Source organism: Pipistrellus kuhlii, unplaced genomic scaffold, assembly GCF_014108245.1.
Source record: "Pipistrellus kuhlii isolate mPipKuh1 unplaced genomic scaffold, mPipKuh1.p scaffold_m20_p_22, whole genome shotgun sequence".
Lineage (NCBI taxonomy): Eukaryota > Metazoa > Chordata > Mammalia > Chiroptera > Vespertilionidae > Pipistrellus > Pipistrellus kuhlii.
In genome coordinates, this window is record NW_023425521.1 from 2,681,019 (window position 1) to 2,914,876 (window position 233,858).

The window sequence follows — 233,858 nt, forward strand, 5'->3', positions numbered from 1 at the left end:
AAACGAGTTCTAGATAAATGGGTATTGGTTTTGCTCTGTTTGTTTTTCATTTGTAGCCATCCTTTGATTTTTTTTTCCCTGCAAAATTGGTTAAGCAATGATAGCACGGTCTGCTTCTGCAGCTGCATTGATTGGGCAACTCCTGGAGTCCGGGTCATTTGCTGGGTGATCTGTTGTCTTCAGTTTTACCCCCCAAACCCTAACCCCACTGCCTCTTCCAGATGTGTGGGGGAAGTGGGGAAGGTGGGAGCTAATACATACAGAGCATTATTCATGCCAGGCTCTGCGTGGGTGCTTTATGCCAATTGCCTCATTCTGTCTTCAAAAAACAAAACAAGCCCATGCGGTAGGCATCATTTTTCCTATTTTACAGCTGAAAAAAAACAAAACTGGGGCTCAGAGAGGTTCAGAAACCTGTCCAGGATTGCACAGCCAGAAGTCAGCAGAGCCAGGTAAGGGACCCACTACCTCCCTTGCCAGGCATGTGTGCTTTATCCTGGGCCAGGTGGTCCTCCTTGGGCCTCCCGCTGCCCCTCCGTGGCATGGAGAGAGCCCGAGGGCACACCGAGGCCAGGGGTAACTCGATATTCCTGCGAGGAGGAAGCTCTGAGCTCAGAGAAAGAGGTCAGAGGGGAAGGGTGCCGGCGAGGGGAGAGGGAACACAGTGAGGTCGGACAAGGCGCTGTGGAGGGGCCAGTGGACACGTGGAGTGGGGGCTCCCTGTGTGCCTGTTGGGCAGGAGGCCCCAGGGCCAGCCTCGCCCGGTCTTTGCAGCAGCGACGGGAGGTCTGGTCTGCTTCCTCCTCGAAGGGTGGTCCTGGGGCTGGGACCTGGCTGGCCTGCAGCTGGCCTGCAGCCCCGGGCGTGGATAGCACAGGCGGGCCCTGTGGCCAGCAGAGCCCTCTGGAGACTGGCTTGGCCGCACCCAGCTGCTGGGTGGGAGAGGGGGAGGGGGAGCGGGGCTCCTGGGGGCGCAGCAATGAGGTGAGGGGGAGGGTCACTGTTCGGAGACCGGGGCTCAGCCCTCTGACTCACACACCTCTTGTCTTGTGGCCTCTGGTGAGTCACCCCATCTCTCAGAGCCTTAACAATCACAGAGGCTGATATCCAGGGCTGACCCCCTTCCAGACACTGATCCAAGCAATTTCCATACGTTAACTCGTTTAATCTTCAGATAGCCGTGGGAAGCATATTATCCTCACTATGTCCGGTGAAATCAAGGGACGAGTGAATATCAAACAAGGTAGAGACAATAAAGCACTCCCTACTGTGTGTGTAGGGGGAGGAGTGTGTGTGTGTGTGTGTGTGTGAGTGGGGGGAGGGCTGTGTGTGTGTGTGTGTGTGTGAGTAGGGGGGAGGGCTGTGTGTGTGTGTGTGTGTGTGAGTAGGGGGGATGGCCGTGTGTGTGTGTGTGTGTGTGTGTGTGTGTGAGTAGGGGAAGGGCTGTGTGTGTGTGTGTGTGTGTGTGTGTGTGTGAGTGGGGGGAGGGTGTGTGTGTGTGTGAGTAGGGGGGAGGGCCGTGTGTGTGTGTGTGTGTGTGTGTGTGTGTGTGAGTGGGGGGAGGGCTGTGTGTGTGTGTGTGTGTGTGAGTGGGGGGAGGGTGTGTGTGTGTGTGAGTAGGGGGGAGGGCCATGTGTGTGTGTGTGTGTGTGTGTGTGTGTGTGAGTGGGGGGAGGGTGTGTGTGTGTGTGAGTGTGTGTGAGTAGGGGGGAGGGCCGTGTGTGTGTGTGTGTGTGTGTGTGGTGTGTGAAGGGAAGGACTGTGGTGGTGTGAAGGGAGAACTATCACTGCAGACTGAGCTCTGCTGGAGCCCATCAGGAGGAGCAGCCTCCTTGGCCTGCCCACCCCCCCTCACTCAGTGCACCAGATCGGGGGTGGGTGGGGGGGTTTGACTGTGTGTGTGTGTGTGTATAGGGGAGGGTTCCAGTGCGGGGACCAGGCAGAGTAGGTGGGACATTCCTGCCATTGTGGGGCCTCCCTGTGAGCGGTGGGAACAGACGGAGTCTAATAAATGCATCCTCTACGCTGAAACCATGTGGAGGAGAGAGTGCATCAGGGAGAAACAAGGCGGGGCCGGGGGGCACAGGCGGGGCCGGAGGCCTGCGGGAAGAGGTGACGCTGAGCAGGGCCGGAGGGCGGGCCGAGGACCGCAAGAAAAGGCTCTGAGTGGGCACCAGCTCAGCAGGCCCACGTGGCCGCAGGACAGCGGGACAGACACCAAGGGTCAGAGCGGACGTGGCCTCGATGGGGGCTCAGCGGCAGCACTTAGAACCTCGCTCTCATGGCACCTTCCTCCAACCCCGACCCCCACGGTGCCCATCACCCTCCCAGAGCCCAGGGACCCTCCAAAAAGGTCCTGGCCCTGCATTCCTGTCCCTGGGCAGCATGGGAGGGGCGGGAGGGGCGGGAGGGGCGGGAGGGGCGAGATGGGAGGGACAAGGGCTGCCCACTCACTTCACAGGGGGCGTGACTGGGGCGCAGACCACCTGCCGGGACTGGAACCTGGATGGGCCCTCCTCCCACTGAGGTCTCCTTCGCTTTTTTTCCTGCACATGCGATGGATTTCGGTGAGATTTATGGGGGGCTCTAAACCTTTTTATATTATGAAATATAACACAAATACCGAAAAGCGAATAATCCGTAACTGCAGGGCTTAATGAGTTCTATAAAGTGAATGCCCGGGAACCACTCGGGCCCGGGGGAATAATGGCAACAGAATCCACCCACCCCACGCCTGCTCCTCCCACCCCTGCCCCCTCCCCCGCCCGACCCCCCCCCCCTCAACACCATGCCCAGCCTTTATGGGCAGCCTTGGTTCATGTCTCTGCACAGAGCCCGCTCACCTGGGAATTCAAGAGAGTGGGGAATAGCCAAAACCGTTTTTGGCTCAGTGGATAGAGCATCAGCCTGCTGACTGAAAGGTCCCAGGTTCGATTCCAGTCAAGGGCGTGTACCTTGGCTGCGGGCACATCCCAAGTAGGGGGTGTGCAAGAGGCAACTGATCGATGATTCTCTCTCATCGATGTTTCTAACTCTCTATCCTTCTCTCTTCCTCTCTGTAAAAAATCAATAAAATATATATTTTTTTAAAGAGAGAGAGAGAGTGTGTGTGTGTGTGTGAGGAATACACGCCAAGTGACGTGGCTCCTGTTTCACTCCCCCGGAAGGCCTCAGTTTCCTCATCTGTAAAGCAGAGGATTGGACCCATTTAGCCAGAACAAAGGGAATGCTAACCAGGCAGAGGAGAATTCTGCTGGGCAATCTGTGTGCAGGCGAGAGGAGTGGAGACCAGGGCCCCCTTCCTCCTCCTTCCTCCCGGCCAGGGCCTGAGCCTGGGCACCTCTTTCTGCCTGCCTTGGCGTTTTAGGGTTTCCCTTCCTAGGGGCCGGGGGGCCACTAAGGTTCTCCGGACTCATTCCCACCCCACCAGAGGGCCTTCTGTTCAGTATTCTGAGTATTTCCCTTTAAAAAGGAAATAAGTAACACTCGGAAGCCAAGCAGTTTCTTCCTTCCTGCTGCTCTGCCCACACCCGACCAGCTCCCAGCCTCGCAGCCTGAGCTGGGGAACGCCATGCCTGTGAGAAGGGAGGGGGTGCGGCCAGCACTCCCTGCGCCCACTGTGTGCCCGGCACTGCAGAGGCGCCCGGCATTCACCCTCCGGTGGCATCTGCCTCCTCACACACCTGGACGCAGCATTAACACCTCCGTTCTCCAGAGGAAGGCGGGAGGCTGAGCCGTTCGCCCTGAGTCCCGCTGCCCCTCAGCTCCTCCTCCCCGCCCCTCGCCCGGCCTGCCATGGAGTCCAGGAGGGAAGGCAGCCTCTTCCCACGGGGCTGGGCGAAGGGGTGGGTAAATGACCCCAGGAAGTCAGGGGTGATGGGAGGTGAGATGAATTCAAAGGAAGTACAGAGTGGGGGCGGGAGAGAGGAGGTGGTGAGGTTTCCCGCTGGGGATCACGGCGGATGGTGGGGCCAAGTCAGGAAAGAGGAGGTTGGATGGGGGCGGGGCTTAATTGTGAAAACTTTTCGTTTTGTTATTCACGTCCTTATTCTTTGCAGAGAGCCTGCTGTGGAGTGTCACCTCTAAGAACGTGTGGGTGGGTGGGTGTGTGGGGGAGACAGATGGACTGACGGACGGAGGGAGGGAGGGATGGGCAGCTAGGAGAAGGCCCGGGGTGAACACACCTACGGCCAAGGCCTCTGTGGGTCCCCACCGCGCTCTGGCCCAGCTGGGGAGATACACACGCATTCACACATACGCACATACGTGGAGTAAGTACCCACCAACAAGCCACATCACCCACGTGACATGCTCCCAGGAACAGCATTCCTGCATCTCCTCCCACACCCTTCCTCGTCCTCCTCCCTTCTATGCCCTCCCCCTCCTGACCCTGAGTCTCACCTCCCCGTCCCTTTCCCACGGCCTGCAGGCCCCGGGAGCCATGGCTGCGAGCTCCCAACTCCTCTGCTGGTCCCAGCCACTCCAGCGGGCAGAGCTGGGGCTGGGAGAGGCCGTGGCCCTGGACGCCTGGTGCCCGGGCGGGGCCGGAGTGCCTGGCCGCTGGCTCCCGGGGCTGGAGCTGAGCGGCTGCTGGAGAGGAGGAGCTCAGCGGGAGGGACCCCGTCTCTGGAAAATGCTAAAACAAGCAGCCCCGTGGCCCCTGCTGGGCTCCTGCTGCCCAGCCTGAGTCAAGGCCGTGGTCTCTCAGCAGTAACCCATGGCTGCTGGTTGCCTTTCCTGCTGAATAATTTCAGTTGACTAATTTTGCATGATCTCGGCACAGCATGGGAGAGTGCCGAGCTGAAATGAGGAGCTTGCACCATGGGGAAGGGTCAAATTAGAATCTAAAGAGCTCCCTGCACACTGGCTTCTGCCAGGGCCTGTCATCTATTACACAGGGGCTGCTGGTCACCACAATCCACGCAGCTCCTCCTCTGTGCCTTCCTCCCCGGGGCCTCCCCAGGGTAACGGCCCCCGGGTGGCTCCAGCCTTGTGTGGTCATGGGTGGGTCCCCCAACGATCAATGTACCAGGCCCTGCACAGGCGTTACCTCGTTGAATTTCTGCCACCTCTACCCTCCCCCGCCCAACACACACACACACACACACACACACACACACACACACACATACACACACACACACACACACACATGCACAGCATCCTGGCAACAGGCCTTGCCATCCCCGGTGAGGAAACAGTGGTGCAAACTTACCTGACCCAGTAAGGGCCAATGGAGCCTGCAATGGACAAACCTCCAAAGAGGAAGTGCTCATGACCCTAAGAGAAGGCACTGCATCTGGGTTGGGGGTGGAGGCTCCACACGGGAGGAGCGCCTAGGAGAGGAGCATAGTGCAGACAGGAATCCAGGGGTTTCCCTGAAGCAGGAGGAGCTGGGAAAGCAGGGCCAGGAGAAGGTCTGGAAGGAACTTGGATTCGCAAGGTGCAGTCACCGTGACCCTGAGGGCTTCCATCATCTTCACGGTACAGATGCTTTTCACAGCGGCCCCAGAGAGGTCAAGTGACTGGTCAAGGTCACCCAGCAGGGGAGCTGAGACCAGCGCCAGGTGCTCCTGACTGCCAGGACCTCACCCTCGGCTCGGCTGGGCCTCCCTGAAGGCCAGCCCAGCTCTAGCTCTAGCAAGGCGGGCCTGGCTGGGGCGGAGGAAGGTGGTGGGGCGCCCAGGCCAGGGTCAGGCCGGGAGGGCCACCTCTCCTGCCGTCCCACTCCCGCTCATTACCATGCCCGGCATCGCCCCCTCACGCCCCTTCCTATGGAAACCCGGCGATGCTGAGAGCTGGAATTTGGATGTTTTCCCAGCATTGGGACTGTTAATTAAAACTAATAAATCTGCCACTTGGAGTTGGATTGAAGAGGAGAGAGAGGGAGGGAGGGAAGGGAGGGAGAGAGGGACCCCGGCTTAGGATCCCACGCACACACACCCCTGCAAGGGGCTTTTCCTTAACAGCCTGCCTCCCGAATCACTTCCTCTACGACCGCTTACTCATCCCATGCCTGGTCCTCCAGCTGCTGGGCCCCACTGTCCGAAGCACATGCTGGACTCCTCTAAGGGGGGGGGGGGAGGGGTCTTGTTTCTAAGGCCAGGACGGGCACACCGTCCCCTGCCACGCCGTGCGACTGAGCAAAAAGCGTGTGACCCAGCTGGGAGAGACCTGGGTTCAAACTCCAGCATCATCACTTTCTAGCCGCGGGCCCCCAGGGAGTCACTGCTCCTCTCCCAGCTCCCCCTTCCTGCCCTCTAACATACGGACTACATGTCTACGGTGACAGGTCATTGTGAAGATGGCATGAGGAAGCATGTGCAGAATAGCCTGTTATCACACACTAAGCATTGCTTCTTGGCCTCCGTGATCTCCTATCCTGCTCTCCACTTCCTCCTCCCCCTGGCTCCTAGAGATTCCCGCAAACATCGTAAATCATAAAGTAATAACCACGATGCCACCTGATACCCGTAAAGCAGGTTCTAATTCACAGAACACCTCTGCCAGGCTCTGGGCTGCTCTGGGCCATGGTAGTGTTTTAGTCATCTGTGTTTTCTCAGTGACGGGCCCAAGGCTAGACACACACAGGAAGTACTCAGTCAGCGTGTCTCAGACGGTGAATGAAGTACTTTCACGTCAGGAGGGGGCATCCACGCCACTTTTCCAACCAGCGCTCTGTCTGCTTTGTCATGTAACAGCTTCTCCCTTCCTCTGGGAACTGCGTTTCCCCATGCACTGTGTGTTCCTTCCCCTTCCTGCTCCACAGGTGGTCACATGACCAAGCTGGCCCAATCAGAGCCTTCCCCAGAATTTTTCTCTCTGGGACTGGGAGGGAGCCAGTCATGAGGCCAGAGAGTAGATGAAACTGCCTGTAGACATGACTCCAACCTTTTTCACGGATGGAGATAAAACCATGTGCACGGAAAGGCAGAGAGGAGAGATGAAACGAGGGTGCCCAGGCCCACTGCTTCTGGCCTTCCTGGGATCGGGTCATGTGAGCCAATGAAACTCCCCATTTCTTCATCAAACAACCAGCCTGGGATTCTGCCATTCACACCCATGACTCACTCAACATCTATGCCCTTGTCTAATTTCAATAACATCCCAAGCAAGCTGGGGGGTGGGGAGTGATTATGCCCATTTTTCAGATGAGAAAGTCAAGTCCTGAGAAAGCGAATGTATGTCCCGAGGTCACACAGCTGGTGATGGTGGAACCAGAATTGATATGAGAGACGAACAGTTATCAAGAGCGGCAGGTGCTGCGCTTAGGGACTCATACGCATTATCCCACACCATCAATAACCCAGCGACATCACTGCTATCCATGTCTGTCCTTACCCAGAGGAAGCCGAGGTGGCCTCTGTTAAGGAAATTACCAAGGTCACCAGTTAGTTGAAGTAGGCTTAGGTCTGTCTGCCCAGAGCCCTTTCCAGCCTCAGAGGTGCCTTTCGTGAGAGGACTACCTCTGGGCAGTGGAGGACTGAGGGCAGCAGGAGACACAGAAGTGCCCACGGTGTGCCTGGCTTTGGGCAAGGGCTATACAGATGCAGAGATGGGCAAGCCATGTGCTTACCTCCAGAAAGACCAAGGCATGTCTATAAACCCCCACTTCAAGGTTTAGGGGCCTACAGGAGGCGCAGTAAGCGCAGAAAACAGATTTGGGTGGTGGGCAATGGCACAACAGCCCTCAGCCCACAAGCTCTGCTGCTGGATCCCGGGAACTTTGAAAAAAATGTCAATGCCCTTGGCTTGCCAACCCCCACCCCACCCATCTATACTCACCCTACCAACGGCCCAAAGATACTGCAAAGACAGAGCACTGGGGAGACTCCAGTCCCAGAGGCAATGATCTACTCTGAGCCTCAGTTTCCTCATCTGTAAAATGGGCACAGGGAGACTCCAGCAAGGTGTTGGCTCCAGCCCCTTCCAGCTCTGCTGGCCTAAGGCCTGACCTTCAAATGAGTCACATTTTCCCACGAGCTTATCTGTTGCTCCGGGGACGGAGTTGGGAGAGGGTGGGAGCGGTGCTAACTCAGTCCCCTCAAAGGGAGCACCCTCAAAGGGAGACGAGACAGGATGCAGGTCCATGTGGCTGCGGGAAAGAGGATAGAGGGGGCCTATCACGTCTTCATGGTAGACTCTGGACCAGGTTGTAGCAGGGATGAAGCTCCTGCGATTATTGTCATTATGTATGTGGTGGTCACTCTCCTCTCCTCTCATCCCCAGCCCATGCTGTCTGGGCCACACACACACACACACACACACACACACACACACCCTGCAAACCCACATCTTCCACTGACTGGCCAGGCTGACCTCTGACCCCTGCTGAGGTCTACCAGAGCAACGTGGAGTCAGGGCTCCTTCTGCTTTGGCCGGGCAGGTTTTTCACAGCCGGGCTGGGGGAGGGCAGCTCTGGGAGAAAAACACACGTGAAGGGAGCGTGCCTCTCTCTCCGGCCCCCATCCTGACCACAGGGCCCCAGAGCCACCGCTGTGCGGGGAGCTCCCCGTGTGCTTAGACAGGAAAGACTTCGCCAGAGTCAGCCTGCAAAAAGGGTGGTTTGTATTACAACTTAACATTTACCGCTTTAACGCAAAAATTACAATGTAATATAATTGCTGTATTAACAAGATGATTACAGGTTTATTTTTAATTAATTCGTAATGTGCTGCAGATGGTGTGGCCCAGTAATAGGACCGAGTTTAAAGTTACAGGAGGAGTCGCTTCCCATGAGCCCGTGGGGGGAGCCGAGACAGGAGCAATGACCTCGATCGGAAATGTCCAGAGACGGTGGGGCCCAGCCTGGAAGCTTCTCCTGGCCCTTCTGGCCCCCACGTCCTCCATGACAAGCTCTGCTCTCGAACACACCTTCTCCTGGGATACCCGGGAGCGTGGATCAGGGAGGAAACTTCTAGATGAACAGTCCAGACTCCTCCACTGGCGGGGAAGACCAAGGCCCCGAGCAGCGAAAAGAGCACTGGATTTGGGGTCAGGAGAGCCTATTTGAAACTCACCTCTTCCCCTTATTACTTGTGTGGCCTCAGAAAGCTCAGTGCATCCCTCTGGGCCTCAGTTTCCTCATCTGTGAAATGGGCACACATGAGGCCTGCCTTCTGGAGCTGCGGTGAGGTATGAAGCAGCAGGCACTGGCTATGTGTGACTCCTGCTGGGGGGCAGATGAGAGGTTAGCTGGCAACAGAACTGGATTAAAATGCTGCCACACACCCAGCATCCCCTGCTCTCCCCTGCCCCCCAACCCACACAGCTGAGCAGGAAGTGGGTTTGGAAGACAGAGCAGCCCCCAATTCTGGAGCCAGTGGGCAGAGACTGTACCTCAGGGCACAAGTCCTGCCCCCTCCGTGAGTCAGGCTTTCACCTCCAGCCATGAACTGGGAACAACTTGAGGTCAGGGAGGAACCGAGCAGGGCCTGGCCTGTGGAGGTGCTAGGTAATCAGAAGCGTTGACGATGATGATGATGATGATGATGATAGTGGAGGAAACCCGCTTTCCCCTTCTCTGATAAACACCCTCCAATGCACAGGGAAGCCCAACCACAAGGAATTTTCCAGCCCAAATGCCAGGAGTGCCAGGGCTGAGAAGCCCTGGTTTGCATTGTTTTCTGCCTCTTCCACAATGAGAATCCCTGTCTGACTCTCTTACAGCCGCAGGATGGACACCGTGCGGAGGCTCAGGGAATGCCTGTTGACTGGCAGTGCTCTGGGTACCCAATAAACGGGCGGTTCAAACGCGTTCGCTGGGTGAATGGGTGGTAAGCACAGTGCTTTAAGAGCTGCATGATCGCGGTGAGTCATTGAGCCTCTCTGAGCCTCCATGTGCAATTTGCCGCTTATGCAATAGCATGAATATTCATTTACGCAACTGGCTTCTAAGGAGAGCTCTTGCCTGTCCACTCTGGGACCATCGGAGGGATCACAGGAGCTCCTTGGATTCATCCTCCGGGACCCACTGCCATGTCACCTCCCCTGTGAGGTCTTCCCAGATCCTTGCCCTCCTCAGCACCCCCCCCCCCCGACACACACACACACACACACACACACACGCACACCACTAAAACTCCTCCCTCAGGTTCCCAAAGACCTGTGCTCGCACCTGCCAGGTGGTGCTGTCAGCTTGAACTGCCCCTCAGGCTCAGCCCGATCAGATCCCCCGCTTCCATAACAAACAGTGTGTAATGGCCCCTTTACGATCCAGAAATGAGATTCACAGATACTATTATCCACACAGACACATCATTTGAAAATAAATCAACACAATGCCCTAACTATAATAAAAAAGCAAAAGGAAGAGTATTTACAATAAAACGTGTATCTCCACATGTAAATGCTGGGGCCCAATGGCACTAAAAGACGCCATGGAGGAGGCAGAGCCTCGCACCCGTGCGTCGGATGGACCACGGGGGCCACGGGTCAGAAGCAGCCGACACCTCCGAGGGGGTGGGTCCAGGACTCACACGCCCCAGGAAGCGTTGCCATCGGAAATGAGATTTTCCGAAATGATGAATCACTCCTGGTAAATGTTTTCAGCAGAACAGAGTACAGTCTCCCTTCCATTTATATGGTAGTTGTATTCCTGGAAAATGCAGGGTGTATTTAATCCGTGACACAAATACTTTATGTGTATATATATAAAACAGCTACGTCCCAGGCTCAAGTAATTACAAACAGGTTTTCTCCTACTCAGATGTCAAGCAGGATATCTGAGAGCTGAGCTGCGGGACCTGGGGCACCGCTGCCCTTCGCACCAAATGTCCTGCCCGGCCGGCGTGGCTCGGCAGTTGAGCATTAACCTAGGAGCCGAGAGGTCGCGGTTCGATTCCCGGCCAGGGCACATGCATGGGCTGCAGGCTCGATCCCCAGTGTGGGGCGTGCAGGAGGCAGCCGATGAATGATTCTCTCTCATCATGGATGTTTCTATCTCTCTCTCTCTGTCTTCCTCTCCCTTCCTCTCTGAAATCAATAAAAACATATATTTGAAAAGTAGAAATAAATGTCGCCCCCTGTAGTAATTGTCCCCTCAGAAAGACCCCCACGTGTTCTCAAACTCTCCCTGGGAGCTGGCCCCCGCAGAGAAGGGGTTTCTGGCCTATTTGGTGTGGCCCTCACCTGCCTCTGAGCCCCGGAGCTAGAGAACTCCTGTCCATCAGCGTGCTCCCAGGACCTGGAGGGAGCTGGTCCCTGATGGGCACTCAGTAGATACTGATGGCACAGTATCTGCGGGCCCACCCTGCCCATACCCCTGGCCAACCCAGGGTCACCTGCCACCAGACATGCCAACAGCTTCCTAAGCCTCCAGTATCCTCCTCTCATTTGCTGTTCTCTGGGCAGAGCCGTTGGCTGGGGCCAGAGAGGGACCAGGCGGCCCCAGCCCCGCCTACGTGAGGAATGGCAATGAGTTAACCTGCTGACCCCTAATCAAGGCCCGGAGCACCAAGGCTGGATGGATGCAGCCGCGTCTCCAGCTCCAATTTCTCTGCAGGAAGTTCATCTGGTGGCAAGAGGCAGATGGAGCTGGTGCCAGAGCCAGCGGAGATGGACCGGTCCTAGGGGAGGCCACAGCCATGGCCTCAGCTCAGGGCCAGAGAGAGGGGGGAGGGGAGAGGGGGGAGGGTCTTCTGTGTCTCCATCCCCCACCACCAGTGCCTTCCAGTGCAACCCAGGCTCAAAGAGCTAAACTCCCTTACAGTCCCAGCTCCTACGTGGAGGAGACGGGGTCTGAGCCGGGCTGGGGGCATTCTCTGCAAATCCACACCCTAGTCTCCACGCACGTGGCGTGACGGAGCAGATAGAACCCTGGGCTTCCCTTCAAGCCTCCTAAGAACATCTGGGTCCCTGGGGAAGGCTTAGCCTCTTGGATGGGGTCCTGGGCCTTCCAGTCTCACAGTGACGACCCCCCCTCCCCACTACAGAGTGAGGCCTGCGCCCAGCGGCCTTTGGCTTGAGAGGAGGCCTCGGTGAGCCAGCCGGAGCCAGGCCTGGGCGACGGACTCTCAGTCCCCACGGAGGCCCAAGCCCGTTAACCTGTTTGGAGAGTTCACTGATTTGAGGGTAAGAAATGCCTGACCAGTACCCCACCCAGGCCACCGTCCCTGGTCCAGCCCCAGTGCCTCTCCAGAGACTCCTCATTAGCATCTTAATGCGAGCAGCATTTGCAACGAGGCATCCAGCAAATCCCGGCGTTTAAATTCATTAACAGTCGCTGGAAGTCCTCGGTGCGGAGGTGGAATTATCGCTAAACTGCTTTTAACTTACCAGTTGCGAGCTAAGCGGCAGAGGCCGGCTCCGGGGCTGTGGGAGGGGGCCAGAGGGTGGCTTCCATCTGGGGGCCCCCGGGCTCAAGCCCAGGGACGGGCGGCTGTGTTTTCTAGCGTCTGTTCAACACCCTAATGATGAGTGAAAAACTCAATCAACCAGCTGGCTTGTCCACTTAGGAACAAACAGCCTTCCCGACTGATATTGATGTGGCCGTGTGGTTCGGGTTAAGTTTTGTGACCCCGAGCCTCTGTGCTCAGCAGCTGATGGATGAGGAAGGAAATGGCTCGGCTCTCCCAGGCGGACCCTCCTGGGGCACCAGGCACCCCCTCCAGGAACCATTTCTGCCACTCTCCTCACCTGGGAGCAGGGTCCATGACCTCATGCCAGCCACGACCCCATGCCAGCCACGACCCCATGCCAGCCATGACCTCATGCCAGCCATGACCTCATGCCAGCCACAACCCCATGCCAGCCACGACTTGCCGAGCTCCATCTCTGCAGCAGAGGATCCCCCAGGCTCCGGGATGCCCATGTATCTCAGAGCACCTGGCACGCAGGATGCGCTCCACAAAGATCCGCTGAATGAATTAATTGATCAATTAAAAGCTCCTTCTTGCCGACAGTGTCAATCACAGCGCCTGACTCATTGTAGTGTCTCAATAAATATTTGCCGGATAAATGTTGAATGGCAGATAATGTGGTTGCTGCAGGGAGTGGGGGGGTGGAGGTAAGAAGGTTAGGATTTCCGGATTTCAATGCTTTCTCCAACAAATATTCATGGGGTAACTAATCGGAAAGGTGGTTAATATTTATATTAGGTTTCCTATCAGCAAAGCGCAAGTTAACTCATTTAATATTTATTAACCACCCCGTGCGGAGAATTCCGATGCCGCCCTCGTTTCTTGAAAGTGGAGACTGAGGCACAGAGAACCTGAGCAGCGTGCCCAGGGCCACCCAGGAGCGGGGACTGGCACCGAGGGGGGCTAGCTCAGGACCGCGCCGCCCAGTGGAAGTGTAACATGGGGCGTGTGTGCAACTGCAAACACTCTAAGGTCCCCAGTCTGAAAAGTGAAACCAGTGGTGAGATTAATGTTAGTAAGCTATTTTACTTAACCCATTATATCCAACGTATTGTCATTTTCACACAGAACCAATGTTAGAAGGCATTCATGAGGTATTTCACATTCCGATAGATCCTCGCTTCCCCCAACGGATGGACGGAGGATGACATAACTGCACTTGCGGCCTGGACATTCCTGAGCCCCTAACCAGGCACTTTATATGGACTGTACATGGAACCACCAATCAGCACCTGCCAAATACCCTAAGTCCCGATTCCTAAGTCCCTAAGTGCCTAACCATGTGCCTTATAGGAAACCACCAATCAGCGCGTGCCGAGTGCCCTAAGCCCCACCCCTTCCCTTTCCTCTCCTCAAAAGGCGTGTTCACCCCTGCACGTGTGCCCTCTCCCCTTGCGAGGCAGCCGGCAGGGGTCCTTCTTCCCTAAAAAAGCCTGTGTCCTGGTCTCCGGCCCTGTCTCACCTTCACATTCTTGTTTTCATACTAGCCCTTCACACTGCAGTGTGTCTTTTACACTCACGGCGTTTCTCGGCGTGGACTCAACATCGCAGCTCTCCACGGCCACACGTGGCGAGTGGCCACCGCACCGGACGGCACTGGGCACACGTCTGGATTCTCCCCTTGTGTGCATCGTGCTGGCCGCTAAAGGACACAAAGACAAGCCAGGCCGGGGAGAGGAGGGGCAGTGGCGAGAGAAAGGGCTGGAGCTCTCTGCACAGCCCCGGCCTCACAGACCCAGACGCCATCTTTCCACACAACTGGCTCCACCTGGCCCCGGTGCCAGCAGAAGGGCCTGGGTGGATGCAAAGGGGTCCTGTTTCAATAAGCAGCCCCCCGGCCCCCGTGGTCTGTTCCGCCCAGCACCTGTCTCTGCAGCTGCCCTGCGCTCGGACAAGCAGCAGCAGCAGCAGCAGCAGGAAGGTCCTGTAACTCCAGCTGGAGGCTGAGCGCTGGCTGAGCCGGGGCTCACCGTGTGGCCTGGCCTCCGTGTCCTTGGTGCAGAGAGGACGCTGGGCTGGGTCTGCCCTCCCCTGTCCCAGCTGAGCCTTGGGGTCGTGGCACAGCTAGCCAACCACACAGGTGTCTGCCCCCTCCCCCACTCGCAGTCAGCCAGGCGTGGGACGCTGTGTGGCCTCCAAGGCCTGCTCAGCCCTGACCTTCTCGGGTCTATGCAGCCCACCCCGTGCGGAAGAGGAGGCTGGAGGATGTCGCCCGAGGCTTAGGTCCGGTCCTCCTCGCCCTCCCACCGGGTCACCGGGTGCCCACGTGCCCGTGAGGGGCGCACCCGGCCATGGACGAGGGCAGAGCCTCACCCCGGTGAGCCCTTTCCAGCGGAGCAGGTGGCCTTCCAGGGCTGCCAGGTTCCCGAAATGAAAAACAGGCTGTCCAGTGAAATTGGAATTTCAACGACAAATACACAACAGATTATTCTTTCCTGGGAGTGTGTGCCTCTCCATACGAGACGGCAATTAGGTGACGGGCGCTGCCAGCCCCTGGGAGGCGGCCAGGGGGAGGCTGGTTCGGTGGAAACACGTGGAGCTTGTCAGCCGAGGAGGATGAGGCATCCGCGTCCAGCAGTCTGCAGCCCCAGGACCTCAAACGGCTCCGTCACCCCAAACCCAGCCCCGGGTTCCACAGCCCGAGGCTGCAGAACAAGACTGGTCCTCAGAGAGGAGGGACTGGTTGGGGGTGTCAGATGATTAGGACGAGGCTTTCAGGTTCTAGACTGGGGGGACCCACGCTAGCTGTCAGACCCAGGCCCAGGAGCCATGGGCGTAGGAGGAGTCCCTCAGGGCGGCCCCCAACCCCAACATGATGGGCCTCAAAGCAGGACCTGGACCCTGTTCTGGGCCAGGCCTGGGAAGGAGTTCAAGGTCATCATTCTCAGGCGATGGTGTAAATCCCTCCCATCCCATTGCCCATACACGCACATGCACACCACACACACATACATGCACACACACACACACACACACACACATGCACACGCACACCACACACACACAGACGCACTGATATTTCCAGCAAGGCCCGGCAACCTGCTCTTTCCAGTCCCAAGACAGACGCCACCTGTTTGGAGATTGAAGGCTGATCAACAAGGAGGCTGCGAGCCCCTCCCCCACCGCCCCTGCACCACCCGCTAGTTCCCTGTGGGGGGCCGAGGGCCCTGCGCTCCCCAAAGGCGGGCACTGCCGTTCCGGGACATTAGCTTCCTATTAGGAGTCACTTCCCTCTGCAAACACAGACGCGGCCGGAGAAGAGCTGGCGGAGCGGGGGCTGCCCCGGGTGCAGGAAGAAGCAGTCTCCCTCCAGAAGCACTTTATTAATTCTCTAATTAATTTACCCCATGCGCTGCAGGGAGCCCCGGAGCGCGGGGAGGATGTGGGAGGAATGTTTGAGGTGGGAGGAAGGGTGGGAGGCTGGAGACACGTCAATGCGGGAGGAAGGCCTGGATTTGCAGGTGGGGAAACAAGGGCTCAGCGTGGTTCGGGGAGAGACGGGGGTAATGGGGGGTGCCCCAAGTCCAGACATGGTGGGGGTGGGGAGCTGCTCCTGGCTTAGCTCATCCCTTACCTGGTCAAAGGGCCTGCCCAGAGGAGGTGGGACTGGCGGGGTGGGACAAGGACCGGGGGCCAGGCGCGGGAAGGTGGGGCTGGTGGCCTGGGAGGGGTGGGCCTGTTGGAGCAGGCAGGGCTGCAGGCCTCCCTTCAGCTGGAATGAGTATCACACTCAGGCGGAACTGAAAGGCTGGGAGGTGGGCTCCCCTGAAATTGAACAAACATTTCCCTCTTGATGGAAAGACTGAAGGGGGGACAGGTGCCAGCTGCTGCCGGCCCAGCCCCACAGGTGCAGGCAGAAGCAGGTGTGTCCTCATGGGGCCCACTCTGCCACGCACAGACACACTCCTGCCACTCAGGAGCATAGCCATGCCCCCCCCCGCCACACACACACACACACACACACACACACACACACCACATACACACACACCACACATACACATCACACATGCACACACACATACACACCACACAGATACATACACACACCACATACACATGCACACCACACACACACACACACACACATACACACACACTCACACACACATACACACACACCACACACACATACACACACCACATACACACACACCACACACACACATACACATCACACATACACTCACACATACACACCACACAGATACATATACACACCACATACACATGCACACACACACCACACACACACACACATACACATATACACGCACCACATACACACACACGCACACACCACACACACACATACCACACACGCACACCCACACACGCACATACATATACACACCACACACACATACACCACACACTCACACACACACATACACACACACACATACACACACATACACACACACCACACACACACACACACACCACACACTCACACACACACTCACACACATATACACACATACATATACACACACATACACACACTCACACAGCAGCGGAGGCACAGCCGACGGGGGAGGGTGACTTGGAGCAACAACATGCCCCCCAGCAGCCTCCAGAACTGCCACGTAGGCCCTCCCCGCAGCCTGGCCCAGCAGGGACGGGTCCAGCCAGGAATTTTCCAAGCTGGCCTAGTCTTGGGTGTATCATCATCCTTTCTTATAACAAACCTTTTGGAATGCCCTTTTGAAATGAAATGAAATGAAATTCAAAGAGAACATAACCCACTTCCAGGTGTAATTGTAAATGCCCTACCTGTAATATAAAGGAGAAATAAGCAGGGGAGAAGATTGCAATAAGAACATGTTCAGTGCGTGAATGCTTGAGCACAGCCACCCACAGACACACAAAGGAGTCAAACGCTTGCGCCTGGCACGTCAGGAACCGGAGCCTCAGGGCTGGCGGGCCAGGCTGGTCTTCTCGGGACTGAGCCCCTGAGCACACTGCCTCCCGCAGTGCGGCTTCCACCTGGCAGACAATTCTTAGTAAAATGCTCATCAAACAACGTCTAATCTTTCTTTAGAGATGATAGATAGATGATAGATGATAGATAGATAGATAGATAGATATCTATCATCTATATCTATATGTATAGATATAGATAGATGATAGATAGATAGATGATAGATAGATAGATGATAGACAGATGGTTAGATAAATGATAGATAGATATAGACAGAGATAGATATAGAGATAGATGTAGAGATGATAGATAGATAGATAGATATAAATAGAGATGGATAGATACCCTGTTTCCCTGAAAATAAGACAGCATCTTATATTAATTTTTTCTCCCAAAGTTGCCCTAGGTCTTATTTTCAGGGGATGTCTTATCTTTCCATGCGCTAGGTCTTATTTTCGGAGGATGTCTTATTTTCGGGGAAACACGGTAGACAGATAACGATAGATAGATGTAGCAGAAACACAGGTCACATGGAATTAAGTTGCAGCCTCAGACAAACATTCACAGGAGGTGTCTCACCTGTGGCACCTGGCAGACATGCCGCATCTTCAGTCCTGCCCACTGAATGCCAGGGTGCCCCAACTCATGGTGCTGACCCAAACACCCCAGGGAGGCACTAGTTTGAAAAACAGAAGCACATCGACCCAGGTGGGTGGGGTCTTTGGAGGGGGGAGCGGGGGGCAAAGGCTGGTGGCAATGGCTGGAGCCCTGGAGTGGGCGAAGGAGACTCACCCAAGCTGGGCGCTGGCACACACCATCTGTGAGGCGGGCCTTGGGGTCCCCTCGGCACCGGGCAGGGGACTGAAGCTCTATCACATGTGTCAAACACAAGGCCCGCGGGCCAAATCCGTCCCGCCAGGCCTTGCAATGTGGCCCGCACCGTGCTGTCATCACTGCACTCCGCTGCGTTTCCATCACAATGACAGTTTATGACTGTTCAGTAAACCATTCGGCCCGCGATTTAGGCTGGATTTTAGATTTTGGCCCCTTCTCTGATTGAGTTCGACACCCCTACCTAGGTGGTTAATTACTTGAGTCCAAGTTTATCTGGATCAAAGCCTTTACTCCTTCTAAGACCCCTCGTGCCCTCAGGAGAGGCTCCGGGGAGGGTGGGTATTTGCATTGAGGATCATGCCACCCAAGCTAAAGGGCGGAGCTTACAGGTGAGCCTAGACACAGAAAGTGCATTCCCGCAGCACGGGTTCTGGGCTTGCAGGGCAAGCGGACTGCGTGCTGTGATGGAAGGTGACTCTGGAAAGACGGGTTTTCCTGGTAGCACATGGCCTTCATGTTCAAGGGAGGAGCTTGGTCTTGACTTGGTCAGACTGGGAAGCCACTGAAAGTGCTTGAGCAGGAGCGGGAGGTGCCAGATCCGCCTGCCTGCCTCGCCCTGGACTAGCCCCCCCAGCCTTTGCTCCAGTCCCCGAAACAAGGCTCAGCTCAGCGCCTGCTTGTGACACGGCCCCTTCTGGGGCGGAGGCTGTGGAGGAGTTCCCCCGGCCGCCTGAGCACATTCAAGCCGTAATTAATTGTACAGTAACAGGGTCTAATTGCCTTCTCCCTGCCAGCGCCCCCAGAGACGCTGAGCTGTACCTGGAAGAAGGTGTATTCAGGAAAAAACAAATTAATTAACACCCTGCACAAAGAGGCTGCTAAATGCATTGTTCCTGTGACTTGGGAAGACACGTTTTTAGGAATGGAGCTCGGTCCTGGGCTTGCTGTACGAAAAACCAGGGATCTCAGGGGAAAGTGACCCTGTCCCTGCTCCTCCCCAACAGAAGAACTACAGTGACAGCCATCCTGGCTGCAGAATGAGTCTACATTTCCACCCTGGCCTGGCCAGTGTGGCTCAGTGGATAGAGCAGCAGCCCTGGGACTGAAGGGTCCCAAGTTCAATTCTGATCCAGGGCACGTGCCTCGGTTGCAGGCTCCATCTCTGGCCCTGGCCAGGGTGCCTCTGAGAGGCAACAGTTGATGTGTCTCTCACACATCAATCATCAATGTTTCTCTCTCTGTGTGTGTCTCCCCATCTCTTCCACTCTCTCTAATATCCCTGGGTGAGTTTATCACCCAAATAAACAAACAAAAAGTCTACATTTTTCTCTGGGAGGGCCAAGAACCCAGGATCTTCTTGTCCCCATCCTACAGATGAACAAACGGAAACCAAAAAGGACGCAATGACTTAGAGGTATGACAGCGTAGGTCCCTCCCACGAATCTGATAAGGAGGGAAAGGACAGGGCTGGACAAGGGCAGATTCTTGCCCGAAGTTCTCTCCACTCGTGAAGAAGGCCGTGTGTGCAGATGGGTGGGGAAGGCCCCAGCTCCGGCGTCCTCTCCTGGGCTGCCACCCACCCCCGGGAATCTGCCCATCTCCCTAGGGAGCCTGCCTCCCGGAGCAGGGGCCCTCTGCACGGGGACTGCCAGTCCCAGCCTGGCCCTCCGGGGACCCAGGGCCTTCCCAGCCAGCCTGCAGGAAGACCCAGAATAAAAAGGGTGCTCTGATTGCTTCCAGACATCCAGGATGGACACCAACGAGCCAGCAGTAAGTACTTTGCACTCGACAGGCCGTGCAGTTTCGGCCACAGCTGCTCACTTCTGCCACTGCCGCGGGAACATGGCCATGGACTGTGCAGAAGCAGACAGGCGTGGCTGCGTTCCAACAAATCTTTATTCACACAGACAGGGGGCAGCCAGGATCGTCCACAGACCACGGACCACAGCTCTGCCACCCGGGCTGGGAACCTCCCTGAGGGCACATGCTGCATCTCCCGGACCCAGCACCCAGCACGACCCCCACCCACACAAAAATCCATCCAAAGTGCAAACAGCAGATCACCCAGCATTGTCCTCCCTGCGGAGGGAAGGAATTCAAACCCCAACGAGTCTGAGACTCCCGTGTCCACCAACCAAGCCAGCCTGCAGGCGTCCCCCGTCACAGATCCTCTCGCCTGACTCATTCATTTTACAGGTAAGAAAACGTAGGTCCAGAGAGGGAGACCGCGCTGCTCAAGGTCACACAGCAAGTTGCGAGCAGACCCCCGTCCTAAGAAACAAAAGTCCTATGCCTGCTCTGCGGTGCCCCCTGTCCTCAGGAGAAGCCATCTGCAATGTGGGCTGCGAGCGACAAAGCTGCTCCTGCCCTTTGACCTGGAAGTTCTCCTTGAATCGACCCCTGGGAAACGATGCAAAGCGGGGCAAAGAAGTTTGACAAAGATGTTCATGACAACATTGTTCGCGAGATTGAAAACTTGGCTGCCGCCCAGACGCCGAACAATAGCGGTAAGCAAACTGTAGTCGTATTAATGTTCTGTGGTTATTAAAAATGACAGCTCTGCAGACTAAGTGGGTACAATAGAAACATTCATGTAAAATGCTGTTAAGTGGGAAAAGCAGAAAACGTCTTCACACGTTGGTTACAACCAAGCAAGACAAGTGGATGGGTTAACAAAGGCTGGGGGAGACGAGGGGAGAGATGAACATGGATTCTTGTTCAGTAGAGGTGGGGTAGTGGTTCCCTCCCCGCCCCAGAGCTGTTTAGTATTAAAAAAAAAATAAATGTTAAGGGCTTTTAAGTTATCCACTTGTTCTGCTTGGTTGTAACCAGTGACTTAATGATCAGAGAACAATACTGCAGAGTCCTGACCCCCATCCAGCCCCTTCCCACACCCCCAGCTTCCTTGCACACGGGTGCTGATCTGCAGGTCTCCCTCGAACCATCTCGTCAGAAGGATGCTTTGGTGGCATCTGATGGCAGGACGTTCCTCCCTGCGTCTGCCCATCTCCTTGAGGCTTCGGCAGCAGGGAGAATCTTGGGGGCATCTTGCCATAAATCCTAGCAGCAGTGAGGGAACCAGAGGTGAGAGAGAAGCAGAGAGAAACACACAGCGGCGAGAGACAGTGAGCCGGAGAGAGCGGGGAGGCGCCGGTGAGTTTAGGCTTTATGGGAGCGCGCTTGGGGAGAGATTAGAGGTGCAATTGGTTCCGGGCCCAAGAGGAATTATGAAAATCCTCCGTGCAGAGGGAGCCGGTGCAGGCAGGCAGAGGCGGCCTGCAGAGCCGGTGCGTTTGCAGCAGAATCGGAGGAGTGGGAGGCTGACTTGGGTGAGCTGAGTGAGGAACATAAATAAAAGGGGGGAAGACAGGATTGGGGATAGCTCTGAGGGAGAGATAGTCCATCCCCATCCACCCCCGAAACTCCTTCCTCCCTCCCAACTTCCTCAGGCCCAAATTTCTGGCGGTGAGTCCGGTGGGATCATGTCATCAGAGGCTTTGGGTCACGGCACCTCCATGTGCAACTCATGGGGACCATGCCCGGCCTTAAGCCGAGGAGGGAGCGATGATCCAAAGAGCAGCACCGGGAGCCAGGCCCTTGGGAGCAGCCTACGATGTCAGCACTGTGACCCCATTTCACAGATGGAGACACTGAGACTTGAGAAGGCGATGTGGCTTGTGCAAGGTCACACTGGCAAAGGGCAGAGCCACTCCTTGAGCCCAAAGTGTGTTTTCCACCACACCACACTCCAGGAGTCAGCAGCCCCTCCAGGGGACAGACATGTGCCAGTTGAGTCGAGGCTAACCATGGCCAGAATAACACCCCGGAGTGTCCGCATCAGGGGCCGCAGGAGTCAGACACATTGTGGGAGGAAAGAAGCTTTGGGGGTGGAGCTCATTGAGTGGCCAGGTACCAGCTCGGCTCGGCCATGGTAACGCTTGGGCCCTGGTCTATCTCAGAAAGAGCGCTCGCACTCACCACCGCGCCTGTGGGCCTGGAGCCAAGGCCCGGTCTTGGGGACAAGCCGGTGAAGCCCTCTGAGCTGAGACGGGCCACCTGGCCAGGGCACAGCTCACTGGACCAGCGTGGGCTCCTCAGAAAGCCCTCCCCTCGAAAGACTCTCCTGGTCAGTGTCTCTTTGCAGAATGTGACTTGGAAACTACACTTCATTGGAAAGGCCACGAGGCTGCCAGGGCCTGGGAGCGATTTAAAGTTACAAGGAAGTACTGTAGAAACCACAGGGCAGTCAGATGTGGGGAAAGGGAGGAGGGAGCTGCTGGTGGCGGGAGAAGCAGACAGACCCGGAGAGAAGCCACGGTAGGGGAGCCAACGGAGCCGTACTCACTGTGTCTCACCAGAGGGACACCCAGCAGTGCTGACTGGTGCTGCGGAGATGAGAAAACTAGATCCAAGGTTCACCTTGGACCCCAATTTTTTTCTCCCAGGTCTAATGTCTGTGATGCCTGAATCCTGTACTCCCCATAGGATTTCTTTCGACTCTGTTATTCCAGCCGTACAATGAGTTCTCTATGTTGAAAAAACTCAAGTGAATATGTCTGTTCCTTGGAGTTCAAAGGTCTGGGTTAAATACCTTCTAAATGTTCCCACACCACCTGCACTTCCCGTATTAGCCCATTGTCTCTCTCCCTCTAGACTCTAAACACCATGAGATGCTGACCCGTTCACCCCTGTACATTCTGTATCCCCAGCATTTAACAGAATTGAGCGCAAGTGAAAAGGAGCAGTGAGAAAAAGGAGAGGGAGGACCTGGGCCAGAGGGTTGCTAGACAACCAGTCCACACATGGTCCTGTGAACCAAGGACTGAAGGAGACCTCCATCCTCTTCCAGCCAACTGCACCCAGAGGCAGAGCTAGCCTTCCAAGCTGAGTTTCCCACACAGGCACTACTGCCTTTTTTGGGGGGAAATGGTTTTTTGTTGATTGGAGTGTCCTGTCCATTTCAAGATAATATTGAGCATCTCTGGCCCCTAGCCTGATAAATGCCAATAGTGGCCCTCAGTCGTTGTGAAAACCCAAAACACCCCACACAGCTCCATTTCTGGGTGTCCTTCTGGTCACGCTATCCCCAGTGTCTCTGATCATGTCTCCCTCCTTTGGCAAATCTTGCAATGGCGCCACGGGTGATTATTACAGAATCTATGTATATAAAAGGCTAATATGCAAAGTGTCCCCTCAGGAGTTCGACCAGGTTCAGCCACTCGCTATGATGTGTGCTGACCACCAGGGGGTTCATGGAAAGAAGGAAGGCTCCAGCTGGCCCTGATCGTTGGCCAAGCTTAGGGACCCTACCCGTGCACAAATTTCATGCACCGGGCCTCTAGTGATTACAATAACAGTGGCCAACATCCAAAAAGCACCTTCTCTGTGGCAGGCAGTGTTGTAGGCACTTTATAGGAATTAATTCACGACAGCAGCTTTTATCGTACAATGGGTAATGCTGTGGTCCCCATTTTACAGATAAGGAACGTGAGGCTCAGAGAAGTTAAGCAGCCTGCCCCAGAGCACAGTCCCTAAGTGGCAGAGCTGAGATTCAGGCCTCTATGGAAGTGACTCCAAGCCCACACCTGCCACCACCACCCCAGCCTGCAGCTCCAAACTGGCTGCTGCCTGCTTCTCCAGGCCTCACTCTTTCGAGCATATGTGTGCGTGTGTGCACATGCACACACACACACACCTATCTATGTTGGACCACTCGCTGCTGCCAGGACCTGCCAGCATTTGCTCTGCTGAAGCTCCTCCTGAAAGGTGCTTCCCTCACCCACCAATTAGGTCCTTCCCAGCCACAGAGTTTCCTCCACGAGGCTTCCAGCCTCTCTCCCCGGCAGAATAACCTCCTGAATCCCCTCAGCCTCTGTGGCCCTATAGTCCTGTCCCCGCTAAGCAGGCAATGCAGGCTGCCTTGGAGCCCAGCTATCTGTGGGTGTGTCATGAATGGCTGGGCGAACTCTGAGCGCCTGCAGCCTGCTCCCAGCATGAGCTGGCGGCCCAGCCTTCTTCTCCGGCCCTCACCAGCCCCGTCGCTGGATCACTCCTCTGCTCCAGCTGCCCGGGCCCTCCCTATGCAATCTCCCAGTTTGCCATTTGCAGAAATAGCTCTGACCACCACTTCCCTCAGTCCTCAACCCTGGTGTCCAGGATCCTAGAGCCACCACCAAGGAAATGTCATTTAGCCTCAGGCCTCCCTACCATCCAAGCTGGTGAGGGGCAGACAGGATGCAGGAGTCGCCATGCCCTCACTCTGTCCTCCCCAGGGGCCTCTGACCCTGGCCCCAGCACACATTCCCTCAACTCAAGGCTAATGGCCTTTCCCCCCCACATGCCCGCCCATCGAGGGCCACTCCCAGCTGTTAATAATAGCAGCACCGAGTGGCTCGCTCCTTAGCAATTTGCAATCATTAATTAGTGGAAATTGCAGATCGGGGCCATGAAGGAGGGTGGCGTGATTAAGCTCATTTGGAAATTAAGTTAAGCGAGTGATGGAGAGGGCCAAGGCAACCTGGCTCAGGGCAAGCGTCCCTCCTGTACCTGCCCGATCAGATGCTGGGCTTGGACCAGGGCTCAGATATGGGGGGGGGGGGGGGGGGGGGGAGACATAGCAGGAGGAAGACGCCCAGGGACCTCCTGTTCTGGGTGGAACCGGAGAATCTACAAAGACACTGGGCTAGGCATGAAGGACTAAAATGGACACCGTGGCCACTCCCTCCACTGATACTTGGTCCTGAGTTGCTGACCAGCCCCTTGAGCCCCCTTGGTTCCTCCCCCTGCTCCCTGGCCTCCAAGAACTCCCCACCACTTGCCTCTCTGAGCGATTCCAAATCCTTAGGCGTTCCTTGCCTTTGGGGATTGATTCTGCAGAGGGCACTTCAGAGGAAAGAGTTAAACAGTCCTCCTACTCCCCCCCCCCCCTCAAGGATGCTGAGTAGACAGCTCTTCTCCCAAAGATGAAAGAAAGAGGCTGCCGCGCGCCCATATTTCTTCCCGAGGAGACACAATTATCTCCCCCACTTCCCTCTCCAGCGAGCACTGAGACGACAGAGCCCTTGATATAGGGCCGCTGGCAGGCGCCCTGTGCTGGGTAAGGATACATCTGAGAGCTACCCCCCTGAGTCATCTCCCCTCCCCCATCTCTGGGAGGAATCTCAATGAGAAAGGTAATGAGGGGGAGACTGGCAGGTCCCTGCAGGCTCCCAGCCAAGGACCAGGGCTCAGAGGTCCCTCCCAGGGGATGGGTTAAGGACTTAGAGGGCTTCCGCCTTCACCCTCACCCACCCCCACCCTCCCTCACCTCCCATCCCATCCACCGGGAGCAGCTCACTGTGCTGTCCCTCCTCCAAGCTCTGGCCCAGGCTGGGTGCTCTGCCTGGAACGCCACTTAGGAGCTTAGTCATCTGCTCCTTCAACTTGTACTCGGTCTCTACTGTTAGCACTGCTGATGGAACACGGGGTTTGGCAAGATTCACAAGCCCCTGCCTGATAGAACAGGGAGCGACCTTCTCACCAGGAGGCAATTAAAACATAGTGTGGGGAGCCGTGGTGGAGGGAGAGCTGGAAAGGGTGCCTGCCACGCAGGGCTGGTTCGAAGGGTAAAGAGAAGTCTAGCAAGCGGACAAGAACACCAGGAAGGGTGTTTTAAGCAAAGGGATGGGCAGCGGCTGAGTCATAAAGAACACAGACATTTGGGGAGCTGGAGCAGTTTGTGATTGCTGGGCTGTCTAACACCATGAACACCACGCTTTATGGTGGCCTGTAGGCCCGTGGCTGCGACCCGTCCATCCTCACCTGGCCACGAGACACTAAGCACTGTCCGTGCAATTAGGTGGCGGAGTGTGAGCTACAAATTACAGGTGGGGCCGGGCCTCCTTCAGGCCCAGCCGAGGAGCCCCCTCCTGCATGCCCGCCTCCCAGGCTCCAGCAAGCGGTCATGATCCCTGACCTCAGGACCTCCTGCCCCACAGAGACCCTCCGAGGCTGGGCCCCTGAGTCTCAGACAGCCCTTTGTCCGTCAGGAAACTGTAAAGCACTTTGAATAGCTCCACCCCGGGGGAATGTCTGTGCCAGAAAGGTCTGGGGTGTCTCTTCTGTACTTCCTTAGTCTAGAGCACATGTGTCAAACACAAGGCCCGCGGGCCAAATCCGTCCCGCCAGGCCTTGCAATGTGGCCCTCCATCACAATGACAGTTTATGACTGTTCAGTAAACCATTCGGCCGGCGATTTAGGCTGGATTTTAGATTTTGGCCCCTTCTCTGATTGAGTTAGACACCCCTAAAGAGGGATGGGCCTGCTCCCCACCAGACGGTGAGCTCGCCCAGGGCTGGAGCCCTGTCTCCGAACACATCTGCTGTGTCTGCTGAGCCTCACACGTGGTACACACTCCACGTTAGAGGGTGTACCTCTAGTCCGTGATGCGGTGGCTCTGACTCCTTGGCCAAGCTACATCCTCTCGCTAGACCCAGGTGCCCGCCTACCACACGAGGGGAGTAGATCACAGCAGAAGTTGCAAACTGGAGCCCCCTAGCCCCACACAGGTGTATTGCATGCCTCATAAGACTAGGGGTTTGTGTTATTCCATTATTTGGTGATTTTATACAACTGGAAATTTCATCAAAAATACAAACTTCTAGTATCTCTTTGAAAATCAGAAGATGAGACAACCCTGAGCCTACATCCCTAAAACTCTCCAGTCTCCCCCAGACCTCACCTCTCCCCAGTGTGTTCCTCTGTTCCCTAGCACCTGGCCCACTTCACTCATTTCTGTAGCCTTCCACTAGGCCTCTTACATTTCTCTTTCATAACCTAGACAGAGTCCCACTGTGTCCTGTGACTCTGGAGTCTGCATAAGATGAGTAAATAGATGGGAGGAGCCTGGCCAGCGTGGCTCAGTGGTTGGGCATTGACTTATGAACCAGGAGGTAATGGTTCAATTATCGGTCAAGGGCATGTGCCCTGTTTGCCGGCTACATTCCTGGGGGAGGGGGGTGTTTGAGGAGACAGCCAATCAATGATTGTTTCTCATCATTGATGTTTCTCATCTATCTCTCTCTCCTCCTTTCCTCTCTCTAAAATCAATTTAAAAAAAACAAAACACCACATCTTTAAAAGATAATAATAATAAACTAAACAAATAAATAGAGGGAAGGAGATGGTAAGTTAATGTGCTCCAACCCCTCACTTCCTCTATGAGAAAAATCACTTTTCTGCCTCTTAACAGCGGAAACACCTTTCCTGCTCCCAGCTCCTTCAGATGATGAGGAAGGGAAGTAAGCTTATAAAATATCAGAATGGACAAGTGTCAGGGACCCTGATGTGCCACATGACACAAAGGTCAGGTGACTTGGGAGGTTAGTAGGGCGAGGGGCCCACTGCTCACCTGCTCGGAAGCGATAACTAGCCAAAGCTTCCCTGTGACCATCCCCGGTCTCTCCTGAGCCTTTTCCCGGTCAGCACCTCGGACAGCTCCGCCGGCACCCTCTGATCCTGGCTGCCCTCAGCCAAGGGCAGCCACTCCTGTGCTGCCTGCCTCCCAGCCTCCTCCTCAGTGGTGGCCTCTCCTTCCTTGTGCTGTAGCCATGACGGGCCCTGTGCTCAGTCCTCACACTAGACAAGCCCTTCCCCATCCCAGGGTCTCTGGTTCCTTCCCCCGGAAGTGTTATCTCAGCTTCAGCATCCCCGTCTCAGGGAGAGCTTCTCAGAACGTGCAGTCCACATGATGCCCTCTCACGCACCTCCCCCTTTCCTCACAGCGCTGGCCTGGTTGTAATGACGCAGTGATGTGTCAGTATTAATTAATTCTCCTTCCCCACCGCAATAGGAGCTCTGGGAGGCAGGGCTAGACTAGTTTGCTCTCCACTGTAGGGCCAGCCCGTAGCATAAGGCTGAGAGACAGCTGTTGAGTGAATACATCCCTGAGTCCCTTCTGTCAGCAGGAGCTATGCTAAACATACAGTCCCTTTCCTAGAGCGGCTATGACTTTGTTGGTAGTGAAAGACTAGTTTACCTGGAGTTAAAAAAGCAATCCGTCCGGGACCAGTTTGGCTCAGTGGATAGAGCGTGGGTCTGCGGACTGAAAGGTCCCGGGTTCGATTCCGGGCAAGGGCATGTACCTTGGTTGTGGGCACATCCCCGGTAGGGGGTGTGCAGGAGGCAGCTGATCGATGATTCTCATCGATGTTTCTAGCTCTCTATCCCTCTCTCTTCCTCTCTGTAAAAAAATCAGTAAAATATATATTTTAAAAAAAAGCAATCTGATCCACCCCTCCCATAAAAATAAAAAAAAATAAAAAATAAATTTAAAAAAAAGTTGAATTAAGATTCTAAAGCATGAAGTCATGCCAGAGCCAGCCCGATTCCTGGTCCAGCCTTCTCTTCCCTCTGTGGCTCCACCATTGCTTCTGCCTGTTAATGACCACACACATCACCCCCGCCATCATCCCATCAGCCCCGAGAGGACATCTCCATTGGTGCATTTAACCCCCCGGGGTTCCTGTTTGCACAGGCTCCAACCCATCGCTGCTCTCCCGGGGATGGCTGTCTGGCCTCCACCGGCTCTGCACTCTGCGTGTGGACAAGCAGGAAGATTTAATGTTGCCGCTTTGGTCTTTGTCTCTGCAAAGCAAACCCTTCCCTGCTGGGAAACTCATCATCACCAAGCATCGAGCTCAAGCTGCGCTCCACTTAGCTGTTTGCAAATGGTGTGTGTGTGTGGGGGGGGGGGGGGGGGGAGTGGCTCGAAGCCCAGGGAGGGGCCTGGAGGCTTGTGCAAAGACACAACGACAATGGTAGGGGCTGGTGGGGAGGCAGGCGAGGTATGTGTAGGCCTATGAGGAAGGCTGGCTGACCGTGAGCAACACAACCAAGGGGACAGGTCTGCCCCGCCTGCAGCCACACCCCTACACTAACTGTCTTCTCATCACAAGCATAGACTTTGGGCAGCACGGGCTTCGGCACAATTCCTGTGGTGTATGCAGGCCGCTCTCGGGTTTCTGTAGGTGGATTGATTATGTCACCAGGTGTGAGTCCCGGGAATACACCTGACCTCTATGAGGCTCAGTTTACTCACCTTGAAAATGGTCGCCTTGTAAAGCTGCTGCTGGGATATAATGTGATCACTCTCCACGACCGGTTTGGCTCAGTGGATGGAGCGTCGACCTGCGGACTGAAAGGTCCCGGGTTCGATTCCGGTCAAGGGCATGTACCTTGGTTGTGGGCACATCCCCGGTAGGGGGTGTGCAAGAGGCAGCTGATCAATGATTCTCTCTCATCGATGTTTCTAACTCTCTATCCCTCTCTCTTCCTCTCTGTGAAAAATCAATAAAATATATATTTTTTAAAAATAAAAAAAGAATCTGATCACTCACACTCACACCCCATGAAGGGTTCACACTTCACAGGACACATGGCAAATACGCTCTCTTCCCCGTAACAAGCACCTGGCCTTGCTTGCTCCCTACTTTGACTTACCCAACAGTGTGGCTCACCCATCATCACCACTGGAGAGGCCATCAAGGAGGCCAAAACGGGACGGGTGGGTCATGGCCATGCTAGCACGCTGTGTCCCCATCCATTTCCGCAGCTCCTCCAGCCCCACACCTCCCCTCCTCATTCATTTCAGATGTCAGGATTCCCTGGATTGCAGACAGTTACTTATTCTGTTCTGAGCATCTTCTGTTGCCCCCACCAGCCCTCCCCCACTGCCATTTTGGCCTTGGTTCTCTTCCCTCCACCTGTGAACAGGAAGACAAAATACCTCTAGAGGAAATGAAAAGAGTGGAAAGAAAAAAAAAAAAGAAAAAAAAAAAAGAAAGAAAAAAAAAAGCAAAGACCAGAAGAAAGAGGACTACATCGTGCTGCCGTGTTAACCACCCTCACTGAATGACTCTCCTACCTGCCTCTCCTTGTCGGCTCCCATGCTCCTCCATTCCCTCTGACGACCCTTAAAATTGTTTCCCCCATCTCATCAAATCCCTCCCCTCGCCTCCCCGTTTGTTCTCTAAGCTGCAGATTACTTTTCATAAAATTCCATTTCTAGCCATTCTCATTACTTACTCGCTTAATGTGGCTGGTTGGGGTAGGGGGGAGGAGAGCAGAGGAGGAGGAGGAGGGGGGAGGGGGGAGGCGTGTTCTGTGCTGCACTTAGCCAGCCCAGGCACCCAGGCCCCTCGCTGAGGTGCATTACGGTCTGATATGAGTAGATAATGGACTTCTGTCCCACACAGGGAGCTGGCACCGGCAGACTCGGAGACTGCAGCCTCGTGTCCGAGGGTGGCAAGACTCGCAATTGTCTTCAGTAACTCTTCTCCTGCTGGGAAGACGCCACTGGAAGAGCCATTTCTTCAACAAATATTTACTGAGAGCCTTTAATAGACCGGGCACTCTATTAGGTGCTGGGAGTGAGGTCATGATCAGAGGAGCCCCTCACCCGGACTTGTTGCTCAGGGGAAGAATTCAGGAGGAAGTGACATGGGAATGTCAAGGAGGAAACGAGTGGTTATGTTCTATTAAAACAGTGCCCAGAACAAGGTCCTGGGGCAGGTGATTTACTCCAGAGATGATCTCAGGGAAGAGCGGGATGAGACAGGGAAAGGAGAGCCCACCGTCGGCAGGGTGTTGAGCTGGTTGCTGCTAAGAAAACTCAGGGTCCTCTGAATGACCATGCAGGACGGACCTCAGAATTCTCCGTTAGAGGAGCAGAGGCGGGGGAAGTGGCCTCGGACCCCAGACCCCTTGTGTGCGGGTGGACCCCAGAGGGTCTCATTTTCCTGCACTTCCGTGCTGCACGTGTGCAGACTGAACAGGCGTCTCTGGCATCAGAGAAAGCCCTGAGTCAGAAGAACCGAGAGACGCCACTTTGCACGCTTGAGATAAGATGCTGGCAGCGTGCCCAGAGCTGTCCACTCGGTTGCACTGAAATCAGGTCAGCTGAGGGAAGGAATGCTGCATGGGGCTCGGAGCATGTCTGCCACAGTCTACCCCCTCGTGGTTCTCGGATCTGCTCGGGGCCCAAAATAAGTGCCCTTTGCCACTGAATTTGTAAGATGTCGCTGGCCTTTGTCTCTAAAATAAAAATTCTGCAGGCAGGAAGGTTAGTGGGTCAAGGTACAGCACCAACTGCTGCAGCAGGTCCTGAGGCCACAGCTGATCTTCATCATCTACTTCCCGGACCACGTGCACTGTATCGCCTTCGCCCTCGCTCAGGACTTCAGTGGGCCTGGGTTGCTTGCTCCCTGAGGGGTAGAAGCCCTTGGTTACCTGGCCCTTCTCAGGCTGTGGTTGCCGCCATTGCCCAGTCTCTACTACTGTCAGGCATGGAAACATCAGGAGATGTCCCAGTGCATCCCTGAGCTCCATAAAAAGGCTTCTTGGTCCTCACGGGGTAGCAGGAACCCTGGATCTTTATGAAAACCATGGCCAGCCACCCCCACCTTTTCTTTCCCCGCTATTCCACTGACATGAAGAACCCAAGGTGACTGCGCATGCCCACAGGAGGTTCCTATCGTGTCAGCTGATAGAAAGATCCCCCACAGGAACCAGAACTCCCACTGCACCAGAGCCCAGAGTTGTGGCAACAGAAAACACACATCCACCATAGAGATTATTAGAAATGGTGACGCCTAGACCCAGCTCTACTCCCATCCCATGTTTCCAGATGCTTGGGAACATAACACCATACAGTAACCATTGATTCAATGCCTACGCCACAGTCTGGAGGGCAGTGCCACAGCCCCACAGTGTGTTTTTCATAAACTGGCACCCCCCCTAAGCCTTTCAGAGGCAATTCCGGTGTGAAATCAGACCAGCTGCTTCCAGACTGTGTGTTATATAGTAGAACCAGTGAATTACACGGCTCATGACCATGCTGACCGCCTTCCCCATGAAATGAGTCTCTTGGTCTGAGATGATGTTCATGTGGGATCCCATGTCGATAACTCAGGCATGCTTCAGTCCCTCAGACAGCAATACAAAAAGGCACTGCAAACAAGAACAACAAATCAAATACAACGGGGAGGAAGGCCAGACAGGTGACTTGAAAGGGAGATCATGGAGACCGCCAGCCTGCACCTTTCAGATATTTGAGGGCAGCACTAATCTCTGCAGTTCCACCTGGATAGCTTTTGAGTCTCATTCTTGTCTAAAAGGCAGGGCGGGGTCTTTCCGTGTGGGCGAGGGGGCTCAGCAGGTTCCACTGGGCTCCTCCTGCCATAAAAACCCTTACTGCACAAGTGCAGGCACTGATGTGAGGGTTCTGTCGATGTCTCAGTACATCTATCCCAGTGATGCACACAAAGGCAGAGAAATGACTGTAAGACGAGTCTCTGGACCTATTACGTGCACTGTAAAGGGGACATCGGCAGGACTGGATGTGTTACCTGGCCTTCACGCATCCCCCCCTCTCCCCCCGGCTCACTGGGGAACTTTGATGGCATGACAGGTCCCCAATGAAAGTCCAGACCCTGATCCATTAGTCCTCAAAGGTCTGGGTGGTCCTCTTTCTTTGGCGAATGGCCCCGGGTGCCATGGGGAAAAAATTGAGGGAATACGTACTGTGTATACTCATAGTGGCATTGCAGGTCCTCAAGAAGACCCAGTCTCCCCATCAGTTGATGGGCTCTGGGCCTGAGAACTAGCCCAGGTATGGATGCTATCAGCCATCAGTAACCAGGTTTTTCTTTTTTCCTGGTTGTACATGTCCTGTTCGGCCGCCTACCTATCAAAATCCCCAGGAACACGGCAGTGTGTTATGCATCACCACAGCATCCTGTGTGTCGAGGCAGACCACTGCTGGTCCAAGCTTTCTCATCCCTGTTGGCACAAGGCAACTCAGTCCCATGGCTACATCTCTTCCTGTCAGTTCTGGCCGGCAAAGGACAGCCACCACTGAGCTGCTCAGCGATGATGCTCCCTCCCAGCCCATTCCTTGTCAGCTTAACGGGGAGTGTCCTCTTGGCACTCCCAGTGTAGATACTAACCTCTGGGTTTCCTGGTTTCATGTAATAAATCCATTCTGAGACACCCACTCCCCTGAGCCTCCTCGGTGCTTTCCTATAGGCCAATAAATCCCTGAGCTCCATAAAAGTCTTCTGACACCTTCAAGGAGCCGTCCCATTCTGACATCTTTGAGGAGCATGTTAGAACTGGCTCCAGGAGTCCTTGCTAGGCATTACATCCTAAGTCATGGGAGAAGGTCCTCATGTTACTAAATCTCCTGTTTCCAGCTATTAGTCCACCCCTCTCCAAGTCTAACGCCTCAAGTCCCGCTCCCATACAAATTCCCCAGGTCCTACTGTCATATGTCAACCAGATCCTCCTGCAGCCGAGGTGGCCATTACAAACGGCAGAGCATTCGCATGACAGAGGACTTCAGAGCTGGCAGTGCCATGGAGCCAGCCACCGAGCCAGCTATCCCTGAACGGCTCGCCTGCAGACTTTTCTGTTTTGGGGTTTCTGTTACACTCTAACCTAATTTGAATTGATACAGGACTCTAAAGTGGATACAAACACATCAGTGAAAGAGTCATTGCAAGAATCTGGGCAAAGGATAATAGTAGCTTGGACTGGGGGGAGGGGAGGACGGGAGGAGAGAGGAGGTAGTGGCAGTGGAAATAGAGAGAAGTGGATGAATCGGAGGACTATTTTGGAGGTTAAATCTACAATTTGGTGTGTCGGGGTGTGTGTGTGTGGAGTGAAACAATTTGAATGGAATCAGGTTCTAGGCATGAGCACAGGTGTAGTGATGGGACTCCATTGGTCATGGAGATCAGGTGAGCAGACACAAGGCAGCAGGTTCCCTTGTCCCTACCAGGGGTCTTCAAACTACAGCCTGCGGGCCACATGCGGCCCGCAGAGGAGTCTGATCAGGCCCGCCAGGTTTTTTGGGCAGTGAGCGCAGCCGAGGTGTTACAGTAGGAATTAGTAGTTCATATAGTCCGGCCCTCCAGCTCTCTGAGGGACCGTGATCTGGCCCCCACTTTAAAAAGTTTGAGGACCCCTGCAAGGCTCTGACACCAGGTCCCCAAAGGCACCCGCTCCCGTGAAGGAGACCTTGAACCAACTTCCAAAATGAGCTCAACTTCTTAGTAAACCTTCTTGAATTATTCCTGGACCCCCACCCCCAATACCATCCAACTTTGTGACTTGCTCTTGGCACGCCCCACATCCATTTTCAGCGTTTCCTGGGCAGCTCCGAACATTTCATGCTCAGGGAGCGACAGGAAGCGAGCTTAGCTGAGAACAGAGTTAACACTGGGACAGACGCTAAGGATAGAAGTGAAAATGAAGCTGTCTCCACTCTCAGGGAGCTCACGGCAATGAGGGTAGCTTAGCAAAAGAACACTGTCCGTTCCAGGGAACCCCCCTGGTTACTGTGTGTTCGGGGTGCAACCGTTCCCCCAGAGAAGGTGGCTGTCCCTACTGGAAGGCTTAGAGAAGACACCCCAGATGAGCGGCATTTAGACCAGGTTTGGAAGCTGAGACGAGGGCAGGCGTTCCTGGCAAGGCTGCTTGCTTATGCCAAGACCTCTGAGGGTGAATCAGCGTCCTAATTTCAGAGAGACGTTCGCAGCTAAGTATCATTGGAGTGTAAAATGCCCGTGATTTTTTGGAGGAAGGAGGAATTGGAAACTCAAAATGCAGTGAGAGCCCATGTCTGAGGGGGTGTTATGAGCCACACTAAGTGTCCTGGACTGTAGGTATGGGAAACCAAGAGGGTAGAGATGAAGAATCTTAGGCAGGAGAGCGCCGAAACATATAGCAAGGCAGTTGCCATAATTACAATAATTGCTAAGACTTATTGAACATTTCCCATGTGCCATGACTGGTGCTAAGCATTTTTCCATGCCCTCCCCATCCGGGAAGATGAGTATTATTAGCTTCCCCGTTTGCACAGACGGGAAAACTGACCTCCAGGCAGCGTGTGGAACCAGCCCAAGGTGACACAGCTAAGCAGTGGTGGGGCCAGGATTCTAACCAGGGAGGCCTGCCTCCAGAGCCCATGCCCTGCCCCAGGATGCTAATGTTAACGTCCCCTCTCGCTGCTTCTGTAATGAGATGTGTAATGAGATCCATTACTTTGCAATTATACTTTAAGTCATTAGTGTATGGAGGTAGGGAGGAGGAAGAGGTGAGATGTTTTATACTAAACAAGTTTTCAGTAAATATCTCTGACCAAGGGAGAAACGGGGGCACGAACATGGAACCCCAGATGGCTGAAACAAAAAAACAAAAAAAGTGCGCTTTAGAGAAACCCTGATTCAATTCTCTCACGTTCCCCACGATGAAATTAAGGCTCAGAGAAGGGGTGACACAGACAGTGGGTGACAGGACCTGACTGGCATTTCTCTCTTCTCTCTGGGAGAATGAGCAGGGACCCTATAGCCTGTTCCTTACCACTCTACTCAGCACTAGCTTTCTGCGGATGCTGGAAAAGTGTACTCACTCCCTGGAAGGAAAAGAAACAGCTTTGTTCTTTTCCTTTTTAAACAGCAGAGGTTCCAGAAACAAAGCCAGAATCGGCCCCAGGAAACCTGATGTGCACACTGCCAAGTCCGAGCCAGCGGGGCGTCAGTGCAGGAAAAAGCAACACTTTCCCCGAAGCCATCGTCACCAGGAGGACTTTGACCGCAAAGGAGAAGAGACTAACAGGTCAAATAAAGAGCTCCAGGCCAAGTCCCCACGTCCAGGACGTGTCCATCTGAGCAGGAAGAAGGGCTGAGTCTCCAGGCGACAGAGAACGGCACTGAGCATCAGGTACACTTGCTTCCGCTGACCTGCCCCATATCCCTGGGCTCCTGGAGGGGACACACTGTGCTGGTCACACAGACTTCAGTGGCTCTGGCTATTGGCGTGGAGGATACCACCAGCATTTCCTACACGTCAATGGCTTCCTCTCCCCTGATTCTCGGCCATCTTCATGGCCACCAACACGCAGTGGTGAGGGAGCTGGACCTAAATCCTCCCCCATCCCACTGGGGCCTCCTCCTGGGGAGGACTGTGGCTCCCACATAACTGTGAGCTCCCCTGGGACAGAGCCTGAGACTCCTCTTGTCTTCAGACCGGGCTTCTGTGAGTGGAGACCTCTGTCCCTTTCCAGGTCGGGCACCCCTACCCGATTGGGGGCTGTGTCAGGGAAAGGTCTATCCCCCCTCACAGACTGGGGGCTCCCCCAAGACAGGGAGAGCAAACAGTTGGGAAGGCTATGTAAGCTACTGGAGCCTCAGCTAGCAGCTTAACATTAGTTTTGTTTTGTTTTTTGTCTTTGTTTTGTTTTAAATAAGTTTGAATTGATTTCAGAGAGGAAGGGAAAGGGAAAGAGAGATTAAAAACATCAATGATGAGAGAGGATTATTGATCAGCTCCCTTTTGCACGCCCCCTACTGGAGATCAAGCCCACGACCGCAGCCAGGCCACGTGCCCTGATCCGGAATGGAACAGTGACCTCAACACAACCACTGAGCCACACCCACAGGGCAAGCTTCCTATTTTGATCCCTATTCTGTGATCTCAGCTTTCCAGTCCAGGGTCTCCCCGAGGCCAGGCTTGACTCTCCCAGGAGACAGAAAACCCTGGGGATGGGGAATCCTAATTCCCCCCAGACTCCATCCTAGCTCCGCTAGGCCCCAGCAGGGGCCCCATGGTCAAATGTGGGGACGAGACTCAGGGTTTGGGGAAGACCCGGGGACTGGTGGTTAGCGGGGAAAGAGCCCCTCCATCTCCATTGCTCAGCGGGAGAGGAATGAATAAACACGTCTGAGGACAAGGTCGGAGCAGGAGACAGACCGGAAGAGCCATTTGAGCTGGAGCAGAGGGTGTCAGCAAAGGCAGTGACTGCACTTCCTGAGCTCCGCCCAGGAGGAGGCTCAGCAGCGACCAGCAGCCTGCTCTCCGGAGAGCCACCTGCCTCGGCTCTCCAGAGGCTTTTGGACAAGACGGTCTGGACTGTGTTCTCCATCAGCAGACACTCATGCATGCACACGCACACAAGCACACACACACACGCACACGCTGACACTTCTGCTCAGGCCTCCGGAAGCGCCCTGGGACTTCCGGGCCATCAGGAGGCCGGGCCTGCGGACAGGCCAGAGACACCAAGATAAAGGTATTGGGGCCTGTTTTCCTGAGACAGCCATGAAGCCGTATTAAAACCCGAGTCTCCTCATCCTGCTCACAGGCCTCACCTCCGCCCGGGCTTCCCATCACCACCTGCACCGCATTAGGGCCAAATTGAATTAGAATAATTAACTTTTGGTCACACTTTTAATTTGGTGCTGGAAATGAGAGCGCTAATGGAGATTAAACAAGGCTCTGGCTCCAGAGACCAGCCTGGAGGCTAAACTGGAGGCCCGTCTCTGGCAAGGAGGGGCGAGCAGCAGAGGAAAGAGGCAGGGATACATGTGTGCCATCTGTGAGCCGTGTGCTCATCCATGTGTGTTTGTCCATGTATTTGCACTTGAGTGCCTGTATACCCTGATTGCATAAGGAAAACATGCCTGTGTCATGTAGGGAAACATGTACTACTCATGTGTGCATGGGACAGGTGTGTCGGAAGGTTTGCACACATCTCTTTGTATGTGCGTGAGCACGTGTGTTCGTGGGCGTGAGCACATTGTTTTGCATACGAGGCAGGCAAAGCCGCTGGACTTTTACGAAATCCTGTCAGGTCTGGCTGGAATGGGATCGCATCCATGTCTAAATCCTCCTGCTGCCTGAGGCTCTCCGTCCACCACCGTTTCCCCAAGAGAGAACACGTCAGCTTGCGCTCCCCACTGGCGGGGCCCTCACCGCCACCGAAGGCGGCCTGTGCAGTGCTGATTGCTGGGAAGCACTTCCTTCCTTCCGCCTCCACCCACAGTCCCAGGCCTGCCTCCGAGGCACACACCAGGCCACACACCTCTCCTCCATGGCATCTCCTGGCGTGGGACATCCCTGACTGCTCCCAGGCCACTCCCTGTGGCCACCCCCCTCCGCCTGGGCCAGAGCAGACCCAGGAACCAGCCTGGTCCCTCCGGCTGCAGCAGGAGAGCTGGGAGCTGTGGGCGCCCATGGAGGGGAGTGGGGTGTGGAGGTCCACGGAGAACAGGAACAGCCTGGGCCCCTTGCCGCTGCAGTGGAGAGCCTGTGAGGACAGACGGTACTGAGCCCTATGCATGTGAAAGGGCTGTGGCTGTGATGGGAGCTGAGTGCCAGTGTTTCTGTCCACGTTCATGCCCCACCGCGAGCTTGGCCACCAACATCTCCCTTTCTTGGGACCCCCACTTCCTTTGGTTTCTCCCCTACCCTCTGGTGAATGCCAGGGAAGAAGCGAGAAAGGGACAGGAGGTATCTAGAACATCTTATGGTCATGCAATCAGGGGTCAGGTCCATGCACCGCCCACAGCTCCCTGCACAGGTGACCCTGGCCAGGTCCACTTGTCCTTGGACCAGGTCCTCCCACAGCTGAAGTAGCAGCCTGTTCCTGACCTTCCATGCCCTCGATACCTCACAGCCTCCTTCTCCCTCCAGGGGCGTCTCTCCCTCCCTCTCCCCTTCCCCCGCTTTGCCCTGGATGAACATTAGAAAAATTCCCGGATGCTAATAAGGCCCGTGACTGGGAGGAGGACCTCCTCCAGGGATCAGGGCTGGAACTTGGTATCTGCGACCTGAAAGGTGAGCGGGGTTTGCCAGGGAAGGTGCTTGGTGAGGAGCGTCCGGTGGAGGAACCAGCTGGTGCAAGGCTCCCGCGTAGGGAAAGCTTGACTCACTCCCTCGAGGATTAAAGAGAGGCTCCTCAAAAGGGCTTCTTGCTCGCCGATGTGGGCCTGAGGGAGGGGTGTCCACGAGGCCTCGGGCCCAGGGCGGCCATGGGTTTTCCAGGCAGGCCGGCTGTCTGCCTCCCACAGCCCCCTCCTGCCTCCGTGAGCTCCGTCAAGCTCCGTAACTACTGGGAGCCCCAGAGGCTTGTCTAGAAAAAGGGAAAATACCTCATAAGCCGGTGTGATGATTTAAATTAAACTGTATCGGTATGAATAGTGCTCAGCACCTAATATAGACTTAACAAAATTGCTTTGCTCGCCCTCCCTCCGCGTTGGAAGCCTGCGTTGCAAGCTCAGCCCTGTCTTCCCTCTGGGGTGCAGAGTGTGGAGGAGAAAGTCGCCCGGACCCGTGACCCTCGCTCCATCTATGAAGTGCCACTTGCTCTACGACTAGGAGCCTGCCTTTGCATCTTGTATCCTCACGGAACTTACTCCTGCTGAAAAGCTGCCTTCCTGCTTCGGGCCTTACCCTCGTCACACAAGGTTCAAGCCAGCCATCGGCGTGATCCTGTTAAAACCGAAGTTGGGTCAGAGCCCTCTGCTGACTCTCACTCAGCGCAAAAGCCAAAGTCAGAGCAATGCCTCCCCCCTCCCCCCTCCCCTTACCGCCTAGCGCTCTCACCTACTTTCCGCTCAAGTCCTTTCTGCTCAGGCCCACTGGTCTCGCTGTTCCTCACCCCTGCCAGGCCTGCTCCTGCCCCAGGGCCTTTGAACATGCACAGACACTCACATGCCCCTCCCTCTGCCAGACTTTACCAGATGCCCTCTGCTAGGTAAGGCCCTCCCAGCTGTCATCGGTGAATTGTATCGCCAACACCCCAATCCCCCTCCAGGCTTTAAAAGCGCCGGTGTCTGCAGAAAAGACGCAGGCCTTGGGAGTATGGCAGATGTGCATCTCGGCTCCCGCGTGGTCACTTAGGAGCTGCCATTTCCACACCCCGCTGGTCAGGTTTGGCGTGAGCCATGAGCTCACCTGATCCTTTCGCAGCAGCAGAAGCTGAGGGCATGAGAGAAATGAGGAGAGAGATGGGGTATAAGGCATGCGCCCCTGGCCCCCAGAGTCGGTGGGGAGAGGATAGAGGAAGGCAGGGGGAAAGAAATAAACACTCCCTGAGCATCTGCTCTGTGACCTTCTCAGGGCAAAGTGCCAAGCTTGAGCCTTGCTCAGAGAGGTTAATAACTTGGCTGAGGTGGCCCAGCTCCTAGGTGACCAGGGGGGAGCTGAAATGCACATCTGCCAGACTCCCAGGGCCTGTGTCTTTTCTGCAGACACAGGCGCTTTTAAAGGAGGACAGAAGAACCTCAAAAAAGGAGAGGAAACTTGCAGACACATTTTTCCTACCATCCAGTTCCCCAGCGATCATCGTTATCTGTGGGAGAAAGAAAAAAAGGTTAGGGGAGGTAGGTGTGCTTGGTCTGCAGAAGACAATCTGCGGAGTATGTTGAAAGAGAAGCTCAATTTCTATTTTCAGCTACTTGAAGGGCTTACATCAGGGAGGCAAAAAGATTTGTCTCTATTTCCACAAAACAGAGACAATGGACCCAGCCTGCAGCGAGAGGGACATGGAGCAGACTAGAGGAAGAACTGCCTAACACACCTTGAAAGCTATGTCGGTGAAGGAAGGGCTCCCTTCCTGACGTGCCCTAGACAAGGAAAGTCCTCTGTGCCAAATGACTTATGGGTAGACCCACCAGTCTTAGGGTCATGGGTGTCGGTAAACACCCCCCCCCCCCCCATGCTTTCACACACACTTCCTGGAGGCTTGCACCTGCCTGTTTCTCCCCGATGAGAAACATAGCTAGACTCCCAGCCCCTCCCTCAGCTCCCTCTGTGTGGCATCAGGACTGCCAGAAAGGGCCCCCAGGTGGGCGGATGGCAGTGATGCCCCAGCAGGCAGACAGGCAGGGAGCCAGAGCGGACACCGCTATCTTCTCATCACTCCAGGCAGCCACCTCCGAGCCCCCTGCCTTTCAGAAAGCAGAGTCAGGAAATTAACAGGGAGCTGGGACGCTTCCAGACACCTGCCTGGAAATTCAAACCTAAGCTGCCGGGTGGAGGCTGGCTCAGGACAGCAGAGGGTGTGCTGGAAGGGGCTCCCTGCAGAGGACTGTGGACGCATGCAGGGGGCATGCACCAGCCCTTGGGAAGGAGGTGAGGGGGGTGTCACACGTGGCAAACCAGGCCTCCCACAGCCAGTGAGTTCTGGGGGAGCCTGCTCTACCCAACAGCAGGAGGCCTCGGAGCCCTGGCGACAACGTGGTGATTTGTTCTGGAGCTGCCTCTACCTAAACCCCCCCCCGGGGATGGAGGCAGAGGGAACAGAAATGAGGAGGCTTCTCCACAGGACCAGGAGCTGAGCAGGGCCTGACACAGACACAGGTTTTATAGCCTGGGTTCAAGCCCACACTTCATCACTCACAAGCCCTGTGACCTTGTGTCTCTGTTGCCTCATTAATGAAATTGTCTTAACAACCACAACCTGCATTAATCAACATAGGCCAACTGTTCTAACAAGTAGTCCCCCAAATCGCAGTGGTTCAGACACACATTTCCTGTCTCCAGTCAAATGCCTGGGAGGCCAGGAGAGCTGTGCTCCACACAGTCACTCAGGGACCCAGGCTCCCCTTCAGACTGCCCAGGGCTGTGGAGCCCTCTAGACCAGGGCTTCTCAATCGCTGCACTCGTGGCATTGGGCGGGGTGGCTATGTGTTGTGGAAGCTGTGCTAGGTGCTGCGAAATGCTTAGCAACATCCCTGGCCTTTAGCCGTAGACACGAGCGGCATTCCCCAAGGTTCTGACAACCCAAAATGTCTCTAGGTATTGCCAAATGTGCCCAGGGAGAGGAGGAACAAAACTGCCCTTGTTGAGAACCACGGCTTCACCCTTCCGCAGCTAACCAACAGAGGAAGGAAGAACACAGGGAACCTCAGGAGGAGGTTTGAGGAGCCAGCCTGGAGGAAGCAGGGTGGATTACGTCTCCCACATTCCATTGGCCAGGTTGAGGTCACATGGTCCCACTGCGGGGCAGTCTGGGAAGTGTAGTCCACCAAGTGTCCAGGCACAAAAGGATGCAGGGTCTGCCTCTGCTGCACCACCTATTGAGGTGTTGGGATGATATGATGAGCTAAGGGTTTTCTGTAAATCAAATACTTGGTAAATGGTATATGCTGTCAACAAATACCGATGACTAATGTTTTTGGAGGGTTTGAATGAGTGCCACACCGTGTTCTGCACTTAGTGCATTATCTCACCAGATCCCCGTTTGGTGATGCAAAAACTAAGGTGCAGGGAGGGCAACTCATTGGTGGCTCTGGGATGCTGGTTCCAGCCCCCACATCATTACCCTATGCTGTGCTCTCTGCCCCAAACTCCCTGTGACACCATCACATGCAACATGGTCACAGCAAGTCATAGAATCAAGAAAGACGTCCTTCCCACAGAGGAGGGCACGGGGGCCCTGAGAAGCCAGTGCCCAGCATTACTACAAAGTGGCAGAGCCAGAGCCAGAACCCGGGTCCCCGGGCTGCAGACACAGCCCTCTCTCCGGGGAGGAAGCCATTCTGTCCCACCGCGGTTTAGCAACACGGGCAGGATTCTCTGCTCTTTGCCTTACCACCGCTGCCTGGACCTGCCACTCATTTGCTGGGTGGCCCTCAGCAATCCCTTCGGTAATGACTGTTGGTATCACCTTGACTGGGCCGCTGAGTGCCCAGGTATGTGACTCCACATTACTCTGGTGGATCTGGGAAGGTGTTTCTGGATGAGGTTAAGATCTGCACCGTTAGACCCAGTAACACGGGTGGCCCTCTGGTGTGGGTACGCCTCCAGCGCGGGGAGACCAGCTCCCCCTTTAGGACAGCCATGGGCCTCCATGAGCCTCGGGACTCCCCATCCCCCTGCCGAGGAAGGAAGCCTTCCTCGCTGCCTGACTTCCTAAGCGGCCACGCCAGTCCCCTCCGGTGCCTGGACTGGAACTTCCTCCACCAGCTCTCCTGGGTCTCCAGTTTGCCAAGTGCTGATCTTGAACTTCACCGCCTCCAGCTGATTCCAGCCCCAGCCACTCGCGTCTCCCCATGACATTTAAGTTTTCCAGCCGAGGCCTGAGCCCTGTGGAGCGAGGATAGGCCGTCCCCCGGGGCCCTGTCTGAATCTCTAACCGTAGAGCCTGTCAAGACGTAATAAATTGGCTGCTGTTTCAGGCCACTGAGTTTGTGGCACTGCAGTCATAGCCACAACTCTATTACGGCCCACCCCATCTTACAGGTGAGAACACGGAGGCAGTGAGAGGTGACGTCGCTTGCACAGGGTCCTGACGATAGGAGGGAGCTGGGCCAGGATTTCAACTCAGACAATGAAGCGTAAAGAAGGAGGTCAAAGCCCTCTTACCCACTTTTCTCACAGCCAACATCATCCTGGGCTGTAACTGACTACCTAGGCATGTCTCCGCCTTCAGACCCAGCTTGTTGGGGGCAGGAATGGGGCTCTCTGTCCCCGTCTCAGCACCAGCTCAGCTCCTGACCCAGAGGCTGGGTTTGCTGAGCTGACACCACAGGGAGCCCAGTGGGCTGGGCTTGGCCAGGAGCTGAGCCTCCCTGCCTGGTCTCCCCTGGTCTCTCCAGCTGACCACGGGGCTTTCATCCCTCCCAAGCCTCTGAGTCATCATCCGTCCAAAGCTCCCTGCTCCCGGGGGCCCGCTGACGGCTTCATTAAAGACGGTGGTGTCGGCGCCTCCTGGTCCAGCAGAGCCCGCGGCGTGTGTCATCGCTGACCTCACACCCCTGCCACCAACTCGTGGGACAGCCCAGTTTCGAGTCAAGTGTCTGACTCACCGCTGGTTACGACCATGGACCCCTCCGTCCTGGGTCTGAAGACTGAGTTCCCAACCGGATGGGCCCATCCCTCCATGGATTCCCCGAAGGGAAGACGGAAGCCAGGACCGGGGGTCAGTGGGAAGCAGAGTGCAGGCCCGGGGTCCATCCGGACAACGCTGGCCTTGGGGAAGTCACCCCTCTTCTGGGCCTCCTGCCAGCTCCACGAGCAGAACCCCAGAATGAGTCCTGAGTGGGTCTTCCGGGTGCTGGGTCCATCCGGGACAACGCTCCCGGGCGGTGGGGGGTGGGGGGGGCTGCTTTAACAGGAAGGGACTTCTCCCACAGCCCCATGCTCTCCCCTGTGACGTCAGGCAAACCGTCACCTTCCTCGCACGCTCAGGCCAGTGTCTGGACACCCTTCGACTGAGAGATGAGACAGGCACACAGCCGGCCCTGGCTCCGCTGATGAAATAATGACGGCATAGCTAAGGCCTCTTAACCTTTTTTCTAGACCCCAGACACTCCCCCATGGACTTCACCTACATACATGTATTTATTCCACCCAGCAGCACCGGTAGGACTGCTGTTATTCCCATTTTGCAGAAGAGGAGGCTGAGGCGCAGAGGGATCAGATGACTCGGCCAAGGTCTCCAGCACAGGCAGCAAGCGGAGGAGGCAGGAGCCAAATCCTCGCAGACCAGATCCAGAGTCCTGAGCACGTAGCCCCCTCACCCCAGTGTGAGGTTCTTGGCACAGCTGCGGCTCCCGCGGCAGAGGAGAGAGGGGCTGGGACACGTGGAGCCCGGGGGCCACAGGAGGGCCCTCCTTCCCCCCACCATGAGGGTGAGGAGGGGGACCAGGCCGTCTCTGGCCTGCCTTGTCCTTTTGTCCTTCCACTCGCAGGGGGAAGGGATCCAAGAGTTATTTACTGCGGAGATCTCGGCGAGATGTCCTCGCCGTTACTGTACATCCTTTAAGGTGAAATAAAAATATCTAAAGGGGGGGAAGGCTTTTTATTAGACATCATAAAAGCCATTGGCAGACGTTCCCCCTGGAAGGGAGAAAGGGCATAAAATCCTGCAGTGACATTGCCCTGGAAGAAGCCTCGCTGCCAGCCGGAGGGAGGAGTGAGTGGTGGGGTTGCTACCAGGGGCCTGGCTTTGGGCCCCAGCAGTGGGGGGGTGGGGTGCCTCAGTCTGGGGACACTGCTACACCCCCAGAGCCTACAGCAGAGTAGCGCAGAGAGGGAGTTTGTTAAAGTCAGGAGTGAACGAAAGGATGAGCACAGAGATGGACCCTCCCCAGACTGACTGCCCCAACGGGAGGGCAGACGCGGACAGGAGTGCCCTGGCACCCAGCACTGAACCTTTCCCCTTCCTCCCCCCTCTCCCAGGCTGACTTCCTGGCTGATCACCTGACAGGGGGCACACTCTCTCCGTCCACCTCCTTGCACCTATGTTCTTCCACCTGCCTGCCTCCATCCGCTTGTCCAAAGCAACTCCTTGTGCTCCCCACTCCCAGCCTCCACCTCCAGGGGCCTCCTCCCCTCTCACTGGGCCGGTGCTCCCTCTGGGCTGCTCGGGGCTCTCTGCACACGGTGTCAGAGGTGCCTGTGTTTGGTTTCCCCTGAGAGCCAGTGTTTTCCTGAGCGTGGGCTCCTGCCAGCCAATGCTCACTGAGTGTGTCTCAGAAGGATGAACAAATGAGCAAAGGAACAAGAGAATGGCATTTGTGTGATCCTTGACACGTTACAAAGCATGTTCCCATCCCTGGCTCTGAGACCTCTGGCTGCCTCCCCGGTGTGGCAGCAGCTTTCACATCACAGCCTCAAGTTACGGGTAAGAAAACGGAGGCTCCGAAAGAAAGGTGCCGAAGAGACTATGGAAATGAGTGTCTTTGAATCCAGTTCTGTATCTGTTGCTTTTCTACTATAGAAAGTTGAGATTCACACACTGTCACAACACACAAACACACCCAAAAAAATGCATGCACTCACACCAATGCAGATGGATGCTCACATACCCATGCATGTGTGTTCACACGTATGGGTGCATGCACATGCACAGGTGCATGCAAATACATGCACACACACGTGTGCGTGCACACCTATGCACCCCAGCAAATACAAGCACAGAACTGGCGAGGAAAAGAGGAGCTGAGAAGAGAGGGAAGACGCCTCAAAGGCCCCGTCCCCGCCTCCCAACACCATAAGGCTCTGCCTTTGATTTCCACTTTTAATTTTCACATCACCAGTTACCACATCAAAGCCATCCTACTGCAGGTGCCCCGGACCCAGGCTGTTTGTAGCCGCTCTGATTCCAAATCCCACTTCCCACGGGGCCCTCATTGCCGATGGCATTTTGCTTCTCATTACACTCCACTCCGGGGAGCAAGGGGACGCAGGGGTGCTGGTATGGACCCACCTCTCACCTGCTCCCAACTCCTGCTCACTCCTGTGTAAGGCTGCTGACGGAGTGCTGTTCAGAGTCCCGGGGAAGCACGGCAGAGGACACCCCCTTCCCTGCCCCTCCCCCGGGCCCTCGCGGAGATAAGACGGGGGGGGGGGGGGGGGGGGGGGGGATGGCTGGGGATAGTCTGTGGACACTCGACAGAGCTGTGCTCACTCGAGGAAAGTCACTCTGCCTCGCTTCCTGTCAGCACCGCAGGAAAATGGCTGCTGGATTCTGTGAAGACACAAGCAAGGCTGAGAGAAAAGGAGCAGCGACAACACAGCAGCCTTCTCGCTGCTCGGAAGCAGATGGGTGAATAATTACTGACTCAGGAGAGGGGAGGAGGCTGGACCCTCCGTCAGCAATGGGGGGGCCCAGGCCTGGCTGGTGGCTGGCGCGGAAGCCCTAGGTCCTGGGGAGGCCAGCTGCTCCGGAAGTGGGGCTCACATCAGGCCAAATTCTAAAGCATTCGCTCAAGTCTGATCGTGACGCCGCCAGACCCTCGGCACCACCCCTCCTCCTGGCACAGGACAGGAGCCATGAGCTGGACAGCTTTCAATTCCAGAACGGCCCTAGCTGGTTTGGCTCAATAAATAGGCCTGTGGACTGAAGGGTCCCAGGTTCCATTCCGGTCAAGGGCAAATGCCCAGGTTGCAGGTCCGGGGGGGGGGGGGGGGGGTGTGTGCAGGAGGCAGCTGATCAATGATTCTTTCTCATCACTGATGTCTTTATCTCTCTTTCTCTCCCTTCCTCTCTGAAATCAATAACAATATATTTTATAAATTCCAGAACGCAAGGCCTCACCCAGAGCAAAGTACTGACGGAGGCAGACGTAGGAAGTAAAAACCTGCCTGTGTCCTTCTCCCGCTCAGTCTCTTGAACATCAGCGGCCCAGCTTCCACCACCCGGCGGAGCTTGGAGGAGTCCTTCCTGATGGAACAGTCTAGCCCAGGAGCAGACCAGGACAGTGGCCCCAAATGTCCGCCACCTTGAGCACCCTCCACCCTCTGGCCACCACCAGGCCCAGGGACACAGAGCCTCCAGAAATCCGATGCAGAAGACAGAGACCAAAACAAAAAGCCTGGCGGGGAGGGGGAGGGTCAAACAGAAGCAATGCAGGAAGGTGAAGGGCATCTCAAAGCCTTCCAGCCATCCTCGGAGAGGCAAGAGGAGAGGGGCCTTTGAGGCTTCTGCCCTGTCTTCTCGGCTCCAGCTTTTCTTGTCAGGTCTGCGTTTCTGAATATAGACTAGGCTCCTATTAACACACACACACACACACACACACACACACACACACAGGCCCTAGCCAGTTGGCTCGGTAGGCACAGCATTGGCCGGTGGACTGAAGAGTTAAGGGTTTGATTCCAGTCAGGGGCACGCACCTCAGTTACAGGCCTCACCCCTGGTAGTGGTCGGGGTGTGTGAGAGAGGCAATCAATTGATGTGTCTCTCTCACATCGATGCTTCTCTCTATCTCTCTTTCTCTCTTTCCCCCTCCCTTCCACTCTCTCTAAAAATCAATGGGGAAAAATATTCTTGGTTGAGGATTAACAACAACAAAAAAACAAAAACAAAAAAACCCCAACACATTCAGGAGATAAAAAGAATTCCTGGAATGAGAAAGAGAGAGAGAGAGAGAGAATAGAAAAAAATTTTCCACTGAAGGATTAGTAATAACATTGAGGAAATCTATAGAAAGAACAAAAGGAAAAATGATTTTAAAAATTCAGACAGTCAGTCCAGGAGATATAACATCTAACAGGTGATTCTGAGAGAGAGAGAAATTGGAGGTAAAACAATTATCACAGAAGTAATGTAAGTAAATGTCTGGGCACTGAAGGATGTGAGTTTCCAAATTAATAGGCCCCCTGATACCAAGGCACTGCGTCGGGAAATTTCAGAACCCCGAGGAAGAAGGAGAGATAGGACAGCCACCGGGGGGAAAGAGAAAACCTGGTCACACGGGGAAGCTCGGGAAGCTGTGTGGCATTAGACCGCGCATGAGCAGTCTCAGAAATCTTATCTCCCGGGCCCCACCAACATAAACCCATAAACCAAGAAACACGTGCAGGTGTGGGATCCGGGAAACAGGATTTCGACAAAAGAGAAGCAGAAGGGATTTCCACCGTGGTGGCGGAGAAAGCACAGGCCTGCCGTTACGCCGGTGCGAGTGAGAGAAGGAAGCGAGCCTCCACAAGGACCGCCCCTGAGGAAGAATGAAACCAAGAGACCCCTCCAGGCCTCTGGTCACCCCGAGAGCAGGTGTCCATGTAGGACACAGAGTTTGGGGTCTCCAGGCTCAGAGGAAGGATGCTTCTTCCAAAGTGCTTTCTTCAGACCCTGAGAGGCGGGTTTTCCTCACCTTCTACCCCTGAAGGGAAAGCCGTTTGTAGCTCATCCTAAATCACAGCTGGTTGCTATGGAAATGATGGTATGCCTGAGCTGAGCAAACACCTGGGGCACTCATCTCTCTCCAGAACTGGGCAAGGGGAGCTACCAGGCATTGCTTACCTAGGTAGGAGGTGTTTACTTATTTATTCAGAATCATCAACATCAGAGTGAGGTTGCCTGGTGGAGATGGAGAAGGTTGTGTAAGAAGTTTAGGCGGGGCCTGACTGGTGTGGCTCAGTAGTTGAGGGTCGACCTATGAATCAGGAGGTCAGGGTTCGATTCCCGGTCAGGGCACATGCCCGGGTTGTGGGCTCAATCCCCAGTGTGGGGCGTGCAAGAGGCAGCCAAGCAATGATTCTCTCTCATCACTGATGTTTCTCTCTCTCTCTCTCTCTCTCTCTCTCTCTCTCTCTCTCTCTCTCTCTCTCTCCCTTCCTCTCTGAAATCAATTAAAAAAATATATATTTTTTAAGAAGTTTAGGTGAGGACTTCACACAATTGCCTGGAATTGATGTTATAATGTTGGCTACCTTCGGGGGATTTATTTGTTTTTGGAAGAGAGAGAATTTCAACCATAAACATTCAGAAAGTCCTAGACGTTGAGGACAGGTGGGAAATGAGAGGTTACAGAGTGTAAGGCTTTCACAGCACAAAGAACAGCCCCAGGTGACACAGCAGGCTGGGGGAGAGCCAGGACTAGAACCCAAGTCTCTTCACATTCCTCACCACGCACATGCTTCCAGAACCTTCTCCAGGGTCACCCGTGTCTCATCCCAGCTTCCTACAAAAAAATAGACTCAAGCACCTCTTCTCTGCCAGGCCCTGGGGGCACTTAAGTGAAAAGACGCAATCTGGTGACAAAGGAAGCCTATCAAACGATGGGACGTGTGATACAGGCTCCGACGTGGGAAAGGGGTGCAGGTCAGCCTCTGGGGCGGGGAAGGCCTCCCTGGGAGGGCCTCAAAGGGGGAGGGGGGGTTTCCCAGGGGGAGGGGTGGTATCCCAAATGAGAGGCACACACGGAGCAGCTGGCTGCAGCCTAAGGTCAGAGCTAGGAACTGAAGATGGAGAAGTGGGCTGGGCCAGATCTCTGGCTTCTATTCCACACATAGAGGTGCCGCTGGGGAAGGCCGGGCTCATGCAGCTATTTGGGGGTGGCGGGGCCGTGAGTCCCTGAGTGAGGTCGGCTGTGACCTGAGCAGGAAATGGGAAGGGAAGGGAAGGGAGTTTGTCTCTTAGGCCTCGGGCTAAACAGGAGAGTGGGGACAGGAGGAATGCTATGTCTCCCACCCTCTCTCTCAATTCCCCAACCTCCCCACCGCCACCCGGACCCCCCACCCACCGGTCCCAGCCTGCAAGGTAATTATAAGGAAGTTAAACTGAATTACACACGCAGGGTTTATTTTGTGTTTTTCTGCTGCTGCCGCTGCCAATTAGGGTGCAATTAGACTGCCTTCATTAGCAAATGAGATTAGAATTAACATTGTTAATTACTCGTTCTGTTAAATGGGAAGCGGTGTGGTGGGGAGGGCGCTGGGTGGGGGGTGGAGGGAGGGAGAGTGCAGGGGGAGGGGTGCAGCCCTCCTAGGGCTTCCTGGCCCCCGGAGGAGTGAGTGGGGACTGAAACCAGGATTTACCAGTTGTCCGGGCACCGTGGGGCGAGCCAAGATGGAACCTGCCGGGTGAGAAGGCTTGACTGCTCAAGAACACTCACTGCCATTCCTGGCGAATGTCGCTGGGCTGCACTTCACTTGCATTATTCACTTGACCCTGTGTGAAGCAGGTGTGAGCAGCCCCACTCAGAGTGGATCAAAGGGACACTCGGAGAATCGAGGTGACTTCCCCAAGGTCACACAGCGGAGTCAAGCACTCCTCCATCACCGAGCACCAAGACCTGTGGCTGGCATAGGAAAGGGGACCCCCGTACACAGGAGATTTGATGTAGTGATCGCTTGGCGTTAACTCATTGAATGCTCCATTTTGCCCAGGAGGAAAACAGAAATCACTCGCCTCATTTTTCTCATGAGGACGCTGAGACTCTGAGAGTTGATTTACCATGGCCTGCACGCCCAATCCGGCCTGCCGCCTGTTTTTTAGTGTGTGTGTGTGTGTGTGTGTGTGTGTGTGTGTGTGTGTTTTAAAATATATTTTAATGATTTTACACAGTGAGGAATTGAGAGGGACAGAGAGTCAGAAACATCCATGAGAGAGAAACGTTGATCAGCTGCCTCCTGCACGCCCCCTACTGGGATGTGCCGCAACCAAGGTAATGCCCTTGATTGGAATCGAACCTGGGACCTTTCAGTCCGAAGGCTGACACTCTATCCACTGAGCCAAACCGGTTTTCAGCCTGCCTGTCTTTTTAAATAGTTTTATTGGGACACAGCCATCATGCCCATGTATTGGTGTGTTATCGGTATCTTCCTTTCCAACGGGAACAGCAGAGTTGAACAGCGGTTACAATGACTGTCCGGCCCACCACCCCTAAGACATGTACTTCCTGCCATTCAGAGAAGACGCACACCCATCGCTGTTTAAATAACTGACCGAAAGCCATACAGTTCCTGCCTCAAGGTGTGGGTCTGAACCCAGAACTTCTGGTTAATTTATTGGAGGTTCTTCAGCGACATTTGCCCAGAGGGAAGGGGGCAGTGCCAGCTGAGCTGGGTTTCCACTGAGCTCAGTGCCCCAGGGAGAGAATCACAGCAGACAATAGGCATTTCATCCTGATTTCAGAAATCGGATTGGGTGGGCTGCTTTCAGCAGTGATCAATCATGCGTGGCTTTTAAAACAAGCAATTTATTATTTCTTATAAAAAGAAGTCCGAGGTAAGGCAATGCCGAGTTTGGTCAATTCCGCTGGGCCCGGAATACCACCCAGGACCCCGGGCTTTCTCCCTTTCTCTTCCCACCTCGGCACCTTCACTCCCTCCCTCAGGGTCCTGCTCTGGCTGCCACGGCTCCGGCGTCACACCCTCACCCTCAGCTTCCAACGGTGGCGAGCAGGGTGCTGTCTTCCAGACCTCAGGGAGCCTTCTCCGCCCACGCTCTTCCCCTCCGTGGCCCGTGGCCAGAATCGCGTGGCACGCCAGGCGTGCCTGGTCTCCAGCAAAGGAAGGAGGATTATCGCCTTTGGCTTAATTAATCGGGATTCACTCCTGGGCAGGGAGGGTCCCAGCCTCTCCTGAGCAGCATGGCGGCGAGCACCTGAGTTCTGACAGAGAGAAGCGGGGGAGCGGATGGCTGCTGGGAAGGCAGCTGGCAGATTCCCGTTCCATCGGTCACAGGGAGAGTCCTAGCCACTGAGGCCTAGGAAATAGACACAGTCCACCTTCCTCGTCTCTCTGTTCAACTCCCCGCTGCCTCTTCCCCCTGCATGGGGCAGGAAGGCCAGGCTCAGTGTTCACCTCCCTGGTGGCCTGGCCGCTAGCCCATGGCACAGGCACAGATCTCTCTGGAGACCCTTTGGTCCGCTCTTCTCCTCACCCACATCCCAGCCCAAACCACACGGGTTTCCTGGGCACCCCCCTGCAGTGCTGCCTCCTCAGCTCTGGTTCTCTCGCCCTGGTGTTCAATGACCTTACGAGCTGTTAAGTCATGATCCAGGGAGTGGATGGACCAGCAGGCACCCTGGCCAAGAGGTGCTAGGGAACTGTGCCTGGCCGTGCCAGATGCCAGCTCGGAAGTGGCAGTGCAGGTGGCTGAGCCAGCCTGGGCAGGGCTTGTCCTGGTGCATGGAGCCCCTCCCTCCACTCCATCCTTGCCCAGGTAGCCAATTCCTACCCTCTGCTTCCAGATCCCCAGCAGACAGATCTCTCTCGGCATTTTTAAAAGTTGAGAGAAGCGGTCAGGTAAGGCAGGTCCCATCTGGGTACTACCTGCAGGCAAAGGCCCAGGGGTGAGTCCGGGGGCCCTGGCCTTGGTTCAGGAAGAAGAGCTGTGGCGGGGCTGAGGGAACCGTGCCTGCAGTCAGCGAGGGCGGGCCTGCTTCTCCTTCCTCCCATCATCCCCACTGACAGCGCGCTGGAGCCGGGCCAGCGCTGATGGCCAGCACAGGTTTGCATTTCAGGCCATGTTGCTGACAGGCTGAGTCTTGGAGAAATCTCCTCTGTGCCACAGAGGAGGGACATGTTCCCTTCGAACTTGGGTCAATCAGGCAATTTATTCTGTAGCGGAAGGCCCTGCGTTAACCACAGCACATGTGTGTGTGTGTGTGTGTGTGTGTGTGCGCGCGCGCCTGCTGGCCCGGCGGCCTGGATGGAAACAAACATTTCCAACATGTTGGCCTCTAGCCCTTCCTCTGGTGAGTGGCTTTGACCTGCAAAGGCCCCATTTCCCTTCCTGTGCTGTCACATCCTCATCACAGCTGGATTCTCTTCAAAAAGCCTCGGGTGTTTCCCGCAGCATTAAGCCTCTCCAGCTGTCTGTAGGAGAGAGTTAGCTCTTCTCAAGGCCCCCAAACTGGCACTGAGGTGACGGATGAGGCTCCTAAGATCCGTGCCCTCTCCCTCCTGCCAACCCCAGCCATGCAAGACTCACCCTTTCCAACAAAGTCCACTCCCTAACCCCCCCGTCAGATGCCAAAGATTTACCCCCAGCCTGGGGGCCTGGCGGGGGGTGACCCTAGAGGGAAAATCTAAAAAGGGGGGTGGGAAATGAACACCTCTTGAGTTGGACACAGACATGGCAGATGCCAAAGAACAGAGAAGAAGGTTTAAATTACCTTTCTCATCCCAGTCCAGAGCTAGGAAGGCCAGTGTCCCTGGAGAAGGGACTTCCATCCCTGAACCTCCAGGGGCAGGCACAGACTGTGATGCAGGAATAGGACCATCGTTAAGTGACCTGAGACCCCTCCTTCCCATGGGGGGCTGCACTCAGGCTCGGCTTTCTGCAGACCCCCTCTGGCCTGCAACTTCAACAGGCCCCCAGGACCCGAGCTGGGCCGCTGACTCACAGCCAGCCCCTCCCAATAGCTGGTGCCCATGCCCAGACTGCCTGGAGCCAAGATGTCTAGGTTTTCTCCCCTGTAAGCAGGTAGCTGAGCCTCAGGCGGGAGGCTCAATGTCTCCCTAAGGCATGCAGACCCCCTCCAGTGTGCAGCACGGAGCTGGGCCCCCGGAATGATGGAAAGAGCAGGGGGCCAGGCCTTCCTCCTCCTGCTCATCCCAGCATCATACATCCCCCTTCCCCACACAGAGCCTCTTCCTAAACGCCATGTGGCTTTTAGAATGCCCAGGTCCCAAGCCCGCAGGACTGGCATCCACTCTGAAGCTGTCCTGCCTGGCCCGCAGGGAAGTGAAGGAAAGGCAGACACGTGGGAAATGGGTATTGTCTGATCACCCAAAGCCTGCCAGGTGCTCCCGGTAAGGAAGACTGCGTGGCCAGGGGGTCTGACAGCCTGAGGAGCAGCTTCCCAACCTCAAGACGAAAGGAAGAGCAGGGGTGTTGGAAGGCTGAGATGATGGGATTTGGGGGTGATAGCCAAAGTCAAGGGAATTGGAAAGGCCCAGTCCTGAGAGGAGCCAGCCCTGGGTACACATGGAGAGGAATGGGGGACATGGAAAAGGGAATTGCGGTCAAATACCAGAAGGCTTTGAATGCCACGTCGGGGAGGCTGGACTTATATGCCAGGCAACAGGGAGCGATCAAAGGTTTCTGAGCGAGCCAAAACCGGTTTGGCTCAGTGGAGAGAGCCTCGGCCTGAGGACTGAAAGGTCCCAGGTTCGATTCCAGTCAAGGGCATGTACCCTGGTTGCGGGCACATCCCCAGTAGGGGGTGTGCAAGAGGCAGCTGGTCGATGTTTCTCTGTCATCGATGTTCCTAACTCTATATTCCTCTCTGTAAAAATTCAATAAAATATTTTTTTAAAAAGGTTTCTGAGCGAGGCAGTGACTGTCAGAGCCATGGCCTTCGCACAGACATCAGGGTAGGTCCTAAGGGAAATTTGAAAATGTCCAAAAAAATAGAAATTAAATAAACCCACAGAAACAGTTTATTGTCTGTCATCTTGGTAAAGAGAATATTCCAGTCTCAGGCAAAAGACCTTAAATGACTACAGACAGTTAAAATGGTGACCAGGAGCTGGGGAGCTGACTCCATATAGTGTGGTACCTGTGACCACTGACAAATCCACTGCCCATAGGTGCTCCCCCCCTCCCCCCGCCCAATAAAGTCAGCTCCTGGCCAGATCCCATCCACCTGACATCTCTGTTAATAACAAAGCCTAATTAGCATGGCTTTTTAAGCATCCATTACATTAATTTAACACGAAAATCTAATGGAGCTCTATTGGAATGTTTTTCAGCAAAATTAACCCTGCAGGTTTCTTACACATGTTTTCATCAGGGGCTGTGAGCGGTGGAGACCCTGAGAGAATTAGAATGAGCCCTTGTGGTTTTCGCTCTGATCAAGTTCCTCTGTCCCCGAGCCCCTGGGCGGGCGTATAGATCTTTATTTAGCCAAGCTCCTGCCCCCACACCACGTGGTTCCCAGAAAGGATGATTACGATGGTGGGAGAGTCAAGCCCAGGACTTGAACAGGTGCCTGTCTGATTCAGACACATCCCATCCTATTCCCAGGGCTGCGATTCTGAGATCCTGGACAATCTCAGGACAGGATCCCTAGAGAGAGAGGAAGTTCCTACCGTGTTTCCCCGAAAATAAGACATCCTCCAAAAATAAGACCTACTTACAGGTTTCCTTCTGAGTGAAATAAAAGGCATCTCCCGAAAATAAGCCCCCCCCCCCCCCCCCCAGGCTCTGTCTCAGAATGCTATTGCTAAACATGAGAGATTTGGTCCACTGATTCTGAAAGAAATGGAGTCACAAGAAATTCACCAGGAAATTCAGGAATTGGGTTGTTATGATGATGTTCCAGTAGATGATGACATGATTGTCATTGAATAAATGAGTAAATTCTTGATACTGTAGGATTCACAGTTTGTCTGGTTTGTGTTGACAACTACCGTACTACCATACCGTATACAGGTAATAAATTTCCTTTATTTTCATTTAACAATAAATGTGTACCATATTCTTCTTCATGGAAAAATGAGATCCCTTGAAAATAAGACCTAGCGCATCTTTGGGAGCAAAAATTAATATAAGACACTGTCTTATTTTCAGGAAAACAGGGTACAAGATGGTTTGACCCAAGGCTGTTTCCCACTCGCCTCCCACTAGCTATCTTCCAGCAAGGGGTGTGCCATGTAACCCAGGTACACTAAACAGATAGGCAGAAACCTCAGGAATGGCATTCTTTCTTGAATACAAAGACAAAACTAGCTGGAAAAGCATGCCCTCTACGCATTCATCACTCACCCTTTCCTCTTCTTCCCGCCTGGAATGTGCATGTGAAGTATGGAGCAGCTGCAGCTGTATTCTGCCATGAGGGAAAAGCCCCAGGCTTGGTGTGTTTTTGTTTTTTGTTTTTTGTTTTGTTTTGTTTTGTTGTAGTAGGGGAGGAGAGAAATGACAAAATGGAGCACGGGAAGATCCTGAGCCACCTATGCATCACAGGGCTGAACATAGTACCAATCCTCAGCAGTCCACGCCTGAGCTCCTCATTGCTTGAAACAAACTCTGTTTACAGAAGTCTCTGCTAGACAACGTTGCTGCTACTTGCAGCCAAAAGCAATCCTAACTGCTAGAGCTGAATTCTGGTTCCCGATTCTGTGTGACTTTGGGCAGGACTCTGTCCCTCTGAGAGTCCATGTCCTCACTGATAAAATAGAAGGGTAAAACAAAATATGTTTTTTTGTTGCTGTTGTTTTTATCAAGCGACCCTAACAATTCCACCCCACCCCTGTGAAACTGTTCCATGGGAAGTTCCTAATCCAAGGGGAGATGTTCCAGGGGACACGGGTGCCTGCTGGGAGCTGCCCCACCCCACTCCAGAGAAGCCACAGACAGAGAACACGGGTCATAAAGCCATCCACCCTCAAGACGTCTGAGGGCTGTGTGGACATGGGTGTCATGCGGCCCTGTCTCCAAAAAGCGTCCAGTGGCCCTGGATCCTAGAAGCCCATGTGACAGGCAGGCTCTAGAGCAGGGCTTCTCCCGTGGAGTGTGCACACGTCTCCATGGAGTCCTGATCAAACGCATGCCCCGGTTCCGTGGGATTTCCTACAAGCTCCCAGCGACGCCCATGCTTCTGGCTCATGGACCACACTTGGTCTCCATCCCCATCATCATCTCCCCAGCCAGGCCCTCGCTTTGCCCTGTGGCGCATCTCCAATCAGGTGAACAGCCTGGGGCGGTGCGGAGAGCATGGTCTCAAAGACAGGCTAACTCTGCCACGTGACTACGGGATTCGGGGCAAGTCGCTCAGCCTCCCTGAGCTGAATCTCAGGGTCACAGTGCACAGCTTGGATGCTACCAGGCTAAGTCACAGTAAAGGCAAGCAGGCGCCACAGCTGAGGCATGGCCATCGGAGCCTACTCAGGCAAGGCAGGGCCAGGGCTGACACGGGGAGGGGGAAGGGGGGGCAGAAAGCATGTGCTGAGAGGAGGTGGGAGAGGGAGGAAGAAATTGGGGTGGGTGTGTCAGAGCCTTTGGACCTTAAAAAAAAGTGCAAATTATACGCAAATGACTTCTCCCTCTAACAATGACGTGATTGAATAAAGATGCTGCTCCCCTGACCTTAACGTCCCACTGCCCTCCCAAATGCCTGTCATCCACATGGGAAGGAAATCATCACAGACACTCAGCAACCTTCTGCTCCAACCTCTACCGCCACTTTGCAGGTAGAGGAATGGAGGCCCAGAAAGGGTAAGCCACTTGCTCCAGATCACACAGCCCATCCGGGGCTAGCTGGGCAGTCCCCCGGGTCTCCTGGCTGGGACTCTGCATGACATGGCGGCAGGGAGTTGGGGGAGCAGGTGCAGCTGTGAGAAGGAGCCAGGCTGGATGGGGCAGGAAGAGCAAGACAAGGTGCTGTCGCCGCGCCAACCAAGACAGAGCCCTCGGATAGGCCACGCTGCTGAGACAGGAAATAAAGGTGACACCGGGGCCTCCTGCTCCCCAATTAGTGTCAGTGTTTCTCTGTAACCCAGCCCCCCACCGGTGGCAAATCTGGCTGCCTTGCCTCCCTGCTCAACTCCTCATGGTTCCTTGAGGGTCTTGGCAAGGCCAACAACTGCAGAGCTTGGGGGTAGGGGCTGGGACCCGACCTGCCTGTGTCGTGTAAGGAAAGCACCCACGCGCAGCTTTCAAACCCACCTCTGCCAGATGCCGGCTGTGTGACCTTGGGCACGTGCCTCCCCTCTCTGGTCTGCAGGCTCCCTGGCTATAACATGGAGACAGACACCGGGAACACAGAACCACACTCAGGTATCTGATGTGCCTGGCACAGGCAGGCCCTGGACACGTGTGACTTCCTGCCCGCAGCCCTGCCCTGAGCTGAATCGCTCAGAAGCCATTTTGCTCTCGGGCGCCTGGGATGAAATTTTTCTTAGCAGAGAACTGGCAGACTTTTTAAAATCGGGATTAAGGTTTACTCAAGCCAAGATCAAAATGAGTTTGTCTTCTGAGCTCATAACCCAAGACAATTTAGGGGAAGATGAATGACCAAAAATGAAGACTTGGAAATTTGCTAAGTCAGACTGGCCAGTCGAGGGCTCGTGTCATGCAGCCCCACAGTGCAGCGTGGGGAGTAAGAGACTCAGTGAGGCGCCCTGCAGGGCCTCAGAGACCAGAAGGAAGCCCTGGCCGGAGGCTGCAGGACTGGCTGATGGCCCAGGCCAGAGGGAAACAATGCCCTCCATTCGAATGTGAGCACGAGGCACAGGGAGCCACATCGGAGCCAGGTGGGAGAAGCGGCGGGTGGCCCTGTGCAGGGCCACGCCTCCTTGCCTCTGCCTGGTGTGGCCCATCACTGCTCCCCTCCCCTTCACATAAGCCTCTGGGACTCCGGCCGATCCTGAGGCCCTCGCAGTCCCTCTCAGGCTAGGTCGTTCTGCACCAGCTTCCTGATCATTCCCTGCTCGGTGCTTCTCCACGGAGCGTGAGCCTTCAAAGGTCTGGTCCCCTTCCCACTCCTCTCCGTGGTGCCCAGGAAGTGCGGGTCCGGATGGTCCACACTGACAGCACTCCCGCTCCGTACCACCCTGGCCCTGCCCTGCCTCTCTCAGAGAGATGGGGGTGCCAGCGCCATGGGGGCCCATCTAGAATAATGACAGTCAAAGCACCTCCTGGGTGCACCCAGCAGTGAGACCAGAGAGAGCTCTGCATCTGACGCTTGGCCCAGTGTTGCTGCCAACTTGCTGTGTGACCTTGGGCTCTCACAGGCCCTCTCTGAGTTTATCTACAAAATGCGGTGGTTGCATGAGATGTCCCCAAGATCCCTTCTGCTTCTGACATTCTGACCCCCACACCATCAAGACCTCACCTCACTTCTGACCACAAAGGAGAGCCAATGAGGAAAGGAGAGGAGAAAGAAGAGGAGAGGAGAGGAGAGGAGAGGGAGGAGAGGAGGTGGAGAGGAGAGGGAGGGGAGGGTAGGGGAGGGGAGGGGAGGGGAGGGAGGGGGAGGGAGGGAGAGGAGAGGGAGGAGAGGAGGGGAGAGGGAAGGGAGGGGAGAGGAGAGGGGAGGGAGGAGAGGGGAGGAGGGAGGAGGGGAGGTAGGGGAGGGGAGGGGACGGGGAGAGAGGTTGGCCGGGGAGGTGGCCAGAGGCTATTGGCCTGAGCCTGGCTTGCCACACTGGTACTGGGGGTGATGTGAGGGAGTGAGCAGAGCTAACACAGGGCCCTGCCTCTGCTCCAGGCCATCCAGGGGGCCTCACGCTGGTTTAATTGCGCAGAAGCCAGTTGGAGATTTAGAGCTGAGAGCTAGTTTAAAGGAAGGAATGGGGCCTATTTGAGTGGTTATGCAAATTGATTGCTGCAAGGACTTCTGGAAAAACTGATGATCTGACTGTGAAGAAACAGGGCTAAGAATGAGAAGAGGAGAGACTCCACCTTCTGCAATCCTCATCATCCCTCAGAAGCTGACTCCTCCGTGCTTTCTGGCCTGCAGAGCAGAGGGGCTCTCCCCCGGCACAGAGCTGGCAAGCAGAGCCCCGGGGTGGGGGCTGGGACAGCTGCTCAGGGTCACACAGCCAGTGGGAGGCCCAGCTTCCTGAGACCTGCCTAATCCTGATGACCTGGGAAGTCCGTGCCCCTGTTCTCCAGGGGCCACCTCAGCCCCCCAGCCTGGCTCTCTTCGTCCCACCCCAGGAGCTGCCGTGGGCTCTTCCCTGGTGGAGGGTGTGGCGTGCAGCCTGCAAGATGACCCTCAATGAGCCTCACCTCCTGGATCATGCCGGCCTGCAGTCCCCTCCCATCCTGGGTAACCAAGGGGAGATGGTAATGTTGCCATTTCCACCTGGTTCTCTCTTACGTGCCCTGGGACAGCCTGCCGCCATGTTGTGAGGACTCTCAAGCAGCTCTGTGGAGGTCCATGTGGTGGGCTCCATCCCCAGTGTGGAGTGTGCAGGAGGCAGCCAATCAATGATTATCTCTCATTATTGCTGTTTCTCTCTCTCTCTTCCTCTCTTGTCAATAAAAATATATTTAAAATAAATAAATAAAATAGAGATCATCATCATCATCACCATCATCATCATCATCCCTCCCCTGCTTCCTTCACAGCCCATCATGGGGACGTGGTGGGACAAGGATGTAAACTGAAGGCGGTGCACCATGAAGAGGGCTCTCCTTAACTCTGCCAGGACCCAACCACCTCCACACCGCACGGCTGCTCTGTCCCCGAGCCCAGGTTTCAGGAACTTCCTGGGACCTTCTGGAAGGAAGGCAGGACACGGTCCCCTTCCTGCTCCCTGCCTCCTCCCCGCTCCCTGGTGCAGTTTGCTCCCTGTGGCTACCCCCAACGTCCCCAGGAGCATGAAGAGGCCCCTCTAGCCATGATCTTCCCACGCTTCCTTTCTTTTCCCCTCTCTTTTCCGCAGGCAAACTCGAGACATGGTAACCGTTCTCCCCATTATTCAAATGGCATGAAAATTACCTACTTGGCATTCCTCTTTGACATGGAGCCTTTAATTAGCCACTGGCTCCCATTCCCCCGGTATTTCTCCCTGCCCTGCCGCTGCCTCCCTTCCTCCCCCTCCTCCCGCCTCCATTAGCATCCTAATCAGGGATGCCCAGGCTTGTAGGGGAGAGAGAGAGAGAGAGGGCTGGTGGTTTCCGGAAAGAGCCATCCATGGCAAAGCGGAAGAGCCTGGGTTCTGGTCTCTGCAGCTGCCATCACCTCTCCCGTGGCTTTAGGGTTCTGTGGGGTCACACATGAGTGGAGGGCAGAGAGGGACTCAAATCAGGGCTTTGGCCCCGGTCCAGATCTCTATGCTCGGCTCCACACAGCAGCACCCCTCGGTTTACAGCACCTCTCCCTGGCCCACCTCACTTGGCTCCTGCTCTACTTAGCCTCCCCATGGCTGTCGAGGAGCCCCACGGCTCCTTCCCTCGTGCTTGGGCCTCCTGCACGCTGGGGCCTCTAGGGATGCGAGGGGTTGTGGCACCAAATCTATGGGGTCAGTGCCCAGCCTGGTCCCTGTAGGCCATCGCTGTGGGTGGATGAGAGGTGGCTGGTGTGTTAGGGGTCATGAGCTGCTGAACTGGCTCTCAAGGGACTGGCCAACTAATTGAGAAATTAGGCTGTTACACAGGATGCCACCCAGGATCAGGAAGGAGGTATAGATGCTGGACAGGCCAAACTCCCTCTGGAGTGTATCCATTAAGGTAACACCGACTGCTACACCAGGTAAGCCCGGAGTGCTCAGGTAACGGTTTATCTTGCTCACGGAAAGGCTGAAGCCACCTGGGATAGGGAGAAGGGTGAGGACACCTTCAATTACTGACCAGGCTGAGAAAGACTCTCCCATGCTCAACATGCAGCCCCCTCGGTCACCCTGGGCCCGGATGTTTGGCTGGCCGATGAGGGAGAGAGGATAGAAAAGACACACCCAGGCCTTACCTGCCTCAGCCCAGCACACATCCCTCCAACTCAGATTTTATTGGTGAGAAACAGACTGGGACACGCAGTCCTGCTGGGCAGCTGCTTTCGCACAGTCACTTCATACTGAGGCTTAGCGAGTTGTCTCTGCCACGTTAAGCCTTGGTTGTATTATCTATGAAATGGGGGCAAGGAGGGCTGGATGGACTTATCAGAGCTGGAAAGACTCTCAGATTTTACAGGTGAGTCAACAGAGGTCAGAAAGTTAAATGACTTGCCCATGTTCACAATGGCACACCAACACAATCCAGGTTTATGGACCCTCCACGCAACGACAAGAAGTATAGCTGCCACTCACAGAGCACCTCCTCACAGAAGCCCTTTGCGTGCATTGTCTCTGATTCTCACAGCATCTTCGCAGCAGGCGGCATTGTCCCTGTTTTACAGATGAGGACATTGAAGTCCAGGGAGAGCAACTTGCCCAAGGCCACGTGATCTCTTTGGCACACCAGCACCCACATCTCCTTCCCTTTAGCACCCAGCCTTCCTGTTCAGAAACCCCCAACTGTGTGCACAGGGGCCAAGTCACCTCTGGTGGAGCAGCCTGACCAGGCTGGCCTTCAATGGCAGCTCTGTGTCTTCTGCCCACTCCATCGTAGCCCCTGGGCTTCTGCTGCCCCCAAGACTAGCCTCCCCCCCCCCCCCATTAGGATCAAGGACGCCCCCATGAACCTTTAACTGCATTCCCTGTTATGTTACCCAGAGTTGGTTTCCACAGCAAACAGATACCCTGACTGATGCTCGAGCCATGCCCATGCCCTGACATACATAAGCCCCATTCTTTTTTAAATATATATATATTTTTAATTGACTTCAGAGAGGAAAGGAGAGAGAGAGAGAGAGCTAGAAACATCAATGATGAGAGAGAATCATTGATCGGATGCCTCCTACACACCCCCTTCTGGGGATTGAGCCTGCAACCCGCCCCCTTAACCCCTGACCTAGAATGGAACCATGACTTCCTAGTTCATAGGGTGATGCTCAACCATGGAGCCACGCTGGGGCGTCTAAGCCCGGTTGTCTAAGCGAGCACACTTGCCCTGATGCCCATCCTTGGGTTTTTCTGTCCTACCCCTTTTCGTGATCAATGACAGATGTCTCCGCCCCCTGTCCCTCTTTTTTAAGGAAGGAAGAGCTAGTAGATCCCGGATAAACAAAGCTATTGAGAAAGTATAACCTTAAAAGGAGGCTCCCCTCCAAAAAAGGAATCATAACCAACCGATCTGAACTCCTTTGACTTAGGCGGTGTTCACTTCACAGCCTTTTGCTGGCTCCTGCTGGGCGCCGGGCGCTGTGCTGGGCACCGGGACCTGCGTGAATAAATCCACGCCTTTCCTGGGGCAGCTCACAGCTCAGCCTCCCTCAACAAATGAAATCCCAGCGACTCGGCAGGATGGAGTCCTCATGTTTTATGAGATTCTGCATTATGTGAATTTGACACTGTGATAGAAAGATATTAATAAAGTCTCACTTTACATGCAAAATTTGAAATAATGTGGGTCCGCACACGCTCTCTAAGCATGAGGAATGTGGAAGTTGGCAGGCCCGGCGAGCTGTAAAGTGTTTGCATGCTCGCCACACGGCGATGCCACTTTAGTTGATAAACAGAAACACATACCAACCTTTGTCAGGTTTAGCAAGTCTGATGTAGCCAGGCCTTCGGCAGCGTGCGTCTCACACACGGCGCGCTGGCCTGGTGTCCGGGGTCCTGGCGGTGGAGTCAGAGTGTGGGGGTTTTGGATGAGGCATGGAGCCTCTCAATTTCCTCATCTGTACAATCAAGATAGCAGAGCCTGCCTCTGGGAGCTAACGAGGAGAAAATGCGATCCTCCATGCCACGGACTCGGAGCAGGGCTTGCAGCCACACCTCGCGGGGCTGTGGGTTGGCAGGAAGGGGTCGTCAACACTCTAGGAGGAACACGAACTGCCTCCCAGAGCAGAAGCAGTGCAGCCACACTCTGTACAACCCTGGCCCCTGCAGTCCCCACACACAGCCATGGAGTCCTTCCCCAAGGTCAGGTTTTCTGTTGACACCACGGACACCTTTCTAGTGCCGTCACTGCCCCTTCCTACTTGAGGGCACCATCCAGACACTTGAGCCTGACAGACTCTGTACTCTAGATTCCAATAAAAGCTAACCCAGCACTAACAGGACCACATCCTTATCCAAAGGAGGAAGCACAGTAGATGGATGCCCAGGTACCTCAGAGGCCTCCATGTTCCAAAACTGGCCTCTCCCAAGTGCTCTGTCATGGTTAACTTGTTCTTAAGCCAGTCCACTGTGACCAGTTCCACCCTGGAACTCACCCTAACCCTAACCATAACCATAACTGTAACCATAACCCTAACCCTAACCATAACTGTAACCATAACCCTAACCCTAACCCTAACCCTAACCCTAAGGACTGTCCTGCTGATTCTACTGGTTTGTTGCTCATGTTCGCAATAAGGGAAAAACTCAACTGCAGTTAAAAGTGAGTGAAAATAAAGATGTAACTTTTTCACACCCAAGTTCACAGACGCCACCCCCTTGAATCCTCTCCGCATTCCCCTTGAATCTGCAGTACACCAGGAGCCCCAAAACTGGCTCTGCTACTGCTCAGGGCCTTGGCAAGAAGCCCCACCATCCAAGGCCTCATAGCTGTGAGGACTGAATGCGTTGATACTAAACTAAACAAAACAAAACAAAACAAAACAAAACAAAACAAAACACAGATCAGTGCCTGGCACCAAGAAGGTGGTCAAGAAGAGGGTTAGCTGTTGGCATTCTTGTTGTCAGCCCCCCAAAGACAATGGGGAGCGAACCTCCCCACGGGGGCATTATTTACTAACGGAAGTCCTCTTAAAAAGCACACAAAGCACAATTAGCAGAGTTATTTCAGTTCTGAGGTTTGCTCACTATAAAAGCCTCCCATTTGTCCTTCCCTGATTCTCTGCTAATTGCAATTGCTGCCGTCCATCGCAGCTGCCACACACGCCCATGTTGGCTGCATCTAAAGTAGCTGTTCCGGCGGCGTAATGGTGTGTGCTAATTGGCCATCGTGCCAGGATGAATGGAGTCGGGCGGTCAGCGGACGTAGGCCAGGACTGGCCCCAGGACCCCAAGCTGCACAGCCCCTGGGAGCTCCCAGGCTCCCTCCTGCCCACCCAGGTGTCCCATTAAGATTTGGCCATGAAAGAGTGAAGGAATAGACGTGCTGAGCTAGGAGGCTCGGGAGCTATGGCGGGCCAGTCCTTTCTATATCTATCTTACAGCCACGACTTAGCCCCGGACAGTCTCTGATATCAAAGTCTTTGATAAAGAGGCACATTGCTATACACACATTTCTTTCTGCCTCCTGCATGCCCCCTACTGGGGATTAAGCCTGAAACCTGGGCATGTGCTCTGCCCAGGAATCAAACTGTGACCTCCTGGTTCATAGGTCAACGCTAACCATGGAGCCACACTGGCCAGGCTGGGCTGCACTTTTTAAAATTTCTTTATTGATTAAGGTATCACATATTTGTCCTCAACCCCCCATTCCAAATCCCCCACTCCTCCCACTCATGCCCCCACCCCCCTATTGTCCTTGACCACTGGTTAGGCTCATATGTGTGAACAAGTCCTTTGATTGATCTCTCCCTTTTATCCCCACCCTCCCTTTGAGGTCCAACAGTTTGACCCCTGGCTCCTTATCTCTGGGTCTGTTCTTGTTCATCAGTCTATGTTGTTCACCATTTCCCCAAGGTGAGTGAGATCATGTCCTACTGGAAATATACTTATAAGAATCAAAAATGAGACAAGCAATAATCGTTATGCTGAAAGGCATATGAATCAGTCTGTAGTAAGTTTCTTTCTGGGCCACCAGTTCTTTTGAGACCCAATTTCAATGTCAAACAGTTCCTTATGTGTACATGTCAGCAATGATATTTCAGTTCTGGATGGTGGGCAAATGATGGTAATGCAGGTCCAACCCTCTCTGGTTTGGTCCTGGGAAACCTGCAGTGACACACAGCTGCTGACTGCTAGTATGGCAAGGCATAGTCAGCGTCTTCCATCTCTGGACTGCTTCTCTTCTGTCTTCATGGTTGGAGTAGTCCTGTCAATTCCTCTCTGTTGCCAGAATCCACATGGTCTCAAAGTTGTTTTCTGAAAATATACAAACATATCTCGACCAAAAGTTAATAAAGGAATTTTTTCTATAAATTTGACTTGGGATCCTTTTTCATTTTTTGCCCAAATGATTTTCCTCTGGCTTGCTTTGACACCATGTGTGTTTTTCACGGGTGTCTTGCAGACGGGCTGCACTTTTATTAAGGGTAAAATGAGGGGAGGAGGAGGAAGGAAGATCTAGATGCCCATCGGGCAGTGGTCGGCTCACTGTTTGCTGCTCTGTTGATTGAGTTTGCCGACCACTGCCCTAGGGTCAGCAGGCCCCAGCCTCCCGCTCTGGTGCCTGTGCTTCATGTCCCCTCAGCAGAGTGTGCGAGCCGGCGACGCCCATGCTGCAAATCAATAAATAAAGAGCGTGACTCTGTGTTTGAAGGACAAATGCCAAGTCCCCTCTCGGGGCCCTCCCCCGCACCTCCGTACCTCACCTCCGCATGGCCAGGCTGTCAGCCTGCCGCCCTGAGCTCACCTGGCTGTGATATACACCAGACACCGCTTCCTGCACCCTCAGGCCCTGCAGGCGGGGAGAGGGGAGTGGGAAATCCATCCCAGCCACCCCAGGATTTATGCTCAACGTCGTTTTCCTTTGTCCGGGGAGAAGAGGAGCAGGTATTTCTAAAGGGGAACCTGTAACTCATGCAGGTGCGCTGCTGCATCACACCCTGGCAGCACCCTAGCTGGACGCGGGTTTGCACCGACACTGGGCGTGCACACTGACAGGCACCCAAGGGGTGGAAGTTAAGGCTAAGAGCCCACTGCCCAGTCCTGGGAGCCAACAGGAGACACACACACAGAATGCTGGGAGGTGGGAAAACTAGTCCCAGGTCCCAGCTCAGCCACCTCTGCACCTTTTGGCCCTGGGGCAGGCCCCTGCCCTCTCTGGCCCCCAGTCTCTCCAGCTGCAAAGGGGATGCTGACCACAGAGAGGGCCTGGGCTAAGAGGACTCATCTCAGAGCCTTTCTCCACCTCAGATATGAGGCTGTTCTGCCCAAGGCCCCAGGTGGGAGCCAACCCTCTCTCCAGACTGGGCACTGGCCTCAGGGAGGACCCTTCAGTTCTGTGGGAGAAAGAGCCAGAAGACAGCAGCCTGGCTCCGGAGGGAGTGCAGTCAGAGTGCGGGGCACAGGGGTGGACTCTCAAACCCTAGTCTGGCTCAGAGAGGGTGTCTGGGAAACCCTGCAGGGGCCTGAGCACCTGGCAGTCATGATTTCCTTGGGGGGCTTCTGTTGAGAAGGAAGAGAAGTTCCAAAAAGTAGAAATGATGCGGGAGGAAACTACGGTTTGTTGAGATGTTACGAGGCACACGGATACCTGCATTTAATCCCCGTAGCCCTAGGAAGCAAGTACTATTTTATCCCCATTTTATAGATGAGAAATTGAAGGTTCGGAGAGGTCACATGACCTGCCCAAGATCACACAGTGAGAAAATGGCAGGGCCCGAGGCCAAGACTCTGTTCCAGAGCACATGTGCTTCACGGGACCATTCCACTGTGGGGGCTCAGGCATGAGCCTCAGACACCTCAGGAAGCAGCCTGGCTGGGATCCCCTCCAAGGAAGTAGAGCAGTTTCTGCCCAGGATGTGCTGAGACAGGACCCTGAGCCCTCCCTCCATCACACACCACCCCCCTGCTCCCCGGAGGCTCTCAGCCCAGCCCCCTATTCCTCTCAGCTCTGAACCAGACACCTGGAGGCCAGCAGTCGGACCCCCACTCCTCCTTCCTAAGTTCAGCAGTCTCTCCCCGCTGCCCAGCTCTGCCAGGCCATGCTGTGCCCGTACCTGCTGGGCTCCGGCCCCCGCTGCCTGACTCACGGCCACCAGGGTAATGAAGTGTGCAGTCTCATTGCAGCCCCTAATGATAGCCCTTAGCCACCGGGGACAGGTGCAGAGGCGGAGGGCGTGCCAGGGCGCTGGAGCCAGGGGAGGGCCAGGGGCTCCATCCCACTCCCATACTGCAGAGGAGAGGAGAGGAGAGGAGGACTAGGGGGTCAAGGGTCAGGGGGATGGGGGATGCTGGGGTGGGGAAGGGCTCCTGGCCCCCTGGGACCACAGAGTCAGCGCTTGGCAGGAGCTCTCCGGCCACCAGATCCTTCAGACAGAACATTCTTAAATAGCTCTACGCAGCTAAGCACTGTGGGGAGGAGACAGAATCTGTCAGGGCAGAGGCCAGCCAGGCGGAGAAACCTTTCGGGAAAGGTTGGACTCCTGGCCCCACCACCAACTTGCTGTCTGGCCCTGGTAAGCCATGGCCCCTCCTTGGGTCTCAATATCCTCATCTGGAAATCTGGACTTGGACTTGGAATTATTTAAGCAACAAACAGTACATGCTAACCAGAGCCAGGCCCTGCATTGGGCCCTGAGAACGGAGAGCACAGGTGAGACCAGGAGACACTAAGAAAGACACAGGCGCTGCTCTCAGGGAGCCTGCAGTCTGGTAGAGAAGTCAAGATTTGTAACAAGCGCAGGGCATGGCTCGGTGGTTGAGCGTTGACCTATGAACCAGATGGTCACGGTTCGATTCCCGGTCAGGGCACCTGGGCTCAATCCCTAGTGTGGGGGCGTGCAGGAGGCAGCCAATCAATGTCTCTCTCTCTCTCTCTCTCTCTCTCTCTCTCTCTCTCTCTCTCTCTCTCTCTCTCCTCTCTCTCTCTCTCTCTCTCTCTTAAAATAATAATCTGTGTGTCACAGTGCCATTGGGGGGGGGGGATATCTTTATATCAGTCTGGAACAATATGTACAGAAAGTACGAGGCAAGAGGTGGGGAGAATAATCACACTTCCCAAGCCAAGGCCTGGCGAAGCTACTAGAAAAGGGGCAAGAGGGAACATGCAGGGCAGCACGGTGGTGAGGAGAGAGGGAGGAGGAGGAGAGACGGCGGAGGGCATCCTGTACGCACAGGGGCGGGAGGGCCGTGCTCCACACTGGACTCCCAGCACCCTGACAACTGATCCCTCATCCAGACCCAGGCTCACGTGGAGCACTGCAGCCGTAAACGGCAATGTTGGGGGGAAATGCTGACATGGGGAAATGCTCACATATTTCAAGTGAAAAGGCAGGTTTCAAAACAACCTGGCCAGCCAGCGTGGCTCAGTGGTGAAATGTCCTATGAACCAGGAGGCCACAGTTTGAGTCCCGGCTTTCCGTTCCTCTCTGAAAGCAATAAAAACATTTTCTAAAAATATAAAAAATAAAACATTAATCATATGTCTGGTCTGACGCCATTTTTGTAGGAGAGAAATATCTTTACATAAGCCTGGAAGATGAGACACCCAAAATTCCAATAGTGGTTACCTTCAGGCCGTAGACTGTGAATAGGTACCTTTTATGTTCTTTACATTTACTTATATTTTCTACTTCTTCTACCATAAAAAAAAAAAAAGTCATCATCTGTAGAATGTTTAAGGTTATTTTTTTAATAAGGTAAATACATCAAGGCTTGCGGACAGGAGAAATGTGCCAGCCACCTGGGCGCAGCGTGCGGAGAAGATGGAGGGTGAGAGAGCTCAGACAGGATTGGGGGGGTGGGGTATAGAGCTCAGACAGGATGGGGGGAGGGGGAAGCTCAGCCAGGATGAGAGAGATGGGGGGAGCTCAGACAGGATGGGGGGAAGGGAGGGGGAACTCAGCCAGGATGGGGGGAGAGACCGAGCAGAGGCACGGTGAAAAGAGCCTGGGTCACACTCTGCCCAGTCTGTTTCCCTCCAGCGTCTGCAGTAAACAGCCCTCCTGGCTGCTCTCAGGCGTTATGCCCCAGAACGAGAATCAGACCTCTGAGGTCCCTCCCTGAGATCTGAGCCAGTGAAGTAGGGCTTCCAGGGCAGAGAAGGCACCCAGGTAAGAAGACCTGGGTGAAGGCCTGGCCAGTGTCTCACAGGCCCGTGTCTGAGGCCGCTGTCTGCAGGTGCACAGCAGGGATGCCGGCCTCTGCGGGTGGAAGCGGCAACGGCGGGCCTGTGGTCTGCGTGCGGACGGCCGGGCAGGCCGAGGGCCCGGGAGGACGCGGGCTCAGGGAAGCAGAAGCGCACAGGATCACAGGCAGCTCTGCAAACTGAAATGCCGAACCCATTCTATCAGCCTTTCCGAGAGTGCATCAAGGTGACAGCACAGATGTTCGGTGAGCATTTAGCCGCGATGGAATTAGTGGAGACATCGTTGCTCATAGACACAGGAGCACCCACAAAGGTAAAGATTAAAAGCTATAAACACGTGAGTGGGTCATGCAAAGCAAACAACTGACACTAATGTAGTCACTCTGACTGTTAACCAGGTACCTTTGACATACAGCCTAATAACTATTATGTGTGTGGGTAAGTGGGGAGGATTTATAGAGAAGCAAACAGGCTTGCTCAGAGGGGGAATTTCCCAGTACTTGAGGCTGCCTGACAGTGGGAATATTCCGGCAGAGGCAGCCAGGAGAGAGGGCTGGCTCTTAGATCCTCTCTTCATCCTCACCTTGCTCTGGTCCCAGGAGGGTGGCCAGCATGGAGCCCGGCCCAGGCCCCAAACCGCTCCGCCTCCTGTGGGGTCTGGCCAGTGAGAGCCTTGGCCGGGCATAGAAGAGGGAAAGCATTCTTTCTCAGGCTCCCTGTCTGCAGGGCCACCTCCAAGACCTCTGCACAGGTCACGGCCTCCCAGGAGCAGCTCCAGCCACCTCCGGCTTCCGGTTGGTTTCCGCTCCTTCTCTCACCCTCGCAGCCCAGGGAGGGGCAGTGCCGGGGAACGGCGGTCTCACCCCTGAGTTCCCGCATTCCCCCTGCGGGCTCCCTGCGCCCTGCCCGCACCTGTGTAAACCGTTCCTTTAGTAAACGCCTCCCAATGCGCGTGTGCCATCTGTTTCCTGCTGGGATCTGGCAGGTACCCGGGGGTTCCTAATCAGACAGGAACATTAAACGGGATGGCCTCTCTCCGTCGCAGAGTTCATTCAGCAGTTTCCGTGAAATGTGAGTCAGGCTCCTGCTCTAGTTCACTGCAGCGCTAACCTTTCTGTCCTCCGCCATGTTGGAGGCGGCCGCGGCTCACGGCTGCCCGTGCCCACTCGCCTACACACAGGAAACTGAGGCCTGCCAGAGCTTTGCCCAAGGTCCCAGGGACCCCAGGACCCCGCCCCAAGGTGCCTTCCCTGAGCAGAACCATCCCACTGGCCCCTCCCACAGCGGAGGCAGCTGCCCCTTCCCTCTCCCCAGCCCCGTTCCCTCCCCTGTCCCTGCGGGGACAGGCCTTTGGGGAAAATGATGAGGTTTTTTATAGCATTTTGTGGTAAGCACTTAATAACTCTCCAGGCTGCAGATCTAGCTGTGCATGGGCTGGGGATAATTCACAGTAAAATATGACTTTTCATTTATCACCCTGACGTGTAATAAATACTTCCCAGTGAAGCTCGGGCAGGGAGGGGGGTGAGCAGCCATCAGAGGAGGCGCTCTGTCTGAGTGTTGGGGTTCAGGTCCCTGGCAGATGGACTCGGGACCTGGGCAAACCTGAGTCTTGGGAGTCCAAACCCCTGGGACCAGGAATGCTCACAGTGAAATGGGGAACTCTGGGGGATTACCAGCCAGTGTTGCACCCCCACTCCCTACCAGCCTTACCAGCATTTCTGGGACGTTGAGATCCTCTCTTCTGGAGCCAAACACCCCAAAAGCCAGTGGCGCCTGAACCTAAATGTCCTCTGCCTCCGCCCTCACATCTGGCTCTCTCGGACTCGTCTTAAAGAGCCTCCTGCCCCTCCCCTCCCTTTGCAGCACCTCCTTCCCATCCCCACTGACACTGAGCTCCTAACTGGACATTTGAGCCAAAACCAGTTTTGCTCAATGGATAGAGCGCCAGCCTGCAGACTGAAAGGTCCTGGGTTTGATTCCGATCAAGGGCATGTACCTTGGTTGCGGGCACATCCCCAGGAGGGGGTGTGCAGGAGGCAGCTGATTGATGATTCTCTCTCATCATGTTTCTAACTCTCTATCCCTCTCTCTTCCTCTCTGTAAAAAAAATCAATAAAAATTTTTTAAAAAATATTTTTATTGATTTTTCACAGAGAGGAAGGTAGAAGGATAGAGAGTTAGAAACATCGATGAGAGAGAGACATCGATCAGCTGCCTCCTGCACAGCCCCTACTAGGGATGTGCCCGCAACCAAGGTACATGCCCTTGACCAGAATCGAACCTAGGATCTTTCAGTCCACAGGCCTACGCTCTATCCACTGAGCCAAACTGGTTTCAGCAAAATCAATAAAATATTTAAAAAAAAAAAAAAAAACTAAAAAAAAAACACTGGCTAACGCCATGGACTCAGGACCTCTTTCCGTCCTCAGTGATCCTCACGGATCAGGATGTCTGCGAGCCCATTTTTCAGATGAGGAAGCTGAGGCTCGTGGGGAAGATAGTTCTCCCCAAGCCCCTCAACGGGGTTATGAGAGAACGGGGACCTGGGTCCTGGGTCTGCTTCTCCTGCCCTTGACCCCAGGGCTCCCTGCCCCTAAGGCAGCATGTGGGTGCCAAAGATGCTGCCCAACCCTGCTTCCCACTGCAAATTTGACGCATCGAGCAATAAATGAATTGTGGCATCGCTCGCCTACCGAAGTGCACTTCTTGCTTACACAGGATGTGTGGGTTTCTGAATAATTAAGTACAACACTCAGCTTCCAGGGCCCAAGACTCTGAAAGGCACAGCAAAATGGAAGCAGAAATTTTCCATCAGCAACTGAGCCAGAGGGAGTTAAAGAAGTTGTTCCTCGTATCTGAGGACCAGGCGGGCCTGGGCTCCCCCTGGGACAGGAAGCCCGGGACACTAGGGCCATCAGGGATGCTCTGGGCCCAGCACCTCATTTCCGGGCAAGAGAACTGGGGCCCAGGAGAGGGACTCACCCAGGGCCACCTGGAGCCTGAGCCTGAAGCCCTGGGAGACGGCAAAGGTCCTGGATGGGAGTCCAAACCTCAGGATTTGAATTCAGCTCTACATTTTCGCTGTGTGACCCTGGGCAAGTCACTCTCTCTCTCTGAATCTTAGATTTACTCTTTCCACATGGGAAGAGGGAGGTGAGAAGTATAAAAACCGTTGGTGGATTATATACAAAGATGGATGGGCTTTGGAAGCCTGGCCTCCTCCCTCTGCGTCCCAGCATGTACTCTCCTCTCCCTGCCCTCCTCCACCTCCCACCTCTGCGGCCTCTAAGAAAAGCCATAAAAAGGAAGGAATTCTCATCATTTGCAGCAACCTGGATAGAATTAGAGAACATCATGCTGAGTGAAATAAGCCAGTCAATGAAAGAGAAATACCACATGACCTCACTCATTTATGGATATTAAAGAACATTATAAATTGATGAACCAAAAGACAGATATAGAGACAGTAAAGCAACAAGCAGACTGTCAAATTAAAGCGGGGAGGGGAGGGAGATCTGGGGGAGATAAGAGATCAACCAAAGGACTTATATACATGCATATAAGTACAATCAGTGGACACAAAACTCTGGGGAGGGAGGGTATGTATGGGGGAGGGGCAATGTTAAAATATGTACACAGATAATAATTTAATAAAAATAAAAATAAAATAAAAAATTTTTTCAGAAAGAAAAAGAAAAGACTGAGGGCACTCAGGAAGCAACAGGAAAACGAGGTCAAATTAGAGCCAGAGTGCCACCTTCAGAGGAACGACAGAACTCGACAGAGGCAGCTGCTAACATGAAGAAGCAGAGTTCAAGGTCAGCAGACCTCTCGTGAACCATCATCATCACTAGCATTCAGTGACTGCCCACTGTGCCAGCACTATGCTAATCCCCTTACATACTCTGCCACACCCAGTACCTACATCTCTGAGATAGGGTCCTCATTTCACAGAATGGGAAACTGAGGCTCAGAGAGGTTCAGTAGCTTGCCTGAGGTCACACAGCCAGGAAGTGGCAGAGCCAGGATTTAAACACAGTGGTTGGCCTCCAAGCTTGCACTCCGAAGCCCTCTGGGTTTCTGCCTCCTTAGACCAGGTAGGTGTCTGCTGAACCCCCAGGGACTATGCAGCTCAGAGAGCAGAGAGCCTCCACATCTATAATTGAGAGAGATGGTAAAAAACAAAACAAAACAAAACAAAACAAAAAAAACCCTCCTCTCACCTTCATCCCTGCCTAGACATGGAAAAGGGGACATTTTGTGGAAGGAAAGAGAGAAATCTGCCCACCACCCCAAACAGATTAGGATCACAGATCCAGTCCAACTCTCCCTTTTTACAGATGGGGAGACTGAGACGTTGGTGGGAGCAGGGACTCCTCCAGACTGTACGGCTGCCCAGGCCAGCCTGTTGCCTCCTTTCTTGGGCAGACTCGATACCCACCCTTCCCACACAGAAGCTCAGGCCGCATCCTAATAAAGCAGCGACGCCTCTGAATGATGTTTAATTATTCTGCAGTAGAATCACTTTCATGGTCCGCGTGAAACAAAGAATTTTAAAAAAATTTCGTGCGCTCTGGGGGCTCCAGGCCCCTCCCCATGCTCCCCTTTGTTACTCCTCCTGATCTCATGAAGATAGAACATTTGTCACTGTTTCATTAGGAGCCACGGTGCCCCATGCTATTTATGAGCTTTCTATTTATCAAAAAATTATATTTTTGAGGGAAAACAAGGGAAGGGAAGTTCATCACAGAGAAGGCTTAGTAAGGATTTTGTGACATTTCAAAGTTCTCAGATCCCTTTTCCTATACAGACGGAATGGGCCAGGCCCCTGATGGGCTGATCCAGGCTGGGGCTGGCCTAGGACTTTAAGCTTTGACTATCCTCCTTGATCTGACCTGTGTCTGTCTTCTCCAAAAACCTTGTTTTATCCGAAGCCATGTAAGCACAAGGTCTGGTGCTAAACTGCTTCCGACTCTCAGTCCCGTTCTCCCAAGGCAGCCATGACTAACTTTTTAAAACGCCTCTTCTTATATTTACCTCCATTTTTCTAAATAATATGTTTCTGCTGATACTCCTTGCTTCATCAGTTTCAGACACAATCTATTGGCTTACTGCTGTGATAGATGAGGATGCATCTCCCTCACACCACCTGCACCTCGCCGTGCCATATCTCTATTTTCAGTTCTTCCATCGGTTACCTCTGTGATGTTCCACCCTCGGAAGTTGCACTTCGGAAAGAGAGAATCTGAAGGCCTTGGTCAGTTGGTTAGAGTGTTGTCCCAATACACCAAGGTTGCGGGAGGTTGCAGGTTCCATTCCCAGGAGGTCACAGTTCGATTCCTTCCCAGTGGCTCATCTGCGCTACAAAGAAAAGTTGGGGACAGAGATTTTGACTCCAGGAAAGAATTCACATTGAAAATGCTGGGGCGGGAGCATTACTAAAAAATAATTCCTCTCCCTTACTGCGCACTCCCAGGACACAGAGGGAGGAAACAAGGGGAGTGAAATAGGGACGGCTTGATAGATTAGCTGGAACAACAAATGCCCCTTTGAGTTTCTCCAGAGAAATGTAAAGGTCTGTGGGTGGGGGGAGGTTGGGGGGGGGGGGGTAATTGGTGTTTTTTTTTTAATATATTTTTATTGATGTCAGAGAGGAAGGGAGAGAGAATCATTGATCAGCTGCCTCCTGCACACCCCACATTGGGGTTCAAGCCCGCTACCCAGGCATGTGCCCTGACTGGGGATCGAACCGTGACCTCCTGGTTCATAGGTCGATGCTCAACCACTGAGCCACGCCGGCCAGGGCTAGTTATACCACATTTTATGTATCCATTCATCAGTTGGTGGCATTTAGTTTGTTTCTACCTTTTATGAGTATGCTGCCATAAACATTCATATGCAAGTTTCTGTATGGACATGCGTTTTCGTTTCTCTTGGGTAGATACGTAGGCGTGGAATTACAGGATCACAGGGTAACTCACGTGTAACTTTTTTGAGGAAGTGCCAGACTGTTTTCCAAAGTGGCTGCACCGTTTTTACTAGGACATTCTCACCATCAGTGTATGAGGGTTTCCATTTCTCCACATCCTCACCAACACTTGCCATGACTTACCTTCTTTTAAATCCTGGCCATCCTGCTGCTGTGAAGTGGTATCTGACTGGGGTTTTACTTTGCATTTCCCCAGTAGCTGATGACATTGACCACCTCTCTCACGTGCTTACTCGCCATTGGTACGTCTTCTTTGGAGAAAGGTTTATTCAGATCCTGTGCCCATTTTCATTGGGTTATTTGTCTTTTTATTATTGAGTTGTAGGAGTTCTTTATATAGTATTCTCAATGCAAGTCCTTTCACAGTTACATAATTTGAAAATAGTTTCTCCCATTCCATAGGTTGTCCTTTGGTTTTCTTGATGATATCCTCTGAAGCACAAAGGTTTTTTTATTTTGGTGAAAATAATTTAGTTTGTTGTTGCTGCCGCCGCTTGTCATAACCCCACCTTAAATATTTTAAAAATGAGGCAGGTGTTTAACAACTTGCCTGAGAACACAGAACAGTAACTGACAGAGCCCAGGCTGCCTCGGAGGCCCGGGCCTGCCGAGCGTGTGCAGGCTCTCCTACCCCTGCTGTGAGAGCCGGGATGGCCACAGCATCCGGCCCGGCAGTCACAGGCTGCTCCCGTCACAGATGCAGATCCCTGAGCCCCTGCTCAGCACGTCTGCCCCAAGGCCCATGGGCACAGAGAAGTCCCCCTCCAGGAACGTTCTCTACGGTGCGGCCTGCACGGAAAGAACCTCTCGACACAGGTCCCCCAGACTCCAGAGACCGGGAGCTCGCCCGGCAGCATGAAGAGATTCTCACAAGTCCTTCATGCTCCACTTCAACGTTTCCCATTCATCACCTCATTTTCCTCTAATAAACAGTCATTCCTTCAGTAAATATGTACCAGGCACCTATGCAATGAAAAGCACTGAGCTGAGAAGCTGGAAGACAGAGTGCCTTTCCTCTTTAGGGCGCCCTGGGGAAGGGGAGAAACGACTGTCTCTGGTCTGAAGAGCGGGAAATGGAGGCGCCGCTCTGTGACCTGGCCACAGTGACAAAATCAGACAGTGGTGACCTGACAGGGCCCAGGTCCTTGGACCCAGTGTCCAGGACCTGTCTATATCACAATGAACTGTCAATGGGGTCAAACTCAAGCTTATCCTTGAGTTTTCCATTTAAGAATGGCACTCAGCTAGGCCAGTGTGGCTCAGTGGTTGAGCGTCGACCCATGAACCGGGACAGACGTCCAGGTTGCTGGCTTCATCCCCAGTAGGGGGCGTGCAGGAGGCAGCCAATTGATGATTCTCTCTGATCATTGATGTTTCTCTCTCTCTCCCTCTCCCTTCCCCTCTCTTTGAAATCAATAAAAACACATTTTAAAAGATTGGGACCCACCCATTAGAGAGCGATTACCCGAGCCCAAGAACACAAAGGCGGCCACCGATGAGTCTCACAGCAACCCCTCCTCCTGCCACGGCCTCAGAAAGGACCTCCCATCCAGGGCTGACCTGGCAATCAAGCTTCCGACTGGGGAAGAATGGGTGCAAACCCATCTTCCCATTATAAGTATTTTATGACTAATTTCCAGTCAAGTCCTTTAGTTGTACAAAAGCCCATCCAGCCTTGAGCACATTTTCTTGTCTTTGAATTTTATCTTTTTAATTAAAAACAAAAAACTCACATAAGGCAGCACAAACGAAGTCACCATCAAAGTCTTCCCTTCCCAAAGAGCAGCCCTCAGGCAGGGATGCTAGTCTTCCCGCTGGCACAGGGGGTGACGGTGCCCAATGCACTTCACCTCCATGGGCTCAAGTTTTTCCTCTCAAACAAGTGGCCTGGGCTCCCCCTCCTGAAAGCCAGTTGGGAGGGAACAGAATGCCAGGCAAGCGTGAACGGGGTGCCGGAGGAACCCACGGGCAGACCTACTGGGACAGGCTGCCCTGGCCTCCAAAGCACAAAAATGCCGCCTGCCAACTGCCAACAGGACCGGTGCCTTCCCGCAGGCCCAGGGCACAGGCTGTGCAACCTGCATGAGGCTCCCGGCCAGCAGGCCCAGGCGGCCACTGCTACCTGGTTCCTTGGCGTGAACCTGGACGAAAGGACTCTGCAGTGTCTCGCTTTGATGGAAAAGGACCCAGGATTCCCCATCCCTGGCTGGGTGCCCTCTGAGCTCAGCCTGGGTCTCAGCTCAGGGGAGACTCTGAACTCCCCTCTGCTGGCCTCTCCTGGGGCTTGGCCTGCTCTGATAGCCACCTTATCTTTCCCAGGTTTCTTTTCATTCTTTCCAATGCCCCCCTAGCTCCTGAGAGTCTCAAGAAATTCTCCAAACATACTCACCTCACCCTTTCCTAGGTAATCCTATTGTCCAACCCCGCCCTCTCCCTCCCAGTCCTGTACCAGGCTTCTCGGACGTCCAACAAATGTCACGAAAGGGAGGGAAGGAGAAGAGAAGGTAAAGGAGAGAAAAAGATCAAGTGGCCCATTCACGATGGGGCCCACTGGCTGGGACCCTCTATGGAGGTTGAACGGCGTATATTTATCTGATTTACCGTCTCGGCCTCCGAAGCATCATTTAGGGGCCTCTCGGAGAGAATAAGCCGCTTGCTCAGCACCCACAGATCCTGGTGGGAAAGGCTAGAATCCAGCCGGGAGCGGTGTCTGTCACCTTTGCATCATCAGGGAAGTCACTTGAAGAGCATTCCCTCCGCCCTCCCCGGCCGGTCAGAGAACAGCCCCCTCCATGTCAGAAGAGCAAGACAGCATGTGGCTCCGAGAAGCCAGGTCCCGGGCTCCTGGGCGAAGTGGCTAGGGATCGTGGAAGAAACCCAGGCTGACTGACTCCTGACTCTGCCACTTGCCACTGGGGTAAACATCAGCAAGTCCTAACCTCCATGTTCTCATCTGGAATGAAAGGACATCAACACCGACCTTCCGAGCACTTACAAGAACTGAACCAGCCGAAACCAGTTTGGCTCAGTGGATAGAGCGTTGGTCTGTGGACCGAAGGGTCCCAGGTTCGATTCCGGTCAAGGGCATGTACCTTAGTTGTGGGCACATCTCTGGTAGGGGGTGTGCAGGAGGCAGCTGGTCTGTGTCTCTCTCTCATCGATGTTTCTAACTCTCTCTCTCTCTCCCTCTCTGTAAAAAATCAATAAAATATATTTTTTTAAAAAAGAAAAAAAGAACTGAGCCTGATCATCGATATGAAAATACCTGGCACAGAATATGTGTTGCATTTAATACAACCCTCTTTCCCTGTCCCCCTAGCCCTGCTTCTCCTAGGCTCAAGTCCTGGATTCTTTTAGATTTCAAAGCCTGAGCGATGGGCATGGATGCAGTGGTTTTCTTCCTGCACCCCTGCCCCGCGGAGGAGGCATGGCACAGGAATAGAAAGCGGCCAGGGCAACCTCCAGAGCCAGGACAGCCACACAGGCTGTGCCTTCTCCTCCCTTACCCTCCCCATCCCCAACCCCCCGCCTGGATACCAGCCATCTTCATGCATTCCCTTCAACCTGCAAGTTGGCACACAGGTGCCACAAGCCAGATGCTTGATTTTGTGAAGAGTAGCTTAAATAAAGCCTTTAAAACAATAATTCTCAGCCATGAAAGAGACATTTCTCTTCTGGCTTCGTCTCCCTGACACACAAGAGTTGTGTTGTTGTTGGTTTTTTCTGTTTTGTTTTGTTTTTTCAAAGAGAAAGCGGGGGAGAAAATCAAGCCTTCTACAAAGCAGGAACATGTGTAGAGGCGCCCGGATTCTGCCGTCATGCTCAGGCCTTGCTGATGTCGCCAAGAAAAGAGAAAAGAAACTTTGGGGAAGAGCCAGTTTTCTGCAGCCCCGGGCACGCAGCTGCAGCTGCAGGAGGTGTCTAGGGGAACCTGAGCAGGTGGTGGCCATCTGACCAACTCCCCGAGGCAGATTTTAAAGAGATACACGCTTGGATGGCATTGGCGAGGTGGGGAATCAGCCTCCTTCTCCTGACCCCTCTTCTCCTCCCAGGTGGAGATTTTGTGAACAATGTGCTCCAGACAAGGACGAGAGAAGGACGAAGCCGGCCCTCTCACCTCCCCACCTGATGCATTGAAAGGGTGACCTGGATCCGCCCCCTGCAGGCCAGAGAGGGTCCTTCCCAAGGAAGGTGGCCTTGAAGGGGCACGCACAGCGGCAATGCCACTCAGAAGACTATCATAGGCACAGTTTCACATCCCCAAGAGCCAGTTACAACACGTCATTATTGTCTTAGTACAAATATCTACTATCACAGCTTGAAGACCAGGCTCCTAGAGACTGCTAGGCCTGGTATAGCTTTAAGAACAGACCCTGCCACCCTAGCCAGCTTAGCACAGTGGATAGAGCATTGGTCTGCGAACTGAAGGGTCCCAGGTTCAATTCTGGTCAAGGGCATGAGCCGGGGTTGTGGGCTCGATCCTCAGTAGGGGGAGTGTAGGAGGCAGCTGATCAATGGTTCTCTCCCATCGTTGATGTTTCTATCTCTCTCTCCCTCTCCCTTCCTCTCTGAAATCAATTTTAAAAAAATGCATTAAAAAATATATTTCCAGGCTATTGTTACCACAGAATAACCTAGCCTCTCTCACAGGTCTCAGCTGCTGGCTCCCCATCTTGCCCCAGCCTGTCTCTTCTTGGGAGGGTTCCCCCCTCCCTGCTCACCACTACCTCCTATCCACGCTCCCCAACGGACAAGGAGCTACCCACAACCGCCCTGTGAGACGGATCAGGGACATTACCTTAGAGATGAGGAAGGTGCGGCTTAGAGACCCTGAGGGACACATTCTGGGACAAGCCAGACCTCCTCCCTGGAAACTGTAGCTTGTGTCACCCCCCAGAGGCCCAGAGACAGGCCCGTGCCTGTCAGAGGACCTCCCATGACCTGCCAGAGGACCTCATTCCCCCTGTCCCCTTGCTCTTGGGGGGACATCAGAGTCGCTGAGAGGCACTCTCCCGAAGCACAGCTGAGCAGGGACAGTCCAGGCTCCGGAACCAGACTGCCTGGCTGCACACCCAGCTCCCTCCTTTCCAGCAACGGGGCGGCTCCCTTCACCTCTCCCAGCCTCGCTGCTCATCAGTAAAATTAGGTACACAACTTCCCCTCTACACAATAAGGTTGCTCTCTAAACACTGGGCGCGTTGCCCAGCACCTAGTAAAGCATTAACAAAAACATAAATAAGATTAGTATTATTCAGGTTCAGGCATGAGATGGGGGTTTTTAATTTGTCTTAAAAATGAATGCATGCCCTCCGACCCCCATATTCACAGTTTTTATGTAAACCGGACACTCCCCTTCCTCCCCACCCTCTGTGCACTGACCATCGCCCCCCTGGGAAGACATTCCCGGCTTCACCCTCTGGAAGGTGGTGGAGAGAGGGTCTCCGCTGATGAACATGCTCTTAAAGCACCAGACCCATTATCTGGTGCTCCTGGGCCCTGCTGGCTGCGCTGCTTCTACTTCTCCGTGGTGAGCAAGCAGCCAAATAGCGGCGTCCTAAGTCATGAACAGCCTTGTGTGTTGTAATCAAATAAACTTACAGCAAAGCTAATCAGCCCCACGTGGGTGCTACGGGTTATGATTATTCTGCTACTTAGAGATAAACTCTTAATGGTAAGCAACAGCTCAGATAGGACGCATTTGTGTGTTTCTCCCTTGTCAGTTCTGAGTCTTTAAATAGTGGCGGCCTTCCATTGAATCCGCACCACGGACACGTACACTGACGTTCCTTCTCGGGGAATTCCTAAGGCTCTGGATCCATCAGCCAGGGCTCCCCATTGCCCACCCACCCACCCAGCCACCCAAGTGCCAGGCCGAAGCTCCAGGGGCCTGCAAGTGTCTCCTCCATCCCTCCCTTCATAAGGGTACGTAGAATGTTACCAGCTCATCCATCGGTCTCAGGGGAGGAGTAGAAAGAACATAGAGTCTCAATTAGAATGTTCTGGATTCAAATTTGGGCTCTGCTATTCACTAGCTCCAGGTCCTGGAATGAGTCACTTAGAGTCTCAAGACCTTAGTTTCCCCACCTGTGCCTGGGGTCATGTAAGGATAAGTGTACTCATGATGTTTTGACAGAGTGGCACCTTGGGCAGATTCAGGCATCGGGCTGTTTGTGTTCAAATCCCAGCTTGGCTACTCGTAGGCTGTGTGGCCGTGGGTAAGTCGTTTGACCTCTCTGAGCTTCAGTCTCCTCTTCTGTGAAATAATATTGTAGAAACAGGTGGGTGGCTGTGGGGCTCGATGGGGACATCCCACAAGAAGTACTGAGAGTGCCTGATGCACAGAGCGCATGTGACAGATGTTCGCCGTTCCTTGTCCGGCTTACCACATCGAAGGCACTCCTGCCGATGCTCGGCTCCCTCTGGGGTAAGGTGAGGCAGGACATTGGAGCAGGGAGAAGTCAGGGAGGAAACCAGACAGGTGGGGAGACCAGCGCTTAGGCAGGGCTGGCTCCAGACCTCAGGGCTCTGACTTGACGAGCTGGTGGACCCCAAATGGTGGGCCTTCACCCTTGGCAACTCTGAGACAAGATGCCCTGCAGCCCTGACTTTGAAATGTGCTCTGTCAACCATGAATGACTAATTTACAGCTTTGATCTTACTATGTTGCTGAGGAGGAGAGGGAGGAGACCGTGAAGGCCCTGGGTACCAAGACACGAGAAAGGATGGAAATGACCTTGCCCTGGCCTTTCTGGACCATCAAGTCTCCCTCAGAGACAATCCCCACAGTCCGGATGCTGGAAGGCCTAATGGTCCTTCCTCCCTGGGGGACCACGCCCCCAGGTCCCCGAGTTTAAGCCAGGGCATCAATAAGCCTCACAGGTGAGAGAAAGGAAAAGGTAATGAACATGTGAGTCACACAGGTGTCATGCTTTTACCAGCGTTGCCAAATGACTCCAATGGCACCCACTTAGATCCCATCTCTCCAGTTGACAAACCACTCTTCTCCTTCATTCAGAAACACTGAAATAGCCCTTTCCTCACCAGCCTGTGGGTGTGAATGGCACCAACAACACCCAAAATACAGTGAGCTCCAAGCACCTATCTGCCAACGCAGGCATTTCAGTCCTTTGCAAACTCCCTCCCGTGTCCGGGAGCCAGTCCCAAGAGGTCGCTCACTCAGGAATAGGTCTGGGTTTCCACTCTCAATTGCTCTGCAAATTTGCTATGCCAAACCCTTCACTAAGTAAGATAGGCCTTTAAAAAAAATCTTACTATTACGTTTACCACGTGTTTTTGAGCACCAACTTTCTAGCAGGCACTGTGCTGGGAATTTAGCATTCTCTCGGAGTCAGGTCCCTAAATTCGACGTATGTCCAGATGCCAGCAAAAGGTTCCACCGCACACGGTGTTGCTTGGGCCTCAATGGGTTAGCACATGTGTCAAACACAAGGCCCGCGGGCCAAATCCGTCCCGCCAGGCCTTGCAATGTGGCCCGCACCGCGCTGTCATCACTGCACTCCGCTGCGTTTCCATCACAATGACAGTTTATGACTGTTCAGTAAACCATTCGGCCCGCGATTTAGGCTTTTAGATTTTAGATTTTGGATTTTAGATTTTGGCCCCTTCTCTGATTGAGTTCGACACCCCTAGGTTAGAGAGTAAATGAAATGACTCAGTCAACACTCAGCTTTTTCTTTCTGGGACACTCAGTCTACCGACGTCACTGGGTTCGCATGGGTTTGATGACCAGGTACATGTCTGTTTCCAGAACTTCTCCCGCCCTCAGGCATACTGCCGCAGCCAGACCTCCCACCATGGATTCTCTCTCGGGGACCCTGCTGATCCCCAGCGTCTTGGCTTCCACCGGTCCACAGACCCAGCTCTGAATATATCACCCAACAGTGGACTGAGCTAAGGGCGTGGGATCCCCACCAACTAAGTCTTACTGTCCCATGAATCAGTGAATGCAAACAGATGCTTGCAATCAGAAGGGTCATCCCCACACAGGCCGCCTGGATGAGAGCCTCAGCTGACCTGGAAGCTGCTGTCTCTCTCCCCAGCCGTGACCCGCAGCCGCAGGGGCCTCTCCCAGCACCGCCCCTTCTGGGAGAAAGGGAGCATGCTCGAGGGTGACATCGCCACTCCCTCCAGGGCTGGGGCTGCTCCTCTCCGAGCCTGGCCACCTGGGAGCCCAGTGTGGAGGTGCCTAGAGCACCTCCATCTGGCCCTTCCAGCTAGAACCCAAGGGGAGCGGGAAATGTGCTGGGAGAACTCTGAAGGGGTGGGAGGGTGTTTCGACGACCCATAGACCAGCCCGGTACACACAACCCAGACTTGATAAGCCATCAGGCCTCTGCACCACGTAGGGGTTCCCGCCTTCCCCTGGACCTGGGTTCCAATTTATGGTTCCTGTGGCCTCCGGCCTCCTGCTTGAGCCCAAGTCCCATTCTAGGCCCCCGTTCTGGTATCTATGGCCAAATCCTTGGGCTTGAGAGCTTGCCTCAATACCTAACCAACAGTAATAAAATCAATAAGAACGGCTAATACTTGTTAAGCACTATAAGCCAGACAGTTATACATAATTCATTTAATCTTCATACGACTTGTGTGGTAAGTACTATCTTGAACCTCATTTTGCGTATTTTAAAACTGAGACATGTACCCCAAAGGCTGAGGGCCTTCCGGTATCTAGTAACCCACCCATGTGCTAACACATGCCCAAGGCCAACCCCTCATCTGACATTTCTCATCAACATCACCCTTAAAATGGCTCCAAAGGGTAAACATTATGGTCCCATTTTGCAGATTCCAATACTGAGGCTCAGAGGCTTGAAGGACATACTCGGGTCTACCCAGCTGGTAAGTGGCCAAACCAGAAAGTGTTTGACAGCCTGTCCTCATGCTTCCCGCATCCCCTCTACACAAACACCCAGCATCCTCAGGGGCAGGCAGGCACCCCCTACTCACACCTCCTCCCCTCCCCACCGCTCCTAGGGAGGCCAGAGGAAGGAGCAGGGCCCAGGTGAATGAGGATTTGGGGAAATTCTCTGAGTGGCTGAACCCATCTCCCCTCCGCCCTCTCCCTTCCCCCAGAACCTTGGTGAGGAGAGACACGTGGCGATGGAGCCTCTTGTGAGACTAATTGAAAGGCCCTCCAAGCTCGGCGACGAGTGGGCCCTTCATTCCCCTGAACGCCAGGCTCTCAGGCTCTGATTGGCAGCCGCCCCTCTGCCTCATGGGGGGGGGGGGGTGTTCCTTCAGCATCTTGCCCACCCTCAGCCCCAGGGCTGGGTGTGCCCCGTAACCCTCGGACCCCAGCACAGCAGGAGAGAGAGAGAGCCAGACCAGCCTTGCTTTCCCCTCTCCCCTCACCTCCCGTGTCTGTTTTCTTTAAATAAACCTTCTGGCAGACAGAAGAGTCAGTCTCCTTCCAAGCTTCCCTGTCCTGTCATCAGACTTTCTTTCTTTTTTTTCTTTTTAAAAAAATATATTTTATTGATTTTTAGAGAGTTAGAAACATCAATGAGAGAGAATCATCGATCAGCTGCCTCTTGCACCCCCCACCCCCCTACTGGGGATGTGCCCGCAACCAAGGTACATGCCCTTGCCCGGAATCGAACCCGGGACCTTTCAGTCCGCAGGCCGATGCTCTATCCACTGAGCCAAACGGGTCCCGGCCTGTCACCAGTGTTGTCTGACCTGGCCTCCCGCTGCACCTTGAAAGGAAAGGGGCATCCCCTGGACAGCGCGCGCGCGCGCACACACACACACACACACACACACACACACACCCCGGCTCGGCATCCGGCCTGGGGTGTGTCCCTTCGCCGCAGCTGGAAGAGGGGGAGCTGCTGACACACACCCCCTCTGCCTCTGTAAACGCTGTGTCTCCAGGAAACCACTCCACCCGCCTGACCCCATCTTCCTGATGCTTCGTGCCCTGTGCAGATGCGGATGCTTCACCACATCGCCCCAGGGTTCACCTTTCCCGCTCAGTGCCCGCTTCCACACACCTTCTTTGTGTTATAGCCGTGGCTCCAGGAGACTGGCCCCCCGCCTGCCGCCGGCCGGGCAGGGCCTTGCTATGGCTCGCACACCGGCAGCAGATAGAAGGCTCCCGTGAGAGGGTGCGTGGAGACACCGTGCGCCCTTTCCCTGGGTGGGCGCCCCCAGCGAGGGTGGTGGTTCTCAAGCCGTGGTAGGCCTAGCACTGCCATGGGGCCGAGGGCCAGCTCCACCCGGAGCCGGGCACCACGTGGGTGCTCAGAGTGGGCCCTTCATTCCCTGAACCCTGAGCAATGCCAGCACTTACCTGGGCACTTACCGGAGAGCTGGTGTGCACCAAGCACTTCACACCATTATCCTATCTGCTCCTCGCCATATGCACGCCACGTGGAAACCATTAGCCTCCTATTCACACGGGGAAACCGGAGATCCGAGGGGTTAACGGGGCTGAGCGGGTGACACGGCAGCTAGGTGGCAGAGCTGGGGCCTGTCTGACTCTGGAACGCCCCCTGGGCATCCACACCCCTCCTCCTCCGCCCCGCAGCACCCCCGTGTTGTCTGGGTTTGAGTCTCCATGTGAGTCCACGACTGAAAGGACCACAGGCTTGGCTGAGACTGATGGAACCCTCCTACACCCCCCCCCCCACCTCCGCCCCCCACTCCCGCCCCTCACTGCTAGGATTCAAAACACCATCAAAGGCAAGACATCCTGGTCCATTGCAGAGCCAGTGCTCCGGCTCCAGGAGATAAGCCTCACCTGTCAGGTGGAAACCGGGCGCCCAGCCACCTGCAGTGATAATTAAAGGGAAGGCTGAGTCTCCAGGCAGCTGAAACTCCCTCCGCGGCCTGCCCGCAGATACACCTCCCCCGACCTCCTCCCCTTGCTCCAGCCACCCGGCCCCAGTCCTGTTCGTGAACACGGAGCCTTGAACCTGCCGCCTTTATCTCACCAAGCCCACAGGCACTGAGGGTGTCGTCCCAGGTGAGCTGGAGGAGCAGGGGCCACCCTCTCTGGCCCGGATCAGGGCCTGGCTCGCTGGAGTTCCCGGCTGCAGGAGAGCACCGAGGCACTCAGGCGGCGCACATACGTGAAGAAATCTTCAGTCGCTTTGAAAAGGAGGTGGTGTGCTGCCCGGCCAGCATGGCTCTGCGGCTGAGCATCGACCTATGAACCAGGAGGTCACAGTTCCTGGTCAGGGCAAGTGCCTGGGCGGTGAGCGCCATCCTCAGTTAATCAATGATTCTCTCTCATCATTGATGTTTCTCTCTCTCTCTCTTTCTCTCCCATCCTTTCTGAAATGAATAAAAATATTAATAAAATAATATAAACTTAAAAAGGAATATTATTCTTATATTATTATAATGCGCTTCCCTGTGCTCACCTGTCAAGCGGGTGGGACTTCCAGTGGACCTACCTCGGAGGCTGCTTTGGGAATGCAAGCAGCTCCCTGGAGGGGAAGCTCCGTCAGGTAGCGTCATGTCTGGGGTTGTGACAGCTAACAGCGACCTGGCCACACGCCCTTACAGAGTGTTCACAGGCAGCAGCTGCTGTTCTAAGTGCTCGATGTATACGAACTCATTTTATGTTCTGAACTGCCCTCTGAAGGGGGAACTATTATCACCCCGTTTTACAGATAAGAAAAGGGAGGCACAGGGAGGTTAAGTAAGTTGCCTGAGGACACCTGGCTAGCGTGTGACTGTGGCAGGCTGGAGAGAAAGGACAGTGTGGCACTAGGCTCTGCGCTAACCATTGGGCTAGGGGCCTCTCTCCAGCTGAGCACCTCCCATGTGCCTCCCCTCTCCCTTAACTCAGCAGCCGGGGATTGGAGCCGTGTCTCCTCATCCCCCTCTCCGTTACTCCCACCCCGTCCCAGCCTTGTCTTCCTGAGCCGAAAGCCCCTGCCGCCCTCTGCGTTTCTGGACACCCGGGGGGGATGGGCAGTGAGGTGACCAGAGGCTGGACATAGTCACCCCTGCCTTACACTTCCGGCCTCAGGGTTTCCACCTCTCCCTGCCCAGGCAGCCAGCTGCCGAGCTCCCGCCTTCTCTCCCCATCGCTACATCTAAGCTGCCTGTCCTAGGCACCATCAGGGGCCTGCAGGGGGCCTGGTGCGGCCATAGCCCGGCACTGAGCTCTGGAGTGTGGGTGGGGGCTTTCCCCTGCACCGGCCTGAGGTGGCCCTCAGAACACCCAGGTGCCCCCCACACACACCCAGCTGTGCCCCTGCCTACCCTCCCCCCACCATCTTCCCTCCTGGCCCTGCCCACAGGCCCGGGGGATGGGGAGGAGGGGGTCCAGCTCTTGGCCTCTTCCTACCAGACCCCCCCCTCCTCCTCCCTCCCCAACCGTTAGAGCAGCAGACTCTGCAGAGGGTGCGTGGGGTAAGGCTGCCCCCAACAGGCAGCCAGGGGAGGAGGCCCCTTCGCTCAGAGCCTGAAACCTTTGTAAGCACAGAGCGGGCGGGGCTCCTGGGGGGAGTCCCAGTCGCTTTGCTGGATTGTCTCTGGGATCCTGAACCTCGCCCCAGACTCTGGGGCTGGGAGGCATCTGGGATCCCGGGAGCAGGCGCAGAGTGGGGGTGTGGGCGGAGGAGTCCAAGTCCAGCATGTGGATGCGGAGCCAGGGCCAGAGATGAGTCAGAACCCTGCCCAAGCTTAAGGTCAAAGGGCAGGTACCCCCACCCCCACCCAACACCTGGGCCCTTTTCATTGTCCCTACTACTGGCTGTGGACAGCTTTAAGCAACATCCACAACCTCCAATTGTCTGGAAGTGCTTCTGGGATCCAACCAGAATCCTTCTGCTGCTGCTACTGAAGCCCAGCTCCAGAGGCCCCGGTCCTGGTGGGCCAGGGCGGGGAGGGGAGCGAGCGGGCGCAGCATCGTGTTCCCGGGGCTGGCTGGAGCGGGAAGGGACCCGGGGGGTGGGGGTAGCCCGCAGGGAAATCCTCAGGCCACGAGCAGCAGAGCGGAGGACAACGTCTGCTGAAGACAAATGCCCCCGCTGCCTTCGGCCCAAGCCCATTTCCATAAAGACATTATCCCCTCGGCTCTTTCCCTCATGGAACGCGTCTGTAGCGAGGGAGCCCGTGCCCACGCCAGCGGGAGCACGGCTAGCCAGCACGTCTAGGCGGCAGGAGCAGGGGCTGGCGTGGCCCACCCCGCTGACCAGGCCAGGGCCTGGGGGAGGCAGTTTCTTAGCGTGGCCTGGGTTTGGATCCCAGCTCTACTACTTCCTCCCTAACTTCATCTATTAAGGAGGAAGAATAATTCTTGCCTCGTTTAGTATTTTGGAAGGATTTAAATGGGATATCGCCTCAGAAGGTTTTTTTGTTTTGTTTTGTTTTTTAAATGTATTTTATTGACTTTTTACAGAGAGGAAGGGAGAGAGACAGAGAGCCAGAAACGTCGATGAGAGAGAAATATCGACCAGCCGCCTCCTGCACACCCCCCACCACGATGTGCCCGCAACCAAGGCACATGCCCTTGACCGGAATCGAACCCGGGACCCTTCAGTCCACAGACCGATGCTCTACCATTGAGCCAAACCGGTTTCAGCACCTCAGAAGGTTTTAACACAAAGCTACGCACATATTCGGTGCTCCACAGTCATTCAAAAGGAAGTCCTTCCAGAGAGGGCCTTTTTCAAACCATCTGGGCCTAATTACCAATGATTCTTGGGGAAATTACCATTTCTGTGCCTCAGTCCTTACCTGTAGAGCAGGGATTAACAATACCCACCACAGGACTGCGATTACATCTAATAAGGCAGGATGTGTAAAAGTTCCTGACACATAGTAGGTCTGTGCTGAGCTGGAATTATTGGTCACCAGATGCCATCAGCCAATCATTAGCCAGAGCTGGAACCCCGACATTTCAGAGGGAATTCTGAAGCCAGCTGAAGGGTTTCCAGATGGCCCCTCCAATTTTGAGTTTCCCCATCCAAACAGCCTTATCCATCATGTCTGAGGGCCTTGGATTCCAGGCACCGAGCCCCTGACTCCTCATCAGAAGCAGCAGCAGGAAGGTGTGCCCATGGATTGGTGATGTCACCAATGGTTCCCCAGTGTCTTATGGACAAATCAGCTCCCCGGGTGCATCTCAGCCCCCTCTACTCCCCGGCTCCAACTCCAAGTCTCAACCACACTCTGCATCTGTCTGCTTGAGCCCAGGATCCACCATGACAGGAGGGGCAGGCTTCTGCCTGACTCCCTTCAGGACTCTGTCCTGGGAATCCTCCAGTGCTGCCTGGCCGTGGCTAGGACAGTCCGTCTGAGCACCCCGTCCAATCAGCCATGACTGGGGACCCGATCCCTTCCTAAGAGAGAGTCATAGGGTATCACTTCAACAGGTTCACTCACAGGTTAGAACAGCAAGGCCCAAGGAAGGTGACAGTCAAAGAGTGAATCATCAGTGAGAAATGAGAGAACAGACCTTGGATCTGCTGAGTCCTACGCCAGACACCTCCCCTGCACCTGCCCTTCTCCTGAAGCTGGGAATAGCTCTACTGAGCTAGAGAACACTGTCTCTACACATTACTCGGTGCTCAAGTGCACAGACAGATTTGAGTTCAAATCCTGATTCTCCCACTTCTTGATCCGGGCCCCTCAGACAAATCCACTTAAGCTCTCTGAACCTGTGTTTTACCTGTAAAACAGGGGCATACTTGCCTACTTCTCAGGATGACTGGGAGGATTCAGGGAGATGACGAACGCTGGGTAAAGGAACATAGAAAGTGCCTGGCACACGATAAGCATGCACATGGGGAAGCAGTTGCCATGCAGCCCCTCTGTCTTCTTATATATTTTTCTAAATATATTTTTATTTTAAATATATTTTTATTGATTTCAGAGAGGAAGGGAGAGGGAGAGAGAGATGGAAACATCCATGATGAGAGAACAATTGGTCAGCTGCCTCCTGCATGCCCCCTATTAGGGATCGAGCCTGCAACCTGAGCATGTGCTCTGACTGGTAACCGAACTGTGACCTCCTAGTTCATAGGTTAATGCTCAACCACTGAGCAACACCAGCTGGGCAAGTATCTTCTTATATTCACACACACACACACACACACACACACACACACGTGTGTGTGAACACCCTGCATGCACATACACACCCACTCAAACATACACACACAACACATACTGCACATATTAATAAAGGGGAAGAAAATAAAAGCCTCAAGCCAACAGCCTAGAACTTTGTCTTACCTCCACACACACTCGCTTTTGATGGCACTGGATCAGGGGAGCAGAGAAGGAGGAGAAGAGGAAGCTGAAGGTCAGGACTTTAGAGGGGGCAGGAATTCACTGAAAAGCTAACTATAAAAGTGACCCTGGTTTTCCACGGTCCTGCTCACCTCTCCTGACTGGCCCCTGCTGATCACCTAGCAACAAGTATCTATCTCTCCAGAATTCTCCCTAAATTGCCAATGGCCTTCTCCTTGGCAGTGCCTCCATAACTCCCATCACCTTCCTCCAGACAAAAGCTGCCTTTACCCATAAGCCCACAGCCCACTCCTCCGCACCCATGTCCAGGCCAGGAGAACGTGGGAAGCATTGCTGGGACCTTGATTACAAGGTGTTCCCTGTGGAAGGGAGGGACCACAGCCTACACTGGGAAGGATCAGGCCGAGGTGGGGCCACAGCCCTGCCGAGAAGGGAAAGGGACAGAGGCTTTCTGAACCATCTTTTCAGAGGCACAGCTGTAAAAAAACCACAAATCCCGTGAACTAGGATTTCGATCCTCATTTGCTTACAACAAAGCAGCCTGGCCCAGAGGCCCAGGGTCAGAGAGCAGGCGTGTGGCTGGAAACTTAGGTCTGCCTGACCCAGGGCATTAGGATCTCAGGGCTGATGCCAGCGGCGTGTGAGACACAGCCTGCTCAGAGAGGCTTTGCAGAGTGCCCAGCGCCCGCAGTGCCGCTGCCACAGGAAAACACCCGCCAGGCCCCGAGGCACAAACTAGCCAGTGAGAGCTGTCCCTCCTTTCCCCTCCAGGGGCTGTGGCCCCTACTTCCCAATGACCCTGGACTCTGGGTTGCCACAGTGGGTCATCAGACCCCTCCCAAGTTCCTCCTAGTTCCAGGTCTCCGACAAGCAATGTCCATCCACCCCTGGGGCCTCCATGTCCTCACAGCCCTGAGCTGCCTCCGAGAGCCAAGGCCCTTTATTACTGGCCCATCACCACTTCTAGCAGGAGGCTCTGCACACAGCTGCAGCGTGGCTGACAGCTCCGAGGAGAAGCAATAATGGGCACAGAAGTATTAGCTGAATTCCTGTCCAGCTAGCACTCCCAGGTGCAGGCCCCGGGAGAGGCTGGCAGCATGGAGAGCCCCTGTCCAGCACAGCCAGGGCCTGGGCCATCAGGTGTGCACCCGCTGACTCGCGGACAGCTCTTCCTACATCATTCACCCAGAACCCACTGCTTCCCAGCCCCTGCCATCTGGCTTAGCCTGCTGAACACACCACCCTCCCACCGTCAAGCCTTCCTTGCCTCACCCTGTTATCTCCTCTCCGTCAGCTTCTTCCTGTCACTCAGCGGTCCTCCTTGCTGGCTGCTCATTAGAATAACCGAGGGAGATTCTGATCCAATGAGTCTGGGCAGGCCCCGGGCATCAGCTCCCCAGGCGACTCTGCAGTGCCAAACTGAGGACCTCTGGCTGCTTCTCGTCCTACCTCCGCTCAGAGGCCAGCTCTTCTAGGCTGCCTTCCCTAACTGTCCCTCCACTGCCCATGTGCACTGGTGCCCCTCCTCTGAACTCAAGGTAGCCTGGTGCCTCTATCAAAACACTTATCACAAAATGCTATAACTGACTTCATTACAAGTCTATTGTGCAAAGCCTACAATCATCTCGAGGCCAGGTCTGGGTCTTGTTCATTTCTATATCCCCACCACCCAGCATAGGATCTGCCATGAAGAAGAGGCTTCAGAAATGTTTGGTGAATGAATGAATGAATGAATGAATGAAGAGACCCCGGTGCTAATGCTCTGCCACTGATTTAAATGGGATATCGCCTCAGACAAGCCTCCCAGATTGCTAAACTGTCCAAAGCCCCCTTTGCCTAATCGTCCCACACCAGCCCAACCTCTCTGCCTATGAAGGGTCATAGGCGTGGAGTACCCACCACACCAACCAACCTGGGAAAGCCTCTCAGGTCTTCCTAACTGCTCCAGAAATATCTACTGCTCCAGGAAGCCCCCACAGCTAACCAGGTGCACCCCAACGATTCATCTTGATTTAAAATACCCTGGTTACTTCCCCATCACTTTCCCCAACACCTGGTCTTGGAGGGTCAGCCCTGGACTAACTTCACAAATGCCCCTTGGGAACAAATTCAAGACTAACAGTCAAGAGACTTGAGTTCCCGCTGCCAACTTCCTGTGTGACCCTGGGCCAGTCACTTAACCTCTCTGTCTCTCAGGTTTCAAATAACAGTACCCTCCTAATGGAGTTGCTGTGAAGATTAATTGGGTTAATAGACCTAAGGCCTTAAAGTAGCACAAGACACAGAATAAGTGCTGTTATGGAAGCGTTTCTTCGCTACTCTGATCTACCAAATGAGGGACGGTTAACCACTGGGCTTGAGGACGTTAAAGTCTGATGCATCACTTTACTGCCTCGTTTGGCCTAAGCTGCCACCAGCCAGGGACCAGGCCAGGCCCACACTCCCACCAGCTGGTCCCAGTCCGGCGATGGTTCTGTAAATACAGCAGTGATGTGCCCAGGCCACCGCCCAGCCACAGCCGGGGCTGGGGGATGGCCCACACAAGGTCTCAGCCCCAGATGCAGGCACACCCCAGAGTGCAGGCACACCCCAGAGTGCAGGCACACCCCGGAGTGCAGGCACACCCCGGAGTGCAGGCACACCCCAGAGTGCAGGCACACCCCAGAGTGCAGGCACACCCCAGAGTGCAGGCACACCCCAGAGTGCAGGCACACCCCAGAGTGCAGGCCAGTATTAGAAGAGGAACCTTTTTCAAAGCATTTCGGCCACCACCGCATCCTACTTGTTTTCCCTGCTCTCTTTTCAGCCTTCGTTCCCACTCACAGAGGCCCGGTTTGATTCTCTCCAAGCCCCTTCCTCTTCCCTTAAACAGACGGAGCATCCAAGCGCGAAAAACACTGAAATTGCCAACCGCAATTTCTCTCCAGAGATGACAAATTTGCTGCAATTTGTATTTCCTGAGCCCAGGCAGGCTCCCCACCCCCGCCATCTCCTCATCTGCACAGCACCCCCTCCCTCCCTCCACCCCTGCAGAGGAGGGGCACTCCCCATCTTCACTCTGGGGACAGGCGTCAGAGCAAGGGCAGGAGACAGAGAAGAGGCCCGGTAGCCAGACCCTGGAGGTTCACTCGGCCACACCTCTTCCGACAAGGGCAGACAAGCGCCCAGCGATGAGTCCTGAGACAGGACAGGCTCCGCTTCTCGCGAGCAAAGACAACGGGAACTGAGCCCACAGGGCATGGAAAACTGGACCGTTTTATTTACAAAATCTCATGTACTCCTCTCTCCCCCAACTCTGAGAGTGGGTGATCTTTTCCCCACTTCACAGGAGAAGACACACCTGAAATGGGCCATGGTTACTAACACATGACATGGAGCCTGTCACCGCCCTGACTCCAAAGCTGGCATGCTCCCCGAACTCCTGGAGACCTTGGGCACCTCGTTAAGCCTTTGTTTTTTCATCTTCAAACTGGTTTGGACCAATGTTTCTTAATAAATACTTTTAAATATATGCCCTGTTTAAGCAACATTAAAATCTTATACCCCTTCTGTGCTCTGCATTATAAAAAGCATAGAGGATTTTTTTTTTTCAGAGAGGAAAGCGGAGAAAGACAGAGAGAGAGAGAGAGAGAGAGAGAGAGAGAGAGAGAGAGAGAGAGAGAGAAACATAAAAAGAAAGAGAGTCATTGATAGCTGCCTCCTATACACCCCATCCTGGGGATCGAGCCTGCAACCCAGGCATGTCCCCTGACCAGGAATCAACGCTCAACCAAACTGAGCCACGCTAGCTGGGCAGCATAGAGGATTTTTTGTTTGTTTTCCAAAACAGACTTCTGCTTTCCAAAGATTCTAGCCCAAGTCTGCTTTTTCATGTGCTATTGGTTTTTTAGAGAGAGGAAAGGAGAAGGATAGAGAGAAACACAGATGAGAGAGAAACATCGATCCGCTGCCTCCTGCATGCCCTCTACTGGAGATCAAGCCTGCAACCAAGGTACATGTCCTTGATCAGAATCAAACCCTGGACCCTCAGTCCAAGGACCGATGCTCTAACCTCTGAGCAACTGGTTAGGGCAAGTGTTACTGTTCATAGCGTTATTATAATTAATGTCATCACCCAACCTAGAGACTGGCTCTGATCATGTGAGTGAGGAGTTTGGGAATAGCCAAGTCACCCATCATCTTCCTTTAAAGAGGAATCTCAGGGGGGCAAGGCATGATCACAGCTGTAATTGAGTAGAAACCCCATCACTGCATTAGGTCTAATGCCTACAGATGTTTGATCAGCAATAGGAAAAAAAGTCCCTCCCAGAAGCAAGTCTGGACAGTGCCCATCCCAGCTCTCACTCTGGGAGAGAACTTTGTGGCTAACCTTTCTTAGAAAATCTACGTAAGTGATGGATGAAAGCTCTGCTTAATTAAAACCAACCAATAACAACAATAACAGCTAATGCTTTGTGAGGTGTCTTCTAAATGCCAAACTGAGCTAAGCATTTACCATACACGAGTTCATTCTTCCTCACACAACTCCGCTGGGAGGAATTATTCTTCTTCCCATTTCACAGAAGAGGGAACCGAGCTCCAACGTGGAGAAAGCCACACAGCCAGTAAGGGGCAGAGCCCACACCTCGGCCTGGGTCTCTGTTGCTAAGGTGGGCGGCATTCATCCACCTGGCAGTTGTGTTTCTCTGTATGAGCCACAGAGTAGCATCCTCGCTGGATGCTCTGCTTCCTACATGTGTTTGTCAGCGTGAATCGGCCCCAACGGCAGAACCTCTCTAAGCACGAGGACAAAATTGGGATTTGGAGCCTGGGAGGTGATGGGCTAGGTCATGGGACCCATCCAGCCCATAGGAATCACATATGTATGTCCTGAACCTTCTTTTCAGAGAGGGAAACAGGCTTAAGGTGGCACACCCAGAAATGGCAGAATCAGATTCCTGCTGCCTCTTTCCATGGCCCCTCAAGGACTAAGAAACCCAGGCGAAGACTATGATGGCTGGGAAGTCCCCTTGCATGTGTCTGCCATGGAAAGAGGTCCCCGAGCAGGACCAGGGGATTCCATTCAAGGCCACGGAGCCCCATCATGCACAAGGGCAGGCACATGTGGGCTGCCAGCTGTCCCAGCTAATTATCCTCCATCCCCTCCCCCACCCCCACCACCACCACCATCACCATCACCACTAAAGGAGGGGCCAGCACTGGGGAGGGGTGCTAAGTGAGAGCATGGCTTCCCGGAATCTTTGCAGTCCCTTTAGCACAAGATAAATTGTTGCCTCTGATTCAATTTCTTCCTCCCTCGCCCCTGCCCCGCTCAGCTTCCTAAAACAATAAGAAAACACATTTCTCATCACTGCATTTAATCCTTCAGGCGTGGAGCAGGAGCTCCCCGTCGAGTTCCATGCGTGAAATGAGGAGGGAGGGACAGGCCAGGGAGGGCGGTGGGAGGGTGAGTGGAGTCCAGGAGGAGATTCAGAGGGGAAGACGCTGTAAAGGAAATTCGTTGGGGGGAGAGGGCGCAGCATGCTCTACTATGCCCTTAGGAGTTAATCATTCTGTCACTTAACTAGTATCTGTTGAGGCAGGTCCTTCCGAATGTCAGACAGAGAAGAGAAAGACACAGTCAGGATTCAGCATGTAGTGGGGGCACTAACAGCGTTCTGCAAACTCTGACAGGGATAGTTCTGGACTCAGGAAGCAAGGAGAAGGGAAGACCACCCTGGCTGGGGGAGGTTTCACAGTGGGTGGGTATTGGACCTGCCCCCCCCCTCTCAGAAATTCACCAGGCAGGTGACAGGAGGAGGAAAAAGTCGTTTTAATCATGACATTCTATTACAATGGCCCTTATAATAAACGTGCATGGGGCTTTCCAGTTGGCAAAGTGCTACTGCACCATCGTTTTATTAAGTCCCATGCCATCCTGGAGAAACAGAGATCAGAGTGGCACCCCCATTCTGCAGATGAGGAAATAGAGGCCCGGTGGGGGTGACATGGCTTGCCGGAATTCAAGCTCAGGTTTGTCTGACTCTGAAACCCATGCTCTTTTTATGACCCCGGGGATGCCCGTTTCTTCCCAGAGAGGGCGGACTGAGCCCCAGGTGGGGTTAAGGAAGGCTGCGGACAAATGGCCACAGCTCCCTGAAACCCGACAGCAGCAACCCAGGAGACGCGGGCTTTGCTGCTCAGTGTGTGTTCTGACAACGAGCTGCAAGGGCAGCACCTGGGAGCTTGTTACACAGGCAGGGCCTCAGGCCCCGCCCCGGCCTCTCAAACCCAGACCCTGCTCTCACAGCATGCCCAGGTGCGGCGGCGTTGGAAAAGCCATGCTCTGCGGCAGGGGTGGGGAACGTCCGGCCCGAGGGCCGTGTAAGGCCCGAGAAATCATTTGGTCTGGCCCTACCAACGCATTAGGGGTGAATAATTAAATGTCTGGCCAAATAGAGCAGGCTACTTTTTTTTTTTTTAACAGAGAGAAAGAGAGATGGATAGAGAGTTAGAAAGATCGATGAGAGAGAAACATCCATCAGCTTCCATCCTCTTGCACACCCTGCACTGGGGATGTGCCCACAACCAAGGTACATGCCCTTGACCGGAATCGAACCTGGGACCTTTCAGTCCGCAGGCCGATGCTCTATCCACTGAGCCAAAACGGTCTCAGCGCAGGCTACTTTTTAAGTTGATGATTTTGTATGACCCGCAAATGATGTTTTAACTACTCAAAGGACCCCTGGCAGAAAAAAGGGTCCCCAGCCCTGCTCTACAGTGTTACTTTGGGTCAGACTCACTCCACCTGGCAGACAAGTGGCAGGTTTGTCCCTCTCCAGCCTCCTGGGGACAAGGAGAGGGATGATACCGGAGGTGCAAAGCCACCGGGCCCAGCCCTCGGTGAGTGTGAGGCTCTTCCACGGTTTAAAGTTCTTCCACCTCCTGCTTCTGAGAAAAGTAAATTTTGTTGAACTGCCCAAGGCCACGCTAATCTGTAATTATGCCGTTAATGTCTGTCTTCCCCCAGGTAGCCATTATGCAGGCAGTTGCTGTGGCGCCCTGGCTTTAAACAGCTTGCAGATTTCCTGGCAGTATTAATGGAAGTTTTGCAAATTGATTTGGGGAGATTAGGTGGAGAGAGGCTGGCGTGACTTGACTTAAAGTCCATTCCAAGTGGCTCAGGTCCTCCTGTCCTTGATCCCCACCCACCACCTCCTGTTCCCGTCTTATAATTGACAGCAACAAAACTTCGAAATTATTCCCAGGGATATGGGTAGGGCAGGGACAGTGGGGGGGAAAGACCCAGGGTCAAACCAGGAAGAAGGCCAAGGATCTGCCCCACTCCCTGTATGGGGTCCCTTAGCAGTGGGCATGGATCCTCAAGTATAACCCATTTCTAAACCATCCAACCCTTCCATTGCAGAAAGCAAGGACCCATCCTGACTCCAGGTTTCCAGGGAGGAGAAGTAGCTGACTTAGGGGAGTAGCCCTAGCCCATACCCAGTAGGCGGAGTTAGGAGATAACTTGGGCCTCCTGGTCCTCCCAGGCCTAAGGTATATTCCTCTATGCGGGGCCACCCCTGCATCTCTGCCCTCGTCCCTCTAGCTGCCAGCTTCTCTACTGCTCCTCTCTCCCCCTATGCACGGTAGCCTCTGACAAGCTGGCTAAAGCAATCCTACATTCTGCCCAATAGCTCTATCCCTGACTCCAGAGCATCAGTCACCTATGGGCTCACTAGGCCCACGCTCCACACCCTCACTGCCACCAGCAGCAAGAGAGGTTTATGGGCCTGGGTTTTATTCTAAAAGTATGTTTTCAATTAAAGTTGAGAGGTATGAAGGAATGCTACCTCAAGCCAGGCAAGCAGCCCCTCTGAAGCTTCCCCTCAAACAGATGGTTTATAGCGTTTTTAATTAATGAGAGATGTGCACATGGGCGCCCATGTAGCCTGCAGCAAAGCAAAGAGGTTGGGGAGCGAGATGCTGCCCGAGCTGGAGGAGGGAGCCCTTCTGCCCTGTCCCCTCCATGGCGAGCCTGACAGGCCGCACGGGGACCAGCCCTGAGAATGAGAGCTGGTACCCCAGGTCCTGAGCCCTGTGCCACCACGTGGGAGGTACAAATCAGATGGGGCTTAAGGGCCTCTGCAGACCTTGCTATCGGATATTTTAAGCCTCTCTCATACAAATGCCTCCTTTCCTCACGTCTCCACCTTGAGCAAGTCTTTCAATGTCCCTGGGCCTTCGTAGTCTCACGGGGAAGATAAGGATTGAAGCGCCATAAACCTGTAGGCCTGAAAGGATCATGAAGTCCAGCTAATTCAATCACCCGGGCTTGAACACCGACCAAAACTCTGCCGCCAAGAGGTGGCCGGGTCTCCAAGGCCAGAGACCTGCCGACCGCCCTGAGTCACACAGCGGCCCAGTTCACCTGCGGTCAGCCCTGTCAGAGTTAGAATGAAGGGACTCTGCCTCCCTGGATTAAGTCTGATCACTGAAGATTTAAGGACACACTGTGTAAAGCTGCTTTGTAAACTGACTGTTAACTACCTTTACTCACCTGAACAGATAACCCGGGGGGGCCAAGAGAAGAGAAAGTAGGGATCAGCCAAGAGAGGGCGGCAGAACAGCAGCCGAAGCCTTGCTGCTGAAGCCCAGCAGGTGACAACCAGCCCCCAACCCTACCCTACCCCCAGAGTTTCACACCATTTCTCTCCACCAATACTAGCAACAAATATTTTGTCAGCTGATTGCCACGTCATTAGTCCTGAACTGACTTGTTTGGTGCGCGCAACAGGAAATATTTCGCTTTTAGAGAACAAGAAAAATAGGTTTATTTGTGTTACGCTTATTAATTTATGCAGTTATTCGGTGTCTGGTAAGGTAATGTTCAAGAAAAAAAATATTCATTTTTATTAAAATGTTCTATTATTGTAATGATGACTCATTTATTTCAGCCCTTTGTATTCAGCATGCCTCTATCCAAATAAACCTATAGTTTCTATGAAAATTGGAGCTTTTGTTTTTTTGCGGCCCACATAAACTTCAACCTTGTTTATCTGGCCCGTGTTAGCCTTTGAGTTTGACATGCTTGACTTAACCCCTATACTCAGCCCCGTAAGAAGCATTCCTCTTACTCCTGATTAAAGAATGTGAGAGAGCCCTGGCGAAGGGGGGGGGGGGGGGGAGGCTCAGCTGGTTGAAGCCTCATCCCTACACCAAAAAGACTGTAGGTTTGATTTCTGGTCAGGGCATATTCCTAGATAACCAGTTCAATCCTCGGTCTGAGCACATCCAGGAGGCAACCAATCAATGTTCCTCTCTCACATCGATGTTTCTGCCTTCCTCTCACACTCTTCCCGCCCTCCTCCTCTCATCCAGTCCCTCCTCCCTCCCACTCTAAAAAGCAATGGGAAAACTATCTCAGGTGAGGATTTATAACAACAAAATGAGAGACTAGGTGGGAGGGGTGCAGGAGGAGAGCCCTGAGCTTCTGCTCTGCTTGGCATTTCATGCGTAGCTTCACTGAGCCCTTCCATCCGCTCAGCAGAGTGATGCTTTGCCTGTCCTGATTCCCTACCCCGCAGCATGAGAATCCTGATTTTTATCTCAAATGCCAATGTGTCTAACTAAAGACTACATTTTTTAAAAACTTATTATTATTATTATTATTATTATTATTATTGATTTCAGAGAGGTAGGGAGAGGGATAGAAAAATCAATGAGGCAAATCATTGAATGTCTGCCTCCTGCATGCTCCCTCCCTCCCCTCCGCCCCCCCACCCCCACCCTGGGGATGGAGTCCGCAACCCAGGCGTGTGCCCTTGATGGGAATCAAACCCAGAACCCTTCAGTCTGCAAACTGGCTAGGGCAAGACTACATCTTAAAGCCTCGACTGCAATTAGGCATTGTCAGAAGGCTGAGCTGTGGCTAACAAAATGCAGAGGAAGTAATTACATGGGACATCTGGAAAAGCTGCATAAGAGGAAGAGTCCCCTGAGGTGGGCCCTTTGAGCCTGTTCTCCTGCTTGGAACGCAGATATAATAGCTGAAGTTCCAATAGACACCATGGATCATAAAGGCGAGTCTGAGAATGAAAATCATCTGTTCAGAATAGAACCAAAAAAAATTAGGGTCCAGGGCCTCAGATGATACTGAGAAATCCCTGATTTCCCTGCCCCTGAAAATGAGCAAAAAAAAAAAAAATCAACTTCTATACTGTTTAACTTATTATTCCTTATCTCAGGCAAATCCCTATCTTCACAGATACAGTAGTTATAACCATCGTCTCCATTTGGACACTGAAGCTAACGAGTTGCCCACAACCCCACCGCCAAGTAAGGGAAAGCAGCGGGATCCAAACTGGAATCTATTTCCCAAGTCCCTGCTCCTCCATCCCTCTGGCAAGAGCCGTGTTTACTCTAAGTCATGAGAAGGCACCGGCCTTTCAAGAGAGTTTAAAACAGCCGACAACATCTACATCCCGTTCTTATCTCCGGGACACACATCAGAGCAAACTGTCTCTAGTAGATACATTAACCACATACCAGGCAGCAGACAGGTTTTTAATTTCCCATTTAACAGATCTTCTGTCCAAGTCCCAAGGTGCCAGGCTCCTGCAGGGATCCCGGAAGCACGTCCCCAAAACTCATTCTCATGCAGACTTCACAATGGACTCCTCTCCAGGGGAAACTTGTGTTTACTAATTCCTTAGAATTTCCTAGATGTCGGATAATGGTGTTTGTAAATAAAGACAGTTTTACTTCTTCCTTTCCAATATGAAGTCCTTTTATTTCCTTTTCTCATCTGACAGCGCTAGCTAAAGCCTCTGGTACCATGATGAAACAGAGGTGAAAGTAAACATCCTAGCTTTGTTTTCTGATCAAGTATGGAAGGCATCCAGGCTTTCACCATTAAGTCTGATGTTTCCTGTGGGATGTTTGTAGATGCCTTTTATCAGGTTAAGGAAGCTTCCTTCTACTCTACGTTTATTGAACTATATCGTGAATCTATAAATGATTTTTGTGTAAATACTGAGATGATTGTGTGGATTTCATCCTTTATTATACTAATATGAGGTATTACATTAATTGATTTTTGGATGTTAAAACCACCTTTCATTCCTGAAATAAATCCTACTACTTGGTCATAGTGTATTTTTTTTTCTATGATGTTGGATTCAGCTTGCTAATATTTTATTGAGGATTTTGCTTATTGTTCTGTAGTTTTCTCATGATGTCAAAAATGTTATTGTTGCCTGGATGGCATGGCTCAGTGGTTGAGCACTGACCTATGAACCAGGAGGTCACAGTTCGATTCCTGGTCAGGGCACATGCCCAGGTTGCGGGCTCAATCCCCAGGGTGGGATATGCAGGAGGTAGTTAATAAATGACTCTCATCATTCATGTTTCTATATTTCTCTCCCTCTCCCTTTCTTCCTGAAATCAATAATTTTATATTTTATTTTATATATTATATTTTATTTTATATTTTTAAAAGTATATTATTGTATTGGAGGTCCCCAAGAAAGTTATATGGGATTAAGTCCTGAGAAAACCGAGTGCAAGTTTCCAAGGGCCCTCTCTCAGAGAGTCAGATAAGATGTTCTCCATTTTCCCAGCAATAAACTGTGACAACATGTGTGAAATGTTGCCATTAATGAAGCTCATTAGAGACTCAGTGCTCAGGGAGTTTTTTGAGAGACAGGTCATATAGGCACCCTATGCCTGACATGTACCCAAATTCCAGATTCCCAAAAGGAAAGCAATATTTAGCATTAACAATAGTGTTGACAGCTTAGCTTAGGCACAGGGAGCCACTTTTGTCAGTTAGGTAGTGGGAACATTCCCGAACTCCAAGATACCAAATGCCACCAAGGACTGACCTTGTAAGCAGGCCTTTCAAAGGATAGGAGTCAGGCCTTCTATGTTAACTCTTTTCTGCACACCTGCAAGCAAAACAACATCCCAGAAAGTAAATAGTAAACGCTAAAGCTGGCATTTTAGCCATTGGAGGGAGGAAGGGAGGTCTGAGTGTCCGGACATTCTAGGGGCCCTGTTAGCCCACCCATGTGCATATGTACAGGCGAACCTGCATCTCTAGAGAGTTTACTTTGGAGTGACAGGAAACGCCCTCAGCTCGTGTCAGGCAGTACTTTTCCCTGCACTGTAAGGAAAATGGCTTTCCAAGCCTCGTGGCTTTTCAGCAACACTACCCCTCCACCCCCATCAAAACTGCACAGGTTTCATCAGTCACATTTTGGCGTAAAGATTGAGAGCATGTCAAAGGGGGGGACAGGAAAGCACACACTCATTTGGCACACTCTCAAGCATCCAGCCTGCCTCCAGGCAGCACAAGTCTGATCCCACATTCAAAGCAATGTTGAGACTTCTTTCGTTTCCTGGCTATTGTCACTAGTTGATTTCACTCAACTTTTGTCACAGACTGTACCCCTAACCTCTGATGCATACCACTGATGGTAATAAAAATAACAACAGCTAAATGCTTGTTAAGCACAAAGTATGGACCAAGCACTTGTGAAGCAATTTCATGTACTATCCTCTCGGCAATCCTGTAAGTTAGGCTGGCCCCAGATCACCACTAATAGGTGGCAGAGATGGAGCACTGTGGCTCCAGAGCCAGCATACTTAACTGCCAGCTCGACCCCACTCAACAAAGACAACTCCATGACAGAAGTTTCCCTTCCCATAGGTCACCTTCTCGGACCTGGGTTGGGCGTGAGGCAGAATAGAATACTTCCTGAGGCTAAAGTTTAATGACAACAATGAACCAAGTAACAAGTGGGGAGATTCCTGAACAAGGTTTCCTTTCAGTGGTCCCATCTTCCAGAGGACATCTCGAAAGTTTAGTATCTCTAAGTATTAAGGCCTAACATCCCACTACCTAACTAACAAAAGTGGCTCCCTGTGCCTAAGCTAAGCTGCATTCCTGGCTGTCACAAGGAACAGGGGTGCCAGGAAAGCAAAACATCCTACAATGGATGGTGCAGTCTATGCTATGTCAACAGCACCGCCACTGACAAACGCTACGTAACAAAATGGCCCTTGTATACAGCGCCAGGGCTACAGAAGCAAGAGGTAACAGAAAAGATCATTTTAAGCTCACTGCTTTCGAAGCCTCACCTTATGAATCCTGAGCTTTTGTGAAGCACCTGCCAGGCAACCATATGGCCCATGCCCGATCCTCAACCTCCACATCTAGATTAATAATCTCCAGGGCATGGACAGGAGCCAGGTTCAGGCCCACCGGCTATTTGTCCAACAAGACACTTGGCTGCATCCTAGCGCAGACAATGAGCAGACATAGGGCTATGCCAGCTGATTCTTGGACTAAGCACTTGAGAAATGTTAAGCAAGTCTCAGAATGCAGGAGAGTGTGGTCATTGCTCATTGTAGCTGTCATCGGCTCAGTTCTGTAGTGTCAAGCCTTCTGCTGAACATGGAGAAGATGGCAAGTCAGGTCGTGGGAAAATCATCCTTAGCGTCTGTGGGCTCTGGAAAAATATCTGTATTCTGGTACTTCCCCTCTCTCTCTCTGTCCTCAAACATATGCCCCTCAGTAAAGGCTCCAACTCAGGTCCCCAGGCCTCCTTTCTAAAAAAAAAAAAAAAAAGGCTAATATTTATGAAATAAGTAAATAACGGTATAGTCAAAAACCAACAATCAAGTCTACATTGCAAGGCATCCTTTATATTATAGCTTAGCAGTATATGTGTTTTTCACTAACGCAATAAACCATTCATCTTCTAAACACTAAAACACTGATCTTCCAGTTTCCCATCTCTGTCCCGAGCCTAAACATCTGGCCAGGAAACGTATGACTGAAGATTAAATGTAATTCATGAGGCACTTGATTTACTCATTGATATGCTTAAAGACTTCAATCTAGAACAGGATAAGGAAAGAAAGACTATTTATAGAATCAATGGTGATCTCCTTAATGATCATATCCTTGTTCCCCTCCATCTCTTTGACAATTATATAGGAGGCTGTAAAGAAGGAGTGAATGGATTGTTACAGGCCTTAATACTTAGAGATACTAAACTGAATTATGTTCAAGAGCCCAAACCCTGTGATGGTGTGGTGTTTGTGGGAGGCTGGAAGGGTAGTAATGTATGACTATCAGACAGGATCAAAATATAAAACAATAGTGATGACACCAATAAAGTGATCTCAAAGAAATAGTTATTGTTATGGAAAGGAGTATTTTAAAAAAGGCGGATAAGAAACGAACTGTTAGGAGAATGGCGGACAGGGGAATAACGATTCTTGGCTCCTGAAACTGAGAGATGTATGAAACAAACTTAGGATAGTCTTTTTTATTTTTAAAGGTTATCAAGTTTTTACATACTTAAAAGTTGGCTACTCTCCAAAAGAGAAAAAAAAAATGGTTAAACAATTTACATTAAAAAAAAAAAAAAAAGATAGGTCAGGCGCTAGCCTATTTGGCTGTGGATAGAGCATTGGCCTGCAGACCAAAGGGTCCTGGGTTCAATTCCAGTCAAGGACACGAACCTCGGTTACAGGTTCCTTCCTGGCCCAGGCCTTGCACCAGGCACATGCAGGAGGCAACCAATCTATGTGTTTCTCTCACATTGATATTTCTGTCTTTCCCTCTCTCTTCCACTCTCTTAAAATCAATGGAAAAATATCCATGGGTGAGGATTAAAAAAAATTAAAAATAAATAAATAGGTCTAGCCCTGGCTGGATGGTGCAGTTGATTGGAGTATTGTCCCATAACCAAAAGGTTGCAGGTTCAATCCCTGGACAGGGCACACATGGCAGGCAACCAATCATTGTGTGGTTTTTTTTTTCTCTTTTCTTCCTCTCTTCTCTCTCCCCCATTCTCTCTCTCTAAAAAAAAAATCAATAAACATATCCTCAGGTAAAAATTAAAAAATAAATAGACAGGTAGGCTTGGCAGTTATAGCACAAGACAGATTTAGCTAATGTGGACAACCCTCTACCTCATCTTCAATTCATAAACACTGAAAAATGCCAGATAAAATGCAGCATATTTGAAACTGCTTAGTTCATTATGAGATATTACTTCACATTCATTTGGACAGCTATTATCAAAACAACAGAAAATAAGTGTTGGTAAGAGTGCAGAGAAATTAGAATCCTTTTGCATTGCTAGTAGATATATAAAATGTATGGTGATTTCTTTAAAAATTAAACATATTAGCATATGACACAACAATTCCAACTCTGGGTATATACCAAAAAAAGTGAAATCAGGGACACAAATGGATATTTATATACACATGTTCATAGCAACATTAATCATAATCACCCAAAAATGGAAGCAACCCAACTGCCTATCATCAGATGAACAGATAGACAAAATGTAGTATATACATACAATGGAATATTATTTAATGTGGCTCAGTGGTTGAGTGTTGACCTCTGAACCAGGAGGTCACAGTTGGATTCCTGGTCAAGGCACATGCCCGGGTTATGGGCCAATCACCATTGTGGGGTGTGCAGGAGCCAGCCAATTATTATTCTCTCTCATCATTGATCTTTCTATCTCTCCCTCTCACTTCCTCTATGAAATCAATAAAATGATTTTTTTTTTAAAGGAAGGAATTTCCAACACTTTCCTCAACATGGATGAACCTTGAGGTCATTGTGCTAAGTAAAATAAGCTAGTCACAAAAGGACAAATACTATATGATTTTACTCAGTATTCAAACTCAGGAGGGTGATCTGGGTTGCGGAGGTCCCCTCTGAGGAGCAAAGGGACCTGGCCCACATCAGAATCCCCAGCTTTAGGATTCCAGTGCCAGGAAGAGAAGTCCCCATAATTTCTGGCTGTAAAAGCCAGTGAGGTTTGTGGCTGAGAGAGACAGAGGGCTGCTGGAGACGCAGGTGTTCCTCTTAAATGGCCCACACACATTTGGACTCCCTCTGAACTGCAATTCTGGGCAGCAGCTCAAAAGGCACCTGGGACATCCAGGAAGGCCTGAACTGTCTGGCATCAGGGTCAGCCTGGGCGCTATATATGTTTCCATCAACCTGGCTATGGCTGTCAGGCCACCATGGTGATTCCCTAAAACCCAACTTGATGTTCCAACCCAAACTGTTTCCAGTGGCTTTTCCATGCAAATGGTCTGTCTTCAGACTGTTTTAAAATCTCTCAAGCAGCGTCTAGCCTGAGCATGCCCTGTACCTCCCGTTAAGTGGCTCTAGGCCTGGCACTCACAGCAGCCAGCCTTGGTTCACAACTTGGCTTCTTCTGGGCACCTCCAAGCCCAGCACAAGTAGCAGCCAACTGCAGATTGCTTTGTAGCTCATGCAAGATGGCCTTGGGCAGGGCTCGGATGGTTGCTGACCTTGACCTGCATCTCCTGGAATGTCCCAGAGCCATGGCAAACAGCTGCAGATCACATCGAAGCACCACCCAACAACCTCCACAAGAGACACACTCAAGGGGAAGATTCAGTGGGCACCAGAGCCCTGCTGAACAAAGTTCTGCTTTGTGGAATGGACCCCAGAACAGCTGATCCGCCACGGTGGTCACAGCCAGTCTTCACAGCCAATCAACCTGAGGGTAAATCCCTCCCATTGAGGTGCCAACAACGATCAAAGCTCAACTACAACAGAAGGGTGTACACAGCCCACACAGGAGTGCACAATTGGAGTGCCCAGCTCAAGGGAATGGAGAGGCGATGCCAGTGGATGCTACAGGACATCTACCACATAAAATTAGAACTCTTAGGGGAAAATATTTTCATTATTACTCTTGATTGTAAAAATCTTCCTTATGTTCTTTATACCTGGATGAAATAATTTTTGAGACTGCTAAAACCAGCAAATATAAGATGCATTTATTGCGTAAAATTAAGAATGGTTCTGGCTATATAAAGGTAGTTGGATGTAAAATGTGCTAAATCTCAGCTTCTAGAAGAGTTGATTTTGAACTCAATCATCCTTTGAGAGAAGACATACCAGCTCGCATAATTTCATCAACCAGGAGAATGTTCGCAGCAATCACTGTGCTGAAGAAAAGGGTGATAAGGTGAGTAAAACCTACCAACTCCTCTTACCTTTTCTCCGTAGCAATCTGCAGCTACTAAAGGTACTTTGTTTTTCAGTGATGTTGGTATGAGATTTTCTGAGACACAGTTATTATAAATACAAAGATTACCAATTCTTTTGCTAATAAAGTGAAAGCTTACTTGTATTTTCCAGCAAAACTGACCTTATTTTTGGCACATGATATGATTTTCCCACTATGCATTGGTACTATTTCAGTAAAGTCATTTCTTTCCCTTTCCCCTCAAATAATCGGAAAGATTAACATTTTCTATAACTTACATTGCTAGAACAAAAATGTTAAGAGGGACTATAAAATGGCAGAAGTTAATCTTAATAACTGAATACCATGCCTTTTCATACACTTAGCCATTTTCCCAATGTAGGATGGCAGAAACAATAGAAAAAAATTTAATGTTATCAATTAAATCCCCAAAAGTCTTTCTCTTATTAATACAAGTTTACCAAGAGTGAAGAAGTTGTTTTTTCACACAATAATTATCCCAAACTCCTGCATCAGCTGCTACCATTGGCTCTCCTGCAAAGCAAAAACAATTTTAATACTATAATTTATAATAATAAAAGGGTAATATGCTAATTAGACTGGACGTCCTTCCCGATGACCTTCCAGACGAAGCCACAATGGCGAGGGCCAAGACCCTTGCACAAATTCCATGCATCGGGCCTCTAGTGTTAATATTATATTAACATTTGTTGTATATTCCAACAATATTTAATATGCCACCAAAACTAGTATTGTCACAGTAACCAATGACCTCCATGTTGTCAAATCCAATGGTCAATTCTCAGGCCTCATCAATCAGTAGCGCTTAACATATATGATCATACCCTCCTAACCTTCCTTCACTCATCTTCCTTCACCTGCTGTTTGTTTGGTTTTTGTGTGTGTGTGTGTGTGTTTTTTTCTTTTGCACTAGTGGCTCCTTTTCTGTCTGCTTTGTTGCTTCTTCCTCTTCTTCCCTGAGCTCTTACTGTTGGAGTACCTAAAAGCTCAGTGCTGGATTCTTCTCTTCTCTCTACAATAACTCTTAGATGATCTCTAGTCTCCTCTACTCATATACACTCTGATGACTCTCAAGCTTTTATCTCCAAACCAGACCTCTTTCTTGAGCTCCAGACTCATACATCCAACTGTCTATTTTACTTGAAAGTCTACAGATACTTCACAATTAACTCTGCAAAACTCAATACTGGTCACCACCACCCCACTACACCTGCTCTGCCCACAGTCTTCTCCAATGGCAATCCCAACCTTCTAGTTGTTAGCTCCTCTGCACAGAGTAGTCAGTGATCCTTGTAAACATAACTAGGCCATGTCACACCTCCACTCTAAATTGCTCCCTATTCCACTACAGTAAAAATCTGAGTCTTTAGACTGGCCTATATGCCTCTACATGCCTTTCTACTACCTTCCCAATCTCCTTCCTCCTCTATATTGTCTGAAATATCAGACAGTGATTTTTTTTCCACTGGCCATTCCCTCGGCCTAGGATACTTTTTCCTCGGTGCCCCACGGGGCTACATTCCTCACTTCTTTTTATTTTCAATAGACATATTCTCACTGATGACTATCCTTTTGAAATTGAAACCCCCTCCCAACCCTCCTGTGCTAACATTCACAATCATCCTTATACTGTTATTTTATTCATAGAATTTATTACTCTTAAAATTTTCTAAAAATAACATATGTATTAAGTTTATTTTTTACTGTCTATCCTTGCCCACTACAATATAAGCTCACAAGAACAAGGGCTTTGTCTGTTTTGCTCTGTGTGAATCCCAAGAGTCAAATAACAAACACTCAATGACTATTCCTTTAATGAATAAATAATTTTAGAAGTTCAAAAGTAAACTAAAAGGCACCCAAAATTTAGACATTAAAATCATCCAAACCTCCACCCCCTTACTATAAGTTCTGGGTCACTACAGTATAAGCTCTTTCTTTTTATTAGATAGGATTTTAATATTACATAGCACATAATTTTTCTTCACTTTCTTACCTGTATTCAAATCGATACCAACAGGTTGTTCTGACTCTAAAGACTCAGTCTGAACTTTTACTAGTGTTTCCTGAGGGTCATAACCAGAATTCTGAGCAAGAACCTTGAGAAATGAAAATAACAATAAATATGTGTGGAATACTTTCACATATATATGTGGATATATATATATATATATATATATATATATATATATATATATATATATTAAAAGGCACTGCTCTCTAGCCTTGGGAAAATATATATTCACAATATAATAATTATCTCCCTTTGAGGAATTTCATTCTAAATCTAAATCAAATAACTATTTTATATATCTGGCATTTTTTATATTTACTTAAACATTTTCTCTATGTTCATTCAGCACACTAAATTCTGAGTAGGGCATTAGGGTTCTCCCATCCCCACCCCACTAAATTAATTTTCCTCCTTGCAAAAGATTTTAAAAACAGCCGAAACCGGTTTGGCTCAGTGGATAGAGCATCGGCCTGCAAACTGAAAGGTCCCAGGTTCTATTCCAGTCAAGGGCATGTACCTTGGTTGTAGGCACATCCTCAGTAGGGGGTGTGCAAGAGGCAGCTGATCAATGCATTCTCTCATCAATGTTTCTAACTCTCTCTCTCTCTCTCTCTCTCTCTCTCTCTCTCTCTCTCTCTCTCTCTTTCTCTTCCTCTCTGTAAAAAATCAATAAAAATATTTTTTTAAAGGTTTTAAAAACAAAAAAACATGAAAGGAATTAGAATGGTATTCTTGTTTCCTCTAGTTCCTCTAGCCACGTCTTCCAGTTTTTCCTGCGCACTTACAAAAGGAAGCCTGCATATCTGCAGCATCTCTGTGCTCCTCATCAACAAGAGGAGAGTCATGAAGTATGGCGACAGGGATGGAAATACCTGCACTCCAACCCAGGTTTGATTGCAAGTGGTCCCAACCAACAGCTGATGAGTAAAAAGGTATGACCAATGCATACTAAGTTTACCAATTTGCATCAACTAAAGGATCATTATTTACTGACTTTGCTACTTTGGGGAAAGAAAACTATAGATTTCTCATTCACAAAGATTCCACTAATTATGAATAATTTTAAAGCAATTACCCAAAGAGACTTTGCTAGCATTGTTAGTAATGTAATTCATGGTAACAGCATATTTGAAAGTTTTTCTGTGCTTCTAAGTGGTTCATAACCAGGTTAAGACAAAAGCAAACGAATGGTAGTTCTCTGTCCTACTGATACATGAAAAAATATTTGGTTTCTCTCCTTTTATAAAGAATTATAATGAAAATGGAATGCAAGGCCATATTTGGGAGTGCTAAACATCCTGAAGTTCTCACTTTGCACAATTTAAATTGATAATACTTTCGATACCACCAACAAAATAAAGGTCTGCTCTAAAATCTAATTAAATCTTAAATTGTAAACTTTTTCATTATGATTAATCAAGAAGCATTTTTGAAGGAAATTTTTGGAATTACTTCAACTTTTGGAACTCAGAGAATAAAGCAAGGGGGTAAATTGGCTATTTCATTAAACTCTTATAAGGATTCTGAGCTGTTATTCCAAAAGTTTCCCTGCTTTCACTATAAAAATATCTTAGACAAACTGTGTGAATAAATGCAAATAAATGTCTACTGCTAGATAATATATGCAAATTATAATGAAACACCTTATGTGTAATAAGATGCTCTTTGGCCATTAGGATAGTTGTACCTTAGGAATAATGAGTAAGGCATCAGCAAAAGCTTGGACTCCAAGGCGAGCTCTTCCTTTTATACTGTGCTTGTACTTAATAAGAGCTTCAGCTATTGTCACTTCAACTGCACCAGCTCCTGGAACCACACAGCCTATTGGAGGGGAAAAAATTATTGACAAGACATTTCATACAGAAAAAGAAAACAGAGAAAAAGGGAACTAGCTATTCAAGTGTGCTTTATTATCTAAAATATATATAAATATATACACAAGTAAAATGAGTTGCACAGCTCAGTTATTACTCAGATGTCTTTTTACCATTATTTCTTATCTATTTTTTGTCTATCAGATAAATCTGGCCTATTGTTTATAAAATTTATTACTCTATTTTTGAGATATAATTCACATACCCTAAAATTCAGCCTTTTAAAGTATTACTTTTCAGTTGTTTTTAGTATATTCACATTCATGAGCAACCATCAACCCTATCTTATTCCAGAACATTTTTAAAAACAACAACAACAACACTGTACCATTAGCAATCAGTCTCTATTTCCCCTTTGCCCAGCCCCTGGCCACCGCTAATCTACGCTTGGTCTGTATGTCTTTGCCTTTCCTAGATATTTCATATAAATGGAATCACATAATACATAGCCTTTTGTGTCTAGACTCTTTTACCTAGCATAATGTTTTCAAGGTCATCATGTTGTTCCATATATTAGTATTTATTCCTTTTTGTGGTTAAATAACACTCCATTGTATGGATATACCACGTTTTTGTTTATCCATTCATCAACTAATGGATATTTGAATTGATTCCATTATTTGGTTATTATAAAAATGCTGCTGTGAACGTTCAGTTACAAGTTTTTTGGGTGGACATATGTTTTCAATGGGGCCGGGATGAGCAGGAGCAGCAAAGTGCCCAGCCCGGGATCGGGCCTCCCTGGCCACTTGTCGCTTTGCACACTACTTCATCCCCCAAGGGGTCCTGATTGCAAGAAGGTGCAGGCCAGGTTGAAGGATGCCACCGGTGCACAAATCCATGCACCAGGCCTCTAGTTAAATAATAATAGGTAATATTCTTCCTTATTTTTTTTTTCCTCTTACAGTTTAGATTCAGTGTTATTTTGTATTAGTGTTAGGTGTCCAGCATAGTGGTTAGCATGTTAAGCATCCAGCCTGTTTTGTCTTCTAGATGGGAAGTATAGTGTCAGACACCAGTGACTGACTGGGCACTTAATGTGAGACAATGATAAACTTTACACTGCAACTGAGGTAATGAAATGCATTCTAAGCAGAAAAAGCTTCTTAATGGTTTTAAAAATTAAAAAATGATACTACAGCATTGAATTAAGTCCTTTTTCATTTCATAAACAGAAGATAATTAAAATGGCAACATATTATTAACAATATTCCAAAGGGAAAAGCATCACAACCCAAACTATCGATATAAATTGCCCAAAGTAAAATGAAAGAATAGTTATCATTAATATATTTTAAGGTAGTATACATACCAGATAGATTTATTACCACTTTAAAAATGTGAGTTTCATATTCATCACACTCAAAAAAAACTTACCATCTTCAATGGCATTTCTGATGGCACGAAGTCCATCCCGTACAGCATCTTTGATTTGTGTGAGAGTATGCTTATTTGGTCCCTTAACCAACAAGGTGACAGAGCGAGGGTTAACACAGTCCTCAACAAAAGTGAACTTTTCTTCACCCTAACGAATAATACAAGAAGATATAACTTTAATATGTAACGCCATTATGTCAATCTTCTTGTGAATTTTTCTTGTCAAACATAACTAAATATATGTTAAAAGCAGATAAGTTATATTTGAACTCTTAGTATTTAGGTAAATAAATTATAAAATCTATCCTGTGTATTTTTCAGACTTCGAAATGTAAAACCTGGATTAAAAGTTTCAATATTTAAAAAAAGGAGATAGTTTACTGTTTACTTTCTAACCACTGCCCCCCCCCCCCGCCTTGTCTACGGCCATACCACCCTGAACGCACCCGATCTCGTCTAACCACTGCCCCCAGAGATACTCACTACTGCATATTCATGTACAAGACCAGCATGTCCCAAGGAATCTACACTGAGGTCTTCAAGAGAATTCACAGCTATTCCACCACAAGCAAGAGTGAGTCTGAAATTACATATATGTCAACATAGGAAAATATAAAGACTAATTTCTTAAAGGTGAAAACATATCTAACATGGAAGACTTCATTGTCACTGTATTATATTGCTTCTAAATCTGTTTTAAATAAATAAATCCTATATAATAAAGAGGGAATATGCTAATTGACTGCCACATCCTTAAAGATGGTGGCCACCCTATCCCCTCAGCCCCACCTGGGCAGCAGGCATGTGGCACGGCTGGGCCCCGCCCCCCAGGCAGGTCTGGGCCACTCCATGTGCCTGCCTCTGGAGTCCCCCAGTCCCCTTAGTCCCCCAGCCACCCAGGGCCAGCCCAAGGCACAGGCAAGCCTTGGATAGCAGCTGCCCAGCCACCCTGGCTGCCCGAGGTAACCAGGCCAGCCGAGGCTTTCACTGCCGGCAGTGGCAGCAGCAGAAGCATGATGGGGGAGTCGCCTTCTCCTGACCACCAGGTTGCCTCCCGCCCCTGAGGGCTCCCGGACTGTGAGAGGAGGCAGGCTGGACTGAGGGGCCCCCTCTAGTGCATGAATTTTCATTCATTGGGCCTCTAGTGAATAAATAAAATCTGTTTTAAGATGATGAAAACTGCCCAGCCAGTCTGGGTTGAGTGTCAACCTATGAGCCAGGAAATCATGTTTTGATTCCTTGTCATGGCAGCCCATCAATGATTCTCTCATCTTATTGATGTTTCTATCTCACTCCTTCTCCCTTCCTCTCTGAAATCAATAAAAATATATATATATATTTTTTAAAAATTAAAACCTTTCTTGTATTTCAACAAAGTTTTGAGGTAGGTTAATCTTGATTTTTGACAGTTACATTATTTACTGAAATCAAAAACAAAATTTGGAATTTGTACACTACTATTTTGCTCAACAATGTTTGCGTCTAAGCTAAAAGGAAGATATGGGATAATTTCAATTTAATCTGTTAATAAACTTAGGACATATAATTATCTGCAAGCTTACCTTTCCATATTTCTTCTTTTTGCTCTGCGAAGAGCTACTATATTATGTTTTGCAAGTGCATCTAAGGACAATGGATCAATTCCCTATAATCAAATTAGCACAAAAGTTACAAGCATGTTTTAAGATAGTGATCCTAAAACTTTTTTATCTCAGCACTGCTTCATGCTTTTAAAAATGATTAAGCCCCTGACAAAATAATCTGATGAACATTAACAAATCCAGAGATGCAGAAGCATGGAACAGCCTGTCGAACCTCAGAGGGAAGGCAGGAAAGAGTGGGTGGGTGGGTGAGAAGTGATCAACCAATGAACTTTTTTGCCTATATGCATAATACATGGGCACAGACAATAGGATGGTGAAGTCCTGGGATGGAGGGTAGGGGCAGGCTAGAAGAGATCAATGGGGGGGAAAGGGACATATGTAATATTTTCAACAATAAAGATTTAAAAAATAAAGTTTATGAAAGGGTATAAAAAAAATGTTAAGCCCCAACGATATGGCTCAGTGGTTGACTTGTCAACCTATGAACCAGAAGATAACGGTTCAATTTCATCAGGGCACATGCCTGGGTTTTGGGTTTTGATTAATGATTCTCTAATCATTGATAGTTCTGTATCTCTCTCCCTTCCTCTTTGAAATCAATAAAAATATATATTTTCTAATTATTAAGAGCCCAAAGCACTTTCGTTTATGTAATCTGCATCTATAATATTTATCATATAATTAAAATTGAGGATTTTTTAAAATGTTTATTAATCCATTTTATAGAATAAGAAACCATTTATGTTAACATAAATAACATTTTTTAATTAAAATTTACTCTTGTTTCCTAAACAAAAAATACAGTGAGGGTGAGATACTGTTTTAGACTTTTATAAATCTTTTTAATGTCTGTTATATATGTTTTTTGTTTTTTCTATTGATTTTTTCCTTTAGGAAAGAGAGTGAAGGAGAGGGAGGGGGAAAGAGAGGAAAGGAAGAGAGAGAGTGACAGCGAGAGGGGGAAGCATGGATGTGAAAGAGACATCAATCAGTTGCCTACCGTACACACCCCTACAGGGACTGAGCCTGTAGCCCAGGCATGTGTCCTGACCAGGAATTGAACCAGCAAACGTCCTTGCAGGGAATGATGCTCAACCAACTGAGCCACCCTGGCCAGAGCTTTAATGTCTGTCTAAACAGAAGGCAGCTGGATTCTCCTATCTGCTTCTGCATTCAATCTGATGCAATATTTTGTTTTGTCTAAAGTATAAGAAGAAGCCTCATAGAGACATGTATTGGAAAAGAGAGGAATATTTTAATAGCCTTTTCAGATAAATGTGGACATTCTTTTTTGATACTATATCAAAACTCAATAAGTGGTTAGTTTCAACGGGAAATATGGAACCATATCAATGAACTCTCGAAACTCTCCAACATTAAAATCCATTTCTATCTTGCACTTTGAATTGATTATTAGGCATTTAGAAAATATTGGTTCACTAAGTTAGGCAGAGCTTCCAAATGCTGATACATTCATGGTAATACGATATCAAATATATCATCTTTGCTAATATCATCACAAATATTATCAGAAAAGCCTTTTAAATATCAGAAAGCTGTCAAGTTCACAGTGGCAGATACAGGTTTTCCAGAATTCTAATTTTTGTTTGAAGGCTCAAATGTTATCATTGGCAACAAATACCGTCTGTTTTCCTTCAAGTGGCAGGATTGCTACATTCATTTTTTTAGAAGGAACTACCAAGCACCCATGTCTAAATAAAGATAAGTTTGTCTGTCAGTCATTCTTTCCAGTAAAAATGGCATTGCATGATTCTCAATCACACAAGAGCTTTCCTTCAACACAACTGTATTTTGATATGCCACAAGAGTGTTCTGTGCATACTTCATATTTTGTCACACTGAATTATTTAAGGATCAACATTTAATTAAACTAATAAGCTTTACTACTTCTTAAACACATTCCTAAGTGAACTCCCTTTTTTTAAAAACTGCCAGTGTGTAGCAGTGTGGCAATGAAAGGTATGATGACTACTACTATAGTTTGGTGCTACTGCTTTGATTTGTGCTAAGGCATCAGCAGTTTTGCATCATCACTGCAAATGTCAACACAATATAAAAGCATTATTACTAATGTTATGAAAATAGTTTTGTCCTCACCAACTCCCTGACTCTTAGGGACTCTTTCAGGACCACAGACCACACTTAGAGAAACACTAAAGAACATTTACAAATAGTTAAAATCTAAACATTTTTTTCCTCACCTTTTGATTAATGACAACAAATCCTTTGTTGGAATTAGCACAGACTTTGTCTTTCAGGTCTATTATTTTTTGTACTCTATCATCAATAAATTTTCTTTCAGCTTTTACCAATTTTTCTTTTTCTTGAACAGTCTTATAAAAGAAACCAGAGCTCACCTCACTAAAAAATTAATAAAATAAAAAAAAAAACAAGCTAGTAAAGGCAGTGGGGAGAAGAGGAAAAGGTAGGAGTTTACACTATACAGTGGGAGGAAAGAAAGAGATTAAAAAATATTTTTAGAAAAAAATAGTTTTAAATGTTATAAAGAGTAAACGACATACATACGTTTTTTCATATTCTAGTGATACGTTGCAAATAAGGATATATGCATTTTCTACTCGCTTCTTCATTTCTGGGTGACGGGCACCATGATCCAAAACTAATCCTCTGATTAACCTATTAAAAATATGCAATGTTTCTTTCTTTGAATATACACTCTAAAATTTGATATAAAATTATAATTATACTCTTTTAAAAAAGGTGTTTTTATTTATTTCTGAGAGAGAGAGAGGGAGAAAATATCAATGATGAGAGAGAATCATTGATCGGCTGCCTCCTGCAAGCTCCCAACCGGAGACCAAGCCCACAACCCGGGTATATGGCCTTGGCTTGAATTGAACTTGGGACTCTTCAGTCTGCAGTCTGACACTCTATTCACTGAGCCAAACCAGCTAGGGCTAGAATAACAGAATTGCCAGGGCATACACCTACAATTCATCGTTTCCTTATACCAACTTTAATCCTAACACATAATTAGTAAAATTGGAGAAGATAATCTACTTTACACACTGTGATTGTTAAGGCACAATGAAAGCAATCCAGAATTATCCTCTAAATTATGTGGCACAAACATATGACACAGCTGATCAAGTAATGAAAGGTAGGTACACAATGAGTTTCTAAGGAACATTTATTTGTTCAAAATAATTATATGGAACAACTGAAAATTGTTCATCTAAATGTCCAACAAAAGAGTACTATTCAGCAAATAATGGCCCAAATATTTCAATCATGAAAACTATGTAATAACCCGGAAAAATATTTACAGGGATGGTTGATAAGCACAGAATGACAAATTGCATAAAAAAACATGATTATAACTGTACTTTAAAAAAAATAAGCACTTTGGCATTGAAAAGGAAAAAAATGAAAGGAAATTAAAGAGTAGGGTTATGCTTGAATGGTTAGGAATACAGATCATGTTGAGGGGTCTTTTTCCTGTTTTCCAAATATTCCTTCAAGAGTAAATATCTTTATAACTCTTCAAAATTCATTTATGCCCAATTAGGGAATGGCATTTCTATGTATGAATCTTTTATAACCAATATTTGTTATACATTAAAGATATAATTTTTTGAATAGTTAAATAGAAGGAAGTTTTCAGTTTAAATCTAACTAGATTACTCTAACTCCTAACTTAACATGAAGATATTTTAATTAAGAAACAAACTACATGTTCAATATTCTTCACTCTTCAAACATCCTTTACTGTTCCCTCCACTTCACTCTCAGCAAATGTCCTTGCTTCTTTAAGAAAAAAGAAACAGTCCCATCACTACCTCTTACCAATCCACCAGCACTTAAACCTGAACCTCCTATGATTACGAATGATCTGTCCATGCTCTTCTCTAAGGTTAACTCCTCCACTTGTGAACTGTATTCCATTTCCCCTCCCTGCTCCTGCATTGTTCCCTATTCCCCTAAGTCTTCCTGCCTAAAGGAGCATTCTCAGCAGGATACAAATTTGTCGTAAAAATTCCCACCTTCAAAACAAAGAATTCTTTGTGCGCAGCTGGTGTGGCTCAGTGGTTGAGCATCGACCTATGAACCAGGAGGTCACAATTCGATTTCTGGTCAGGGCATGTGCCCAGGTTGCAGATTGCAGGCTCAGTCCCCAGTAGGGGGTGTGCAGGAGGCAGCCAATCAATGATTCTCTCTCATCACTGATGTTTCTATCTCTCTCTCCCTCTCCCTTCCTCTCTGAAATCAATAAAAATTTATATTTTTTTAAAAAAGAAATCTTTGGGTTGAAGCCCCATTCCCATGTTCTCTTCTAGCTACTACCCCATTTCTCTGCTCCCTTTTATAGATAAATTCCTCTGAGTTGTCTACATTTGCATCCTCACTTCTTCCCAAACCATTCTCTCTTGAGCCCACCTTCAATCTGACTGACTTTCATGGCCACTCTTTTACTGAATGAACTTTCATTAAAGTTACCAAAAAACTAAATTTTCCCCAAATCTAATAGTCAATTCTCAGTTCACAACAATTTGCTCAAAATTCCAGCAGCATATGACATAGCTGATTATTCTCTCCTTCTTGAAATACTTTCTTCTCTTAGTTTCTGGGACACTACCCTCTGTTGGTTTTCCTCCTATCACACTGACCATCCTTCTTAGTATCCTTTGCTGAATGCTCCTTATCTTCTCAATTCTAAACATCGGAGTGTGCCAAAGTTTCTGCTTTTCTTTATCTATTGTATATTTACTTCCCAGATGATCTCATCAACTCTTATAGTTGTAAGTAATCCATACACTGATGACTTCCAAATATGTATTTCCAATCCAGACCACTATGTGCACTCCAGAACAACTCTCCTACTCTCTACTCAACCACTAATAGGCATCTAAAAATAACATTCCCCAAACTGAACTCCTGATTTATTTCCCCAAACCCGCTCTTCCCAATCTTCTTCATGACACCTCCATTTTTCCAGCTGTTCATGAGACATCCTGACTCCTCTGTTCCTGCCACATTCTATGTTAAATCGCCGAGAAATCCTCTTGCTCCTTCTAAGTATACCCTATCTAAACCATTTTCATTTCTCACTTATTATAACAACAGATTCCTAACTGGTCTCCTAACTTCTGCCCATGCACCTCCCACCATATTCCACAGTGTATTCTCCACATCACAACCACAGAGATCCCTCTGAAATATAAATCAAAAATAGTAAGCTAATTTGAACCAACACTAATACCAAAAACAATGTTGGGTTAAAAACAAAAACCCTTTAAAATACTAGGAAGCTATAAGATAGTAAAGAGCTACAAAATAATTTTCTTCTCAAAACTGAAAAGAAAACCAGAACTCTAAGAGGTAAGTAGAGAACTTGGGATCTCCTACTGCAAAGTCATTTGACAATTCAGGCAAATCTGAACTTTGGTTTCAATGACCTCATAATGAGAGGGGGCAGAATTAAAAGTTCAGAGTTCATCCAAGGTACAGTGTCTAATAGAAGGCCCTCTTCACATTAAGTGGGAATCCAATAGGCTGTATACTCAGGGTAAAAACCAGAAGGATGAACTAAAAGCAAGCAGCCCTCACATGAACTTGCAGTTAGAATTCACAACTGGTATTTCCAAAAAGCCTCAGATGTGGATGTAATTTAGAATCCAGGATCCTTACAGAAGCAAATTCAAATTCTCTGCAGAAAAGCACCTTCACCTTAGGTTGCAAATTATTTCTACAAATACTTTTTTCAAACCTAATGAATAGCACATATAGAAATAAAGTATGATGCGTGAGAAACAGCAAAATACAATAAACACCATAAATAGACAAGCCAGACTTTAAATGTTGTAATTATCAGACATGGATTATACAGTGTAGGGCAAAAAGTAGGTTTAAAGTTGTGAGTATGCAAAATAGTTTATTCTTGCATTATTATTTTAATATTGTATTATTTACTTGTTTTACAACTGTAAACCTACTTTTGTCACCCCTGTATGTTTAAAGAAATAAAATGCAAGTTTGGGAAGATATGAAAGGAATAGGAAACCATAAATAGTGACAAGATAAATTTAAAAAACAACTAAATTGAACTTCTATAAATAAGTAAAGATATATATATTTTTTAATAAAGTATTTACTGATGAATTATGATATTTGGACTGGCTTCAGAATAATCCAAGTTTAGGGCAGGGGAAAGAGAGAAAGAGTCTATAATATAGATGAATGACAGACATGTCACTATTCTATTCTACTTCTATATATGTTTAGAATGTTCCATGATAGAACATTTAAAATTAGTTAAGCCCCAAATCAACAAGATGCCATATACTCTGAGTATATACATATTCAGGCAATGTTAATTGCGTGGCATCTCCTACAACTTTTTCCTCTGATTCTGCTGTACAACAAGGAATACACAAGCACATTTCTGCCTAAGGGCCTTTTCAACTATTATTCCCTCTGCCTAGACCACTCTTCTTCTAGATATTCAGAGACCACCTTAGTCCTCTAGTTTAATTTCATGTTGCTCTAAAATCACACTTATTCTCACACACACTGTTACTCTAGCCTTTTCAGAGCATTTATTATCACTTATTTGTTCACTATCTCCAACTAGAAATGTAAGCTTCTTCGAGAAAGAAACTGGCTCTGGTAAGCATCCAATTAACATACGTTGAATGAATAATCAATGAAATTAATGAAAGAATATCTAAAGATAATCAAATATTCTAGAATCTATGTATTGTCAAAGTTAATGTAATTTACTTTGTATCTGTTTCTGATTTGTGCTTCATCTCCATGATTTCTACCATGAAGAGATCGATAGGATAGCCCGGTCTTGTAATAGTCAACACAGAATCCACCACGGCCTGAAAGGGAAGTGAAAGAGAACAGTCAATTATTTAGATTACTAAAGAACACCACTGGTCCAGGTAATCCATCACCAGATTAAGCAAGCAAAGAGCTTCGGGCTCCAAAACACAGGGCAAGGCTAAAAGTAACACTTGGTCTGGACTTTAATAATTACAGCCTAAAGTCCAAACCCTTTATTTTACAGATAAGGAAACTAAGACAAGACCTCAAGAAGTTATGATCTTGCCTGGCTGGCATGGCTCAGTGGTTGAGTATCAACCCAAGAAATAAGAGATTCAGTTCCTGGACAAAGCACATGCCCCAATTGCAGCCTCGGTCCCCAACATGGAGCGCGCAGGAGGCAGCCAATCTCGATGTTTCTCTCTCGTCGAAGTTTCTTTCTCTCTATCTCTCTCCCTTCCTCTCTCTCTCTAAAATCAATAAAAACATATTTTTAAAAAATAAGTTATGATCTTAAAGATCTTAAAACAAGGTCTGAACAGCAATAGCCAGGCCAGGACTGAAATTCAGGTCTCTGGAACTGCCAAGCAACTGCTTCTTCTACTATACCAACACTGCACAAACTTTTCCACCAAAGGACACCTTAATAAAAAAGAAGGAATTCTAACATAAGGGAGGAGTGCAAATTTGCTAGCTATTAACAAAGGAAATTTTTAAGTCTTGTGTTTCATCATGAAAACTTTCCATGTCATGACATTATTCATACATGTTTGTTTTAATGTGAAATAATACTTTTCCCAAAAAAATCATAAAGTAAAATTGACATTTCAGAAAGATGTATTTTATTTTTTTCTGCCAAATATCGCCAGGGATATGCAATTTGAGAAACATAGCCCAATACACCCCATTGTTTAGCTCAGAAAGTAAGGACCACAGAAATAAAGTGCTACAGTATAACCATCCTAAAATGTAAATAAAGTAAAACACACACACACACACAATTTCTGCTGAAACCGGTATGGCTCAGTGGATAGAGTGTCAGCCTGCGGACTGGAAGGTCCCAAGTTCGATTCCGGTCAACGGAATGGTTGCGGGCGTGGTTGCGGGCTCATCCCGAGTGGCAAGTGTGCAAGAGGCAGCTGATTGATGTTTCTTCCTCCTTGATGTTTCTGACTCTCTATCCCTCTCTCTTTCTCTCTGTGAAAAATCAAATATATTTTTTAAACCCACAATTTCTTAGAAAAGATTACTAGATGTAGCATAATATTTGGTTTTGGATATGGCTATGTAAAAAAAATATTGGATAGTGAGAGTATCAGTGCTTCTGTAACTCCAAAAGGAAATGGGGGCCCTAACCAGAGAGCATGAAGATTCTGAGCTACTTGCTATATGTATCCCAACAGCAGATAATACAGCAGTCTTTATTTAGATTCTGCTCAGTAAGAAATTGTCTGATTTTAGTCTGATATCCCAAATAGGTTTTCCTGCTGGTAAGGATAATTGACCAGAAATAACTCAACTGTTCCAGTCCATTTGGGACTTACATTCCTCAAAGTAAATTAGTATGACAACATTCTGACTTATATGAAAATCTCTTGTGAATTTGGTTATGAAATCATCATTCCTGATACATTAATATATTCAAATTTCAGAAACTGCAAAGCTAAGGAGCAATGATATCACCAAACTATAGTCCCTTAATAAAACACCTAATCTTGATTATGCTACATACATTCCACCTTTATTTTTTTAAATATATTTTATTGATTTTTTTACAGAGAGGAAGGGAGAAGGATAGAGAGTTAGAAACATTGATCAGCTGCCTCCTGCAAACCCCCTGCTGGGGATGTGCTCACAACCAAGGTACATGCCCTTGACCGGAATCGAACCTGGGAACTTCAGTCCGCAGGCCAATTTTACTGAGCCAAACCAGTTAGGGCAATATATTCCACCTCTAGAAGTTATCAAAACAAATTATGCAGTTCCCAGAAGTATTAGCAAATCAATCATGCTTCATTAAAGTTGCAACCTTAACTATAAAGCACTGCCCAAACAACTTCTCCATGTATAACCTAACGTAGTTAATATAGATATCTAGATATGAGACCAGTACTTCACCCCAGTGGCATCCACAGGGGATGAGCCAGAGGCAGCCAGGGACCTCCCAACTTTCAAATTAACTTAAAAGAAGGCTTAATGTGATCCTTTTGAAAAAAATTATACATGCTGTTCTGACCAATCAAATCTAGTAAGCAAGTCTATAATGTTTGTCTTCCAAAATTTATTTTACATTCAAAAAACCACGTGCAATAGTTGAGTATCTTATAGGAAAAAGAAAAATATACCATGTGTCAGGCTATCCTCTTTCTGAATGTAAAAATGAATCACATACCTCTACCAGCACATCAGCCAGTTCAGCATGAACTTTAGTTTGTAGAGATGTTCTAGCCACTTCTAAGAGGATGTCTCTTTTCATCTCTTTTTTAACTGTAATTTCGTCCAAAACTTCAAGTGCTTTTTTCTTTGCTTCTTCAAATCCTTCAGCTATTATTCTAGGGTGCAAGCCCTATTGAAACAACATAAAACTATAAATTATAAAGTAAATCATCCAAAAAGTAACCATCCTTTCCTAGTAATAGGTATGTCTGCAAAAAGTAATAGTACATCAATGCCACTAAATATAACTGTACGTACATAATTTATAGAAGTAATTTTTCAGTGCTTCATATTTAAAACAATCTCAAACTTACAGAAAAATTCTAAGTCCAGTACAAAAATAAACTAAGAAAGTCCTTTTTATTTCTGAAACTATGACACACTGATATCATATGGTCTTTCTGAATGGGCACAAAAGAAGTCCATTTAATGCAGAGAAAAAGAATCAGCACTGGCTTAGAGAGAAGTGGCAGACAGACACCACCCTCATTAAATGTTCAAAGTTAATACCCACAGTCATGGGACAAATAGACATCATGTGCCTCATGATATGATGCATTAAGAACACTACAGCACTTTTATGGCATTCCTGCCGAAAGTTTATAACCTGAGTCTAATTTTAGGAAACAGTCAAATCCAAATTGAGAGACTTTCTACAAAATAAATGGCCTGTACTCTAAAAGTAATACTGTCATAAAACACAAATGACGGCTCAGGAACTCTTTCAGCTTAAAGGAGACTAAAGAGACATGACAGCTGAATGTTATGCATGAACCAAGATTTTCTTCTGCTATAAAGGACATTATTGGGATAAGTGATGAAATTTGAACAAAATCTGTATCAATTTGTCAGTGTTAATATTAATTTCCTGGTTTGATCACTATACTGGATTATATAAGAGTATTCTGTTTTAAGAAATATTTAGATGGTCATATCTCCAACTTATTCTTATACCATTCGAAAAAATATATGTACCTTATTACATAGTAGAGGCCCAGTGCACAAAATTTGTACACAGGGGAAGGCGGTCCCCTCAGCCCAGCCTGCACCCTCTCCAATCTGGGACATCCCTCTCACAATCTGGGACTGCAGGCTCCTAATTGCTCCCTTGTCTGTCTGCCTGATTGCCCCTAACTGCCCTCCCTGCCAGCCTGATCACCCCTTACCGCCTCTGCCTACCATATTGATCACCTCTAACTACCTCCTCCCGCTGGCCTGGTTGCCCTCAACTTCCCCCCCCCCCAGCCTGGTTGCCCCCAACTCCCTCCCTCCTTGCTGGCTCAGTTGCCTCTCACTGCCCCCTCTGCCAATCTGCTCACCCCTCGCTGATCTCCCTGCCAACCTGCAAGTCAGTCTTTTGTTCATCCCTCGCTAACCCCCCTGCTGGCCTGGTCACCCCGCGCAGCCTGCTGCTCAGTTGTTTGGTCATTCCTCACTAACCTCAATGCCGGCCTTGTCACCCCATGCAGCCTACTGTTCGGTTGTTACTGTGAGGGCATTGTGACCAATTTGTATATTACCCTTTTATTAGTATAGATATAAACACACAAATATACATTTTTTTCTTTTAATCTGAGAAAGACAAGTGTCATTCTTTGAAACATTCTTGCAACTTTTCTACAGAGCTGACATTGTATTAAAATATTTTTTTAAAAACAGTATTTTTTTTTTTTAAAGTAATACACAAACTTACTGAAGCTGGAACTGGATCTAATTTATCCCCTCCTCCACTCCTTTACATCAGTCCTATAACAATTTCTAAAAGTTGCCACTTCTTGAGCATTTGAGCCAGGCACTATTCTAAAGAGCTTTACATATATTATTTAATTTAGTCCTCTGGACACTATGAAGTGGGAGTTGTTATTATTCCTGTTTCACAGATGAGGAAATTGAGGCTTAAAAAATATTGTAATTTGCCTTAGCAAGCCTGACTCCAGAAGCTGTTAATAACCATTTTCAAAAAATCTTTCCTGTCTAGGACCTTACAGTCATTGCTGGTGAGAATATAAACTGCTATGGCCACAATGGGAAGCAATATGAAGATCTACCATATGACCCAGCAATCCCTGTTCTGGGTATCTACCAAAAATTTTTTTGAAAACATTTATTCATAAAGATATATGTACCCCTATGTTCATTGCAACATTATTCACAGTAGCCAAGACATGAAATAGCCTAAGTGTCCTTTAATAGATAATCAGATAGAGAAGATGTGGTATAAAAAAATTTTTCATAAATAAATAAAAAGATGTGGTACATATATGTAAAATGGAATACTACTTAGCCATAAGAAAGGATAAAATACTGCCATTTGCAACAACATGGATGGATCTTGAGAGTATCAGGTTAAACAAAATAAGTCAGACAGAAAAGGACAAGAATCATCTGATTTCACTCAGATGTGTCTTATAAAACAGAAATCAACAAATAAAACAAAACAAACTCATAAACACAAACAACAGTATGGTGGCTACCAGAGGAAAAAGGGTGGGGAGAAGATGGAGAGAGTAAAGAGGTGCCAAATACATGGTCACAGAAGGAGACTAGACTTTGGGTGGTGAGTACACAATGCAATACACAGATGCCATATTACAAAATTGTATACTTGACACATTATTAACCAATGTCACCCCGATAAATTTCATTTAAAAAATATTTTCCCCAGTTATTTTTTAAACCACAATTTGATTTCAACTTTATTGGTGGTGTATTTTTTTCTTAGGCATTAGTCGTGGGTACATGGCTAATTTTGTACCTTTTTAAATCTCTTAAATTTTCCATTTAAAAAAAAGATATATAATTCCAATAAAAGGCATTTTTTTGGGGGGGAGTTCATTATTCTTTTCATTTATAATTGTCCAATAATATCTTCATAGACATTTTTTGCCCAGCTATTGTGGCTTACTAGTTGAGCATCAACCCATGAATCAGGAGCTCATGGTCTGATTCTGGTCAGGGCACATGCCCAGGTTGTGGGCTCCATCCCCACTAGGGGGCGTGCAGGAGGCAGCCAACAATGATTCTCATTGATGTTTCCATCCCTCCCTGAAATCAATTTTTAAAATTTAATAAAATTAAACCAGTTTACTAGTGTAAAAACAAACCCAAGTTTCCATTCAAAATAAAGTACCACATGGTTGTGAATTCTATGAAATTATAATACCTCGGAAATGTAACGGTCAGCTTGTTTAAGTAACTCCCCAATAATTAGAACATTTGAAGTAGTACCATCTCCTGTAATGTCATCCTGGGCTGTTGCTACTTTCGCTATCAAGGAAGCTGTTGGGTGTTGAATTTGCTGGAAAAAGCAAGCAACAGATTTAAAGAGAGAGAGAATAAAGAAATAAATAGTCTATCAAAAACAAGATAACCTAAGGATCAATAGTAAAATCAAGAAATGAAATAAGGATGAAGGCTTGGGAAAGGGATGGAAGTAGGAAGGGGGGGGGTGGTCAATGAGGGGAAAAAAGAAGACATCTGTAATGCTTTAAACAATATTTTTAAAGACATGAAATAAGCGTCATTCTACAAGTTCACACATTTTAATAAATGTCAAAATCGAGAGTTAAAAGTTGAGAACTAATGAGATTTGAACATTTTATAAGAGTCTTTGCTGCAGAATGCAATGACATTTCCAAAATTAGGTTAAATCCTTCAATTTTGAAGATATATTTACTAAAATTGCAAAGGACTTTTTACTTTTCCATGATTACAAAGAACACAATGTGGTGCCTTTAAAAGATTCAACTAATTTGGATGCATTCCTAAGCTGTTACTTAGACTATACACTGAGATTTGAAAACAGCCAAAAAAACATTTTTATTGAGGTTTAATCCAACAAGTATACCTCATGATTGGGATATTTAGCTGCCAGCCTTTGTTTAAAGATATACAAATTGTATTATGCGCTCAGTTAAGGCTTATTAAGGTTTATTAAACTCAGCAGCGTCGGCTCACCATCTCATGAAGCAGCACATTGCCATCTTTGGTGAGTTTGATATCACCTGCACCGGAAACAAGCCTGTTCAGAAAACAGTGATGTTATTAACTTCGTATGGCAAGAGTCAAGCAAGACATAGTGCTTGCCACTCCACCATCATTAGTATAGGGAGCCAGGCTTGGAAAACTTCCATCATCCGGAGAGATACACAGTAAGTGCCCCATTTGCAGCCCACAGAATCACTTTCCCCCAGATGGACTGCCATGGCGATTTCACTCCAAATGGACAATTTACAAGTTCGAGGATTAAATGCAGTTGGTGAGTTATGACAGTGGTTTGGTCCAGAAGAGTACCTGCAAGTCTACCAGCCACACATTTATGAATTTCCTGCAGGTTTGTTTTGGTGAAATGTTACCATTCATTCTGTCATTCTACAACGTAAAAGCCTCTCAAAGTACTCCCTTTAGTATTCACATATATCTGAATTTGAATCTACTCTCCATTTATCTTTCTATGAGGCAGGATGACTCAATTTACTGATCAAAAATCCTTCAGACCAGCTGGGGTGGCTCAGTGGCTGAGGGTGGACCTATGAACCAGCAGGTCATGGTTCGATTCCCAGTCAAGGCACATGTCAGAGGTGGTGGGCTCCATCCCCAGTAGGGGGCGAGCAGGAGGCAGCCAATCAATGATTCTCTCATCATTGATATTTCTCTTTCCCTCGCCCTTCTTCTCTGAAATCAATAGAAATATATATATTTTAAAATCCTTCAGTGATGTTCATGTTCTCTATCATTTTCAAGGTAAAATCCATACTATTCAGCAATGACATAGCTGACCCTTTTCAATCTGGTTTTATCTATTTAAAATGTTTCATCTACAAAATGAAATCTTGTGGGAAAATCTTATGGTTCCCTTAATACATCATGTATGTTTTTGTTTCTCTTGGATTTACACCAATTGATTTTCTTGTTCCAGAAGTTGCTCTATCTAAAAGACCTTTGCTCACTTCTCCAGCTGGTGAATTCTAATGCATCTTTCAAGACTCTGATAAAAAATAATCCATTGAGTATTTCCCTTCCCCATTATTCCTTTCCTCGGTATTATCACATATGACTAAAAATACAATGCATGGCACATATATATAATATTATATAGAATATACAGTCATTTCTAACAAATCCCTTTAAAAACTAAAACTTTATCTTGGTCATCTCTGTGTTCTCAGCATCCCATTTAGTTCATAATAAACATCCTCTTTTACTGTTAATTTATTTTGCTCATTCCTGTGGCTGTATCGCTCCTCTTACACCTCTTACTGTTAATTTAATTTGCTCAATCCTGCCAAAAACCAGTTTGGCTCAGTGGATAGAGTGTCGACCTGCAGACTGAAAGGTCCCAGGTTCAATTCCTGTCAAGGGCATGTACCTTGGTTGCAGGCACATCCCCAGTGGGAGGTGTGCAAGAGGCAGCTGGTCGATATTTCTCTCTTATCGATGTTTCTAGCTCTCTATCCCTCTCCCTTTCTCTCTGTAAAAAAATCAATAAAATATATATTTTTTAAATTGGCTCAATCCTGAGGCTGTATCTCTCCTTACATCTTTTTGCCCGCCCCAGTCTCTTTCCTTCACTGTCCTAAATAATGGTGCTAAATAAACACATGCTGAATGGATTAACAGATACGAAGAACCCTAGGCACAGAGCATCCAAGTAACTTGCCAAAGGCCTCACGGAAGGGAAACTTGGAATTGAACCCATACCTGTCAGGCTCCGAAGCCGGGGCCGCCCCAAAGCACCCTGCCAACCACCACCAAAACCATGGGCATCCAGGCATCCAGTCTTAAGGAGCAGGGGAGTCAGAGGGCTTACGTTTCCTATGAAAAACTGGACTTTGAAACTGCGTATGACCCTTAACGAAAAGTTGGTGGGGCAGGAAGGGGCTGGATAGGGAATCACAGCTTCACTCGTGGGGCCTTTTCCTTGGGGGAGTTTTTTTCCTCCTCCCCGCACTGGGCTAGACATGACCTCGGGGCAGGAATGAGAATGAGGGAAGCCCCAGGCCCACAAGTGTGTGTCCACAGTGACAGCGAACACACCCCGGGCGCCCTAACCGCCACTCCAACCGCCGCCTCACATTTTCATGGTGCCCTTGGGACCCAAGTTGGTCCTCAGCACATCCTGCAGCCCTCGGGCAGCGCATATATTGACCGCCAAGGCCGCCTGGGCCCGCGCCACCTCCGCCTTGGCGTTTAAGGTCTTTATGGCAGCCATGGCCGAACGGTTGTGGGACCACCGGACCGGCCCAAACAGCCGGAACCGAGATTCTGATGTGAAACCCAGCACCAGGTCCCACGCTCAGGAGCTTCCGCCAATCCTCGCCCCGGTGCGGAAGTGACGTCATCGCGCATCGCCAAGGCGGAAGTCGGGCTCGCCTCGGGGTCGGGGCGCAAAGATGGCGTCCTCCGCTTCGGCTCGGCCTGCGGCCGGGAAGCGAGTGGTGAGCCAGGATGAACTGCGGCGGCTGATGAAGGAGAAGCAGCGCCTGAGCACCAACAGGAAGCGCATAGAGTCTCCGTTTGCGAAGTACAACCGCCTGGGGCAGCTGAGCTGCGTCCTGTGCAACACGCCGGTGAAGAGCGAGCTCCTGTGGCAGACGCACGTCCTGGGGAAGCAGCACCGGGAGAGAGTGGCCGAGCTGAAGGGCGCGAAGGAGGCCCCCCCGGGGCCGTCCGCCAGCGCGGCGCCCCCGTCTGCCAAGAGGAAGGCTCCGGACCCCGACAGCCACGACGCCAAAAGGCCGAAGGCCCCGCAGGTGCCCCAGGCGCAGCCCTCCACGTCCGCTTTGCGCACCGGCGCCGACAAAGCGGGAAAGGAGTCCGCGAGAGCGACCCCCGGTAAGGCCTCGGCACTCGGGTTACTCCCTGATTATGCAGAGGAGGAGGAAGAGGAGGAGAAGGAGGAGGAGGAGAAGGGAGGAGAAAAGCCAGAGGGGGACGCCAGCACGCAGCCGCCCGACACGCAGGGCAACAAGGAACACTCACTCTCCTCCTCGCTGGAGGCAACAGGTAGTGGGCTGCCCAGAGACTTCTCGACTGCAGATCCTCCCAAGGCCCCTTTAATTCCTCACTCGGGGTCCATTGAGAAAGCAGAGATACATGAGAAAATAGTGGAGAGGAGGGAGAACACTGCGGAAGCGTTACCGGAAGGTTTTTTTGACGACCCCGAGATAGACGCAAGGGTGCGCAAGGTTGATGCCCCCAAGGATCAGATGGACAAAGAGTGGGACGAGTTTCAAAAAGCCATGAGACAGGTCAACACCATCTCCGAAGCCATCGTGGCTGAAGAGGACGAGGAGGGGCGGTTGGACCGGCAGATTGGGGAGATCGACGAGCAGATAGAGTGTTACCGTCGGGTGGAAAAACTGCGGAATCGCCAGGATGAGATAAAACACAAGCTTAAAGAGATCCTGACAATAAAAGAGCTGCAGAAAAAGGAAGAGGAGAATGTTGACAGCGACGATGATGGAGAACTGCAGGATTTGTTGTCTCAGGATTGGAGGGTCAAAGGGGCTTTGTTATAGGATTGCAAGGACCTGATATTTCTAATACCTATAAAAAGTGCTGTCTCTCCCTATACCGGTTACTCCATCCGGGGGGGTTTGATAACCTGACGAGGTTGTTGCAGTACAATACGAGCCTGTGAAAATAGCACTTTGGAAAATTGGTGTAAACTATTTTTGAGGTAAAGTTTGCAAGTGTCTCAGTGTTACATGTTAAAATGCCAACATTTTCACATATTTACGGATTTAAATGGATAAGCGGGTTGGAGAATCTGTAAGCTGTAAATATTGTACACATAGTTAAATATATATTTACTTAATTCTGTTTTGAAATTTACAAGTGAATAGAAGTAGAACCAACAGACAAGCTTTTTGATGAATACCAAGTGTATTGGGGACACCCCCCTCCCTCCCAGTTCAAACTCAAGAGGGTGGGAGAGCTTTGCGTTGTTTTTAAGAACACTATGCATAGATTCATAAGTCATTCACAGCTAAACAATTCTCTGTATTGTTTCTGTTTCAAACACATGCTGTAGGAGAACATGGTGAAAATATATGCCAAATATGACCAGCCTCCTTAACCCAAAGTTTGTCTCGAGTATACCAATGATTTTTGGATGTAGGTGCACATGAAGGTCGCCTATGAAGCTTGCTTATTTATTTATTTATTTATTTATTTATTTATTTATTTATTTTCAGGGAGGAAGGGAGAGAGAAACATCACTGATGAAAATCAATGAATGACACCTGCATGCCCCCCACTGATGATTGAGCCTGCAACCCAGGCATGCGCCCTTGACTGGAATTGAACCCCTTCAAAATGAGTAGTAATAATAACCAAGGTTTATATAGTTCTTACAATACAGGTGAGGCAGGATTCTAAGTGCTTTACATGAACTCAGTCTAGTTTCCCTAAAGCCCATGTATTGTGGAAGAGAGGAACCGATAGGAGGTTTGAAAAAGCTTTGAATGCTAGATGAAAGAATTCTTCCTGTAGGCAATGGGAAAAGTGAAAGTTTTTGAGCAAAAAATCATACCCACTAAAAACTTACGGAAGATGACTCTAGTTGCAGTATATACACTATAATATTTATAATAGGGAATCTATATTCTGTGTAGAATGGAATGAGCATAAATAGAGGGAAAGGTAGTTAGTAAACTACTTCCAAACTAGATTTTTAAAGTATAGTAGATTGATTAAGTATGGATTGAGAGAAAAGGAATAGATTTGAAGGAATTTCACAGGAAGAGCTAACATTTCAGTGTCTAGAAATGGGAAGAAAAACGAGAGATAAAGATAGAATTGAAAGATTTGGGGGTTTTTTTTAGTGTTTATGCCTAAAGTTATTTAACACTTAATGAGAATATTCATTACCTTATTGCTTTTGGTAGAAAGTCTGCTTTCTTGAGCTGTCAGCTGATTGGTGATAGCAACTTCAGTTTGATAACATAGAATGGGCATGCCTGCCTCAACTGTATGAAAGAAACCAGTTTTCTATCATTGTTTATTATTTCAAAAGATGAGAAGGTACAAAGATGGGCTTGAATGGTTGGTCCAGTTCTGTGTTGGCTAAGAGGCGAGGCTAATGATCTAGAGCACTGTCCATTTAAAAATATAATGCAAGATAAATATTTTTTAACTTTTTTAGTAATTACATGAAAAAAAGAAATGCAAAATTATTTTTCATAAATTGAATCCAAGTATATCCAAAATACTGTTTCAACATGTAATCAATATTTAAATGCTAGTGAAATATTTTACAATGTGGGGGTTCTACATTTCTGAAATTTGGATGTGTGTAACGCATCTCAGTTTAGACTGGCCACATTTCAAGTACACACTAGCCCTATGTAATGGCTACATAGTACACACTAGCGCTATGTAACTAGTGGAGATTTAAAGAGAAAGGTGTACTGGTGGAGCATTTGCTAGTGTGCTCAGTGTTTAGAGCGTTGGCCCATGCACAGAAAGGTTTCAGATCAATTCCCAGTCAAGGGCATGTACCCGGATTGCAGGTTTGATCCCTGGCCCCAATCAGAGCACATGCAGGAGGCAACCATCAATGTGTGTCTCTCACATCAATGTTTCTCTTTCTCTTCCCCCATCCCTTCCACTCTCTATAAATCAATAGAAAGATATCCTTGGGTGAGGGTTAAAAAAAAAAAACGGGTATATAGGTTGGAAAACTAAATATGCTCAGAGGTAGTGGGCAGAACAATTTGCAGTAGTGTTCATTCCTGACAATGGGAGTTATTGAAAAGGTAGATTGTCAACCATTGTGGAGGCCCTCAACTGCCATGCTATAAAGAGTTGGAACTTTCTCTAAGTTAACAATTGAGTATTTTTTTTAATCGCTTTATATATAAAGAGAAAGATTTTTTTCCCCAGAGAGCGAGAGAAACATCAATGATAAGAATCATTGATCGGCCGCCTCCTGCACACCCCCTACTAAGGATCGAGTTCATAATTATGGGCATGTGCCCTTGACTGGAATCGAACCCAGGTCCCTCTAGTCTGCAGGCTGACATTCTATTCACTGAGCCAAACCAGCTAAGGCAACAATTGAGTATTGAGGTTGTTGAGTTCTCAGTTATTAACACAGTTAAAGAAAAGCTTAAGCACTGCCAGGTATGTTACCACACACGTAAGCCCTATGGAGTTTTTAGGAAGTCCAAAAAAGCTCTCAAAATCTGTTCCTAGTGCATGAGCAATAGGGCTCTGACCAAAATCAAGTGAATCCTTGTTAGATCTGATAGCCATATAAACAGCTACACACATTGGGGAGGTGCTTTATACCTCTTTGAATTGTGTCAAATAGGTTTTGGCATTAGACTGAATACCACCAATGTTCCCAAATTGTGAGAATTAGTCCCAAGATTCCTTCCAGTCCCTTGTTCTCTTTTTAGAGAACCCCATAATTTAGCCAACAATACATTAGAATTATTATAAATGCTACAAAGGTAATCCTCTCACCCACTTACCAGTTTAATACTTGGAGAACAAAGATGCTGATTTCCTAACTAGCCTTCAAATGTACATTTGCCCTTAATGTACAAAATGCTTTCATTTAATGATGGGAAGTAATGACTACTTTTTACAAGCCAGGGAACAAAATAAGAGGCTGTGGAATTGAAATTGCATGAAAAAGAATATAATTTAGACCTAAAACCTTTAATAGTAACAATTCCTAGATTAGTATGGAGTAACAGGAAGAACAAGAAAATTGGCAAGAGAAAATAAGACACAATTTCAGGTTCCCATTCTAGCTTTTCATGGCTAGTGATCTTGGGGAAAGTCATCTCTCTGAACCTTAGCTTGCTTCATTGTAAAATGATACCTCACAGGGTGTGGGTGAGAATCAAATGACATGTAAAAGAATAGTAAAAAGAAAAGAAAAAAAAAGTAAAAAAGACCAACTTGACTCTTGAAAGTCAGAACCAGAAAGAGGTTTAAAAAATATATATTTTATTGCATTCAGAGAAGAAGGGAAGGAAAAGGGGAATAGAGAGAGGAAAAACTTTTTTAAAAATATTTTTTATTGATTTCTTACAGAGAGGAAGGGGGAAAGAGAGTTAAAAACATTGATGTGTGAGAGAAACATCGATCAGCTGCCTCTTGCACCCCCCACACTGGGGATGTGCCCGCAACCTAGGTACATGCCCTTGACCGGAATCGAATCTGGGACCTTTCAGTCCACAGGCCAACGCTCTATCCACTGAGCCAAACCGATTTCGGCAGAGAAAAACTTTTCAATGATGAGAATCGGTGATTAACTGCCTTCTGCATGCCCCCCAACCCAGAATGGAAGCACTACCTCCTAGTTCATAGATCAAGACTCAACCACTGAGCCATGCTGGCCAGGGATTAGAGCAGATGGTTTTGTTGATATTTAACTCTTAAATCCTTAATCTTCCAAAGAGTCAAGTGGCATCTCACCTTTTAAAGGTTTTTTAAAGTTGCCTGGCTAAAGACAGAGATGGCCTAAGTACTGTTACTTTTGCTTGCAAGGTTTGCCCAGGAAAGTGACAGCTTTCTCAGTGTAATTATGAATAGTGTCCCCTTTCACTCTCAATAGTATTCCTTTTTGGAGAGGAGAACGGGAGAGACGAGATTCACCTAAAAGTTAGATATCAAAGAGAGAAAAACAACATTGGAAAGCCTTAATGGATGTAGTACATTTCCTATTTATGATGCACCAATGGGCTAGATACTTGGCTGGATGTTGTATGGGGGTATTTGAGTAAATATATGGGTAGGAGTGGTGGGTAGAAAGATAACCTAGGATTTCTTTTTAATACTAAGATCTAGTAGCCTGTATGATACCAGGAATTTAGAAACTTTAAATTTGAATAGGGAGAAAGAAAAATCCCAAAACTACATCCTATTTTCGATCTACCTTTCCTCCCTCGATGATCTCCATCCACACCCAAGAGTTTAAATATCACCTTAAAGTGACGACTCACAATTTATAGCCCCAGCTTTGACCTTATTCCCAGGAGTCATCCTTCATTCTCTTAGTCCCCAAAGCTACTGCATGAGTTAAGTCCTGGCTGCTCTACCTCTAAATATGTCTGGAATCTGTCCACTCCTTTCTGTTTCCACTGGTCCCAGCCACCCCACCAACATCTCTTACATCAACTGACTATTTCCCCCTCCCCAGCCATAGTCTGTTACCAACAAAGTAGAGTGATCTTTTTTAAATTTAGGTCAGTCAGTCGGTCACTTAAAACCATTATATTCTCCCATCACACTGGGGGACAGGAATCATGGTCCTTAAGCCTACTTGGCGCTCAGCGATCACTAATCCAAATGTCTACTGCTTATGAACTAATGACCACACTCCCATTAAAGGGGGGTAGGAAGGGAAAGGCGAGCATAACTGATCTATGTTGAAACTATCATTCAGGAATAGTGGCCTGGGTGATCAGGTTGGTTTTTGGGTGTGTTTTGTGTTTGTTTCTTATTTTCAAGAACAACTGTAAGTCAAGATTGCTTTTGTTTTCAGTGAAATCTCAAACACGAGGTGGGCTGAATGTGAAGGTCCCCACTTTGTACCTATCTTCTAACTTCATCTGCTACGCTCTTCCCCTTGATTCTCACTAGCTAACTTTCTCCTCAAACATGCCATTTCAGGACCTGGGCCTGTGGTTCCCTCTGCTTGGAACCTGATTCCAAATAGAATGGCAGTCTTCTCATCATTCACTTCTCAGCCCTAAGATGACATAAACGCCCTCTTCCCGAACCTCCCATCACTCACATTATCCTATGAATTCATTAACTTAACACCATCTTAAATTAGCTTATTCATTTGTAATAAATTGTGTTCCTCCCCCACCAACCAGCATGTAAACTCTCTACAGGGCAGGGAGCTCACATGTCTTGTTCACAACTTAAAATAATGCCAGGCACATAATAAATAGAGCTCAATAAATATCTGTGGGATGAATAATACCCTCAGAGCAGAAAGTTGCTTGGGGAAGTGGTAAAAAGACCAACCTGACTCTTGGAAATCAGAAGCAGGACAAAAGTCCATTGAACAGCTTAAAGGACTTAGAAGTCTTTTCCTGGCACATGAAGCCCTGACCTGTTCCGAGGGAAGCAGCATAGAGCATACACAACAGGCCCTGGGGATAATGGGCCGCCTCTGCATCCAGCAGCTAATAAGAATTCCTCATGGCACCAAACGAGCAAAGAGGGATGTCCACATGTCCGCGGGGGCTAGTGGGCAGTTCTGATTGCCTAGAGGCCTCTTCAGTGGAGAAGAGAAGGACTAAAGCGAATCAGTGGCAGAGTGAGATCAGAGTCAGCAAGTACACATTGCCTCCCAGCTGCTCTCAGTCCTCAGTCCCCTTCTCTGCCATCACCATTTTGTTTGGCTCGTTTTGCCTGTCACTTGGCAGTCAAAGCTACTTTGGAGCCAGTCACTGCACTCAGCCATCCTTCAGTGAAAGCACTGCCAGTCTGTAGGAGGGAAGGGGTTCCAACTGGCTGCTCGTCCACTTTACTAACAGCATTTGGCAGGCTACAAGCACACTAGGGAGCCAGCGGTCACCTTTAGGGGAGTTCAGAGGACCACACTGATTGGGTGGTTGATGATGGTGCTATTGTTTTTATTATGTGTGTGGGTGTGGGTGTGCGTATGGTCTGTTAACTCTGCCAAGAGTGATTATAATTGAATATCAACCAAGGTTGGCAGATTATTAATAATAGTTACCACTTACTGGATTCCTACATGTGCCTGGCAGTTTGCTAGGGCTTGACATACACCCTCTCTGGTCCTCACAACCAACTTGTATATAATATCTTCATTTTACAGATGGGGAAACATGCTCAGAAGTGAAGGAACTTGCTCAAGGCAACAATTCCAAAGTCCCTACTATTACCCTCATCATTATTTAACATGACATATTATATTTTCAAATCTCAACACCTCCAGAGTAAGTAAAACAATCACCTCTTACGTTGCAGGAGGAGGAACACATAAGGCCAAAAGTGATAAAGAATCGTAAATTTATTAGGTCATCTAGAGACCTAATGGTGCCAGTACCCGAGGATGGGGAGTCAGGTTTTAAAGGACTCTGGGCAGGCTTTTTCTGGGCAGAGAATTCTCTGGGCTTCTCTCTGGGCTGGTCCAGATCGGGGAGGGGAGTTAAGAGGTGGAGATAATGGTCTTAGGTCAAGTGGAATGTGGTCTATGGTAAGCAAAAGGGAATGCTGGTTGTGATGTAGTCAAAAGGTCAGTTCCCAGGGTTATCGATCCAATTACTTGATCAGAGGTAACAGTCTCCATTTTAGACATTTTTTTGAAGGTCACTCAGCAAATTCATTGCCAAAGTAGGACAAAGATGTAATTTGATTCCCAGTCCAATAGTCTCTCTACTATTTAATAATAAAATGTAGGAAATGGGAGCAGATTCCCCAAAATAGCAAGAATTAAAATTAAGTTGATGCCAAGTTTAAAGGTGCTGTTCAGAGACTTTAGCTGAGTTAGAACTCTCTGCCCTGCCCTCCCCTGTTTCACCAGCAATAAATTTGACTCCCAGTAGTCTCCAATGGAAGCAAGAATAATGACTTCATTTCCCAGACATCCCAACTGGGAAACAACAGTTACACCGTGCCCTGTGTTCCACCACTTTTTAACTCCATGCCTTTGGGTAAGTCACTTCACCTTTCATCTCAAGTACAAAACAGGGAGAGTAATAGTTTCTACCTTCTGGGACTACTGAGAGGATTAAATGAGTTAAATGCATGTAAGTGCTTTTATTTTTTAAAATATATTTTCATTGATTTCAGAGAGGAAGCGAGAGGGAGAAAGAGAGAAATATCAATGATGAGAATCATTGATCAACTGCCTCCTGCTCGTCCCCTACTGGGGATGGAGCCCACAACCTCTGGCACAGGCCCTGACCTGGAATCAAACCTTGACCTCCTGGTTCACAGGTCGACACTCAACCACTGAGCCACACCCACCAGGCATTTTATAGCCTTTTTTAACAAACCAGTAACCTAGTAAGTAAACTATTTTTCTGAGTTCTGTGAGCTTCTCTAGCAAATTAATCAAACCCATCAAGGGTGTTGGGGGAAGCTCACCTGAAGTGAATGGATACTCTTGTGTAACTGAGCCCTTCACCTGTGGAGTCTGACACTGACATCAGGCAGATAGTGTCAGAATTGAATTAAACAGCAGGCCACTCAGCTTGTCACAGAATTGCCTGGTGTAGGAAACCCGTATCTGGTGTCAGAAGTTAAGTAGTATTCAGAGAGTGTTGTATGTAATGGAAATGGAAATGAGTTTCTTCCTTTATAATCACAAAGACCAAGACTGGAACTGAAGCAGGAAGGGGGGTGGGCACATTGGGCTGCACAGCTGGAAGGCTTCAGTAGGAGGGCCCCGAGGAGAGAAAAGGGTAACGGCTCGCCTGGTGTAAAGGAAATGGTGTGAGGAAACCAGAGGAAGGAGTGTGCAACCTGATCTCCAACCTCTGCCACCACTTCAGAGCTAGAAAGCCAACTGTCACCAGTGATACCTAGCAACCGGCCCAGAGTCCAGTGGAAGAGACAGAACTGAAGTTTGCTTCAAATAGGCACATCTCTGTAAAATACACCTGCCCCTTGAAAGCTATTAACCTGCTTCCTAAATATAACCACCAGAACTTCACACCAGAAAACCCAACCTAGAAATTCAGGGGAAATGGTAGCAACGTTGCCTCTCTCACTCCATTCCTGTGACCTCAGCCCTGCACTGGAGGCCCCTGTCCCTGGGACATAGCAGCTACTTCTCTCTTCAGCTTCTTCTTTCACCTTCGGTAAAAGCCAACATCTCGCCCTAACCGGTTTGGCTCAGTGGATAGAGCATTGGCCTGCAAACTGAAAGGTCCCAGGTTCGATTCTAGTCAAGAGCACGTACCGTATTTTTCGGACCATAAGACGCACCAGTTTTTAGAGAAGGGAAATGAAGAAAAAAAGATTCTGAAACAAATAGTGTCCTAAAATATTTTATGTGCATTAAAACCCAACATCACAGTCATAAACACATGTAATCAACCCTGTAAAGTAAACAGCAGCATTTAGAACCATTTTAGAGCCGGGCAAGCACACAGAGACCACACAGAGCCAGGCAAGTAAAAAAACTTTTTTTTTAAAGTATATGTGTAGGCTATATTTAGACCATAAGACGCAGGGACTTTTTCCCCCCACTTCTGGGGGGAAAAAAGTGCGTCTTATGGTCCGAAAAATACGCCTTGGTTGCGGGCACATCCCCAGTAGGGGGTGTGCAGGAGCCAGTTGATCAATGTTTCTAATTCTCTATCCCTCTCCCTTCCCCCCTGTAAAAAAATCAATAAAATATGTATTTTTTTTTAAAAAGCAACATCTTTACAGTGGTTTATAAGACCCTACAGAATCTATCTTGGGATACCCTGCTGACCTCTTCCTCTCCAGCTCTTCTCAACCAACACTCCTGCTGCTCCAGCCACACCCACCTCCTTGCTAGCTCCCAACATGAGACACATCCTGGCCTTTACTTGCTGCCCCCTCCACCCGGGAGCTCTCTCCTTCATTCTTTCCAGTTTCTACTCAATTGCCACTGCATTTGAAAAAAAGGTAAACATAAAATTGAAATTAATTCTAATAACAGATTTTTATTTAACCCGATATATCCGAAATAATCACTTCAACATATAGTCAACATAAATACGTTATTAGATATTCTGAAGTCTTTTTTGGTTTGGTAACACATCTTTGGAATCGGTGTGTACTTTACACTTACAGCACATCTCAATTCAGACCAGTCACATTTCAGGAGCTCCAGAGCCACAGATGCTAGTGATGACAGCATTGGACAGCACAGCGCTAGGGAAAAAGAGGGTTATGGGGATCTTCAAAACAACACTTAAGGGCAGTAATAAGACTATGTACATGATCACTCAACTGCCAGAATGAGGACCTAAACCTCCAGTGACCTTCTAACCCCAAAGACTTTGTTCATTCTGGGACACAATAGAGACTACCTCACTTCAAACAATGGGATCTCGTGGCTGGCCTCAACCAGCTAAACTTAAAATCTCCAAAACAAAACTCATCCTCTCACCATGAGTGCCTCCTACTCCCTTCTCATCTCATTTCAGTTGATGGCACCATTATCTACCTACTCACTCAAGTCATCCTCTTTCATCTTTAGGTTAATGAGTACTTTGTCCAGAAGGTAATTTAAAATCTAAATGTTTATCAAAAAATGCTCCTTTCTCTCCACCCCAACTGAGCTTGCTCAGGCCACCTTCATCTGTCACCAGAACCTCCCCTCCCGCCCAGTTCTATTGAGATATAGTTGACATACCTAAGTTTAAAGCTTCAGCATAATGGTTTGACTTACATGAATTGTGAAATGATTATGGTAATAGGTTTAGTTAGCATTCGTCATCTCATATAGATACAATAAAAAGGAACAAACATTATTTTCCCTTAAAATTATGGACTGCTTCATGAATTTGCTTGGACAGGAGCCAAGCTTATGTATTATTCCAATTTTAGTATATATGCAGCCAGCACCAAGAACTCTCTAACTGGTTCCCTTCCTCAGTCTCTCCCCACACCCAGCTTCAACAGTAGTTACTACTGCATAAGGCCCTACAGGGCTCTCCATCCCCTACCTATAATGAAGGCCAAGTTCTTTTCACATGGCACGTAACTCCCTCCAGGATCTCATCTTGGCTTACCTGTCTAACAGTGCCCCATAGTTTGCCGTTTCTGGAACCTGAACAAGTTTACTTAACCTCCTCAGAGCCTGCTACTCTTCTGTAAAAATAGCCATCCTAATCTCTCAAAAAGCTGACCTGCGGTTTAAAAGACATCATAAATACATTTTAAACAGTACACAATCGGGATTTACTCTCCCCACCCCTTCTTTGCATTTTATATCTGCTATATCTACCGAGTGCCTGTTTTCAATTCAATAGTGTTTATAGAATACTTACTATGCGCTAGGCCCTGTGTGGAAACAAGACAGAGGGTACACAGAAAAGTAGGCTGAATGACATTCTCGTTGCCTTCCTCAAGCTCATTACAATACAGTTTCGCAACCAGTATCTTTAAAGACTACACAGACTCTAACATTATCAGCAAATCAAAGTCCAAGCCGGGCTGAGTCCCCGGGGGTCTCCACGTCCCGGAACCTCTGCTTTCCGGGTCCCGATCGGAGACCAGGAAGCCTGCAACCCGGAGCGCAGCACCCCCACCCCACCCCCCCAGCCCACCCTCACAATCCCCCACGTGGCAGGAGCGGGGCGGGGCCAGGCGGCGCAGGCCGGGCCGGGACCTTCGCGCCTGCGCGCTGCGGCCGGCGCTAGGACCCGGATTTAAAGAGACAGGCGACACCACCGCGGCGGCGGAGCGCGGCCGGGGGGCGCCGGGTCGGAGGCCTTCGCTGGGTGCCGGAGCCGGGAAGGCAGGTGAGCAGCGGCGCGGCGGTGGGGAGGCCGGCGGCCCTGCGCGAAGTCCGGCGCGGCCGGGAGGCGCCCCCTCCGCTCCTTCCCCGCCCGCCCGCCGCGGAGTGCGGGCACACCCTCGGTGACGTGGCGGCCCCCCGGGAGCCCACGGGGGCCGGCGCGCCGCTCCCTGGACCCCCAGGGTCCACGCCGAGGAGGGTGCCCCCGCGGCCCGGCCGCGGCCCTTTCTCCCCCAGCCCTGGCGGTGTCCCCGGGCCCCCGGCGTCGGCCTCCCGGGAGCCCCTGCCCCGAAAGCCCCGCGGGCAGGTCCTCCAGGAAAGGCGGCGGCGGAGGCTCTCACTCCCGCCCGTGCAGCCCACGGGGCCGGACTCGGGGCTGGGACCCCCCGCTTTCCTCCGGGCAGCGCCGCCCGCCCGCCCGGGCCTCCGCACCCCGAGCGCAGGGCGCGCCTCTCCCGATGGGTGTGGGCTGCTTCGTCAACAGCTCCGAGGAATGTTCTCGGCTCCTTTGTGAGCCTGCCGTACATACTTCCCTGTCCTTCACCTCCTGGTCCTTCATGTTTATTGCTTTTTAGAGAGAGAGAGGAAGGGAGGGAGAGAAACAATGATGGGAATCAGATTGGCTCCCTCTTGCACGCCCCCTACTGGGGGATCCCGTCTGCAACCCGGGCATGTGCCCTGACCAACCCGCAATGGAACTGGGACCCCCGATTCATGGTCCATGCTCAACCACCGAGCCACACCGGCCAGGCTCTGTGGGTCCTAACTTTTTCGAGGTTGGAGAGTTTTTTTGTGTGTGTGAATTTCATGGAAATCATAGAGTGCTCCAAAAAAAATATGCATTTATGAATATGCACATTTTGTATACATTTTTAAGGCGTTCACAGTCCACCCCGCACAAGCCACACACCAGCCCATCCATGGACTCATTCTAACTTCCCGACACATTCTGGGAGGTAGGTATTATTTCCCCTGTTTTAGAAATAAGAAAACTGAGACTCAGCCCTAGCCGGTTTGGCTGGTAGACCCTCAGACTGAAGCATCCAGGCTTCACATTCCAGCCAAGGGCTCCTGTCCCCAGCCTGGTGGGGGAGTGTGCAAGAGGCAACCAGTTGATCTCTCTCTCACATCGGTGTTTCTCTCTCCCCACTCCCTTCCACTCTCTAAAAATCAATGGGGAAATAGTCTTGGGTGAGGATTAACAACCAAAACAGACTCAGGCATTTCTCAAAGATAACATAGCCCTAAACTGTAAGGTCACACTTGCACTCTCATCCTCCATTCCCATCCGCCTGCTTTCCCCTGCATCACATTGCACTGCGTTAAGTGAAGTCTGCTTTTCATTATATGTAACCCAATAGCAGTTTCACACAAAGCAGTGTACAGGTTGGAGTAATTTCTAGTATATTTAAAATCAGACCTATGAAGATACTTCAGAAAGTAGGAATCTAAGAAAACGAGGGGATACCATGCACGTATTATTCCTGTTTCCATTGGGATTGATTCATCCGTTCCTTTGATCTTGGATAAGATACTTCAGCATTCCCTGACTCGAGTTTCTGAAATATTAACAGGCTAATTGCACATCGGGAGTCTCTCTGGGTGCCCAGCTCTGTTCTAAAGGCTTTCCTCTTAGTGACACGTCCTTGAGCTTGGCACAGTTATTATCCACACTTTACAGCTGAGGAAACTGAAGAAAGGAGAGGTTAAGTAACCTACCAGGGTCACACAGCTAATGAGCTAGGACTTGAACACAAGCAGTCTGATTCTAAGGCTTCCTTTAATTGCTTCCCAAAATAGGGCTTCTGATTAAATTACTGATCTACATAGATGTGGCTTAGTTTCCAAGGGTGGCATATATCTATACTTCATATTAAAAACATGGAGCCGGGCCTGCGTGGCTCAGTGGTTGAACATTGACCTATGAATAAGGAGGTCAGAGTTCAGTTCCCAATCAGAGCATTACATGCCCAGGTTTCGGGTTAGACCCCCATTGATGTTTCTATCTCTCCCTCTCCCTTCCTCTCTGAAATCAATAAAAATGTATTTTAAAAAAACAAAACTTCATGGGCATGTAATTTTTCTTGGTGATTAAAAATAAAGCTTCAGGTCTTGTAATACTTAAGGTCATCATTCATTTTGAGTATCGGGTGTTGCTGATGGCCTGAGAAAAGCTTTTATGTTATTTGGATTCTCTTGATTGTGACTTGCTAATTATATATGTGTACATTAGATAATTGAATACTCTGCAGACTGAATTTTACTGTATTAGAACTCTTCATCCTCACTGGCATTAAATCTTTTATCCATTGGGAAGGGTTTGATGAGCTGGCATAGACTGTATAGGACCTTGGCCTTGGAGAATTTGAAAGCCTAGCTCCTCGTTTATATCTCACCTTTTCTGCCTCTCTCCCTTTTTGTGCAGCTGTATGACTTGGACTTTCAAGATCCTCTTCCCACCGACCCTCCGTGTGCTCAGCCGAAAAGAAGTCCGCCTGTTCCGAGAACATCTCCGGCCAGACGTGAAACCCTTCAGCCAGCTTCATGGGCGCTGCCTCCTCCAGAAGAGCAAGCCCGTTCTGCCCTTTCAGAAAGGCAGTCTGAGACCACGTGCCACCTGCCTTGCCTTCTCGCCAGGGTCGCATGTGGGGCTCTGCAGCGGGCCCTGTGAGATGGCCGAGCAGCGGTTCTGTGTGGACTATGCCAAGCGCAGCACAGCTGGCTGCAAAAAATGCAAGGAGAAGATCGTGAAGGGCGTGTGCCGCATCGGCAAGGTGGTGCCCAATCCCTTCTCGGAGTCGGGGGGTGACATGAAAGAGTGGTACCACATCAAGTGCATGTTTGAGAAACTGGAGCGGGCCCGGGCCACCACAAAGAAAATTGAGGACCTCACGGAGCTGGAAGGCTGGGAGGAGCTGGAAGATGCTGAGAAGGAGCAGATCAGCCAGCACATTGCAGGTGGGGTGAATACTGCTTTCTCATCTCCCTGGTACTGAGAAAAAAAATGACAAGGAGAGTAGAGTCCAATGTGTATCTGTCTGTCTCCTGTTAATTTTATTTGAAAATGATTTCAAATTCACAGAAGAGTTGCAAGAATAAAAGTAGTACAAAGAGCATTTCTATTCCCTTCACCCAGATTTACCTTTCGTTGACATTTAACTGTCTTTGGTTTATTGTCTGTGTTTATGTATGCTCTCTCTGTTACTCTCTCCTTACACACACACAGTTTAAGAATAGGAACATTCTCTTATGTGACCATCCCACATACAGCTAGCGACTTTGGTAAATGTATTCTTTATAATAGTCTAATTCTTTATAATCTACCATCTGTATTCCAGTTTTGTCCGGTTGTTAATATCTTTTATAGCATTTCTCCCCCTCCAGGATGGAATCCCTATCTTATGATGATGAATTAAACTTAGTACTATCTCTTTGGCCTCCTTTAATCTGGAACATTCCAGTCTTTTATTACATTGACATTTTTGAACAGAATATTTATTGGTAGATCAGTTTTTTCTATCAGTGTATTTTCAGTTTGGACTCACAGATAACTTCTTTTTCCTGGTGGCTGATAATTTTAGTATGCTTTATTAATTTGGTACTTTAATGTACAGTTGCGAGATGCTTTGAGCTGGTTTCTGTGTCCTGAGTGCCTTTATCTTGTTTTTTAAAATGTTTTCAAGTACTCCCTTACTCTCTGGCATGACAGGATGCTCTTAGGTTTACCTTCTGTGTATCCTCTGCCTGCCCTGGGACCCGCCATTCTCTGAAGAGTCCAGGTTCCTGTCAGTGAGGAGTGGCATTAGAAACCAAAATCTGAATGCCACGTGTCCTTGTTGCCCTGAGGTACCTTTGGTGGAACTAGAAAATGTATGTGTGTAATGAAACGCACGTACACAAACACATATAAATAATAAAGGCTCACCTACATATTTATATTAATGTCTATTTAGAAATCATATACTGATAGTACCAAATCCAATTAGTCCTTTATGACCATCAGTGAAGTAATATTTAAAGTAATACCCATATCTTCAATTAAATATAGTTTTTGTCACTGTAGGAGGACTCTGTGGCTCTAAAAATGGGCATCCTTGTTTTGTTTTGTTTTTATCCTTGTCTTTTGAGAGGGGAAAAGACATCCAGGAGAGAAAACTTCTCGTATATACCTTTCTCAAGCTCCCTGTCCTCCTGTGCCCTGCCTTAGCCATTGGCCTCGGCCTGTTGCTTCTTGGCCCATCTCATTCCGAGGAAGGAAAATATACTGTCTCAGCTCAACTCAGTGGCCAGAAGTTTTCCTTCTCTGCCCTTTTCACTTACTTGCTTGTGTATCTAAAAATTGGGGCTAATTCCATGAAAATACTTGGGAACCTCAGCATCTGTTGAGAGAATGATTTCTGAGATTTCTGATTTCCCCCAAGTTAATCTGGAGATTATTATATGTGGAATAAGAGGTAGAGAGTGATGAAAATGTAAGCTATTAATAAATAAAGGGTAACTGGGTCTTCTGTCCCCAGAACACCCTTTCCCATAACCAGGTACCTCCACCCAGCAGCAGTCAGCCTTGGGGTAACACCATGGTTACCAAGCAAGGCTGTAAGAGCAGTTGATAGGTCATTTGGAAACTTTCTCTGGGATCTTCCGCTGAAGGCTGCTTTCCTTTCTTTTGGGGTCCTGCAGATCTGTCTTCCAAGGCAGCAAGTGCGCCAAAGAAGAAAGCCGTTGTCCAGGCTAAGCTGACAACCACGGGCCAGGTGACATCTCCAGTGAAAGGGGCTTCACTTGTCACCAATACCAATCCCCGGAAGTTTTCTGGCTTTGCAGGTAAGCTAGGTCAGGTCCTCCTTTTATTCGTTATCCTGTTTGGGACTGTGGCTAAGAGTGAAATTCTGTCTCATTAATAATTTGCTTCCATCTGAGCAGAGACAGATAATGCTAATTCGCAACACTCTACCAATATTGCATTTCTTTGTGTACTTTATTGTAACAGAAAGATATTTGCTTTGTGATTATATCTCCCTTCGAAGTAGTTACTTGGGTCAGACAGCTTATTATAACCTGCCCTATACTTCCTTGTTTTGTTTTGTTTTTATAATGAAAGAATTTTGAAAAATTGCTTCCTTAAACTTGCCCAAACTAGAGATGAAAGGAGAAGGCAGGTAGCATACATGTCTTATGTAACAGACCGCAATGGGCAAGGGAGGGGCTTTTTCATATGCAGTTTTTGTTCTTCAGTTAACTTAGAAATTACTTTCATTAGGTCTATTTTGTAATGAAAAAGTTGATATTCAAGTTTATTACGGAATCAGTATTAATACTGAAGTCTGTTTAACTCCATCACGTGTGCTCTTCTCCCCTACATCCTCTTGTGCCTTATTTGGAAACATTGTCTGACTAACTCGGGTCGGAAAATGAAGCCAAAACACATGGACACAGGAGTTGTTTGGATGGTAGCTTTCTGTGAGTAAAAGAAGCCTAGACTTGAGAAGACTGGGTCCTGGTTCCAGCACCGGACCCAACAGCTTGCTCAGGGGATCAAGTCACTCCACCTCTGAGCCTCTGTGGCCTCATGTGAGAAGTGGGAATGGCAGCACCTGCCTCCGGTATCCCACAGTGTTCTCACGAGACTATGAGAGAGGTTGTAAAAGGGTGCCTGAGTCTATGGGATTTTTATTAGTTTAAATTCTGAGGTGCTTTTTCTGTGTTAATGGTAGGCCAAAGGTAGAGAACAGTTCACGTGGCCATCAGGACAGCATGTTTCTGGAAAGGCCCTGGTCCTGGGGAGGGAATTTGGGAGAAGTTGAGGGAAACAAGGTGATCTGGTTCTTGCTGAACATCGATGCTTTGAAGATTTGTCCACTAGCATCCTATTTAGACTCCAGATCAGAGATGAAGATGCATTTATCATTTACAAAGCCAGAGCTGCAGTTTACATCAGCAAGCTGCTTGCTAATGACTCTGCTGCAAGCTTGCAAAGTGAAATTTGTTTTGTGAATTGTCCCAGAGACCTAGAGGGGATCACTGAAGAGGTGTACAGTTATTTTGGGGTGTCTGGAAGAAAAGCCCTGCTCGTTGGCAACCTTTAAGAAAGAAAGGAAAGTGGTGATGGGGGTGGCAAAGGGCTGGGAATGTCTCTCTTCTCAGGCCTAGGTCTTCTCGTCAGGAAGAAGAGCTTGAACTAGATGATATTGTGGCTTCTTCCAGCTCTGACAGTCTGCGGTAGCAATGATTCCACGTTGACTAACTCGTCCTTTGATTTCTTCCTCCTTCCTCATCCCAACTTGCCCAGGGTCAGCTTTACATACAACTGCTCTGAGACCTCCTGGCCGCTTTTGGCATGAGGTGGCCTTTGTTCTCTGGAGTGCTCATATAGAGATGCTCCTCCCCTGGTCCTCTGCTTGGGTGAAGCCACTGTTTCTTTGCCAGTAATAGCTGTGAGATTTGGGGAAATTACCTTCGTTTCTTTACCTATAAAATGTGATATATGTACCCCACAGGGCTATGTTGGGGGATTAAGTGGAGCTGCCTATAGGGCACCTGTAGCGTACCTGTTGGTTTCCCTTTCCTCCTTCTCAGTAAAGAAAAATTATCATCTCTGATGTTTCCTCTCCAACAGCCAAGCCCAACAACTCTGGGGAAGCCTGCGCAAGCCCCACCCCTAAGGCAAGTCTGTCCTCAAGCAAATGTGACCCCAAACACAAGGATTGTCTGCTGCGTGAGTTTCGGAAGTTGTGCGCCATGGTGGCCGACAATCCTAGCTACAATTCAAAGACCCAGATCATCCAGGACTTTCTTCGGAAAGGCTCAGCTGGAGGTGAGGCTGGAGCATTCTGGTGGGCTTTTCCTCTAGAGAGCTCAGAGCCATGGCCGGATTTGTGGGCATGTGAACTGTACAGGTGCACAGGTTGAATGCTCTGCTATTGCTGGCTTGAAATTCTTTTTTTCCTTAGAGGCCCAATACACAAAATTTATGCAAGGGGCTCAGCCCCCGCCACCATGGCAGCTGCCTCTTGCCTTACAATGGCCTCCGCTGCCTCTGCCTTGGCTCCCGGCCCCTGCAGATTCATCTGGAAGGTCGTTCGGTCTAATTAACACATTATGCTTTTATTATTATAGATTTATTTACTTCAGAAAGGAAGGGAGAGGAAAGAGAGAGATAGAAACATCAATGATGACAGAATCATTCTTCAGCTGCCTCCTGCATGCCCCACACTGGGCATGGAGCCTGCAACCCAGGCATGTGCCCTGGCCGGGAATCGAACCGTGACCTCCTGGTTCATAGGTCAATGTTCAACCACTGAGCCATGCCGGTTGGGCCAATTCTTAATAATTTTGAATAAAGAGCCCCACATCTCCATTTTTGTACTGGGCCTCGCCAATTTGTAGCCAGTTCTGCTTTGAGCACATTGGCATCTTTCTTCCCTTGCTCTTATTCCACCCCCAGGAGACCAGAATAATTAACCCCATTTGAGCAAGAGGAAGATTCACTCTTGTGTATGTTTTGTCTAGTTTTTTGTGAATCACTGCACAGCTTGGGATAGAAACTTCCAACTCTGTGCTTCTTTCATTCACCTAACAAGTCATCACTGAGCATCTACAATGTGCTCATCACTCAAGTGAAAGTCATGGCCCTGCTCTGTGGGAGTTCACCCAGGGGCCACGTTAGGGGAGGCAGACACATGAACCCCAAACACTGGCCTCCTGCTGTCTCAAGTGCACAGCTGCTGGAGCAGCACCGGCAGCAATGGAGACATCCCTCAGTTCCTTGAGTTTATGTATTTACTCGTTTAAGCTCCTTTCGTCTGTCTCCAGATGGTTTCCACGGTGATGTATACCTAACGGTGAAGCTGCTGCTGCCGGGTGTTATTAAGAGCGTTTACAACTTGAATGATAAGCAGATTGTGAAGCTTTTCAGCCGCATTTTTAACTGCAGCCCAGATGACATGGCCCGAGACCTAGAGCAGGTCAGAGGGGAGGGAGGGCGGGCGGCACTCCGGGTGGGGCTCCGCCAAGCCCGGCACCTGCGATCTCTCTTTCTGGTCCGGCACAGGCCGTTTCGGGAACTGAAACCCTTTGAGCTAGCTTCCGTTCTGAGAGAGCTGAAGGGGAGGCTGCAGCTGTTCGTTTCATAAGGTTTTGAGGATTGAAGTCCTATTACTGCTGAACCACGAAAGCCAGTGCTCGAGGTTCGGGATTTAAGACTTCCTGCTATCTCTCCTGGGGCTCTTTTTGGACCCTGTTTTTTCCTTGCTTCTTCCCCTCTCCCCCATAACTTGGGCTCACCATTCAGCTTTGGTGTGCCCATGGCTCTAGCTCTGGCACCGTGGAAAGTTTCTGTCTGAGCATCCCTCTCCCCCGTTATCTGATGACCATATTTGTCTCTTAGTTCAAATTCTAACGGGAATCAGATTGGCTCAGCCCTGAATTAGTCCTTGTGTCACTTTTCAGCTAAGGCAGTTGGCCAGATCCTTTAGTGAACGGAGGTACTCCTTCTGGACACTGGGTGGGGTCAGTGTGTGAGCTGGGGATAGGAGCGATGATTGAAATCTCTTCAGGTCCTAGGGATCGGGGATACCCTTGGCCAGTTTGGGGTTGCAGCAGTGGCGTTTTGGTTTTTGGAGACAGGGTGACGTGTCAGAGACAATCAGAGTCTTCTTTGAGCAGAGCAAGTCTTTCCCCCCAGCCGCCAAGAGCCTCCTCACCATCCAGGAGGTGGACGAGTTCCTCCTGCGGCTCTCCAAGCTCACCAAGGAGGATGAGCAGCAGCAGGCCCTGCAGGACATCGCCTCCAGGTCGGGGAGCTGCCCAGTGGAGAGGGGCGAGGGGAGATGGGATCACTGGGAGGAAGGTTTGGGGATCAGAGCTCTTCAGAGACCACGTTGAATGTGCCTCCTCCCCAGGTGTACAGCCAATGACCTTAAGTGCATCATCAGGCTGATCAAACACGATCTGAAGATGAACTCAGGTGCAAAACACGTGTAAGTACTAGCACCTCTGACAACCTAAGCTGCCAGCTTCCTTTGTTGCCAGCTGGTGTCAGGACTTTGGAGCCCAATCTGGATTTGAATCCTGATCCTACCTTCTTCTTTTCTGGGGGACCTGTCACTTGGCCTCGCTCAGCCTCCGTTTCCCCATATGTAAATGGAGGAAACACACCCTTCTCACAGGAAGCATAATGCCAGTCAGTTGCCCCTCCAGCCCCCACTTGGCTAGAATAGCATCCTCATAGGCACAGAGTCTCAGAAGAGCTCGCTGTCCAAGCTCTTTTCTCCTGTGACGGTCTTAGACAATAGGACATAGCCCCGCCCCCTCTCTCCTCTGTGAGGACAGCCCGCCGTCCAGAGCAGTACGGTCAAAGGCAGGGGGTTTGTGTCTGTGCTCCTGTCCACATCGGCAGGTTAGACGCCCTCGACCCCAACGCCTACGAAGCCTTCAAAGCCTCGCGCAACCTGCAGGACGTGGTGGAGCGGGTCCTTCGCAACGAGCAGGAGGTGGAGAAGGAGCCAGGCCGGAGGCGAGCTCTGAGCGTTCAGGCCTCACTGATGACCCCAGTGCAGCCCATGCTTGTAAGGAGGCTGCTCGGGCCCTGCCTTCTCCCCCTCTCTGGGTCCCCTCTCCTTCCTTGGGAGATGTAGGAAGGTGCGAATGCCGATTTCCTCCCCCACCCCCAAGGCCGAGGCCTGCAAGTCCATTGAGTATGCGATGAAGAAGTGTCCTAACGGCATGTACTCCGAGATCAAGTATGACGGGGAGCGAGTCCAGGTGCATAAGGACGGAGACCACTTCAGCTACTTCAGCCGCAGCCTCAAGCCCGTCCTACCTCACAAGGTCAGGCGCCTTTCTTCCTACCAGGACTGGTTTTTCCCTTCTGCCTCTTTAAGACTCAGGGCCGGAGTGCCATAGCCATGCCAGCCCTGCTCTGCCATAGGTTTGTTTTGTGTTTGTTGAGTAAATGAATGAATTCACTCATTCATTCTTGGACTCTTCTAATGATGAGGAGGCCAGCCAGAGCCCAGACCTGGGTTAGTCAGCACAGAGCCCCAGGGGACGTTGGTGCTTCCCCTGCCCACAGTGAAGGTGGGACAGAGAGCCTATTAGAAACTGGCAGAAACTGGGGCTCTGCTTTGATCAGAAAAATTTAATTCCAAGCATCCTTTCTTACCGCTTTGAAGATGGCTCTGGGTTCAGAGCTCCCACTCAGAGAAGTCTCTCTCGGGTTTCCTTGCTGCTCCTAAGGGGGTTCATTTCTTTCTTTCCATCTTTTCCCATCCAGTCTGTTCTCAGCCCCTCCTCCCCAGATCTCTGCCTGCCCACCTTTGCTGCCTCCCTTCCTATTGGCCTGCCCCTCATATTGTTTCTTCCTTTTCCGCCAAACTCCTCGGTAGCCCATAGAAAAGGACTCAGCATTTGCCCGCCTCCCCCTGGGTCCGGGCAGGGTTCGGAAACAGCCCCTCTCTGTCCGGTGGCTGACAAGGCCTAGGTCTGTGTCATCCAGGAGCGGAGCTTTACATGTGTTGGTGTTGTGTGTTCCTGCTGGGGCCAGCTTTGCTTTCTGTGGCGTGGCTTCAGGTCCTGCTGCCTGCTTCTCCCTCCCTCACTGAGTCTTCTGCCTCCAGGTGGCCCACTTTAAGGACTATATCCCCCAGGCTTTCCCTGGGGGCCACAGCATGATCTTGGACTCTGAGGTGCTCCTCATCGACAACAAGACCGGCAAACCATTGCCCTTTGGGACGCTGGGCGTGCACAAGGTACTGGCTCAGGGCAAAGGTGCAGAATGAGCGTGTGTCTGCGCGCACTGACAGTGGAGAGCGATCGCTCACTTAGGGTTGGGCTTATTCTTCATTTCTGAACTGTTTCTCAATTAACCCAGAGTTTAAGTCTTCCTTTTTTACATAAAAAGGATCTAGTGTTGGGAACTATTATTGGGTTGGTTTCTATTCAGGACCATTTGCTAAGTGCCCTTATGGACCAGGGACCTCAGAGCACAAATAGGTGCTTCAGAAGGTCTCTAGAAGTAACTGTATTACCCATTTTATCCTCTCATCTATTTTTCCCTCTGTACCTACTACCCTCCTCTGCCCTTACAGAAAGCTGCCTTCCAGGATGCTAATGTCTGCCTGTTTGTTTTTGATTGTATCTACTTCAATGATGTCAGCTTGATGGACAGGTGAGGAACCTATTTTCAGTTCTGGGTAGGGAGGTGGGAAGTTCGGATTGGAAAGGAGGGGAGAGAAGGAGCTGGGCAGGGCCAGGGGCAGTGGCAGGAGAAGACAGAGGTAGCACACTTGCGACACATCAACTCCCCATTTAGTGCTAGGAAGAGAAGAGATGACTAGGCCTCATTTCTGAGACCCTAAGTCACAACCCCGCCCCCAAACTTTCTCCGCTACAGCAGAATGGACCACTGACAAAAATAGACTGTGAGCACAGTAGGGTTTCAGTTTCTCCAACAGCACCCATGGGGACATGAGGCAGAGGTTTTGCCTTCTGAGAGGCTCACAGCAGGAAGCTCATGATGCGGGGGGGGGGGGTTGTGGGCGAGACCATTTTAGGAAGAACTAGCTGCCTCCAAATTCTTAGGCTCAAGAAGCCAGTACTGGCCTCTTCCACACTTAGAAAGTGTACGTACCCGTGTCACCGCCCCCACACTGGCTCACATCCTTGAGCGTGGAGGGGGGAGGGCAGTGGGAGGGAGAAAGAAGTGCTGAGGGTAGGAGTTGGGGTTTGGGCTTCAGGTCCTGAGGCCTATGGTCTGCTGACCCAAGAAACAGCCAGCCTTGGACCTGGGGTGAGGCAGGTGCCAGGGATAAAAAACAAAGAGTAGGCAACCTTTTTTGGGTGGGACCAGAATTCATACAATCTGTTTGGGCTGGAGGTCAGTTCTCCCATGATTCAATGACATAGAAACAGGAACCATAGGATGAGGTGGCTCTATGCCACAGCTCACATTGCCTGGGAGGGAGCCCCCGTAGCCTCGATGGGCAGAACTGTTAGCCACAAGGGCTTGGAGCCGGGGCACAGTGTCATGAAGCAGTGTGTCATTGTGTCCCTTCCTCTTTAGAACTAAAGGGGGTGGGAGGATCCTGGCCTGACCGGCTCTCATGTCCCCTGTAGGCCTCTGTGTGAGCGGCGGAAGTTTCTTCATGATAACATGGTTGAAATTCCCAACCGGATCATGTTCTCAGAAATGAAGCAAGTCACGGTGAGAGAAGACCCACCTAGACAGCACCCAATGGCTTGAAAGCGGGGCAGAGAACCCCATGGGCCCGATGTGACTGGATGAGTTATTTTATGGGGGCTGCTGATGTGCATGTGTTGTCTCCTAGTCTCCACCTAGGAGGGCAGAGCATGAAACCTCCTAGATGGGCTCTCTGTGTCTCAGAGACACAGCGTCTTGGCTTTGAGACACAGGGAGTCCCTGCTCTGCAAACCCTTTGTTCTGTGTATTCAAGACAAGGTGTTTCTACGTAGCCCCCTCTCAATTCTCATACGCACTTGATTCTCAGCATCTCTCCTCTTATCCCTCAGAAAGCATCCGACCTGGTGGACATGATAAACCGGGTGATCCGAGAGGGCCTGGAAGGGCTGGTGCTGAAGGACGCAAAGGTAAAATGGTCCCAGGCGCTGCCTTCTCCTGTGCACAGCCCTCCCTGCTGAGCCCTTCCAGCCCTGGCCAGGAGATGGCAGTGGCAGCCTGCGGTGTTGGGAACGGGTGCTGAGGGGCATCTTTCCAGGGTTTGGACAGCTCTGTCTGGATCTAGAGAATGGGTTGCTGTGTCTCCTGTAGTGCTGGAGCCCAAGGGCTCTTCCCTAGAGTGGGATGGGCAGTGGAAGGTCTGATACGTTGTGTGAAGAGTTAAATCCCGCCCTCATGGCGTTTCCATTCTAGTTTGTGGTCTCTCTCTTGCTTCCCCTCAGGGTACATATGAGCCTGGAAAGCGGCATTGGCTGAAAGTGAAGAAAGACTATCTGAATGAGGGGGCCATGGCTGACACCGCTGACCTGGTGGTCCTTGGGGCCTTCTATGGGCAAGGGAGCAAAGGTCAGGGTGGCTCTGGCCTTGGGCAGATACTTCTTTGAAAGGCACCACTCGGTACGGGCTGGCCTTTTACCGGTTTGATTTGCCAGCAAGGCCAGCCATGACTTGCAAAGTTCTGGATCAGCGAGCGGTTCCCAACTCAGCCCATGTCACCTCAGCACAGCGACATCTGAGAGCTAAGGACTTGGGCAGGCAGGGGTCAGACAAGAATAGCCTGTGCTAACCCAGCACAAAGAAACGCCACCAACCAAGGGGTCTGGCAGCCTTCTCCTCAGAGAAAATCTCAATTTCCTGGCTGGAGGGAAAGCTGAGGTCTGAAGAACTAGTACTCTTAGGACCTACTGTGTGGCAGGCACTATTCATTTCCTTTTAGTCCTCACCAGAGCCCAACAAATTGTGTGATTATCCCTAATTTACCGATGAGGAAATTGGGGCTCGTAAAGGTTAAACTTACACAGTAAGAGGTAGACCCAAGAGGTGATCTCGCACTCTGAGGCCAAGGCCCAGGCCCACTGCTCACCAGCAGGCTGACTTGTGGGCGGGTGGGGCGGGCAGAGAGAGCTTCCTCCGCCCACAACCCAGTCCTCCCTCCTCCCAGGTGGCATGATGTCCATCTTCCTCATGGGCTGCTACGACCCAAGCAGCCAGAAGTGGTGCACAGTCACCAAGTGTTCGGGAGGCCATGACGACGCAACGCTCGCCCGCCTGCAGAAGGAGCTAGACATGGTGAAGATCAGCAAGGTAGGGAGACCCGCTGGCCCCGGCCTCGGCTGGCCCTGGTCTCAGACAGGCGCACTTTTGGGACCGCAGGTAGCGTTTATCTCTGTTCATGGGAGCAGTGTTAGGCCTTCAGCGTCTCCAAGCGCCTGCCTACCTTGTGGAAACGGCTGCAGGCACTCCAGGTCACCCCCTTTTTGGGCAGGGAGGACCCCACGAGCTGAGGGTCAGCCTTCTGTGCTGAGTCACCTCTTCTCATGGTCCCATGACTGGGAGAGGGTGAAGTCTGGTTTGGGCTTGGGAATAACCCAAGACAACATCTTTTTTCCTCCAGGATCCCAGCAAGATACCCAGCTGGCTGAAAATCAACAAGATCTACTATCCCGACTTCATCGTCCCAGACCCGAAGGTATCAACCCAGCGGCCTGCGGTCCTTCAGCCCATAGAGGCGGCTTGCAGATTCTCTAGGGCCGCAGAGATGCCTTCGCAACCCCACCCAGGGGCAGGGGCCTGGGCTGCGCAGCCAACACCGAGAAATCCTCCTCACTGGAGAGGGAGAGACTGCCCGCCCAATCAGAGGTCTGCTCTAGAAGTGACCTGGCCCAGGCCCTGCTCCCAGTAAGAGAAACTGAGGCCAAAGAAGACAGTACTTCCAAGGTCACACAGCAGCAGCAGCGGGACATGACCCATCCCCCCGCCAGGGCTCGAGTCCTGTCTGCCCTGCTCCCAGCTGGGGGGCAGCTGCTGCCTCTCACCCGTGAGTGACCCGGCTTCCTCCCGACAGAAAGCTGCCGTGTGGGAGATCACAGGGGCCGAGTTCTCCAAATCCGAGGCTCACACTGCCGACGGCATCTCCATCCGGTTCCCTCGCTGCACCCGGATCCGGGATGATAAGGACTGGAAATCTGCCACCAACCTCCCCCAGCTCAAGGTGCCAGCTGCACGTGTGACCTCCAACCATTATCCCAGCCTTGAGACCGTGGGCATTCGGCCTGTTCCCATGTCCTCTGCTGTCTTCTTCCCATTCCACCGACAGGCAAGGACAGGTAGAAAGGGACACCAAACTGCGGCAGGGCCAGGAGCACAGCGCTGGGCACCCGGCTGGGTGCTAGGTCCTAGAGGGAAGCTCCTGCTGTCACAGCATCCTGCTGAGGGCTCGGCCCCAGGCTAGTCTCTACATTCTTAATAAGAACAGAATAGTACAGTGATTTGTACAGATTACTCAAGGAAACAGAGCCAAGGTTTAGAAAGGTGTCCGGGAAGCCAGCTGCTTTTCCCTAGGGATTTGTCTCTCCCCTGTGTGTTCCCCAGCCACATATGCCTACAACAGGCTACCAGACCACCTCTGAGGCCGTACTCCCTCCCCTCCTCCGCAGGAACTGTACCAGCTGTCCAAGGAGAGGGCGGACTTCACCGTGGTCGCTGGAGACGAAGGGAGCTCCACTTCAGGAGGCAGCAACGGAGAGAATGAGGGCACGTCGGGGCCTCCTGTGCCTAAGAAGGCCAGAACCTCCCCCAGTCAGTCCTCCCCCAGTGCCAAGAAGGCCGGAGGGAAGCTGCACCACCCCAACAGCAAAAATGGTAAGAAGGGAAGGGCAGTGTGAGGTGGACATCAAAGGACAGGACCCAGTCTCCCATTCCAGCTCTCGGATCATGTGATTCTTTGTCCAAGCAGCTGACATTGACTGCACTCCTGTTGTGTGTCCAGCCATGGGCCAGAGTCCATTCAGCTGGGCACCCTCCATTGCTCAGTAAACCTGTGACAGGACCGGGAGAGCCCATCTCTGGGCATTAGCTACCTCTGGGCTCTCCCTTCTCACCCTGCTCCTAGCAGAGCAGGCCTGGCCCTGTCTGCTGCCCTGACCTCGGACCACTGTCGACTCCCCTTACCCTCTCCTTAGCTCTCACCCCACACGCTCTCCTGCAGGGCACAAGCCGACGGCAAAGCCTTCCCCTGTGAAGGGGGGGGAGAAGCTGGGCACGAAGTCTGCTGTGAAAGTGGGGGAGAAGCGGAAGGCCTCTGATGAGACCCCGTGCCACGCCAAGGTGAGGGTGAGGAGTGCACCAGGGGCCGGTTTGGTCCAGGGCCTCATGTTCCCAACAACGTGCACTTGAACTTTGAGAGATGAGCAAAGGTGTTTTGGGGACTAATGGCCTAACCCCTCCCCTCCTCAGCTGCTCTACCTGTGCCCTCTCGTTGCCTTGCAGAGGCGGCTGGCCAGGGAGCCGAGAGGAAGGAGAGCTGTGTCTGCAGGCAGGAGGTAGACAGCCCAGCCCAGCCGAGAGGCTGCGGGGACCCACCCGGCTGCTGATCCCAGTCACAGTTGACATTAAAGGGGAGAAAGCCCAGTGTGGGTGTGGGAGTGCAGCGGTGTGAGTTTGTGCTCAGGGCGGGTGCAGGGCCAGCCAGCAAGGAGCAGAGAGGGTATGCATTGGCTTTTTCCCCTTGGAGCTCCCTCAGGTTTTGACTACACCACCACTTACCGAGGCCAGAAACTAGGCTCAACCCTGGGGATGCTGGTGGCCCAAAGGGCAGATAGAGAAGCAAGCCTTTGGTCACTGGAGAGTGTGATCACCCCACCCACACCTGCCAGAAGTCCGGCAGCTCGGGCCCTGACAGAGGCCCCAGCAGACCTGGGGAAGCTTTGCTCTTTCCCTGCCTGAAGCCCCTGCATCCATTCTCAGCAGTGAGCTGGGCTCCTGGCCCCCGTTCTATTGTAGCTGTTGGTGCAGTGGACTGCTTGAATGAGCATGTCACTGCCCACCAATCCCTGGATGGTCCTTAGAGACATGGACTTTTCCCTTCAGGCTCCAGTGCTAGGCGTCTCCTCCTTTTCCTCTACAGCAAGCATGCCAAACTCGTGGCCAGCAGTCCACATGCCTCAAGTTTGACATGTTTGCTCTACAGGGATGGAGGAATGACATGGCCTCAGCCACACTTGTGCTGGGTAGCAGGCATAAGACCCCAGCAGGTCTCCATCCCAGTGTTCTCTGAAGTGTCTGGAGGATGGGGGTGTTGATGTCTGTCTTTTCCCCAGTAAACCTTTTCCAGTCATGTCCTGACCACTAGCGAGGCTCCCTACATCTCTGCTCCTATTCTAACCCTCCTCTGGCCTATGCTCATCTGAGTGGAGACCCACCTGCCCAGCACAGATTGGCCCCACTTCCGACCCCTCCCTGACCCTGTGCATTTGCAGGCGCAGGTGCTGCTGGACATCTTCACTGGGGTGCGGCTCTACCTGCCGCCCTCCACGCCAGACTTCAGCCGGCTCAGGCGCTACTTTGTGGCATTTGATGGGGACCTGGTACAGGAATTTGACATGGCCTCAGCCACACACGTGCTGGGGAGCAGGGACAAGAACCCTGAGGCCCAGCAGGTCTCCCCAGAGTGGATTTGGGCTTGTATCCGGAAACGAAGACTGGTGGCTCCCTGCTAGGACGGCTGCCTTTCCTTTCCTCTCCCTTCGGCCGACCCTTCCTGGCCGGGGCAGAACCCAGCCGGACAAGGATGGACTTCCTTCTCCAAGCAGCGCGTCTTCCAAACCCCCCGCCGTGCACGGTCTCCAGCAGGAGTCAGGTGCTCCGGTGCCACCAGCAGTCACTGCCCTGCTGGCTGGTGGTGATCTTCCAGATCTAGGTGCTGGTTACTGTCTTTTAGTGTTCTGTAAAAAGGGGCCTTTCTTCCTTTTTAAAATAAAATATCTTGCAGTTATCTCTGCCCTTCCCCCACTGCCACTCCCTGTAAATCCCTAGTGACTAAGGAGTGAAGGCTGGGCTCCCGAAGGTCTTCCTTGCCTGCCCCTTTCACTTCCACGCTCCTTTTAAAGTTCTTTCTTGGACTGCCCTCTCTCAGAAATGCTGCTTATATTTGGCAAAACATGCATTCAGTCTGGCCCTTTTTGCCAGCAATGAAGCCTCATCTGAAAGGAAACAAATGAATTTTATGACTTCGTTGTCTGGTTCTCCTTTTCCAGGGTGTGGGTCTGCCCTGAACCAGGATCAGGTAGGAGAGGGGGGCCTTTATGAAGGAAAGGTTTGGGCTGCTCCTCTGGGGGAGACAGGCTCCAGGAGGATCAGCCTCCCCACCAACTGGAACTAAGACTGCTCTTGAGGATAATCCCAGGGACAAATCTACACAGCCTGTGCCACCCAAGACTGACTTTTTTGAATAAAAGGGAAACATTTCGTGTACACGAGTGCTGTTCAATAGAACTTTTGCAGCAATGGAAATGTGCCTTAGATCTTAACACGTTAGCCGCATCAGCTGTTGAGCATTTGAAACGTGGCCTAACCCAACTTGATCACGTGGTAGTGACTACCACACTGGATAGTGCAGGGAGACCTGGTTTGAATCCAAGTCCTGATATTTAATAGCTATAACTACACACGTTATTCAACATCTAAGCATCCAAAAGAATGGGGTTAGGAATTGCACCTAAATCATGGAGTTACTGTAGAGAGTGAATGAACTCAAGGTAAGTTCTTACAGCACTCAGCACAGCCTCGCCGGGTTGGGAAAATCGACAATGGCATGCATGTTCAGACCCTGCCCAGGAGAGGCCTGGCTCAGCACTTGCACAGCGGCCTGTGACAGCTCACATGACCACATGCAGCTCACAGGTGGCACCTGATCCTACATACTTCGGTGTTCTCAGGCCTGCTCCTTCTGCGGGTCAGTTCCCTTTTTTCATATTAAGCTAGCAGGCCTGTGTGTCCTTCCCTGTGAGGAGAAGAGAACTCAACCTCTGGAACTTTTGTCTGGGCCTGTAGGTTGAGAACCACCATCATCCAGCCCTCCTTTTGTGTGTGACGAAGGCAATATATTCTGCAGAAAGGCCATCTTCAACCCAATTGACCTGGGTCTCCACCTGCTGGTTAAAACGTGTTGGGAGGTGGAAACAGGAGGGGGAGGTGCTGCCTTGTCTCTGGCTCAGGACATTGGGTGGTTTTGAATAGGCACCATTCAGTCTGGCTTCAGTATTGGGAATAAGACACCCTTTTTATTCTATCCGCAGTGGAGACAAAAGCTGATCCTCTGAGCACTGACCTACATAAATTTCCACCCCCTTCTCCAGCCTCCAGGCCAAACAACTGGACAGGGCAGCAGAACAAGGCACTCCTCCCCTGGAGAATCTGCCAAAGGACACTGCCGCTGCCCTTTGGCCCGACTGACCAGCCCCAGCCCCGCCTGTCCTTCCTGGGTGCTTACACTCAGGGTGCAGCCTCACAGCCAAGGGTGTGCTTGCTGGACGCTCTCTTCCATTCACTGTTTAAACTGCTTTCTTTCTAGTCTTCCTAACGAGACTTTTTTGAGCTGCTGAGATTATATCATATATACAACTCTGTTTCCTTTCATGTATTTCCATAGACCTTGAGCCTTTGTAAGCTGTTGCTTGGCAGCAGATAGAGGTCATCACAGTGCTCAACGGGTCAGCAACCCGAACAATGAGGACAAAAGGCTGTGGCTCAGCCTGAAGCCTTTACACACTAGACAAGTCTCAGTCACAGGGCAGCACTGCACCCAACCTTGCTCTCCCAAAGGCTGCATTCTCGGGAGACCCCGCCCCTGGACACTTGATCAAGGAGGTGTTTGCAGGCCTGTGCACACGCAGCAGTTTGCCCACAAGGCTGGGCCAACCTCGGAGCCGCTCCAGCTACCACGGCTGTATCCAAAAGCCGCCATCCATCTTTCAGGGTCATGGGAAGCCTGAACTGGACACACTGGCTGTCCTCAGACTGTTCTACACATCACCTTTTTGAAATTTATTTTTATTGGTTTCAGAGAGGAAGGGGGAGGTAGAAACATCAATGATGAGGTCATCGATTGGCTGCCTCCTGCATGCACTCTACCTACACACACTGTACTGGGGGGATTTAGCCCCCAACGAGGGCATGTGCCCTGACAAGGAATCCAACCATGACCTCCTGGTTCACAGGTCGACACTCAACCACTAGGCCATGTCGGCCAGGTCATTCATATATTATAAAATCTTGAAGGCCCATCTCTCACCAAATCAGTGGCAATGTTTGAACTCACTGCTGCTTCATATTTGGTCTTATAACTGGTCCTTTTTCTACCCAGCTCCCATCCTCAGCTAGGCTGTTCCAGGCCTCTCCCTCATGGTAGTGAGCTCTCGCGTCACTTAAGCTTCAGTTTCCTTGTCTGTGGAACAGGGCTGTCTTGACCCAAGCATCTCCAACAACAGTGTTGTCTAAGTGCATCCTGTGTGCGCACACCTGGGATTAGCCTGTGGCTGATCAACTAGTGTTGGTCTTAACTATCAGATCTCTGGCAGCCTCACACCAGATCGGACAGGCATCTAGAATGAAACTTTATTACAAAATTAAAAAGCAGAGATCTGTAACAAAAAATACACATTTGGGTTTGTATTACACCCAAGTCTGAGAGAATCTTAATATAAGCCACTTGAAGTAACACATTTGCATCCAAAAAATTTCAACAAATTTATACAATATTATTGAGCGCTAATTCCTGTACAGCTTATTCTTACTAGCTTAGATCCAAGTATTCAAACATTATGAACCAGTCAGCTCTCTTGTTTTAAAAGTCTCAACTGAAGTTTCTCAATCACAGCAAAAGCCAAGAAATAACTGAAAGAATCATGTTTCCATGATAAAATTAAGACCAAAGATCCACGAGGGGCCGGGAGGAGTATTCAAGGATAAAAATCAAGTTTTCTAGCTAGGTTAGATAGTAACTAAAATGGGATCTTGGAATTCCCAACTTTTATTTGGTGTAGTAAGATACAAAAAAAAAAAAAAAAAAAAAATCAGATTGCTTGACACTATTTTCCTTAAGAGAAAACCGTCACCAAAAGAGGTTAGAAGACAAAGGCAAGTTCTTTCTCCAAAATGAGTAAATGACACCAGTTCTAATTCTTACTGAGGTTACAAACCAACCATTACCATTATTATCTTTGACTCATGTTGGGAGGGAAATTGGGACGCAGGGAGAGGTAAGGCCTGAGCAAGTTTTAAGTAGGAAGAGAACCAGCTTCTACCCTGAAGTTATTGCTAGAGGTTAACTGAGTTGCATATACATAGACCTGCTTCACAATGGAACTGAGTAGATGAATCCTTTGCTAAACTGGTAGGCATTGTAAACTATAGTACTGACTGTCCAGCAAAAAATGTCTTCACCGGGAAATCTCCATTCCCCCGGTTCCTACAAAGGCTATGGCCCAGAATTAAATCATCCAGGACTTGGTAGAATGTTGAGGTAAGTGGCCCAGTGATTAGCTGACAACTACTTGATGAAATTTGGTTTTCCTACAGGGGATTAGTGGTTGATGATGGAGGGAAAGCCAAGTATGTCTGAACCAATAAACAGGTCCTCTTGGAGGTTTCCCACTGCTTTCCAGAGTTACGATTGGTTCTTATCTTGGCTGCATTGGGGGAGGGTGTCTGCCAAGGCCCTCGGTGTTTAGGGTGTGCCTAGATCATCCATTGGTGACGGCAGCACACCCAGCTCCTCGGAGAGCATGTATGCTTGTGCTTGGCTAAGCTGGCCCAGCAAACGTTTCTTTAGCCCTTTGGTTCTTCCAGGGCTGAAAAGACCCTAAGAGGGCTCGAGAACACGACCTACTCATTGCACGCTCCTTCCTAAGAGCCCAGAGAATGCTTCTTCCTCATGTACCCCCAAATCAGTACACTGAGAAAGGAAATAGGAGGGAGTCCCCACCAAGCTGGGGAGCTAAGGCTTCCAGCTGCCTGCTCAAGGGCTGAAACCAGCCTCATTCGGTGCCTCTGATACCTGGAGGGGCTCTGTTTTGCACAGATTTGGTCCCAGGAATTTTTGAGAAGACTGGCTAGAGAAGAGCTAGGCTCTTTGCCTAAGTCTCGATGCCTTGAGTGAAACCATGCTCAAATCTTGTGGGAAAGAGAGACTTCTTTCACAGGGGCAAGGGGCTTAGAACTGTCTGTTGGAGAAGTCAAAGTTAAGCAAAAAGCCTTTGATTCCACCACACACTCTCCCTTTTCTCCAACTGAAATGAAGGATGGTGCTAAGTCGGGCCCCTAGAGAAGCAGAGATGATCCAGGCGCCATCTCACAGACACTGGGTCTTCCCAGCAGTTTGGGAACCAGATGCTTCGCTGGCGCCCAAGGTCAGGTTGGGAGACTGACAGCTAATCCCAGCACTGAAGGTAGCAGCTCTTAATGACTTGGAAGGTTTTCAACAGCATTTGTGTTTCATTTTTTACCAGAGAGAAGTTGACCGGTCCAAACTCTGTCCTAGGGAGAATCATTATTGGTCTAGTAAGCTAACATCTTTTTGGTCTGAGAAAACAAATGGATTTTAGGCAACGTAGCAAGAAACTTTAGCAAAGGCAGGTTAAAGCAGAGAAAGCCAGTGAAACCAGAAATAAATCCAGATGTGCTGGGGAGGAAGAGAACCATTACTACTAGGACTTCTGATTGGTGAAACACAGCCAGCAGCTTAGGGGGTGGGGTCTAGGAGGAAGGGGGGAAGGTACGATACGGTCCAAGTTCTGGAAAGTCCTCTCTCCATCAGTTTCCATCACCCGAGATCACCGAAACAGGGACTTGCCCAAGCGATCTACACGTCCGCACTGCCGCAGGCTCTGCCAGCCCAGAGGTGCACCTCCTGGCAGGACAGGCATGCGCAGAGGTGACGGCATCTTTGCTTGCCCTGGTCTTGGGAACACTGCAGGTTTTCTTGTCAGCCTGCCCCTCTGCAGCTGCCAACCCTGAGCCCAGAAACCTCGCACTGTGTCCCTGTAAGGCACTGAAGAAGCCGGTACCAAGCCCTCAGGACCGGAAGACGTGCACGGCTCGGATCACGTACTGCCGACAGATGGGACACTCGTTCATGCGCTTGCCACACTTGGTACAGGTGACCATGTGGCCACACTCCAGCAGGACACAGTCAATGGGCGAGTCCATGCAGATCCTGCACAGGTTCTCTTCCTGGCTGGGTGGCACTGCTCCCCCTGTACAAACACATGGCGGGAGAGAGCACAGTGAGTGTGTGGAGGTGGGAGAGCACAGGCACACTATGAACGAACTCCTCAACCACACACCTCCCCTCAGCCAGGACCCCAAGGAAATACTCCTCCAGTAACTAGTTCAGTTGCTCTAAACCGCCTCCACAGAGCAGGTTTTAGATTTGAAGAACAAAGTATCTGTAGATCAAATGCCTCCCAGAACATGAGAACTAAATAAGCCAAGTCCTCAAAACTCAAAAGAAATCATTTTCAGACAATTGCTGCTGTGATACAGAGAGTGAATGGCACTTAGGGACTCTCTATCCCCTGAGGCAGAACATGCTGAAAAGATAAAAAGTGGTTCAGAGAAGTTAAGGTATAAATGCAACAGTAATGAGTGATTAAAGGCTTACCTGTAAACATATCCCCAATTTAATAAAGCCAAGGACGGTGGGGGGGTTGGGGGGGCCTGTGCTATCTCACAATCTCCCCTGCCTCCCAGGCATCCTCAGAAACTTCCTTGTACATGAGCCCAACAGATTATGCAAGTCCCTCTCTGTGCTGCACCCACAGGACTGCATGCGTACCTCCAGGAATGCTCAGCACACTGGGTTAGAATGTCTGAATTGGCCTATTTCTCTCTCCCACTATACTGAGTTCCTTAATCCAACAAATTCATTCCATTTCTACAGTTGCATACTTAGCATTTGCTAAGTGCTCTGAGGTCAGGTATTCATCTTTGAATCCCTAAAACGCCAGCCCTGTGGTAGGTGTTCTCAAAACGTCTAATAAATTAACATCTCCCCAGGGAATAACATCTCACACTTACGAAATGTGTGCGGGGACCAGACAAGGAAGGTCCTGAGAGCTCTGCATATTTTAACTCATTGAATCCTCACAAAACTACGAAGTACCTTCTCTTACTACTCATGTTAAATATGAAGCAACTGAGGCCAAAGAGTTACGTGGCCTGCCCAAGGCACACATCTGCTAATTCAGATCCCAGGGGGCCTTCCGGGCAGTGGCCTAAGGGCAGGAACTACCAAGATGGTATTAAATGCTCAGTGCATAGAGTTCCTGACAGCTCACCCTCTTATCTGAGTGGTGAGATACAGGGACCAGTATCCTAGTTTAGCTGCACAAACAGAAAAACCTTCATGTCCAAAACCCCAGACATCCCAGCCAGGTAGCCTGGACGAGGTAGCCATAAATAGGGAACTGGAATGTCATCAGTCACCTCTACCATTCCCAAATGTCACCTCCCCCACCCACACCTTCCCCCATTCCTACCCCTCAGGGCCTCTGTTGCTTCTGCACTTTCTTTTCCTGTTTCCTGAACTATTCAAAAAGTCAGGAAACACGGCGGTGGGCTGGCTGTGAAAGATCATGAGACGTGCTTACCCCTTTGAGGAGCTATTAGCCCTAACCAGGAAGGTTTGGGAAGGGCTGAACTACACAAAGACCTAAAGTGAGCAGGAATAACTGACAGAATGTCATCCCTGATTATTTCTCTCAGGAATAACAATAAACTCATCAACTCAGTTGCCACATTCTCTCAGGAAAAGAAAGGAAGACACCAAGAGGATCAGCATGATCGTGGCACCAAGGCGAGGGAGTAAATCTAGACCCCCAAACGGTTTGGGGGAACTGAAGAGAGCTCAACTCTTGATAAGTTATCAGCCAGAAGATTGTCCCAATTTAAGCAAAAGGCCATTTTACTAAGTAATAATTCGGAGTCTTCTGAAAGTTTCAAAATGCTCTGCAGTCTCTTACACCATTCTAAGAATGTTCTCTCTTGGGGAGGAGCTCAACCATAGAGCCTTGAGGCTTTCACAAAGGTATACCAGAGCGTTTCAGAATGATGCCAAATCCCGTCAGATTCCCGCGGTGCATTCTGGGAGTACCCAAAGGCTGGGGCGGTCTTTAACACACAGGTGGATGTGTGGCAGCTGAGGTGGGATATGCATCTTGCGCCTACAGAGCGCCGTGTGTGACACCTGCCTGATCTGTCCCCAGGGCAGCTGGAGCCACTGCCCAGCCCTGGACAAACAGGGCTCTCTCAGATCACCACCTTTCTTGTTGGCACAGAAACTGTTAACCAACCCCAGTGATTTTCCTGAAGATGAGAACAGAGTGCAGGGGAAGGTGTGCCTTAGTACTAAGAGAGTGAAAATGAACCGAATGTGGCACAGGCCACCACTCGCTTTGGTAAGTATTTCACAAATGCTCTGGTAGCCCACAGCTGTGCCAATCAGGCTGCCCCCACTATGCTGCCCTGGGAATTTCGAAAGATGCTGAGAAGCCCTGGCTCTCAGAGAATTTCCTCACACCCTCTGTCCAGATGTTGGCATGCTCAGACTTCTACTGGGGCTGAAGGAGGGGAAGGAAAGCAGAGCTAAGAGCATGAGCCATTTCCAAACAGAAGCAAATACATACCATTTTGGTCTTCGGCACCACACACTGAAAAGGAAAGAGAAAGAAGACATCTGAATATGTATGTGATGATCCCAGAAAAGCCTCCAACCTCCCTGACTTCGTTTCTGATCTCTGCTCTTTCCCTGCTGGGAACCAGGGTGGCGAGAACCCAGAGAAACACCCCCTTCCCACTCACTGCGCACGCTGAGGACTCAGAACGCTCCTGCTGGTGTGTCTGGTCTCAGAATAGGGGTCTCTGCTGGTCTGCATGGACAAAACTGCCAAGCAGGAAGGATACTGCCTAAGCACAATACCTGTTCCTAGTGCCTTTTCTTAAATATATTTTTTTTACTGATTTCAGAGAAGAAGGGAGAGGGAGAGAGAGAGAGAAATACCAATGATGAGAATCATTGATCGGCTGCCTCCAGCACACCCCCTACTGGGGATTGAGCCTGCAACTGGAACCCTTGACCAGAATCGAACCCGGGACCCTTCAGTCCACAGGCTGACCTCTATCCATTGAGCCAAACAGCTAGGGCCCATTCCTATTGCTAGCATTAAAGCTAGCATTAAGTCAGAGAAGAAGGTACAGTCTGTTTCCGTCAGCCAGGGCATCCTGATCAAGTTTCCATCGGAAGTTCCCATCTCCTGTTCTCTATGTCCTTACAATGCTAGGGCGATTCTTGGGGTCAGTCCCAAAGGGAAGAATGAACCTGATCAGGTGAATGGCCAGACGTCCCCTACTCCGATGAATTTGAACTCCTGGGAGAGGAGAGCCTGAAATCTGACTTCAAGCACTGTTAGCATGCAAGGAATGGAAATGCTGATGGGCAGGAACTAAATCAGTTGGGAAGGGGAGGGGAGGGAGGGAAGGGGCGAGGGCTCTAAGTGAGATCATGTCAGGAAATGCAGAGTTCAAAAAAGTTAAACACGTTTCTCTTCTACAGGACTCTCTGCCTTTACTAGTAAAGTATCTACCACGAATCAGCAACGGAGAGTCGGGGGGAGAGCGGGGGAGAGTCATAGCAGAAAGTATTTTTCCGAACTCATGTGATCACAGCTAGATACTTTACTGGAAGTCACCTGAACATGATACCATGTAGAATGATTGGGGAAATGAGGAAAAGGAGAAGCCCAGATACTGGTATAACAGTTCTTTACACAGTATGCGCAAGGATTTGCTTCCTAATCTCCCTCCTGAGTAAGTGCTGTTGGAGGTAGTCGTGGGTGTGGTGGGGGTGACAAACAGTGGGAAAGGCCATGAACTTAGACCAGGAAATTCTCAATTCCAATCTGGCTCTAAAACAGAAAGGGGATGAATAATGCCTATGTCATAGGGTGCTCTGGGAATTAAATGTACACAACGCCTAACCCATTCCTGGCACTCAACTCCAAGTCACAGCTATTATTAGATGGGGCAAACGTGTGAGGGGACCCCTTCCTTGGAAGATGCTGTTATGCTGTGAGTGACAGCTGTCACTCAGTCCCTCACCCAGGTGCTGGAGGCCTTTCTGATCCTTGTACAGCCGCGTCACCCTCTCCATCAGCTCCCACTTCTCACAGCAGCCCTTGTAGTTGACAAAGTTACGAGCCAGGATCTCCTTCAGCTGCCGCACGTTGAGACCTTCAATGTCTTCCAGGTCTGTCAGGTCGGACAGAGAAGCCCTCCGGCCAGGAACGAAGCTGTCCTCTGAGTCGACGGACTACACAGGCAGAGATGAGACGGGTGGGCTAGGCTCTAGACTCCCCTGGCCCCCTCTCCAAGGACCCGGAGCACTCGCACACGGGCGTCTGGTGGCTGCCCGCAAGAGCAGGAGCAGAGGCAAGGAGAGTGCCTGGCACAGCACTTTGCACTGAAAAAGACCAGCCCCTGCCTGACCCACCCTGTGCTCAGTCCCAACAGCCACAAACCCAGCGGTGCATGTGAGAGGAGCAGCACCGATTTGAGTCTGGTGACCCTGACTTTGAATCCGGACTCTCCACTGACATGCTAAGTAATGTGAGGCGAGCTGCTCCTCTCCCAGCCTGCCACGAAGGGGAGAGCAGAGCCAGCACACTGGGCTCCTGTGAAGATTAAATGTGGCGGCACAGGAAGCCCCCGTGCATGGTGCTGGCCTTTCTCTCTCCCCGCTGCAGAGATGTCTGCTTTCCCACAGAAGAGGCAGACTTCGCCGGCAAGCGCTCCTCTGGAGGCAGCCTTGACCGTAACTCCATGGCCCTACCGGCAGAGCCCTCTGGACTGGCCCCGCCATAGCGGAGGCCGGCCTCCCTCTCAGCTTCCCTCCTGATTATCTGACCTCCTTCCCCTGACAATGGCCACTGTGTGCTCCGAAGCAGAACAACGACGAGATCTGCGCAGCAGCTCCAGGAGCCTGTGCCCTGGCGGCTCTCAGAAAGTCAAGAGACTGGAAACCAATGGGCAGCGTGGCTCCCCAGTCTCCGCTGTGACCTCACAACTCCGCACTAACGTTCTGATAGTCCCGAAGGAACATTAGACCAAACCCCGCCCCTGGCACAGAATCAGGACTATCATCACAGACTGCTTCTCTTCCCCACCTCAGGGTCTGTGGAGAGATTCCTAATAAAGCCCAGGAACATGAGGAAAGGGCAAAGCCAAGACCCAGACCCACACCGAGCAGAGGCCCACCTGTGTCTCATCCTCAGCAGGCGCCCTGGCTGTGCTCTCCGGGTGGATGGGTTCTTCTTGGTCCTGAGACACGTGGCCATTGGCCTGCGAGAGGAGAAAGGAGCCATCAGATCCGCAGAGATGGCCCAGGGATTAGCAGAGTTCACACCATGTCCCATGACTCCCGCCTGCTCCCGAAATCTAGTCTGGCACAACAGCGTGACAAAAGCTGCTCTCACACTGACCTTGTTAGGCAGAGAGCCAGCGTGCATGGATTCTGCCCACCGCAGGAGGGCATTAGCCCACTCATCGCTGATGCTCCTTCAACACCCCAGTGGATGGAAGGCCCAGTGTCCACTGCAGGAGGCTGCTCGCTAACTGCCACTGATTGTTTCTTGCCACTGACCCCAAACTGCCCTTTCTATAACATCCACCCCCTCCATCCTTGGTCTGCCCCTCAGACAAAGGTCTACTGCTTTCTTCAAACTGTTCATAGCATGTCTCTCCTTCCTCAAAGCTAAATCCTCAACTGGCCCAACTGAAACAGTTTCCGGACCCTCACCACCTTACTCCTTCTCTTCTGGCCATCACCGCTCTCATATTCTGGAAATGGGGTCCAACCAGCCCAGCAGGTCACACTATCACTAAGTGCTACCTTGAAACCTGTCAAACGTTTATTTTAAAGCATCCAAGAGCCTACTAGCCTAAGACTATGTAAGACAAATACCTATGCTTAAAATATTTCACTCTGTCTAGAATTCTAACCCCTCAAACAGTTCTATCTAGGTACTTCTTCAGGGTTTGCCAAAGAGTACTCAGAACTATGAGGCTCTTAATCCCATCACCATTTAAGCCACAGGTCCCTTAACTAGGTCCTTTTCACCCACTACTCCCTCCAGGCAAAGCCTCCTGTGAGCCCAGGGCAAAGAAGTGTGTGAGCCCACAGGCCTTTCCCGGTAGTGAGGCACCAGCAAAGGGACAACCTAGAAAACCAGTCACCAGTGGCCCCAGCCACTCATTCCCGATCAGGATCCGTACATGGAGCTAATTAAGAAGAGGCAAGCAACTGCAGCAAGAATGAAAAGTAGAAATCGCCACCACCACCAAAAATGCCAAGAGAGAATAAGATCACGTGTGTAGCAGAACAGGTACTGGGAGGCACCCGAAACCACGTCTTATCACCACCTCTCGTTTTCTCTCAGCTTCATGTAGAGGTGGCATGGGCTGGCCTCCTGGTGTCACCTGGGAGTTACACAGCAATCTTTCAGAGCCTAACCTGTTTCTAAACAGGCAGCTTTTGTAGGTCCATTTTTTTCTTGGAAAGAGAAACTGGATCTCATACTGCAAAGCATATTGCCTTTACCCACTGGCTAAATCAAAATCTACAACCAGCATCTGTCCAGTTTTGCTTACTCCACACACTCCCTTCCCTAGCAACGGCTGCCAGGGCACTAAAGTAAAGGAAAGAACCCGGTGGAGCAAGCACTGCGAGATTTGCACGCTAGGTGCAGCTCACTGTGGAACTGTCAGGTGGCCTTACACAAGTTACTTGACTTCCCTTATGTGTGTTTTTCTGGCTTGCAAAATGTAGCTCTCACCAGAACAGGAGACGTGAGCTGACGGAAAGGCCCTCTGAAAACATGGGAGATCAGAGAGGTGCCCGATTAGGTCTGGCACATACTGTAAGCTGGAGGTGCATCTGTAAATTTCCAGTTAATGACAGGAAGCTTAAAACCTATTCCTTTCCTTGAAAAACCCTCCTGGAGGCTCTTTGGGGGAAACAAGGTGCTCTCCTAGCTCCCCCTAAACAGAGAGGAGTGCTCGGCCAGCACAGGGAGGAAGTCGCAGCAGGGAGTAAAACCTGCCCAGCAAAGTGAGCTGGGTGGAAAGCATGCTCAGCCAACAAGGGAGGGACGGAGTTTACTGCGGGGGGGGAGTATGCTATCACACTGGCCTTTAGGCCTCAGTGCCCCTCAGATCGGAACCGGGGAGATCTGACAAAAGAGGAGATCATCGGCGGGCAGCAGCCATCCACTCCTGGGGAGGCGGGGCGGGGCGGGGCCGGGAGTGGAGGCTGTGGTGAGTACTATGCCAGCTCTAAGTTGCTCAAAGCTCTTTGGACGTGACATCACACTAGTCGATCCTCCCACCATCTGGCAAGAACGAAAGTGGCCTGGGATTAACCTCATCTCACTGTTAAAGGCTCAAAGTTCACCTGGGGTGATCACAGATCAGTGACAAATTGGGTGTGGAACCTGGGTGGATCTTCTAATCTCCCACTAAGGCCCTTAAGTTCACCTACAGGACACCATCACTCCTTACACAGTGGTCAAGTCCACCCGCCTCACTCTTATCCCAGTTAGGCTGCGTGCCTACTGGAGGGAACTCTTAGAGAGGCTTTCTGAGGGCAGAGACCACGCATTACTCATTCTGTACTTCCCCTGCCTGTTCAGAACTCCGTCTATGTGCTGCTCTTAGCTCACCATTCCACGGCCCCCCTGGGATGGTGTAGGCAGCATCTTGTTCATCATCTGCCCACCACCCCTGCCCAGTGACTGGCCAGAGAAGCAGTGCCCTTGTCTTGGCCTGTGTTCCCTGCTCTCCCTTCCTTCTCATGTTCCTTTCTTTCCTATGTGCCTTGGGATGGTTACACAGGACCCAGCTCCCCACCCAGCTAAAGGTGAGTCCGTGGGAGGGCAATTAGAACAGAACTAAATTTGGAAAGTTAACTGAGTTTTCTCAAGTGTTTCTGGAACAATTAATTTTTTTAATGTCTAACTGGGATATATATGTATTAAAAAAAACACACCAAAAACCTGGGACTGTGCGTTATCACCTCTGAAAAAAGCCAAAACCTGAGTGTGGCGGTGTCAAGGAAATTCCACTCATGCATCAGTAGGCAGCAAGGTTTCACATCATCAAGACTCTTAAGCTCCCACCCCACTCCCACAAGCAAGGCAGGAGGGGAAGTGGGCCCTCCAGCCGGCAGACTGCAAACGGGCCGTACCTGCTGATTTTCCTGAGCCTGGGCGGGGGGGACAGAAGTGGCTTGTGAGGGTGAAGAATGGAGGCTGGGTGAGGTAGGAGGTATTGTGCTGGCATGAGGCTGGGTCAGGAAGGCCTGCTGCTCAGGGAAGTCCGGGGAAAAGGCGGGGCCACGAGTCCTGGCCTCCTGGGAGATTACAGGCTGCTGGCCAAGCACCAAGAGCACCAGCTCCTCTTTTTCCCGGCACATTTCGGTAGAGATGTCATGGAGGTTGAGATAGTCCCGCAGGTCCTTCACCTTCATCTTCATGAGCTCCTCCCGCTGAAAGGCTGTTGCTCGGAATCGTTGGCAGAGAAGGCAGAGGCGGGGCCCATTTTCCACTTGGCTCGAACAGGTCATGCAGAAATTTTTCTTACAGTCCAGGCAGGTCTGCTGCTTAGAGCAAGAGGCAGAGGAAACCGTAACGTGAAGATTTCAGGTTAGAAGTATTCAGATTGCAAGCCCTCTGTATGCATCTGTGTATCCATGTATAGGACACTACATTTATTATCCCATGTGGGCTTTATTTATTTTATTGAGAGAGAAATAAAGGCTGTTAAGACTACCAGGTTTAGAATAAGAAATCCCTACATTTGGCCCTGGCAGGTGTTGCTCAGTGGCATGTCATCCCATGCACCGAGAGATTGGGTTCAATTTCCAGTCAGGGCACATGCCAGGGTTGTGGACTCGATCCCCAGTAGGGGATGTGCAGGAGGCAGCTAATTGATGTTATTCTCACATCGATGTTTCTTCTCCCTTCCCCTCTCTCTTAAAAAAAAACAAAAAAACAAAAAAAACAAATCAATAAACTATTCTTTAAAAATAAAAGTCCCTACATTTTTATTGTCTCCCTACTCCATTTCTTGTGGTGTCACCTTGGGTGTGTAACTTAGCTTCTCTGGCCCTCAGTTTCCTCATCTGCAAAATGGGGTGATAATAGAATCTAAATGTATCAAGGTTGTGGTGGTGGTTATTACTACTATCATTCATTAAATTTACTGAGGGCCACTATATGCTAGAGCTACACCCAGCTTGTCATTTAAATCTCAAAGCAACCCTGCAAAGTAGGTATTCATATACCTCCGTGTTTCACAGACAAACCAACTGAGGCCTAGAGTTATAAGTATCATATTCACGGGCAGGCAGCCAGCAGCAGAGCCAGGATTCATACTCAAGGTCTGTCTGAGCTTGATGCCCACAATCATACTCTTTCCCACCAGGCCATGTTGCCTAACTCAGTCCCATTCAGGCTGACAGTGGTACTGGTTCAAGAGCCTGGCTCTCCATCTCCAAACTCCCAACCCAGTGCCCCACCCAGAGGCTGGTGCCCAGGCTCCCCCAGCCCAGGAAGGCCCGCTCAGAGCGCTGGGAATTCAGTGGGGAAGAGAGCACATCCAAGACAAATATTTAGATAGCTATAGGAGGCCCTCTGGACGTGATTTAGGGAGCTCTCGTTGGTGAAAGTACAGAGTGTCTCAGAGGGCAACACGAAAGCCTGGCAGGCAAGCTGGTACTGCCTGGCAGCAGCAACTCCCACAATCACAGACAACACAATACATGAGGGCTTGCTCAACTCACAGGAAGCAAATCCTCAGCCTCTTGCCCCACAGGCTGAGCGAGCACAGTGACATCTGACTGAGCTGCTGCAGCCAGGAGTGGGTCCCACTCCCCAGAGAGTAACTCCTGGGCACACTGTGATGATACTAAAGGGCACGCTCACTCAACCGTTTATAGAAATGAAAACCTTCTCATCCTGTGGTGACTTAAGTATTAGCCTCAACATTTCTGCTCCCTCTTTTCTATTCAAGCCAACAAGAATGCACAAGAGACTTAGATTCTCGCAGGCAAAATCACAGACACTTGTGTGGGGCTGAAGCACAAGTCTGCACAGTGAGACAGCTATATTTAGTCTTGTCCAAGGGTCATTCATGCAGTGAGGGGAGGCGGGCATGTTTACCACCCAGTTTGACTATAAATACTTAGAAGGCATTGCGAAAGGGTACAGATCAAGTTCCCTATACTCCACACAGTTAGACCCAGACCGTAAAATGTTCAAAACTGGCTTCAAAGGACGCAAGGCTGCACTCGCTTCCTAATGGCCTGGGCCCAATAGCAGCTCAGGTGGAAAACAGACACCTTGGAGTTTGGGGGTTCGTTCCCACCGGAAGCTTTGCTATTGGGGAAAAAGTGTGTTAGGATGACTGACAGTGAAGTGAAGAGGCTTCAGTGTCTCAACGCTGTAGGTCCTGACAGGGACCATTACTTGTCAGTGCAGTTTGACAAGACCTAGCTTGACACAATTAAAAAGCCCTGAGTTGCTCAATCAGCCAACTACTCTCTAACAGGGACTCTGAAGTCAGCCTGCATCCGAAACATACCCTGAAGGAGAAAGAGAGCTCGAGGCTAAAATCCCAGTTTGCAGAGGCAGGAGAGAAAGGGAAGGGAAACACAGCTGGCCAACAAATGTGGGCAGAATGAGCCAAAGAATCATGCTCTTATGAATTCTAGCAAATGGAGCAAACCAACTGAGTAACAAGGTAGCATGGAAGATGAGTTGGTGGAGCCAACGTGCCTGCATAAATGCCAAGAGAACACACACATCCAGCATTTAAAACGCCGGCAGCAGAACCTCAGCAGACACTGCCCTTCATGGATACCAGGGGAGACACCCTCCTTTGTAACCCGCCCCTCACTTATTCCTCCTCCTCCCTACCACCCATATTCCCTGGCACTTTCTCACCCTCCCAGCCCCTCCTCCTCATGGCCCTTCCTAGAGGCAGGCATTCATTGCTGCATCCCCCTGAGAGGGAAAAGGGCAGCCAGAGGGACACACTCAGGTAAGTCCTGGCTGTTCACTTGCTAGCTAAGGGAACTTGTGCAAACAGAAAACACCCCAGAGCATCAGACCCCTCACCTGAGAAGTCGGGCGGTCTGTCGGCCTCAGGACCACTGGAGGTATCACATGAGACTGTGTATATTAAGCCTCAGCATTAGGCGGTATGTACTCACAAACAGCTTCCTTTTGGCCTCGTCTCTGAGCTTTTGCAATACCCAGGAACCCAGCCCCTCTCTTTCCACTCTGAGATTTGAATACCTCATCCATGTTTCCAAACACAAACTCGTCTTCCTCCTCAAACTGACCCAACTAAAGAGGCTGAATGCCAAACTCACTATAGAATTGTCAGGGCTGCTAATACCGGTAGGTATTAGCCATGCAGATGGGATATTTGGCTTGTGGCAGAAACAGCCTGCCATTTCTCTACAAGACTGGAAACTCTGGGAAGGCAGGAGATTCATCTTTCTTAGGTTCTCTCTGTGACATCCTTAATGTTATCTGTGCTTTGTACCGAATGAGCATTCAGAAAATACCGCGTGAAGAAAAGAAAGGCAGTACGATCCATGTACTCATTTCAATTCAACCGCTTCAGACAAGACATTTAAAAAGCCCATGGCTGTTAAATGCCAAACCCTTCTGATAAGAATGTTGATCCACTTAAGCATGAAATTACAAATGAAAATTTCTAATTGGAGAAAACATCCTTAATATTCACAAAATTCACTGTGAATCACACAAAATTATTTCTTACTTTTGTAACAAGAAAATATCCAAACTGGAACTTGCCTTCTCCCGACCCCCCACAAAAATATTCCTGTTTCTGCTTCCTATCTTCTTTGTATGGCTATGTGTTTGCCCCCACCTCCCGGCAGACTGCAAGCTCTCTGTTAGGCAAGCATGACTTACTTCATCTCTGCCTGTCCAGCCCAAGCAATGCCTGAGACACAGTAGACATTCAATCATTTATTTTTCCAATAAATAGGGGGGAAAGTTCCTTATTTTGATCATTTGCGACGCTCCTAGGCACACTGGCCAATATCCTGTTATCTTCAAATTTACCTTCTTCCCCTACATTTCACCTGTCTTCATATTCAAGTAACTTAGTGTCTGTGTCTCCTATTTTTCATCTGTAAAATGAAAGGGTTAACAAGTACTACTTCACAGAGCATGGTGTGAAGAGGTGCTCACTAAATGAGCTATATGACCAGTCTCAGCCACCACCCTAGACAGCCTCGGATCCCTTCTCTCCAGGTTCCAGTAGGCAAAAGCTCCCCAAGTGCTACACTGTCACTAGTGAAGCCATGTCTGCTACCTGAAACAGGACTGGCCAGGTCTTCCTTTGTGTAACGTACTCCTCACGGCTCCAAGCTCCTTACTAAGGCAGTCCTGGCCCTTCACCACCTGATCCCACCTTCATTCTACCCTAACTTCCCAAGTACCCGCATGCCGGCCAAACAGGCCACTCACAATTCCCAAATACGCCTGCACTTGGCCCACACCGGTACCTTCACTTCAGCCATTGCTCTGCAAATCAATAAACCTTCCTGGAATTACCAGCTAGAATGACTAACTTACCAGCAATGCCTGACTGCCAGCACTTACTTACTCAGCTGATTACTAGCAGTTCCTTTGCACACGTAGGCCTCCTTAATCAGAGAGGAAGCACCTTAGGGAAAGGCCTAGGACTCTCTCTCCTCTCATCTCTATCTCCACAATTAGACCTCTAGCAGCTAGCAGGCTGCCAGTACAGGATGGGCCCTCGATGAAAATCATCAGCATGGAATTATCAGCCACAAAGCAATGGACGTAGAAACTCTCTGGTCTACTTTCTCTTTTTCAGATTGTTCCCACCTCAATTGTCCATTATTTATTTAAATTTTTACTGCCTAACCACTATGTGGCAGTCACTGTCCTAAGCACTGGAAATAAAAGGCTGTGAACAAAGCAGATAAGATCTCTGTTCCTATGAACCATCTAAGACATGCAACCCACAAACATATTTATGTCAGGCGGTGATAACCACTATAAAGAAAAATAAAGCGTCTTCCCTTCCTCACCAAACCATCGTTCTCCTGTCTCTGAGGGAGCTTTCCTGACTCATTCTCATTCTCCCTCTGGCTGAGAAATGTCAAGAACTCGTTAGATCCCCTGGTTCTCCCAAGATTTAAACATGCTTGACATACTGAACCCCCAAGCCTGGAACACCATCACTGTCCTGTGCTCTTTCTCTCTCCATTTCCCCTCCATAAAGTATATTAAGAAGGTGGTCACAATCTCCCACAGATACTGAGAAACTGCAGTTAAATTTGGGGGCAGTCAAAAGCTATACATGTATCTATGGAGGGAGGGGTTGTGAGCACTCCTAACTCCCACATTGTTCAAAGGCCAACTGTAAGTGTATATATATAGATATGGAAAGCTATATATAGATATCTATACTAATAATAGGGTGATATAAAAATTGATCAGGACGCTGTCACGGTAATGACCAATCAGCAGGCTGCTGCTCAGCAGGTGCAGGTGGGCGGGGACTTGCAGCGTCGGGGACGGGTGGGGCCGCAGCAGAGAGGCCTCTCTGGCTGGGGGTCTGCAGGTGTGTGGAGGTCCACAGGCCTCCACCACGGACTACCCCCGGCTCCGGTCTACCTCTTTGGGGCAATCCATCGAGGAGCTCCAATGGGTGGGCAGGACCTACCTCTTTGGGGCAATGGATCAAGGGGCTCCTGCACTGTGACAGGGCACAGGCCAGGCTGGAGACCCCTACACCTGCCCCGAGTGCATCAATTTTGTGCACCAGGCCACAGTAGATAGATATATAACAGTAATGTGGAGGTAACTACCAAAGAATCAGCCCAAAGAACTGAAAGTAGCTGCCTCTGAGAAGAGTGAAATGAGAAGGGGGGGAGAGGGGGGTGTTCTACTGTTTGTAACAAACTTTTTGAACAATTTGACTCTAAGTTATATACTTCTGAAACTGTAATAATTTTTAAATTGTTGAATAACAATAAAAGGTTATACACTACCAGTTTAAAAAAAAAAAAAAAAGGTCAAATAAGCCTACTGCAAATTCATGCTACTCATTTACACAAGGGTTTTTCCTATTCCTTCTTGCCAATTACTTGGCCACTTCTATCAGCAGTTGTTCCTAACAGTCCTCACGGTATAACTGGGAGAAGAGCAGCTCTGGCTACCAACAGTTCCTTGATGTACCTGAGGAGTCCTTGGAACTACCACCTTAGGTAAAGAGAACAATTTCTTCATCTGTAAAATGGGAATAAGTAATGGTACAGATTTCATAGACTTTTGTAAGGAACCAATGAAGGTAAGGCATTTGAAATGCCAAACTCAGCACCAGGCATGTGACGAATACCCAATAGTTCTCCTTCCATCTCATCTCAGATCCTAACTCCACGCACCATCTCCATCACTGAGAAGACTGAGGCCACGTGGCACCGAGTTCCTTCTATTCTCCACTTCGGTCTCAATCTATTGACTCAACCTTCCGTCTAAGCATAAAAGGAGGGGCACCTCTGCCCACCGCCTGCAGCAGCCTCTCTGGCTGAGTTCTTGGGTAGCTGAGCAAATCACAATAAAACTCTGCCATGTGCCCGCCTTTGCTGCATTACAGTGAAGTGTAGGCAAAATGCAACCTACAAGGTAAAATGCCAATCCTCCACCATTTACAGACAAAAAGAGCAGGTAGGTCAAGACTTCAAGCTCCATTCCAAGCTGCAGACGTTCTGACATGTTGAATGTCTTCTGAGAGACAGCTTGAGGGTCAGAGACCTAGTTTGAATGGTGACTCTGCCATTAATAACTATGTGACCTTGGGATTCTACCTAAGGAGGGAAGAGAAGCAGTATTTTAATGTCTCTTCTGCTATTTGTCCGGAACTTCACATAGTTTCCTTTTAACTGTTAAACTCCAAGCCTTAGTTTCTCATAAAATGCGAGTTTAAGAACCCTAAAGCTTACATCATAGATTTATTGTGAGGATTAAATAAAACAAATTGAAATGGCTTAAAAACAGCCCTGGCATACAGCAGATGGTTTAAAAAGGGTTTCTTCCTCTCAATTTTCCTATTAACACCATTTTAACATCCCATTCTGGGTTACAAACCTCTCCTTCTACCAAAGAATGCAGAATACAGTTCTTTCTCCAGGTCAAGGTTCATGTCAGCTCTAATGGTGCTTGACCAGAGAGCACACTGCCTCGGGGAGTTGACAAAGGGAGGGCCCACACCCACACGCCATTACCCAGCCAGTAAGTTTCCTTCCTGCTCACTAATCTGGAAAACATGCATGGAGCATTCCAAATCGCCACAGTATATAACCTCCAGTCTGTGTGGTTAAGGTCTTGATGTACCGGAGACGTCCGTGGCATTACTTCTGCTAAAACGAACACGTTAATCTGCAGCCGGCTCTTTATGAGCAGCTAATGAAGGAAATAGCATGGAGTGCCTGCTACGTTCCAGGCATTGAATATACTGGCCTTTGTAGCTTGTCTCATTTTATTCTCACTACACTGTGAGATGGGTACACCTACTACATCCCCACTTTATAAAGGAGGGAAAGGATCTCAAGAAAGGTTAAGTCATACAGCTGGTAAATGGTAAAGCTGACATCTAAATTCAGGTCTATCGGGATCCAAATCTATGCTGAGTTGCTTTGATTTTGCTTGGTTAGTTTTTCCTTTGTTACTTTTGCAAAATAAATGGGTTTGGGTTACTGGCATTGCATAAGCAGAGGCAAGGCAAGAGGCAGGATAGAAAGACCGGGGAGCTGGCCCAAGGGCCTGAGGCGGTCAACACTCACCTTCCTGGCCATGTTTGCGAAGTGGGCCCCACAGGCCTTGCAGCTTGGTTCCGAGCCTGTTGGGGAAGGAAAGGAGCTGTACCCAGGATTGGAATAGGCCTGCGCCCTGGCTCCCTGGGGTGGTGCGGCCTCCTCAGGCTGTCCATCCACGCAGAACCAGTTGCAACAGGTTGCCCACATGATAAAATCTGATGAACGGGAAGAAAAGGGGAAAGGTCAGAATTAAGACACGCCTCTAGCATTCCCATTCCTGAGGGCATAGGTGAGCTGGGACACTCAAACCACTCCTGCCGCCAGAGTCAAGGCAGAATATGTTGGGCCACTGGTTTCCTGCCACCTCCTGCACCACCACGTCACCTTTGCCCATAAGAAGCGACTAGACACCTGATCTGCCAGGATAGCACGGTGGCCAACTTGACACACTACCTTTTCCCGTAGCGATTACAAGGGGCCTAACAACCACTTTATTCAGGAACATGACCTTCTCCTAAGCTCCCAGATACAACTTTATCATGCACACACACTGCATAATTCCATGCTCACACTGACTATGTGAAAAGGTATTATTTCCTGTATACAGGTGAGAGGTCAAGGTCACGCACTAACATGCAGAAAATCAAGATTCAGAAAACCAGGTCCTTCTGACTCTAAACCTCAAGTTCTGCTCCCTGCACCATGCTGCTGCCCCTGGCCTCCCCTCCCGCCAGCCAGCAGAACCAACCACTCTGACATTTGTACCTTCAATCCCACGTAAGCTTCCATCACAGCACCTAGTGCAGCTGGTTGCAGATACACTCACCCTTTATTTTCTAACGCTAAGCCATCGTCCCTGGAGAGAAGTAACCACTTCTTATTCACGCCTGTACCTTCCCCTAGCAGTGTCCTGCACAGAGTAGATGCTCAATAAATAAAATTCAGCTTCATTGCTCAATCAGTGCCTCTGTGGGTTTATTAAAAAGTGTTGGATTATTATTCCCATTTGACATACCAAATACAGGTACTAGGGAGAAAGGGATTGGTGATCTTTTTAAAAAAAATAATAATAATCCTGCAAGCTCAACACTGGGGATTGAGCCCACAATCCAGGCATATGCCCTTGACCAGAATCGAACCTGGGAACTTTCAGTTGGCAGGCCAACGCTCTATCCAAACCAGCCAGGACGGGATTGGCGATTTTTGAAGATCACAAAACAAAGAGGAGTTAATCTCCCAAATGTAAGAATAACCTAAAGATGGCAAGACAATCCACTAAAATGCCAAGTGATAAAGTAAGAGTGTGCTTTTCTCAGTAGACCAAGGCATTCAACATGAACATTTTGCGCCTGAACTCTATGTTTACCAAGATAATAAGTGGAACATTTAGTGTTATTACTCAATAAACAGTTCACATAAAAGAATGGTACTTTCTGCACTGCCTCCTGACTTCTTGAAAGTGCCTTTGTGAAATCATAGTTCAAAGATATGATAAGCTGGAAGGAACTAAGAAGCCAACAGGTTCAACTTTGATCCTTTTAAAGAGGAAAAGCCAAAGGCCCAGCAGAGGGAGTAACTTCCTGGTTCACACATCTATGACGTCAGGCCTCTGACTACTCTAGGGCCTTTTTAGCTTCCCAACACTTGCCTCCAATACACTTGTGATATAATTCATTCACTTTTGTAGGCAGATCCAATTTACATCTGCCACACCCCACCCCAAACACTTACCTGTGGCCCCATGAGAACAGGAACCATTAGTCATACAGTATTCAGCAGATAGGTGGCTCAACAAGTACTACTGAGTGAATGAATCACACAATATGTAAATCTTAACTAAGCGCACATTTGCTCCATTTCCTACAGGGTGAGGAGGTGCATAATCTGCTCTACTGGTATTTAACAGTTCACATGGAATAATGAAGTAAAGAGCAATTAATTAAATGAGTTCTTTGTTGTCAAGAGAATGGAGACAACAGTGGTGCAGTAGCCCTCTGAAGGAGGGATTCTGTAATTCCTTAAATCATCGATTGATAGAAACACTGTGACAGTCTAATAATACAAAGAACACATAGGATCTGGGTAAAACAGAGGTCCCAAGACCCGTTTATGGGCTATGTTACCCAAGTCATAGCCTTTCTGTACTTCATTTTTCTCATCTGGACATTCTCTGGCTGTGAAGCCCTAAATAAACATTAGTTGTTGCTACTATCATCATAACAATATTTTAACTACAACTTCTCTGGGAATGCACAGGCAAGAAGCAAACCTAGAGATTTCACGACTACAATATGGCTTTGTAGGCTTGTCCCCAGATCTTTGCCAGAATTAGCAGCCTGTGTCAATGAATTGAAAGGTAGGGGGAGGGAGAAAGGAAGCAGAGTTGGATGAATCCCAGGGACTCTGACTTGCACAACAGGACAGTGGAATCACTAACTGGATAAGCCCTCAGGAGGAGGCATGTACCTGTGTGGAGGGGGCAGGCTAAGATGATGAGTGGAGTTCTGTACTGTGGGACATGTTGATGTATGCACAGCACACGGGGGTTTGGTCTCAGTTGAAGATGAAGGTTTGGGAATCCTCAGCCTTCTACAAGTAGGTAAATAAACCCAGAGTGGGGCAGAAAAGAGGCAGGTCTGTGAGAACCCTTGGGAAGACTTGATCTACAGGGCAAGCAGAGGAAAACCAACCAGCAGAACAGAGAAAGGAAGAATGCTCAGAGGTGGAAAACTGAAAGAGTGTTATGAGTTTCAAGAAGAAATTGTCCACACTAGCCAGAGAGTAGAACAAAAACACAAAAACAAAAAAAAGCAAAACGGACTAGTTTTAGGAAAATGTGGATATGCTCTTTGCCTGGGCAGTTTAGGAGATAGCCATGGGTTGGGAAGTGAATAAGTGAGGATTTGCCAGACTCTAAGCATAAATTATTCTTTCAAGAAACTTTTGACTGTGACTAGGAGAGAGAAGGCATTAGCTGAAGAAGATCCAGGTCACTAAACAGAGAGAAATGTAGACATATTGGAAGACTGTAGAGGAAACCCCTGAAGATTAAGAGGTTATAGAGGGCCGGGACCGGTTTGGCTCAGTGGATAGAGCGTCGGCCTGCGGACTGAAAGGTCCCGGGTTCGATTCCGGGCAAGAGCATGTACGTACTTGGTTGTGGGCACATCCCCGGTAGGGGGTGTGCAGGAGGCAGCTGATCGATGATTCTCTCTCATCGATGTTTCTAACTCTCTATCCCTCTCTCTTCCTCTCTGTAAAAAAATCAATACAATATATATTTTAAAAAAAAAGAGAGAGAGAGAGGTTATAGAGGAAGGAAGCTAGAGATAAATCATGGGAGTCAGGGCCAGAGTAGCAGGAAACGTGGCACCTAGTGACCAATCAGATCCTGGATAGACACTTCTGGGCAGGAGAAAAGTCACCTCTCACTAGAGTGTGGAACAGAAGTAAAGACAGATATAACCAAAGACAGGCTTACAGAATGAGCAGAAAAAAATGAAATAAAAAGGAAAAGGAGGGGAAATGATCGATTAACCACGAGAAAACACACTTCCCTCCACATTAGGAATACACAAATTGCAACTGTTTCCCAAGAGATAAGAGCTTTGCCACAACGGGATAACGCACTGGTGAAACACCATCAGCGGAACCAGTATGTCTCCAATGAAAGCTGGCCCGCTGTGCACTGTTTCAGCTCGTGCTTTATTTCAGAAGCACCAGCTCTGTGCTGGGCACTGGGGCTTTCCAAAAGTGATTCGGACAAGGTCCTTGCACCCAGGGGACTTCAGCCCAGGAAGGCACGACAGCTCACCCTGACACAGAAGCGAAGAAAGCTCTCCCTCGGTTGGGAGTCAGGAGAATACTCATCCCAGCGCTACTTTCATTCTCTTAACTCTGTATCTAATCTTCACTGCCTCCTCTAGGGAGCCTTGGAGAAAAGCCCTTGGCCTGTGTAAGTATTTGGCTACTCTTACAAGGTCTTGGCTCTGTGAAAAGACTGGAAATTTGTCACTGTTATTTCATAAGCCCCATGTTTGAGTGAAGAACAGTCTTATCCTGGGGATTTGTACACGTGGAAGGAGGGGTTATTATGGAAAGGGCTAGGTGGAAAGAATCCCCAGTGCTAACGTACCTCTCACCTGCTCACTCAAACAGAACAAGCTCACCAGCCAACAGACTAGGCTTTTACTCTTTTTGACATATATTTCCATACCAAAAAGACACATTTCCTAATGTGGTCAGTTAGAAGTACTCTCATGCCTCCCCTGACCAGTGTGTTCAATGGTTAGAGTGCTGGCCTGTGCACCAAATGGTCAAGGTTTAATACCTGGTCAGGAGCAAGTACCTGGGTTTGCTGGTTCCATCCCTGCCCTGATGGGGGCATTTGTGGGGCAACCAATGGATGTGTCCTCCTCTCTCTCCCCCTCCCTCTCTCTTCCACTCTCCATTCATCCTTAGGTGAAGGTTAAGAACAACAACAAAAAAGTACTCTCTTGCCAAACTGGAAAACCCTTAGTCTAAATAATAACTATCTTCAGGGTTATTTTGGGGGAGTGAAAGAGTTTGTAACTTTAACATTGCCATACAAGAACTACACATTCTTCTCTTGGGAATATTTTTTTCATCCCTCGGCCCTAAACAGATTCAAACGCATGGCATCTGCTTATGTAACTTAAAGGACTGAAAGTGGAACCAATGTGAGGTGTATGAAGAAGTCTCCCTAGTTAACAACTTTGAAAAGCTTCCTTCTCGGATCTGCAAACCTCCTTCTGATCGTGAAAGAAAATTACCATATCTTCACTGAGGGCTTGAAAATCCCTTCTCCAAATCCCCTCGCCCTCTTCAGAAAAGAGGGACTGGGAGACTTAATCCTCAAACAAGGTCTCTGCCTACTCTCCCACTGCGTGTGTTTGAAAACTGCCAGCTCTCCTCCTCCACTTTGCCTGCAGGGGAGGAGAGATGTAGGGCTGGGGTGAACAAGAAAACTGACATTCCCGGGGGAAGAGCCCTGTGGTGAGAGGCAAGAGCGGCCAGCTAGCACACAGGTCCTGTCAGCTTGATAAGTACGCTGCTATTTCTTGGGAGGCTGATCCCTGCGGAACGGGAAAATTACAGCGGTAACCCAGGGGAAGACAGATGACTTATCCCGGGCAGGAGGGGAGTAATGTGATTTCTTCCTACACAACCACTTCACTTGTTCACCTGATCAAGTCAAATAATTTTAAGTGGCTCAGTGGTTGTCATGGGCTTTACCATGGAGCAGAGAAGGGTCAGAATGTTCCCATGGCCTGGCCCACGTGGCTAAGTGGTTGAATGTCAACCTATGAACCTGAGGGCCATGGTTCGATTCCCTGATGGGGCACATGCCCAGGATGCGGGCTCGAACCTCAGTGTGGGACGTTCAGGAGACAGCCTATCAATGATTATCTTTCATCATTGATGTTTCTAGTTCTCCCTTCCACTCCATGAAATATATATATAATATATATATATATATATATATATATATATATATATATATATATATATATATTTTTTTTTTTTTTTTTTTTTTTTTTTTTAAAGAATGGCCACATGGCATAGAGGGTCAGAATGTCAGTGTCCTAGTAAAATTAGCGCTAGTGTGCAGTGCAACTCCAAAGCCATCTTGCTAACCACCAAATTCTACAGCAGTAAAATCAAGTCCCCAAGGTTCCCATCCAGTCTGTTGTCATTTTAATTGACTGGTCTGTGTGTCCAAGTACCCCTGCAACAATGGGCTTCACAAGGATGCAGAGACAGCAACATTTTGGAATTAACATATGTATGGTGAACACATTGTATAAGACTTTATAAAAACCTTTTAAAAACATCTAATTAAAATGCCCCCAAATCCTCAAATAAGCACCTTTCTGATGTATTATAGTAAATCAGGAAATGTCTAGATGGCAAGCCTTACAGAATTATCTCGTTTATTGAGAGTGGTTTGCCTACTGCATACCATATTCCTGGAATTATTAAAAGCATCTATGCTCTCGGTGCATAAAGAAAAGTATCCCACGTCATGGATCATTACTACAGAATGGGCTTTGCTTCATCTTGCATATTGTCCATAAAAAGCAATTAAAGTATAATTGCAATGGCTTTGAACAGCTATGAAAAGCCTAGCAATGTGGCTGAGCTATGCCTCTTTGAAGTAACTGATAAATAATAACATATTTTAACAAGTAAAGAAGAAAGTAGCCATTCATTGGAAGACTGCTCTTATCTGCCCGGCACTGAGCAGGGTACTACGCAGTGTTATTTCATGTGATCCTCACAACAGTTCTGGCAGGGCAGATTCGTCCTTCCCATCTGCAGGTGAGGCAACCAGAGTTTAGAGAGGCTAACTGACTTGTGAAAGGTCATAGCTAACGGGTAGTAAGCCAGGATTTGAAAAGACGTCGCTTAGACCCCAAAGCCTATTAAGTCATCAAACCCTAACTTACAATTTGTGGACTTCTCTAGTTATACTTCAATTAAACTCTAAGAGAGGTTTTTAAGCATCTGGGATATTTGTAATTTGTAAAAAAACAATAACAAAGAAAACCATTCTGAGCCCATGTCCCCACTCCTTGGTAAAGGCCCTTTCCTCTGCTCTCCTCTACATCAAGATCTCTCTCAGTATTTGACTCCACTTGCTCAATCCAGAATTCGCTCTTCAGCCTTCTCCAAGCTAGCTTGGCCTAACCACCGCACCCAATCTCTGCAAGATCACCAAGGAATTCCAAGCCTCACTCTCCATCTCCTGCAGGACCCCGTGGCCCTCCTTCCATCCCCCCGAAACACTCGCCCTGCTGGCCTCCAGAACAATGCACTCTTGATTTCCCTCTTACCTTAAAGCTTCTTTGCTGGTTCCTTCCCCTCCCTCTTTTCTTAAATGTTGGTAGTGCCTAGGCTGTCTTTGGTGCCCACTTTCTCCCCCAAGGAGACCTCAATCAGTGGCTTAAATACCATGTTTAAGCTGAAGACATACATTCCCATCTCCCCTGCCCATGACAATGGCCTAAATCACCATCTTTGCTCTATTCCATTTCCCTCCTTAGGCCCAATGAACTTGCTGTTTGTTCTTCTGCCTAGACTCCTCTCCAGACCTTCACATGTTTGGCTCCTTCTTGTCAATCACCCCTTAGTCTAAATATCACTGTCTAATCTCATACATGACACTGAGTACCAGCCAATATTATTTGTTTGTTAACTGCGTCACCAAACTGAAATAAAAAATCCATGAGGGCCGGAACTTTGTGCTCTACTGTATTTCCAGTCCAGAACAGCCTCCTAACTAGATTCCCAGCCTCAGTTCCTGCCCCTCTCCGATTCTTTCTCCACAGGCATCGTCCACTTCCCTCCTCCCCTCAAAACACACACACTCAAAGCCCTTTAATGGATTTCCATTGCATTTTAAGAGTAGAAGACCCTTGCGTGTGCCATCAGCCCCTGCCTACCTCTCCAATTCACAACATGCTCCTTTCCTCACCGCTCACTAAGCTTCAAGCCACGGTACCCTTTCCATTCTTCAAGCATTATCAGCTCCTTCCTGAAAACTTAAAAAGCTTCTTCTCCTGGCTCCTTGGCATCCTTCAGGTCTCAACTGAATATTGCCTATTTAGAGGATCCTCCTCAGCCACACACACTCTCATTGACCTTTTCGTTTCCTGCGTGATAACTATCATCATCTGTAATTATATTTATTTTGTCTTCACTTTTTTTACTGGCATCGTCTAAGCACACTGCCACTTCACAGCAGATACTCAAATACTTTATGGAATGAACAAACTGAGCCCAAAAGAACACTCAGTATTTTATCAATACGAGCTGGTGAAGCAAGTACTAGTTATCTTTCCTTAGAGCCCAAAGCATTTTATCAATATTTATATGACATAAAGTGACTATGAAAAAAAATCCCTTATCAAAAGCAAAGGGTAGCTAACCTTGGGCATGTTACGTAAGCTTTTTAAGTCTGTTTCCTTCCTCGCCTGCATAAGGAAGATAATACCTCCCCTGTTAGAAGGTAATTGTAGGGATAAGAAGTAACATACATAAAGTGCCTAACCTATAGTAAGTGCTCCGTAAACAGCTCATTAAAATAAACATAGGCTGGAAAGCGCTATATAGTGTGTGTCCTTCCCTCCCCCTCCACACCCCCCCCCCCTTTACTAAAGTCTGATCACATCACCCATACAATAAAGAATCAATCATTATTCTGAGCACTTACCTGAAATTTAAAATCATCTCTCCACGTAGAAGGCTGCTTACTTTAAAAAATAAGTTTGTCTGAAAAGAAACTTGAACTCCCTTTGAAACTGTTTAACTCAATACAGAATCTCAGAATCGCAGTTGGAATTTTCCAGTAGACCTGCCTGAGGTGTCCACCTCAGAAGGGGAAGATTTACAATGCTGGTGGCAACACGAGCATCAAATGGGGCAACTGTTGTGTTTGTAAGTAAGTAAGCAACCCACGGAGTAAACCATACTGCAGACCGCTCTCACTTGCTGGGTGTGGGACAATGAAGCATGTTCTCTGCGATACTGAGATTATGTCTGAGCTATTTATTTGAGAATAAAGAATTCAGAACACCTAAGTCACAGAGGCGACAAGTATACTGTGGAACTTTAGAACTCAAGGCCTAAATGAGATCCGCAGCCCTGCTCAAGTGGTCTGTGGACAGGACATAAACAAGGGTATTTCACAAGGCTGGGACACAGACGAGGAAAACAGTCCCCCAGGCTCTAAAACCTAACAGACAGTTTGCATAGTTCCTAGATAAGAATTTCAGTTTAGGGCTAAATTTTTAGAAAACAAACGAGTAAAAAAAAAAAAAAAAAAAAGTTCCCAAATAATCCTTTTACTTTGGTTTTAAACTGTCAGTCACACCTGACCTTAAATCCTGGCTCTAACACAGTAACTGAATGCGCTTGAGAAAGTTGCCTCTCTGAGCTTCAGTATAACATGAATGGATATACCTATTTATCACAGCTGGAGACAGAGTAGGTGATGGTATAAAGAGCACACCTTTGTTGGTCAAGGCATGAGGCAAGTTACCAGGCTTTCAATTTACAGAAAAAGCAGAAGGCAGTGCTTCAGTAAATAGCAGGCATTATCATAAGGCATGGGGCTAACCTATATATATAAAAGCCTAATGACAGGAATGACCAGTCTACCAGTCACTATGACACACACTGACTACGACTACCAGGGGGCAGACACTCAATACAGGAGCTGCCCCCTGGTGGTCAGTGTGCTCCCACAGCCAACCTCCCACGGCTAGCCAGTGGCATCAGCATCCAGCGACTGTTCCCTTCCACGCCCGACCCAGTGACTGTCGCCTCCTCTCCCGACCCCGCCAGGGCCTTCAGGCCCCAGGCTGGAACAGGAAAATGAGGTAAGTGGCAGCAGACACGGCCCCTTTCCCAGGGGGGCCAAGGGCCGGCTCCCTCCTTGGGGCTGGTGGCCAACCACCCATGTCCATCCCTTCCTCTGTCCTACAGGCCCTGTCTGGCAAGGACTGGGCCGAGACAGCCCCGATAGGCTCTGATCACTGGCCAAGGCTAGGGACCCCAGCCGTGCACAAATTTTGTGCACCAGGCCTCTAGTGTTAAATATTTGCCTCTCCCCCAAACAGCTTCCAGAGCCTCTATACAAACTGACATGGTAAAGATTTCAAAGATGTGTGGGCTCAGGCTCAGCCTCCTCTATCCACCGCCGAAATAATACTTTAAGAAAAATTACCGAAGCTTTAGAAGCTTTAGGTGAGAGAGTCTGCTGTGCTGTTTCTTCCAACAGCAGACAGGAGGAAAACTGAGGGAATTATTTAGACTCAGGCACTCCCTTTCTCAAATGATCATAGAAATTTTCATTTTCAAGAATCATGTGCCAAGTGGGTTGTTATATTTGCATCTATTCTCTCATTTAATACAATAATCCTGCAAAAATCAGAATTTAAATGCTCATTTGTAAATAACGAAGATTGGGTAACTGGACCAGGGTCACACAGAATGAAAGTGACAGAATGTAAGTCCGGTGTTTTAATTAATTTGTAGTCCTACAGAAAGAGGGCTCTTTATTCACCATCCATACTCCCTACCCTTCGCATTAGGAATTCAAGGGCCTGTGCGCTGGGAGAGCAGGTTAATAGACTGCCTGTGAGAGAGGACAACAGAAATCACATAAAGTGGCTAGCAGAGAGGGATTATCTAATACTAATTTCTACTCTTTTCTAGGGACACCAAAAAGGGATACCTATCCACCAAGCCAACCTTTCAAGATTCGGAGTGGACAGAAAAACCACCCCTAGGAACCCCCAACATTTTAATTTTTACATCCAGGAAGTCATCTGCATTTCCTACTTTCAACTTCAGGGTACAGGAGCTATAGATAGACCCCAATTTTCTAAAGATAAAGCCCTTAATCAACATTTAGGACGTGTTTCAGTTTCCATTCTGGCCATCTCTGTTCCAGCTGAGTAGAGGTTTTTGACCTAATTGTGTCAACTACAATTAATGCTCTATATCCTCCTTTCAATAAATTTTTCACTGGTAACCATTAAATAAGACTGAAAGTAAATCCTCAGAGCTCAGGGCCTCCCTCGCCCTGCTCTTAGCCCCAGCTGCCCTACTTTTCCATTCTTTCAATCCCTCAAACGCCAAGCTTCTTTTGGCTTCAGGAACCTCCCTTGAGTTATTTTCTCAGCCTCCATCTACCTCCCGCAGGTGGCATTTATTTCCTGAGGAAATCCTCTGGCCCCGTCTGCTCTCATGGCATCTCGTACACCTCCCAATAACTTCAATTTATTCATCTGATTATTTAGCAATATTGTCTGCCAAACCTTCTTCTGGTTGCTGAGCATTCCAAGAACAAAAACTGGCACAGTCTCTGCATTGCATGGTGATTGCATTCGGAGGGGATGAGCATTTCAGGAGCACTGTATTTAACAACTGCCTAACAATCTGTATAATTCTCTCTCTTTTTTTTTTAATATATTTTATTGATTTTGTACAGAGAGGAAGGGAGAGAGATAGAGAGAAACATCGATGAGAGAGAGTCATCGATCAGCTGCCTCTTGCACACCCCCCACCGGGGATATGCCCGCAACCAAGGTACATGCCCTTGACCGGAATCGAACCTGTGACCCTTCAGTCCTTGGGTAGATGCTCAAAGTATAATTCTTTTTAAAATGTTCATCTCCCATGGTTAAGTGTGGAAAGTGAAACAGGAAACAAGAGTGAGTCTACTTTACTTTACAGCATTAGTCCCAGCCTTAGTGGCAGGTAAATGTGATCACTAGGTATTTATTGAAGTACTAGTGGCCTTGTGCACGAAATTCATGCGGTGGGGAGGGGAGGTGTCCCTCAGCCGGGCCTGTACCCTCTCCAATCTGGGACCCTTAGGGGGATGTTTGACTGCCGGTTTAGGCTCGATCCCACAGCAGTTGGACATTCCTCTCACAATCTGGGACCGCTGGTTCCTAACCACTCACCTGCCTGCCTGTTTGATTGCCCCTAACCACACTGTCTGCCGGCCTGCTTGCCCCCAACTGCCCCCCGACCCAGACTGCTCGCACCCAACCCTCCCCCTGCCAGCTTGCTCGCCCCCAACTGCCCCCCAATGGCCTGCTCACCCTCAACTGCCCTCCCCTCCTGGCCCAGTCACCCCTAACCGCCTCTGCCTCGGTCCCACCACCATGGCTTTGTCCAAAAGAACATCCAGAAGGTCTCGCGGTCTAAAGAGCATATCACCCTTTTATTAGTATAAATTACTAATGGTAACAGCATTAGAGCTTTAAGGGGGTGAGACAGAAATTCATGCTTGAAAACTCCCCAATCATGATTCTAGGGTAATCAGCAAATTAAGGGGTTTAAACACATATAACCACATAAATACCTGTAAGGAAAAGCCTACCTCATACATGCTGAAGATAAATTTTAAGTGTCTGCTAAGATTACTTGAGAAATAAGACAAGAATGGTAACAGACTACTTTCTGAAAGTAACAGAAAAATATTAAAACGGACGATTAATACAGCATTAGAAAACCAGAATGAGCCCCAAAGATAAACAACAGACCATCACTTCAGGCCTCAATGCCCTCCAGGGGCTTGGGTTTGAAATGGCACTGTGATGAGAATTGCAAAAGACACAAATAGAAACGCACAAAAAGCAAATGGAGAAGTAAAATAACAGAAAAGAAATCCTAGAAATCAGAGACAGACCTCCACCAGATACATCCAGGTCTAAGCAGAGCTTTACCTGTAGCTATTGACACGCACGCACAAGCCAGGTGGAAAGAGAAACATGACAAAAGGATGTATGAACTGGAACAGAGGGTAGTGGAGCATAAAGTTAAGGTGACACTGTGAATAAGGGGGAGAAAAGGAGAGAGGTTTTACTTGCCACTGGTAATAAATGAGCTCTTTTCCTGAAGTGGTAACTGTTGTAAACAACAGAAAAACATACATAATAATCACAAGTTATAAATGTTCTTGGAAACTCCCTGGTTTCAACTAGTGTATGACAAATATCTGCAGAGGGGCCTCAGCATCTGCTATGAAGTTCAGGGAAAAGTAATTCTAACCAATGGAGTTGTGCCAAAATATCACCCTCGGGGTCTGACCAATTAAATGGCTGCTTCTTAGTGTGAAGTTTAGGAGATGACAGATTGAACACTGCAGCAGAGAAACTACACATTTAATTTCAGCCCAGGCATTTTGCCCCAAAGGGTGAGTTAATCAGGAAAAGAAAGCAGTTCAGAGTAAAATCTCCTAACAATGCTGAAAACAGAGTAAACGGGCCTGCAGTTTAATTACCACAGGATCCTTCTTCCATCAAAACTGATGATAAAGCTCGTCACGAATAGAGACTAATCCCCCGAATACTCTCTTGTGCAGGAAAAAGGACTTACTAGATCAGCTTTTATGGGCCTTCTGAGGGAAGAAGCTGCTTCCACAAGACATTATCACAGTGACTGACTAATGGGTAACCAGGATAAAAAATGCTCATGGAGAGGGTTTCTGGCACTCCTGCCCTAAGAAAAGGCAGCCCTTCAAGACAGGCATTCTGTCTAGTATCAAAATTAGGCATTTCACCTTTCCAAAGTGGACTGCACAAGTTAATATAGCCAAATGAGCTGCAGTATACAGAATGAACAAAGACTCTAGATTCTACTGGTATTTAAAGCCTAGTACATACCCTGTTTCCCCGAAAATAAGACAGTGTCTTATATTAATTTTTGCTCCCAAGGATGCGCTAGGTCTTATTTTCAGGGGAAGCCTTATTTTTCCATGAAAAAGAATTCGGTACACATTTATTGTTAAATGAAAATAAAGGAAATTTATTACCCGTATACGGTACGGTAGTACGGTAGTTGTCAACACAAACCAGACAAACTGTGAATCCTACAGTATCAAGAATTTACTCATTTATTCAATGACAATCATGTCATCATCTTCTGGAACATCATCATAACAACCCAATTCCTGAATTTCCTGGTGAATTTCTTGTGACTCCATTTCTTTCAGAATCAGTGAACGAAATCTCTCATGTTTAGCCTCGGGGGGCCTTATTTTCGGGGGATGCCTTATATTTCACTCAGAAGGAAACCTGTAAGTAGGTCTTATTTTTGGAGGATGTCTTGTTTTCGGGGAAACACGGTAATAGATACTCAATAAAAGTTGGCTATAAATAATTTCATGAATAACTTTAAGGTTCTTTAAAGTTACAAAGTTTATCTGCTAGATCCCCATCTATCTTTTTGTTAGACATGCTGATACCTTTAGTCAGACTCAATCTACTGTAGTTTTCCAATGATGTTCTAAGAACTAAATGGCTCCAGGTCCCTCCCACCAGCTCTTAATTTTCTAATCCCCAAAGAACTCCTCTCAGAGGCCGTCACTAGTTTATCCTGGATGCAGCCCTAAGCTGTTACATTTCTTCCCAATTCTACCCCAGTGATAAGGAGTTGGTCACTTTCCTACAGATCAGCGTGTTTAAACTTTCTCCCTTAGCTCCTCGGCCCCTTCTATCCACCAAATCCAAAGAATTGAACACATACACCTGTGCCCTCCACCTGGTTGGTGCTCCATAACTGCTTGCACTGCACTAATGTCAGATGGGATTTTGTGATAAATCCATGGTGAATTCAGAGTCCCCATCCCCTTCCTTTCACAGTCCTTTGGCTTGGTCTGATGTTTGATCTCAATCTGAAAATTATGCTGACTTTCCAAAATGTTTTCTGCTCCTGCCAGGATGTGTGATGCCTAGTACCTATCCCAAGCAGCAGAAATGGAGGTTTCTAGTTGGTCTAATATCACAAAGAAAACCTCTGTATTCTCACCATATTATCTCCTGGTGACACGTGCCTAACCTGGTCCCCAGGTTTTACTCTTTGCCCATGTCCCACAACAAAGTGCAAACTGGCTCATCTTTTCTACTCCTTTTTTCCTAAGAAAAAAAGACACCTGTTAAGAAAAAAGAGAAAGAAAAAAAGAAAAAGACACCTGTGCTGATATCAGGAAGTAATGCTATTCTCATCGATGCTGAAATGTGCTACTACTTTGCCCACGTGGTCCGGGAATTACAAGAGTGAAAGGCTAGTCCTCTTTGGAATGAGGCAAGGATACAGAATGCACAAAGCAGGACCAGACCTTTTCCTGCCTCACATTCATTAGTTTATGGTTTGAGACCATCAGAATGGACCTGTTCTGAAATAACTCGAGCAGTTATAATAACCCACAAAGATCCCAAAATTAGTTATTTTATAGCCAATCCAGCCCCCTGAAGCACATAATGAAGCAGATTTCGCAGTGGGAAACAATGAGGAGTGGGAGGGGGGTTCAGAAAATAGGGTTCCTAAGGCTGTTTACCAGCTGAATGACCCACAAACAGATTACAGTACTTATTTAATCGCTTCTCCAGAAACTTGCTTAGGGGTAAAACAATTCAGCAGTTAGCAATAGATCTAGCCTTCAATCTCAAAGAAAAAATTTCAACTCAAAGGCTAATTTGCTAAACTACCTAGCTTAGGAACTGGGGATACACTCAAAAGATGAGCTAGAAGTCCTGGAATCCAACAAAAGGAACCTATAATTTGAAAGGCTGGTGAACTCTAGGCTAAGATCTTCTATGGTTATTTAAATAATAATAGCCAAGCATAGCAGTGCCGAAGCGGCAGGTGGTCGGGGAGGAGCCCAAGCTGGGGTGGGCACAGCTCCACTGCTGTTCATCCCAGCCCCGCTGCACCTTCGGCAGTTCAGTAGCACTGCTGCAGCGGTGGGCTGCACTCACCAGCCGTGAGCCCAGCTTCTGGCTGAGCAGCGCTCCTGCTGGGGGAGCACACTGACCACCAGTGGGCAGATCCTGCATTGAGCGTCTACCCCCTGGTGGTCAGTGCACATCATAGTGACCAGTTGACTGATCGTTCTAGTCGTTCAGTCCTAATGGTTGCTTAGGCTTTGATAGATAGATAGATAGATAGATAGATAGATAGATAGATAGATATGTAATAATGGTGTAAGCTAGGAAACTCACAATGCCTCAGCATCAGAAAGAAAGACTTGATCCCTAGAAGAAAGACCTGTGTATGGGCCAGGGCAGTAATGGTCTAGGTCAGTGGTCGGCAAACTCAATAGTCAACAGAGCCAAATATCAATAGTACAACGATTGACATTTCTCTTGAGAATTAAACTTTTTAAACTTAAACTTCTTCTAAGGCCACTTCTTCAAAATAGACTCACCCAGACCACAGTATTTTGTGGAAGAGCCACACTCAAGGGGCCAAAGAGCCACGTGTGGCCCGTGAGCCATAGTTTGCCGACCACATGTCTAGGTACCTTACCTCCTTTTCAAACCAGAAACAGACATTTCTTCGGTCACACTCAAATACTCGAAGTCTTTTTAACCACAGTAAGTTTCAAAACACAGGCACACAACTTACAGTAAAGACAAGCACATCCTGTTTGCACTTGACTTCCTGTTCTGAGCTGTCTCTATTCATGGCTGCTCCCTAGCCACAAACAGATAGTAGGTAAACTTTCATATCTACCAACAACTGGTTTACTGAACAGTATTTCAATGACAATAAAACATATTATTCTGTGAGTCAGGTAAGAGTCACCTGAAAAGCATCAACAAACAAGTAGGGGCCTCTCAGGCAGTTTCTGGATTTCCCATGTTTTTACCAACATCTGACCTAGAGTAAACAATAAAAACACAGAAAGTGCTGAGCTAAGAAAATTAAGCCTGAAACAAAACTTAGAATAAGGGGGCTGGGGAAAATAACAAGAAATAATGAATGTGTTTTTATTATTAAATGCTGGCCTCTTTTTAAATAGAGAAGGGACAATTTTCTGTCAGCCAGTTCCCACTGAGCAGTTTCCCAGAAGCAAAACTCCAAGAGTGATCCAACCTGTACCAACCTGAGTCTACTTTTCAGTCCTGCAAAAGCCTTCAGTTCTAGAGACCAAAGACTCCACTTCGAGCAAAACTCCCATTGCTTTCAAAGAGGTCGTGGTTCCCCAAGTCACATTCAGCACTGGGAGTAAATACGGGGCAACGAATAGCCCTGTTTTATGGGCTTGTCATTTAGCCTCTTTGGATCTATTTTCTCATCTGGAAAGGGCTGGATCACACCAATCTCTTAATGTTTCTTCCAGCTGTAGAAAAAAAATTCAGGGATTCAACGCTAACAGTTAGCAGAAGCTTCTGTGTGTGGCTTCCTGCATTGTTTCTATGGCCAAATAGGATGCCTCTAGCATCCCAGTCCCACTGTGTGAATATACACATTCATCCACCTTCCAAGTACACAAGGATTTTTCCCTTTCCCTAGAAATGTCGATCAGGTTTCCCACTTGAAAGCAACAGGACAGCAAATCTTATGTTCTTGACACACAGTCTTTTTGTTAAGATCTTAATGCAACCACGCTGGTCATATGATTCCTGGAGAGAATACAGCCAGCCACAAAAGGATGGAGAAAATCTGACCAGCAGCATGTGGCACTCCCACACAGTGACTGCTAATGGGGAAAGAATGAGGCAAAATCTGGGTAAGAAAAGAGAGTGGGGAAGATAATTTCTGTGAGTCAGTGCAAGTGAAAGCACAGCAAGGTTGAAAGAAAAGAAAATGGAAAAGGAGTAAGGAAAGCAAAAGAAGAAGAAATCTAAACCAACAAGCAGACACTTAAATCTGAAATTCTGTTTGTTCATTCACTCATCCAACAGAGATCAAATGCCCGCTGTGCGAAGGGAACTGAACTAGACGCATGGGGAGACACAAAGGTCGACCAGATAGACCTGCACAACGGGGCTCTGGTCTAGTAAGAGATAAAGGCATGTGCACAAACAACTGACATGTACGTGCTGTGCCATAAACGAGACAGAAAAGAATTCTCCTATGAGACCCTGAGGAGAAAGTGATTACTGCCAATGAGGGATCAGACGAGGAGGCTTCATAGAAATAATGACATTCGAAGCAGAAAACACACAGAACCAAGGACACCCAAGTAGGAAAATCAAGGAATACAGGTACAGTGAATAACTAGATGTGACTTGAGAAATAAGGGTTACAAAGGGAGGGATGGTAATAATAGTGATCCAGAGAGTCATGGTTAAACCGACTAGCTGGATTGGAGTCAGACTATGTACTTCAAAATCAAACTCGGACTTTGAATTTAAATCGAGTGGAAAAGGAGGCGGGGAGCAAGGGGAGATTGACAAGTTAGGAGCTGGAGAAATCTTATAACTTAGCCCATAAGAATTAAAAAAATAGAGGAGGCCATTTCAACTCCAGAATCACCCAAGGCAGAGAAATACTGGAGGTATGTGATACTCCATCTTCTCTGCAGTGGGATAAGATGCTTCCCTGAAGCTTAAATGGGAACAGCATATAGTAGCAGCCAGAGATATGGACTGAGTCAGATGGACTTATTACCCCTCTCAGTTCAGCCTCTTAGCATCTTGGAGACAGCCCTGGCTTCCTCATTTGTAAATTGAGGATAATTGTGCCTACTTTGCAGGAGGACCACTGGGAGAATTAAATGTCCTACTGTATGCAAAGCACTTAGTACAATACCTGGCATACAGTAAGCAATCAATAATCTTAGCTTTTTGTAACTGTATCCTTCCCCACAAACTATTTTATCATATTATCCCATGTTCACCAAGGAAGTCTGATATCATTAAATTTCATTTCTCAGATCTCTTGATATTGAAAAGCAATATCCTAGCAAAATCCAGAATCCTGTTACAGGAAAGGAATCCTTCACTCTAAAATAATAAATTGGCATTCCTTTCTCAGCACAGTCACTCAGTTCTAAATAGAACCCTGTCACCAACAGACCTATCATTTTCAGGTGCAAAACAAAATACATTTTGTGCCCTGAGAACCAGACTTAAAGCATAGTAACCAAAGCCCTCGGGGGTCTTCCTGAGAAGCTAGATGGCACCCACCAGGCCAGCCCTACATAATGCCAGTCTCAACCTACAACGAGCCAATATGAATACTACTTCTCCACCTTCCACCTCTCTCAGACCTTTCAGTTGTGGGCTATGGCAAAGCACTGTACCCACCCTCTCTTACCCTGTTTCCCCGAAAATAAGACAGTGGTCTTATATTAATTTTTTCTCCCAAAGTTGCACTAGGTCTTATTTTCAGGGGATGTCTTATCTTTCCATGCGCTAGGTCTTATTTTCGGAGGATGTCTTATTTTCAGGGAAACACGGTACCATTCTAGCAGTCAAAGATTCCATCTTATCCATCTTTGCATTTTTTCCTCCATATCCCAATATACCTTGCATCAAACAGAACCACAATAAGTTTATTGTAAGGAATGAATCAAAGCCTGGCCAGGGTGATTCAGTGGTTGAGCATCTACCCCATGCAACAAGAGGTTGCCCAGTCAGGGCACATTGCCTGAGTTGCAGGCTTAAACCCTGGTGTGGGGTGTGGGAGGCAGCCAATCAATGTTTTTCATATTGATGCTCCTATAGCTCTCTCCCTCTAAAAGTCAATAATAATTTTTTTAAATGAATATAAAACACAAATTGCAATCTGCCATTCTTGTTCCATGGAGACTTTTTCTGATTTAGTGAACTATTATTCTGTTTTTTTCCCCTTCTTTCCCCAATCTTTCCAACACCTGAGCTATCAAGTATTACAGAAAAGTCAGAGGACTTTATTTAAGGGGTTCCCAACAAATTCATACTCTGGGAAAGCAATCGCTGGGTTTGAAAATCTTTTCTTCACCTCTAGTTGATGTTTCCACTTTCCAAAGAGCATTGTTGTGAGGGTTTAGGACATGGGGCCTGAAGTCAAACCTCCTGAGTGACCTTATTCATGGTGCTTAACTTCATTGCCTACAGAACACCTGGAGGTCATTAATGCAAAGCCTTACAACACCAAGTGCTCCACAAATGGGAACTATTACTTTCTTCTAGTTTATCTAAAGTAATCTTCCAACCCTATCCCCTCTTCCACTTCTTTGTCAGATAACTAGAAACCTCCTCACCTACTTTACCAAAATAACCAATTCCATCCATTTATTCTGAGGCAACAGTAGTGCAGTGGAAAGCACACTGGAATCAGGGGTCCAGTGGTGTCACATACTAGATATGTAGCTTTGCATCAATTGTTTCATCTGTGTCAGATTCAACAGCAAAATGGATATTTTAACATATTTCTTATAGAATCACTATGATAATTAGTTGGAAAAATATAAAAAAGCCTTAGGCAAATAAAGAGGGAAAAGACTTAGTGAGGTGATAATGCTTTTAAAGGTAACTACATTTCAAATCCCAGTTCTACCACTAACTCTTTGTATGACCTTGGACAAGTTTAATTTTCCAGTCCTCAGTTTCTTGTCTGTAAGAAGGGGTAAATAACTTCACAGGGTTCTTAAGAGGTTTTAAACAACATGCAGACAAATTTGCGTGTTGATTTCCCATCCTTCTTTCTGCCTTTTTTTTTTTTCCTCTCCATCTCAAAAACTCCCTTTTGTTCACTAGACCAGTAGAATCCACCATTTTTGACCATCAGTTTAGTTTTTTTTTAATAGCACATCTCCAGTATATCTATGTATAACAGCAAAGTAGACAAGTATTACTATACAAACATACTGTGTTCTATCCAAAATATAACACTAAAAAGAAATTTCAAAGGGTTAAGATAAAAATACAGAAGGACTTACTTTTAATATTTCCTTCCCATACTCTAAAGGTAGGTCTTACCTTCCTCTGTAATTTGGAAATCCATTTTGGAGGTCCCTACATTATCAGACAAACTGCCCAAAGACAAAGATAAACAAACAGTCATGGTATAGCTTCTAGCACGGAGTAGATGCTCAGTAAATATTGGTCCATTACAGTTTTGGAAACCCTGACTTCCTTCACACATAAGTCTCTGTGCAGCTTTGCACAAAGTGAACTCTCTGCTCTGCCTCCCCTTCTCTTTAATTCCTAACTTCCCCAACAGAGTAGCTGGTACTCTACCTCACTTTCACATCATACACTTGTTCTTTGACTCCATTCCTCTCTACTGAAAGACCTTTCTCCAAGGATACCTATGATATTCTGATAGCTAAATGCCTGGCTTGTTCCTAAGTCCTTAACCTTCACGACCTCCCCCATACACCAATGACCTATGTTCTTTCAGTCTTTCTCACAGGCTCCTCCTTTCCCTTCAGTTCCCACTTAGAGTAGCTTGACTCTCCTTTGACTTCAAAGACCAATCTTCCTCCCTTCTCTTCCCTGGTTCCTTCTTTTGTCCTCTAAATCTCCCCTGGGGCTCCATGCTAACCATTCTTCCTTCCCTTCACTAGTGAGTAATAGTGGTCCCACGTTTTAAATATAGTCTGCATATCTGTATTCCATTCTATGTCCACTGCCTTAAATGCCACTTTTTTTCTCAAGAACTACAGCAAACATCTCAGTAGAGGCCTCCTCTTTGCTGCTCTATTTGCTCCATGGTAGTCAGGGTAACCTTTTGTTTAAAAAAAAAATAAAAATGTATACTCGCCTAGACCGGTTTGGCTCCGTGGATAGAGCGTCGGCATGAGGACTGAAGGGTCCCAGGTTCGGTTCCGGTCAGGGCATGTACCTTGGTTGCAGGCACATCCCCAGTGGGGGGTGTGCAAGAGGCAGCTGATCAATGATTCTCTCTCATCGATGTTTCTACCTCTCTATCCCTCTCTCTTCCTCTCTGTAAAAAATCAATAAAATATATTTTAAAAGATAAAATAAATTTAAAAGTGTATACTCTTTTTACTCTCCTGCTATAAAGCCTTCACTGGCTTCCCAATATGCCTTTTTTAAAGCCTATATGGCCCCCATGTGCTATGTGCCCTGCCTACCTTCCTCACTTTACCTCATGATGATCTCCCTCTCTACCTGCACCTCACTCTGAGCTCTTGGTGGTCTCCTTTCAGTTCCTCAAAAATAATAAATTATTTACTGCCGCTAGGCCTACATGCGTGTGGTTCCTTTCCTTCCTGGAATACTGTCTGCAGCTCTTTTCATGAAGCTGGTTCCTTTATCAGTCAGACTTCAGCTCACCTCCCTACAACACAGTTGTCTGACACGCCAAGGAAGCTCAAATAAGTATTCACTGAATGAATAGGTTGCCTAGTCTTCATTCAGATAACTCCAAATCTAAATATCTGGAATGAGTCTCACCCTTTAATTTCAGTACCTCATTTCTAAATGCCTGCTAGATATCTGACCCCAAATTTAGCATCCCAAGTACACTTAAAACCAAACCCTCATCTCTTCTGAAACCAGTTCCTCCAATATTCTGAAATTATATGAGCAATATAATCCTCACATGCTGCTTCAGAACTATGATTTTCCATTCATTTGCTCCACCTGTCCAAAATTCTAATCACCCTTTAAAATGGAATTAAACTATCCATTCACTCACACATTCAATCAACCACTTATTCATTCAACAAATACTTACTGAGTACCTATTATGAGGCTGGCACAACATTAGATTCTGGAAAGCAAAGCAGACCTATTTTGTCTATCACACATCAGTCAAATAATCACACAAATATGTAATTATAAACTAAAAAATGCTATGAAGGAAAAAGTGCTAGAAACTATGAGAAAAAAAAAGTGAAAAAGAAAAGAAACACCCTTTTGATGACGTGCTAACTGAATGAGATGTAACTTATACTAGGCTGACTGGAAGGTAGAGCATGCCAGGTGGAGGGTTCAGCCAAGCCCTGGTAGCAGGAGACCAGCAGGCCTATCATAGAGCACCTATGTTCTGCCTTAAATATTATATCTATCCGTCTTGTTCCCTTTCCCCAACCCCACTGTCATTTTACTGAGAGTTACCTGAAGTGCCAACCCCCTCAGGAGATACCGGGTCACTTGCATAGTACCTAAGGAGTCCATGCCTGTAACAAGCTTTCAGATGACTCTCATATGTAGCCAATCATATGCCCAAACTATCTATTCAATAAACGTGTATTGATTTATTCTCTCATTAAAAATCTCTAAGGTCGGTGTGGTAAATTGTTTCCAAAATTGGTGCCAATAATCCCAACCATCCTCCATGCCCTTGCGCAGTATGACTTTGACCCTCTACCCTTATCCATGTCCCCTCCTTTTGGATGTGGGCTGCACTTGTGACTTACTTAAACCAAATGCATGGGACAAAAGTGATGATGTATGATCTTCAGGCCCAGGCCTTAAGAGGCCCTGCAACTTCCATTATGGTCCCTTGGAAGCCAACCATCATGTAAAAGGAGCCTGATCTAAATTAATGAATGATGAGGCCAAGAGAGAAATGGGCCTCATGGAGGAGAACCAAGATGTCCCAGCCAACAGCCAAGCACGGAGTCCCCAGATATTTGAGTGAAGCCATGATAAATCCTCCAGTCTAATCAATATCTCAGAGAGCAAAAGTAATATGTCCCTCTTCCCTGAACTACTAAACCCACAGAATTATGAGCAATAAAATGGTTGTCATCTGAAGCCATAAAAGTTTTAGGGTGATTTGTTACTCAGTAATAGATAACTGAAACAGTCAGAAATTCGACACTCTGTTTTAGCAGTCATTCAAACGGTTTCTCAACTTTGAAGCTCAAGAAACCCTTCTTCATGTTCATTAAAATTACTCCTCCTTCAATGTAAGCCTATTTCCTTTTAAGTCTTTGAAGTACACAAGAACAATTGCTCAAAATCCCCCTGGCAGAAACGATTCTTGTCCTTGTAAGATGATAATCAAGTCATGCCTTAACTTTTTCTTCTCTAGGCTAAAATCTCTTTTAAAAAAACTTCTAAATGATGACTTATTTTTTTAAATTTTTTAATCATCTTTATCCTCTCTTAAGTGTGCAGGGACCAGAATTAGATGTCACATATCATTATCTAACAGATTATTTCCTAGCCCTTATGATTCATCTTTCTATAATCAAATTTCACATAGTCCCAAATACGGCATATTAGGGCCTCCACAGTTGTGAATTACCCTACAAACTTAATCACTTAATAGAATTACTGTGAAACCTTTTCTGCTCTTAACACTCAGCTTACTCCAACTGGCTAGGCAGCTCATTTGGTTAGAGAGTCATCCCTTGGTTAAGGACCAAGGTTGTAGGTCCCTAGTCAGGACACATGTAAGAAGCAAACAATGAATGCATAAGTAAGTGAAACAACAAAATGATGTTTCTCTCTCTTTCTCTCTCAAAAATGAATAAATAACTATTTTTTTAAAAACACTCTATTTTTAAAATACTCTATTTTTGATGACTCCCTTCACTCATCAACTTCATTTGACAGTCCATTTTTGCAGTAGGTTTTAACAAATTCTAGACATTTGAAGCTTAAGAGGTTGGAGTGGGCACACCAATAATTTCCATGAAGGTCTCTTAACATTGCCAGGGCCTTTCCATAGGTGAGGCAGGGTCTGGGTACCTCCTTCTTCTACCTCAAAAATAAAGGGGCCTTGCTGAGTGAAATAAGCCAATCAATGAAAGAGAGACATCACATGACCCCACTCATTTGTGGATAATAAAGATCATTATAAACTGATGAACCAAAAGATAGATATAGAGACAGTAAAGCAACAAGCAGATTGTCAAATTACAGCCGGGAGGGGGAGATAATAGATCAACTGAAGGACTTGTATACATGCATATAAGTACAACCAATGGACATAAAACTGTGGGGAGGGAGGGGATGTGTGGTAGGGAGGGAGGGGGGCAAAAAAAAATCAATAAAATATGTAAAAATAAATAAATAAATAAATAAATAAATAAATAAATAAAGGGGGAAAAAACACTAAAAAATAAGCACTGCTCTCTAGGACTAAAAATAATAAATTTTGTCTAGTGAGTGTGTCATGTAAAATAAATAAATAAATAAATAAATAAATAAAATAAAAAATTAAAAAATAAACAAAATAAAGGGGCCTTGGAAAAGGAAAGAGTTTTAGCATCTGTATACAAAGCAAAGGTGCCTCTGCTGTAGAATCCAACACTTAACTACAAAGAGACACAAACAAGTTGCTTAAGGTAATGTAAAAACACATTTTCTCTCTAATCTTACCTGAATGTATGCCTAGATGCCAGAAACAGCTTTATAATCACCAGTAAGATAGGGTATTATAAGTATCAAATAAAATGATAGAAGGGAATAATTTTGTAAAGTACTATAAAAATGTTAGGTGAGCCCTAGTTGGTGTGGTTCAGTGGATAGAGCATTGGCCTGCAGTCTGAAGGGTCCCAGGTTCGATTCCAGCCAAGGGCACATGCCTGGGTTGTGGGCTCGATTCCCAATAGGGAGCATGCAGGAGGCAACTGATCAATGTTTCTCTCTCATCATTGATGTTTCCAGCTCTCTATCCCTCTCCCTTCCTCTCTGAAATCAATTAATTAAATAAATATGAAAAAGAGATTTATAAAAAAAAATAGTTAGGTGACATTATGAAACTCAGTTTTAGCAAGCTCTATAAATCTTCAAACTAACTTTGAATGGTTAGCTGATGGTTTCAAGTGACATACACAGAACAAGGCACCATGGGCTCAAGTTCATCAAACAGAACTCAAAAACATGCCATCTTGTAAGAGAACTTACAAATTTTCTTCTACTGCCAAGAGTAGCAAAGACATTTGGACTAGCAGTTTGACCCGGAAGACCCACTTCAGCCACTGTCTGATGGAACTAGGTCAGGGGCCAGGAACTCAACAGACTAGTGGAAGAGACCCATAGTGCTGCAGAAATCTACGTAAATAAGAAAGAATAACTCTATATGAGAAAGTCAGAAAGGGTGTAACATCTGAACTAAGTCTCCTAGGGGAGGTGGTGAGCACTTTGCCGGTTATACAAGAGGCTGCCACTGGGGAAAGTGCACAGTCCTAAAAGGACATTGTATAACCAGGAACTAGAAAGATGCAAAGTCCAGGAGAGAAATGGCTGGAAAAGGAGGAAATAAGACGGTAACAGTAACAGGTAGGGCAGGGTCAAATCGTGAAGGACTTTACCTATCAGAGCTAAGCAGGAAATAAGGAACCAATGCCACTCGGAAGACCCGAGACTGAAAAGATTAGATTTGGCCTTTAGGAAAATAACTTTGGCAAGAATATGAAGATGGAGCAGAGAAAGACCTATGGAGTGGCAAAGACAGGTCAAGATTTGCTAAGGTCTGAACCAGAATTTAGAAACTCAGATGCCTAGAGGCAGAGTGAGTAAATCTTTAGTGTACAAGATCTGGGAGAATGGTGGCATCTGTAACCTTTGAAGAGTGCAGGCCCTGCCTAAAAGCAGTTGCACACAAAATTGTAAGCCATTGGGTTCGTTAAACAAAAGCATCTAGTTTTCCACCTCTGGTAAATATAGGCAGTACAATAGGAATAAAGAAAAGACACACAACCCTAACCGGTTTGGCTCAGTGGATAGAGCATTGGCCTGCGGACTGAAGGATCCAGGTTCAATTCTGGCCAAGGTTATATGCAAAGGTTGCAGGCTAGACACCCAGTGGGCTAGACACTGGGGGGGGATTGGGGGGTGCACACAGAAGGCAGCTGATCAATGATTCTCTCTCATCACTGATGTTTCTATCTCTCTCTCCCTCTCCCTTCCTCTCTGAAATCAATAAAGAAATGTATTTAATTAAAAAAAAAAGGCACAAATCAAGCAGTACTTCAACACAATAGTAAACAAAAGTGTTTAGTAACTGTGGGTTTAGCATACTTACAGAACATGAGGCATAAAGAGAGTACTAGTAAACAGGAAGACTGTCTGGATATAATTAACAGAGTTCAAACATACAGCAATATGAGCAGATAACAAAATGGGAAGGGGAGATAATGGTGTGCATGTGCTGAATTGAAGGTGCCTTTTAAACAACCTAGTAGGCTTTGTCGAATTAGACAAAATTTGTTAAGATCTATGAAGTTGGAAGTAAGGATCTGAAGTTTGGGAGAAATAGCTGAGCTGGTAAGAAATACTGAGCACAGCTGAATTTATGGGTGTAATAGAGATCCTCAGAGGAAGGGGGTGGGGGGAGAATGAAAACATACTCAAGGCAAGCCAATGAAGAGGGTTGCTGGGGAAAAAAAGTGGTTTAATAGTGCCAAGTGCTTTGGAGATTAAATAAAATGAAGGCTAAAACCAGAACATGGGTTTGGGAATTAGGAATTTACTGGTGATCTTCAGGGAAATATCACTAGGATAATGGGGGTGGGAGCCAAAATAAAGGGTTGCTAAGACAATCAGAGTTGTGGAAGTAGAGTATAGGCCAGTGGTCAGCAAACTCATTAGTCAACAGAGCCAAATATCACCCGTATGATTGAAATTTCTTTTGAGAGCCAAATTCTTTAAACTTAAACTTCTTCGAAGGCCACTTCAAAATAGACTCTCCCAAGCCGAAAACCGACTTCTGCACATAAGCCAGGAAGTTTCAATCACACTGTACATGTCTGCCCGCACGTGGTATTTTGTGGAAGAGTCACACTCAAGGGGCCAAAGAGCTGCATGTGGCTCTTGAGCCTCGGTTTGCCAACCACTGGTATAGGCCCTTCCTCACTCCACCCTTATTAAGAACCGACTATTTGCCAAGCACCCTAGATATAATTTTAACAAGAGAAGCTGATTCTCAATATGTCGTATGACTGGAGTAAACACAGACTTTCCTGAGTTTCCAGTCTTGGTGAGTAAGAAGAGACTTCACAGAGGAAGGACTTCCAGGCGGGGCTAAGTTGAGGCAGGGTGTTTCAGAGAAGGCTATTTGTCCAAAGGCCTGAGGCAAAAGAGAACATGGACACTTGAGACAATCGTAAGGAGCAGAAGCAAACTTCAAAGGGGGCAATTACCTAGTGTTTGAAGATTTTAAAAGTTTAAAGGTGAAGAGGGGAAGATAGGGCAACAGCCTCAACAGAATTAGGGATGATGGGAGGTTCTTCCTGTTGTACCAAACCTGGGTCCAGCAACCTTGACATTTGGGTTCTGGCTAGGAAAGAATTCAAAGCCAAGACCCAAACTGTAAGAGAACATTTACTTGGTAAATCATAGAGGTAGAAAAAGCAATTCCTGAAAGAAATGGGCTTAGGAAACAAGTTACAGAGGTAAGGGAAGGGCCCTTGGAGTTTGGGGGCTCGGGCTTGCTGCCAGGAGGGAGAGCGTAGTAAAGGGTCCTGGCCTAAGGGTTTTAAGGGTGAAAATTTTAGGGGAGGTCCCTGGGGAAGATCTCAATTGCATATTTAGCAGTTTCCCAGGAGTGTCCTTTCAGGGTTGTGGTCACTGATTGCCTGCCTGTAGCAGGGCAAGCTGTTATTACTCAATGCAGCTGGTCCAGACATGGCTGGTTTTATTGCTTCCCTGGGCCTTGGAGCTGAAATACAGCTGAGGTCTAAATGTTATCTCTAGGGAGGAAAGGTCAGGGGTTCAAATCTCCTGACCAGCAATACGATAGGGGAGGAAAAGTCACCCTGGTGGTGTGGTCCCACGCTACAATTGTCCTTTGCTAGACACCTGGGGCTTTCCACCCTGGTGACCTTCTGAACCTGACCCATTGTCCTTCTCTGCTCACGTCTAACTGCCTGCAACATTCCTAATAGCTCAGAAAAGAATACGAAATGCACTGGTTGACGGAATTCTCTACAATTCAATATTCATGATCACTAGATAGATAAGCAAATGTTTGCCTTCTCCCTTTCTTTAACAATAGTTTAGTTTAACTAAACCATTTCTCACAAGACACAAAAAGAACAGAAACCAAGAGCAAAGATGTATAAAGCTGTAAATCTGCTTGACTTCTCTAAGGTTGATCTAACACGTGGTCTAATTAGGTCTAAAACCACATCCAGATACTGAATGAAATGAAAACTTTCCCCTGTAAGCCCCAAAGAGTTGAAGGATTAACTTTAAGATACCAAAGATAAGGCAGTATGAGCTTCTGAAGATTAAGGATTTTCCACTGCAGCTCAGTCTAGCTAGTGGAACTAAGAGAAACCGTCTGAGTTACCTGATTTTGCCTGTTTCAAAACATTGCCTCTGCAGAAAGCAAGCTGCCTCCAGTTCCTGCCGCTGAGTCCTTGGAGCCATATTCAGATTAGATCATCTCAGGAGCCAACAGCAGGCGCTTTCAGGCAAAGTGAATGGTGCCGCCTGGGGACATATCTTTGGTAAGCAAGACTGCAACAGAGCAGGCAGTTACCCAGGGCAGTGCTGACTCATGCCAGGCAAAACTCACATTTCCCAAACAACTCCGCCTGAGCCAACAGCAATCAACTGCAACTGAGGAAAGAAAAGGTGCCCCACTGATTTTTTTTTTTTTTTTTAACCGAGTGCTGATTACTGGGGACAGGTAAACCTCATTCCTCTAATGCTGGTCACTCGGTGGACTCTGGAGCCTTTACTCAGAAAACTCGGGTGGTCACCTTCTGAAATTTCATCTGAGAGCAGCTGGGGCTCAGGACAGCAGGATTACTGCAGGTAGCAGGTTCACTGCTCTGAGGATTTCCCCCAAGAGGCTGATAAAGTCACTTTGCATTTACAAATTAGAACGCCTCGGTCAGAGGGCGAGGGGAGCTTGCTCAGTCACCACGGGCTGTTTAAACCACAGGCCGAGTTTTTCTCAGCTCTAAACAGGCTCGCTGTTTTCCCCCCACTAGGCCTTCTCTGACCTCTCTATTTCTTTAAGACAACTTGAGTTCTCTAATGAAGATAAATACTGGACGACTCTTTTTCATCGGCTGTCACTTTCTCTTATACTAAAGCTGAATTACCCACCATCAGCTACTAGATGTTTAAGGAATATAGGAGTCTGCGAAAACTGCATTAACTCTTGCTTTTAAAAGGAAAATCCTTACATTTTTGTTGATTTTCATTTATTGGCTAGCTTAGTTTTAAAAATCAATTCTAGAATGACTGGCTCATCAAGAACAATTATTTTTTTAAATATATTTTTATTGGTTTTTTACAGAGAGGAAGGGAGAGAGATAGAGAGCTAGAAACGTCGATGAGAGAGAAACATCGACCAGCTGCCTCTTGCACACCCCGCACCGGGGATATACCCACAACCAATGTACATGTCCTTGACCGGAATTGAACTTGGGCCCTTCAGTCCGCTGACGGACGCTCTACCACTGAGCCAAACTCAATTATTAATTTGCCCTGACAGGCTAGAAATGGTGTTGGTGCTATACAATACAAAGAAAACAAAAGATTAAGTCCTTGCTTTCTTTGTGTTTTCATTTAACAAAAAAAAAGAAATTAAAGTTCGCATCAGATCCTTCAGTTCCTTGCTCACAATTCCCCATGGTCATTAGGTATTTCTTAGCCCAGTCACGCGAGGCACCACACCTGGCCTCAAACTGCACGCAGCTGCCAACCCGATTGTCATTCAATATATGGTATAGGTCAATTAAAATACACATGCAGACCGTCATAATTTGGGTTTTAAAAAATATGCTACTTAATTCTATTCCTTCTCAAAGAGCAACTTTAAAAAATGTTTTTTATCCAACTCACTTAATTCCCCTTAATTATATTATTCCAATAAGTCAGCCATACTGAGCTTGCATAAGGTTTTATGTTCCCTCTTTTCTTTCCTCCCCCCTTCAGTGTTTCCCTTTTCAGAAAATGGCTGTGTTTAAAGTTTTCCTCCCGTGTATGTTAATCAGTCCTTTTCAAATGATAAAAGCATCCTTACAGCAGTTAACAACCGTTATCTCAGGGACCACACTTTAAAAAATGTTGCTGTAGTGGACGATAAGTCACAAACATTCTAACACGGATGGAGCAACTCTCAAGGCACATCAGAATATACAAATACGGAACCTCCACAAGGAAGAAACAGTATATTGTTAGAGGCTCCTGACTCCTTCTGGATTAGTAAATAAGGAAGAGAAAATCCAGAGGGCATTGTGCCCAGGAAATAAATGTAAATTATATGAACAACAACATGAGGACCAGAAACATCAGAGCTTTGTAACTATACTAAGATATACACCAGTGCGGGAGGACAGCTGATCAATATTTCTCTCTCATCAACGTTGCTGTCTCCCTCTCCCTTCCTCTCTGTAAAATATCAATAAAATATATATTTTTTAAAAATCAACAGGGGTGCTTATTGAAAATTATCTTTGCCCATCCCAGGCCCAGATACTGAATTCACAAAAGTGGACGGAGGCCCCATAGTTGGGATTTTTAATAAGTATCCTCCTCTCCCAAGTGATTCTGATGCAGACGGGCCTTGGACCATGAGTTGAGAGACAGGTCATAGGTATGTGTCCTAAGCACTGTTCCCAGTAAAACCAAGTTTTTGTTGAAACACCGCTGAACTGTAGTCTCACTGAGCATGTCTTAGACATGAGTCCCCACACCCACAAGAACCGCCATGAACATAACAATTGAACTGAATTTATTTTGCCAGTTGGACCGTTATTTTCTTCAAGCGTCCAGAGACCGCTATCCTAACTGCTTTTAAGGATTTTGGCTGTCACCCACAGTGGTGCGATACTGATACGTTTCCACACCTGGGATGCAGTACGAGGGGCTTAATGGGATTTTTATGCCTGTGAAAATAAAAGTTCACGTGAAGCAACAGAATAGTAAAATGAAACAAAGGAGAAAAACTCCCCAAAGACAGGGGTTGGAAGTAGAGGCTTCTGACTTCCTGATGAGGCAGTTTTGCCCAGAAATTCAAACCATGGGATGCTGTATAGCTCATATGTCTTGAGAGGACCCAAATGCCAACTTATCACCGCAGCATCAGCCAATGCAGGCTTACTGTACCATTTGGAAGCACAAACCTGCTGTATAAAATGGCCTCTCCTGGGAGACAAAGCCTGTCGCCATGGTGGAAATCATTCCATCTTGGGGCTGAGAGGACCAGGCAGGCCCTTTAATCTTTAACGAGCCACTTTCATGTTCAGATACGGAGCTGGCACTGTGTGAGGTCCAACCCGCTCCACAGCACTTTGCTGCAGAACAACCCGGAGCTGGTGAGGGCACACAGGCCAAGCCTGTCCGCGCCGGTGCCGTTACCAGAATCTGTTCTGTGATGTAATTGTAGGCACTTTACTATCCACTGTGGTATAATACTTCAGAGTTCAGAAAGGTATCCAATATCAAGGGGATAGCAACTGCCTACCTCAGGTGCAATGAAATACTGGGCTCCTAATGTCTGGAACTGAAAGCACAGCAAGCTTGCAGGAAAAGGAAAAATCCAAAGCTGCCAGGACAGTCTGAGGACCTGAGGGCAACACTGGAGAAAGGAAGTCAGCAGCGTGGCCACTCCGCTATCTTGGCCAGCGCACTTTCGACACCTGACAACAGAAATCTAGGCACCACTGGATGGGTGTAATTTCTATACGGAGCTGCTGATTCAGAAAAAGGGCAGGGAAAAGGCCCTTGTCATCAAACTCCTTCACCTAAACAGCTTCATAATGAAATGGCTAGTAAGCTCCAGACCTATTCCCAGTAACCACCCTCTCAGAACAAAGATTCTAAAATTCCACTTCGAAGACTCCCTGAATCCTTTACTGTATACCTCTGGATTCTTCTCCTCCCCAAATACATACATACAGACACACACACACACATATTCTTTCTCTCTTTCTTCCTCCCTCTCTCTCTCTCTCTCTCTCTCTCTCTCTCCTTTCATTTTCTCCCTCTCCAATCCCTCACTCCATACTCATGCTCTGCCTTCAATCAGTCAAATTTCCTAAATTATCATCCACACGATTAAGTTACCTTCATTCAGGTCCTCAAGTCTAGGAGGCCTTTGTTGACATGTGTTTCATCTTGACAGGTGATGCCTCGCCAAGCAGATAAGATTACCTGTTCATCTACAGTTAGTCTTCAAACTGACTTCTGAAGGCTATGGAAATAAAAGGATAAGACTGCGCAGCTTGAATGTCCCATCAAGGTAATCAAAGTAATGGAAGAGGGAGAGAAGACAGATTTCAAAATAAAGACTGAACTGTGCTTCAGCAGCACTTAAGAAAACACCATCTGACTGAGCTACTGAGGAGCGGACAAATACCCAAAGGACTGTACATTCTCTAAAGATTACTGTGCTCACAGTTCTGGCTTCCCTCAAGGTTCTGCAAGAGATCACATCATAAAATCAGATGTGTTATTTTAAAAATGGACAGATATATACTAACATCCTTATTTCAACCCAAACCCCTGAAACAGGAATAAAATCTGTTTTGTTTAGGTCTTTCAAAGGTTTCTCTCATCCCTTTTATAAGAAAAGAAAAAGAAAGAAAAAAAAAAAAAGTTAGAGAAAGGAACCCAAAGCTCTGTCTCAGGCATTAAGTGCTTTAAAAAAAAAAAAAAAAAAAAAAAAAAAAACAGGGAAAAATGTCTATTATACATTATAATGTATAATTATAAGTGGGGAAAAAAAGGCACTATAAAACAGCAGCTGGGGAACACACACACACACACACACACACACAAATATATACACAGGATAGATACACATATAAGGATGGACAAAAGCAGGTTTACAGTTGTGAGTGCATGAAACAGAGTTTATTCTTCTATTATTATCTATTAAACTGTAAACCTACTTTTGCCTGCCCCACATATACAGAGAGAAAAAGATACAAAACACATATAGTTAAAATGTCTAAAATCATTTAATAGTCATTTCCAGTAGGAATGGGAGTTTGCCTTCTGCTTTATATATATAATTCTATGCTATTTTAGTTTGTTTTGTGTGGGGTGTTGTTGTTTTTTTTTTTTTTTAATATATTTTGGTTGATTTCAGAGAGGGAGGAAGAGGGAGAGAAAGATAAAAACATCAATGATGAGAATCATCCATCGGCTGCCTCCTGCACGCCCCTTATTGGGGATCGAGCCAACAACCGGGCTTGTGCCCTTGACCGGAATCAAACCCAGGACACTTCAGTCCGCAAGCTGACGCTTATCCACTGAGCCAAACCAGCTAGGGCTACTTTAGTATTTTAAAATGAGTAGTTCAAGCTAATTAGTATTACCAGAAAGGAAGAACCTAGGATCACTTTACAAATAATAAGAAAAAGAACAATTTTATCAAGTTCTGAGGGCCATTCTGAGCCATATATTAGTATACTTAAGGCTATATTCAATGAGGCACATTTATAAAGAATAAAGCAAAAATCCATAGTTTGGGGATAGCATCGTTTGTTCACCATGGCTGGGAGCACTGTGCTAGAAGCAGGGCTGTGCTGGTTACTGTCAGATAAAGGAAGAGAGTCTCATGCTCACAGTTCTTGCTTTTCTCTAAGTCCAGTCTTACTTAGTCTTCCCTTAAGGAAACCATAGCAAGGAAATTAAAAATGCAAGGCAACAGACCACTGAGCACTGTACAGAGGCAGAGCCACATGGAGAGATAACAACCCTCAACTCAAAAACCTTTGCTTTTTGTCAGTCAGATCAGTTTTACTAAGTAACCCGATTACCTTTAAAACCAGATATGCTGCCTGTTAGAAAAACTTAAAAAAAAAAATGGTGACAATATCAACTGCTGGCAAAGATGCAAAGAAACTGGATCTCATACATTGCTGGTGGGACTGTAAAATGGTATAGCCACCTCTAGAAAATAATTTGGCAGTTTCTTTAAAAACTTAATCCACTAGATGCAGCAATTGCATTGCTGGGCACTTAACCCAGAGAAATTAAAACTGGTATCCACACAAAGTCCATAACCACTTTATCTGTAATAGCCAAAAACCGGAAACACCAGAATGCCCTTCTATAGATAAATGGTTAAACTGTGGTACATCCATACCATGGAAGGATAAGCAAATAAAGAGGAATGAATTATTGCTACCTTCGACTACTTGATGGAAGTACTAAATGAGAAAATGCCCATTTCAGAAAGTCACATACTATTATGATTCCATTCCCATAAATTTCAGAAATGACAAAATTATAGACAGAGGGACCGGTTTGGCTCAATGGATAGAGCGTCGGCTTGGGGACTGAAGGGCCCCGGGTTCGATTCTGGTCAAGGACATGTACCTTGGTTGCGGGCATATCCCCAGTAGGGGGTGTGCAAGAGGCAGCTGATCGATGACTCTCTTATTGATGTTTCTAACTCTCTATCTCTCTCCCTTCCTCTCTGTACAAAAATCAATAAAATATATATTTTTTTAAAAATTTATAGACAGAGATCAGATTACTGGTGGCCAAGAATTAAGGATGATGGGGGGAGGGGTGATTGTAAAATGCAATTATTATTATTCGTTCAACTGTCCAACCACTATGGAGTACTAAGGAAGTGTGAAAACTTTGTAAAGCAAAGCACATTTCATATTATTTGGCAGTGCCTCCTACGAAAAAAAAAAGTCTTTAAACATAGATCAGGTAGTGGTCCAACCACCTGAAATACATTTCAGGCATTATTTGTGCCCTATCCCTCCAGGTTTTTGTTTTTTTTGTTTGTTTGTTTGTTTGTTTTTTATTGAGCAGAAGCTAGAGTAAAATTTAAAATATGTAGTGGAATTTTTAGTGTTAGAGCAAAACCTCCATTTAGAAAACTTGAACTCTTACCAAAATAAAATATAAAAGTATTTTTTTAAAATATTCACCATTGCTCTAACTGGTTTGGCTCAGTGGATAAAGCATCGGCCTGCCGACTGAAGGGTCCCAGGTTCGATTCCGGTCAAGGGCATGAACCTTGGTTGTGGGCACATCCCCAGAAGGGGGTGTGCAGGAGGCAGCTGATCGATGTTTCTAACTCTCTATCCCTCTCCCTTCCTCTCTGTAAAAAAAATCAATGAAATATTTTTAAAAATATTCACCTAATAGCTCCTCAATTTTGTGCATGAACATTTAATGTGTGATAAATGTAGTAAAATATCAAATTCTCTGATAGAAGGTCAGATTAAGTAGCTGCTATTTCTTCAAGAAAAAGTCATATTCTTTTAAGTATATACAGTAATTTAAACTAATCTGACAAATTGGTTCATGGTTGGATTTTAGCATAAGCTCTTAGGATTGACACTTTAATGAACAGAGAACAATAAATCTGAAATAATCAAACCAATTATTCATATGCTACTGGTTTCTTTGCAATATTTTAAGTACTTCATTTGTGGAGAATATTTTTTCTATATAATCTATCATTTTGTGGCAAGTTAAGCTAGTGAACAAATTTTAAGCCAAATAAAGGAATCTAATTTTTAAAATTTTTAAACAATAATCATTTTTAATATTGCCTTAGAACATAGATGCCAATATTGTCTACAGAAATAATAGCACTTGGTATAACTTAATATTTTTATATTAATTATAGCATCCCTTCAGGTATTTTTATCTGAGCCGCCCTCGAGCCATGAATGAAATCAGAAGGCAGGAAAAGTAACCCATGCTGAATGAACTCACTGCAATTTGAGCTCAGCATTCAGTCAAAAAAGTATCCGCTTGAAATCAAAAGCATCTAAAAACTGCACCAATTAGACAATAAATTGTGAAAGCTCTGGTTACCAGGTAGGGCACCTCCCAGGTGACAGGCTTCTTACTGCAAATAGTTTTGCTTCTGACTCCAAAGTCTCAGTAGCTGTCTTCACAATGTGAGGTCAGTGGAAAAAATTTAAATGATACTTCCCCTGTGATTCTCTAACCCAGTCCTCACAGGGCCTCACACATACTGAAAGCAGGATACGTGTTCAAAGTTACTTTCTATACTTACTGATCAGGGCTTTTCACTAAAAGCAGTCTATCACCATTTATTTCACCATCACTCACAACAGGAGGCATCATGGGATGCCAACATCTTTATATCTTATGTAGAAGCCAATTTATTGAGAAGGCCTATTGACAAACAGGAAAGGAAAGAGGGAGGGAGGGAACAAAAACTACCAATAGCCGAAACCGGTTTGGCTCAGTTATAGCGTCGGTCTGCGGACTGAAAGATCCCAGGTTCGATTCCAGTCAAGGGCATGTACATTGGTTGCGGGCACATCCCCGCTAGGGGCTGTGCAAGAGGCAGCTGGTCGATGTTTCTTTCTCATCAACGTTTCTAGCTCTCTATCTCTCTCCCTTTCTCTCTGTAAAAAAATCAATAAAATATATATTAAAAATAAAAAATAAAAATAAAAAACTACCAATAAATTCTCCTCTAACCCAATGCTGTTTAGCCAAATGTGCTTTTAGGAATAAACTATTGATTGAAAACAATCCTTCAGTACAAATAGAACTAAAACTAGTAAAACAAGTAACAAGTATTGCTAATATCTTTAAATCACATTCCAAACAAGGAGTCCATTTATAAAAGGATAATTTTAAACTCACATTATATGAAATGGAACCTATTTCTTTTCTTTTTCTTTTTTTAATATATTGTATTTATTTATTTTTATAGAGGAAGGGAGAGGGACAGAGAGCTAGAAGCATCGACCAGACACCTCCTGCACACCCCCCACTGGGATGTGCCCGCAACCAAGGCACATGCCCTTGACAGGAATCAAACCTGGGACCCTTCAGTCTGCAGGCCGACACTCTATCCACTGAGCCAAACTAGTTTCGGCTTCTTTTCTTTTTTAAAAAAAAATATTTTTATTGACTTTAGAAAGAGAGGAGGGGAGAGGGAGAAAGAAGGGGACAGGGGAGAGAGGAAAAGGGGGTGGGAGAGGGAGAGAGAGAACATGGACTGGCTGCCTCCTGCACACCCCCTACTGGGGCTGGAGCCTGCAACCTCACCATGTGTCCTGATGTCTGCAGAGGTGCTGCATCAGATCCCAGCTTCATTCCCAGACACTGATTATGTAGGTCTAGGCTAGGAACCAGGAATCTATCTTTTTTAAAAATACATTTTTATTGCTGAACTGGTTTGGCTCAGTGGATAGAGTGTTGGTCTGTGGACTGAAAAGTCCCAGGTTCGATTCCGGTCAAGGACATGTACCTTGGTTGTGGGCACATCCCCAGTAGAGGGTGTGCGAGAGGCAGCTGATTGATGTTTCTCTCTCATCGATGTTTCTAGCTTTCTATCCCTCTCTCTTCCTCTCTGTAAAAACTCAATAAAATATATTAATATATATATTTTGTTGTTGTTGTTGATTTCAGAGAGAGAGAGAAACATCAATGATGAGAAAGAATCATTGATCAGATGCTTCCTGCATGCCCCCCACTGGGGAGGGAGCCCACAACCTGGACATGTGCCCTTTACTGGACTTGAACCCAGGACCCTTCAGTCCAAAGGTTGACGCTCTATCCACTGAGCCAGGAGATTCCTATACCCACTAAAATGTGACATCTATTTCAGTAATATGTAATCTTATTTATGCCTTTATGAATAAAGGTCACAAGTTGTATGTAATCCTTGATAAAGAAATTATTTTAAGTAAAAAATATTTTAAATAAGTATATTAAAACACATATATTAATATGCTTTTATAAATTTGTAATATATTATAACAAATTTCAAGTTTTCCCCATTTTAAAAATACGGTTTGGTTGGGAAGATCAAATGTACATATTAAATTACACATAAACATTTAACTACATGCTCTGGCATCAAAAACTGCTTTCCTGACATGATATTCAGAACTCTTAAATTTTGTTCCAATCCCTCCTAAGCAAAACTCATGGCTTATTTTTATAATGTTTGCTGTTTCTAAAAAGATGAGACGAGACAAAGTTGTCATTTGCAAGTGTTTCCTCAAATAACAGAGCAGGTGTGGCTAGCCTGTATCTCAAACAAAAAACAAATTAGATATAATTGTAATGTAATTTTTTTAAAAGTATGTCTTTATTGATTTTTAGGGAGAGAGATAGAAACATCAGTGAGAGAGGAACATCATCGATCAGCTGCCTCGTGCTTGCCTTGTCCTTGGGACTGAGCCCACAGCCCAGGCACATGCCCAGACAAGGAACTGAACCAGCAACCTCTTGGTTCCTGGGTTGATGCTCAACCACTGAGCCACACCAGCCGGACTAATATTTGTTTGGTTGTACATGAGACATGTTGATGTGCTGTATAAATTTTTTTAAATAAGTGAAATTTAGGAATCTGATGACCATCTAGAGGTGAAGCTGCAGGTCTATCATATTTGTGTCCCCTCTTAATCAGCTGATTCACTGTCACTATTCAAGCTACTGGTCTGCAACTTTGTCAATAGTCAGAGCTGAGAACACAGAACTAGATCAGTGGGCGCTGGCATGATGATTCAGCGTCACCTGGAGAGCTGGGTCCAACCATATGGTGAAGGGGGTGGAGTGCCTGTTTGACAAGTTCCCTGGAAATATCATGGCCTGCCCCTCCCCACCTGCTCTGTAGCAAACACTGGCTAGAGTAAACTTCAGCTTTGACACAGAATGATTATGCAAACTCTTCCATCAATATATGGTCAAATTGTTAGGGGCAAGAGGGAAAAATAGTATAGTGGAGAATAGCTATAGTTATAAAAAATATTAATCACTCTCTGTTAATCGTGATTGTTTTATTCTGATGAAAGAAAGCACATTCTAACCTGGCTGAGAGTTGTATGCCTCCAGACCTGGATGCGGCCCATTCTCCTCATCTGAGAGCTGGTTGTGGACACCAGAGGCCCCAGCTCTTTGCAAACCCCAGCCCACATTGCCTGTAATCTGTAACCATTATACCCGTTCTTATTCCTCCTGCCAACCTCTCCATGTCATATTTGTCCTCCGATCCCTTCTAAGCAGCTGGTTTCTGGAGGGGCGCAGAGCAGATTTCGTGGATGACCTGATGCTTTCCCATCCCACCTGCATTACTGGAATAAATGCTCATGAGTCAACCCTTTCTCTGCTTAACAGGCTCCAGTCGTGACAGGCAGCCCAGACCAATTTGTTGTCCGGTTTCAAAATGACCACGAATGGTACCTGAATCCAGTCATGCCCAGAAGGTAGGAAATGCAGAATTAAGAATTTTCCACTGTGGACTGGTCAAGTCCTAGTCCCTTGGTTATTTCTTCCCACCCTGTGCCCCTTGCATGAAATCTTAGTCCCCATTCCTCTCCATCTCCAGAAAATCCAAATTGCCCAATGATTGCTAATGAACTTCAGTAGACCCACTCCTGCGAAAGCCCTAGAAAACAGTCTGCCCTCGTTCTCCAAATTAGAATGCTCCTTTTGCCCAGCATTTTCAAATAAAGGCTATGCTCTAGTGAATCTTCCTCCACGCCATGTAAAACAATAACTTAGCCTGGTCACGAAGGGTATAATTAATTGGCTATCGGCCCATTCACTCCAGGCCTAGGAAAAGGTTGGGAGTCAACAGAGGAGGCTTGGTTATTTCTCAAGCAGACACCTTAATCATTATGAAAATAATAAAAATAACTTAAAAAAAAAAAAGGTTAGATTTGAAGAAAATGCTGGAGGGACCACACAATTTCCTCTATAATTTAGGATAAAAAATATTGATTCCCTGTGCCATAAGTCTGTGCGATCAGGACTAAGACTGGAAAGATTTTCCAAAGCAAATGAAGAGAGAAATAAGCAGGAAAATGGCTTTGGTGAGGGCATTCCATTTACTTAAGAAAAGCCTTTTTTTCCCTTTTCTTTCTTTCTTTTTCTTTCAGTTAACATAATCCAGCAGTTACAAATAAACAATGGTGCTGATTACTAACAAATTACATTTAACTACTCAGAGGCTAGCAGAGCCTCTGCTTAGCCAAACCTCCTCCTATAAATTTCGGGATGACTAGGCAGAGGATCAAGGCAGTTAAAGGGTTTCAGCAAATCATTCTGGCTCCAAACAGTTCAAATGGGGCTGGGCTTCCCCTACCCTTAGAACCGGCCTGGTGGAAACAAAGGGCGTCCCAGGGAGCCTGGCCACTCCACAGGCAAGCGATAATGAAACCACATTGTTAATGCAATTCTAGAAAAGAAAACGCATGTGCATCTTAAACTAGGAGATGTATGCGAACCCGTAGCACTGGGAAGGAGCAAATTTTAAAAAGTCAAGTAACTCCTGCTTAATGAAAAATTTTAAGTTCAAATTCAGCACACAGAGTTGTAGCCACTGAGAGCAAGGTTTCACTGTTTCTTTTGTATTAGAGGACAAGGAGAAATTACCAGACCAAGGTCACTTTTCATTGGGGGGGGGGGGGGTTGTGAGGGGGAGGGTAGAGGGGCGGGTAAGGTTAGCAACCTCAACAGATAAAAATCTGTGTAGGTCCTAACTCCAAGAACTCGGCAGCCTGGTGAGAATCTCTCCACAATCCTGTAGGGAATTACCGTGTGGATTCTTTTTTAAATGTAAAGTCTCCTTGAGAACAACTTCTGTTTCCTGAAGACTGGAGCCTATGATCCCGTGAAAGGAATCACAGAAAAATTGTGAAGTGATTTGCCAGGCATCACAGCCTTTCCCATCAGGTCTGCAAACACTATGATCTAAAAAGAAGAGAGCAGTGAATTGGGGAGAGAATTAAATAATACACCTTATCTGAGAAAACCACTCCGTTCCCTAGTCTTTGCAAAAGTTCACATGCTCCTGTAACTGTAATATACTTAGGGGTTCCCAAAAATTACACACATTTCCTCAAGAGCTGTAGAAAACAATATAATCACAGGGTAAAGGCCAAATACTGTCTCTTTTGAATGCTTAAATAGCCAATTATGTATCTTAATACATTCATTTTATAGAGAGAAAGAGACTATTACAGTAAAGTTGAATAAGACATCTTTAAAAATGTACCCTGGGGCCTACATACATTCAAAAGACAGTAAGATCACCCTCAAAAAAGCAGTTTTATGCAACGTCTAGTATTTTAATTTCCCAGCTGCCAACAAAAATATATAAGGAGCAGAAATTAAACTAATTATGTCAGCAGCGCAGTGAACAAAACTTTAATTGTATTACACACTCGTTAGACATTTGTGGAATACAACAAAGGCCCTTAAGGGCAGAACTTCTTTAGAATATAAATGATTCCCAGTCAACACGACAGAAAATAGTCTGTTTGGGCAATAAAATTCATGGTTGGGATGTAAAAATTCAACCAACATCATAATTCAATATACAAAATGTACAGTGTAGGAAACAAATCTTTAGAATGGGTTTTAAGTCACTCTGTGATTTACATATGCTGTATCCTTAATAGGTCCTTCACACCAGGACTGTACTAATCAGCTTTTTTAACATTCTGCCCACAAAAAAGCCTATTCATCTGGCTGGGAGACAGGTGTTAGCAACCGGCTACCTCTCAGCCTGCGTTCCAGGGGCCTGCCTTCAATAATGGAAGGCCAATTTGAAAGAGGGAAAGGAAAGGGAAAAGGAAACAAAAGAGACCAAAGGGGAGAAAAAGAGAGATGAAGAAAGAAATGGATGTCAGGTGCTACCTAATGGGGACACCCTCAAAGCCTCCTGGCCTAAACTGAGCTATGTAAAGCAGGATGTGGATAGTGTTAAGTTATTCCTGCAGACAATAACTCTGGATATAAGCCTACATTCCACACCTAAAAAAAAAATTCTTACCCACAATCTCTAGTTCTTAATGTGAGGTCTGATCAAATAATTGAATCGATACCTCTCCCCTGGGAACTGACCTTTAGGCCACTTCACAATGGACATTCCACTTGCTTAGATCACATTCCACCTGCTAAGACCATTATCTCTCCGCTCTGGAGTTCCCCAGAATCCGGCCCTGCACAGAGAATTCTCCGCCAGAAAAAGCCTGCCTAGTCTTTTAAAAACCTCTGACTCTCAGTCTTTGGGAGCTGGTGCCATTTGGGGGCTCAGCCCATCTGGGTTTCCGGATGACCCAATAAATTCGTCATCCCTCATCCCTCTGGCCTCATGTGTTCCTCCTTCGGCGACCCTAACATTTAACTTTATTCCTCATTCTTTCACACATCTAAAAAAGCCGAATGAAAGACAAATACCACTAATACCATATGGTTTCACTTGAATGTTGGATCTAAAGAACAAAATAAACAAAATTGAAACAGGCTCAAATATAGAGAACAGACTGATGGTTGTCAGAGGGGAGGGGAGTTGAAGGACTGGGTGAAAAAGGTGAAGCCCAAGCCGGTGTGGCTCAGCTGGTTGGAGATCATCCTGAAATTGTGAAAGGTCTCAGGTTTGATCCCAGCCTCCCACCTGTGGGGCAATCAATCAATGTCTCTCTCTCATCTCTCTCTCTCTCTCTCTCTCTCTCTCTCTCTCTCTCTCTCTCTCACACACACACACACACACACACACACACACACACACACATCAATCTATCTATCTATCTATCTATCTATCTATCTATCTCTCTCTCTCCAAAAATCAATGAACATGTCTTTGGTGAGTATATAAAACAAAAAGGTGAAGGGATTCAGAAGTACAAATCGGTAGTTACAAAACAGTCATGGGGGTGTCAAGCACAGCATAGGGGATACAGTTAATAATCTATGTCTATATACATAAAAGCCTAAGGGACTACACGACTGAACAACCCATGACGAGCACTGACCACCAGGGGGCAGACACTAATGCAGGAGCTGCCCCCTAGTGGTCAGTGCACTCCCACAGCCCGAGGACCACTCAGCTGACCCACCCATCCCTGTGGCCCTCCAGCCCAGGGGCAGCCACTCACTCCTTCGGTAGTCCTGCAGGCCCAATCTCCGGAGAATGGGCCAGGCACCGACGGACCAGCGAATCTGGCATGATCCCAACAGCGCAGATTCCCCTCCCTAGACGCTCCATAAGAAAGAAACAATATAAAACCGGCTACCAGGTGGCTCCCGAAAACCAGCACTAATGTTAGTGAGACAGACCGGATCGCAGGTGGGCAAGGGCCTCCCAGCAGGCCAATTACTGTACATCCTGGTCCTCCACCCACCTGTACACGAATTTGTGCACCAGGCCTCTAGTATTGTAATAATTACGTATGGGGCCAGATGGGTACTGGAAATATCAAAGGGGGGGGGGGGCGGAGAACACTCTGTAAAGTATATGACTGCCTAAAACATATGGAGTATGCCTGAAACTAACACAAAATAATACTGAATGTACATTGTAATTGAAAAGGCTTTTTAAATTTAAAAAAAAAAAAAAAAAAAAAAGCTGACTGAGTAGATATTCCTTGAGATATAGAGAAGGCTAGATTTAAGAAGTAGACATCCAGGCGTCTTCAAACTGCGGCCTGCAGAGGAGTCTGATCCGGCCCGCCAGGTTTTTTGGGCAGTGAGTGCAGCCAAGGTGTTACAGTAGGAATTAGTAGTTCATATAGCCCGGCCCTCCAGCTCTCTGAGGGACCGTGATCTGGCCCCCACTTTAAAAAGTTTGAGGACCCCTGAAGCCTACAGAATAAAAACCTTACGAGAAAGTAGGAGAAAAGAACACTCACTGGCTTGCCTACAACGTACACAGACAATATTTACCTCTTTTAATCCATGTAACAATCCTATCAGGCATTTTTTTCCCCACCGCACAGGTGAAGAGAAAGTGAAGCTCACAGAGGTTAAAAACACGTACGTCTAAAGGAGCTTAGCCAGGAGATGGAGGAGCTGGGATTCAAACCACAATTGTCTATTTCCTACATTGTTTGTTTAGCTTTTCCCAAGTTTAATTCCCTAACATATTTACCGTATTTTTCGGACCATAAGACGCTCCGGACCATAAGACGCACCAGTTTTTAGAGAAGGGAAATGAAAAAAGATTCTGAAACAAATAGTGTCCTAAAATATTTTATGTGCATTAAAACCCAACCTCACAGTCATAAACACATGTAATCAACCCTGTAAAGTAAACAGCAGCATTTAGAACCATTTTAGAGCCGCGCAAGCACACAGAGACCACACAGAGCCGGGCAAGTAAAAAAACTTTTTTTTAAAAGTATATGTGTAGGCTATATTTGGACCATAAGACGCAGGGACTTTTTCCCCCCACTTCTGGGGGGGGAAAAAGTGCGTCTTATGGTCCGAAAAATACGGTAGCTCCCCGATTCTGTTTTATCTCAGATGGCTCTGTATTTCAACAATTGTTCTTCTTCCAATGAACTCAGCAAAGTACTTGTGACTGCGTTTTTACTGTCTACTACGCATCTTGTTATTTTCAATAAGCGCTGCAGCTACATAGAAGTGAAGCATCTGGCAAGTTGGCTTTATTTAAAAACCCTACATACAGAGAATTCCCAGGCCTCTCTCCTCTCCAGCACTGACCATAACCAGATTGACTAGTTTTCAGACTTCCAGCTGTTTCCACATTATCATTCATTTGTCAACTCAGGAAATACAGGAAGCCACTTTCACCAACCCTCTCTCGTGACTCCCACTACATAATGCAGCCGAGAGGGCCTCTCAGGAAAGCAATTTACATAAAAGTTATAAAAGCTCCTTTTTATCTGTCAGGACTAGGAAATGGGCTATTCTAGCAAATCAAACATCCTGAAAAACATGATGCTTTTAAAGGGACTACCAATTTATAAAGAATTTCAAAGCAATACAACAGTGGCTCCCAAACCTGCTACGAGTCAGCATCACCTGCGGAGCTTTTGGGAATGATGCCAGAGTTTTTATAATGTAGATCACTTACTTACTCCCTCAATCAAACTCCCCAGGAGGTGGGACTAGAAAACCTGTACTTTTAAGGGACCCCTCAGTGACTCAGCTGCAAAGGGCTAGGTACCACGGAATCTTTCAAAGCACTGGCTCTTGAAAATCCCTTGCAATAAAACATGCTAAAAACGCTAAGGCTGCACTGAATACAATGTGACCTTTTTGATGATTCAGGAGACGGCACGCTCTCCAGTTCATCACTATACTGGCAAAACCAGAAAGAAAGGAGAAGATTTTATCTTGGTGGAAGGAAAGCTGGAAAAGACTACTTTTGTTTTTCTATGAGATTCAAAGAGCTGGTTTTCCCTGAAGGAAATGTAGATTTTGTGCTTGCTTTGAAAAAGGAAAATGTTTCAAAATGTACAGAACTCTCTTAACCAACTGCTGAGCTCCAATTTAGAATGTTAACAGGCCCAACGGCATCAAAAATGGGGAATATTCAACCTGAATAAGAGAAAGCAGAGGAACTTCTAGACAGTCTTAAGGAAGAGAAAAGAGGACAATGAGTTTAAACTAAGAATGGCATTAGAGGATTAGTTAGAACCGCTGTCCTGACCGTGGCAACTGATAAAACCTGGAACCGGGAGAAGTGAGGTCTTGATCCCAGGAGGCTGAAGATTCCTACCTATACGTGGGATGGCTTTCACGTGAGCTCAACAGGATTTCCTATTAAGAGCCCAACTGGTTTTAGGATTTTAAAACTCCATGAATAAAAAAGTCAAAACATGAAAGTGACCAGACCATGTTGCTATGGAAGAAATGGGACTCCGTGCATTTGGATAGAAAACTATTGTCCTTACAACTGCCAAACTCTTTCTTACATTAGCACAAGTAACTACTGCCAATACGCAGTAACCAAACAAAAATAATCATCAGTAACCACAACCAAATAATGATGATGATGATGATGATGAAGCAGCTCACCCCTTGAGACTACAACAGCAATTTAAAATATATATTTCCATTAAATTCTAAATTGTTTCTTAGCTCTTTATTGCAGGGGTTTTGAAATTCCAAGGGCAGAGTTTAAATCTTTCTTCCCAAAACAAGCACCATGGCTAGCACAAGTTTGATGTCTCTAATTGTTATGCCCAGACTGCCCCGCCCTGCCCTCTCATAATCTTCCAGTAAAATATTAGCAACAGCCCAGCCAGCATGACTCAATGATTGAGCACTGACCTATGAACCAAGAGGTCACCATTCAATTCCGGTCAGGGCTCATGGGTTGTGGGCTTGATTCCCAGTAGGGAGTGTGCAGGAGGCAGCTGATCAATGATTCTCATCATTGATGTTTCTATCTCTATCCTTCCCTCTCCTTTCCTCTCTAAAATCAATAAAAATATATTTTTAAATATTATATAATAAATAGCAGTAGTAGTAAAGGTTCTATTATAAGGATTTTAAAAAAAGTCAAGTTGGAATGAGTCCCCCTAACACACATCAGGTGTAAGTGCTTTCAAAAAGTCCTAGGCACCACTCTCTTATAGACGGGTGTGGCTGTATTAAACTCCACAATAAACATGTAATTAGGGGGAAATTGTCCTTTTCTGTTATTGTTGCTATTTTTGTCTTCTTAAATGCTGGTAACTGAAAATGCCTTTTCCACTGCTATTTTAAAGCTCTTAAAATGATATTCCTATTAGATGGTGTGCTAAGCAGAGTTATGTTAATGGACTTGGGCTGGGGAAAAGTTTGAAAACTAATTCCTAAGCATTCTGAGAAGGGCTCTCTCCTTTTGTGTGTATTACTTTAGCAACTGGTTAAATTGAGTCAACTTAGAGAGTTTACAACCCTTAACCCCAGAGCTTACAACCCTTAACAGCTGTCTACCTGATCAATATGAAAGTTTTTAGTGAACTGGTCTTCATAATTATACAGACATTGAAAAGGGGGTGTCCTAGATTACACAGGGATTTTCTTCAGGCTCAGCCAAGTTACTAGGAAGCTATTGCAATTGTCATATACAATTTCCAAACTTAACGCCGCTATAAATAAACTAATTTTTTAAACTGTATTCTAAAGCCTAAAATTATTAGAAAAGTTGACAATGTTTCAGAAACACACGGCACTATCCATTTCCTTGAATGTGAAAGAGAATGCAACCAGGAAAAAAGGATAAGTAAGTTGTCCAACCTGAAACCCCCTGAACAGGAGTATTCCCGCCAGCTGCCACCGCTACAACTCTGTATACAAACCCAGCCCAGCACCACATCCCCTCTCTACCATTCCTAGAAAAGTTGGTTCAAAAACGAACAGCCTTGACCACATTTCAGTGACTTGAACTGTCACTGGGAAAAACCACAAACTCCTCCAAAGGGTTGTTGTAGCAACAGGGGTGACCGGAAGTCTTCGCCGGCCTCCCAACCACTTGCAAAAGGGATGGAATACGGTCCTTACTGTTTTCTTAGGAAGTCACATGCACCTGGGATGTTTGCTCATCGCGTCGCTGGCCTTCTGCCAGGGTGCAAAGTGACGGTGGTGGGTAAAACCCTACTTCCAAGCTCACAACACTCCTGCCCTGGGGGGACGGGGAGAGCGTGGAGCACTCTGTTCATTACACAAGCAGAGAGTGTGTGTGTGTGTGTGTGTGTGTGTGTGTGTGTGTGTGTTTCCCCCCTAGAGCCAATGACAGGCCCACAAAAAGGAGAAAACGTGCTGTTCTCATCTCCTGCCAGCCTGAAACCAGGCTCTGAGTAGACAGATGCCTGCCTGCCCGGCTCGGTCCACCCTCCTTCCCCATCCCTGGTCCAATGTCCCCCGGTCGGCGAGCTGCAGGCAGGCCCCGCCCGAGCCCCGGGCGACCTCCCTCACACGGTCCCCCACGAGCACAGGACAACTCCCCAAACTTCTCCGCCCAAAGCCCCCCGACGCCGCCGCCCTCCCTTCCAGCAGCCCGCGGGCCTCCCCACGGCGCAGCGGGGACGGCCCCTCTCCGGAGGGGGCGCAGGCCGCCCGTCCTGACTCAGTTTACTCCGCCGTAAAGCAGCCTCTTCCCCGTCCTGCCTGCCTGTCTGTCCGTCCGTCCGTCCGTGCGGCGTTCGGGGAGCGGAGGTTCCCCGCCCCGGGGGGCCCCCCAGGGAGAGACGCGTTCCTGGAGGGACCGGTCCCGGGACAGGTGCGGGCTGCCCGGCACGAGGCTCCAGCGGTGCAGGCGCTCCCCATCCCGTGCCCCGGGGCGGGGCGGGGAGTCCCAGGCCAGACACCGCGGCCGAGCAGCGCCCGGCTCCAGCCTCCCCCCTGGACCCCATCCCGGGCCGGGCGCCCCGCGGGTCAGCGCCGCCGCCGCCGCCTCACCTGCCGCTGCCGCCGGCTCGGCCCGCACCTGGGAGGGGAGGCGTGAGGCCCGGGTCCGGGCGGCGGGCGCCTCAGGCTGGGGGGCTCCAGGCTCCGCCGCGGCCGCGTCTCCGGGGCTGAGGGGCAGCGGGGGGCAGTCGGGACATCCTCACCCGCGGCCCCAGGAAGTTGGCCCCCCCGCCCTCAGCCATCCCCGGCCGGCCGCCCGGCTGGTCCCGCCCCCGCGTGGCCCCGCCCCCTGGGGACACGCCCCTCGCGGGAGCGCGCCTCCTCCTCGCCGCCGCGCCCGAGCACCATAGAGAGGGGCGCGCGCCGCCCGGACAGCGCGGCCTCCGCGCGCGCGCGCCCCCTGGCGGAGCCCGGCTGCCGGTGCCCGAGCCGCCGCCGCAGGGCAAGGCGTGGGTTCCCTGGTGTCAGGGCGTGTGCTCTCCGCTGGACCATTGTCCGGCTTGGTGACCATGGGCGAGTCGCTTAATACCTCTTCGAACTCGTTGCATAATAAAAGTTGGAAACGCCCTGGCTGGTTTGGCTCAGTGGGTAGAGCGTCGACCTGTGGACTGAAGGGTCCCCGGTTCGATTCCGATTAAGGGCAAATGCCAGAGTTGCAGGCTCGATCCCCAGTGACATACAGGAGGCAGTCAATCCATGATTCTCTCTCATCATTGATGTTTCTATCTCTCTCCCTCTCCCTTCCTCTCTGTAATCAATAAAAATAAAATAAAATAATTTTAAAAAAAAACAGAAAAAAAGCCAATTAAAAAAAAAAAGTTGGAAAGTTGCCGCACCTTCGTATCTCTTTGTTCCTCGCGATGCTATAAGCAGGTGATGGCTCCCAAGTTACATTGGAGGAAACTCAGGCCCACAGGGGCTCACTAGCCTATTCAAGGTCCCTCAGCTAGAAGGTATTATTAGCTAGACCTATAGGGCATTTTAAATAAAAAACTTAACTTCCATGCTGAAAGCCTTTTTATTTTTTTAATATGTCTTATTGATTTGAGAGAGAGAGAGAGAGAGAGAGAGAGAGAGAATCATTGATTGGCTGCCTCCTGCACGCAACCCAGGCATGTGCTTTTGGCCGGAATCAGACCTGTGATCCTTCAGTCTGCAGGCCGATGCTCTACCCACTGAACCAAACCAGCCAGGTTGAAAGCCTTTTCAAAAGAAAGGGTTTACTGGGCCATAAAGGACCAGGTCCTGGGGCGTGAAGTCTAAACCAGCAGCAGCAGCAGCAGCAGCAGCACTCTAGGTGGGAAAGGCAAGGTGTCCCGAGGTCCAGGCCTCTTTCTTACATCTCATGGAGCGGGGAAGGGGGTTGAGGGGGAATGTAAAGCGTTTGGAAAGAATTTACATTGGCTACAGGTAAGGTGGTGCGATAAGGTGAAGTGAGGGAGCAGTTCTGACAGCAGCCTCTGTCAGAAAGAAATACTATTTTTGACTGGTTACAGGCAATAGTCCTGAAAGTTTATGCCCATGCAAGATCGTATGCCCCAACTAGTAGTGGGCTAGTAGCAGTCTGGATGTGGATTCAGAGCTCCAATATATATTCAGGAATGTGAGCCGTCTGTCGCCTGGCCCAGCTATGACCAGGCTAACTGTCCTGTCCTCCTATTCTCCAGTCCGCTGTAATTTAATTTAAAACATTTCAGAGTCAATATCAAAACCCTCGTTTGTTCCCCTTGCTCTGTAGCACCTCTCTCAGCTAGCATTTCCCTGTCTCACCCCCAGAACTAGCTCGCTTCACCTTTGGAAGGTGAGGAAACTGTCCCGAGGAAGGCGGCGGTGCAGTGAAAATGGCTGGTGCTGAGAGCCCATCCCGGCCCTTCACCGGCTGTACCTTTTCTGCGAGGTACTTAGTCTTTCTGAGCTCGTTTCCTCATCCCTGAAATGCAGGTTGGTAGGAAATTTTTTAAAAAAAATACATAATTCTTTACTGTTGGAAGTAATACTATGCCTCCCTTCTTCCCCCATTAACCCCCTCCTCTACCCCCTGCCCCAGGCCATTAGCACCCTATTGTCTGTGTCCAAGGGTTATGCATATATGCCTGAATACAAGGTCTTTGGTTGATTATCTCCCGCCCTCCCCCTCCTTTCCTCTGAGATTCCGCACTCTGTTCCACGCTTGGTAGGAAAATTTAAATGAGCTAATGCACAGAAGGTTTAGTAAACTGTAAAACACCAGGGTTGCATGAGGAATCATTAGCCAGCATGGGTTAAAAAAATAAAAATACCTATCATCATAAAAATAATATAAATCTGAATCCTCTGATTAGAGGATTTGAGCCTATTGACACTTAATTTTCTTATGCTTTAGGTTTCTATGGAAACCTCCCAGAGGTCTTCTGAGCAATTTGTTTTGAGTGTGTTTTTTAAAGTTTGGTTCATTCCTTTTTCTTTTCTTTTTTTATTGATTTTTTACAGAGAGGAAGAGAGAGGGACAGAGAGCTAGAAACATAGATGAGAGAGAAACATCGACCAGCTGCCTCCCACACACACACACACACACACACACACACACACACACCCCAACTGGGGATGTGCCCGCAACCAAGGTACATGCCCCTGACCAGAATCGAACCTGGGACCCCTCAGTCCTCAGGCCGATGCTCTATCCACTGAGCCAAACCGGTTTTGGCTTGAGTGTGTTTTTTGATTGTTGTTGTTTTGTTTTGTTTTTTGCATTTTAAATAAGGAATATCACAAGGAAAAGTTAAATGAAAATATTTCACGTGCAGACTGTCACTTTACAAATATCATTTACAGTCTTCCCCAGAACCCAGCAAACTGAGTAGTAGGATGCCCGTGTCATTAATGACGGTCTGCGGATTAAGTATTGATCCAAAGCCACACCGGAAAAGGCAGAGCTGGATTTTGAAACCGGGTCTTTCCACCACCAGAAACTGATGGAATGATTGGCCTCCTAGACGGCTCCGCACCTGAAATAAACGTGCCCGCCCATCTTTTTCCTACCTGGCTACTTTGGTAACTTTCCTTGATGCAATTCCCTGCCCTCTCTGCTTCTCTCCAGGGTTTTATTTTCCCACATGAAGACATTTGTCTCCTCTTTCCCCCTCTCTGGTTCCTTGTCTCTTGAGATGCCAGGGCCTTGTGCAGCCTCTCTTATTGCTGAAATGGATTTGTGATCGGTGATTAAGACACACATCCTCTACCTGATCTCTCAGTTCTCTCCTTCTCTCCATGCTAATTACTGTAAAGTCATAGAACGTTAATAGGTCTGTGGACGGAAGGGGAGGCCTGCATGGCAGTCTTGCAAACTCAGAGACCTAAGTCACCACAAAGGATGGTCTGAAATTAAACTTTAACTAAAAGCAGTTATGGTGGTTAGTTACAGCTTTAGGCCGGTATCTTCACTGACAAGGCCACCCTTTACCTTAACTGCGCCTGTCTTTTTGCATCAATGATAACACACCCTTGAAATGTCTTAGTAACTTGTAACTTCTCTTTTTCTGGACCCCTTGGGACACAACCTAATGTGCTTGGGTGCCAGGACAGACAACACAAATTATCATGTTAATGGTTCCTGCACCCACCTAAGTATGTGTCTATCATTTTACTTTTTATCCAATTCCAGTGATTCCCCTCTTCCTTGCCCTCCCCCAACCCCACCCTGGCTTTTCTTTCTCCCACCTCTGTAGTCTATACCAATGGATTTCAAGAAACCACCTACATCCCTTCCTTTGATGGCAATGTATAAATACAGATGTAACCCGCCATTCCCTGGAGCATTATCTCAATTGATTGAGGTTCTGCTTCCTGGCGATTGTCAACAGGTTGGCTCAAGTAAACTCAAAAAATTCTTTACAGGTTTGAATGTTTTAATGTTAACAGGTCTCAGTCAAGGATGGAGTGGGACCAAAAGATGTCTTTTTGTAAACTTAAGTTTACAAGCTGAGCGCTCGGTTCCTATAGGGAGTGTGCTTCGCCCACTGTTGAACCCAATCATTGACGTCTGGATTCCAGACATCCCGTGGAAATCAGCTTTCCTGCGTCCTCGGCCCATATTACAGCTAAAACCGTGGAACGCTGCTAAGTAACGTGCCTATGGCTGGAGCGGGGCGGTCTCCGAGGGAGCTGGTTTGCCCACACTCCTCCTTTCTCCACCTTCAGCATTAGCGCCATCACTATTTTTCATCTTTATCGTATGCTTCCAGAGAGGCACTCAATAACGTACCCATTGTTTAAGTAATCCGAAATCCTCTTCAGTGAGCAATCGTAGTTAGCAGTAATAAAACACTAATTTGTCTACCAAGTGACATATTTATAGGAGCTATTTACTTGGCCATATTTTTATTATTTCTACTCATTTGCTAAGTACTTTCCAATACATATTTATGAAGCCCATGCCTTTTCCCAAACAATAGTGAGATAATAAATCATATTATTTCTTTTATTAGCAGCAGCATGGCTTTTATAAGTCCCAGTGCCCTAATTTTTGTTTGTTCTGGCAAGAACCGGAAGCATTCATGGTGACTACACACCTACTATGTGCCTGTGAAAGGCTCTTCACATCGATTATCTGTTTAATTTGCCTGAGATATAGATTTTACCACTAAGACAGAGATATCACCTTGTTTAAGTAACTCAGCCATAAAGGGCCAGCAGGGTTTTGAACCTAGATCTTGATTCCAAAAGCCTAAATATAATAATGTCTGTACAACGTGAAATATTCCTTTCCGAGAGAGTCTGCTTAGGTGTCCCCAGAATGGAACAGTTAGGAGTAAAGAGACACA

The 233,858-nt window shown here is 48.5% G+C and overlaps 4 protein-coding genes across 17 annotated transcripts; 2 read left to right on the plus strand and 2 right to left on the minus strand.

The window, feature by feature from the left end:
• Positions 1–107,633: 107,633 nt before the first annotated feature.
• Positions 107,634–142,221, minus strand: CCT6B (chaperonin containing TCP1 subunit 6B). 7 transcript variants are annotated; one of them, XM_036450688.2, is made up of 14 exons: positions 130,078–130,349; positions 127,961–128,024; positions 127,167–127,301; positions 123,960–124,133; positions 121,520–121,623; positions 117,305–117,415; positions 116,980–117,139; positions 114,716–114,798; positions 113,637–113,733; positions 113,154–113,301; positions 111,590–111,723; positions 109,885–109,987; positions 108,329–108,401; positions 107,634–107,826 (listed from the first exon to the last, which is right to left on the minus strand). In XM_036450688.2, exons 1-14 carry the CDS (start codon positions 130,212–130,214, stop codon positions 107,754–107,756), a joined length of 1,596 nt encoding a protein of 531 aa, XP_036306581.1. In that variant the 5' UTR covers positions 130,215–130,349; the 3' UTR covers positions 107,634–107,753. The 7 variants fall into 7 exon arrangements, 6 of the variants coding, with proteins under 6 accessions (XP_036306581.1, XP_045442103.1, XP_045442104.1 ...); XM_045586147.1 differs by lacking the exons at positions 127,167–127,301; positions 127,961–128,024; positions 130,078–130,349 and adding exons at positions 140,772–140,854; positions 141,976–142,221; XM_045586148.1 differs by lacking the exons at positions 127,167–127,301; positions 127,961–128,024; positions 130,078–130,349 and adding exons at positions 140,772–140,854; positions 141,718–141,943.
• On the plus strand, positions 130,352–132,778 carry ZNF830 (zinc finger protein 830). The gene has a single exon (XM_036450696.2). The coding sequence runs from the start codon at positions 130,396–130,398 to the stop codon at positions 131,521–131,523; it is 1,128 nt and encodes a 375-aa protein (XP_036306589.1). The 5' UTR covers positions 130,352–130,395; the 3' UTR covers positions 131,524–132,778.
• Positions 142,222–142,309: 88 nt separating the features above from the next.
• On the plus strand, positions 142,310–160,228 carry LIG3 (DNA ligase 3). Of its 3 annotated transcripts, XM_036450664.2 has the most exons (21): positions 142,310–142,449; positions 144,871–145,403; positions 147,126–147,269; positions 149,059–149,259; positions 150,258–150,409; positions 151,071–151,237; positions 151,346–151,423; positions 151,843–152,011; positions 152,118–152,273; positions 153,062–153,193; positions 153,533–153,612; positions 154,560–154,647; positions 154,974–155,051; positions 155,364–155,487; positions 156,083–156,225; positions 156,536–156,610; positions 156,986–157,132; positions 157,578–157,782; positions 158,129–158,247; positions 158,410–158,462; positions 159,405–160,228. In XM_036450664.2, the coding sequence occupies exons 2-21, from the start codon at positions 144,875–144,877 to the stop codon at positions 159,952–159,954; spliced, it is 3,390 nt and encodes a 1,129-aa protein (XP_036306557.1). In that variant the 5' UTR covers positions 142,310–142,449; positions 144,871–144,874; the 3' UTR covers positions 159,955–160,228. The 3 variants fall into 3 exon arrangements, with proteins under 3 accessions (XP_036306557.1, XP_045442100.1, XP_045442099.1); XM_045586144.1 differs by lacking the exons at positions 142,310–142,449; positions 158,410–158,462 and adding an exon at positions 143,323–143,401 and having other exon boundaries at positions 149,062–149,259; positions 159,405–159,776; XM_045586143.1 differs by lacking the exons at positions 142,310–142,449; positions 158,410–158,462 and adding an exon at positions 143,347–143,401 and having other exon boundaries at positions 159,399–159,776.
• Positions 160,229–162,512: 2,284 nt separating this feature from the next.
• RFFL (ring finger and FYVE like domain containing E3 ubiquitin protein ligase) lies at positions 162,513–229,328 on the minus strand. Of its 6 annotated transcripts, none has more exons than XM_045586150.1 (7): positions 229,120–229,327; positions 180,884–181,074; positions 173,216–173,626; positions 170,230–170,313; positions 169,075–169,285; positions 167,604–167,627; positions 162,513–165,173 (listed from the first exon to the last, which is right to left on the minus strand). In XM_045586150.1, exons 2-7 carry the CDS (start codon positions 181,061–181,063, stop codon positions 164,992–164,994), a joined length of 1,092 nt encoding a protein of 363 aa, XP_045442106.1. In that variant the 5' UTR covers positions 181,064–181,074; positions 229,120–229,327; the 3' UTR covers positions 162,513–164,991. The 6 variants fall into 6 exon arrangements, with proteins under 6 accessions (XP_045442106.1, XP_036306590.1, XP_036306591.1 ...); XM_036450697.2 differs by having other exon boundaries at positions 180,884–181,071; positions 229,111–229,326; XM_036450698.2 differs by lacking the exon at positions 229,120–229,327 and adding an exon at positions 209,333–209,475 and having other exon boundaries at positions 180,884–181,071.
• Positions 229,329–233,858: the final 4,530 nt, after the last annotated feature.

Bases quoted from the DNA above. Each gene is read 5' to 3' on its own strand.
- LIG3 (XM_036450664.2), top strand. From the start codon at position 144,875: ATGACTTGGACTTTCAAGATCCTCTTCCCACCGACCCTCCGTGTGCTC. The intron at 145,404-147,125 runs GTGGGGTGAATA...GGGGTCCTGCAG, and splicing joins GATCAGCCAGCACATTGCAG to ATCTGTCTTCCAAGGCAGCA. The intron at 152,274-153,061 runs GTCAGGCGCCTT...TTCTGCCTCCAG, and splicing joins AGCCCGTCCTACCTCACAAG to GTGGCCCACTTTAAGGACTA.
- ZNF830 (XM_036450696.2), top strand. From the start codon at position 130,396: ATGGCGTCCTCCGCTTCGGCTCGGCCTGCGGCCGGGAAGCGAGTGGTG.
- RFFL (XM_045586150.1), bottom strand. From the start codon at position 181,063: ATGTGGGCAACCTGTTGCAACTGGTTCTGCGTGGATGGACAGCCTGAG. The intron at 173,627-180,883 runs GTGAGTGTTGAC...TGCTCTAAGCAG, and splicing joins TCGCAAACATGGCCAGGAAG to CAGACCTGCCTGGACTGTAA. The intron at 170,314-173,215 runs GTACGGCCCGTT...CTCCTCTCGCAG, and splicing joins AGGCTCAGGAAAATCAGCAG to GCCAATGGCCACGTGTCTCA.
- CCT6B (XM_036450688.2), bottom strand. From the start codon at position 130,214: ATGGCTGCCATAAAGACCTTAAACGCCAAGGCGGAGGTGGCGCGGGCC. The intron at 114,799-116,979 runs GTGAGGAAAAAA...ATTTGATTATAG, and splicing joins TTGTTGTCATTAATCAAAAG to GGAATTGATCCATTGTCCTT. The intron at 111,724-113,153 runs GTAAGTTTTTTT...CCCCTCCAATAG, and splicing joins CAGAAATGCCATTGAAGATG to GCTGTGTGGTTCCAGGAGCT.